Source organism: Amborella trichopoda, chromosome 5 (genome assembly GCF_054954075.1).
Source record: "Amborella trichopoda isolate Santa Cruz 75 chromosome 5, AtrichopodaSantaCruz75HAP2 v2.0, whole genome shotgun sequence".
NCBI classification, from domain to species: domain Eukaryota; kingdom Viridiplantae; phylum Streptophyta; class Magnoliopsida; order Amborellales; family Amborellaceae; genus Amborella; species Amborella trichopoda.
The window spans coordinates 45,080,451-45,368,438 of NC_142340.1; the positions used below are offsets into that span (position 1 = coordinate 45,080,451).

Below are 287,988 nucleotides of genomic sequence, written 5' to 3' on the forward strand. Positions count from 1 at the left end.
TATTGTGCTCATCCCTGGCATAGAAAATGCCTTCTTTTATTCCTTGTGTAATTTTGTGAGGTATTTGTTAGGTGTGGTATGGTGTAACTTTGGCCCATACATAGGACAATTCATTATCTTATTGAAAACTAGTGTCAAAGGTAATTTCATTGTATTATATTTCAGATAAATACTAAGCAACATGTATACATTAATAATTTGTGTTTGTTCAAGTGGAAGGTTCAAAGAGGACAAATGGTAGACTAAAAAAAACATGGTTGGAATAGTGAGAAAAGATACGGGACCTATGGCTTCACTAAAAGTATGACCTTTAATAGAGTAGAATAACGAATCATGATTCGTATAGCCGACTCTAATTAATTAGAAAAATATTATGATGATGGTGACGATTCATTAATAATTTGTCATGACTTTTGTTCTTCCAAATGTTTGAAGGAAAAATATTCTAGAGAAAATTATAGAGATTCCCTCACAATCAACTTTCTAGACATCCTATCTCTCGTTACTTTTTGTATGACACCCTCTATCCAACACTATCTTTTTTTATATTTACCCAGTCAAAAAGTGAATTATTTTTACAAAAATACCTTTTTCTTCTCATTATTCTTATGTTTTTTAGTCATATGACAACACTCTCTTTCTCTCTCTCTACTTGCCCTCTCTATCACTTTATCTCTCTTTACCTATCCTTCTCTTTCTCTCTCTACCTACCCTCTCTTTCACACTCTCGATCTGTATCCCTCTCCCCTGAATCCTTGTTGTCAATTGGTAATTTTGAGAACTATTAATGTTGAAGGAGATTTTTTTAATGTCATTAAATGGTGTCTGTTGGAGCAAAAGATCACTTACATTCTTCATACTTTTTGGTTGAAAATCATCGATCTTTGCTCTTATCCTGCGCTTCAAGTTTCTCTCTCTTATTTCTTGTGAAGCTAATGATTAGCGCATCACTTGGCTGAACATGGAGTCTCTTTATATTCATTGTTTATTTTTTATGTTTTGATCCCAACTATGTAATCATGCTTTTTAAAAAAACTATAAATAAAAGTTCATAATATTGTTCAAAAGAATCCAACCATAGAAAATTAATCCATACCCTCCTTCTCTCTCTAGAATTCTCACCATCACCTTCTCTCTCTCTAGAATCTCCTTCACTCCCTCCCTCTCTCTACACCATCAAAGCCTTTCTCTCTCCTCCTCGACAGGCACCTGATACCTGCAAGCATAATAGTAGTTTTTGGAAAGAAGACTAACTGTGATCTTATTGGGAGATATATTTTTTATCTTTTTTATCTTTTTTTTTTTTGGCGAAGATCATATATATTGTTCAAAGAAAATAAAACTAACAAATCTAAATTTTAAAAACTTTGATACCATTAAACCAATTTTATTTAAACAAATAAAATATCTACAATTCTTTGGGAATATAAAAATAATATAATTAAATATGGCAAGAAACAAAAAGAGAGTAACGGATATTACTTCAAACGGGTTTATTACACCCCACACCGAATCACCACTATCCTATGAAACGGGATTAACGATGAACCTTCAATCTCAACTTTTAAAGCAAGTTTATACCAAACCCTCTAATGGAATAATGAACTCATTTATCACAAATCTCAAACCCTTGGGTGAATCCCCTTAACAACCTAATTTGAGAGATATTTCTCTTTTTTACTACAATCCTAGAGTCTATAACCCCAATGAGCGATGAGAGATTATGAGAGAGTTGAGAGAACCACCATGAGAGATATCACAGATGAAAGAATGGGGCATGCCCCTTTGGGTCTCTTGAGAGAGTGAGAAGCTTTCTTAAGGGAGATAGTCTTTTTTAAGAGAGAGAGATATTCGAAGTGGGGCGTGCCCCCTTTGTTGGATGTGAGAGAGAAATGAGACATAGGTGTAAGATATAAGGTATATAGATTTGGTAGGGATCAATCCCTTTTTATAGTGTTTGAACATGAATAGGGTTTCTTAAGGTTTTTTTTTGTTTACTTTTTCTTGTGAGATTAAATATAAATCATTGATCTTGGGTGACTTATGGGGTGAGAGATTTGAGCACTCCATTCCATAGATGTGCTATCAACTTTATTGAAGGCGTTATAACCTTTATCTTTCATTTCTAAATCATTTTCCCATCAATAGAAATAAAATAAAATAATTCCATTTATAATATAGTGCTTACTAAAATTATGCACAAGTTTTTTCATGCTTTTCAAAAATCCTTTAAAAGCTTCCTCAAGGCAAAATCTTTCCAAAACACTTCAAAGCTTTCTCTTCAAGCCAAAGCTTGAACTAACACAAGGAAAGTTCATTAGGGTAGGGCGTGCCACCCTAGGTGGTACTTCATAGGCCCTACCCACATGCAATGATGGGTCCATTAACATATTAGGCATCCTATGCAATATTAAAATTATTAAAATTAATTATATGATATTTAGAAATCCATAAAATCAAATTTGAATATTTAAATCAATCTAAAATCAATATATCTACTTTTATAAATCCAAATTTGATAAATAAAATATTCAGATATCTAGAAAAATTCAAATAATAATTCTACAAATCTTATATAATTAAAACAAATATAATTAAATTCATTAGATGGAAAAATGATCCATATGATCTATGAATTAAATAAATAAACGCTGGGGTACTCCACCTTCAACTGTAGGCTACAGTTTACACTTACTTATCAAACCGACCCAGTATTTTTCATGACCCACAATCCATGCAGGGGCTCATTAGTGGGTCATCAAGTTATCTAATCAATACAACATATGTTAAAGAAAATCTAGCAATATGACATTTATACAACATTCCCTATGGTTCAATGTTCTAGAAACATGAGTTCAGGCATATGGGTATTTAAAAGCCAGTGTATAATAGTTTTTTTTCACAATTTTATAAATACTTTCAAGATACAATGTTTTTTTCTTTAATAAAAAAATAACTATTGACCACATATATGTACATCACAAGCAATAATTAGATATGATAGTTTAGAATGAATTTCCATAAAGATTTAGTAGTCCTTGCAAGAGTATGTGGTTTTCTCAAAAACACACTCATAGACTTAGGTTGTAATCAAATCATCCATTTGAATTTTAAATACATGCTTAACCTTCATAAATCATTTTACCGCATTCACTTTTAATTTCTTACCGAGTCAAGTTCATGGCCACAAAAACAAATAATAAATACCATCTTATAATTTTATCCAAAATAAAACATGACTGACTAAAGAATGGTTATCAAAATTTTGACTTCCTTTTGGCAAATATGGAGATTTTATCAAGAGATTATCATCACATGCAACACATCATATTACTTAACATTCTTGGGAGGATGATCACTAAGACCGAGTTCCATTAGAACACTCCTTTTGTGCTTTACATATTTGAATGGGCCACACCCATCTCTTGTGTTTCATCTTTAGGGCTCAAAGCCCTTGATCAAATTGTACATCCATATGTATCACTATCTTAAGTAGTTCATCTATAGCACAAGGAGGTACTAAAACACAAGATATTAAAAAATCGGCTTTTCAAATTTGTTGGCACCTATTACATAATGTCCATACACTCCATACATATTCATAAAAAATTAGCCAAAATATAGTAAAATCATATTAACCATAAAATAAAAAGTTATTGAATCATCTTTCCCTATATGCCTTATCATGTATTGTGAGATAGATTTCATACATCAAAAACCATGTAGTGTGGTAACTGGATTTTTTCTTGATTCATTGCTTTTATTTGTTTGACAAACTTTTGTGATCTTGAAAGAGCACGCAACTGATGGAGAATATATGTTGGTCATCGATTTCATATGTCACGAAGTGTGCATCTCTTCGGTACTTTGGATTCTCCATGTCTTACATTGTGAAGAAATACTCTTCCTCATCTCATCATTTTAAATATAAAAAATTTGATTCTTTCACTGATCTTTAGTGTTTCTTTGCTACCATCAAGTCTCTTTATGTATCATTTTATTTTTACAAAACCAATATATTTTTATAGGTATTATGTTTCTTCTTCTTTCTGTTATTCCAAGATCGAACACTCTTCATATAGAGTGTCATAACTCGTCAACTTTGTATATTCTCTTTGAAGTTTTACTATAACAAACCATACTATAAAACCTTTTTAAATGAGCCCTAAAAAGGTTTCCATAATTAAGAATCTATATATGTGCCTTAACATGCCACATCTTTTAATTTACCACAGAATAAAACATGAGTATCCCATAATAAAATATGATATCTATCAACTCATAAAGAATTTATTTCTGAATCTTTTTGAGTATTGAAATAGACTAACAAATATAAAATAATGCTCAATTCCAACCCTAAATCACAACATTTAGTGAGTCCACGTTTTAGTTACATTTATCTCATAATGTAATTTTCTCAGCAGAAAATCAGGTTGAGCACATCTCAATAAAAAATTGTTTGTCTCAATCCTCAAAGATTTTCTTCTTGAAATATTTTGTGTTGAAAACTAGACTCAAAATAAAATCATAACATCATGGTATGAATTCCAAATAATACTTTTCTTCAGATAAATAAATAAGTGACATTTACGTAACAAAACAAATCATAGTACAGAATTCCAGTATGAACACTATTTAGTAAAATTGTTTTTTCTCTCTCATCGCTTGGTGTTTTCCTTTCAAACCAATTTTGTTTGAAAGTAACACAGAATGATAACACATATATTTTCACAAGCCTCATATCATTCTGTTAGATAGACTTTGATAAATTTAATTATTCATATCTCAATGATGGACACACTAAATTGTAGAAAATTCAGGATGACATCTTTTCAATCCAAAATTTTTATTTCTCTCTCTTTATAGATATTTCTTTCTCGAATAAATTTGATTAGAAACTAGACTCATAATGTAAGTTTAAAAACTTAGTGTGGGCCATAAAACATTATGTTAAAAATAAAAATTAAATAATGACTTCCAAGTCATTAAAATAATTTTCGTTGCATCAAACAACACTTGCACACCCTTAAATAAATAGACCATATCTTTCAAAATACAAGGACTTTCTTGATAAACTATTTTTGTTTGAAAGTAGACTCAATTTAATAAGTTACAGTTAAATTTCAGCTAGAAATAAGATCATATGGTTGGTGGAATAAATTATGAAATTTAATAGACAGTTCTTGAATTTTGCAGGGTCAGAATTGACACCCGTCAATGATGAGTCCATAACTTTAAATTCCCTTAAGATCTCTCACTGAAATTTTACAGGTAAATCCTACTCTAAAAAATACATAATATTACTGAGTATGAAATGGAAAAATAACTTATTATCTTTTTCATATCAGTACTCCAAAATAGTACAAAATACCCATTACATTTTTCGATGTTTGAATATTTCAATAATTCTTAACTGTGTGTATTACTTAACCACAAAGGTTATTAGCTTTCTTGTATATCATTCACATGCTTGATCTATACTCAATTAAGAGAAAAAACAACTAATAATATCAAATATCAATAGCTCTGTTACCAATGAAAGAAAGACTAAATGTGATCTTGCCGGGGGATATATTTTTTTATTTTACTTCCTTTTCACCTTTTTTTTTTTTCTTTTCATATGGCAAAGATTACATACATCAAACCAATTTTATCTTAAACAAAGAAAATATCCACAATTCTTATGCTTGGGAATAGAAAGATAGTAGAGTTAAATATAATAAGAAACAAAAAGAAAGTGTCGAAGTTTACCTCAATCAGGCTTATTACACCCCACATCGAGTCACCATCATCCGATAGTGCGAGATCAACGATCGACCTTCAATTTCAATCGAAAAAGCAAGTTTAAGCCAAATCCTCTAATGGAATAATGAGCTCATTTATCACAATTCTTAAACAATTAGGTGAATCCCCTTATCAACCTAGTTTGAGAGAGATGCTTCCCTTTTCTGCCACAACCTTATAGTCTAAAACCCCAATTAGATATGAGAGATCATGAGAGAGTTGAGAGAACCACCATGAGAGTGACATCAAAGATGAAAGAGTGGGGCGCTGCCCTTTGCGTCTTTTGAGAGAGAAATAAACTTTCTTAAGAGAGAGAAGAATTTTCTTAAGAGAGAGATATATTTTAAGTGGGGTGTGCCCTTTTTGTGGGATGAGAGAGAGAGATGGGAATTATGTGTAAGAGACAAGGTGTAGAGATTTGAATAGGGATCAATCTGTTTTTATAGTACTTGAACAAGATTAGAGTTTCTTAGGGTTTTTCTTGGTTTGTCTCTTCTTGTGAGATTGAATATGAACTATTGATCTTGGTGACTTATGGGATGAGATATTTGAGTCCTCATTTCTATAGATAGGTCATCAACATCATGGAATGTATTCTAAACTATTTTTCCATCAATAGAAATTAAATAAAATAATTACATTCATAATATAGTGCTTACCAAAATTATACACAAGCCTTTTCATGCTTTCCAAAAAATCCTTTAAAAGCATCCTCAAGGCAAAATCTTTCCAAAACACTTCAAAGTTTTCTCTTCAAGCCAAAGCTTGAACTAACACAAGTAAAGTTTTACTACCGTGAGGCGAAACACTTCAAAACTTTCTCTTCAAGCCAAAGCTTGAACTATCACAAAGAAAATTTTACTAGGATGGGACGAAACACTTCAAAGCTTTCTTTTCAAGCCAAAGCTTGAACTAACACAAGGAAAGTTTCACTAGGGTGGGGTGTGCCACCCTAGGTAGTACTTCATGGGCCCCACCCACATGCAATGGTGGACCCATTAATATATTGAGTCTCCCATGTAATATTAAAATTAATTATATAATTTTTAGAAATCTATAAAATCAAATTTGAATATTTAAATCAATCTAAAATTAATATATCTGTTTTTATAAATCCAAATTTGATAAATAAAATATCCAGATATCGAAAAAATTCAAATAATAATTCTAAAAATCATATATCATTAAAACAAACATAATTAAATTCATTAGATGAATAAATGATTCATATGGTCTAGGAATTAAATAAATAAATGTTGGGCACTCCACCTTCAATTGTAGAGTACGGTTCACATTTGCTTTATCAAACTGATCCAGTGTTTCCCATGAACCACAATCCATGTAGGGGCTCGTTAGTGGGTCACCAAAATCTAGCCAAAGAGCCAAGGGGTCGTAATCACAGTTTGTGAATTTCAAGTTCTCCCTTAGAGGCGTACCAAGATCACCTAGACTTGATGTGACCACAACTCCTATGGCACACATGCATAAAATTCATCTTGAAAGATGGTTCTCTTTCTTGAAATGACTATTATATATGCATGCCGTGTGATGCCTCGTGGATGAGGCTTTGGTTTCGTACATGTAGAAGCTTCACCCTGAAAGGTGGTTCGCTTTCCCGAAATGACTATCATATATGCTTACCGTGTGATGGCTAGTGGATGAAACTTTGCCGTGTGATGACTTGTAGATGAAGCTTTAGCCCCCGTCTTTGAAGGCCACCATCACACACGAAGGTCACCGTCTCTTGGCTCACTCATCCAGATATACTCCGACCTCATTAAAGATGACCTATTAGAACCCTTCTCGGATAGTTTTCCATGCCCAGGTAACATAGGTTTTTCCCTACCGACTAGCCAAGCTTGTAAAGCTCAATCCAGTATTAACAAACATCGTTTTCTTAGTATGATCCACGATGGACCATACTCCCACTAAATTCATATTCCACTATATCAAAATGTTTATTACAAACACTCACTCATAAGACCTTTAATGGCTACACTCAATGAACTATTATCGCTTTAACAGGAGGGATAGTATGGTGCCTATACCATGTGGACGCTAGTAGGGTACATAAGCACCTTTAAGTAATTATCATAAGGAAAAATTGATGGCAGCAATTTAATATAGTATTTTAATTTTTGTTTTTTCTCCTAATTGGATTGATAACAAAATTTTGAAGGTGTTTTATGCCACACTAATCAAGGTATTGTGATCGATTTTTCTATAAATTATTTTTTCATATAGTTTTAGTAGTACTCCCCTAATTAAAAGAGTTATTTGGGATTTTTTTTTTTTTTTTTTTTTTTTTTTTGCCGTTGGTTTGAAATTTTGAGAACCATCTAATTATAATTAGATAATTTATTTTTAATGAATAAAATGTATATTTTAAGTTATTAACATTTAAATCTTTCTGCAAAAAATTGGACTATGTGTAATCTTGGGATGCTTTTTTAATGAGGTAAAAAGTAAGAGTTGCATTATTTTAAGTTTTAGAGAGAGATTTTTTTTAGGGAGGTAAAGAGTAAGAGTTGAATTATTTTAAGTTTCACACATAGAGATTTTTAAGGAGGTAAAGAGGAAGAGTTATTATTTTATGTTATGGAGATAGAGAGTTGAGAGTTGAGAGTTATTTTAGAATTGAGATTTAGCCTATCATTACTGATCATATATCGTTGTCTGTATTTTCGTGTGATCATATATCTTTCTATATTCATCTATTAATAAATAAAAAAAACAAAAGTGAAAAAAAAAAAGTTTTATCATGCCTTAAATATAAGCTATAAACTTTATTTTACATCACTTAATCTCATGATCACGTAAGGTGATCGCGTGAGGGAATAAGAAGCGATCCTGATCTCTCGATGATCGCGCACGGGAATAACAAAGTGAATAATAAGCGTGCAAGGATCGCGCGATCCCAATCTCTTGCTGCATCTTTGGCTTGTACAAAATTCAAGATTTTATTATTCAATCTCTCCCCATGTCCTATCATTTTTGTATTCTTTTATGAAAAAGAGAAATTTTGTATTCTTGTATCCATTTGCAAATACAAATCATAAAAAACATGTAACCAAGAATTTAAAGAGATTTTACACGATGAACACACAAAAAACAAAGGTTATTCACATGGAAAGAATGCCTATGAACATGAAAGAAGCATGCAACGAAGATTATGTTAAAGGCTCAAGTGTACCACTCAAAATCATAGACAACGCATGCTCGTCTTTTAGACCAATAATGACGTAAAAATTGCCATTTAATCATGCATAGAATTCTCTAATGATAACTAATCCATCGTTTTTTGTTGGAACAGATATCCTTTAAAGGCTGGAGCAGATATACTTGCAAAGGCAGATCACATTTATAGAGCATACTTCATAGTAGGGGAAATATCAATTAAATGTAAAATATGCTTATGTTGGTTAATTCCTCCTATATAATATAAGTGCTAGTATTTTAAGTGTCATCTCGATCAAGTACCTCTTCAAAAAAATATAGTAAAGAACATCAAATTGTCTACATTCAACATTACAAATCTTAACAAGGAGTATGTTAGTAATTTAGCCCAATTAAGTGGTCCAAGCCTATGACAATACTTTAGTTGTACAATATTAAATAATATTGAACAAGGGTATAGAATACAAAATAGAGGTAAGTGTTATTTAGGAGTTTTACAACCAAGTGTATTATCATCATTTGGCTAGGTCACTTAAGTGGGCTACATTATTGAAATGGAATTGCTTGTTTAAGGTTCTTAATTGGCAATTGCTTCATTCTTTACCTTATTTTTTTGACAATGAAAACTGATTGAAATAAAACTTAGAATTTAATACTCACAATGTCCCAATTGAGATCATTTAATATTTTAGTGATTTTGTAAGGTAGAATGATATTTTCTTTTATAACAAGAGAAAGCTAAGTTTTTTAATATGTTTTAGGCCCATTTGAGAGTATCCACGTGGTCATGAAACCTCCATGACTTGTAGTCATCATCGCCCCATCAATGGGTTGGATAGTATTGGAGGAGGTAGGTCCCATTATATGATATCCAATTATCAATTAATGAATGAGAAAGGTTTATATTGAGTCACTCTAAACAATTAAATTTGAGCCTACCTCAAAAATTTCACTAGAAGATGTTGTTTTGATTCCCAATCAAATTGAATATCTAGACATCAAGATGCATGGACATGAGAAAAAAATGGATTTCAGGTTTTCAAAATAGTGTATTTTGTAACGCATTTTTGGACTGACAATTTTCAAGATTTTCAAGTTTTTATAGATCGGTCAATCTACACTATATTTGAAGCTTTAAACTTTATAATTAAAGCTAAAAATATATTTTAAGACTGTCACAAAGATTTCCAATATTGAAATCACATTTCTCGACACTATTTGAAAGTAGGTTCTAATTTGATTGTTTAGAGCGCAGGCTCTATACAAACCGCACCCTTTACATTCTCACCATCACCATCCAGCTATAGATTGGACCTTGATGGTGGCCACGGTTGTCATTAACATAATTATCAATATCAATCTAATCTAGCTAAAAAGTAGCCAAACACAATGATTAATGGATTTTGGCCAGGCAAATCAACTGGTTTTTGCCCGATTAAACTGGCCAAATATAGTTGGAATTTTTTTTTTGCAATATGTTAATATTTTAAAATTATTATTGTTATTCTTATTAATTTATTAAAATTCAGATCAACCAATTCAACTCGTGATCAAATTGATTTTGACTCGACCATGCACATCACCTATATGATTCCAATTAAATTTTCTTCAAATTTTTCATCGACTAGACAAACAGGTCCAACTGCTCGGATTGCAGATGGGTATCTTGGTCGATGTGATCCAATGCATCCATCAATATCCCAATTCCATTCATTGAATATCCCTTTGGTGCCCTATATATAAGAGATGCTATTTTTAGATATTCTTATTTATTTTTATATATGGAAAGTAAAAAAATGAGAAATTATCATAAATATACCTTGATTTAAGCTTAATTGGAATAAAGCTCTAAACTTTCGTTTATACCCTTTTCCTTATTTTCGGCTTTTTTTGGACCAAAATGACCTTTACGGTACTCTTACTACCATAATACATATCATTTTATATGGTATTTTAAATACCATAGTAACTTCAAGTAATATTACAGTACTTTAAGTATCGTAAAACTTTGGTCATGACCGTGAAGCCAATTACGGTACTTTAAGTACCGTAAAAGTTAAAACCCATTATACTACATTTTAAGTACTATAACAACTAACCCATCTTATACGGCACTTAAAATGCCGTAAATCCTTTTCTCAATATGTTTATCTATTTCATTACTAATTCTTTTTAGGTTTATCTCTTCTTTCTCTCTATAATTCCTTTTAATATTTATCTCTTCTTTATCTCTCTAATTCTTTTTTCTCTTCTTTATCTCTCTACAATCTCATCATCGTTTCCTTAGATAGATCATGTCCTCTGTTTTGCATAGCAGAAGTCAGTGTTTGATTACTCTCTAAGGAAACAATGATGAGATTGTAGAGAGAGACATAAGAGATAAAAAAGAATTAGAGAGAGAAAGAAGAGATAAATATTAAAAAAAATGAGAGAGAGAGAAAATAGATAAACATAAAAATAGTTAAAGATGAAAGAGACAAACATAAACAGGTTTATGGTATTTTAAGTGCCATATACAATGGGTTAGTGTTTACGATACGTAAAATGCCGTATCATGGTTAGTGTAAGTTTACGGTACTTAAAGTACCATATAAAATGCCCTCAGTATTACGGTACTAAAAGTACCATATAAAATTATCTAAGTATTACGGTAATACGACTACCGTGAATGTCATTTTGGTAAAAAAAAAAAACCGAAAATGAGGAAAAATGATACAGAAGAGATAAACAAAAGTTTGGGTTTTTTTTTTTTTCAAATTAAGCTTAAATTAAGGTATATTTACGATAATTTCTCTAAAGAAATCATCATATAATAATTGAGAAATTGTAATAATAAAAAAAATACTGGTTTTGATGTTTTTTAAATTTTTTCCTCTAGGTTATCTAAAATTAGATTTACTAAAAATCAAGTAAAAAATCAATATCTGACTGATTTTAGCTGATCAGATCAGCCGGTTCATACTAGTTCAAATGGGTAAATAATGGGAAAAGTTTTAATATATTATCAAATTACCCACAAGTGTTTAACAATTTAACATTTTACCCTCTTTTGATTTAATCTCAAAATAATCATAAAACAACACATGGTCTTGAGTTGGGATGGTTCTAACATATTCATCTCTTTTGGGCACTTTGAAAAAAATTTCTATATTTTATATTCTTTAACTACCTCTATTTTTTTTATTTCTATTTTCTTTTATTTTTTTTAGAATCCCGTCCAATCAATTTTATTGATAATTGGACCAATTTTGACTAGACCAAATCCGTCACTAATTCGATGACCTGTTTTTTTTGTAAAATATATTTTCATCCGCATACATGCTTAGATATGTAGCATGCGAGGTACTCTATTTTACACTATGCCAATTATGGAACATGGAATTTGGGTTTAACCTAGAAGAATCCCTTGTCAAGAAGAACCCCTTGTAGCATGGCATTCTTCCTGATTGTTGCTCAGCATTTTACTGCAAGGAATTAGGAACTTATGTGTAAAGTATTTTGCCATTTCTTCCATCTTCTCGTATTTTTCTTAAATGTTAAGAGGGAAGTAGAGTCCCAGTTAGGTCAACGATCTCCATTTGAGAGGCTCCAAGGTTTAATTTCATGGCAATTTTTTTTATCAAAATATGTTGATTTATTACTTTTACTATAACTTTAGGAAGTGCCATTAAAAAACAGCTGACCATGAATTGGAATAGTTATGTAATATGGTTGATCTCCTAGTTGAGATATGTAAAGGTGGCAATGAATCCAGACCCAACGCGGAACCCAACAAGTAATACTCGACCCTGGTCCTGGTATCGGTCCAAGAATTGGACCTTGCGGGATGGATCTGGATCTATGTGGACCCGACCCAAATAGTATTATTATATAAATAATATTTAATATATACTATATTAATTAAATAAATATTTAAATAAATATAACTATATATTTTTAGTTGTAAATTATATATATATATTTTAAAAATGATGAGATTAACTCACTAACTCATATGAACATATAAGCCCAACCGTCCAGATTCAATCTGGATCGATTTAACCGTCACGGCTTTATTTTATATTTTAATTTTAATTTTTTTTTTTATAAATCCAAATAACTTGAAATTTTAAACGTGTATTTTTAAAAAATAAAAAAATATCAAAAAAATATCAAAAAAATAATTTACAAAAAATAAATTGATCAAAATACCCTTGAAAAATTTTTGTGGATATTTTGAACAATTTATTTTAAAAATATTTTTTATTAGATGATTACCTTGTACAAATAAATGATCTCATTGTATATTTTTCTTTTGTTCTTTAAATTTTTCAATGCTAGTTCTTCCGTATAGCTTTCACTTTCTACTAATGTCTCAGCCCTTAAAAATGCAAGACCTTTTTCTGTCTGCTTTTTCTGTTGAGAAATTTTCCTGACGATTTCATAAGCACAAATATTATGTTTTGCAATATTTTTTACTTAATTTTTCCTCCATCTCTCATTTTCTTATGAGCTTCTTTTCCCCAATCTGATGCGTTTTTCAATCAGATTACATTCTAAATAATTGCTAAGAAGTAAGAGAGACTATGATTGCTATTAAAGCACCAAAGGGAAAGGAAAAGAAAAATAAGATTATAAACAAATATAAGTAAACAATGGGATTTATCACCCAAACTACTCATTAATAAACACATTCATATACAAGGCCTGTAATTTACATTTCCGCCCAATGGCGCTCTGACGACCTACTTGGTGGCAGAGCAAAGAGACAAAACTCTATAATTTTTCTCTTTCGTCATCAATGATCTCTCAACTCAATCCCTGATTCAGCTTCGGTCAAGGCCACATCCTCGTCGTCTAACAAATAATCGCATATTTCCAATAACTGATCTGCGAGAGGAGGAATACCGGGATTCCGGCCATCATTATATTTATGTGCATTATAAGCTATTTGCCATACATCATGCCTGAAGTCCTCTCTGGTCTTATACTCCATTTTCCTCACTTTCTCTCTAATAGTAGAGAGATCCATTGGGTTATCAATTATGTCTAGGTAATCTGGTGCATCTTTCTTCGACACTGGTTTCAAGAAGAGATACGAGATGTCGTATCTCTCTCTAAGTCTTTCCACGACGCCCTCTAAAATGTTCGACAAGACAACCTGCCAAAGTATACAATATTAGAGGTCGATGGCCACAGGAAATTTGTAGTCAAGATCAGAATTTGCCTATATGTATGTATTTACATAAGCACATGCATATAAATGGATGTTGTGTGTAAGATGCACCTCAGTTTCATTTTCTTTGGGGGTATTATTAATTCTTTCTCAGCAATCTCTTAATTTTTTCACAACTAAAACAAGGAATTCCTTGTTTGAAAATGAAAATTGCAAGCAGAGCTCCACTAAACACCCAATTTTTCATCCAAAGAATTGTACAAGTTTGTCCATTTTGAAACAGATGATATTTTGTACATAAAATGTTATAAAAAGTACATATAATTTTTTTTCAAAATTTTCATAATTCCCTCATGTTTGCCATTCAAAAATAATTAGTTAGGGGAAACATGGAAAAAGAAAGGATAAGACCAACATAGTTCAGGAAGTTTGTTACTTCTCTGGAAAAGAAAAACATAATACAGGAAGCATATAACATTTCATGATTCCCTTAACATCAATTTTCTTAACCCCGATAAAATTGATGGTGGAAACAAAGGACGACATAAACAGCCTTCCAAATATCCACAAGCATAAAAAAACATTAAAATGTACCTCTCCTCCACGTCGACGCTTCGTTTGGGGGCCATGCTCTGAGGCGTAGCGCCCAGCATCAAGCACAGGGCGCCTCTTTGCTGCCCTGTCCCTCTCTGGTATCCTTCTATCATTCCTTTTTCCCCTGTAATCCTCTCCAAACTCATCTTTCACCTTTTCTTTCTTCTTTTTCTTTTTCTTTTTCACTTTCTGCCTATCTCCTCTCCCATCAATTCTGCCCACATGCTTTGTCTCACTATACCTCCTAAGCTGATCGGCAACTCTCTGTTGCTCTTCTTGCAATCGCTTTTCAGCTCTCAACCTCTCCCCTTCCATCCTCTGCCTCCTCCCATCTTCCTTGGCCCTCTCTAAAGCCCTCCTCTTCTCTTCCTCTTCCCATAATCTCCAATCCTCCCTGACCCTCTCTCTAGCTGCTGCTGCCAGCCGCTTGCTCTCTAGTCTCTGTTTCTCCATTCTCGAATCCTCAACCATTCTCTGGGTCTTTCTCAGGTCCTCTTCCCTTGCGATGTCAACTAGTCTTTTGATTGTATCACCATTTGGGTGCACCTTTGGCTGCTTGATGATAATCTTTTTGGGGCGTTGGTCTCCTGCAACTGAGGTTGGTGTTGAAGCCGAGGTTTTTGGTGTGTCAGGTTGGAGGTCATCGGGTTTCATTTTGATGGGGAGTTTTATCTTATTGATCTTAGTTTGATCTTTTTTCCCTGTTTCTGCATCAGAGATTTGAGAGAGCAGTATGCTCTTCTCAATAGCCATATCAGAAGAAGAGACACATTTGAACTTCAAAGGTAGAGATTTTGCAGGAGAAATAACACTCAATTGCTCCCCAATTCTGGGCTCACTCTGTTGAATTTGAGTCTGTGTAATCTGTATAGGTGCCATTGTGACCGAGCTTTTAGGTGGCTTCTTCTTCATCGCAAGCTTCGGATGGGGAGAAGGGTTTGGGGCATCGAAAGAAGTAGCTAACCTTGGTTTGATCTCTGGCACTGGTTGTTGGATGTGGATTTCTTGCTCTTCTTTATACATAGGGCATCTCTTATTGGTTCTCATATGTCCCAACTGTTTTAACAATGGCCAATATTCACTTCAGAAATCACTCCAATTTTAAGAAGTAATGGATGCATCAGGAACAAGTGACGCACCTCACCACAAGCTCCGCAGACGAAGCTTTCCCTAACTGGCTTCTCGTTCTGTTTCTTTTCCTTGAAAACCTAGAACAACAAACAACAAGGACAAAGTCTCATCAAATTAACTTAATGATTTGCACATCAGCAATCTAAGACATGCTCCTCCCCATGTGACCAAACTTGGCCTGGCAAGCAGTTGGTACTATACATCTTGAAATGTTTATTAAGGTACGAAGACATATTTGGTAGATGGTAGTGGTGGAGAAACTAACAATCTTTTTCTTTTCTTTTGTCTGGTAAGCAAAACTTTATATTCATGCACATAGATGCTTTCAATGTATATAGAAGTTTGAAAAACATGAAGGTCAACTGCAGGGGTGAGAATCCATATCAGGCAACATTAACTTACATTTAGGAATAGGGATTGTATACTATGAAACCTTTTATTTTGGGTACAAGGGGTCACAATCATTTTAAGCTATTAGATGTAACATGTTCTCAACCACTCGATTTCAAATCCGACGGTCAATGGTGATTGTGACCTCCTTGTATCAAAAGTAAATAGTCTCATTGTATGCATTTACTTAATAAAATTAGAGAAATAGTCGATAACAACAATTCTGATGTTCCCAGGTAGACAAATCGCTTGCCTATCCCATGAAAAAACAATGGATTTGTATATTGTTCTTAAGTTCTAAAGTAGAATTCAGGACGATAGCCCCACTCGTACTGTTTGGTGATTGTTTCCATTTGCTATTCTTTAGCAATAGATTTTTAATTATAGTGTTCAAATTTTACTGTAGCCATATTTACCTATTGTTTGAACATTTTGCAAGGGACCATTTCAATATGTTACAAATGCCTGGAAAAACTCATGACACGTGATCAAACCTGATAATTTTAATACTATGAATTCTGTGTAGTACGTTCTGATAGTTCTGATTATTTTTTGTATTTCCCATTTTCACTTTTCTGGACATTCTAATTTTATTTTTTGTCAAATAGGAAAGCTGCAGCTTGAGTCTTCAATTCTCAAGTAAACCGACTCAGAGAGGGGATTGGGCATCTCCTGGGCCATTACTAAAACTTCTCAAGGCTGACAACAAAATTGTTAACATAAAAAGTTTCAAAAAAAATGTGAACATAAAACACAATAAAGAATATAATTAGTTCAACTTACTGTAATAAGCATAGGAAAAAAATAAAACATAGACCGCACAGATTACATTGGCAAGTAAATGTCAAATAAGGCTACAAAATTTTTAAAATGGTACCTTGACTCCATCGCCAATAATTTTACTTTTTTTTGGTGGTAATATGGTGCGAGCACCCTCATTCTTTTCATTCCCCATGATTCCTTTCCCAGGAAGGATTTTTTTAGCAAGAAGTTTCTCGACCTGTACCCAAAACAATGTGAAAGCTTCTCATGAGACATATTCTCCGTAATTTCGCTCTTCATCATCTAATCCAGCCATCCTACTTAATAGATAAGAAATCCAGTCATAGCATAGATCACATGAAACATTTTGGGAGCATGTTAGAATACATACAAACTATATAAAGATGAAGCGTTTGTAGGCTCAGTAACTTTTACCTCCTTTGGGTCATTGATGACAACCTCCTTAGAGGTAAATGTGCCATCTGGTTGAGGGGTGCGAATGATGCGTTTAACAACCTTCTTAGCTTTTTTGAAATGGTCTCCATTTCCAGCAACATAACCTACTGTCGAGTCCATTATTCCAAGGGCTGTTTCATCCTTTCCAGCCACTTTTGTCTTCTTCTTTTTCCTCCAGCCCACCTCATCATCTGGCAAATACTCCACATAATTATTTACATATAACGCATTATATCAAATCAAGGAATATAACACATTATATCAAATCAAGAAGATACAATGCAATGCCGAAATAATACCGAATGGGTAAAATGTAATCAAAGAAAGTAATGGCTGGCGAGATGCTTAATGATCCAGTTTCTCAGTTAAAGAAGGCTTGTATGAGTCAAGTTTGTTTTGCTCCAGTACCAACTTCTAAAATACAAAATGTTTTTGAGACTTTCTGAAATGGTCACCAGCTTTTTTCAAGCCAGATGACTTTGTCACATAATTCTATTTTAATTAGATCCAGAAGTTCATTAGGCAAATTTTGTAAAATAAAATTTTGAATGTTCTTACAAATATATTACTGAATTGACTAGCAATAATGTAATGTAATATTATCAATGGTAACACTATATTTTCTAGTCAATAGAACACGCTTTAGCATAAATGTTAAAATAGTGGAAATGATAATATATTGACAATTGTAAACAAATTTAACAAAAATGCAATTTTATGCATTTTTGTAAAAATTTATATGCCCTTTCATTTCAAAAAATAAAGATTCATATCAATAAGATAGACCAAGAGCACAAAAACTTGAGCAAAGAAGAATTCCATATATCCGTTTGTTCTTGGTAGTTAACAATTGCATATCCTGGGTAAGATGAAAACTCATAATCCACACAGGCAATGAAAATGACATCTTCCTATTTCACATCCTGTCCACTAAGTAGATTCCCACAAAATCTTTCTTAACATTGAAATTAAACCATCATATATATGGAGGTTCACTACCCAATTATTTGTTAGAAAAGCTATTCCTTTGTTCATGAAAGACCAAAATGCCGTACCATCCATAAGCATCCTGCAAAGTTCTGCAGCTTCAGCAGCTTCATCCTCTATTTCTTCCTCTGCATGAGCTTGGGAAGGACGTCGACGCATTCCAAGTCCCTTGACACTTTCAAATTTATTTTTTTTTGACCCTGTATCTCCCTCCTCACATTCTTCAGCATCGAGTAAATTTTCAAGGTCCCCAGCAAATGAATCTAGGTCACTATTTGCTTCAGAGTCACTCTCAGGCTCCTCACCCTCTACTTGGGATAAGCTTTGCACCTGACGATCCCAAATTTCTTGACATTTTTCTCGAGTTTGCTGCTGAAGCTGAAGAAATGACATGCGTTGGCCCCGTGCAAACTTGTTGAGGGTAGCAGCATCTACTTTGACACCAGATGCAGCTTGCTCACTTGAAAGTTTCCGGACCATGGCAATACGATGCCACCTAGTCATCTTTTCAATCTGTTCTTCAGGAACTTTGAACTTAAGTAGCACCTGAAATTGGGTACCTTTTAAAAATATAGATAGGACAATAAGAGGAATAATGCAGACAATGACACATGGGCTTCTGACATAATAAAGATTCCCAAAAAAGATAGTAGGAAAACTATTTGCAAAGCAGAGATCATAGTTATGCATCATGCCATTTGATAATTTCAATATTTATGCATGAGAATGCACCAAGCCCTTGTCAAATTACAGTAATAGAAAATAGTTATAAGAACCGTTGACTTCTAACTAGAAGAAAGCTGTTAAAAAGAAGAGTTAGTCGAGATTCCCTACATTATACAAGACTTGTTAATATTTTGCTATCCTTACTTGCCGGTTCACAAGATAGTGGGAGATCTAATGAAGGAGAAATGGTTGTGTATGATGGATTCCCACATCCATTACAGTTCCCCACATGCATAAGATATTGACCATATTCAAAATGCTTATCAGGATAAGTGATGGGGCCTTGATTCTCAGCTGGTGCTAAAGTGGAAGCCCAAACGAAGATGGAGGTTGACAGGTGAACATGAGCTAGGCCCAGACATCTGTAATGTTTGCATTCCAGTCAATGTTTCTTCGATTCAACAAAACTGTATGACATATTCGTGGTAGTAGCTAAAACTAAACACCAAAATATTAAAACACTCGTACTGTCGGCATTGAAGTCGATGCCTGCTCACCCAATGAATTTTACAATGAATTAGTAGAAGAATATGCTACTAAATATTCAAATATCACAATCTCTGAGTATTGGTTATATTGGTTTGGGGAAAATGGGTAATTATGTATATTGCTGTAAATTATTATTATACTTGTAGTTCATGTTCATTGTAAAGGACAATGTATGAGTACATTCGGGAGAATTTAGGCGTGGCACCAATAAGTGATAAGATGAGAGAAAGTAGGCTTAGGTGGGCTGGCCATGTATTGTGCAAACCTAGTACATCACCTATCAGGAGGTGTGAGTTTGTTTAAGTGGAAGGCTCTAAAAGGGCAAGGGGCAGGTCCAAAAGGACATGGTTGGAAGTAGTGAAAAAAGATATGAGGACTTGTAGTTCATGTTCATTGTAAAGGACAATTTATGAGAGCATTTGAAAGAATTTAGGCATGACACCAATAAGCGATAAGATGAGAGAAAGTAGACTTAGGTGGGCTGACCATGTGTTGCGCAAACCTAGTACATCACCTATCAGGAGGTGTGAGTTTGTTTAAGTGGAAGGCTCTAAAAGGGCAAGGGGCAGGTCCAAAAGGACATGGTTGGAAGTAGTGAAAAAAGATATGAGGACTTATGGCCTCAATGATGGTAACCCTTAATAGAGCAAAATGGCAGACCAGGATTCATGCAGCTGACCCCAATTAGTTAAGAAAAGGCTCTAACGATGATGACTGACGATGATGATGATGATTTTTACCCTCATCTAACCCTTAATTAATAAGGGGTTAGAAACGATATAAATAATATTGTTGAGTGCAGCCCCTTAGTCATGATTAAATTTGGGGTCAGATCATTATTTGGCTTCCTCTCTATCCCTCTCTACCTGTGCCACAACTTGCTTTTCAATATTAAGTATTCAAGGTGATATTTTTTAACATGGTATCCGAGCAAGGTCCAAACACTAGTGTGACCGTTTGACCAAAGGTATCAAAATCTCTCCTACATCTCTTTACTCTGCCATCAAAATCTCTTCAAGTTCTAAATCTCTTATTTTCTCAAAATCACTTTTCCTAAATTTTTACCTTGGAGTGAATAATAAACCCTAGTCACTGTTCACGTAAATACCAAACCCTAGTACTATTCATGTGAACAGTACCCTAGTTAATATTCATGTAAATAGTAAACCCTAGTTATTGTTCAAATTTGAACAGTAAATTTCCTTTTCTTTTTTTTTTAACAAAAGAAGGGATAAAAAGAAAAACCTTCTTTCCATTACCTTCTACTCATTTAATACCATGGAATCTTCTAGTCTCCCCAATCCATTAAAGGGTCAGGTTCAGGTGGCTGTTCAGGAGGATTCATCAATATTCCTTTCCCAAAAGTTATCATTGAACTTTCTTCTTCCAATTGCATTGTATGGAAAGGAGTTATGCTTTCGTTCATCAGAAGCCTATGATTGATAGGTCACATAATGGATCATGCAAGGTACCACCACAGTTCATCACCAAAGAGGAAGTGAGTGCAAAAGAAAAAGTGTGAAAAAGTTGTAACCTGAATATCATGATTGGCTTGTCAAGGATCAATAATTAATTGGGTAGATTAATTATACGTTGTTCGATGATATAATAGCAGAAGTGGTCGATAGAGACACTGCTAAAGAATCATGGAAAGAATTACAAAACCCATATGCTCAGCAGTCCCAGGCTAGTCTAATGCACTTGAGCCAGGAACCTTCGAATTGCAAAAAGGAAGATAAGTCTCGATCTGAGTAACTAGCCAAAATCCTAACAATATATGATTAGCTTGCTATGATTCAGTATTATGTTAGTGATACTGACAAAATTTACATTGCCTTGAAGGGTCTTGGAGATTAATATGAGACTTTTGTCACCAGTGTTACCTCTAAACCACTGTATCCCACTTTTGCAGAATTACTTCTTCTACTTCTTCAGTATGAAGCTATGTTCCCTAATAAAAGGACGGGACAACAATCAAGTGTCAATTCTTATGATGTTTTGCTTACCAACAACAATTATTCATCTCCTAGAAATGGTTTTCGTGGAGGTAAAGGCAGATGAAGAAATGAGAAAGGATGTGGTATCATGGTAGAGGTGGATATTATGGAAATACTGTTGAGCATGGCATCCTAGCTCCACCTAACAATAATAATAATGGGAGTTCCAGTCAAGGGAATAGTGGTATAACGTGTTAGATATATGGAAGGCATAATCACTCGGCTGCTAACTGTTATAATAGATACCATGGATACCCAGGACCACAATATAGGAGCAACCAGCATGTTGCTATAAATATTCCTGTTGATAAGGTTGTAAATAATGAAGGTGGAGTTCATAATATTGGAGAACAACTAGCTATGTTGAATACATCTATGGAGAATCTCGCCATTACATCTCCATCTGAAGCTACATGGATTGTTGATAGTGGAGTAATCAACTACTTGACAGGAAATTCATGTTTGTTCTCCTGGCTTGTCCCTTACTCAGGTAGTGGATCTACTGTAATTGGAGATGGGTCCTCTCAGCATAACACACAAGTTGGGATGTCACAATTCAGTCTTCTAAAGGTCCTATGAATCTCAAAATGTTTTCCTCATCCATAATTGCAAACATAAACTTATTTTTGTGTCACAACTAGCAAGAGAAAATCATTTCTTCTTTGTATTTACTCCCGATTGTGTTTTATTAAGGACCAACTATTGGGGATCACATTCGCTAGCAGTTCATGACACGGAGTGTGGTACACAATCGACGATGAGTCAAAGAAGTTCCAAAATCTGGTTGTCTTGTCATGTCAATAAGGATGCTAATGTATGGCATTATAGATTGTTCATTGTAGTATTGAATCTTTAAATAAGTTGTATAAACAAGGGCCTATTTCATCTGGATATTGATCGTCTTCGTGAACTTATTTGTCATGGTTGTCAACTGGGTAAACATGTCAAGTTGATTTTTGTGTACACTAATAAAAGAGCTTTGTCTCTGCTTGAGTTAGTGCATTCTGATGTACGGGGTCTAGCGCCAACTCATCTCCTTCTAATTCCCTCTATTACGTGATATATGGATTTTCTTCCTTAATAAAAAATTTCATGTGTTTGAGACATTTAGAAATTTCAAGTTGTTTGTTTGAAATCACTTCTGTAAGAAACTTTTGTACTTTCTTAGTGATGGAGGCGAGAGTACTCATTTCATTTACCTAAGGGACATCGGGGCAGAGCAATAAATTTCCTGTCCGTATACTCCATAGAAAAATGGAGTGTGGAAAGGAAACATTGACATGTAAATGAAGTTGGATTATCTCGTATGTTTTGTAATGGAGTTCTAGAATTTTTATGGAGTAAAGCTTTCCACAAATCCATCTTCTTGATAAATAGACTTCCAACTGATGTATTGGATGGGAAATTTCCATATCACACTACTGGGAAGAACTCCTGACAATTCTAGCTTGAGGGAGTTTTGGATGTTGGCGTTATATCCATATCGATACTAGTCGAAGGAATAAACTTGATCCTAAGGCAGAAATGTGTAAGTGGGATATTCAGATGATTATAAAGGCTATAGACGTTACTGTCTGCGAAAGAAAAGAATTTCTACTTTAAAGCTTCGAGGACCATTTGGCAACATGATCACCTATCATCTCTTTTTTTCACTATAGTAGAGGAGTTTTTGCTTAATGATAAAGGGAGTTACCGAAAGACAATAATCATTCAAGAGGTGTCCAAGTTCTTTCAGGGTCCAGTTATCTTTCATCTTCAATATGCTGATTTTATTTTTAGACATGTAACATTTAATGAGTTGAAAATATTTGCTCCTCCAAATAACGATACTGTAGGTGCAAGTCCGTGTTCAAATGAAAGAGAGGAACACAAGAATGATGGTCAACCATTCTTCATTAGTCAACATCAGATGGACAAATTTGTTGAAGACAATGTTGAGAAAGGTGGAGATGATGAAGATATTGCTCCTTGTAATCCAGAGAAGACTTTATGCTATTTTCCGAGGATGACCAGCATACAGGCCAAAGTAGGGGCTCAACACAAAATGGGACACATCAATTGTGTACAAAAGAAGAGCAAGGTGGCGAAGCAAGCAAGCACATAAAAAAGTCCAGCAAATGAACACACAAACCAGGCCATAGAGCATATGAAATCAGACCATGGTAAGCACTCCAGTTGATGAAAATACTGAGGCTGCTACATTGAGGAGGTTGACTCACATTAAACATCCTATAGATAGATGGGTAAGCTATGGAGGTGTCACTCATGAATATCAAGTATTCTTCAGTGAGATCCTTAAGATTAGAGAACTATCAACACACTTAGTGGCCACAAAGGATAAGAGATGGATTAAAGCTATGCAAGAAGAAATCCAGGTCATGCACGTCAATAATACATGGGAGATTGTTAGAAGACCAGAAGATAAAAATGCGGTAGGTTGCAAATGGATATATAAGGTGAAATCAGATCGAAATACATCGATATTCAAAGCAAGGCTGGTAGCTAAAGGATTTAATCAATAACAAGGATTCAACTATGAAGAAACCTTCAGTCCAGTTGTTAAGATTGTGTTAGTAAGCATTATTTCATTATTACGCTTGCTTATGATTGGCCACTTTACAAGTTGAATGTAAAAAACACATTTCTTCATGGGGAGTTAAGAGAGGAGGCCTACATGGAGCAACCACCGGGATTTAGTGAACATTGAATCAAGAGAGTATGTACGTAAATTGAATGGCTCCATTTATGGATTGAAGCAAGCATCAAGAACACGGTTTCAAAGTTTTCAAAATGTATTAAAGGAGCGAGGATTTAAGAGAGGAACAGTTGACCGGTCCCTGTTCATCCAAAGAAGTGAACCTGACATTATAATTGTGTTTCTATATGTAGATGATATTATAATTATAGTTAGTTCATATGTGTTGATTACTAATGTGAAGACATTTCTTGACAATAAATTCTAAATGAAAGATTTTAACTACGGTACTTCCTTGGGATAGAAGCAGATTGAGATGCTAATAAATTAAGCTATCTCAACAGAAGTATGCCTTAAATTTGTTATGAAAAATTAATATCGTGAACTGGTAGGCCTTCTGGAATACCTGTTGCCATGAAAAAAATGCTAAAGCAGGGATGAAGCAGAATTGCTAAGAGAAGAAGTGAAGAACAGGAGTACTGCAGAGGCTTTACAATATCTCACACTAGCACAAGCAGATATATCCTATGCAGTGAATGAGGTAGGTCAATTTATGCATATGCCCAATTCATCTCATATGGAAGCCTTAAAGAGAATAATCAAATACATTAAAGCAACAGTGAGTCATAGTATAGTCTAACATAAAAATGATGTGAAGAATTTGGAAATTGAATCAACAATGGGATATTCAGACACTGATTGGGCTAGTGACCCATTCAAGAAGACCAATCTCTGGATTTTATGTTTATCTAGGGAAAAACTTGATAACATGAAGTAAAAAACAGAAGATAGTAGCCAGATCAAGTACTGAAGCTGAATGTCGGGCATTAGGATGTATCGAAGATGTTATGGATCTGCAGTATGACGACCACATTGGGCATGAAAACTCGAAGATCCAGAATGTTTAGTGATAACAAGAGTGCCTTAGCCTTGATAGAAAATCCAATATTTCATGATAGATCTAAACATATTCAGATTGATTATCATTTTGTGCAGGAAAGGATTGAAGGTGAAGAAATTGAAACAACGCATGTGGGTCTAGAAGATCAAATAGGAGACATATTTACAAAAGGGTTATCAAAGACTGACATCAGTATTTGAAGGACAAAGTTGTCATGTTAAAACACGATGTATAAATTTTGAGGAAGTGTTAGTCATATTGGTCAGGTGTGATATATGTAGTTCATGTTCATTGTAAAGAAAATTATGTAATTTCTGAATTTATTTGTGCCATTATCAAACTCTCCATTATTTAGGGCTAGTCACAATATAAATAATATCTTTGAGTGCAGCTCCTCGCTCATGAATGAATTGGTCACATCACTCTTCTTTGGCTTCCTCTCCATCCCTTTCTATGCGTGCCACAACTTGTTTTTCTCTCTCAAGTATTCAAGGTGATAATTTTAACACCAACAAAATTTTTTACGCTATGAACTTTAGATCAAATGAATCAAATCTTGGATGTGAGTTCAATCTAGAGGAAAAGAAGCATCTAAATTCTAAAACAAGATAAGCTGCACATGGATACCTTTTCTTGCCTTAGCGTGTTAGACATCTAAGTGAGGCATAAGCACTTATAAAGGACTAAAATTCCCTTATTTTTTTATAAATTAAAATTCCCTAAATTAGCAATAAAAAGGACTAAAACTCGCGTTATCTAAACAAGTCCAAAAAGGGAAAAGGCATGAAATTAAGGACAGGAATGTCTCCGATGTACTGCATCTTTACCAAAAAAAAAAAATCCCATTTAAGCCACTATTAAAAAATTATGTTGAATCTCGTTTAGGTCTCCCTCAAGTTGGTGCACACAATCTAATCACGTCAAGTAAGTCTATCAGCCCTGATATACAAGATATAGTACCTAAGACATCTTTAAAAATCATTCTAGGATTTTCACCACCAACAAATTTTTGCATGCAATATGCATGGCGATATCATAAGTCAAAGATGAAGACATACCTCTCGTGCTGCTTCCATGCTCAATCTACGAAGGTCAGCATCTGTTCCAGTGACTGTGGAGCCTCCTCGAGCAACAGTTACCTTTTTCTTCACTACGTTACTGGAGATCGGCGCCTTAGGAGCAACACGAACATAACTGAACCCTAAGCCTCTACCAGAAGGATCTCCAACACCCGTTATTTCTAACCGTTCAATATTTTCTCGATCCTGGAAATTATAACTCCAGAAAGTAACTATGCAGGACTTTATTGGCCAGAAAGTAGAAAAACAGATTCAACTTAGAAGACCCACAAATCAAACAAATACCAACTCAAATAGCCCTTAGTTTTATTATTAAGCATTACCATTTTGCGGTTGAGGTTGGGGGCTTGGATGTAGTAATATGCCAAATTTTCATCACAATTGAAAAACAATAAGAGCATCCTACCTTAAGATATTATAACCATCTTTCCACTCGATACAGAAGCATATCAAGCAATGTGATAAGCCAAACTGCAGCATAAATAATATGTAGAGCATAGCTGCCAGGATTGGAGGCAAAGATGGTACATAAATAAATGTTTTGATGAGGCAAACCAATAGAGAAATACATTACCTATATATGAAGAAGGAGAAGTGGCAATGCGAATATAATATATTAGTGTCAGAAAAAAAAGTTATTTTCACCCGTAGCGTTCAGTATGGTAGCAGCATTGGCCCTCATCTTAAAATAGCTGCTGTCATGATTATAATGTTATCATAACAGTCAGCACCACTGGCTGTCATCAGGGTAAACAAACTTTGTCTAAATCTTGGAGTAGACCTAAAGAAGACCAAGACCAAGGGACATACAACTAACAATAGGGAAGTCATTTCGGATCTCAAAAAGGCTAAAACTAAATCGCAAACACCCAAAAACAAAAAAAGATCACAAGCAGTGCTTCAAGGCATCATCAGTAACTTAAATCGATCATCTTCATCCAGTAATTTTAAACAATCAATATCTTAAAATAGAATATCTGCCATAAATAGAAAGCAAAGAGAACCATTTTTTCTTTGATTTATTAAAAAAAATATTCTATCTTTGAAAAGCTTGGAGAAGTTATTCAAATGGCTTGAAAAGAGGCTACACGTTTTTTACTTAATAACTAGGGGCACCTCTGATCAATAACTTATGCTAAAAAATCTTAAGAGAAGTTGCACCAAGCCGAAGTGCAAGGGTAGAAGTTTCCTTTTTGATTGGTCCGGATTTATTGAGTTAAGAAAAAAATTTATCGTTCAAAGACATATATTAGTTACGCTCATGACTTAAACGTGTACTTCCATTCCACACTTAAATGAATAATAACAATTCCCAAGGAGGTGCTCATATAAAGCCAAAATGATTTTCCCTTGTGTAGATTTCCACTTGGGAAGCAATACTTAGCAATTCTCCAAAGATGCGCCCCAGCCCCCTGGAATGTTTCAGTTGACACAACCTCATGATTCCAACTATCCAAAGGGAATATTCAAAAAACTTCCCCTGATATAACCTCATGGCATTTGTCAACCTTCTTTATCATAAAGAAACAATTTTACAAAAATCAGACATTACAAAATTCATGTGAAGTTGTTCAAATAGATCTCAAGAGTCAAGGCATCTTAATGACCGAAACTACCCTCCACCAATAAAATATAAAGAGCACATTCATTAGCTGGTACATCCATCACAACATTCACTTCCCTATACACACTGTGGAAGAAAATACAACACAGAAAACATAATGGGGGTGTCAGAAATTTTGACACCCCCATTTTGTAACATTAAGACAAGGAATCTCAAGTAATAATTGAACTGTACTCCTCATCTTAATTGCAATATGTTCATCCTGCAAGCCAGACACTGTAATTGGGAACTAAAACTTTTCAAGTAAAGCAAGGGCATCAAATTTCTGATTCATGAACAGTCCCAAAAACAAAAATACCAAAAATTGACGTATCTGATCAATCATTAATAGGTGAGAACTGAGACTCAATGTGGACCAAAATCAATGACAATTTTCAAAAATGTGAATAAAATGGTTGATGAGAAAGGCTTGCAAGAAATCTCAAGTAAACATTGAACCTCACAGATATGGTAGAAGTTTCAAGGAAATTTAATTATTTTCAGACTGATCTATGGCTGAAAACACTCCTCTTGAATAACTTTTGGGCGACTAAAAGAAAGATTTCCAGCCATATCAGAATCCTAGAACCTATCCTCTAATGTAGATTTGACTCCTCGTGAAACCCAAAGAGGCCTCCTGACAGCACACACATACCTTCACACATCAATGAGTCATGATTGAGGAGTAAGAACATCCAAATTAGTACTGATCACAAAATGCATTGATTGTGCAAATAGCACCAAATCTGTATTTCATGAATACTGGGGCATAAATTACTAGGTCTCAGAGACAATTCTTGTCATTAGGAAAGTACAACAGAAGTATGTGAACAAATGAACCAAGGGGCAAACGATATGACAAACAAGACTAGTAAGGTGCCAAGTACATTTAAATAAAACCATTCTTAAAATATTCATGTACAACATCTACAACACCAATTTACACTCTCAAACAGCACCAACACAAATGCAATGAATAATCCCTGATTGCTTCCTGAAGGTAAATTCGGCCACTATAAAATGTCTTTACGAGGTTTGGCTCTAAGCTCAAATACAACCAAGGAGACATAACAACTCAATCAAGAAATAGAGAGAGGCATTTCAGTATCCCCTTGTCAGATTTAGTAGATTACAGGCTTAAACGGAAAGAACATGATCCAAATGCACACATAGAGACCATATACAAAAACCTTAATCCGGTTAGCCCTATGATGACTTAGAGGTAACACCATGTTTCTGCCATCTTCTTTGAGTCTTTAATTCTAGCAAATTAAATTTCCAAGAAGTCACCTCATATGGCATTTTACGTCAACACAAATCGTGGTATAATTATTTGTAAGATGTAAACCAATTGACAAATTATTGCCATTCAATATTTTCTTTATAGTGTTGCAAAATCAATTTTTATCCTAAAAATACAGATTGGCCATCAAATATATGAATATGATAAATAAGAACAAAATTTTCTTGTCAGAAACCTAACATTCATCCGATTGTTAATTTAGTCATCATCACCATAGCCTCTTCCCAATTAATTGGGGTTGGCTACACGAATCCTGATCCGTCATTCTGCTCTATTAAAGGCCATAATTGAGGCTATAAGTCCCCATATCTTTTCGGACTACTTCCAACCACATCTTTTTGGACCTACCCCTTGCCTTTTTCCGTCCTTCTACTTGAACTAACTCGCACCTCCTAATAGGTGTTGTGCTTGGTCGGAGCCACACATGGCCAACCCACCTAAGTCTACTCTCTCTCATCTTATCGCCTATTGGTGCCACACCTAAATTCTCCCGAATGGATTCATTTCGAATCTATCCTTTTTTGTCTTTCTACTCATCCATCTCAACATCCTCATCTCCACAACACTCATTCTATGGGTATATTGTTTTTTGTCTACCCAACATTCTGCCATGCAAAGCTGGTGTCACAGCTGTCCTATAGAACTTGCCTTTCAGCTTCATTGGTATGCGCTGATTACATAAAATTCAAGTTGCACATCTCCACGGCGTCCACCCAGCTCTAATTCTGTGTGTGACAGCTTCCTCAAAATCTCCATTTTCTTAGATCATCGACCCAAGATATCAAAAGTGCAATCTTTTTTGTACTTCATAGATATCAATCTTAACTACGTCCTCATCTCTACTCCTATTATTACTAAACTTGCATTCCATATACTCTGTTTTAGTCCGGCTAATTTTAAAACCTTTGGATTCTAGAGCATCCCTACAAAGTTCTAACTTTGTGTTGACGTTGTTTCGGGTTTCATCGATCAAAACTATGTCATATGCAAACAACATGCACCACAATACCTCATCCTGTAGGTGCCTAGTTAAGTCGTCCATAACTAAGACAAAGCGGTACGGGCTCAATATTGACCCTTGCTGATCTAAGAAGGGTGATGACCTTAAACTTTCCCTTAACCCGTCCCATGCCCAGGTAAAAAGGTTGGGTTGTGTTACGTAGGCAGCCAATATAAAATTTTGACTCTTAATTCAGTAACATCTCAAATATTAGTTTGCTTGCTATTTCTGATAAATTACCAATTGCAAGGGATAATGTAAAATAAATAAATAACTATGAGAAAAACAAGTAAGATGGTAAAAAGTTCCATAACAAAAGGCCTGCCTTATAAACCCTAATTTAGCCATTGAATCTGACATTTTATACAACTCCCTAGATACATGGGAAAATTTGAAACCAATGTATAATCATTACCATTGATTTCAAAAAAAAAAAAAAAAAAATGAAGGGTAAGGTAATGAAATCAAATCACCCATAATGGTGATACCTATGCTAACTACTGTGTTTCTGCAGCTTATAATGAACTAGACCCCCGTTAAGTACCCCAGATAACAAGGCGAAAAAATTAAGTGGTCGTGCAGGACCCAATTATACATTTGCTCCCACGTGTAACTAGGGAGGAGTTATTGGATATCAAATCTGTCAAATCATCTTTAGCTCACTATCATGTAATGCAAAATTAAAAAAAGGGGCGATTCAGAGGTTCAAAACTGCCTCAAAGCATGGTCCCTCCAAGACGGATCTACATTGACAGTTTGATGGAGTTAATTCTGAGGAATTTGAGCTCAAAATCATTTTCTTTTTTAAAAAAATTGATCACAAGGGCAATTAAAATTAATTAAAAAATCCGGTCATAAAATTGCGGCATCCAGGCATGATGGCTGTGGAACCAACGTATAACTTGGTCTTTAGGGACCACAGTATAAGCACCCAAACAAAAGAAAAATCAAACAAATGATGGTGTTATGCAATATACATGACATGAATGATTAATAATTAAATTTTGGCAATCCATTGTCCAGCAAGTCTCCAATATTCATATTTTGAATAAGGAATAATAATAGGACTAATACTAATACTAATAATAATAATTCTATCTTCTATACATAATAAGGCACGAGTTGGTTTGTGCAACACTTATTGGTCAACAGCAGAATTCATAGGTTCCGCAATTGGGTTGGATAAACTCTGTACTTTCAAACTTATCCTTTAAACTTTAAAGAATCAAATACAGCCTTTGACTTTCATGAAACTCCTTCACCATTCTCTCCCTCTCCCTGAAACCCCCTATCCTCTCTCTCCTTTCCCATGAACCCCATGACAGCACCAGTTACAGAGATACACCAATGGACTAACCTAGAAACTGAAATCTTTAAGGAATATTAATGGATAATTCCACCATGGCCTTTCCTCTCGCCACCCCATTTCTTGAAACATTCTCAATTGCAGATGCCGGTGCATTTCTCCAATTGTCCTGCACTCTGACCCACAGGTGACAGAACTCAGACCTTTTTTTTCCTCTCTTAACAATTACAAAGCCTGAATCTAATCCACTATTATTTGGAACACTGCTTAATCTGGTCCAATTTCCGTTGGGTTAAAGCTTCAACCCAAACCATCTTCAGGCCTCAATAGGCAAACTGAATTTGCACCACTTTCCTCCAAATGATTCCATGAATCTGCCAGTGATTTCCATTAAACGATCAATATCCAAGGCTTCTCATCAAGCCATAGCTGAGAACATTCCAACCCCCATAACCAGACTCAAACAAGGATCATCATAACTCGAACCCAACTCATCCAAAATCCAATTTCTTCATTAGTGTTGGTTTTGTTAAGTGCATAGTGTAGAATAAGAAACAATCGGATCTAATCATTCCTTCCAAGAGTCAATGAGTGATAGATACCTTCGATTTTCAGGGGATGCAGTGGTTTTCTGGCAATCAAATTCAGATTAAAAAATCCTCTCCCAATCCTGAAACTCCTATGTTGTTGTCCACGGCCATTTTGTAAGTCACAACGACAATGAGCCCTTACCAGAGAGAGACTCCTTTTTATAAACAGAGATTAAAGAGAGAGAAAAATAAAGAAAGAGAGAGCCCCACTTTAATATAAACAGAGACTCACAATGCTAGGAACTCAGCGTAGTGAAGAGAGAGAGAGAGATACGTGAAAAGTCATTTGCCCTTCCCCCAACCCCACAAATCTCAGCGAGCCTGTGCTTTGTTTTATAAAGGGTTTTCTCCCCTTAACCCTGCTCCATTGTTTTGGAGAACTCAACATTTAGGGCAAATGGCATTTAGGGCAAATGGCGAGCATCCCAAATGGAGCTTGATGTAGGAGCAGTAGCTGATGAGATTAGAAAGAGAAAAAGCAGTAGAAGAGGAAGAAAGTGGCCCATAAATGAGTCCCAAAAATTCTTTGGCCTATCCTAGTAAAGGGAGCTAATCAGGAGGCTTATTTGTAATAAGCAGTACTGATTTCGTCTTTTTAGGAATCACTAAGTCGTAGAATCATTTTACGACTTTTGTCGTTTGTTTATCCAATAGCTGGTAATACAAACTAATAGACTAAAAAGATGGGGTTTAAACCTAATAGCTGGTATTACAAATTGCGTAGGGTTTTACGAGAGAAAAAAATAAAATGTTATGTAAGGCTAATTTAGCCACATTTTGCTGGAATTTGAATTAAAGTACAGCAGGAAGAAGGGATAGTCCAGTACTCCAACTCCATTTTCTTTCAGGGGGTGATCTCCAGGGCGGTTTCCAACCCTGTTTCACGTGTTTCTACTTCTTCAGTGTACATGGAGAGCACATGCTAAGAGAGTTTATGAAAAACCTTTGTTGCATTTTTAATACAATGCAGGAGTTTGAATAAGTGTTACAGGTACATGGATACAGACACGGGTATCATGTCTAGTACGTGTCTTGAGAGTCTAGTACTTGAGCCTAGAAACCCAAGACAGCCCCGACACGTCTACACAAAAACACACACACACACACACATACTATATGTACAATAGATAAAATTAATATACTAAATATCGAACTTCAAACTATAAATTTATTTTATGTATGAAAGGCAAAAAAGGTAATTGTTTCTACATTATATTTTTAAAATGATTCTTTAAAAGTTTCCATTAAGCCAATTTTTATTAAGTTAGTCATTTCCATTAAGGCATTATTTTATTAAGTATTGAGATGGATGAGTGCAAAAACAAGAAAGAATAGAATTCAAAATAAATACATAAGAGATAACTTAGGTGTGGCTTCAATAGGCGATAAGATGAGGGATAGTAGACTTACATGGGCTAGCCATGTGCAATGTAGATCTAATACAACGCCGATTAGAAGTTGTGATTTGGTTCAAGTGGTAGGCTCTAAAAAGGAAAAGAAGAAGGCCCAAAAGGACATGGATAAAAGTAGTGAGAAAGGATATGGAAACTTTTGGTCTTATTGAGGGTATGACCCTTGAATGGAGGAACATGATTCATACAGCATACCCCAAATAATTGAGATAAGGCTTGGATGATGATACTGATGATGTTTTTTCTCGAACAAATAACTATTAATTCAAATTAACTATTTACCACTAATGTGCATCTATTTTGGCTTTGCTTGACAGTGGATCTTACCATTTATCCACAATGCATCAAGGGTTCAATCTTGATGTTGCTTGTGCTTTAAAACTTAAAAAAGAAAAAAAAAAAGGGCACACATATGATGAGTGATGTTTTAGGGATTTGACTTAAAAGGCTTTTCAGAAAGGCACTAATGTAATCCTTGGGACTTGATATGGTGGCCTTATGAGATAAAAGAGAACAGTCTAACACCAACAATTTACAGTGGCTTTTGTTAAAAAATAGGCAACACTATAATATAAAGTGCAGATACATACTAAGATTTTAAAAAAATAACATACATATGGCTACTATATCAAATTCGGGTCTATGCGTGTCGACATGTGACACCAACCCCTAGGACAAGTGTCTAGGTAACACTGCTTTGAAAAAAACAAAATGAACATGAATCTCTTTTATCGACAATCAGTTTTTAACACTGTATCCTTTTTACATATGAAAAAAGCCAAAGGTTCAAATGTGCAATGCGCATTCTACAGCTAGTAGTAGCAATACTAATAGTAATAACAACAACAACAACAACAACAGCAGCAGCAGCAACAACAACAATAATCAGGCAAAACTAATCAAACCCCATTCAGCAGTTAGACCAAGCATGCCTCATTATTATTGTATATTAGTTCCATAAAACTATCATATTTTTAGAGTGTTCATTATGGACAACACATAAGAGAAGTAAGCTCAGATGGATCACACATACATTCAGTAGGTTCCTTTCTTAGCTAAAGTTAGATCACATGGACCAAATATTTCTGGGACACAAAGACCCCAAAAGACAACCTATTTGCCAGGAGTTGATTAAATTTTCCAAATCATTAAACACAATGAACATATCATCTTCATCATCATCATCATCATCACCATCATCTATGCCCTATCCAAACTATTTGGGGTCACATGAATTATGTTCTGCAATTATGCTAATAGGTTCACGATTCATGACAAGAGTTGGTAAAGTTTTACACAATGAACATATATGTGCTCAAAAAATTTAACTATAGGACCAACCTTTCAGGAAAAAAAAGAGAACAAAGAGAGAACTATAGAACCACGTCTCATAATGCTTAACCATAGGACAATAGCAAGCAATGCAGTCTCCACCTTACCTGCATTGTACATGAAACGAAATTGCTGCTTAAATTCCATGAAGTAACTTGCAGTTCCCTCTCTATATGTGAAGCAGCAGCCAGAGCAATGGCTTCGTCAGGAAGTTGGTTCATAGCCGAAGAGAGGCCATTAGGGTGTGTGAGTTTGCTAATACCCAGGCGTTTAAGTCGGTACAGACCAACTTGCATGCTTTCATATGCACACACCTGGAGAAAGTTACAAACAAGTAAATATAGTGAACATTCTCAAAAAAAAAGAGAATTTACAAAAAGGCGATTTTTCTTGGGAAATAAAATAAAGCAAAGGGGCGTTACACAACACAAAAAGGTATCATTTGTACAACAATAACCAAGAAGTATGACTATCAAAAAGCATGAGATACAAGATTGTGACAGTTATGAGTTACAATTTAGCTGTAAGACAGAATGAACCACGGACAAGGAAATATGCACTATAAAATTTTCCATGCAGAATGTAACTAATAACTAAAGAAATGCAACTTATCAAACAACTATAGTCAAACTTATCAATGACAGAAATAAGAAGTATAAGGAACACAGGTAGAAGGATCATTAAAACGGCAATGTTGAGAAATAAAGGAAGACCAGCTATGACAGTGAGAAAAGTTACAGAACCTTTCAATCCAGGCCCAACTATTCATAACAACAATGCCATTGAAAGAAGGTAGCCTTCTAAAGGATGACAAATTTTAGTTTTATTTGATAGGCTATTGTAAACTTGGTAAAGTTGTGCAAAACAATGAGAACATTGTACTTGTAGAATTTCCTGCAAAGGAAAGATGATGAATGTGCCGCACACAGAGATAGGAGTTGTTTTTCTTTTCTTTTCTTTTCTTTTCTTTTTTTTTACGAGTTAAAAGAAAAGCAGGAACCTTAAGTGATCAATCTATATTCTTCAAGTGATAAAACACTTTGTCATCCTACAAGTATCACATACAAATAACAATAACCTAGATCTGAGATATGCTATTCTACCAAATTTGTCACGACTTTTACTGCAGACACCTTAAATTATGGAATATGGAATCAACATTAATAAGCTGCCAGTGATAACATTACCACAGATTCACAGTATATATCTGAGCTTCTTACTCTGCAATATTTTCATGATATCAATGTCTAGACCATGCCAGACCAGCCAGTCAACAGGTTGGACTAGAGACAAACCATCTTAGCAGTCAGCACAAAGCAAAGCCCAAAACTCAGCCAGAAAGAGAGTAAATTTAGTCCAAATGGTATTGGCTCAATTGCCTAGCCTGAATCACAAATTTCTGGAACTAGAACTGATTGAAATTTCTTTAGGAAGATCGACCCTGCTATTTCCAACGAGCTTCTTTTGCCTTTTTTGTATCCTTGATTCCTTTTTTTGTGCATATAGGCTAGTACATAAAGTATAAAATAAAAACAAAAAATGTGGGGCATGTTTAAGAAAACTATTCTCTCTCTCTCCCACCAAAGGAAGGAGAGGAGGGGGAGCATTTTTCATGCCCTAAGCCTAGACTGCCCATATTTTTTTGGAACCTTTCCAACACCTCCAGTCACAAACTTTGAGGATGGGCCCAAAGGCAACTCCAGCATCTCCTGAGCCTCACCAAGTAGAAGTATTAATTTTAACAAAGGTATTTCTTTTGGAGAAAAAAGTTATTATCAACTCAAAGAGCAAAAATGATCCCACTTGAACTGAGGAAATTAAAACTGTACAAAATGGGAGATCCCAGGGTCCACGACAGCACTGTTAAATAATTCCACATCATCAATCAAAAAAAACAAGCATGAAACAAATCTTCTATTCGAATCAGTGTTTGCAAAATCGAACCAGAACGGTTAACCGGACATGGGCTTGGAAGCGGTTTAACCGACCTAACCGGTAAACCGGCTGATTCAACCGCTCTAACCAGGCAAGTCCCGAGCGGTCAAAAAAGTGTTGAAAAAAATAAAAAAATACAAAAAAATCACTAAAATATGAAAAGCATATAAAGAATGATTAAAAATAAAACACATTCAAATGAAGTTGAAAATTAATGAAAAAAATGGATTTCAACCCATTTTATATTTTCCAAGGGCTATTTTTAAAATTTTCTAAAAAAGATGTGAAAACATAAAAGTGAGTAATAATGACCAAAAGAATTTTTAATCTTTACCATAATGTAAAGAATATTTAAAAATGCATTACAAATCAAATTCCTTATTTTTGAGAATTTATATATATTTTTTTGATTTTTTTTTTTAAAATACCGATTGATCACCCTAACCGCCTAAAATCGGAACCAACCGCTGGCTGGTTCCGATCTAACTGGGCGGTTAGCAGTTAGATCGGGCGATTTAGCGAACAATGGTTCAAATTATACACATAAATAAATCACCATCAAAGTAACCTCCCAAGTGAAAGCACTCAACTGGAAAAGAAAGGAAAAACCTAAGCAAAACCGTGTTCAATTTAAGTCTAAAAAATGAGAAAAGCTTGCACCAAAAAGGAGAAAGTTGTTTTCAGAGATAAACCGGCAACGCGTTTGTTTCAATAGTTGCAGTAACTACTAGTCAACCTGTTTCTTCATGATTAGTAAAAGAAATGACACCTACTTGTTGAAATGAAGTAAAACGGTAATTAGAACCGAATATGAACATACAGAAGATAAAAGGCACTTGAACTCATGAGCCCATCTCCTGAAGCATTTACAGCACACTTCAACAAATCCAGCAAACATATCTAATCACAAACCTGCTTGTAAAAAAAATGGAAGCATTATTACTAATCTTACATTCTCCGGAGTCATCATTCTTCGCAGTTCTTCCTCCGTAGGTATCCGGAAATTACGTCTCATCATCCACAATGTTTCTCCATTTGGTCCTCTCTATATTGTCATACAATTATTTAATATTAGCAATGAAACCAACATGAAAAGTAAAATAACAGGAATGAAAACTTGTACCAGGATGAATTACGAAGAAAAGCGAATTAACAAACAATAAAAAGAAAAACTCCATAAAAGTGATAAGAAACACCATCATGTGAGAGAGCAAGCTATGGATGCTAGAACATGAAAAGGCAATTACCCATCCCTATGACAGTGTCCCATGCGAGGATAAATACCTGGAGATCCGCACAGTGCTTCAACCGTTTCCGGAGGAAGGGTTCTGATAAATTAGGAAACTGTGCTGAAAGTTCATCTGCTCGTACATAGGGGAGAAACCCAGGCTTCTCATTGGCACGAAATTCACGGTACAAATACACCAACAATCTGTTTCCTAAATATGATTGGAGACCTTTTGATCCTGGAGAAATGACTTCCATGTGTGGCTCCTGTAAAGCATCAAGAGTACTTCTCAACAAAATGTCCTTACAGAGCAAGACAGAAACAAACCTCACGCTTCTAGTAGCTGCAATAAAGCCTTACAACCAATTGTGTTGACTGGCCAGGGAAGTAAACAAAGGGAAATGTCACAAGAAAAATTCTTTGTTCGGGTAGGACAAACAGCTGGGAATTCCCCATGAAACAATGAAATTCACAGACACTGACTCTTTATAAACAACTAGGAGCCATTTCTGATTTGTGCAAAGAAAAACAGAAAGCATATCCCGTAATTTTTCTAAGTGTTATTTTAATCAACAAGTACAAGAGAAACCATGTGAAGTATTCGAGCCTTGGAAAATCTACCCAATCCAACATCCACTAGACCCCTATCTCTGCCAACGTGTTGAAATATTGAAAGGGCAAGTCCTCTTAATATCTCAACCTGCAATTTAGTAGTTCCTGGGCAACAAAATCACTAGAAAAAATTCAAATCAACTACTGCAAAAACTTAAATAATTAGGAGAATTAAATCTGTCTACCTCTTTAGAACTTGGGGACAAAGGCCACAAACCTATAAGACCCATCCACTAAATTGGTCGATTTGCAACCCACAAAACTATCAATTCGCTCAATTTTCAGGGATAGGTCATAGAAGAGACAGCCAGAACAATTTACAGTATTTAATGTCTTTCATTTATGCGTTTATTCATCCACATGTTACACCTAAACGCAACCTCCATGATCAACTTCAAACCAAGAATCATATAACACTAAGAAAAAAAAGCATAAAAAATATTACCAACACAAAATGTTACACTTGGCACATTTATTTTACCTTAAAACTTACTATTTTAACTACAATAACCCATCAATTATCTAAACCCTGAAATAGTCATACAATGGCATGAAATCACTCCACACTAACATGCAACGAAAATAAAGAAATCTTCCATTTTACAACTCTTTCAACTGAAGTTCCTGCACAGTGTTATTTGGGAATTTGCAGACAAAAATCAATCCATTATAATGAACCATAGCCACTAACTTTTAGTACACATTTCAGGTGATAATATGTTGAGCGTCAAACAGGTGATAATACTAACACGCAAACCGAAGCACTATTATGAACAATATCATCAAATAGCATATGCTTTGGAAATCACACCACATATGAACATGGAGAAGATATCAGAAGTGTATCAAATAGCCGCATATTGCTTCAAGACAACCATAAACATGAGCCAAAACCAAATTAGAGAATCAAAATAAGAGAGCACTAGCAAAAGGCCATAAAGAAATGATTTATGATGATTGTTACTCATCATAATATATATATATATATATATATATATAGATATATATGGAAAATGCTAGGGTCAGCACACGAGCTGATGGAATAGCATGAGCTCAACGGCCCGGATTGAATCTGGGCCAATATGATGGTCAGGACTGTATTTTGGTAATATAATTTTAATATTTTTTATATAAATCCAAATAACATGAAATTTAGAGTATCAACTCTTCCCATCAAGGCGCACCTAATCAAAGCATTAAAAAACTAATTCGCATAAAATGAATTGATCAAAATACCCCTAAAAAGTATTTTGGTCAATTTATTTTATGCGAATTATTTTTTTGATATTTTTATTAGATTCCAATATTTTTGAAGAATAGACGCTCCAAATTTTAAGTGATTTGGATTTTTAGAAAAAAAATTAAAATTCAATTACAAATTAAACCATGATCAATGGATTGGTCTAGATTCAATCTTGGACGTTGGGCTTACACTGTTTCATCATTCCATGGGCTGACAGGAGCTTTTTCCTATATATATATATATATTCACCATTTAACTAAATCAGATAGAAACAAAAAACTTTGAATACTCCACCAAAGAAACTTAGAAAGAATACTGACATCCAAGTCAACAATGGATGTCGACCATTATGGCAGTAGAACATGGTACAAAGTCATGCATGTGAATCATATTATTCCAAATCTTGTATGAAATTAATAGCAGTGGTTAAGATCCTGACATATCAGAAGAGGCGGAGGATAGAAAACTATCATTAAACTTCAATGCAAACTATGACAGCCTAATGCTTGATAGAAAAATTGGTAGTCCTCCAGGATGCAATTACATTTGGTCTGCGGCAAAAACACCATACTGCTATGATTTGGTTGACCCAGAACTCCTTAATAATCTATGTTCATCTCAAAGATCAATCTAAACAAAATGATTTCAAGCTCAAAAGATATTCAACATCACTTCCTACTCCAAGATTAACTAACTCCAGACTGTCCATCTGACGGACAATCAGATTTATAGGTTTCGAAGCTAAAAATTGATTTTTCCGCTTGAAATTGGTCCCAAGGTGAACCATAGATGTTTTGAAAATTTTCAGGCCAAATAAATCCCCTTAACTAGGCAATTTCTCAGTCCAAATGTACAACGGTCCTGTGGATGCAATAAATGCAAACCAGGTCAGCCGAATATACCAATGTCAATTACACACTAAATTCTCTGATTCATAACAATTAAGAAAACACATAAGATCTATAAATCATATAGAGCTGTTCAAGTAACAAGTTCATTCAAGTGTTGGCCAGACCATCAACGCCAGCCAACTCCTACCAAAGATAAATATTTGTTAGGAAGAAGTCTATGTGTGAGTAGGCATTCCCTGACGTATGAAGCTCAAATGCTAGTAATAGAGAAGTGCAGTAACCTGTTGTCCAACAACATGCAGTCTATCGATGCGTCTAAGTGAAAGCCTCCCTTTAGCTGAACGAACCAACAAATAGTCAGTTGAAGACAACTTATGTGGAAATACTGGAGCCCGAAACATATTTGTTTCAAGGCATTGCTGGCTGCAACTAGGTTTAATATCTCCCAAAAAAGGGGACTTATCCATTGGCTCAAGAGCGAGAACGCTCCCCAGAGCATTATTTCCATTTCGTAACGTAGTGGCAGTTTGGTCACCAGATGATGATTTCTGATAGTAAGTGCATAAACGTGCACCCATCCCAACATTTCCCAATAATAAGGGTCTCTCCTCACAGTACCTGTATGCACAATAAAAGAGTATTGAAACAAGTGTCTCAGACATGTTTCAGGGAAGCACAAACAGAAAGCAGGAAGCATAAATAAAAAGCACATCAAATATGCCAAACTGGACTATAATCATGGGGAATCAGGTGCCACCATCATGAGAAATGACCATTAATACAAAATACCTTATCCCTAAAAGGTGCGCAAAAAATTAGAAAAATGAGTGAATGAAAAATGAACTCACACATACAAGAACATACTAATACTACACTAATTACACATAGACAGAATTTTCCCTAATATAGAATTTCAGCATATCTATCAATATCCTAAATTTAACATTCTGGTAATTCGATCAGCTTCATAAAAAGTATTCCATGAGTCATCATTATATTCTTGAAATGCCAAAGGATAAAGAAATCATGGAGTTACTAAGTAAAGCACCAAATAAAGTTACTAGAATATTAGACAAAATCAGAAAATTTTTAGTCATCACATATTGTCGTTTTTTTTTTCTTGAGCATGTTAACATTGAAACAAACTGTAAAAGGAGAACCTTTCATCTTAAAGTCATCAGATATTGTCAATCTCCAATTACCCATGATTAGTAATCCAGTAAGAAAATCATAACTTCAAATGACATAGTACAGTTTTTCAGGTATTATTTGGAAAAATCCCCACAACTATATAATAATAACTCTCCTCTGTAACATGGATACAGTGCCAGGAATAGTACATTCACAAAATAAACCATTAGTAACAAGATTAAACCTTAAAGCACAGAACAGTCAACTACCATTACTGGAAAGGTAAAAGTTGAAGGAACTACAAAGAAACATTTTGGAGGGGTGTAGAAAGAGAGAGATAAGAGGGAAGAGCGGTATCATCCAGTATTTTTCTTTTGATAGATAACATCAACTAAACATCCGTGAAAAAACGATCCATCAAATATGAGACATAGTGGTCCAAGTATATTTAAATTAGGAGGCAGAACGTACATCCACATGTAATGTAAGCGATTCACTGTAGCTCTATATAAAGAGATATAACACAATATTTACTTAGAAGGCAACATACTCCATTAAAAAGACATGGCCAACTTTCACGGAAAGCTCTGACTTCTTCTTAAAAGCCCCAGGAGGACGTAAAGGTTTATCTTCTCCTGGGAGTCTTTGTGCCTTTGGCCATAAATGTATCATAGTGCGGACGAGATGGAGCACAGAATTTGGCCGAACATTCTGCTGAGCAAGAGATTTATCATCTTCCAGCTCCTTTCCAGAATAGAACACTTTAACCTTTTCAGATGACTTAAAATCTGCAGATAAGGGGAGGTCCAAGTATAAATTTAACAAGGCATAAGTTGTGATAATGCCAAGCTATACTGCTTACAATCTTTAGAATAAACAAGAGTAACAAATTAAAAAAGGCCTTATCGAATGATATTATGAAAGCCAACAGAAATAATCACCATACTAACCAGCAATACTTGATGCATTAGAACTGAAGTAAAGGAGGCCTGACTAACCTAGCTTTTTTGATGCCTTGCCTTTGACAGAGGCTACAGTTTCAGCAGCATCCACATGCAGCTTACTCCCCTTTCCTCCCATGCTCTTCAGTATAATTTTCATAGGTCCTTGGGCAGAGAGCTTTCCCTGCTCCTTGGCAGCTACTTCATTGTCATGGGGGTACCACAGAGCCTTGGGTCTATGAAAATTAGCTATGTCCTTACTGCACCAACCCAAAAAGACCACAAGAATTCAAGAGCACTTTATGTAACTACCTAGGAGTACAAAACCAGGTAAACTAGCAGTAGCAATAAACCAGAGGGACAAATAGACTTAAAGAATACAAGTTAAAATATAAACTTCTCCCTGATTTAGTAGGTCATACGTAAATCATGCCAAATTTTGAAACACCTGATGGATTCGTCCAGACTGAAAATAATATATTGCTTGAAATCTATCCAATCATATGTAATGAAGCAATAGAAATATTTTCACAATTTTGATAGAATAGGCTACTATCTGTATCACAGCATCTCGATAAATAGAATCATTCAGCAAAAAAATAGGAAGGTAACACATTGGGACAAAAACAAAGGAATTTAACATTATCTTAGCTACCAATATTATATATTGTGTATTATTTACACTTATAGTACTATATAATATACATTGAATTGTAGTGATGTACGAAAAATTAGTATCATAGATATTAGTATGGTACATATACACAATTAGCACTGTAATACAGTACTATATAATATAAACAGTACTGTATAATATAATATATATTAATGACTAGGCAAGCAATTGTGTTACCTCCACGGGGGAAAATATCCTAAAGAACTTACTGGAATTTATTAGTAAAATATATTGCTGCAATTGTGTACTATATATTACTATAGCACACTACAAAAATAGTAGTAATAGAACTACATAGTACTATGGGAAATTAGAATCGTATATTATATAGTATTATATAGCAGTAGTACTTTAATAGTACTATAGAACTACAATAGTACAATATTATTTATGATATATTACTGGTACTGTAATATTATAGTATTTCTATGTCACCATAATGTACAGCTCAATTATGTACTATAATATATAGCTATTATATAGTAGCAAGTGTTATAGAGATAGAGACAATGAGAAGCAGATGGTGGCTCACTACTCTCTTTCCTTCTCTCCCTATAACTTTCCACTTTCTTTTTATATTTATATAATATATCTTGCATATATGTATTATCACCCTTCCCCTAGCACACACACACGCACGCGCACACACACACACACAAATATATAAATATATATATATAAGATTTTCTACAGTTAACAACTGTATATATAACGGTTCTAAGGATTTTTCATAGTTAACAACCCCGAAAGTAACATAGCTTAATATTAGAACCACTGGAACATTTTCTTTTACTTTCAAAGCCCTTGCATAATTAATGTGAAAGCTAAAACAAATGGGTATTTTGATCTTTTCATATGAATGAGGAATAAAAGAGGTGGCCTAACTCTTAGGCAAAAAGGCCCCTTCTCTCCTTGCATTGTCCATCTCTCTCTCTCTCTCTCTCTCTCTCTCTCTCATACACGATCTTTTCATTGTCACAAGTCCCCCCCCCAGTATAGATCCACCTAAATTCTCTCTTCATCTTTCATCATACCATCAATATCTCTTTCTAAAAATCCTATAAGTTTCTTTTGATTTACGTCTCCATGGTTGCTACATCTAGAACAAAATTTTGGAAGTAAAAAGAGGGGAGACAAAGTCATGGATGATGATTTTTTAATACCTGATTTTGATATTGAAAACATTGGATTTAATGAGAAAATTGAATTGAAAGTTGCGGAGTACTTAATGTGATAGGTGAAAACAGCCCAAGACTATCCTCATCAGATGCATCTCTAAGGTCCATTGCCCACATTGCAACGGTTGTGTGGGTGATAAACAGGCTCCGCTTGTGTTATGGAAGGGTAAGAAGATTTTTCATAGTGATGCTTCAGATTCTTGGAAGCAGGGAGGGAGAGAGGGGGGCAGCGTTACATGGACACTCCGAAATCTGTTTGGTATCATGTGTTGACACGTATCGGCACTTAGGCTCATGTCGACATGCGCATACACGTCATCGACAATCTACCATACATGTTTAATGACATCATCACTTTTTTAGAATGTATCCAACACATTCTATATGTGTGTGTGCCCTTTTAATTGTATATGCATAATGATTTTGGTCGTAGAGCAATGTTTCAGACAAGTGAGGGCACAAGTTCCATTCCTTACAGTCTGAAACAGTCCCCATGCGCATGGTTTTAAAAATTTAGTGGAACTGTTGTGGCATATAAATTTCCATGTGACCATGCAGATCTTTCGGTGTTTATTTGGAAATATGACTTCAAGAAATTGTCTCAATTGTATATGTTGAGAATATTGTCATTACAGGTTATGATTAAGAAGGAATAAGTCATTTGAAGAGGCACCTAAAACAATATATTCAGACAGAATTTGGGCCATCGGTATTTTCTAGGAATTGAAATAGCCAGATCAAAGCATGGCATTAACTTGTCTCAAAGAAAGTACATGATTGATTTGTTGACAGAGACTAGAATGTTCGGTGCTAAACCAGTTGATACCCTAATGGATTCAAATACAAAATTATTGATAGATAAGAGGGAGTTGTCTGAGGATCTAAGAACGTATAGAAGACTGGTATTTGACCATCACTAGGCTTGAAATTGCTTTTGTAGCAAGTGTAGTGAGTCAGTTTATGCTCTCTCCATGGATTCCTCACTGGATGCTATTCATAGAATTTTGAGGTATTTGAAGGGAGCTCCAAGTAGAGGTCGAATTAACAAGTCAAAAAATCATTAAGCCATTGAGAGTTACTCAGATGCTGGTTCTCCATTTGGCAAGTGGTCTACCACATGTTATTATACATTTACTAGTGGAAATGTGGCTATGTGGAGAAGTAACAAACAAAATAGTGCGGATATATCTAGTGGACATGTTGATATCGAGCAATGGGATATACTACATGTGAACTAATGTTGTTGAAGACACTGATATTTTTTTTTGATGAAGAAAAGAGCGAGTATAACACTCACTGATATTGGAGATGAGGCCTACTATTGCTAACGCCATGAAGATGTATTGTGACAATAGTATTGTAACTTATACTGCTAACAATCCAGTGTTTCACAAGAGAACTAAACATATTGAAGGAAATTGTCACTTTATTCGAGCAAAGGTTACTTGTAAGCTGGTGTCTACTCCATATGTGAAATCTTAGGATAGTTGGGAAACATCTTCACCAAAGCCCTTGTATGTAATCTGTTTCAAACAATTTGTTCCAAGTTGGAAATGGGAGTCATATATACTTTAGTTTCAGGGGGAATGATTTTTTTTTTTTTTGATAACTGTTAACATTTGTATTGAAAAAGAGAGATAGATACAAAGAGAAGAAGGCAATCCAAGGGTGCCTAAAAAGTTGGACTCCTAGTAAAAAATGGGTCAACAGACCGTAATCAAAATGAGGTTATAAGATTTCCCCTTACAAAGTAAAGTATAAGTGTACAAAAAAGATACAAAGGGGGGGAGGAAGAGAATCAAATAAAAAGCACAAACCCTTTGAGCTCCACAAAAAGACCAAAACAACACTAATCTTCAGCGTAGGCTCTGGCTCCGTCCTTGTCTAGTAGATCGGCGAACCCGTTCGACGTCCTTGAGATATGCGTCCATAAGATTGGCGTATCCTTGCAGAGGTAATCGATTTCATCATAATGGGTAAGAGGTACCACGGGGAAGGAGCTGTCTTAGAAGCCCAAGAAATAATGTTCTTGGCATCACCCTCGATGTGAGAAACTGTCCCCAAGACCGATCGAAGCTTTGAATGCCTCTAAGGAGAGCCATAGATTTTGCGAACTGTGAATCATGGACCCCAATGTATTTAGAGAAAGAGAAGAGGACATTTTGAAGGTGGTCTCTAAAGACCCCTCCAACCCCCGCGTGCCCAGGATTGCCTAAAGAGCATCCGTCAAAATTAAGTTTGATAGTTCCTTGGAGAGGAGCTGTCCAAACAACATTAACTTTGGTTTTCTTCGGGTTATGGAATAAAATCTGCTCCCAATTCCGGCAGAATGAGTCCCTAGGAATGTCTTTGAACCAGGGGTGATTAGCCGCCCAGAATGTTACCAAGGAGGTAACTTTCAAGAATAACAGAGGGGCAAGGGTGGACTCTCCCCGAAAAATACGGCTGTTTCTTTCATTCCAAATGGTCCAAATTGTTGCTGCCACAGTAGCTTTCCAAAGGATTCTACCTGCCTTCGGCCAATGCGCAGCCAAATTTAACACCAACAGATCTTTTAACGACGTGGGTAAGACCGAAAGCACCCGAAAGTGTTGAAGGAGTAGACTCCAAATCTCATGGGCCATGTTACAGTGTAGGAAGATGTGATTATTGGATTCCTCATGGTTCAAACACATGGCACACCTATTGGGAATAGGGATACCTTTCCTTTGAAGTTGATCCACTGTGAGTGCCCTGTTTGATCTTGCAATCCAATTAAAGGTTTGCACCTTTGGGGGAGCAATGGTCTTCCAAACTAGTGCAAGGGTCAAAGTAGAATTGGGGGGGGAAGTAGGGGTTTGGATGAGGCTTTTGTAGAAGGAAGTGATGTTGAAATCCCCAGAGGGGGCAAGGGACCACACCAACTTGTCCCTCCCCTAGATCGGGATGAAGGTGTTGAAGAGCAAGGACGAGAGAGCAAGGACGAGAGAGAGAGAAATTGAAGAGATTCATCCTCGGAAAGGTTCCTTCTAAAACAGGGGTTCCAATGTCTCCTTCCACCTTCAATTCTGAACTCGTCCTCAACAGTTGCTTCTCTATTCCTCGCAACAGAGAACAGTAAGGGATGAGAATCCATAAAGGGGGTATCACCTACCCATAAATCTGTCCAAAACCTCACTCTAGATCCCTCTCTAGGGCAGAGTCTTAAGTGTTTCCTGAACGAAGAAAGGGAAGCCGTAAGAGACCTCTACACCCCTGAAGCGTTGGACCAAGATTTGTTGTCTGGGATCCACGAAAGGGCCAGGACATAGTACTTATTCCGAAGAACTTGCACCCATAGAGAATCAGGTTGGGTGGCCAAACGCCACCACCATTTCCCTAAGAGGGCGATGTTGTGCTTCCTCAACCTTCTGATCCCCAGGCCCCCTTGATATTTGGGTAAAAGAATCTTATCCCAAGAAATAAGATGGAACTTGCTTTTGTGACCCAACCAGAGAAAGTTCTTCATAAGCTAATCCAATCGGTTGGCCACCAAGGCTGGAAGGTGGAAAAGAGACATCATATATACCGGTGCATTGGATAGAGTAGCTTTGATAAGGGTGGTCCTACCTGCTTGGGATAGGCACCGCCCTTTCCAACCAGCCAACCTCTTGTCAACCTTGTCTAAAACGTGGGACCAATTGTTCTTTTTGGGTTTGCCCAGTCCTAAGGGTACACCCAAGTAAGAAGTGGGTAGATCCTCCACCTTGCATTCCCATCCCGGAATTAGGTCTCTAATTAGGTTAGGGGGGCAACACCCAACATCTTAGATTTTGCCATGTTTACCTTGAATCCTGTGGCCCTTTGGAAACACTTGAGGTAAATTCTGAGATTTCCACCTCCAAGGGGGAGGCCTCGAGGAAGACCAAGGTGTCATCTGCATATTGTAGATGCGACACAGTGGGCCCTCTTCTAGAGGAGCCAAAACCAGCGAGAAGGTTAGCACTATAAAGGCGGCCGAGTGATCGACTAAAAACCTCGACTGAGATCGCAAAAAGGAAGGGGGACAACGGATCCCCTTGCCGCAGGCCTCTAGAGGACTAGAAGCACCCTTTGGGAGACCCATTGATGAGGATAGAGAAAGTTGGGTGGGAAAAACACCCCCTCATCCATTTTCGCCAGCGTTCACGAAAGCCCATACGGGCCATAGTCTCATCTAAAACCGACCAGTCAACATGGTCATAGGCCTTCTCCCAGTCGATCTTAAAAATGAGACCCGGTTCTTTGGCTAGGTGTCTAGAATGGATACATTCGTTTGCTATCAAAACCCCATCAAGGATTTGTCTATTTTTGATAAAGGCTTACTGCAAGGGGGATACGACCGAGGGTAGAACCTGTTGAAGCCGAGAGGCTAGGACCTTTGATAGAATTTTATAGGAGGAGTTGAGCAAACTTATAGGACGGAAATCCTTAAGTTCCTCCGCCCCTTCAACCTTAGGGACCAGAGTGATGAACGTAGCGTTGATGGATTTGTTAAGAATCCCTAGCTGAAAGAACTCAGTGAAGAAATTCAAAAAATCCGATTGAAAGGTCTCCCAAAAGGACTTGCAGAGGGCCACCGGAAAACCGTCGAGCCCTGGGGCTTTGTTTTTAACAAGATTATCCAGAGCTATGAAAATTTCCTCTTCGAGGAAAGGGCGCTCTAACCACGAGGCATGTTCATCAGAGAGAGACAAGAAATCCAGGTCGACCATGGAAGGCTTAGGGCCGGAGGGAGCAGTATAAAGATTCTGGAAGTAAGAGATGATCGTTGCTTCAATCTCAGCCGGCTATTCCAGGAGACGGTCATTAACTTTGATGGACGAGATAGAATTATCCCTCCTACTACAATTAGCAATCTTGTGGAAGAAACGGCTATCGTGGTCTCCAGTTTTGAGCCAGTTGACCCTAGATCTCTGATACCAATAGATCTCCTCCTTTTTCAGGGTGTAGAGGAAATCAAGTTTGGACTGGGTTCTGAGGTCAGCTTCAGGAGAAGAGAGAGGGCGGTGTTCTTCAAGGCAATCCAAAACTTCAATTTTCTTTAGGAGGTCATTCTTGATAAGGTTATAATTTCCTAGGACGGTCTTACTCCAGGACTTAAGGGCGGCCTTGAGTAACTGAAGTTTCAATTGGAGTCTGAAGCCAGCTCCACCACTGACCTGGGCCGAAAAAGAAGTCCACCAGGAAGGTATCAAAGTGGAAAGGGACAGTTCTTCCATCCAAGCCAGCTCGAACCTAAACGGTTTAGGGCCTCTGTTAACCTCAAGGTAGGCAGAAGGATGGGACAATGATCAGAAGTCGGTTTAGGCAAAGTTAGGGCATGAGAGTCAGGGAAGAACTCTTCCCAGTGCAAAGAAAGCAGGAACCTATCCAATTTAGAGAGGATGGGCTGAGAGGAATGGCTTGACCAGGTAAACTTGTTATCTTGGAGGGGGATGTTAAGCAACTCGTTCTTGGAGATGAAGTTTGACGAGTCCACCATCCCCTGAGATAAACACGAGCTGGAATTACGCTCAAAAGACCACCGAGTAGTGTTAAAATCCCCACCTAGGCACCAAATAGGGTGGGGGAGAGACGCTACATAGTCGAGTTCATACCAGAGGAGCGGTTTAATCGTGGAAGTGCACGGGCCGTAAACAGCCATGAATTTCCATTACAGGCCATCGGAAAGCCTTGACAGCATAATAGAGACATTCCGCCACAAAGGAGGAAACAAGCGTGTGGTCAGAGGGTTCCCAGGATGCCCCTACAGCGGTAGAGCCACCCACTGGCAAGGGCGTCTACCCAAATCTGACGAGAACTTGGAGTAGCGATGGTTCAGGACAATTGGTTTCAGTAAGGGCAAGAATGAGGGGACAGTGTTTGGAAGACAGGTCCTTGATGGCAGACCTTTTGTTCGGGTGACCCAAACCTCTGATATTCTAAGAAATGATCTTCATGGAGAAGAACAAGAGTGGAGGAGAGAGGCGATTCTGGGTGAACACCTTAGAGCAGAAAGAGGGGGAGAGAAATAGGGCACCACGGCAGAGGTCGGTCCCTGAACAGATAAGGAAGAGAAGGGGTTCAAAAGCTCCCTCTTCCCTTTGAAACCCACCTCCAAACGACTCTGTGGATCGGCCAGCATGAAGCGATGCGTCGAGCCTTCAGGCCATCATGTTGGAAGTCAGAAGATCTCTCGCATCCTTGCCAAGTCACGGTCTGGTGCATCACCATCCACCCCCTCATGAGCAGAGCCTATCAAGGGGGGAGAGATGGGCGTTGAAACAGTAGCATCTGGAGAGGGGAGTCCTTCCCTGTCGACCCCCCCAACCACGTCCCTGGGCAAGGGGGGAGAGATGGGCTCCACTGGAATTCCATGGAGAGCCTCCTAGGGGGAGGTGGGGAGAAAGAGGGGTACAGGTCCGAGGGGAGGGGGGGGAGCATACTACGAGGCGGAGAAGGGGTAATGATAGCAGGAGGAGGAGGAGGGAGGGACAGAGTGGAGGACGAGGGGTACAGGGACGGGGAAGAAGGCGAGACGTAACCAGGAAGAGAGAGGAGGTGCGAAGATAGCGAGAGGGATCCAGGAGTGGCGGTAGTCCATAGGAAAGGGAAAGCGGGGAGAAGTTTGGGTCAATGGAGGTGAGAATGGAGGGGGGGGGGGGAGGGGGGGGGGGGGGGGAGGTAGGTAAGGAGGTGGGAAATAGAGACCAAATGGTGGGAGAGGCAGAAGGGTCCAAGGCAGTGGTGATGGGAATGAACCCAATGGACCCTAACAATGTTAGGGATAAGGCCCTGAGAAGGGTTAGGATCGAGGGAGGGGTGCGAGAGGTCCACGTCCTGGTAGGGGGGGAAAAGGTCCATCGAGACCAGGGTAGCAGGTGGTGGAAGACCGAACGGCTTCAGCGAAGCAAGGAGAAAGGCAAAGAGAGGGGAGAGTGACGAGCCAGAGAGAGAGGGACGATTAAGGGCCAGTAAAAATGAGAACGGAACCGAAAAAAGGGGAGGGGAGAGGAGAGAAGGAGGGCCGCCGGTATGCGGGGAGCGCCATGCGACATTCCAAAGAGGAGAGGGGGCAGAGGTGGGGAGCTCGAGGCCATCGCCGGCAGTACCCCGAAGCATAGGGGAGGCTGGAGGATAGACAAGGGAGGATGCGCTGGGGGGAGGACGCATCATTACCCAGTGGGGTGAAGACAATAGGATGAAGGGAGGTCAACCGAAGGAAGGCAGCATCGACGTGACCGCACTCTTCGAGGACAGGACACATGTTAGAGCAGGAGGCGATGTGGCGAAAACCTGGGGAGACACGCCTAAAGGATCCGAAGGGGCACCAGGAGGGAAGCCACGCTCCCACGTGGGAAGGGGGCAAGAGAGTACGAATGAAGGGGCCGACAAGACAGGAAGAAAAAACCGGGCCTCATAAGGGAAGGGGGCTCGGGGCTGAAGCTAGCTAGGAAGAGAGAGGCCGGTCCTTCGGGTCGCCCTTGTCGGGCTTAACAAGGCTGAGAGCCTGATAGGGAGAGTGATCAAAGGCGATGGCAGAAGCCACGTCGCCATTGAGGGGAGAGGAGAGAGAGGGGTAGGTAAGAGGGGAGACGAGGAGACGAGGAGACGGGGTAGGGTGACAAGTGGCAAAGGACCTCAGGGGAAGGCGGTGCAATCTAAAGCGTGGCAGGACCTGTCAGCCGGCCGGAGGGAGGGACACGTGGACTGGAGAGGCAGTTGGAGGAGACAGCAAAGCAGGGACGGGCTCAGGAGCATGCCACGCGTTCGCCGAAGGAATGAGTACAGAAGGCGGTCGCTGAGGGAGGGCGGGCAGGGGGGAGGGGATTTCGAGAAAGACTGGCCCAGGTTAGGGGAACGACTCGAGGCGGAACGAGAGATCTCTTTGTCGAGGCGGCGACCGAAGGAGGAGGAATCAGAGGGCGGCGGAGCATGGGGGTCCGACGCAATGAGCTAAGGGTTAGAAGGGGAGGGAGGGATAGGAAGGAGGGGAGGGCGACAGGAGGGTTGGCTGCCTTTAGCCACCGCCAAAAATGGGGATCAAGGACGTCTGCTGCGCCGACGAGCTTTCTTCTCCACCCGAGTCCAGGAGTCTGGTTGAGCAGCAGAAAGAGCAGTCGGAACCTTATTGGCGAGGAAATGAGGGGAAGGGGCAGAGGCAAAAGACCAAGAGGTCGAAATGGGGTAGAAGAGGTCGCCAACGTCTAACCACAGCAAGTTGGGAATGGTTCTGGGGTCCAGCGTTTCGATGAGGACACGAATCGATCCCAAAGGGAGAGATTCAATAGAAATTCAATGGGTGGAAACGAAAAACCCGCTTCCAACAGTGAGGCTCTTGAAAGTTTCATGGGACCAGGGATGAAGAGGGATATTGTAGAAGGTAAGCCACACTCTCTGCTTTCTGAAGGACCCTTCCAAAGGTGACCAGGCCCGCAGGGCACACCGTGCACCAAAGAAGGTGAAGGGGGCAGAACCCTGAAGCGCAAGGCTAGCGTCAGAAGAGGAGGGAAAGGAGAGAAGGAATTCACTGTTGGAGAGGTGCCTGCAACTGAGATTAGGATCCCCCCAGTGTTTCTGCGCCGCCTTCTCAATACCTCTTACATCTCGACGAGCAGAGTGGAAGCTCCCTATGAGGGATGCAAGGAGTTTGGGGTCGGTCTTCTCGACTTCGACCTTAGGGACAGAGATACAGAAGGGGATGAAAGGGGACCTAACTGCAAGAGGAGGGATCTCCAGTGGTTTCAGAGGTGAGTTCAGGGGGAGGGAAGAGTTAGGCTTACGCGAAGCAATTACCTGAGAGAAAGAAGCCCTGAAGGAGGCGGGGGAAGAAGAGATGGAAGAAGAGAGAGGCGGGGGAGGGGGTTTGGGGTAAAGGTCGTACATGGCATTCCAGAGTGTTAAAAGTCTTTTTTTTATCTTTCTCTTTATTTAACTTAATGAGACATATGTCCTATTACTAGTCGGTGCAAGTCGGTGCAGGCAGTTTTGCACATAGTTGTTGTAGGCGGAAGCGAGCTCGGAAGAGGGATCGGTTCAGGGAACACCGAGCCGCCATAGGGTGAAAGCTCCCTGGGATTAGGATGGTATCCGTACATACAACAAGTTAAAGAGCTAGATTCTAGGATACCTGGGAGCGAGATCCCATATCACTAGGATCGTTTTGACTGAGAGGCATCTAAGCTCCACTATACAAAAAATCAGATCAATTAATAGTATATAATAATATTGGGATTGAGCAAGGGCCTGCTCAATCCATTATCATAAAATTAGGACCAAAAGTTATGGCCCCTCATAGGAAAATCATAAAATGAAAAGTAGGAAGGGAATCATAATATCATTTACTTCTCAAACTTCTGGCCATTGGCAGGATCTTCCTAAGTACAGAATCATACCCTGGCCTCTTCCCAAAGAAGGAAAAAAGAAAATATTGTTCAGGCGTCGAATACATCAATATGGGAAAGATGGATGCACTTTGTACCTCCCTCTACATCTTCAACTTAATTCCATTTAATTTTCAGAACTAACCTTAGCGAAGAGCTGCTCTAAACCATATCTATCTGTAAGTAATGATTAGTGACCCCAATGAATTACCCTGCTAGTGAGGTTCATATACCCATGTTCAGGATTCCGGTATGAGGATGGGCTGAATTGATCCTAAGGAAATTAAACTTAGGAAGCTAATATGCTTTCAGCATTTCTTGCTTTTTGTCTTCAGAGGAGGTTCACAAGGCATGAACCTTGATCCTTCACAGAAAATTAGTTTTGCAGACACAAAGCTCTCCATGGTAGGAACCACGGATCTGTCATTAATAGAGCAGATTAATCATCAGGACTGGTTATAAAGAGACAGGACCCCGTCTCCAATCTCTTTAAAAAAGCGAAAAACTTTACACATATAGACGGTCAGTTGTATCACAGGTACAGAGACACTCCATTAGAATCATTCCACACTGAGAAGGGGACCAAAGAAAGAAAGGGACATATGAGCCGCAGTATGAACAGAAAAAAACAACTTAAATCAAGATGCCCTCCAACTCAACTATACAATGGCTTGGCAGGTACAAATTGAAATGTATGCACATGCATATAAGTGCAAAAAGACAAGACAGGTGAACAATATATCTTACTTGCTTAATTTAGGCTTCATTGTCTGGAGTTTAAGGGCCGGTATAGAATGCAAGACTTTGACACCATGAACTGCACGCTTTTTGGCATGGGATTTTGATTGCGGAGAGGTTTTCCTGTTGGAGTAATACTTGTCATTGGATAGATTGAATTTACTAACAGATGAAGCTCCTTGCCCAGAAGCCTCAAACACTTCTCCTGAGTTAGACTTTACAGAGTGTGTGATTATCATGGCTCCAGCATGAGAATAAAGATTCTCACTTTCCTTGTTATCTAAAATTTCAAACAACATTTGCTCATCTTGAAGATTGAGAATGAGCTTTGAATTTGGGACAGAATCACTCGGTTCCCAGAGGATTCTATCCAACCAAGATCCTTCCAGCAAATCATTATTTTGCAAGGAAAGTTTGCTCAACAACTTCATAATATCACCTCTCCAGGCGTCATCGGTACCATTCGGCCGCTGTCGATCTGAACACTGTAAAGCATCCCATTTTTTGGAAGACTCTAACCTAAGAATCTGAGGATGGAAATCCCTCTCTGAGCAAGGAAAGTTCATTAGATCAACAGTGCTATTTGAATCAAAGGGTTCGACGATAACAGGAAACCTTTGCAGGAAAAGAGAATTATCAATCTCATCTTCTTCTCTATGAAGTCGAGAATGATCCTTCTCATGCAGCTCTGTCTGAAATCCCCTCAAGCCACCTTTCCTAAGTTCTCCATCATCCGATTCATTACCATCAAAAGGCTCAGTATCAAGTCTTGAGATAGCACAAATCTCGTCTTTCTTATCCTTATCTTGCTGAAAACGAGAATGTTCCTTCTCATATAGTTCTCCTAACTCTCCTTTCCAAAGCTCAGCATCTTCTGATTCATCATTATCACAAGGCTCAACATCAAGTCTTGAGATAGCATCTTTCAAGGAGACCTGGTTTGGGGGAGGAGATGATCCCCATAGAATTTCATCTTCCCATTGCTGCAGATAGAGATTGGAGCACATGGGTGAAAGCTGTGCAGGAAACTGAACTTCAACCATATCGAGAGTTTGTTCATCACAAACACAATGACATGAATCTTTCTGTTTGCTCTCACTAGTGGAAGATGAAGTGGCAGACACCAAGTCCACATCATCAACATCCCTCAGCATCACAGAATCTTCTTCAGTTATGTTGTGCACTTTACCAAAAGATCGTCCTTGGTAAGTGCCCTTCAGGAAAGCCTCCTCATCCTCTTCAGCAATATCAGCAGCATCTAGCACATTATGTCTATCTGCAAAAAATTTAAGCAATATATAAAAACAAAATCCCAAAAAACAAAAGCACAGCTAAGAGTCTCTGTAGCCAACTGGATAAAGAGAAGCTGAAAATGTCTAAACCCACATTAATAGTAAACAAGAATGTATAACATTAAATATACAAAGTTACAACAGCTTTGGCCAACCCAAAGATAAAGCCTAAAACACTACCGTGCAATTGAACAGACACTAGTTCCCGATTACAATTAATGACAGATTTCATCCCTACAAGATCTTCCAGAATTCTATTAGGCATATCATGAAAAGTTTCATGACAGAAAGCAAAGGCTGCACTCCTAAAAAAAATTAAACAGAAATAAGAGAATATGTAGAGGCATACAGCAAAGCAACAAGAAGAAACCAAAACAGTGAAAACCAGAAAACAAACGCCCCTCCTACCAAGTGATTGCAAAGTATACAAAATCAGTTATAATTGGTCCCCAAGAGGTTGCAATATTTGTGCTTTTATCTGAAACGTTACTCAACCAACCGACAAAAGTGATATTTCACCAAATCCACTCAGATGGACCCAAAAGGTCAAAGGAATGGGAAGTCCCATGTTGTCCATGTTGATGAAAGGGTAAAACAGTCTTCCACAACACTAGGTCCCATCTAATTTGCTCAGCCAGGATGAACGGTTCCAAGTTCATTATATGATGATGCACTGCACCTATTCCTTCCCTTGGAAATTCCCCAGTAAAATATTGGGGATATATCTTCCAAAGAATCATCTGCTCAGAAGCCAGAATGTACCATCCATAGGGAGGGACACCATCGTCTGTGATACCACCCAAGAACACATCCAAACACGTAAAATGAAGAAACTCCAACTAATTCCAACAAAAGAATATGGAACAGATGATCCACCATCTCTTCCGCCAGGCTACAGTAGGCTTACATTGGGGAACCAGAACCCATGATGAGTCACTATCCAACAAAACAATCAGCACAAAAGCCATCACTCATGCAGAAGCCAGTCATTATTATAACTAGAATTACTAAATCGAGAGGCAACTTGCCCATCACAACTTCAGTGGGGGATCTCACCAAGAGCTTAATATTTGATAACCGATACCAGATTAACCTATCTAGTCCAGACACATACACATACACCACATGAAGCTTCTCTAAAACGAATTCAAGAATCTCGACCTCCCACTATGCTCCTCCAAACCAACGACCCCAGATTATATACTCCAGAGACTCCATTATATCCATACCATGAATTGAACCAGAACCTGGTGTGAAACCCATTCCCAACCTTAACTGTAATACCTTTTATGACCTCTATGAAACTCATCTCCTGACAACACAGTGCCCTATCAAACCCAGGCGACATATGGGACCTACCGTACCCATTGGCACTCCACCCAATCCCATCAAATACCATCATCCGTCCCATTATTACCAATGCCACATGCAGCAGTGTCAAGTATAGCCTCCCTCCCTCCCTCCCTCCCTCCCTCAGGGATTCAACAAAGAGAAATGTGGTAAACTGGCACATTAACAAGTTATGCTCTCATCAACGTTATTTTGTCAGGAAGGACAAACATTGCCCCTTCTATGTCGTAAATTTTCTTCCCATATGATCGGTTACTAGGTCCCACATACTTTTGCAATAATAGCACTATGCACATTATCACTCTCCTTTTTGAGTATGTGAATGGGCCAGCCAGAGGGACGTTCATAGTTCATGAGGTTTTAGATGGAAGACCATCTATGTCCTGGAATATTCACCATGGCAGAAGATTTTCCTAATTAAATATGTTCGTGTTACATGGCAAAAAAGTTTCCTAACTAAATATGGTCATAGAGTATTTGATGTAGAAGTGATTTCACCCATATCCAAGAGAAGAGAGGGAAGCGAGCATTTAAAGTGCATAGACGATATAATACCTCATGAGTGGACAACTTGATTTTGAGGGGCTTCAACTGTTGGATGTTTCATTTGTACTTTTACCTTGTCATAAACAATTGAATTTGCTTGTGGAAGTTACACGAGCATTTCTCAAAGGAACATTGCTAAACAAAAGGAATGATGCTTCTATGAACCAAGAAGTAAACATTTAAGACATCTCATTTCCACGATGGTTTTTCTAGCGTTTACCAATCATTATTGGTTTTTTCCACAGTTTTTCAATCCACATTTATTACTGATGATAGTTAATGCAACATCACCAGTAAAACACTCCACTAGCTGATCAGATAATTCAGTGGATGAAAAGCCTGATGTTATTCCCCGAAGATTTCCACCTAAAGAGATACTAATGTGAACATAACATATCTACTACGTTTCCATCTAGTTCAGATACTGCTCTTTATCACTCCCTCTATGCTTGGTTTCAATTCTTTTTTTCTTTAAAAAAGTGATGTTTCTATGATGGCACATCTTAGTATGCAAAGACACCATTTTCTTACAAAGAAGCTGCCACCTATAAGCAACAAAGAAAACCTAAGCATGAAGAACTACTAGAAGTTACCAAATGAATCCTAAGAGGCAGTTTCTCGGCCAGAAGGTAAAACTCTCATTCGTTGTAGGTCCACTTGCAAGGTGAAAACCAGCTCAAAAGGCTCCCTTATTCACATAAATATTGACCTTTTCTATTGGGTAAGTCACATAAAAATTAGCTTTGCCAAATGCTCATTAAAGGAATAGAGTATGAGGAGATCGGACATGTGGCCATGCTCATCATTGTTCGTGCATTTTCACCATTTGCTATGTTAGACAGACACTAATAATGAGTTTTAACCAGTGTTTGAAAACTCGCCGAGTCGAGCCGGACTCGCCCGATTCAACTTAGGAATCGTCTGGTACGAGCCGGTTCACGAAAAAATCGGGAATCGCCAGTATCCAAAGAGAACCGGGCGATTCCCAATAGTGAATCGCAAGTCTCACCGAAAAAATATTTTTTTTACACATGCCTGCCTCACGAGAACAACACGTGGCCACAACTGGCCGCCTCACGGGAGCAACACGTGGTAACTCACCTCACATGTCTTCCCCCTCGTTTTTCTACACGCACAATGGAGCATCTATTACAAAGGACTTTATAGAGAACCAAGCAACACTCATCCTTCGATGTAGGATAATTCCCACAAAAATTCATTAAAGCAAGATGTTTGAATATATATTATTATAGAATCAAATAAAATCACATGAGGCGACACGGCCGTATTGGTTGACAACCTCGATTTTGCAGTGGACATCTAGGGTTCGAACCCCTTAGCGCACAACCAAAAATTTTTTGAGTTCGAACCCCTTAGCGCACAACAAAAACATTTTTGAGTTCGAACCCCTTAGCCTTAGCACACAACAAAAAACTTTTTTAGTTCGAACCCCTTAGCACAAAACAAAAAAAAATTTGTTGTCAAAAAAATCAACAAAGGCAGAAAATACTGTTGTAAAAAAATAGAAAAAATATAAGATAAAAGGCTTTTCAAGATAAAGATAAAAAAAATAATACAGCATTTTTTTATTTTTCTTGTAAAAAAAATACAATTTGTTGTCAAAAAAATAAACAAAGGCAGAAAATACTGTTGTAAAAAAATAAAAAAATATAAAATAAAAGGTTTTTCAAGATAAAGATAAAAAAGATAATGCAACATTTTTTTATTTTTCTTGTAAAAAAAATACAAAGTAATATAACAAGTATTTCTTGCAAAATAATAAAACAAAAGGCATAAAAAAATAAAATATACTTTGGCAGCATCATATTTTTATTTTTCTTGTAAAAAAAAATAAAAAGTAATACAAGCAAAAAAAAATGTAGTACATCTTCTTCTTTTGTCAAAAAAAAAAAGAAGATAATCAACAAGTATCATATTTTTCTTATAAAAATAAATAAATAAAAGATAACACAATAAGTATTTCTTGTCAAAAAAATAAAAGGTATTCTTAATACAATCTAGGAATAAATGGCCTAATTATATTTTTTATTTTTATAACATGATGGTCTTTAACATAAATTTAGTAATATTAATTTAAAGATAGGATTCATACAATGAGGCCATTTGAAATCTCTCTCTTTATACTAACAATCTCTTCCACTAATTTATTCTAGAAACCTAACAAATTAAAGAAAATTGATACGCATTCTAAAAATTTCTACATTGATAACCAAATCTTTTATTTTATTTATTAATTTTTGTATTATAAATCATGTAGTGTACTATTTTTCTTACAGTTGTCAATAATACATTTTAAATTAGATGATATTATAAAATATTTTGGATTTGTTATTATTTATATAATAAAATAATTATAAAATATTGTTGGTATATAATATTATAGTTAGTTAGGTTGTAATAATTTGGGTTTTTTTAGCGGATTAGAGTTTTCCGCCAATTCGAGATTTTAGTGGCCAATTTTTTATCGATTTAGTCAACTCTTTATTGTAGTCCATATATGATTATATACTTAATCCATGATACTTCTATGATTTCTTTTGTGTGCTATAAATTTAATGGTCAACAATAAGTTAATTTAGGGAAAGAACATCTCAATATTCATAAATTGATGAAAACAATGAAAGTTAATAATGTAGTGATATAATGCCAGGTATAATGGATGATAGAGAACATTCAAATCCAACAACTTAGGGGTGTCTAATGGTTAGTTTGTACATGACAGCTCCTCAGGCTCTTCAGATAATCACGCAAGTCTAGTCAACCTAGGTTAGCAGACTTTTATCTATAGTTCATCAAAAAAAATGTAATGAACTGCATAATTAGATTAAGGTGGATGCCCAAAACTAGGAGGCATCCAATGGGTTTGTATAGTTTTGGGTGAATCACCAGTTGCTTGATATGACGTAATCAAGCAATAGGTTCGCGCATAGCCATGATCCCCATCACCAAAATCGCTTCAAGCACACCTCAATGGCACAAAAAAAATCCTTCAGTCCTTTGGCCCTTTGGGTCCTTTACCAGTTTGCAATTGGAAATTTGCTCGAGAGTAGCCATGACCTTTTGTGCCATCAAATTCACTTCAAACACACCTCAATTTGGCATAGAAAGAGAACCCTTCAGTACTTTGGTCGTTTTGAGGAGGACATCAAGGTTTTTTTCTATTGGATGTAGTTTATACAAGGCATCAACCTTAAATAATCAAAAGCAAGGCACCACCTACAAACCCTGTTGGAAGATGCAGTTTCATTAGGAAAACCACACGATGGCTTGAAAATCTATTCCCACCCCTAATTTCTGAAACCTAAAGCTCCAAAATTGGTGCCCAGAAATAAAGTCGAATCACTAGGTTATTCACATTTGCATGTGATTTTATAGTAATCATTCAAAACTTTTATCGACTTAGATGAGTTATGGTTTTCCCAGTTCGCGCAGAAGTTTGCCATCAAAATAATCGAGAATCAGGCCCATTCAAGTATAGGAAAACATATCAATTTTTTTGTTATAGGGATTTATTTCACTGCATAATACAGATCAAATATCACTAGATGTCTAATGAAAATTACACAATTTCGATTTCCAATCAATCGTTTAGAATTTACAAATTTAATGTTGTCACATTGTTAATAAGACTTGCTTGGATGAGCTTAACATAGCTAAATCTTTATATCACCAACCTTGGATTGGAGGTTACCGAGGACATGGTTAGACATAGCAGAAACAGATGTCACGTAAGAAATGCACCATAATACATATATAGTAAGAAAACAAAATTCTGTAAGGACAATATCACAAAGATGCTTACAGGTTCCTGGACATCAGATTGCCTCATACCTTTAGGAATTGAGTGTCTGCGAGGGGGCCTCTTCTCGTTCTTTTTAAAAGGTTCATTTCTGCCAAAAATTTCAGAGAATCGTAGGACCACCATCCCATCTTCTCTGCATAGTATAGGCAAAGGAGCCTTGGTATCATCATTGACCTGGTTATCCAAAGCTGCAGGCTCAACCTAACAGATCAGATGTAAAAGAGAAACAGCAAAACAATGTTAGAGAACCAAAATCTCAAATTGAAGGAATTCATAAACTAAAAAGCAACTTAAACATAATCCCAACCGCAAGAGGTGAAAAAAAAAAAAAACGCAAAAAAAGAAATTCTAGGTACAAAGGTTTTGCAGGTAGCTTGGAGCTACCATTCATAAGTAGAACCTACCCACCTTGCACGGCTAAGGGATAGATGCACAAAATGAGGCTTGCCACATTTTATAGTATACCAATGAGATAACATAAGAGAAAAGCAGACTTAATCATTTTATCAGGGAAAAAGTAACCAACAGTTAACCATTTTTAATAATGATTGCAAAGATGAAAATTGTTATGAAATTAAATTGTGTAGCAGTCATCAAAAGCTATATAGATTCTTATGAAATTAATTGTAGCGGTCACCAAAAGCTATATAGATTCTCCATTATAAGCAGATCCAAGTCCACGACAAAACATAACTTTCAAAGAATAAACGAATACAGCAAATGGATACAGGGCATCGCAGTAAACCACTGCATAAGGGAAAGGATGTTTCCGCATTTCCAGACAAAGGGAAAAGGCCAGCACCAATGTTACTTCATTATGCATAAAAGATGGCATGCGCAAACGAAGTGTCCAAGTGAAATGTCATTCATACTTCAGCTAACTTATCATGTTCAAAAGTTAGTTTGAGACCAATTCAGTTCACTTCTTTGCCTTGGATCTTACTATAACATCAAAAAAAATAATACTAATCTCCAACAATGCATTCATTAAAAAATCAACATCAGGAATCGAGTATATCATATGAAGATCTCTTTCGCACCAAAGAACAGCCGTTGTGCAAGTAATGTCCAAATTACAAGTGACTCAATTAATAACAAGTTCTAGTAATATAAGCAATTACACATTTCAAAAAAAAAGTAATATAAGTAACTACATGGAAACCAAAGTATGGAATAAGGAAAATTGGAACTGCTGTATAGTTAAGATAATGACCGACCTCCAGAAAATCATCAGCATCATAACAATATTCATCCGATTCAAGAAAAGGCACATCATAATCAGGTGATTTCTCTCGCTTCTCAAATGACTGAGCATGTTCATCTGCATAAAGCAAAAATACTGGAGCCTGTCACTCATAGAAAGGTTGACAAAGCTGAATTTTCAATAACAGGGTAACCACACATGCGAGAAAATGTAAAATATTTAGAAGTTATATATAAGCCCTCATATATTATTCTCTAGTGGGAGCAAATTCTAAACTTGCCCGGTTGCCCCTTCAGGCTAAGACCCCACATGGGACGATTTTCTTGATCTGAAAGTTTGAGATCCACTTTACAAACACCAGATGAGTAATTAAAAAGGGCAAAAAAAAATTAATGTGAGATCTTGAACACCTAGATCTAACAGACCAAAAACTGGACAATCTGTGTACAACCCTGTGGCTTGAATTTTTTAAGGGTTGCTCACTAGGTTGAGTAGGTTACATCCCCAAAACATGCGTACGAAGAACCCCCTAGCTATGGTTTCGCCAAGGAAGCCACTGCACAATTTGCTCCATTGTGAAATATAATTTCACTTCTCTATATGCATGCCATATTGGCATTACTTAGGTTTATTGGAACCTCGATCTTAAAAGAATATAGTTGGCAACAGGTAAAACGTTTGTGTGCTTCGGTGCACTAATGTCGAAAATGCATGTCTTTTGACAGGGCTAAATGTAGAGAGCACACAACTTTTAACAATGAATGAGTAGTTTTGCAGCATTGCTAACAGCAGGAGAATCATACCCCCCACTGCAAAGGAACTCGCTTAAGAAGGGCCTCCAAGGAACCTGTGCTATCTTATTGGCCACAGCAAGCAAGGCAGATCATATCTACCAATATTCATTTATGGAAGGTGGAGGGGCACAGGCATGCACACCATAGAGGCAGAAGGGGATTGGTACCCATGAGTTCAATATAAGGGTTGAAAAATTTTGCTTGTCTATATTGAAAACCATGACACTGGAAGCAAAATGAAGCTGTGATAAGACCACATAAATGTCGTGTCACTTAACCATAAATGACACCCGAATCAGTATCCAATTTAAAAGAACATCCCACATAACTTCCCTCATGGAGGTAGCAGCTCCTGTATAACATGGTCCCTCAAGCAACTCCAACTTAATGGCATCACTCCTAATAGCTCAAAAATGTCTCAGACAAGTAACTCATCCAAATCTTAAACCACTCATAGTCCATACTAATCCGAAGTGCGTTCAACCGAAAGCTTTCAATGTGAGTTAAAAAAAAAAAATTGCATTCAAATACTAATATGAAACATTGACCCAAAAGTACTTCGAAAAGCGTAAACCACAATCAGTAAAACATTCAAGCAAATGGTCCCAAAGAAAATTTATTATCCTTTTGATTATACAATTCAAAATTTTGACAATAGAAATAGCACCTTAATACATTCAAAGGAACATTAAAAGCACAATAACGCATGACCTGTTGGGCATTCAGCCTGGACTTGCAAATTTTTCTCTCCTGTTTCAAAATTAGTCTCGGTTTGAAGAGAACTGTTCATCACACTGGAATGCAGAATATTTTCTGTCGCTGCAAAAGTAGTCTGTGTTCCAAGACAATTGTCTACAACAATGGGTTGCAAAACATATTCTGTTGCCTCAAGTTTTGTCTGGTGAAGACAATAATCCAACCCATTGGGTTGCAAAATCTTTTCTGCGACCTCGAGATTAGTTTGGTTTTGAAGACAATTATCCACCGTATCAGGTTGCGAAATATTTTCCACCAACTCAAAATCACTCTGGTTTTGAGGGCAAGTATCCCCCACATTGGATTGCAAAATATCTTCTGGGACCTCATATTTTGCTTGAATCTGGAGACAATTATTGACCACATTGGATTCCTTATCAGGAACATCATCCTCATCATAATTTTCCTCCCCAAAGATAGGAGCCTCTTCGCTAATAGATGACAATGAAACATTCGCTGAGAAGTATTCCTTCTTTGGCAGCACTAGATCTTCCTCAGAAGCGGCCTGTATCTCAGGCCCTTCATACTGCTCATCAATATCTTCATAATCAACAGCATCTTCAGCTTTCTCATAATAATCTGCAGATATGAAAGAAATGGATTACGTCCATAAACTACAGAAATCAAATTGTATGACCCTAATAGATACATTTTTAATCAAGAAATATGCGCTACAACTATTACAAAGACAAAAAAATTTCGCCAGAGTTAAAGAAGATATAACCTCCACCTAGTCAATCTTCCACCTATAATCCTCATTGTACGTTGATCATTTTTGGCACATGAGATTGCTTCCAATGTGCCCTATCACAATACACCCTATAAGGAGAAGTTACTCAGCATGTTTGGACTCTCATTACCCATACCCATCATTGCAGAACCTTTTTATGGGGCACTCATTATGTCATTTATCAGGTGTAGAATGGAAAATGTTGGGAAAAGTTAAGGGTAACTTGTTAGCTATTGAGGACTATGACATTACCCCATGCAATATGACCTTGACCATAAGGAAAATTGAATTTTTTTGGATAAATAAGAAAGGCCTTGCCTTTGCCAACAAGTTCCATTCTAGCCCAAATCACTAAGATAAAATGTTCCCATTCAGAGAAGGGCCATGCATTCAGGGATCGACAATCTTAGCAGGACAGAGAACTTCATCATATAGAGGGTATTGCAACAAAATCTTTACGAAAAACTAAGACAGTCATCAAATAATACAGGGGCTATTTAAGGAAGATATTTTTGGTTATTTATCCATGCACATCTATGGAAGATATTTTGCACTTGACACCTTTCACACATCATGTATAAGCACATCATCATAGTCCTCACACATGGAATTGTGCATCGAGTCCACCAAACAACCTATAGATTCCATAGATATTCGAAGATGCAAAATGAGGCCACATTTAACAACCACACATGGTATCAAACACAAATATGGTTGTAGCACAGGAAGCTAGCACGTTATAACAGCAAAAATTCAAGTGCAAGTCCAAAAACCAACCTTGATCTAAGCCATCTGAAGGTGTTGTCGTCTTTCTTACAGACAACTGAAAAGGCATTGACATGAAGTAAGCAATTGAAGTTTCAACAAGAAGATAGAAATTAAAAAAATAGAGTTTACATTTCATACAGTGTCAAGTCAGTTTCCTGCTCCATGCTATGGAAAGTTCAATATATATGATTACGATAGAGACAAATTTACAGGAAATCGGGCATACATCTATCTCTGTGAGGGACGATCCCAACTTGTCAGCCAAAGCAGATAAATGTTCCTTTGCATCCTGAAACCAAAAATATAATTCCACCACTAGTTCAGATGACCTCAATAAACAGATACAGTGAGAAACAACTAAAGACCATCAAAGCCAAAGGCAGACAAATCATTGACAAGACAAAAAAAACCCAGGAAATTGAGGCTTAAGCCATGAGGCATTCAAGGACACTGTTCATATCTAAACACATAAAGCAAATATTCAATCAAGACAAAATCAGCACAATAATATCTGGTCACACAAAATCCGCACAATAATATCTGGTCAATTGAGTCCCATGGTGGACCTCAAGGGGACAAACAAGTTACTGCTGGAGGTCAAACACAACTGCATATTATTCCAATTCTAGAAAAACTGAATTTTTGAAAAAGTAAAGCAAGATGATGATCCAGCAGCAAATATAGAACCATTTACTCACAGACCCTATCAGTTCAAGCCTTCATGAATGCATCATTTGATCAAAACCATGAGCCACAAATTGTAATTAAACAGAGTTTGAAATATACACATAGAAGCATCCTGCACCCAAGGGAAGGAACAGGATATATAGACAGGATTCAAAGGAACAGGATATATAGACAGGACTCAAACAGTAGTTAGTAAGGAGGAGGGGTTGTAATAAAGTAATATGCATAATATATATTGGGATGGAAATGAGGGAGTGATTGCCTCAAATCAAAAGGAGCTTGCAATAACAGCATAGTGAAGCTGCTACTAGGGACAGTGACCCTCATCATGGGGAAAAGGGAAGTGGGGCAACAAAGCTCAATAGTTTAATGAATTCCATGTGATAACTGAGGAATGTGATAGCCCAAGAGGAAGGTGTAGTGTGGAATATCATGTTCTCCAGGGAAATATTTAGGAGAGAATTAGACCTGAGAACTCTCGAGAAAGAGGAGGCACAGTAGTCACATATGTAGCCGAGGCTAAGAAGCTGTTAAGAGAAGAGTGTAAAAAGGGATGAAGCATTGAAAAAACTGGCAGAGATAAATGTGCAGAGAGGCTACTATCTTTCGTAAACATCAACGGAGAGTTTCAAGGGGGGAAGTGCATAAGCATTGACAGTCAAATCAGGACTAAGGGAGAAATTGAATAGGGAGGTTCCATGGTAAGGCGTGAGAAACTTTCCTAGGAATAAGATCGTACCACCATTCATGGGTGTTAAAAAATGGTCATCACATCTCAATCAAGGATCATGTGGATAGGTAATGGAAGTGGCAGGGGTCACAGAATAAAGGATAATACAAAAGAATATGTTGACAGAAAATTAAAAAGTGTAACAAGGGCAAAAAAGGGGAGGAGGAAAGCTATAGGGTATTACTGCCTGACAGTCGGAAAGTATCAGAAGATGCATAGATCTCAAGACAAAATGGGTTCAGAAAGCAAAGAAGCAGAGGGTCATAGATAGGACTAGAGAGCTGGCAACCACTGTTACCACTAGTGTTCACAAAGCAGAGGAGCAGGTAGGGCCATGTAGAGGAGCAGATAAAAGGCATGCAATGTTAAGACTAGGGTTCGTAAAGACTAGGGTTCGTATGGGAAGAAATAGGGAAGGACGTCAGTATCATCAAGAAGATGGCAAAGTCATTCAAACTATTCTTTGTGGCAACAGGTGAACAGCAGGCTGTGGTTAGAATTATTAAGGAAGATCCATCACTACTAGTGCTCAAGGATGGTGAAAAGGAGCAGTAAAGTAACCAACAGTAAGGGTAAACAGATTACAAAGAAGGCAAAGAATGAGGAAGAAAGAAATTGTTCTCATCATGGAACACATGGAATCAAAAAAAGAGTGCCATAGGGTCACTTTGTTCTCATCATGGAATCAAAAAAGGAGTTCCATAGGGTCACTTTAGGGGGAAGATGGCAGCAAGTAAAGCCTGATCATGATTTGAAAAGGGTGGAACACAATAGATTCGTAAAGAAGGTAATCCACGGTTACACAAACTCCCCCTGAACAAGGTAATACATTGCAACACAAACTCCCCCAGTTGAATCACAGAAGGAAACAGGCAAAGAGCAAGAAAGTAAAAACTGATAAAGTGCACAGTTGTTTAGTGAGCCCATGCCTCTTTAATTTTGTTATCTCCTCATACACAGTGTTTAGTTCTCCCTTAAGATAGAGCCTCAGACTCAGACAAGGAGAAACTTTATTGCTGATATTGTCTTCAAATAGCCCCATTATCCCTAAGAACAAACAAAATTCAGACATGGAAGACAAAGAACCCAGCATCAAATAAAAAATATGGTGGTAGAGATGAAGCACATGGAACACTAGACCATCTTAAAGTTGACTAGTGGACAACAGATACTCTGGCAAACCTGATAGAGGGATAGAACACATGGTATACCCCACACATCCCGAAGCTTATTTTCCTGGGACAGTATACAATAGCAGATTGATCGCTCCATACCCACCCTGAAATTGGAGCAATAAAATACCATAGAGGGAAAAATAGTTGCCTCTAAATTTTCTATGTAGGATAATCATCCACAATTCCTCCATAACGAGTAGGATCATATATGAATGCATCAAAAAAACTAATGAATATAGTTGTTGTCACCTAACAAGGGATGCCACGTTTCACTACCATGACCAGCGAAAGAGACACCAATCATGCCCAAAACGTCTGCTACACCTCCAGAGTTCCATTCATCATGCACTCCACATGCCAAAAAGAAGACTGATCTTTAAAAAAGATTCACTAGGTCCCCTACATCAGTGATTCTAGGAACCAATAATGGAATGAAAGGAATATAACACACTAAGGAAGCAAAATACATTACTGATTCTTCCAACAGGTTTCAACCACAATTCGAAGCCAGAAACATCCAAATTACATAAAAACCCATAGAGATAAGGGTCATAGGTCTCAAAATGAAAACGACCTTCGACTTAAGCTTTGGATCACCATGGATGGTCATCCAGGCAGACGTTATGCCTTAGGGAAGTGATCTGAATCATTCACCCCTGAATGGAGAACATTCATCCTTGAGTTTTCAAATTAGCTCATTTCTCCAATCTTGTTGTCTGCACACATGTATCAAGTGTCGTATTTCTTAAGGGTGAGGAGAGTCACAAGCACGAACAAGTCCCTTGCCCAGCAACTGTTCAACTTGCCAACAAAGCTCTGAATGTTCTGCGCAACTCATGGGATAGACAAGAATGTTCAGAAGGGTAGATGAGACTTGTGGCATGCTTTATACTCTCCAAGATAGCAACTTGTTAGGGAGCTCAACCGGGACAAAATTTGAGGTCTGAGAAGATCTTCTAAACCTCTGGGAGATACTCGTCTTTATCCAGTTGATGGTCAGGCTTGACATCTCTTCCAAGAAGCAATTTAACAACCCTGATCTCTTAACTTTCTTCCAAAAGAGACCTAAGAGTAAAAGCTTGGCAGGCTTGCCCATCATTGTCTCCTTGGGAGACTCCGTCTCTCTCAAAGGTTTCTGAATAATGATTTTATTTTTTTACTTTGAAAGAGTAGGTTGACCTTGCCATCATGCTTGACCTTATTATCCAACAACCATGGCCATTCCGATATAATATGGTTGACAATCATAGAAAGAACATCAAACCAAATCATTTCAGAATATGAAACAGTCATCCCAAAATTCTACAAGATATATCAGGTGGAAATAGGAATAGTGGTGCATTCACAATCACCAAGGCATTATATGGCTGTGGGACCTCTTAATCATTAAATTTAACTTGTCAACAAGCTTTTGGTCGAATGTTGATGATACTTCCTTCATCAATGAAGAGGTCCAATCACTTCATACTTAACCCATGTCCAAAAACAACAGGCCTTTTCTGAAATTCTCGGGCTCACCTTTCTAAAGAGAGAGAAAGGGTTGAAGTAGAGAGAAAGGGTTGAAGTACAAGGACTTCATCTGTCATAGGCTAAATGATTCTTTAATCTTCTAAGTGATTATCATTGTATTACAATGCATCATTTACCAAGTTTAAAACATTGGCTTGATGATGAAAGACAATGTGAACCTGGGAAAGGAAAATAGTGAATTTGTCAGTGAATCAACAAGGTCAACAACTGGTTCTGGGGCTGGATTTGAAGAGCACTCTTTGTCAAGAAGTGGCTGGTCCGAATTTAGATGATCTTCATTGCCAGTCCATGAACATGTCGGCATGTCCAGCATTTAGAGGGCTTGTATTGATTACTTTAGAAGTTCACTAAGCTCAAGGGAAGTGGATGGAACCAATCATAGCTTTAGGAGGATAAGTACAATCATCTTTATGCTCGTTTTGCATCGTAATGTAATCCTTGTTTCCATCAGGATTAGCTACCGATTATAATGGTGATTTTCTCAACCAATGCACTGAGAACTCAATCTTGGCATACATCCTGTCCATTGATTGTAACAAAAGCTCCTCTTTGGATTTTATTGGGATAAGAGCCATAGGTTTGACCCATATGGGTTGACATAGCTGGAATCAAAGCAAGCTCCAAAAAAACAACTTGCTCTAATACTGAAACTGATATAGGACCAAGGAGGCTTGGTCCCACACGAGTGTAACAAGTGAGGTGAGCTTAAAAAAGACTATCCCAAACGTCAATAATGGAGGCATCAAGATCTCTTACTTCGAATAGAATTGAAGTATTTAAGGTATAAGATAGAATTAAAAGTAAACTGATAGGGAAAGGTCAGATACAAGTCGCACAACAGAGAGGGATATGTTTAGATTTTAGAGGGTGTTAAGGGGGTTAAAGTCGCTGAAAAAGTAAAGGCCCACCAAGGGCAATTAATGGATTTGAACGGAATGAGGTGATATTCGGGCTGATTTAGGGTTGGTGGGTTTAGGGGCATGGGTAAGAGGTTTGCGAAGGAGGTTGCTATGTTATTAGAGCTAGGGTTTTTTAAATGAGGTTTAGGGGCATGGGAATGGGTTTTAATATCTATGACGGAGTACGAAGGAAAGTGGTTGAGCTTTACAGAAACCCTTAAGGGCCCAAAAATGCCATACATCAAGAGAAAAAGAAAACCTCAAGGCCGTGACAATGCGGCTTGAGAAGTGAAACAGAATTAAGGGCAGTGAGGGACAGCAAAAAATGAGGTAGATGAAGCTCTCTCCGTGGCCAAACCGTCAGCCACTGTGTTGCCCTCCCTGAAAATGTGGTGCCATGTGACTTGATGACCTGTGCAAAGGTGAGAGATTTCATCAAAAATGCGTTGAAGCCTCCAAGGATAGGTATCCTTGCCAGAGGCCCAAGCAATAACATTCCTCGAGTCTCGCTCGACAATCAGCAAATTACACCATGAGGGGTTAAAGCGACAAATGCCTTCCAACAGGGCCCTAGACTCAGCCATCGAGGAATCCGCAATTCCAACAGGGCGAGATACTGAAAAAAATAGTGGAACCATCATGGGATCTAAAGCCCCTATGCCAAAAGGGCCCGGTTGGCCAAGGGAGCAACCATCAAAAACGAGTTTGGAGGCACCAAACTAAGGTGGTCGCCAAAGAGAAGCCTTTGGATCTTCGGAATTCTTGAGTTGAGCAACGAGTGCCAATTAGAAAGATGTCCAAATAGGTATAACTCATGAACAAATTGTGAATTTTTGCCCAAAAGGATAATAAGGATTTGATTTTCTCAATTAGGAAAGGCACAGAGGTTTCCTCTCCTCGAAAGATTCTGTTGTTATGCTCCAACCATAGGACCCAGAAAGATGCAGCCATAAAAGCCTTCCAAAGAATTTTCCCTGCTTTTGGCCAAGGGAGGGAGAGGGATATTTGGAATAACTGTGCAACAAAGTGGGGTGTGGCCCAGGACTAATTGAACAATAGGAGAAGGTGGTTCCAAATTGCGCATGTTATCCGGCAATGAATGAATAGATAGTCGTTTGATTCTTCAGCCCCCCTACAGATGGCGCAACGGTTTGGCAGTGGGACCGCTCTCCTTTGGATTTGGTCCATGGTTCGAATTCTGCCAAAGTAGCCATCCATCATAAAATTTGGATCTTCGGGGCACAAACGTGTTCCATGCTTTGAAGGCCAGGGGAAGATGTCTGGGAGATTGGCTGTAAAGGATACGAGAGAAGAACGAGACTGACAAGAATCCCGAGACCTCAGGGGCCCAAAAGATTCTATCAACTCCAGAGTTTGGGAGGAAGACCTGGTGTAGGGTCTTAGTCAGGGCAAGGAGTTCATTGATCTCGCCGTCACGAATATGTCTTCTGAAATAGGGCGACCACATTCTAGGCATGGAAGAGGTGAGCACAGAACTGACCAGAAGATGAGGTGATATTTATGGCCTCCATCTCCTGACCAAAAAAATCCTCGCATCAATTTGTTCAATATGGCTGCGACCGAGGCAGGGATTTGGAAAATGAACATTTGATACACTGAGGTATTTGATAGAGTTGCCTTGATGAGGGTGAGCATGGCGGATGGTGAGAGAAACCTCCCCTTCCAACCCGCTAATCTGCAATCGAAACTATCAATAATGTGGTTCCACATAGACAAGCGAGGCTTACCAATGCACAACAGCAAACCAAGGTAAGAAGAAGGCAACGGCTGTATGGAGCAGCCCCATCTATCAGCTAAAACGTGGATTTAATGGGGTCCCATGCATACCACAGTCATCTTGGACTCGGCGAGGTTGACCTTGAAGCCAGTGGCCATCTCGAAACATTTTAAGAAGATGAGCAACAAGTTGACCTGCTGGATAGAAGGATCGCATAATAGAAGGGTATTGTCCACGTATTGAAGGTGGGAGATTTGTGGACCATGGGGCCTAGATAGGAGTCCCTTGAGGAGGCAAGCTTGGTATAACCTAGAAGAACTGAATATTTCTGCCGCGATAGCAAATAAGAAGGGCGAGAGGGGATCTCCTTGGTGGAGCCCCCCCAGAGGAAGCGAAGTAACCTTTAGGGCTACCGTGGATGAGGATTGAGAAGTCAGGGGATGAGATGCACGCGTATATCCATTTCCTCCAAAGATGCCCAAACTCCATACTTTGCATAGGAGCGACCAATCGACATGTAAGCTTTCTCCTAGCCGAGCTTAATGACCAGCCCTGGCCTCTTTGAGGAGTGCCGAGAATGGAAAGCCCTATCTAAAATTTGCCGATCTTCTACAAATGCCCCTTGGGCGGGGGAGATTCTCTTACTGAGAACTTCTTTTAGTCTGGTGGCCAAGACCTTGGACAGCAATTTGTAAGAGCTGTTGAATAGACTAATAGGCCTAAAGTCTTTTAATTCTTCAGATCCCTCTAGCTTGGGGAAGAGGGCAATAAAAGTGGCGTTCATCGCTCTGTTGATCACCCCTCTAGAGTGAAATTCAGAGAAGAAAGCTAGAATATCCAAGCACAAAAATATTTGAATAGGGCAATGGGGGTACCCATCTAGGCCTGGGCCTCTGTCTGGGCTGAGGTCTTGTAAGGCTTTGACGATCTCCTAGTCGCAGAAAGGGTGTTCCAACCATAGAGCTGGTTCGAGGGATAGGGTCTTGAGAGACAAATCGGCCATCGTGGTTCATTCTTCAGATGTGCCAGAAAGAAGTTGGTAGAAGCATTCAATGATGGCTTGATCGACGAGGGGTGGCTGGTATAGGATGGCATCTCCCACTTTCATGTGGGAGATGGAGTTTTCTCTCCGTCTACAATTTGCTATCTTGTGGAAATAAACATTGTTTTGATCTCCCAATTTGAGCCAGTTCACTTTAACTCTTTAGGCCCAATGGATTTCTTCTTTATGCAGAAGCGAGAGATAGTATAGCTTTGATTTGGCTCGAGATTCCAATTCAGCGAGAGCGAGGGATCTAGTTTCTTCCAAAGCATCCCGATGTTGAATGGACTGAAGGAGACAGGCTCTCTGGACCCTAAAATTAAGAGGGTGGGCGAGGCTCCACATTTTGATCGAAATTTTTAAGAGTTGCAGTTTCCATTGAAGACGAAAACCTGCCCAACCAGTAACCTAGGAAGAGAAAGAAAGCCCCCAGGAGCTCACAAGAGCTCAGAAGGATGAGTCCAGGATAAGGAATTTGGTTGAGGGAATATGGCGGGGGAGGAGCCACATAAAGGCAAAAGATGAAAAGGCCCAAAAAAACAGGAAGAATCTTCAAACCACAAGCTAGAGTTTTGGGGAATATCTCCACCAAAAGAAGTAAAGTGGCTAAGCTTTAGGGGTAGACTCTTATGATCCTAGGCAAGAGTCATAGTATGATTCTCTCAACAAAAAGACTTGAGGAATCTCTCTTCTAAATGTGACCTCTCACCATAATTGAAACTACATTTAATTATTCAACTTGGTTGATTTTTCCATAGGCCTACATGATATTTATATTTCACTTAGCCAAGCTATCTCTACTTTCAAAATTTCCTAAACTTCTAAGTCCTTTTAAAATTAGTTACCAATTCCTTTATGGTTTCAGGAAACTAGACTTTTACAAAACATGGAAAGACTCTATCTAGACTCTTAAACAAAATTAAGAACTAATCTAACATGCAAACCAAAGAAAGAAACAACTTACTAAAATTTTCTAAACACCACTTTCTAATCTAAGGATCCACAATATTCTAGTGGACCAAACGAGGTTCCTTACGTTAGGGTTTCAAAGGCTCAATCATGGAACGAAAGAAACCCAACACACCAAGGACGTAAAATTCATCGCTGCTCTTTCCAGCAGGCTTTCAACCACAATTTGAAGCCCAAAACGTCTCAATTATGAAAACCCATAGAGATAGGTGTCATAGATGTTGAAGAGATTTTCAATTTAAGCTTTGAATCGCCCTGAACGGACATCCAGGTAAAAAGTAATACTTTAAGAAGCAGTCTGCATCACTTAAGCAAGGCTATATAACAAATTCAATATATAATCAACATCACAAACATGTGAAGAACATGATAAAGAAGAAATGCTAACATCAGATTTTATTTAACAAGGGACACTCAGGGGATATTAAAACAAAACTAAATCTACTAAACAAGACTAAATCTATTAAACAAAATTAATTTTACTAATCGTATAAAAGTTACCTCATCAAGATAATCCACGTCAAGATCGCCAGAATCATCAACATTTCCAAACATGAACCCAAGGAGCCGATTTCCGCTATCGTCATCTTCATAATCTTCCTCGTCCTCTAGCAACCAGAACAGGAATTAAGTACCAGTAAGCAAAGTATGAATCTTAAAAGCTTCTAAGCCAAAGGAGAACAGAATCTGGGAAGTTCTTGCAATCAACTGGATGACAAGCATTGCCAACAACAGAAATATCTAGAATACATCACATGAAACACCACATGACCATCTAGTAATGTTTTGCATTTGAGATACAAAGTGTCGAAGCTCAAAATCAAAAGTAAGAAGTAGATGGAAATCAAAAAAAATATCTATTTTATTTTAGGGAAAATTACTAAAACCCCCCTTGACTCAACTTACTATACATCCTCCCCCCAACTACTTTTTGAATCACAATGTTTACCCTAGAACTAGCTTTTATAGCAAAGACGCCCCCTAGTCAAAAAGTTATAGGTGTAAGGACGAAAAGGCCCCTTTCCATACACGTTGGCCTCACATTTCCGTCAGGCTCTGAATCACCAAAGACACTCCAGCACATATTCCTACCGGACCAGTAATGACCCAATAGGAAAACCTACTGAACTGGCACACCAACGTGCCGGACCCAAAGCCGGTCCGGCATCTAGAATTGCCAAACAGGTCGCAAGCAATGCCGGACCACAATTTAAATCGCCAGACCATCTTCATTACACAACAAATTTCCGGACCGCGTTACCAAATTTCCAGACTGAAGAGTGCATCCAGAAGAAACATTGTCGGGCCGGAACTAAGAACTGCTGGACCGCGTTACAAATAGTAGGGACTAGGAGCGTCAAAATGTGACGTGGGTACTAGGGTGAGAGAAAGGGGCGTGGGTACTAGGAGAGAGAGAGAGAGAGAGAGAGAGAGAGAGAGGGGTGTGGACCTTACAAAAAAGAAAGGGTATTTTGGTCTTCATTTGAGCTCACTTTTTTACTAGGGGGGTAAATGCTATACAAAACAATATTGGGGTTTAGTGAGTAATCTAAAAAGTAGTTGAGGCTTTAAAAGTTACATATTGGGGGGTATATGTAATTTTCCCTTTATTTTGCAATTTCATTGGATCACAAAGAATAAAAAACGATATGAAATTTCATCCATCGGTCTAATAAGGGGAGAGGACCTTAAAGTTTCCCTTCACCTATCTCAAGCTTGGGTAAAGAAGGTGGGTTCGTTAGGTACGAAACCAGTGTAAAACTTTGCCACATCTTATCATGAATCCTAAACCTATAGAATGGAGGAACAGTATTCATGTCGTCAACCCCAAATAATTAGGATAAAGCTTGGATGATGATGATAATGATTATGAAATTTCACCCATATCCCAAAGGCAACATGTAGCAACATCGGGGGTGGGGGAGCAATTGTAATCAAATGATCGACCAACAGACACTTTACAATTCTTTGAGAGAGATTACAAGGAATTTCTTTAGAAGGGTACTTATTACATGACCACATTTCATCTAGACCAGCAGAGAACCAAAGGACCACGTGGTCTTGGGAGGACATCCATTTTTAGTCATTACAAACTTACTTGCCAAGTGTTGCAATGGACTAGCACATTAAAGTGGGTCAAAAACTCATGGAATAAATGGTAGACATCCGACAAATCTGGGAAACAAACAGCCATTTGAACCATAATCATCGTCTAGGACTGTTTAAGAGTGACATAGGTCACTACCATAAGATGTCGCTTGTGGTTGGCATATATGGTGGGCAAATGATTAAATAGTCACTCTTGAGGCTCTCGCTCATAACCTTGAAAGTAGAAGTTTGTTTTCACATATGCCTATGGGGGATTGATTGAAGGTTGGACTTGTGCTTCATAGATGCGGGGAGCTTGGTTGAGGGGTGGAAAATCCCCTTACAATCTCGCTCCTGTGATTCGGAGCCCGAGCAGAGCTCACTCCTCTCATCAAGGGAACTTAATCCCATTCTTATAAAGATCTCAATCCCTAACTAGAAGGCATCTTGATTGCTTCGAAAGGGGATCATGACCCCACTGAAATTGCAATGCGATCATGGTTTGAAGGGATCTTGATCATATGAGAAGTTTTAAACGCTTTTGAACTTTTGAAACCCGCATCTATGATTTTGTGCTATGTTTTTTGCTTTTGTGAATTCTCTAGTTAACGACCACCTATAGATGATTTTGTATTCCAGTTTCATGGTCATGATCTGCATAAGTGGCTGAAATATGGTAAACCGGCTCTGAATTGCCCAATTTGTCACAGACTTTGGGGGGGCTTCCAGTCCCTAATAGTCCCAAAAGGGGAATTAGCAGGGTTGTCCAGAACCGGGCAACTCTCACTATAGTCAATCAACCTGTGTTGCCCAGTTAGGGACCTCAGCAACTCCTATTTCTCTATCTTTTTTGGAACTTTCAGACTTCAGAATTTTCAATGTGCATGTGCAGATAATGCTGAAAAGTGGATTATATTTCTCAATTTTTTACAACTTTAAGTTACACACACACACAAGCACGATCACGCACACGCACACGCACGCGCACACTCACACAGAGGTGTTCTCCAAACAATCCAATATGCATATGCTACCTATATCAAGCGGCTCCCAAGCATGCTTCTTGAACAACACTTCCAAGCGGTCCCAAGTTGGGGCGCTTCAACCATGGTTCGATCCCAAGCTCCCACTCCCGCTCCCAATAACTATTGCGGCGCTCACAAAACTGCTAAATTTTTGCCCCCAAACCAAAATGCAAAATGGGAACAAGTGAGAGAGAGGATTTGAATTTTTAGGACGAATATACAGTTAAACCCCATTTACAACTAGGACAGCAAGGGGAATCAGACACAACTTTCCTATGCATGGGTTCTAGTAAAATAAAGCTCCCCCTCAGGATACAACTTTTCTTTGGTCACAGACTTGAATAAAATTTTCACATTGAATCCCTAGTCCCTACAAGGTCTCATTAGTTGCCCACAGTTTTGATTTACAATGCGTATCATATTTTATCATGTTTTATTATAATTTTCTTCTTTTATCTTTTCACAATTTCACTAATTTATGCCACAATGAAAATTTTGGATTTTTAACTATTCTTATGAAAAAAATCCTATTTGTAACATCTATTCCGTCCACCTTCCAGCCATTCGATCTTTGACCGAATGATTGAAGTGCATGTTACTATTAGAATTTTAATTTTTTTTCCAAAAATTAAATGAATATAAAATTTTGGGCACATGTACTTATCAACCTTACATACCTGAAAAACTAAGAAAAATTAATTCAAAAAATAAAATGATGTAAATACCCTTGAAATATTGAAGGGTTATTTTGGTATTTTATTTTTTGAAAAATTTTTTGTTGCGCTCAAATGAGGCTCACACACTCAAATTTTCAAATCAATTGGATTTGTAATAAAACTGAAGTCCGTTGACTATCACACTCTCGACCATCCAACCAAGATCAGGCAGTTGGCATGTGGAATGAAGTTAGTATAGAAAATAGGTTTCGAGCTTTTCCAATACACACGCATGGGACCCATATGCCCCCCCTCTCTCTCTCTCTCTCTCACTCTCTCTCTACATAAGAAGAAGAAAAAGAAGAAGATGACCTAAAGGTTTGATTGCGAGCCCAATCTCTCATTGACGAACCCATATGCTCTCTACATATAAGAAGAAGAAAATGACCTCCAAGTATTCGATCAGGGCCTCGAATAGACATGTGTGTTGTGCATGCACACGCACAAATAATTATCATAAGCAAGGTTCAGAAACATGGCCGAGTCAACCCAGACTCAGCCAAGTAACTAGAACTCAGCACCTTGCCAAGCCAAATAATAGTTTAGGTAATTAAAAACATAGAAATAAATTCATAAAAAAAATATATTTCTTTAGCAAATGAATTTACAAACATGTTCTTGTATAATTTTCATGATTTTGATTGCTAAAGAAAGTACAAACATGTTCCTATATAATTTTCACGATTTTGATTATGCTTTTGAACTTTTTATCATTTGCTCTATTTTTCCCTTTCTAGAATTTTCTGAATTATTTCCAGCTACAAAAAAAATTTCCAAATTCCAACTTTTGTACTTTTTCATCATTTAGACTTCTAATGCTCTTTACGGTTTTAATTTGTTTGTTACTATTATTTTCATTTTTAATAAGTTTTTTGGTTTTTTTTCAACGTTTTAGCCTTTGCAAGAAATGTACAATACTCAATCAAGTCCATTGGTTCCCATCCAGGTACCTCAGCTCGGGCCAGGGCCAGGGCCAAGTCTGAGGCCCGAGCCAAGTTTCAGAACATTGATTATAGGAAAGATGGCTAACCTTCATCATTATACTCAGGTGAAACTCTACCTGCCTCCTCCTCCTCCATATTCCAAAACCAGGACAACAAGAACCAACACCTGAATATGACATGACCAAATATGAATAACCAATGGATAATTCTCCACTAAAAGATTGCAAAACCAGAAGCAAACCGTAAAATGAAACTTACCAAGAAACCAACAACCAACAAAATAAGCATAAAATCATCAGAAAAATCAATTCCACATAAAAATTACCCTAGAATTCAGAGAAAGCCATGGAAACCATCAATCACGAGCTCAAAACGAGCAATTCCGTGGAATTTGTCCCGTATCAACTAAGAAACAAGGGTTCGATCTGGGAAACGCAATTAAAACATCCATTCATTGATTCAAATAGATGGAATCATCGATTAATAGATAACTCGTATAGAGAGAGATGGCTCCCTTGCTGTTGTGTGGCGCGTTCTATAGAGAGAAAGAGAGGGGTCTCGTTTTGTGATTGGAGGGGGGGCACTTATATTGCTCGCCAAGATGTGAGAGATAGAGAACGTTTTGAGATCCTTCCAAGAGCGAGAGAGGGCTATTTATAGGGCGCTCCTGTCATAAAAAGTTTATATATAGCGTCAGTCTCGTACTATTGAAGTAAGGCGCATCTAAAAAAGCTATGGGCAAAGGTCATTTCAATTTCAGGAAATCCACAAATTGATCTTCTCCCCATCGCCATCGAGATGTATGCATACGATAAAACAAAGAATTTCAGGCCATAAAAGGAATGTACTTTGTTTATGCATTATCTAGAAAATCTATTTTTGAAATTTTTATTGTTTATAGATCTATTCAATTTGTACTTTTTTTCAAGTTCAAATTATATGGTGGAAAATTGTTTTATGCCGGCTGGTTAGCATTTCTACAATATGTGGTCCTAAAGTATAAAATATCATCTTAATGATGGATACAAATAGGTGGTCCATCTAAAAATACTTGAAACTAAACGGTCTAATTTTTTTTCTTAATAGAATTATTATTTTTAATTTTTAAAATTTATTTATTTTTTCATATTCATAATCTTCATGTTAGAGATGGGAAAGGTTTCTATACATCCCCTACAGTATATAAGATCCATGCTTCTCCTATCATCTAGCCATCCAATTTTGATCAAGAGAGTCATTCACTATTTGATCTTAGATCCGACATCTCAAAGTATTTTATTTTTAGTTTTTTTATACAAATTGTATGAATATGAAATTGGTATGTGTCATCTTCTCATTGGGGCGCACCTATAAAAAATATTAAAAATAATTTTTCAATAACATATAATGACCAAAATATCCCTTGAAACTTTCAAAAGTATTTTGATCATTTTATTTTATTGAAAATAATTTTTTAGATTTTTTGCTAATACGAGTTTAATAGAGGATTAGATATCCAAATTTTGGTGTCAAAATAGTTTATAGAAAAAATTAAAAATAAACTAGTGTAGAGACGTGACATTGTGATTGGGGCAATCTTAGCCCTCCATTCATAATGGACGGTTGGATAAGGAGAAGTATAGAAGTCTTATATTGTAGGGGAAGCATAGAAAGTTTGTCCCTTAGAGATTACATGTTCTCAAAAATTAAGTCCAAAATCTATCTTAAAAATAGATTTTTAAGAGGTGACTCATTTCTACATGGACTCATAATGACTGTGTCATTCCTTATATAATTAGAAGTAACAATTTCTCAAAAAATTTAGGAGTAACAATGCATTTTCATGTACCCGCAATATTTGCATTTCAGTTGATGCATGTCCAACAATTTGATAAAATATAATGGACATGCTAAAAGACTTTATATGCTCCCACAATAACATGTTATTCATGTTCTCTTTTAGTTATGATGGAATTTGGAAGTAAGATATGCAAAACAGTTTAACCCAGTGTTTTAAAAAACAGATCGGTGATTCGGATCGAGCATCTCAAAAACCCATCCAGATCGATGAATCGACGATCCGGATCAAGAATCGGTCAGATTAAGTCTTAAAAAAAATCCGAAAAATTCATTATAAATGTTGTTTTTTAGGAATCCAATAAGAAATGAGAGTACTCCATTAAGAATTTTCATTTCTTTGCATGAATATGCGAATATCGATATGTTCTTTCCCTGCATGAACTACTGTTTACCATTTAATTTACATCATACAAAAAGATAAGTATAGAACTATCATAGATTAAGTATATCATCATACATGGACTACAATAAAGCATACAATTCGTAACATACAACCTAAAAATAAAATGATAAACGACGTCGTTCTTCGTCTGGGTCACGCTGGTGCTATTGATTGAATTCGGTGACAATCATTGACTCATTATAAAAATGAATCATCCAAATTAGCGGCACCTGAGTGTTAGTGTTTTGTTGTGCTCCTAATCCAAAAGCCCCGAAGCTTGTCCATCCTTTATGCACACCTACACTGTCGTGTCCATCCCTACCCTCTTGTTGTTGTAACTCGATATGTGAATAATTTGGCTGGGATTGGGTGGCCTCATAATCATCATCTCTCTCATTTTCCCTTAGACCCCCTTCTCACTCTCCCTTATTAAGTACAATATCATCAACATCTCTAACGAATTGTGAATATCTTGGTTGGTTGTTTCCTCTCTCATGCTACTCATCACCTTATTCAAGATCTTCCTCACCAATAGCCTCAAGAACGCTCTCTTGTGCAACACTGACTCATTTTTCTCTACTACCCATTGTTCTACTATGTCTATGATAAATATTATGTTCAAGTCTATCGGCCCATAATCTTCAAGCTTCCTTCTTATTTGTCGCTCTCGGAGGTTTAAGTTGTAATGAACATAGACTAGTTTATGAAACCTATCCGAAGTGAGTCGATTTCTCCTAATAGTGTGAAACCATTAGAATATACTTCAGTTTCACTCACACTCAGTAGTAGAACATGTATGGGAGAACACCTTGAATGTTATCCTCTTTAGGTGAGGTGCATCACTACCATATATATCTCACCATTCAGTTGGATTAAAATGCAAAAAGCAGTGTAAGGGCAAGAACAATTCATAATATTAAATATATGAATGAATAAAATATTAGTTAGGGGTTAACCTGGATTCATCTTAGTTCGAGAATTCTTGACAAGTCTAGTTCCGAAGGATCCTATAGCATCCCTATACATAGTAAGCTAAAACAAAATATTTCGTTTCAATGCATTATTCCTCACAAATATAACAACTTAATAAAGTTCTTACCCAAATATTAAATATTACCTCTTGTATTGTTGCTACCTGGTTTCGATGGCTTCTCTCCAGCCTAACAATAATGTCTCTGACCCCTTCTATAATCTTGTGGGGATGTTCAGGTGTTAAATAAAAAAATTTTGGGTTGAAGTAGTGACCTAGAAAATACATATATAAAGAAATTTTATTTAAAATTTCATAAAAAAAATAATTTAGAATTAAACATTCTAATGATATAAATATATATGTGCCTGCATAATGAATTGGATGGCCAAATTTGGTGTTCCACCTTCTTTCTATAATCTCGATCACTTTACTAGCAAAACTATACTTCTCCCCAACAGCTGATTTGGCCCTCTCAAAACCTTCGTAAATGATGCCTAAGGTAGCTTTCTTGTCAGCATCCATCATTCTAAATACCGTGACCAAAGGGACAATGGCCTCTACGACACTGGAACATCGAGACCAAAACCTCTTATTTGAGACAATGCCGTCTACTTTTAACCCGATATTGGACTTCAAGATGCGATCATTTAACTACTCTTCACTGGTAAACAATATCTTTAATGCACCTTCAAATTCCTGAATGAAGTCTACATCCAAGTAATATGTTGCAATGCGGGTTATGACATGCCTGATTATCTCCTTTTTCTTAGACTGTTCTTTGAACAAAAATAAGATTTTAGAGTGGTTATATATAAATCTTGACACCAACCTCGCTTCCTGTAGAGTCTCTTTCACAATTTTGATATCACGAATCTCCTCTAACATAAGATTGATGTTGTGTACAGCACACGGGGTCTATACTAGATGCTTCATCTTATCCATCAATTTGCTGCCCGCAGAAACACATGCACGCGCATTGTCCGTAATAAATTGGACTACATGCTTATCTCCCACCTCCTCCACTATCTGATCATATAGTCGTACCAAGAAGTTTGCATACTTCTTTATCCCTGATACGACCTTTTAGGGAATAGGCCAAGAAGTTAAAAAACTCATTTTTGCTAACTTTATTCAACCAACCATCACTCATGAGAGTAATGTTTGTTATTGGCCAACTCTGTTTATATTCTTTAATCAACTTTATAACTTCCTCCACATCTTCATCCAAGATTGGCCCACTTAGCTCATATGCAGTCGAAGGTTTTACCCCGGGCCCGGCTCTCTGGATTGCATTGACCATAGGTAGGAAATATAGGCTATTGGCTGCATCAAAGGGGATCCCTTTATCGTAAAACCATTTATCAACGTATCTGCCCAACATGTTCCTCGTACCTTTCACCATGCTTTTAAAGGTCATCTGTTGTGACTTAGGTTTTGAGAGAAATGGGTTTATACAACCATGACCTGCAATATTGGCACTCTTAGATAAGCTAAGAACACTTTATTCAATGTTCGGTTCCTCTTGATACATATTGTCACCAACCCCTCCATACATATTCGAGCTGGGCCCGCCATACATGCTCGAACTAGGCCCACCATGCACGCTCGAGCTGGGCCCGCCATGTATCTTTGAGCTGAGCCCACCATGCATCTCTGAGCTAGGCCCACCATGCATGCCCATGTCATAACCACCAGGCATTCTAAATCCGCTTTCCCTTTAGTATGTTTTCTATAAACTCATTCTTGTGGCCATCTCCAAGTCATTATTATATCGTTCTTCTATATCATTCTCGTTCGATGGCGTATATAAATCAGCTATCTCCTCATCCATCAGCTGCTTTGCAATTCTTTTACCTTTGATGGCCTTCAGAAATGTCGTCATCTACTTTCTTACATTACTAGGGACATTATTGCATGTAGAAATATATCCCTTAACCTTTGCCAAGTGTTGTTTGAACCTATGTACCCCATTACTTATCACTTTTTGGTAGTAATTACAAATAATTTTATCTTTTTTGTTGGGATCATGTCTGACCCTATGTTGCCATGCAGCATCTTCCCTAGATCTTGTCATGGTTCAACTGTTTTAATATGTAAATGGTTAAAAATTAACCTGACAATTCAACATGAAAAATAATCGCCATATGTAATGATAATATGTAGGGGTAGTTCATGAAGTTATATTTGTTGTTAATGCAAAATACTTCTACTGGCAAAATATATTAGTTCTTACTGACAAAAATAATTTATTTGTGCAATATTATAGATAAAAATAGTCTCTATCTGCCATTACAATAATATAGTCATCCATAATGCCACTACAAGTACATTTGGCACAAAAAATATTTACAATGATATAGCCATTACAATAATATAGTCACAATTTTTTAGAAAATCACGATTTTTCAAAAAAATCGATCAGCAAAAAAAAATTCAAAAAACGCAGCCACAACTCCTCTTCATCCGAAATCGAGCAATAAAAATTGCTTAATCCGATAAATTACACCAAAAATTAATTGAATTACAGTATTAACTTAAAAAACCCTCTAAAATAATTCATAATAGTACTTTAATTGTCTCATATTTGTAGTTTGGCCGAAAAAAAAAAAAAAAAATCTAACTGTTATTCACAAAACTGTGACTCATAATCGAAAATCTTTATCAATCATATACGTACATGCATTAAAATTAAAAAATATAGTTTTGCATTAAAAATTTAACAACATGTATTTTTTTGCATCAATAATTTATCAACATGCATTTTTTTGCATTAAAAATTTAGCAATAAAAATTAAAAATACAGTTTAATTCGTCATGATAATCAAAACCTGATCACAATTTTTCAAAAAATCACGATTTCTTGAATAAATCAATCATCAAAATTTTTTTTTAAAAAAAATGCAGTTCTTCATATACCCACTTTACATCAGTCATTCCAACTCGAAAATCCACCTCAAATCGAATAAATTTCATCAAATAAAATATATGTTATGATAAAAAAATATCATAAGGAATCAACACTTTATAATATTAACACATTATTTGCAAACAATTGACTAAAATGGATTGAATGGCAGAAAAAAAAAAAAAAAAAAGAAACGCAGTTCTTACCTGTTTTTCTGCACCCGTGGCTTTAAATCCAAATCTGAGATGTAATGGACCAAAATACTCGCAATTTATAAATAAGAACTTCTAAATAACACTCTTAAGATCAATAACCCTCATATTTTACAAAAAATAATACCCAATTTTGTGAGAAATCAGAGAAATGGTGGAACCCTAACACTGACGCCTTGTTCTTCAAAGATCCACCGATTTGTGATCAAAATTGTTGATTTAAACTACAACTTATCGATTGAAAAGGCTAAAAATCTTAAAGAAAAAGTTGAAAGATTCGATTACAAAGCTGAAAAAGCAAAAAAAAATCAAAAAATGACAAAAATCGATGATTCCTGTGATGAATACTGTTCACCCGTGTTTCATTGTTGTGAATCGGTAATTTATTGTTGGGAATCGCCTGATTCTCTCTAGACACTAGCGATTCCCCGTGTATTGCTAGAACCGGCAAGCCCTTGCCGGTTCCCAAGTCAAACCTGGTGAGTCCGATTCAACTTGTCGAGTTTTGAAACACTGGTTCAACAGACTAACCTTCATAAAATAATTCCTCATATTAAGCTCTCCATGCACTTCAATGTAAAAACTCTCTATGCACTTTAAAGAAAAAATATCTCAATATTTTACAAAGACCGACAAATTTTTGGATTTTGGAGGGCAGATCTAAGCGTAATAAAACTCAAAATCAAAATTATTCTTTTTAAGATAGTCATCTTGCTTTTCTTAAGCGGTTCCCAATTTTTTAGGTTAAATAAGTTCTCCCTAACCGAGGGAGTAGATATACAATAGAGGTCCTACAAGAGCACACCATGATAGGCACCCACTCAAGTGAGATGAAGGGGTCCTAGAACTCACCACTAAGAATAAGATGAATTATGAAAAATGGCATATTCAATTGAATTTTGTAAGGCCACTCATCCAATAATGTTGTGTTCATTTAACTTATTAAATATCCATTCGTGTGGTTTAAATAATTAAGATATCATATTTAAATGATTTAGGTAAGGTGGACATTCAAACTTTGTCAAAAGATGCAGTATTTGTGTCGGAATTTTTTTTTTAAATAACCTGGAAGTCTTTTTTCGCCGTAAATCTGAAATTTTAAAAACAAAAAATGAAGCAAATCAAGCTAGATAAATATACACTTCAAAATTTTAAAATAGACAATCCAAATAATGTACTATTATAAGGTGCGTGTTGTTAGGACGTGAAATCTTTATTTCCATGTCCAAAGGATGATCACTTTGCAAGTTTTTTCCAATGTCAAACAACCTTCCAGGTTTTTGATACATATATTACTTTTATAGTATAAAATTAGTGTTTTCCCTATATATATTGGAGACTTGTTGCTCTTGCTCCGTGAAATAATTTTGTTGTGAATGATATCATTTAAGGAGACCAACAAATATTTCTTGAGAATACAATAGAACTTTATTAGTATTTGGAAAAGAAATAATTAATATTTCATCTAGGTGATGTCATCTCATTGCATGATGTCAAATCTCATACGAATGATGTTATTCTATGCCATTGTTGATTATTTAAGCACCCTTAAAAAAGATAATATATTGTCTAGTAATAGCATGAAGTATAAGAAAAATTGAGGGGTTGAGGGAATACTCTACAAAATGGAGTAAGACTAAAAGGATTGTTAGGATACACTATTTTATAGAGTATTTTATAAATTTACTAAATATTCTTTTGATACTTGGCATTCTTACTCCACACTATTTTATAGAGTATTTTATAAATTTACTAAATATTATTTTGATACTTGGCATTCTTACTCTATAACTCTTTGTTTAGGAGTATTTCTATAAGGGATAGAATAGAATGATACCATTTACCTTTGGTACAAGGAGGTCACAACTAATCTTCACCATTGGGTGTGAAATTGGGTGGTTGTATTTATTTAATTGACCAAGCTCAAAGTTCAAAATAAAATTTCAAAAACTTTGTGACACACCCAAGTTATTATATAACATATCGGATGACTATAAGTAATTGTGACTTACCTATACCAAAGATAAATGGTCTCATTATACAATCCCTTTATATAATATGGTAACTTGTTTAGTATAATTAAGGCAAATTAATCAATGATGTATTATAATTTTTTGGTAAATTATTTGTGTTAAGAAATGATATCACCCACATGAACATGATTTCATCCACAATAAATATTAGTTGCCTTCTAAGAACTAATAAAATATCACTAGAGATTTTGGGTTTTGAGTAGACTGAATTGTCTATCATTGTGATAAGAATATTTTGGGAGAGATTGGAACAAATTTGCACATATTTAGTGAAACAATGAGATAAATAAATTTTGATAAAGGGAATTAGAAACTCCTAGAAATTTAGACTTTCAAATTCTTCTATTTTGCCTTTTTAACCAATAGAGCATATTAAAGGATCCAACGCAATTTGGAATCAAATTACACATGATTTTGCTAGATGGAAAAAGTTTATATAAGCTACTACGGATGCCCCTCAAAAATCTATCGAAAAATGTAGTCTTAATGTTGAAAAACCATTTGATTGATCATCACGACATCGAGATGTATGACTATATAGAAAAATAGAAAGATTTTAAGTCTCAGAAATGGTGCATTTTACAACATATTATCTACACCGTCCATTTTAAGATTTTCATATGTTCATATATCTACTTGATTTTAATTTTGAAATTTAAAATTTTATAACTAGATATAACAATAGATTTTGAGATAATCCTAAGAACATTTTACATCAAAATTATATACCATGATAAAAATTGAAAGTGCACTTTACCTCTACACCTACGGATGCATTTGTATGCAAACTGCACCCTTGAGAGATTGCAAGAAATGCAAATCTAGTTTTGGGGCTCAAAAAAAGGAGAGAATTTGATAACAAAATTAAAGCAACTTTTAACTAAAAAATCGATTTTTCGTAGTATAAGAGGGATCAATTTGTGTAAGTTTTGATCAAATGTGGTTAAAAATGGGATTCAAATATGGGGAAAATGAATCTCATATAAGGACAGGACCAAAAGAGGGGCTTTTACAGCCTTTTTTTTTGAGGTCAAGAGGGGCGTTTTGTGGCCTCTTTTCTGGAGAAAGTGAGTGCACCAGGAATCAGTTTATACACCGGCAGTCCCATGCTTAATTGGCTCGACGAATTTATAAGCCTATTGATATCATGAAAATTTTTGCACTTTTCTCTATTTGAAATGGTTTCCTTCTCCCTGGGGAGCATACTGTTTCAATTGCTCCCTTCTTCAATTTTTCTTTACTTCATATCTATTTTCCCAATAAAACACAAGGGTGACAATTTTAAATACTCCATAAGATCTAAACCACAATTTTTGGATCCATGCTCCTATTTGATGAAATGAAAAATGAAAAAAAGGAATTCTCTTTCATTTACCTTTCATTTTTCATCCCCCAAATTTTCCTTTTTTTTTTGGCCCTATTTCTCTTCTTCTAAATACCATGGCTCGTCCATCAGCTGATCAGACACAAGATTGGGAGGTGACTGGCTCCATCCACCAGTCCCATCTTTTAAACACTCCTTTGGAATGTTATTTTTATTTTTTTAAGAGAAACCAATGAGAATAAAAAAATTCTATTTTGGATACTTCTCTCTCTTTCTGTTTTTTCTTTTGGGGCAAATTGAGGGGTTTTGCATGTGAGATAAAGAGTTCCAGGTTCAGGAGATTGAACCCTTTTTCATGGATTTTATTTTGTTTTTCTCGGTATGTTTTTCGAGGTAGGCTCTATTTGATCTTCTAACTATGACATTTCTCTTCTAATGAAATTTTCGAGATAGGCTTTAATTTGATTGTTTAGAGCCTCAGCTCTATATAAACTTTTCCCTTTAAATTTTACAGATGCTTAAACTTAAAGACATCCTTGTACCAAAAGGTAAATGGTCACCCTGTACTACAGTGATGACTATAGATGTACTACTGCTATGACTGCAATAGTATGCGTTTCCATATTCCTTTTCCATCCATATAATAAGAGGGTGCCTTTTGTATAGAGCCTAGGCTCTAAACAATCAAATTAGAGCATATCTTTTAATTATATCGAGAAATGTGGTGTCAATATTAGAAATCTTTGTGATAGCTTTAAAATCTATTTTTATCTTTATTTATAAAGTTTAAATCCTAAAAAATAGTGTAGATCAAAAGATCTATGAAAACTTGAAATTTGACTATCCAAAATACGTTACAAAATACACCATTTCCAAAACTTGAAATCCTTTTTTTTCTTATGTCCGTGCGTCTTGATGTCAATATGATCAATTGAGGGTATTCAGACATAAAAACAACCTCTTCAAGTGAAATATTTGAAGTAGGCTATGATTTGATTGTTTAGAGCCTCGGCTCTATACAAACTTTTACAATAATAAGATCCATATGTTCATAATAACAACATGACCACGAGATCATCACGCTCCCATCAAAGGAGTGGGTCCCACCAAACATGTCATATCAACTGCATGGAACATCGCCACTCTCTCTCTCTTATCACCTCCATCGATTCGATGGCGATTAGCCAAATGGTGATTGCTGCTCTTACGATCACATATGGATCATATTGTATTTACAGTCTCTCTAGAAGTAAAAGCATTCTCATCATTTTTATTTCCATGCTGAATCAATGTAGTTGATTGAACAACTAAATCATTGTACCAGTTATTAGAAACTTGTTTGACATGGGCTCCTACTTGTCCGAGTCACCGGGACCCATATGGTGGTGGGTCTATATGACTAACCCTAAAAATCAAGCAAGCTTGACTCTCCATAAATTCTTAGTCTTTTTCAATTGAGACTCAACCTAGTCAAGTGGTCCACTTGGCCGAATCAGCCTCTGACCCGAGCTCAAGATCTTGGCAAGTCAAAGTCTAAGCCAAGGTTCTTAGACACTCCTTTATACTTTCATATCATAAGGGCTCAAGTCAAGATGAAGATGACATGGTGGTATGCATATTGCAGGTACCCATAGGACCTAGGTTTGCTGCCATTTACTAGGAACCGAATCCAGAGGACCTCAAAGCCTATGGTTGAGGTGTTTTGAGAGCAAGATGACTCTGTGAACATTGCAATTTCTGGTCACTCTGATGAAATGCCAACTCCGTCTGATTTTTTGAGTCTTGCCGCCCTCAAGAAAACCTTTGTCTTCGACAATTGTCTCTTGGAGAGAAACAGGCTTCAATAAGGTTTGTTGTCGAATCCGATCATCAACCATTTGTTCAAGTTGATGCACATTCACCAGTGATCTATTGGTATCCTTTCCTGAAATAAAAATGTCCCTTTATCCTCTTCATGCAACTCTGTGAGCTCTTGGACGAGCATGTGTTGTAGTTTAGACCAACATATACATACATACATCAACACATACATATACATATATAGGAGAGTTGGTTATCTCACTCGAAACTCGTATCAATGGCATAGGAAAGTTTGTTATCTCACTCGAAACTCGTATCAATGGCAACTCCATTTTATTATCATTCAAATCAGTGTTACGTAGCAAGTTCATATATAACCCAATTAGACGGAGGAATAAATTGGAAATTTAGAAATTCATAATTTTGTCATGCCTTTCGTTCCTCTAAACAATTTGATAGAAATTTTAGTGGGAAACTTATCAGAAGACCTGCGAGAGATGCACTATTTCACATCTTATATATTAACAACTATCCCCAAATCATGATCATGTAGCTTTTGATGAGTATTGTAAAATTATCTGTCAGGTATTTTGAGAAATTTCCTTTTTCTGTGAATCAAGCTGCCAATTTCTATGGCGTTGACGACGCCCAAAACACCATCAATTTTATTAGACAATAGCTCCTACCTTAACTATAACTCTGGGCCTTCAGATCTACAGTTTTAAAAGCAGAGTCATTTATCCTTTTTAATTGAACACAAGGTGCTGCAAGGGATTTTTGCCGAAGAACTAGTACTGACATCCTTCCTAACATTACCATCCAGAATGCTGTCGTAACTTTGAAATTGAATGCAAGGTCCCCAGAGAGAGGTTTGAAGGGAGGATTATTAGAGAGAGATCCTTGCTTGGCATGAAAGCAACTATAGAAAGATGTTTTTGCTGGATGTGAAAGCAAAGCTGTCTGTGTAGAGGGAAAAGTATTGTGCCTCATCAGCACCCATCTCTGCCCCCATTCCTACCTACTTCTCTTCTTACCTCCCAGCCACTGTTTAGAGAAAAGGTTATGAATAAAAAGTTGAAGAAAAGAAGATGGCAAGGTTACTTTTACTTTTTATGTAAGCTTTTTGCTATCTCAAAAGTTAAAAGAGTTTACCTATTTAGCGCTACACAGTGTAGAGGGTTTCCTGATTAACATTTTACTCTTGAAATGCAGAAGACACAAGTGTAACAAACCACAGAGAGAGAGAGAGAGAGAAGACCCATCTAATGTAGCTCAGAGAGAGAACACCCATCAATGCAGCACACAGGACATTCAAGATTTGGGCTAACCACCATGGAGCATGCCCCATGGGCCCAGTATCATAGGTTCAAAGCTAAAACGGAAGCATAAGACAGCATTGAGGGAGACCATCCAATGCAGTATAAAGAACTACCAATGATTTAGGTTATAGCCATCACAGAGCATGCTCAAAAATACAAAGCATAGGCCCAGAGTCCTTGAAAGCAAAATGCCTAGAATGGAATCAAATTACTGTAAAGAGAGGAAGAGAGGCATTTGCGCATCCAATTGACATAAGATTAAGCAAATGATGAAAACGATCAAATACAAGAAACACGAGCTGATATTCACTCAAGAGTCTGCGAAATATTGTGAGAAACAAGGGGAGGCAAACAATCAAAGACAATGCAAAACCGCCACCAAAACAAGCCTCTTAACTGTAGTATACACCATAATCACAAAACCCAAACCCTAGAAATATAAATGAGATCACATGCACACCACACAAACTGTTATTGAGATTTCAGGTTTTTCACAAGAGAATTTTACAGCTTTAAATAAGACAGCTCAGCAGCGAATTAGTGACTGTTACCATGGTGAAGAGAAGATCTGGCTTCTTGCATCTGAAAGTCATTTTCCATAAAATTACCTTCTCCACTCTGCTTGAACCAACACCTTCTCTGCATTTATGCAAAATATGTATATGTTAAAGATTGATAAAAGAAACAAAAAGAACGCAACAAGTTTATAAGCACAAACCAGAAAACAAATAGTTTCGTGAGTGAAAGGAGAAGAAAAGGATTTTGGGGGAAATAAATGCGACAAGATAGGGAATTAGTGTACCCCTAGAAGGCAGAGGGACAAATTTACATACATTTTTGGTTCGGGAGAGAAGTACTTGATCACAGAGGAGATCAAAAGCGAAACAGATTATCAATCAAAACCCAAAAGCAAGTTGAACTCTTATAGTAGGCTTTATTTACGCTTTTTCTTGGTTATTTAATTATCATATTTTTAGTGCTTTACCTTTTACCAATACTTTAGGCGCAAGCTTTCTATGTGTATCCACACACATAGAATTTATGTATCTAGATACACGAAACCATCCTAATCTGTCCAACATTTTCATTGGACGGCTCAGAGAGAGCCAACAACAATGTCACACATCAATCATGCTTGACAAAAACAACTGGCGCTACTCCAAGACATTGTTGAGGGATCACTCCTAACTATCCGATCAAAATCTTATAGCTGTGGGTCTCCAAACACATTTAGATTGGTTTGAGACACAGTTTTCCCATTTTTTAGTTGTGTTCCTACCATTGCTTGCAAAGCATGGGCCTGCAACTAGTTTAAAAAAAAGGAAAAAGAAAGCAAGAATAAAAAAAAGATCGAACTTTTGGAAGCCTCTCTCATCTAAACCATAAAAAACTTAATTTTGATGGTTGATCCTTAGGCCATCAGGGACCTTCGGGCATTGGGAGGTGTAGAGATGGTCAAGCGCAGACCTCTTTCTCTAGTTCCAGTGGCACTGTGAACTCCACCATAGCGGAGGCCAATGTTTGACTACTCGACCAAGCCAACCCAAACTCGCCCGAGTAACTCGGGTTCGCCAGGGGTGGCGAGCGCAAGTATCCCAATTTTGGTAGTCAAGCTCGGGATCTTAAAAAAAAGGTCAAAGAAAATTCTAAAACGTCAAGAAAAAAAGAAATTTATTTGTAATATTTTTTTTATGTTTTCTATTATTTTGGCAAAGATTGGGAAGCATTTTGGCCATAAATACTTATTTTACATTTTCCCTTCTTTTTGGATTATTTATAAAATACCCCCAGTCAAAATTTGATTTTTTCAAAATTCCATGTTTCACTACTTTTTTAACCTCATTTAAATGTGTTTTCTATAATTTTACTTTAAACATATTTTTCATATTCTTTCAGATTTTTTATTTTTTAACCATTTTTTGGCCTGGCTAGAACATGCCCAACTCGGGCCGAGTTACTTGGGCTCGGCTAGAGTTACTCGTCTGGCCCAGGGCCGGGTTATGGGGCCAAGTCAATTTCCTACACTGGCTTCTGCCCTCCTCCAAGGCCTCAAGCTTTAAAAGCCTGAATGGAGGTCTCCCCTCTCCGTCGAACAAGACTCGCAGAAAATCTTTAAAGCCCCCCTATCCCTAGAAGCTAGAGCCCACATATGATCAAATCTTTGACATCACTAGCACGATGATGGTCACTTTCAGACATGCATGGAGGGAAAGAAATACTGCTGCTGAATCCCTTGCTGAAGACGGGGCCACAACCCAAAATTTTGTTTCTAAACACAACATAAGCACGGCCTGAGTACTCGAGCGAAATCCTTATTTTGTTTTTAACACTACATAACCACGGCCTGAGTTCTCAACTGAAATCCAAAGACAAAGAGGGCTGTGTACTTAAGACAGAGCAAAATCTAAAAGCATCGTGAATTATGAACTGCGATTGGTTAAGGTAAAGCAAGAACCAAAATAAAACAGAAAACCCATTCCATGGAACAATGTTTCGTTTCATCTTTCTATGTTTCATGTTTTCATGCCTTCAAATTACCACTCCAACGACATTTTTCCTAGCACTAATTTTTCATACTTGTTTAGCATGTACTGTTCAGGTGACAACTAGTTTCCATAAAGCAAGAACCAAAATAAAGGGGAAAAAAAACGGTGTACCTAATTAAGATAGAGAAAGACCATAAACAAAGAAGTTCTAACAATTTAAGATAGAACAAGAACCAAACACAAACAACAGCAACTGTTAAGAACTTAATATAAAAAAAAAGGAAGACAAATACTGCTACAATTTAAGACAGAACAAGAACTAAAAAAAAGCAGGACTTAGGATCTAATAAGAACTTAAGAACAAAAGAAAAAATAAAAACTTTATCCATTTAGGCAAGAACTCTCACCATTTCCATCCCTAGAGGAGAGCAAAGACCTGTCGCCCCTTCCACCTTTCCCACTTGCTTGAACAAGCCTCTGAGTCCTTGGGGACAGAGCACTAACTTTCCCATTGACAGCACCAGCAGGAAGTGAATGCCTTCTGGTTACACCATTTCTCTCTCCACCCTCCGTGCTAAACCTTGGAGAACTCAGTCCACGAAGCTTTGCCTTTGCCGACTCAGTGGCCGCCATATAACTAGGAACATTGGGGCTATTGCTTTGCAAACCATTTTCTCCATACTCTCCCTTAGCTGGAAGAGAGGCCCTCCTCCGACTAGTCTTTGTATTCTCAACAGTTACTTGTTCTTCCTTGACACCCATTTCCCCATTCGTCCCTGCTTGCGCCTCATTCTCCACTAAAACTGAGGGTACTACTTCAAGCAATTCAACTGTTTGTTGCTCTGCATGCAAACAATCAGGTATATCATCTGCCGGTTTTGCAGCTTGGGTTTCGACTTGGAGAGGAGGAGGAGAACTGGACGTTATGGTTTTCTTTTCAAGTTGACGAGGAGGAGTGGTTGTTATGGTTTTCTTCTCAAGTTCAGGTTCCATATTTTCTGACGTGTCAGGAGCTGGAATCGGTGCTTTTCTAGTGACTCGCTTGGGCTTCTCAGGTTCAGCCTCGACCAAATCCAAAGAAGAAGGAGGAGCTTCAGGGACTGAATTGGAGACCTTTCGAAGGCTTCGCTTCACCTTTTCAAGCTCGGTTTGAGGGGAGGTTTCTGATACAGGTTCTGTTGAATGAGTAGTGACTTTTCTTAAGGTACGTTTTGGCTTCTCAGGCTCAGAACCAACATGGGTTGGAGATGGATCGGGGCTTGAAGTAATCCTTCGCACACCCCGCTTGGTCCTCACTGAATTGGTGGGAGGTTGAGGCTTTGCATCATTGGCCTTCTTTGGTTTAAGAGGGGGTTCCCGAAGGCGAATAGTGTTCCAGCGTTCAAGCCAGAGCCATGCAGCATTGGCATCATTGTATTGAATGCGTAGAGGTGCTGCAATGGTTGAACTCACCAGAAGCTAATAGCAAGGAACAAGGCCAAGCAATAAGAGATGCATTGAATAAACAAATAATGAACAGATACTTGTACACAAGTCATTACACAATCTCGTGCGACAGACACTCACTAGCTTTTGAACATTATCAATGTAACAAGGGCAACAATGACAAAAATAATAATAATGCAATGATATATGCTAAAATAGAAACATTTAACAAGTGCAATGAAATGTGATCGTAAAATAAAGAAGTATGCATTGAACTTAAGTGGGAAAGAAAAGAGCATGTTACTAAAGAAAACAAAGCATTGGATTCTTAAGAATGGATCATTTAACCAAGAAAGTGTTCTATACACGAAATTTGTTGAGTCACAACTGCCCAAAACAACCACTTTTAGTAAATTGGATTACAAGTTCTCAACTGCATCCAGCCAGCATGTGAACAATTAAAACAGTAGTACAGCAAGTTGGTATGGGGGAGAGAGGAGATATGAACTGTATATGAAGTGTTCTCCCTCCCTCGCTTCTTTTAGTTTCATCTTTAGCTTTGTATAAGTCCCAAATGTATTCAGCAGCTTGCACCAATGACCGAAAGAGGTATAAGTAGCACTCACCCCCTGATTGATCTTTGTCCAATAAAAGAATTCCTTAAAAATTGTAATTATGCCATCCCTTATAACACAACTTAGCACAACACCCATGAGAACCATTACCTCCTAACCGAACACATTACCAGACATCTCTTGCTCTTGGATCATATTCTCCAACCACAGTAAAGAGTCTTGGCATTTACACAATCTATTTAGCTTATTCAACTTCCTGAACGAATCCATCATAACATTGTCTATCATTTCAAGCTCATCTAGCACCACTTTCCACTTCTTTAACAAGGGAATGTGTTTACACCTGCAATGCGTTTGATTACAAAACCCAATATCCCTATTTCTTTCTTTTGGACATCTTGATCATGAATTATGCCTCCAATTCTCCTCCAGCCACACAGGTTCAAAACTCCCTTAGTTTGGCTCTCTGGTATATCTCTTTGTACAATGGGAAAGTTGCTCTTAACATCTTGTCCAACTACTTCATCTAGCAAAACAGTTGTCCTTTCCAATGAGATCGCCAAAAACCTCCCAATTCCAGGCTTTCAATATTCTGAGTAAGAATAACTAACAGACATGCCAATACCCTGCCCTAGACTTCCACCTAGTAGGACTCGCCACCACCATCGCCTACCATCTTCCAACTCTGTGGCATCATGTCCAATAAGATAAGGGAGTTCTCAAACAACGGTCACAATGCGGCCTTTATAAGAACACAAGTCCACCAACATAATTTAAAACAAAAAAAAGCCCAGCTTGGTCAGATTATAAAACCAAGTCGATGTGCTTATTACATAAAATAAAGAAGCAACAACACCGAGCATCTACCAACCACGTTCTCAAATTCAAATGGTTTAGGTTTCACTCAGCCCATACCTACCATTACGTTAATGAGGTCAAGAGTCATCTAGTCTTAATGTGGACCTTTGTAGAACATCAGTTTACCACCTAAAAAAAAGAGAACAGCTTGCTCATCTGAATAGATGAGGTTATTAGACCAAATAAAAATGCCTTCCAACATATGGTTATTTAAAGTTACCCATACTTGTGGAAAACTAACCACTACCACAATTCTCAAGAGAAAACCAGATTAATATTAAGAATTAAAATCCCTGCCCACACGGCAAAGACACTCCCATCAGCTCCTACATAAAGGTCTCCCCATAAACCTAGCCCAACCACCACATTATATGGGCCATAAACCACCGTCTTATACCACCAAACCGTCCTCCAAAGACCAGATAATGAAGAATACGAACCACTCCACATCTCTTAAATATTGAATTCAATGCTATATCATATAATAATAAAAAATCATAATAATGCTGTTCCCTACAGCGCCCTTTCAAGTTAGTTCGTCTGTCACATAAAAAGGAAGTAACATTTTGTATTTAAGTTTCTTCTACTTGTCCTTCCTTGCATTTTATTTTATGCGATAATGTTCTTATTGGTTTATAATCTTCAAAGATGCTCCAATCATGACTCCAAATTTCACACACCAAAGTTTTCAAAATATTCTTATTAGGAAGAGGAATGCACAAGGTTGGCCTGGGCCAAGTTTGGCTTCAAGGGCCCTCACAATGGCAATTCAGCCCAATTACTACTCTAGGCCAGGTGAGGGCCTTTCTAGACTTGAGTTTTTTCTTTTTTAAGTTTTGAGGGCATTATAAGATGCATTGAAATTTTTTAAAAGTGGGATCGATGGAATTCGAACTTGAGTACCGATAACTAGCATATGTGCAAACTGCAAACTAACAATGCAAACCCCAATTCACTAGTTGTATATTGGTTTGCCTATAAAATATATAATATATAATGCTCTAAGCATATATTTACATATAATATATAAACTATCATGGTCTAATAAGGGTGAGGATCTTAAACTTTCCCTTAACCCATCCCAAGCCTAGGGAAAGGAGGTGGGTTGCATTAGATAAGCAGCCTATGTAAGACTTTGCCACATCTTATCATTAGTCCTGAACCTATAGTAGAGGAACAGGATTCATGTAGCTAGCTCAATTGGGATAAGGCTTGGATGATGATGCTTATTATACAAACTATCAAAAATAATAATCCATATGAACTCCCTCCCTCCCCCCCCCACACGCATACTAAGGCTCTCTCATTACAATAGTAGATGCTATGATGAGGAAGCGTAGAGAGAGAGAAGCCCACAGTTTTTACAGTTGAGTAGAAAGAGATCTTATTAGATCGTAACTATCTCTACTCTAAGTCCCAAGGTTTTCTTTCTCGCTCAATCCAAACACAAATATTTGGCAATGGTCCATGCATTGCCAGTGCTATTCATTGGTTGGGTTAGGGGAACGGGGGCGGGGGCGGGGGCGGGGGGCGGGGGCGGGGGCGGGGGCGGGGGCGGGGCGGATGGTGGGGATGAATGAGAGAGAGAGAGACTAGTAGGGTAGGATTGCTTTATGTAAAGAACAGATGATTGTAAGGAAAGCCTGAGAACATGGACACGGGTGTCCATGGTTTATTGCAAGTGTCGTTACACCAATAACAACATCAATGTCTAATACTTTAGAAACCTAAACACTTCTTAACCTTTCTTTCTGAAACCTCACTATAATACTACTTAATATCAATAACACAACATAATATCAATAACACAACACTAGTGTCTGATACTTTAGAAACTTAGACACGCGTGTCCATGGTTTTTTGCATGTGTCGTTACACCAATTACACCACACCAGTGTCTGATACTTTCGAAACCTAGACACTTCTTCTTAACCTTTCTTTCTGAAACCTCACTATAATACTACTTAATATCACCTAAAATCACAAACCCCACTTCTTGAATGGCATACAGAAGTGTCATATTTCAAAGGCCAATTTTGTATTAACATTTCTTACACTTGTATCTGAGTTAGATGTTGACACATCATCATCATCAGAGCCTTTTTACAACTATTTGGAGTTGGCTATATGAATCCTGGTCCGCCATTCTGCTCTACCTAGGGCCATCCCTTAGTGAGGCCATAAGTCCCCATATATTTTCTCACTACTTCCAACCGTATCCTTTTGGGCCTACCCCCTTGCCCTTTTTGAGCCTTCCACTTGAACCAACTCGCACCTCCTAACAGATGTGGTACTGGGTTTGCGCTGCATATGGAAGCCCACCCAAGTTTACTTTTTCACATCTTATCGCCTATTGGAGTCACACTTAAGTTCTCCGAAATATATTCATTTCAAATTCTATCCTTTTTTGTCTTGCCGCTCATCCATCTCAACTTCCTCATCTTAGCTACACTCATCCTGTGGGTATCTTGTTTCTTGACCACTCAACATTCCGCCCCATAAAGCAAAGCTGGTCTCACAGTTGTCCTGTAGAACTCCCCTCGGTGATCACATAAAACTCTGAATGCACATCTCCACTTTGCCCTCCCAGCTCTAATTCTATGTTCGACATCTTCCTCAATCTCTCCATTTCTTGGATTATCAACCCAAGATATCGAAAGCGCACTCTTTTTTGTATTTTCTTGGCCATCAATCTTAACTACTTCCTCATCTCTACTCCTATTCTTACTAATCATATACTCATCTTAATCAGGCTAATTTTTTTTTTAAATAGTTAGTCACGCTAATTTTAAAAACTTTAGATTCTAGAGCATCCCTCTGAAGTTCTAACTTTATGTTGATGCAGCTTCAGGTCTCATCAATCAAAATTGTGTCGTCCGCGAAGAACATACACCACGATACCTCATCTAGTAGGAGTCTAGTTAATTCGTCCATAATTAACACAAAGAGGTATAGGCTCAACATTGACCCCTGATGTAGACCTATTCTCACTAAAAATTCACTCATCTCTCCAATAGTTGTCTGCACACTAGTTAGCGCTCCCTCACATATATCTTTTACCAAGTCGATATAGTAATTGGAGACTCATTTCTTTTCCAGCACCCACTAAATTAAATCTTAAGGTACTCCATCATAAGCTTTTTCTGGATCAATAAAGACCATGTAGAGGTCTGTTCTCTTCGCCTTAAACTTCTCAATCAGTTGCCTAAGTAGGAACTCAGTGGTTGACCTCCCTCCCTACCATAAATCTGAATTAGTTTTTTGATACACTTGTTTCATGTCTTAGTCGCTGCTCAATAACTCTCTCCCACAGTTTCATAGCTCATAAGTTTGATCCCTAGATAGTTCGCACAATCTATATGTCTCTTTTGTTCTTGTAAATAGGTAATACAATGTTTTTCCTCCATTCGTCTGACATTTCCTTTGTTCTCAACACCTTGTTGAACAGCTTGGTCAACCAGTCAATGTCGCTCTCCCCCATACACTTCCAATTTTCTATCAGGATACCATCTAGTCCTAAAGCCTTTCATATCTTCATCCTCTTCAAAGCATCTTTCACTTCTGATATCCTAATTCTACGAGTGCTTTTATGACCTCCGCCCTCATTTATATCAAAAGGTCCTTCTACTGTTGTATTCCCATAGTGTTTGCCATTAATACTTTTTGAAAATAACTCTCCACCTTTTATTGACCTCTTTCATCATTCAACAAGACCCTTTGATCCTCATTCTTAACGCATTTAATATGGTCTAGATCCCTACACTTTTTCTCTCTCATTTTGCCAATTTGAAGACATCTTTTTAACCTTTTTCTTGTTCTCAGTTTACTGTAATGATTATCATATGCCTTAAGTTTAGCCAGCCTTACTATTCGTTTATCTTAGCATTTTTATATTCTTCAAAGTTTTTATCATTTTTATCACATTACTAAGTTTTATAACACGATCATTTTTTACTAATGACCTTCTAAACATCATCACTCCACCACCATGTTTCCGTATTGGAATCTCTTATCCCTTTAGTTTCTCTTAAGTCGTCTTTTGCCACTTTCTTAATACAGTCTGAACTCTTAAAACGTCCTTTGCCACTTTTCCCTCTAGTTTCTCTTAAAACGTCTTTTGCCACTTTCTTTTCCCTCTAGTTTCTCTTAATACGTCTTTTGCCACTTTCTTAATATTGTCTTTTGCCACTTTCTTAATACTCTCTTAAAACGTCTTTTCGCTAATGACCTTCTGAACCTCATCACTCCACCATGTTTCCGTATTGGAATTTCTTTTCCCTCTAGTTTCTCTTAAAATGTCTTTTGCCACTTTCTTACTATAGTCAGCCATCTCATTCCACATAAATTGACCTCAAGTACCATTTTTCTTCTTTAGCTAATTTATCCCTAAAGAAATCCATTTATTCCACCACCTAGTTCTTGGTCACCTATTAATTTCACCACTTTTCTTCCATCTCTTTATGTAGAGATGTTCAAAACCACAAGCCTATACTGTGTAGTCAAACTCTCCTAGGATAACCTTAAGGTCTTTACAAGATGGTTGATCTACCTTCTTAACTAGGAAGAAGTCTATATGGCTTTTATATGATCCACTTTTATAAGTTATTGAATGTTCATCTCATTTTTAAAAGTAAGTGTTTGCTATTGCTAGGTCATAGGCCACAACAAAATCTAGAATAGCCTCACCCATCTCATTTCTTTCACCAAACCCATATCCGCCATGTACCTATTCATGTCCTCTACTATCCTTCCCTAGCTAGCTAGGTTTGAGAAAGACAAGGAGCAGCTCGGTTTATGGGTTAGGAGAGAGATAGAGATTGTGTTTTCTATGTAAGAAAGATATTCGATTTATATGTAAGAGAGAGAGAGCTTTTCATATATGTTTTGGTAGTTCATGTAATCCATATATGAATCAAATGTTATGCCTACTATATGATTTTGAATAAAATCGTATACAACTAGTGGATTGGGGCTTCAATCTTAGGGTGTAGTGTACACGCATGCTAGCCATCAGTACTCGGATTCAAACACCAATGAACCAACCATTGAAAGCTTTAAATGTATTTTATAATGCCCCCAAATTAAAGAAAAAGAGGGGGGTCCAAGCTGAACCATGCATGACTGGCCTGAACAGCTAGGCCTGAGAATTCAAGCCCAAGTTCAACCCACAAAATAGATATGTGGCCTGGGCCCTTACCTATTCAAGCCAAGCTGGTTAATCCATTCTCATCCCTGTTTAATGGATAGTGATGTAGGACACAGTGCTAACCAAATCAAGACAAAAGAACGCGAGGCAAAGCAAATCCACCAATCCTCCTTGTTCAGGTTCTGGGCCTCTCTATATGATCCCTTAAAAACTGAATACCAAATTCCAAACATCCCAAAAAATAAGGAGCACAACTCACCTAAAACCTATCCATACCCTTAAACAAGAAAGCCTAATTCTATCATAGCTCCTAGTTCGGGTTCCAGCCCTCTCTCTGATCCCTTAAAAACTGAATACCAAATTTCAAACATCCCAAAAAATAAAGAGAACATCTCACCTAAAACATATCTATACCCTTAAAAACATCCCTTATAGTAAATTCTGAAATTCTAAAAAAGCCTCGACACAAAATCAGAAATCCCAAATTTAGCGAACAACCCAAAATGCCATAAAATTCTCGTCACTATACTTTGTGGTGCAATTTGAGTTCTGCCAATGTGCATAAAAAAGAACATAAAGAGATTGACATAGCTAAGCCCTCGAACACAACAATCCAGGTGAAAAATTATGAACCTTGGGAGAAGATTGCATCATTCTCCCCTGGTTAGAGAAAACTTGTCCTCAAGGTTTGAAGTTCGGCAATTGAATCCAATACCTCATTCATGCTCCTTCTTTGTTAACTAGTAGTGTTGTCCAATTAAGCAAGAACAAAACACAAACTTTTCGATTTGGGAGCCATTAATATCCACTTCTTGAAGAAGAAATTTCTCCAATTGGGAAGAATAATGTAGTCCAAAGAGTGAAATTTTTCACCCAACTGTTGGTTTGTGCGTTCTAGGCTTACTTCGAAGCTCTCATCAAGATCCACAAGTTTTTTGACTGATCTCATCGTTTTGAACCTCAAATTGCAACCCAAAGCTTAATAAATGGATCTTTGGGTAATCTAGAGTTAAACGGGGAAGTTTGGCAATTTCAATTTACAACTGTTGTGGAACTGTTGTGGAATTTCAGGATTGCTGATACAAGAACTAAGAGAATGAGAGGTCCTAATTTTGGATTACAATAAGACGTTTTCTTAAGTTTTTGAGATATTTGCAATTCTGTATTAAGTTTCTATTGAAACAAGGAGAGGCCTTTGAGCCCTAGCAAGAAGGACTTAGGGTTGCTTTACTTGCTCGATTCTGTTTCTTGTGATTTCCAGTCCTCATTTACATCACATACACAACTAGTTCCAAAAGTACATGAACCTTATTGGTACTAATATCAAGGCTAACTCTTAACTAATATCAAGATGAGGCCAACATCCAGTCAATCACAACAATGCTTGCAGTTTATATCAATAACTCTTATGGCAAGAATGACAACCTTTGATTGACACAAAATGTTAATTACCAACTTTTTGTAGAAGTTGGTAATTATTATGATAATAGATCGTAAATAAGTTGAACAAGCTTACCTTATGAGCAAAGGCATTCGCTAGAAATTTCTCTGTTTGAGCGGAGGTCCTTAGAGAGGTGTTGAACTTCTTAGCATCCTAAAACAAAAAATAGAGAAACCATCGAAGAGAAGGCAAATCAAACAACTCGCATACATGCACAAAAATATCATACAAACCTTTCACTGAAAGAGTAAAGAATAATTGTAGCTATAATTGGAGGGTAAGGACAAGTTTAGATGTGCTAATATCAGAGATATGTCAAGGTTAAAATAATTGTATTCGTCGTAAACCAACTATATGTTGCCTGTTAGTGATGACAGTGAAGGAATTCAAAATAGAGTTTCAGGAAGGTGTTTTTATCATTGTGCTGCCTTATGTTATGCATATAATGGTGTCAACATTATAACTAACAAAATAATAATATACAAAATATTCTAATTTTAAGTAGAGTAATATACTTTTGATAAAACTTAATTTTCCATCCAAACAGGCTCCAAGTGACCATTTTATGTGCTTCTTAAATTTTCCAGTATCAGAATCAGCCAAAAGTAAATCATTAATTATCAAGAAAAATATCATAATTTGTACTGCTACAAAAAAAAAATAAGCACTCTTGTGCAACCGCCTACTAACCAGTAACCACTGCTAACAGGCTGTACCAAGTACAACACAGAATATATCCAAGAACAGCAAGTTCATTTCCGTAGGGAAAAATAGAAATATAACACTCAAGCGCCACCCCCCACATGCACGCATGCACACACAAAATTTACACAAAACAGGAAAGAGATCAAGTATTGAAATGACTATATAGAATTCTAAGCACATAGTTTGGTTCGTCAAAATTACCGAGGATGTGGCCTTGCTGTATTTTTTTGATCCAGGACCAACGAGCCTAACCTTTCGCCCACGAAACAGGGCCTGTAACTTCACAATTGCATGCAAGCAGAGCAAAGTTGCAACAGCTTGTCTTCTCACCATGTGCCCACGGGCAAGTGCCTGTAACCTTATGATACCCTTGAGAGCCCGAAAAGCTCGGCGAGCCTGCAAAAAAGAATTTCTAAGTATTTTAGCCATAGATATAAGAAATAGAAAACCCAAGCCACCAAATATAATTTAAAAAAAAATAAAAAAATAAAAACATTAGGTGATAAAAACAGAGATCTACAAGTAGTAAGAGAAAATCTCCTAAAAACGTTTGAGAAACCAGAATACCCTCCCTTCCCCCACCACACACCACCTTCCCTGCCTCCCCTCTCCTCATCTCACAAACCCCAAACCCCCCCCCCCCCCCCCCCCTACACCTTTTCTGGCCACAAACTTACACCAAGTTCAAACTACAAGTAACAGTCAGCGGCAAGTGTTGAGGACAATTATTCACTTTTTTCTGGTTGATTAAAGATTCTAATTTATTTGATTATTTCATTGAAATTGCCAGAAAATTAGCATGATATCTGCAGAATGAGGTATTTAAAAAACAACTAATATTTTAGAATTTACTAAATCCCTGAAATACAGATCACAGCCAGAAGGAAATCAAGCAGTCCAGATAGAAATTCATTGTGTTTGTCAAAGAGTGAGGTACCAGGTAGCCTCTAAAAGCGGCCTGTGCCTTTATTGCAGCTTCTACCTCCCTTGTTTTATCCAAATTGCCAGTCACATCAGAAGCTAAACTCTCTTCTGGTCTTCCCATAGTTTGGTTCGAAGGCTGTGAGATCCCTTCATTGCATGAACCTCCCGAGTTTAACTTTTCCGGCTCCAGGTTCTGTCCATTTCTGTCAGTGATGACAGGAATTGGTTCTGATATCGTGGGTGAGTTAGCTGCCAAATCAATGGACGAACCCTTTCCAGTACTCAACCTCTCTTTCTCACCTTTCTACACATGACAATTGAAAGATTAATCAGAAATGTGGTAAGAGAGAAGGATGAACACCATCATGATACAGAGGAATTGTTAGTGTATTGTTTTATCCATGCTAAAAGAAAAATAATATGGAGAGAGGACCATGCATGATACAAAAGCTAAGGTATACACCATGTCATTGGTGGATAGAAGTAAGTTTCTCCCTGTTGTGTTTGGCTTTTTTTCTCCCCATTACTAGGTGATATTGCTTTTGCACACTCCATAACCACATGCTGTTTGTTTGTCAGACGCCCATAAAGTTCAAGTTTTCCTTTCTCCCTTTCTATGGACAGGTGTTTTTACCTTTCACATGCAATAGAAATCCATTCACTCTTTCTCACTGTTTATGACTTTATATAGAAACCCAGCAAAGACACTCACACCACATTGCAGATTCAAATAAAGAGCCAATCAAATGCATAATCTACAAGTTGAACAGATTGCAAAATAATAAACAATCAAATAGAATGCAACGTCAATTGAGGATATCCGACGAAATAATGTTAATGAGAATTCCATCGGGTTATTCTTTTATAAGTCAAGTTCCATCATGTTATTCCAGTTCACAAAGATTCCATCATAATCTGCAAGTTGAGAAGAAATGCATAAATCTGAATACCAAGAAGAAAATGAAGAGAAAAACAATAAAAAGAGGTTTCACAAGGCAATGGACACATCCACATGGGCATGAGAGGATTTGACATAAGAAAAGAAAAAAACCATACCAAAAATCATCAAAATGTATAGGCACACAAAGCCCATGATTAACTTACCAAAGCTCCTTTTGAAGCTTGAGATCTTGAGGATTTTTTGCCAAAAAGAACTGTTTTCAGCCATTTGGCCGGAGATTTACCCATTGTGCTAAAACAAACCAGAAATCACAAAAAGCCCCTTACAACCTGCAATAAAACAACATGAATTCACTTCATCAAATGCTATAATACATGCCACAAACCCAAATCTTCTACATCCATTTCCCAGCTCATTAAAATTCATCAAGAGTTAGAAAGTAAAGAATAGCTAATTTTTTTCAGAAAAAATAAAATCAGCGCAAGAGCTGTTAATATTGTCGTCTTCAACAGATAGTAAAAATAATAATTCGTCCCCATGCAACTAATAATAATGATAATAATTCAACACACAAATTTCCACTGAAACCCATTTACAAGCAACAGAGCAACCATGCAAGAAATCTGGAGAAGAACGATAAAATGTCCTCTCAAAACCCAAACTGGAAAAGATCTGCAAGTTATAGTAAAAAGTACAAAAGATACGCTGTAAAAAACTCAAAATAAGCATAATACACACCATATCAGCTTGCAAAAATTCTTAATTTCACTCTTAACACCGATTCTAGTCTATGATCCAATCGCTATGATCAATTATCGATGAAATAACTCCATTAAAAAAATTGAACAATACCCAAGCAGAAACCAGAAACTAAAACGGCAAAAAAAAAAGATCAAAATTTGGATCTCAGGGTCCAAAGCAGTGCAAGATCCACTGTAAATAATCCCCACATTCAGTTAAAACTAAAGAAAAATACTTCAGATAACCCAAAAGTGAACCCTAAAGCTCCATCATAAGATCCAAACCAGAGCACGATCCATTAAGACAGTTACCATTAAGTGAAAATGCCCCAAAAAACCCCAACAGAATCCTTGTGATCACTACATTAAACAACCAAATAAGTCCTCGTATCACTCAAATGATCCAAAATATGTCAGGATCTACACACTAAAGTCAACATAAACTCCGAATGTGATAAAACAACAGTCTGAAAATGGGAAAAGACCCACAAAAAAAAGCCGGAATTTAACCAAAACTTCAAAAAACACAGGAAACCCACAAAATGTAGCTTCGATATACAAAACCAGGTAATATATACCCATTTCTATCACCATTAGCAGAGACTTCACCAAAAATGAGCATCATAAGCCGAAGAAACAAAAAGCACAACTCAACACTGAACCCTGGACTAGATCAGAAACTTACCAACTAAAAGGAGCTCGACCGAAACCCTAATTCTATCATTAAACAGCCTGAATGCGAAGAACAAGAAACACAGAGAGTGACACTCTCTGTGATCTATAGATACCTAAAAAAACCCCAGAAAATTAAAAAAATGGATAAAAAAGGGGGAAAAAAAGGGTTTTTACAGGAGAGAATTGGGGTTCTTAGAAAGAAAGCGAAATAAATTGCATGCGAAAATTAGGGCAATGGACCATGGCATCATTTTTGTTCTCTGAAACTCTGTAAAAAAAAAAAAAAAAAAAAAAAAACTCACAAAAACTCTGTACCTTTTTTTTAACTGAACTCACTATTACTTTAAAATGGTTACTCCAGATAAGATTTTTATTGGGAATATGACCAGTTTTACCCTTTACTTTATTTTAGAATATCCTTTATGTCCTCAAATTTAAATGAGAGACGTTATTGTCCATGTTGCGCGTGTTTCAATATGGCCGTTTTTTTCTTTTATTAATATTAAAGGGATGCATTTTTTTTTCTATGGAAAAAGTTTGTGTAGAGCCGAGGCTTTAAACAATCAAATTAGAGCCCACCTCAAAACTTTCACTAGAAAATATTGTTCCAATGCTCAAATATCCTCAAATTGATCATCTTGACATCAAGATGCATGGACATGAGAAAAAAATTGATTTCAAGTTCTGGAAATAGTGCATCTTGTAACGCACTTTTGGACCGTCAATTTTCAAGATTTTTAATTTTTCATAAATCTACTCTATCTACACTATTTTAAAAGTTTTAAAATTTATAATTAAATATAAAAATATATTTTAAATCTATCACAAATATTTCTGATATTGAAATTTTATTGTTTAGAGCCTCGACTCTATACAAACCGCATTAGAAAAAATAAGGCCTGAGCTTTATTGAAAGAAAATTAAAATATAAAATTAAGATGTACCTCAAAAACCATCATATTAGGTTATTTTGATGTTGAAAACTCTCTAATTGATCATCTCACATCGAGATGTGTGAATATGAGAATAAAACAAAATTGAGTCTTAAAAATAGTGTATCTTGCAACAAACTATCTAGACCTTCTATTTTTAATATTTTTAAGTGTTTGTAGATCTACTTGATTTTAACTATTTTTGGAGTTTAAAATTTTATATATAGAGATGAAAATAGATTCTCAAGCTATCCTAATAAGTTTTTACGCCAAAATTATATTTATCGTGAAATTTGGAGGTGCGCCTTAATTTGATAGTTTAAGGTTGCAACCTTATATAAACCACACCCTATATCTAAATCTTGTCCGAAAAACATTGCAAGCATGAGAAGTATATAAGATGGCTCTAAAATATATTTTCACCACTTATTATGATTTATATATATTATGTGAAAGTCATTAGCCATTAAAAAGGAGAGTCTAGATAATGCATTAACGTATACATTGTTTTCAAGGCTTGAAATCTTACCTTTTTTTTTTTTTCTCAACCATAATTATCAACGTGGGAATGATTGATTTGAAGGCTTTTTGATGTCAAAACTATAATTTTGGGTGGGTTTTAAGGTGAGGCTTTAATTTTTCCTATGCCAAAAGATATCCCACTTCAACAGGAGTAGAATGTGTATTCTCCCTGGAGTAAACCCCACTTTAAATTATTTGTTAGACCCTAAATTTTGTGGATATAACCCTTTAACCTATAACTTAGCCTCAATAAAAACTCTATCGCAATTTTACCCTCTATACACTCGAAAACATAATGTCGCGAGATTGAATGGAGACTATCCCAATTTTTTAATGATAAGATCCAAGTGTTAGAAAACTGAATTTTTTAAAAAAATAAAAAACTGGATAATCATCTTATAATTCTTAAATGATTTCCAAATTTTCATATTACAAAAATCTCCCAAGTGAGTCTTTCCAACCGAAGGAGTAGAAAATAAACAATGATCCGAAAGGAGCATAATATGAGTGCTATTTGTTTCTATGAAGCCTTAGCCTTGTTCTAACCTTTTTCAAATTAAAAAAGTTCATAATTTTTAGGTAGAAAGATGAAATTGACCTTGCCTTTTTGGGTTAAAGACGGTTTTGTCATGAGGTTTTGGAACGAATAGGCGATCATGTGATATAGTGATAAGTGTGGTAAGATAGTTTATGGTGTATTTAATAAAGTAGTTATATGATCACATTATGGAAGATTTTATGGCATGGAATATGGGTTTTCTTGTCTTTCTTTGTGAACGGCTAATTGGCCATCCTAATCAATCAAATAAATCTCTCTCTCTCTCTCTTTTTACATAATAAAATTCATCAATTAAAAGAATAAAGTAGTTAGGCTTGGTATTATTGAAATCGGATCGTCAATCGTTTTGGTGACAGATTTGGTCTGATTAAAATTTTACACTTTCAATAAACGGATAGGGGATCGTAATCCGCATTGATATACTAAATTGACACTTTCAATAAACGGATAGAGGATCGTAATCCCCATTGATATACTAAATAAAAGAAAATACCTAGATTGCCTTCCCCTCTTTATCTTCGTCATCATTATAGCCTTTTTGTAACAATATGGGGTCAGGTACATGAATCATGATCCATCATTCTGTTATGCTCAAACAAGGGTCGTACCTTCAGTGAGACTATAAATCCCTATGTATTTTTTCACTACTTCAAACCACGTCATTTTGTGCGTACCCATTGTTTTTTTAAGCATTCCATTTGAACTAACTCATGCCTCTTAAATAAGTGTTGTACATAGCATGCGTTGCACATTGTCAATCCATTTAAGTCTATTTTCTTTCATCTTATCATCTATTGAAATCACACATAAGTTCTCTTAAGTTTATTCATTTCGAATTATATATGTCATGATCTTATCACTCATCCATCTTAACATCCTCATTTCAAATATATTCATCATATGGGTATGTTGTTTTTTTTATTGCCTAATATCAAGCCCCATAAAACAAAGCTGACCTCACAACAATCTTATAGAACTTTTATTTCAGATTCATTAGTATACGGCAATCACATAAAACTCTTGTTGCATATCCCCACTTTGCCCACCCAACTCTAAGTGTATGTCTAATATCTTCCTCAATCTCTCTATTTTCCTAGATTATCGACTCAAAATATCGAGAGTGTACTTTTTTTGTATTTATTGACCGTAAATCTTAACTACTCGTATCTACTCCTATTGTTACTAAATTTGCATTTCATATAACCTTGTCTTAATCTAGCTAATTTTAAAACCTTTTTTTTTAAATCAATTATTATGAATTTCATTCACCTACGAACGATTATAAGGAGGTTCATGAAGAAAAGGATGCAACCACAAAAAAATCTTAATGCACCACCCTTTGCTAAAACATCAACTTCTATTAATTTTAAAGCCTTTAAATTCTATAGCATTCGTATATACTTCTAACTTTATATTAACGCCGTTTCGGGTCTCATCAATTAAAACCTTGTCATTCACAAACAATACACACTACGGTGCCTCATTTTGTAATTGTCTAGTTACGTCGTCCATAACCCTCTCCTCTTTGTCTCTCTCTAGTTCCATGACAAAAGCACAAAGGCATTAAAATCCCTTACAACCAAGTGGGGTGGGTCAGTAACTGCACTTCTCTTTTTTAGAGAGAGAAGCAAAACATGCTAGCTGCAATGGAGGAAGAAGAAATAACTTGTTATTTTTAAACTCACAAAAGGCATACTAAATCCAGGCATTACATTAAATAAAAACAATAGGCATCCATTTCAGCCAGATAATAAACTATAATGGTATGTGTTCATTATAGTCCTATGGACTCAGAGAGAGAGAGAGAGAAAAGTAGAAAGAGAAAGAGGGAGAGGAATGGAGAGAGAGAGAGAAAGTAGAGAGAGAGGGGGGAGGAAAGTATACTGTAGCTGTCGGTGGAAGTTATATGGACTGTGGATACACTTGAATTTTGATGTGAAGTTTGTTTGTGGTGTGACGTTTTATCTAAGGTTAGGTTAGCTGGCCTCCTAGGAATTCATATGGTGTGGTCCCTCGGGTCCACAACTTTCAACACATGTGTTGCCACCCAATTTCAACTGTTACATATCTTTTCCTCTCTTGTTTTTGCATTAAATATATGAACTTTGATGGTCGTGTAAAGAAAAATTACACAGCCCACCCTTCAAAACATTTTTCAATCCAATAATTACTTTTGTCTTGTTGTTCTTTCTAATGTGATTTCCCTATTTTAGTTTAGGGTGCGGTTCTAAACAATCAAATTAGAGCCTAACTTCAAATAGTATCAAGAAATGTGGTTTGAATACTGAAAATCTTTGTGATAGACTTAAAATATATTTTCATATTTATTTATAAAGTTTAAAGCTTAAGAAATAGTTTAGATCTACATATCTATGAAAACTTGAAAATCAATAAAATTGACGGTCAAAAAATGTGTTACAAAATACACTATTTCAAAAAAATTGAAATCTATTTTTTTTCTCATGTCTATGCATCTTGATGTCAAGATGATGAATTTGGGGATATTTGAGCATCAAAACGTCTTTTAGTGAATTTTTTGAGGTAGGTTTTAATTTGATTGTTTAGAGCCTTGGCTTTATATAAACTTTTCCCTTTTAGGTTATTCTTAACAAAAATGGTTTTGGGCTTACATTGATATTTAAGGAGAAAGGTTTCTATATTTCCCTTACATCATATAAGATCTATGCTTCCCCTACCACCCAGCCATTCAATTTTGATCAAGAGAGTCACTCATCGTTTGATCTTAAATCTGACATTTCAAAGTATTTTATTTTTTAGTTTTTTTTATATACAAATTGTATGAATATGAAATTTGGGAGGTGTCATCTTCTCATTGGAACGTACCTATAAAAAATATTAAAAAAAAAATTTTGATAAAATATAATGACCAAAATACCCTTTAAAATTTTCAAAGGTATTTTGGTCATTTATTTTTATTGGAATTTATTTTTATGTATTTTTTGCTACTGAGAGTTTAATAGAGGATTGGACGTCCAAATTTTGGTGTCAAAATAGTTTATAGAAAAAAATAAAAAATAAAATAGTATAGAGATGCGACATTGTGATTGGGGCAATCTTAGCCCTCCATTCATAATGGACGGTGGGATGCGACATTGTGATTGGGGCATTTTTAAGTATATAAGTTTTATGCTGAGCATAAAAAGCATTGTGATTGGGGCATTCTTAAGTATATAAGTTTTATGCTGAGCATAGAAAGCTTGCCCAATATTTAAAGGGAAATTTTTATGCATGTGCGACCGCCTTGGTTGAGTTTTTGCCGGTTCTTCATTTTTTTCTTAAGGTACCCTAGATCAGGTACTTGGACTACACCTATTTTTCTTTTTTTCTGTTTTGTTTTCTTTAAAAAAAACTCGATTTGACACTCGATCTGATAAGAAACAGGCCTCAAGTGATGGAGATCGGAGAGACGGAGGGAAGAGGAAGGGAAAGGCAATATTTAAATATTTCAAGGGCAACAATAGAGAATAATTTCATTCTAAAATAAAAAAATTATTAAGAAAAAAAAGCTTATATAAGGTTGTAATTTTAAAATGCATAATTAAGGTGCACCTCAAAAATCCATCATATTAAGTTGTTTTGATATTGGAAAACCCTCTAATTGGTCATCTAGACCTCAATATGTACGGAGCTGAAAAGAAAAAAAAAATTGAACTGTAAAAATAGTATATCTTGCAACAAATAATCGAAATCGTCAATTTTCAAATATTTACCTATCTACTTGATTTGAACCTTAAAGTTTAAGATTTTATATTTAGAGATGACAATAGATTCCCAAGCCATCCTAATAAATTTTTACTTTAAAATTATATTTACGATAAAATTTGGAGTGTTTAAGGTTACAACCTTATAAAACCACACCCATTTATTAAAATATGCATAGGTTGTCAATTATTTTCAACTATTCCAACTCATTATCATATATATTTCGACATACATTTTTAGGTTAAACAAACAAATGAGCTTACCATAAGAGGACCTTCCAAAGTGACGTAAACCAACAAATGGAAAAGAAATCCAGTTAAAAGGTAAAAGGGTTCCTTGGGTATGAAGGTTATATGTTGGTAGTGTTTCAAAATTCATCGATTTGGATTGAGAATCAACGGGATCAACCGACTTCCTAGTTAAAACTTCGAATTATTCCAAGTTTGATGTATTGGCCAAACTAACCAGGAAAGTCTGTTATAGAACTTTGCGATCCAAACAGTTGAACCGCTTGGTTCCCACCGTTTTTAATTGTTTTTTATTTTAATTTTTGTCAAATTTAGAAATATTATTTAATTTTATTGGGACTAATTCTCACACTAGATAATCCATCTGGACCGACCCAGATCAATGATCTATAGATCGGTCCATCCTTGTTTTGTATGTTTTAAAATACTAGTTGTTGGAGAGTGGCCAGCATAGGCTTAATTTTTTGATCCAAATCGGTGATCCAAATTGGTCAACGAGAAATCGTTTCAGCTCCCAATTTCGTGATTTTCAAACGCTAAGTTTAACTAACAAATGTGAATTATATAGGATGCAAACCTTAAATAGCCAAAGTTAGGCACCCCTCTAAATCCTGCCTAAAGAGCCACTTCCCGTTACGAGAATGACAATCTATTTCCACTCTTAGTTATGAAATTTAAAGCTCAAATAATGATATAAATCAATAAGATATACAAATATTTGAATTTATTGAAAGTCGATGATCTAGATGATATGTAACAAGATGCACCCTTATTAGGGCTTAAAATTTCCGACTTTTATCATATCCATACATTATGAAGTTGAAATGATTGATTGGATAATTTTCTAGCATCAAACCATCTTATTTTGATGGGTTTTTAAGGGGCACCATAATTTAATAGTATAGATTAACAAGTTGTATAAACTTTATACTTAACCAACCTTTTTTTTTTTTGCATAAAAAAGGGTAGTTCATTTGAAGCTTCAAACTCCTAGAAGTAGCCCAAATATAAGCATACCCCAGTATTAAGAAACACAAAAAATGGTAACTTCAATCTTCACATTGTAGAAGAAAAGAATAAAACGTCTCAATTCCTAATCATTCCTCTTTTTCCTCTTTAAAAGGGTAGATTCCACTAACATTTTCAATCATTCACCCTCCGGTTTTATTTGCCATCCAAATTTTGGCACCCACTTGTTGGGTTGATTATTAAAGAAGTTAGTGGTCCCAAGACAAATGTAACTATTCATATTCAGGTTCTCCATGTTAGAGATTATAGGTTCTTGAAACTTAAGTCTTAAAATCCATCTCAAAAATAGATTTATTAATAGGTCCGCATTTCTACATATGTATGCTTGACCGCATAGAAAGCAGGTTCTTTTAATATTCTCTAATCAAAGCCAAAAGATTAAATACTCCTGGTATTATATATTCAGTTTGTTGGCTAAAGCCCTATTTTGGAGTGCATTTAAGGCCTCAAATTTTGGTAATGCGACTTTCTCAACCTAACCATCAACCTAAAGAGAAGGAAATCCGAATGCACCATATATGTATATGCTCGAAGTGAATGGTCTTTATAACATACAATCGCATTGTAGAAGTAAGGCGCACTTCTAAATTTCGTCTGGTAGTTTCGGTGTCAAAAATCTTATATTGGCTTGAGAATTTATACTTGACCCTAGTTATAAAATTTAAAATTGCAAAAATGATATAGAAAAAGCAGATCTATAAACACTTAAAAATCGACTGTCAAATAACTTATTACAAAATACATTATTTTCTGGACTTGAAATTATGTTTTTTCATTATATCTATATATATTGAGGTCATGGTGATCAATTATAAGGTCTTTCAACTCCATAATACATTTTCTACTCAATTTCAAAGTGTACCTTACTTCTGTAGTATAAATTTTTTCCTTCTAATTAATATAACAGGAGGTATTTTAACACTGGGTGTAGTTTGTATAAGATTGCAATCTTAAAAAATCAACCTAAAGTGAAAGAAAGGCCTACGTGATCTTTTACCGGGAAATATATATATATATAATATTTTTTTATTTTCTTTTCTTCACCGCTTTCATTTGGCAAAAGATAACTTATAGGTAGTCTTTATTACAATAAGATAAATTTCAAAATAAAATCAACATAACAATAAAACCAATATCTTAACAACTTGATGTCATTGAAACAACTATGCACTATGCTTGATAATAAAATATAATATTGCAATAAACAAAAGAAAGAGTGCCAAAAATTACCTCAACTAGGCTCATTACACCCGACACCGAGTCACCACCATCCGATGGCGCGGGATCAATGACCAACCTTCAATCTCAACTGGGAAAACAAGTTTAAGCCAAGCCACACTAATAGAACATGAGCCCCTTTGATCATAAATTCAAACCCTAGGTGAATTCTCTTAGCAACCTAGTTTGAGAGAGATGAAATATCTTTTTGCTAAACCCTAAAATCCTTAGCCATAAATCCATAATTGCGAGATAAGAGAGAGAATAACTCCATAACCTAAAGATAAGATTTTCTTAATAGAGAGAGAGAAAAAAATTCTAAATGGAGTGTGGCCCTTTGTGGGATATGAGAGAGAAATACGATAATTAGGTACAAGAGATAATTTGTAGAGATTTTTGGGTAGAGACAATCCGTTTTATATAGGCTTTAAATAATAGTAGGGTTTATCTTGACTTGCCTCTTCGCATGAGATTGAATTTGAACCATTGATCTTGGGTGACTTGTGGGATGAGATATTTGAACAATCAATTACATAGATGGGACATCAACATGAAAATGCGTGAACCATTATCCCCCATTTCCTAAACCATTTTCCCATCAATAGAAATTAAATAAATTAAATCTAAATCAAAATATTGAGCATATCATAAAATAGCACAAGTCTACTAAATATTTTCACAAAATATTTCAAATATATATGAAGTCAATGTTTAGTCAATATCTTCCAACCATATGGCCACATGCCATATCACCAAAAAAAGGGAAAAAAATAAGGGTGGGGCGTGCCACCCAAGGGAGGCACTCATGGGCCCCACCTTCTATAAATATGGTGGGCCCATGTGCACAATGGGCTTCCATGATATTTTTATATATTTAAAATTAATAAAAGGATTTTAGAATATTATTTGAATATTTAAACTATTGTAAAATCAATATGTTTAATTTTATAAATCCAAAATTATAAATAAAATATCTAGGGGTTCATAAAAATTCACATAACAATCCTAAAATATTTTTCATCATAAAACAAACACAATTAAATTAATTTGATGGGAAAATGATCTATATGGTTTGAGAATTAATAATCACGGGGCACTCCACCTTCAATTGTGGATTACAGACCACACTTGCTTTATCAAACCGACCCAATGTTTCCTATGACCTACAGTCCAAGTAGGGGCCCATTAGCGGGTCACCAAAATCCAACTGATGAGCAAAGGGATCGCAATCCCAGTCTGTAGATTTCAGGTCCTCCCCTAAAGACGAGTCAAGGTCACCTAGACCTGATGCGACCACAGCTCCTATGGTGCATAGGGGTATCTCTCGCACATGCATACACTTCACCCTAAAAAGGTGGATTTCTGGTTTTTTTGAACGATCTATCGATATGCATGCCGCGTGATCGCACAAGGAAGAGGCTTTCGCCCCTGTCTCTGTAAGCCACCATTACACACAAGGGTCACATAGTCACTCGGCTAGCATATTCTCCGACTTCATCAAGGGTTAACCCATTAGAACCCTTATCGGTTTGTTCTTTATACCCATATAACATGGTTTTTTCCCAACCGACTGGCCTAGATCGTTGAGCACAGTTCGGTATCAACAAACATCGTTTGCTTAGTATGGTCCACGAGGGACCACACTCTCACTAAGTTCATGTTCCAATATATCATTCCATTTTACAATCACTCATAAGGCCTTTAAAGGCCACATAAACCCAATATAATATGCACGTCCAAATGCTATCATAAGACATAAATTTTGGTGTAAAAAATTTATAGGTTGGCCTAATAATTGATTTTCACATCTAATTATGTGATTTTAAACTCCAAAAATAGTTCAAATCAAGTAGATTTATAAATACATAAAAATCTTGAAAATGGATGGTCTAGGTAATGAGTTGCAAGACGTACTATTTTTGAGACTCAAAATCTTTATTTTTTCATATACTCCAACATCTAATGTTGAGATGATCAATTAGAGGGTTTTCTAACATCAAAGCAACCTTTTCCGATAGATTTGTGAGTTGCACTTGATTTGTACATTTCAAGGTTGCGGCCCTATATAAACTTTTTTTTTAACAATATCCCAAAAAAAAAGAGAGGGTATTTTGGTAATTTCATGAAAAAGGGTATTTTGGTATATTTTCACAATGAAAGTAAATCCAACCACCGCACGAAACAGTAACTTTTACGAACATGCAGGCTATTATGCGACCGTTACGCCAATAGACACCAAAGAAATATAAATTTTAAAACTCAATAAAATAATATAGAAGGCTAGGCATTAAAATAGTACTTACATACCCTTATATATCCAAAATGCCCTTAATTTTGATGAAAAAAAGTGAGGTCAAGCCAAATCACCAAAATCTAGGGGTCGCAATGGACACGGTCCCGACTTTGGTTCACGTATGGGCCTAGCCGTTCAGTTCCATGTCTAAATTTTGGATCCGAACACTATTCAGGTTTGATCGGATCGAAGTCTAACATTTTCCAATTTGTGAAAATACTTTCGAGAATATTTATATGCATATATATTTTAATCTTTTGGTCGGGTCCAGGTCCCACATTATATTATCAAGCTCGGGTTTGGGTCCAACAGAACCCGGAGTCAGACCCGACCCGACATATTGCTACCCTACAAGAATCAGTGCTCTGCTCATCGACATTTCTAACCATAGCTCAAAAAGTAGTATGGTTCAAGCATTGTAATTCATACTAGAAATTATAAAAAATTATGGTCCACAAATTATAAAAAATCAATAATACTAAAAATACAGAGGTATAAAAAAATAACTGAATCATAAACAACATTAAAGGTTTAAATTACAATGGGAAAATAAAAAATATGCAAATGAATTTAGAAAGAGTGTGGTTTGTATAAAACCGAGGCCCTAAACAATCAAAGTGAGGCATCTTCAAATAGTGTTAAAAGTTATCGTTTCAGTATAAAAAAAAATTATGATGACCAGAAAATATATTTTCATCTCTAATTATAAAATTTGAAGCTTAAAAAATAGTCTAGATCAAATAGATCTAAGAACACAAAATATTGAAATTTGCCGGTCTAAATAATGCATTACAAGATGCAATATTTCCAATATTTGATTTTTTTTTGTTTTTTTTTTTTTATAACGTTCATGAATTTTTTAGGTGCTTGTTTAGGGCCTAACCATATATAAAAAATTTCCATTTAGAAAAAATTATAGCTTGGGTTAGTTTTACATATCTCCTATTAGGGCCACAATGCTCCACATATATGCTGATTCGGATTCTAGTATGGACCAGGATTGTTAATTGCGATCATCAGATTTGTAGTTTTTGGGGCAGAAAAGTCACATAAGTGAAAGCAAAAGTGGTAAGGGCGAGTGAAAATAGGTCAATTGAGAAAAAATGTCATGGTTTTTTTTGGGTAGTTTAGAAAAGGGTGTGGTTTATACAGAGTTGAGGTTCTAAATAATCAAATTAGAGCCCACTTTGAGAAATGTAGTTTCAATAATAGAAAATTTTGACTAATTTTAAAATATATTTTCATATTTAATAATATAATTTAAAGCTTCGAAAATAGTGTAAATCAAGCAGATCTATGAAAACTTGAATAACTTGAAATCCATTTTTTTTCTCAAATCCATGTATCTTGATGTCGAGATGATCAATTCCAGGATATTTGGGCATCAAAATAACCTCTTTTAATGAAAATTTTGAAGTAGGCTCTAATTTGATTGTTTAGAGCTTAGGCTCTATATAAACTTTTCCCTTTAGAAAAAGGAAAAAAATAATTTAAGGCTTTTTGGTCATTTGTCCCAATGATGGGTGATGAAAGATATACCTTTGAACGATAACGAAGAAAGTGATTGGCAACGGGTCAGGATGGTCCACATTGACCCCGACCTGACTAGGTTTCACCCAAATCCGGGCATCGGTGAGGTCCCAATGATTCGGACCCGAGTTTATAAACAAAAATAAATAAATATTTTAGTATCTTATATTTTATTTAATACATATATCTTATATCTATCTGAGTCCTCCCCGACCGACCCACCATACCGGACCTGAACACGACCTGCCGAGTCCAAAACATGACCTCTACCAAGACCTGGTTCCTCTTGACCTAACCCAATTACCACCCCCAACAAACCAAAATGTCCATTTTATGAAAAGATAGGGCTGTAATTGTAATTATGACCAGCTCATGCACTTTAAAAAATAAAAAATAAAAAATAAAAAATTAGAAAAATCATGACCTGCCCATTGTCACACAAAGATAGAAAGAGAGAGAGCTCAAAAGATGCTGCGGAGTTTTTGTTGGGGTAAAAGTAAAGTTGTTGAAGTTCCTACCACATAAATGACTTGTGTGCAACTTGGGCTGACACTTGACCAAGAAACAAATGAATGTAAAGTTGGAGTCACAGATGGAGAGGCATTTAGAGGGCTTTCTAAATTTGTGGGTGGAAAAGGTGGTGCCTCTAATTGCCTCAATCTCACTGAAATTTGATTAATTTATCATGATTTGGGGATTTCATTTATGAAAAAATTTATATAAAGTTGCAACCTTAAAATGTCGAACTACGGATCACCTTAAAAATCCATCAAAAAAGTTTGTTTTAATATTAAAAACTCTCTAATTGATCATCTCGACATCAAGATGTACGAATATGAAAAAAACAAAGATTTTGAGTACCATAAATGGTGCATTTTACAACACATTATCTAGATTGTCTATTTTTTAAAAAATTATATGTTTATAGATCTACTTGATTTTAATCATTTTTTGAGTTAAAATTTGTTTAATTAGATATGAAAATAGATTTTGAGATAATCCTAATAATATTTTAAACAAATTATATGTTATGATAAAATTTGAAAGTGCGCCTTAAATGGATTGTTTAAGGTTACAACCTTATGGAACCACACCCTTAATTTATTGTGGAGGCCGGTTGGCAGTTCAATTTCTCCCCAAAAAATAACATTGGTGCAACTGTGATTCACTCCATTGGATAAAACTTGGGTTGAGAAGGTCATTAGAGCAGTTAATTCTGTTTTTATCAAATACCATCCTAATAACAAATTTTTAGAGGCTTATTAACCCTGTTTTTATCAAATACCATTCTAATAACAAAATCACCAAGGTTTATTACTGGTTATATGAGAGAACGAAAATTAGGGTTTTATCACAAATTCTACAAATTAAAAAGATTTTTTATAACTAATTGACTAACCTCCTCAATCTTTCGTTATAGTGCTCGTCTTCTTTTATAAAGGAAGGTAAAGAAGAACATATTTTTATTGTATTTATTTAAAGAAGTTTCTATGAAATCTATTTGCAACACAAATTTATACAAGAATCATAGAAACCCTAGATGAACAAAAATTCATTCACAATAACCAAAAAATAAAATAAATAGATTGAAACAGATAAAGCTATCGAAAATGATATTAACTTTGTTTTTATTAAACTAAAATGCTAGTAACAAAATCTTGGAGGTTTATTACTAGTTATGAGAGAACCAAAATTAGGGTTCTATCATAAATTGCACAAAATAATAAGAAATATTGTATTTTCTATATGTTTTCCATAAGAAAGCCCATTAGAAAGAAGATAAAACCAAATCTCATAGAGAACCCATAACTTGATTTCAAATAAATACCTCATATACTATAAATTAGGTTACTTCTTTTAAGAAACGATGTAAATTTATGCCATAAATTTTGCAACAATAAGTCAAAATAATATAGATTCTTGAAATTTTCAAAAGAAGAATCCTAATTTTCGTTAGTAATAACATAAACTATTTGGTAGACCCGTAATAACGGAAACTATAATGGATATGTATGTAATTTTCCCAAAATTCTAATATAAAACTAAACCATGATGTCATATAGAAATCATTATTTATTGTAAAAACTCAATTTGAAGTTTTGTAAAAGAAATTTATGGAAAAAGCGCCAATTACAAGGTAAATATGTCATATAGGTGCATAGTTAAGTTGTCAATAACTAAGACAACGAGGTATGGGCTAAATACTGACCCTTATATAAACCTATTATTACTGAAAATTCATTTGTCTCTACACTAGTTTTTTGTACCCTAGTTAGTGCTCCATCGAACATATCTCTCATCAAGTCGATGTAGTGCCTGGCGACTCCTTTCTTTTCCAACACGAGTGATTGCATGTATTAAAAAATCATGAATTCAACATCGGTGTAAAAGTAGATGGTTGGAGTGTGTCACTCTCAATATATACACCCCCAATTGCCTAATTTCACAAATGATGACCGGGTGGTTAACGATTTTATACAAAGTTAAACAATATTATACTTTCTATAAGGCATAAGTTTAATGAAAGCAAAATAAAGCTTCATCTCCAATCCTTGTACGAAAGGCACTTTCGGCAACAAAAATATTTATGATGGATCTAAAATCAATTTCTAACACCGACAATAAAATTCGAAACTCAAAATATGCGACAAATCTTATGGATTCATGAACACTTATTTCAGGGTTAAATGGACAGTCTAGATAAATTATTATAATATACACTATTTTTAGAGCTTGAAATCCTAATTTTTTTTCACGACCATGATATTCAAGACAAGTTGATAGATGTAAAGGTTTTCCAATGCTTAAATTGAAATTTTCGATGAGTTATAAAATGAGACTTTGCTTATTTTGATAGGACTGCAGTCCTATCAAACAATTTTCCTAAAGTATATATCTGATCTCTCGTTTTTTTGTAGTTTATGGCATAGAGTTGAGAGAAAGAGGGTCATGGATGTGGTACTTCTTTAGGTATAAAAAGGTCCCAATTTTAAAAGTCTTAATAATGTGGAGTGAAGTGTCAAACATGAAGATGTTTTAGAACTGGTATGGAGGCAGATGCACCAGCTAAAGAAAATGCTACAAAATACTTTTTAAGTGTTACAACTTTTGATATTCTATAGAGTCTAATGCAAATAGATTCGACATGTTCGTGATTTTCTGATAATTACTTAAAAGATTAATGTTTAAATCTTTCATTACTATTTAAATCTTTCATTACCATTTAGCTATGTCTTTTAAGTGTTAATGGATAAACAAAATATGCTTGAGCAAGCTACGAGGTGAGATTGAGATAAAGCATTAGAAATATCAATCTCAAAATCGTTATTTTCAAGCATAAAAAATATTGCAGGATTTTAGAAATAGAATTACAACGAGAATGTAAGAAGACAACTTTGAGACAAAATGTTAAAGTTTTCAAAGGTATCAAATATATGAACCATGTTTATGCTGTGTTGGCAAACCCTAAAAACCATAGACACAAGTGTCATAAACTATAGAATAACATAGAGAAAGCATGTTGTAGAATGCTTTAGTAAAGGAAAAAATTTATCTAAGGCGCCAACCTTACATTGTAGAAATAAAGGAAATTATTGTTAATATACTTTAATTTTTTAAAAATCGTAAAAAAACCTTAAACTTCTCAAAATCTCGCCCACACTATTTTTCTCAATTTTTGACATTTTCTGAACGAAAATACCCTTTACGGTAATCTTTTTATTGTAATGCATTTTGACCATTATGGTAACTAAAATACCGTTGTAAATAGAGATAGAATTACGGTACTTCTAGTACCGTAATAACATAAATATCTATTACGGTACTTTAATTACTGTAATAATATACAGTATTACGGTAATTAAAATACCATAATACTTTAAAGTAGGATTATGGTGATTTAAGTACCGTAATATTGTGAAGATTTTTTGCTATCTCGAGCCTACTATTTATTTACTCTCTCGATAAAAATCCACATTAGCTGTAATTTTTCAAATCTCAAATTTTAAAGATATAATCTCTATTTAATTTTCATATGGTTCCCAAAATTTTAGAATGAAAACACGTTTAAATAAGTGTTTTTAAGCGAGAGTACTCCCATGAAAACATAAATTTTTTTAAAGTGATAATCCTGATATTAGCTTTGGTTTGAAGCTTTTATATTAACCGCACCTTTTTTCTTTTTCTTTTTTTTCTCCTATTTTGCTCTTTGTCTCTCTTAATATTGCTTCACAAATGTTTAGAATAATATAAAGGCAAAGTGTTGCAAGTGTCAACTCACAAATATCCTTTTTAAAGAAGGGTGTTGTGTAAAGTGTACCATCCATTATGTGCAAAAGTACCAAAAAATTATATATATTTTATTTTAAAATATTCATGATCATTTTAGCTTAGATGGTGAATCTAAAAAAAAAAAAAAAAAGATAAAAAATTCATCTTTTTATATATGAGTATGCTGACTCATAAATGCCCTATCTCAATGAAATGGATAAGTTTTTTTTGAGTCAGTAAGCGTAAGAGCCTACTAACCCATGAACGTAAATCTTAAAGATGGACGTGTTGTAAAATGGCTCGGATAAAAATATGTTATAGACGGTAGAAGAAAAAGTCCCCATAAAAGGGCATAATTTAAATTTCAATTAATTTTATTTTTTCCATATTCTCTATCACCTTGTCCTAGGTCATGAATCCCTTAAATTTACATAAGAATCTATGTTTGATATATATATTATAGAGGGGACGGACACGTACACATGAGTAAGCGGACTCACAAAGGCGAAATCCCAATGAAAAACACTCTCTTTTTTTTTTTTTTTTATATTGTATAGAATGAGATCATTTACTTTTAATTTAAAAAGGTCATAATTACTTATAATCATAAAAATCCGATAGCTTGGATTAATTGTGACTACTTTATATTAAAAATAAATAATCTCATTGTATTCTTTTATCTTTTTTATTTTTTGACCAAAAATATCAATTTTTATTGATGACTAAATTACACAAATGTTTTTTTATCTTTCTTCTCTGTCAAGTAATGACTTCATGTTCAAATTTCTAAAAATTCAATGAAATGTCTCACAGCAAGATGCGAGCAAAGGGCGATCAAATAATCTATCATTTTAGAGTTACAAAAGAATAAAAAGTCGTTCATTTTCCTACAGTAAGGTGCATCCTTGTGTCGAATCTTACACGTGTAATGTATAACCGGCGGCGATCCACACGAAATATAAGTACCATTCTCTCTCTAATCCAGGAAACCCCTCTCTCTCTCTCTAAAATCCAGGAATCTCTGTCTCTCCTGAATGTTAATCTCCTCTCTCTTTCTCTCTCTAAATTCCAGGAATCCCTGTCTCTCCTGAATGTTAATCTCTCTCTCTCTCTAAAGTCCAGGAAGCTCCCAAAACTTTATTCAAAAGCTCTATCTAAATCTCTGTAAACCCCCGAAACTTTCATCTCTCAACCTCTCTAGCCCCAATTTTTTGAAAATCCTATTCATTACTTCTGAATTCCCTCTGCGTCTCGCAAGAGAAACCCTAGTTTCCGTCAAAAGGCCAATCTCTGAAACTTCTTACCTTTCAAACCCCAATTCCCTCCAAGTTTCTCCATTGCAACTCATCAAATAAAACCCCGATTCCCAAACGAGAAGAGAATCCCAATACACCAGCCAGAAGAAGAAGACAGAATCCGTCGAAACTTCATAATCACTCGGTGAATTAGAGGGGGCGTTATTTTACGGGGCACTAAATTTCCAGGTTCTTTCCATCTTCATCTGAGGAACGAAAAATCCTAATTCTCAAACAATCGGCGCGACGAAACCCCAACATTTGCAAGGCACAACCATTTCTAGGTCAGGAAAATGCAAATAAACCAGAGATGAAGAGGCGGCTCTCTCCAATGCATAGTCAACAACTACCAGCGGCCCAGATCGCCTATTCGAGCCCAATCAATGGCTCTCCATCAAGCTCCCTATCAATCACACAGACCATCAATGGCTCCCATAGCTTCATCATCAAGGGCTACTCTCTCGCTAAAGGAATGGGGATTGGTAAATACATAGCGAGCGAGTGTTTTACTGTAGGCGGGTTCCGGTGGGCCGTGTATTTTTACCCTGATGGTAAGAACCCAGAGGATAATTCACTGTATGTGTCGGTTTTTGTGGCTTTGGCGAGTGAGGGGACTGATGTGAGGGCTCTTTTTGAGCTGAAGCTCGTTGATCAGAGTGGGAAAGGGAAGGATAAGGTGCACAGTCACTTTGATAGGGCGCTTGAGAGTGGTCCGTACACGCTCAAGTATCGGGGGAGCATGTGGTAAGTGATGCTTTCTTGGAGAGAGAGAGAGAGAGAGAGAGAGAGAGAGAGAGAGAGAGGCAGGCGTTTGGTTAGAATTTTTCTATTTGGATAGTTTTTTATTCTGTTTTGTTCTAAAGAATCTAAGCTATGCTATTTAGTACAATTTCGTTCATTTTGCTTGACTTCTTGATGTTTCTTGAATCTTGATCTTGTTTTATTTTCTTACCCATTTCCTTTTTCGTTTTTACTATCTTATAGAATATAAAAGAAGTTGCAGACTGTATGCTTTTTCACTTTGGACATCCTCCTGTGTTTACTCTTTTAGTGTCATTTCATTTTTTTAGTAGCATTTATTTCTATTTTCTCTCTGTGTTTTTGTGTTTACACCTACATGTATGCTGTTTTAATATAAACAAATGGACCACTCTGAATAGTATGCTATAGAAAAAATAGAATCATAGGAAAGAACATGAAGACTATTTTTCAGACATATACTTTCAAAGTTAATTTTGCTCGCAACTTCTAAGCAGGTTAATTTCACTGTTTGGGAATTGAGGTAGATAGCTTTTCTTTGTAGAACTAGGGCTGAGCACCATCATTTGCTTACATCTTCATGTAAACTCAGATTTGGTAAATTACCAAAGGAAACAAAGGGATGCCAGCCAAGCGACACCTTTGAGAGGAACACGGTAAGGATAATTAGGAGCCATTGAGAGCACAAGAACCTCTTGCAACATTTCTTACGAGAAATCAAAGGCCTCAATTGGGCCCTCTGATCCTAGCTCCTCCACCCTAGACGAGCCACCTAGGCACATCTTCCACCAGCGTCCCTCCAAAAGAGGGTGTTAATTTGGAACTTCAGGGGTCTAGGAGACCCTATAAGAAGCCGACATGCCTCAATCTTTCCCAAAGGCATTGTCTGGGTGTTTTGTCATTATTAGATATGAAGATTGGATCCCCAACCTTGCCCAAGTCCTAGCGGGTTTGAGGCAGGACTCCAGGCCAATGGGAAGCTACCCAGCCTAAGGGGTGCTCAGCTGGACTATGGTTAATCTGAGACCCTTCCTCCTTGACCAAATTATGTACCTACGATGGGCCCTTCTTGATTACCATATGATTTTGGCATATTTTGGACTCTGGAGCGGAAGTTTACCGTGTTTTGTGGTCCAAACCGGTCAGCGTTTGCATAAGATATTTCATGCATAATTAGATATAGTGGAATCTAGGGCCCCTAGCCTTTGGTGCACAGGGGGTAACTTCAAAGTCACCGGATGGAGCTTTAAAAGATTTTCCTTTCCTTTTTTTTGTGTGTGTGTGTGTTTGTTTTTTTTTTGTCCACGTGTGTGTGTGTGTGGGTTTCTCTGATTTCATCTTCGAGCATGACCTCGTAGGCCTTCCCTTAGTTGGCTTCTCATTTATCTGGTCCAATCATGCTGCAAAACTCATCCTCACCAAGATAGATAAATTTCTCATTTCCCTGGATTGGGAAAATCTTCTCTCTAGGGTTCATTCAAGAATTCGACTACTTTTAATTACTCTCCTGGGTTTTTTGGACATGGAGTCAGTTCCCTCGAGTGCCCAAACCATTTCGGTTCAAATTCATGTGATTCGAAGAGCCAGAGCTTCATCCTGATTCCTCTGTGGTGCCCATCCTTCTTGGTAGCAGGATGGGATGGCTTCAGAATCTCCCAAAAAACTGCATTTGTTAAAAGGTACACCAAGCAATGGAGCTATCACTTATTCAGCAGTCTATGAGCAATTAAGGAGGCGCTTCTTCATGTAATTTCAGATTTGGATCTGACTGAGGAATTTAGAGCCCTTTCCCTCATAGAAAGGTCTCGTGAAGGTTGAAGTTGAGTTAAGCAAGGTGGCAAAATAGGGAGAGTTATGTTAGTATCAACATTCTGGAATTAAGTGGTCAAAGAAGGGGATCCGGATACATCCTTCTTCCTTGAAGTAGCCAATTGTAGAAGAAGATCTACGACTATCCTTTATGTACTTATGGGACTTGAACATTTTGTGACCCAACTGATGCTAGAGCTAGATCAGTCTTTGGATTTCCTTTGGATTTTGAGTTTAGAGTTTTGTATTTTGTTTATTTTTATTATTTTGTAGAGGGGAGGTTATTATTTAGTTAACAAGGGGGTAAAGTTGTCATCATTGTTCAAAAATTCAGCTGCATGCCAAGATGCCCACTAGGCGGGTTTTCTAGGCATCGGGTGTTTAGGCAACCGCCTAGGCTGCACTCGACTCAGGCTAGCTGAGGGTCTATTGCCCGCCCTCGGCCAGGGATGTTTTGGGGTTTCCCCTCCTAAATGGGGGAAAAGGGTTTTGGGGAGCATTCTAGTCCCCTTAAGACCCTTATGTGTATTGTAGAGAGAAAAACTCTAAAAAAAATTAGATTTTGAGATTTTTATCAAGATCGAAAAAAATTGCAAGATTTTTTGATTTCTTGCGTAATCAAAAGATATAGTTCCTGATACTTTTGGAGCTTGGGTTAGTTTCATAAGAGGACTTTTGGCGACCATAGATCGCCGGTGTGGGCCAATATGAGTTTCATTTTGAAAAGGTTAGTGCATTACAATATTTGAATTGAGGTTTGGTAATTGTTTTGTATAATATGTTATGATTTGATGTTCTATTATTATTTTTCTTTTGTGATATTTTTACATGTTTGTAGTCGAAAACTTGAAATATATTTTGAATATTTCTCAGTTTGGCCCAATATAGAATTCAGTTTGAAAAGCTTAGTGCATGAACATCATATTAAATTGATGTTTTGTAAATATTTAGATTGTATAACCCAATATAAATAAAATCGACTTGGCCAAGGTACTCTGGTCTTGGCCGAGGTGAGTTGCTCGGGTGAGTCCGACTCGCCCGAGTCCAGTCCAAGTTAAAAATAAATAAAAATAAAAACAAAATGTGTTTAATATATAATACAACCTCTCACTCTTTTGCATAAGATACAAAAAAGCATGCCGGTTACGTTGGCTAATGTTGGAATGCCCCTTTAAAAGACGTCCTGGGTTCGATTTGCGTGGTTGTTTTTCTGGAACCTTGTTTCTTAAGTATTTAAAGAAAAAAAGACTGTTTCGTGGGGTTTTTTAAAAATGAGAGTGATGTTCATTGGGGGAATTGAACTCCCATCGTTATGGAAAACACGCATGTACGCTACCCAGAGTGCCATCATACATCTTTGACTTAAAATTGGCAAATTAGTATATATATATATATATATATATGTATATATATATATATATATATATATATATATATATATATATATATATATATATATATATATATACACATATATCATCATCATCATCATCATCATTTTAGCCCTTTACCAATTAATTAGGGTCTGCTAGATGAATCTTGATTCTCCATTTTGCTCTATTAAATGCCATATCCTCAGTGAGGCCATAAGTCCCCATATCTTTTCGGACTACTTCCAACCACGTCCTTTTAAGCTTACCTCTTGCCCTTGTCAATCCTTCCACTTGAACTAATTCACACCTCCTAACAGGTGCTGTGCTTGGTTGGCGCCGCATATGGCCAGCCCACGTAAGTCTATTCTCTCTCATTTTATTGCCTATTGGTGCCACGCTTAAATTATCTTGAATAGATTTATTTGAATTCTATCCCTTCTTGTCTTGCCACTCATCCATCTCAATATTCTCATCTCCGCTACACTAATTCTATGGTATATTGTTTTTTGTTTGCTCAACATTCTACCCCATAGAGCAAATATGGTCTCACTGCTGTCCTATAGAACTTGCCCTTCATTCTCATGTATATGCGGCGGTCACAGAAAATTCCAGTTGCACATCTCCACTTCGTCTACCCACCTCTAATTTTGTGTGCGGCATCTTCGTCGATCTCATCATTTTCTTCGATTATCGACCCAAGTTATCGAAAGTGCAATCTTTTTTGTACTTCATTGTCATCAATCTTAACTTCTTCTTCGTCTTTACTCTTATTACTACTAAACTTGCACTCCATTTTCTCTGTCTTAGTCCGATTAATTTAAAAACCTTTGGATTTTGGAGCATCCCTCCAAAGTTCTAACTTTGTGTTGACGCCATTTCGTGTCTCATCAATCAAAACTATGTCATCTGCGAACAACATGCACCACTGTACCTCATCCTGTAAGTGCTTGGTTAAGTTGTCCATAATTAAGATGAAGAGGTACGGGGTCAATGCTGACCCTTGATATAGACCTATTGTCACTGAAAACTCACTCGTCTCTCCATTAGTTGTTTGTACACTAGTTACTGCTCCATCGTACATATCTCTCATCAAGTCGATGTAGTGTCTAGAGATGTCTTTCTTTTCCAACACCCTCCAAATCAAATCTCAAGGTATTTTTTCATAAGCTTTTTCTAGATTAATAAAGCCCATGTGGAGGTCTTTTCCCTTCACCTTAAACTTCTCAATCAGTTGCCTAAGTAGGAAAATGGTCTTCATTGTTGACTTTCCTGGCATAAAACCAAATTGGTTTTCAGATATACTCATTTCATGCCTTAGTCGTTGCTCAATGGCTATTTCCCAGAGCTTTATAGTATGACTTATAAGCTTGATCCCTCGATAGTTTGCACATTACTATATGTCTCCTTTGTTCTTGTAAATAGGCACCACAATACTTTTCTTCCATTTGTCTGGCATTTTTTTCGTTCTCAACACCTTGTTGAACAACTTCGTCAGTCAGTCAATGCCAATTTCCCCCATGCACTTCTAAACCTCTGTCGGGATATCATCTGGTCCTAAAGCCTTTCCTAGCTTCATCCTTTTCAAAGCTTCTTTCACTTCCAACATTCTAATCCTACGAATGTATTTATGACCTCCGCCATTACTTGTACCAACACTCCCTTCTACCACTATATATATATATATATATATATATATAACCTCTACAAGCATGGCATATAGTGTGCTCGGGCAAAACTCGCCTCGCCCATAGGCCGAGTCCTGATACACTAGCATAACCAAATACTTAGAATATTTTTTTAATTTTTCCAATATTTTGAGATATTTCAAATATTTTGTGAGTACTTACGTGTTTTGCTGACCTTGCTTCTGGATCCCCGCCTAGGCTGGTGTCGGGTCGCACAGGTGGCTAGGCCCCCAAACCGCCTAGGCAGGCGCATCTAATTTTTTTAACGCAACTTAAATTAATTTTAGGTTCCATTTAAATAGGAGAGTTTCCTACTTTAATGGGGTTTGGGAAAGAGGTGCTTACAAGTAGGGAGAGAGATGACAGTTAGGTGGAGTCCTAGAAAGTGGGGATTTTGTAGAGAATATATTTGTTGGAGAGAAAATATTTCCTAGATTGGTGGAGAGAGAGAGAGAGAGAGAGAGAGAGAGAGAGAGAGAGAGAGAGAGAGAGAGAGAAATGGGAACATATTAGATTTAGAAATGTTTGGGCTAACTAGGAATAACGTGGGGATTAGGTAAGTTAGGATTTTGATTTATTTCTTAATTAATTTTTTAATGTATAAAAAAAATATGGGCCTCAAAATGGAAAAGAAGGCTGAGAATATTTTCACACCTTAATTGAAAGGGGAAAAAAAAAGAAGAAAAAAACTTGCTATACTTGGAGAAGGTGTGCATAGCTTATTGTTCTCTCTCTCTCTCTCTCTCTCTCTCTCTCTCTCTCTCTCTCTCTCTTTTTCCTGCTTGTAGTGTGTTAATTTAGCATACTTTTTTTGGTGGCTGGAATACCTCTCTCCACTCTTTTGTTCTTTCTTTTGTTGCGTCATAGTGGTATCAAAGCAAGCTTATTGATCTACCATAGCAGGTTGAGGATGCGGAAGGGGAGGAAGGCACAATCAATCCCATATTGACCTGATTCGTCATCTACTTAGACAAGTAGATCAAATGGCGCAAGAGCTTCATATCTAGCCCCGAGAACGATGTGATTAATCCATTTGCGAACTAGATGTTGGGTCGGGAGATGATTCATAGTGCGATGAGAACATTTTCGATCACTTTGATCGCTATGGTCTTTTGGGTGGTCCGATCTTTGACAAAGAACCGGTTGAAGGTGAAGAACAAGTTGGTTTGGATTTCCAATTGGAATCATCGTTCCTTGATGTTACATGTAACCCCATCTCTGATGAAGTTCCTATGTTTGATGAAGAACAATATGGAAGGAAAGAAGTTGGCCTTGAGGGAGCAAGGATACTTCTTTTTCTCATCAATGGAGAGATGGAGAAACAGGAGGTTGGCTTGAACCTAGAGAAGCTTGAGCCTCATGAGATTTTAGAGGAAGAAAGAGAGAAGTTGAGCTAAGAGGAAGTACAAAGGGGGGAGGCAGAAATGCAACATATGAAGATGATGTCAAGAATGTGATTAAGAATTATATGAAATGCATGGAGGTTGATGACGAAGACATATCTTATTTCACCGGTAAAAGATTGATGATGAAGATATATCCTATTGAGTGATTTTGTATCTAAAGATGAAAGTTGAAATATTTTATTAAAGATCGTGACTAGGCCTTTAGGATTGAAGAAGATCATGGGTTTAAAGTAGGACTCATCCACTTTAAACTCGAGCATTGGTTTTCTCCAACTAGGGTCAGGGGAGTCTGATACAAGAGCTAGTGCAGTCTTTGGCTTTCCTTTGTATTTTAATTTTAGAGTTTAGGAGTTCTATTATTTATTTTATTTATTTTTATTATTTAGTAGAGAGGAGGTCATTATTCAATTAACAAGGGGGCAAAGTTGTCATTTAAATAGTTTTAGGTTTCCATTTATATAATAGCATTTTCCTCTTTTAATCGGGTTTAGGAAAGAGGTGCTTACAAGTAGGGAGATAGAAGGAAGTTAAGTGAAGTCCAAGAAAGTAGGGAAGAATAAGTTAGAGAGAGAGAGAGAAAGAGAGAGCGAGATGGGAAACATATTAGATTTAGGACTGTTTGGGCTAACTGGGAATTACATGGGGACTAGGTAAGTTACGGTTTTGATTTATTTCTTATTTATTTTATGTATTAAGAAAGATAAGTGCCTCAAGATGGAAAAGAAGACTAGGAATATTTTCAAGCCAAAGCGGAAAAAAAGAAAAAAGGAAAAAGCTTTCTTTCCTTGGAGAAGGTGTGCATAGCTTACTATTCTCTCTCTTGTTTCCTACTTATGGTGTATTGATTTAGGTTATTTTTTTGTGGTTGGAATCTCTCTCCAGTCTTTGGTTCTTTGTTTTCATTGTGTCACCAGTCCAAGTTAATAGTTCTATTGCTCAGCTTTTTCAAGAAGTTATTCACTTCTCAAAACCACCCTAGGTCTAGGTTTGCCAACTTGAACTTCACAACTCTGTTCGAATCCTAGACTGCTTCTATGAAAAGCACTTTCTGGGAGTTGGAGATCTAGAAAACAATCTTAGAGCTGGGGCAAGATGAACGCAAATTGTCATTATCATCGTTATCATGATAGCCTTTTCCTAATTAATCGGGGTCGGCTACACAAATCCTTAACCGCCATTTTGCTCTATTAAGGGTCCATACCTTCAGTGAGGCCACAAGTCCCCATATCTTTTATCACTACTTTCAATCATGTTCTTTTTAGCCTATCCCATACCCTTTTTGGGCCTTCCACTTGAACTAACTCGCACCTCCTAACAGGTGTTGTACTGGATCTGTACCACACATGGCCAACCCACCTAAGTCTACTCTCTCTCATCTTATCATCTATTGATGCCACACGTAAATTTTTCTGAATTGATTCATTTCGAATTCTATCCCTTCTTGTCTTGCAACTCATCCATCTCACCATCATCATCTTTGCTACACTCATTCTATGGGTATATGGTTTGTTGTCCATCCAACATTTCCTGGCCATCAATCTTAACTACTTCCTCGTCTCTACTCCTATTATTTCTAAACTTGCATTCCATATACTTTGTTTTAGCGTGGCTAATTTTAAAACCTTTAGATTCTAGAGCATCCCTCCAAAGTTCTAGCTTTGGGTTGACGCTGTTTCGGGTCTCATCGATCAAAACATTGTCATTTGTGAACAACATACACCACGGTACCTCATTCTGTAGGTGCCTAGTTAAGTCCTACATGAATGCAAATTGTCATGAAAATTTTAATTAAATCAAAGCTAACTTGAGTTGTGATGAGTCCATGCGAGAAAAACTAGGGTGTTGATGGTTTTTTGCCACCATCGGTGGTTAAACTATAGTGCAGATGAAAACTTTGGCTTCCAACTAATGTTGCTTCTTGATGGTGAAGCCTTTTGTCCCGACACTTTACTTGATTATGAGGACTCAAAGACGAATCCAACAATCCAAGTCTCATCTCAAGTGGATCACTGATGTGGGAGATATGCATTGTCAAAGCTAACCCATTTCGGTATTTGATTTTGACAGCAAATGAAGCCATTGTGGGCCCAATGGCTTTCATCTTAGGGGATTATAAACCTTGAACCTTTGATATTCTTGTAGAGGGGTTTATGAGGGAAACTGCCACAAAGTTTAATGAGAAAACTCCATATAAATTGGGACAAATCTCATACCGGCAGTCAAATCTTTCACACAGTTTTATGGCTGCTATTGCAAGTTCATCCTTTTTTTTATGGAAGATCCATGGGGTATTTCCTTCCAACGGTGGATACAACGTTGAGTCTGGAACCTACTCCCTGAAGTTTTATGAGAGGACTCCTAGACTAGGAGATATCTCAATTTTAGTGACCGGAGGTCATCATGGCTGATGAACATGTGTGTGGCAACCGGTGAGCCATGGCTACCGTTATGTATATACGGGGAGTCATATCAAATTACGTCCATACTTCCCCTTTATCATGTGGAGAGGATTATAAGGCCATGGGAATATAAGTCTGAAAGTCTGGTCTTAAACCGAGATCTTTTGATATCTTGCTCTAAATGTTCTGTACAACTAGCCTACAAGATTTGGCTATTAAAAGCTTACATGTACCAAGACCAGCCACTCTCTTGTTTGAAGTGACTTGGTGGTATTCTTAGTCCATGTTCCTATACTTGTCTTGTCTTGATTATATACCTTGGTACCTTTAGCAGTTGGATCAGATGATCTTATTATAATCTTGTTATCTTTATCTTTTGATTTGGTCGGAGTATTTTGAGTTCAAATTATATTTAACACGGTTACTGCACCTAGCTTGGCAACCATAGGTTGTACTTTGGACTTTTAGTCTATAAGTTTTGATGGCACTAGTGGGACTTTCTTATTTCAAATGGTTTTAAGTATAAGTTGCAGGTGTTATTTTCCCATTTATCTCGTATGAATATTCCTCTTGTTTTCATTCTAGCTTTTGTTGTCTATCCCATGCAGCTATTGACTTTGGTCAGCATGTGTCTGCTTGTGACCTTGATGAGGTTAAATGATAAATTATTCCATATTGTGAATACCAATTTGTATTATTAGCAAATGGAAACAATGCTTCCTTACCACCTATTTGTGCAAGTTCTTCCCTCAGCACCACTAGGTTTCATAGCTGAGACTGCTTTGTCCACGAAAAGAAAAGAAAATGAAATAATAGTATGTTAAAGTAACCCCATAGAAATGCAAATACTTGGAAATATGTTTTAATGATGCATTCATCTGCTCTTGTTGAATAATGCATTCTTCCTCTGTTACCTGCTTAGCTAATTTCTATGCCTCTGCTGACAACTTTTTTTGGCCCTCACAAGGGGTTATAAGCGTTTTTTCAGGCGCAGTTTGCTTGAAACGTCGGATTACCTAAAAGATGATTGCTTGAAAATAAAATGTACAGTTGGAGTTGTGGTTTCGGCTACAGATTCTTTCCAATTATATTCCATCCAGGTCCCTGAGTCAGATTTGGGAGCATACTTCGGTGCACTTTTAGAGACTTTGGAGGACTCAGATGCTGTTTTTGATGTGTCTGGGGAGAAAGTTCTTGCACACAAGATTGTGTTGGCTGCTCGATCCCCTGTTTTCCAAGCTCAATTCTTCGATGTGTCTGAAGAAACGAATGGTGAAATTGTTGTGACGGATTTGGAACCGAAAGTCTTCAAGGTGAGGTTCCCTTCAAGTAATGCATCTATGTTATATAAAGTATATAGCATGCTGTAATTTGGTGTGGCTGGTTTTTTGATGAAAACAAGGAGGATAGGGCAAGCATAATATGATAAAACATGTTGAATGAAAACATGAGCAATGACAACCCATTCCCTTTACGTATCACCTTTATCGCACAACTATGTTTTATGATAAGAAATTATGGAGAGAAATCTAACCAGTGTGGCACTTCTCTTCTTTCCTTCCATCATTGTTTGCTGATGCATGTATGTAGAGACGTAATTGTACACATGCATACAACAACATAAAGCGAGGGAGAGAGACGACTAGTGTATCTGATTTATCAAATCAACCGAAGAAATTATTGAGAAAAAGAGCAAGAAGTATGGGCCATCTATTAAGCTTTAGCTCTTTTCCTCGTTAGTTTTTAGCAGGGTGGTGCTGGCAAACTGTAGTTCATGACTAGCTGATTCTTGTTTTGTTTTTGTCGACTTGGTTTTGCCTCAAGTTTTCTTCCTGGTTTGCCATTGGTGGAGACAACCTTTGTCTTGGTGATCCCCTTAGTGTTTTTTTATTTTTTTTCACATTTTTATCTTTTTTCTTTTGTTTTGATTGTTAACCCCTTCATACGATACAGACATAATGTTAGTTTCAACCCCTTCTCACTATGTTCGTACACACACGCAAACATACATATGTATCCTCCTATAAAATAACAAAGTATGTGCAGTATGCAAACCTGCGTATGGATTGGTGTCCTTAAAAACATTTTTACTGCGTCAAGTTTATTTGAGGGTGCTAGGCTGTCCACCCAAGTTTCGACTATTCGGTGGGTGGCCAAATCACAAGGGGTGCTGGCTAGCATAGCTCGTATTTTTAGTTGTTGGAAAAATTAAAAAAAGAAAGAAAGACTAATGAAAAACATTGGGCGCCCAACCAGATTTCCTTATTTAATTTATGTTGATTGTTGCAAGGCTGGGGGGACTGGTCACGTGTGTTTTAATTCAAAGGATGGCTTATTCTGAAGAATTGGCTTTGGTGTCTCATATCCTTGTATCTCACTTGTTTTTACTGAACTCAGGCCATGATACATTTCATATACAAAGATACTCTTGTAGATGAGGAGGAGGAGGAGTTCACATCCTCTTTTGGGTCGTCTTCATCAGTAGCTGAGAGGTTACCTGCAAAGTTATTAGCGGCAGCTGACAAGTATGAATTGGAAAGACTAAGGCGGTTATGTGAGTCCAAATTGTGCAAGGACATATCAGTTTCCACAGTTGCTAGCACTCTTGCCTTGGCTGAACGTCACCATGCCACTGAATTGAAAGCTATGTGCCTGAAGTATGCAGCTGAGAATTTGGCTGGTATGCATGCTGTCTGTTCTATTTATTTATATGATGGTTTATTTATTTCTGATGGTGCTTTTATTTTTTGGGAGAGGTTTGTATATGGTGTCAACCTTATACTATTGAAGTAAGGTGTGCCTCAAAACTATGTCGAAAATGCAATTTGGGTGCCGCAAAGCCTTGCGATGATATGAAAAATTATTGTTGCCCGCAATTATGAAATTTAAAGTTCCAAAAATGGTGATCTTCAAACAGATTTATGAACACTTGAAAATATTAAAAATAGACGGTTCAGATAATATGTTAGAAGAACTATTTTTAGGACAAGAAATCCCTTTTTTCTTCATGTCTATGAATCTCGAGGTCGAGATGATTGATTTGAGGGTTTTCCAACATAGGAACAAACCCTCACTAGTGGGCTTTTTAGGTGAACCTTACCCATACAGTGTAAGGTTGAGACCTTATATAAACTTTTTTCTTTTTTTTTTAATCCATAATGTATCATTCTCTAGTCTGCCTTACCCTTTTGATATTTTTTTTTGGCCATGTCATTATTCAATATGTTTTCAGTCTCTACTGTCCCCTGTTTTCTCTCTCGTTTTTTTTTTTTTCTTTTTTTTTTTGGGTAATTCAGTGGGGGAGACAGGCCTACCCCTTTTTTCAAATATATTAGGGAGTTATGTTTTTTGAAGGTGTCTGGGTGGTGTTAGAAGGATTGGAAACCACAACAATTGAGTATTGGGGGCTCTACCACCATGACCCAGCCCCCTTCCTAAATATTCCCTTATGGCCAATACTTGGTTGGCTATTGATCTCTTTCGATTCTTCTTTTGTATTGTTTCAGCCATTTCTTTTGTTCACTGCTAAGACTTTTGTTTACGGGACCCAATGATATGGAACTTTAGTGTTTAAATTATTTAACAAAAATAAACTGTTTCCATCTCATGAGTTCACTCCCGCTTTACATGCACTAAACTATTAAACAGCTAGTCTATGTGGTATCAACTTTCAAGGAATCCAATGAGAATTTTGAGTGTATACGCACACCTGTTCATGCTAGTGTATTTTTTTGCACGCGGGAATGTGTGTATGTGAAATTTTTATATGCTAGTTTAAGTGTTGTAAAAGACGGTATTCAAATTCTTAAGGCTCTTCACTTTTTTCTGAGTAAAGATCAATGGAATTATAAAAACTATGTTTTTTTTTTGGAATGTTCACTCAAGACCTGTTGAGAACAGCATGTTGTGGCACCTGTCGACCTGACCATCTCCATCTAAGGCCGCATCTCTACAAAAACTTTGTACTTTCTCTATTCTATCATATTGAGGCCGGTTTGTATGTTTTATAGCGTGGGCATGGTCTAATATTCACTTCAGTTCAGTGGCCAGTACATGATTTTTGATTCTTTGTGTGAGTTTTCGATTTGGTTTTTTGGTGATTGAAATGTAATCGTTTATTTGCAGACGTGATGTGCTCTGATGCTTTCGAGCAAATGAAAGATGAGTTCCCATTTCTTCAGTCTGAAATTCTCAAGACTGTGGCTGAGCTCGAGCAAGAGAATGGGAGCACAGCCAAGGGCACGAGCGTTTGGGCTCAGCTCTCTGGGGAAAAGGCCGATTTCAGAGTTGGAGAAGGGCTCGAGCGAACTCCGAGCCTGACACCCTAAGGGGGTAGAGAGAGAGAGAGAGATCCTTGCTGAGAGTTGTGCAAGAAAAATTGGATTGTGCAAGAAAATTTTTATTGTGAACTTACTTTCTTCATTCTTTTGTTGTATGTTTACTTTGAAATTTCAATTTCTTTCCTTTTTTCTTTTTGCCTTTGTCCTATGAGAGAGAGAGAGAGAGAGAGAGAGAGAGAGTTTTCTTATTTATTTCAAATTATTATCTTGTTTTTGTATAGGGGTATATGATGGTGAGAAATTTGGATATCCAAAATTTGAGGTTGTTCCGATGCATATAAAAAAATATAGAATAAAATAAAATATGTTCTCTAAAATAGTGAAAGATGAATCTTTTAAATATGAAAATATAAACTATAAAGGACAGTTTCTAAATTCCATAAAATTTGAAAAATGTTTACAAAAATTTCCCCAAAAGAATTTGTGTTTCTTCGGGCCTTAAGGTCCTATAATTATTTTGAAGCCAAATACTCCAAAAAAAATCTAGAATTCTTCTAAAGCCAAATTAAAAAAATTGGAAGACCATGAATGCATGGGGCAAGCCAATCCCAAATAAAGTTTGAAATCAGAGTATTTCTTTGGATTTCAAATTTGGAAGTAAATAAATGCAGAACCAACCCATGGTAATCACTAAAGAATAATTTAGATGACGCATCTTTGGTGGCAAGGATAGTGGATTGGGTTAGATAAGTAGCAAATATAAAACTTTGTAAAAATAGCCGTTCTTGTTCTTATTGATAATGATGATCTTTTGGTGCTAGGGTATTATTTTTTAATATGAAGTCATTATTTGAAAAGATGTGTTTTGGATTTTTAAGTTTTTGAGTCATTACATGAGTTACGACTTTGGATTTGAAAGCATGGATGAATATAAAAAACAAATTGTCTAATGATTCATTTAATAATTGAAATTCAAAGGGACATGAGCTTAAAGTTCTCTTTTTTATAAGTGTTTTTAATAGTTATTCGAGGGTAAATTGGGCGTTTGACATTTTACTTCAAAACCTTTGAAGCCTATTTGAGAACAACTATGTAGGGGAGGAATTCCAAAGTTATTAGCCTCGGAGCTTTTTCGCTACGGTTTCGTTACATTAGTTTTAGCTTTAAAGTTCAGATCTTCATTATCTGAAGTCAATGGATGACATCAAGGAGGTGGTTAAGACCAAGTTTTGGCTTCAAAGTTTCATGGTCCTAAGTCACTAGATGAATTTAGATATTCAAGGTCCACAATCATTATTAAGAAAAATTTGCTTTTTGATCCCAAGTGAATAGATAATTCCTTCGTGGCTTGGCATCTCGAAAGAATACAGAGAAAATACAAAAAAAGGGAGGAAATTATAGATACCTCATTGGATAGAGGCATAGCCCATCCCTAATACTTTTTAGCTACACCACCGACTCCAATATTGTTTACTTTTTCATCCACATAAGAAAATAATTTTTTTAAGATGAGCCCATATGCATTTCCACCGCTTTACTCTCTCATAAGACTTTCAAAATTTTAACGAGTTTATCTCAAAATTTGAAATTTGATATAGTTTCTCTAAATTTTTTAAAATAGTTTATCTATCAAAACTTGAAATTTGAGATAGTTTTTCTTTTTTTAAATTTTAGATAATTTCTCTTAGAAAATTGGAAAAATTTAGATAGGTTCTATCTCTAAAAATTTGAGATAGTTTCTTTCATTAAAATTTTAAAATTTCATGTTTTTAGAAAGATAAACTATCTTGAATATAATAGATTCATATTTATCCCGAACATTACTTTCATGGGGTAGATGCTAGAAAGCAGTATTTATTCACTCCGGCGAGCCCAAACGGAGCGAGCCCAAACTCCTGAGTAACTAGGGTTCGCCACCCTGGCGAGCCAATTATCCCCGAGTTGCGTGACCAACTCATGAATCTTAAAGAAATAAAAATTTTAAAAATTTGAAAAAGAAATTTATTAATAATTTCTACTTTTATATTTTCTATCTTTTTGACAAAGAATACATAGTATTTTGGCCATGAATATTTCTTTTTATATTTTAAATTATTTTTAAAATACAGTCAGTCACAAATTGAGTGTTTAAAATTCATTTATCTCTAATTTTGTAACTTCATTTAGGTTTGTTTTCTTTATTTTTATTTTCAAGATATTTTCTTTTTTTTTTTTAACTTTTTAACATATTTTATTTTTTAATACTTTTTGACCTTGGCTAGAACTTGCAGCAACTTGGGTTATTCGGACAATCAGGAAGAATACTTGGCGAGGTCCTGGGCTGAGCACTCGGCCCGAGTCGGCGAGGTCCTGCTCTTTCCAACATGGCGAGGTTATGCTCTTTCCAACATGGCTAGAAAATAGTCACGGCAAAAAAAAAAAAAAAACAAAAACAAAAAAAGGTTGTGTAACCAGTGTTGTCAAATTCACTTCGCTTCAGTCGAAGCCTTTGGATTTTAGACCTAGATAGAAGAGTAGCGAAGCCTGGTATTGCCGGTTTGATGACATTCTACTTCAAATTGATTTGGCCAAAGCAGAGAAACATTTATATAAAAGTATATTTTTATTTTTTAATATATATTTTTTATTGTTTCTATTTTCATATATTTTATACATAAATAATCAATTTATTTATATTAAAGGGTGGTGATCTCATGCAACGGTTGCATCATAGTACAATGCAACAATTTTCATTTGTTTGATCCAAAATTTAAAATATATACTCTTTTCATTCTATTTAACAATCACAAAAAAGAATATTTTAAAACGTAAACTAGAAAGTATTTTTTTAGCCCAATTAACATAAGCCGTTTATTTTGGTTAGATGCTTAGATCTAGGTCTTAAAATTTTTTGAAATAACTTTATTATCATTAAATTGATAATATTAAAAAAGAAAAAAAATGATTTTGAATTCATAACGGCCTAGATCTTAAAATTCATTAATAGATCGTCTAGATTCATTGTTGGAAGAGACTCATTTTGATAATATATAACGGTTTAATGAAATCATCACCCTATATTAATTTAGTTTTGGAAAAATTACAAAAAAAACACCATAAAGTGAATTATCTATGCAACTTACCCCACTCCACTCTTTTCTCTCACTTTTTCCCCAAACAACCTTTTATGGCCAATAACATGTCAACTCAAAAGTAGCATGAAATAAAACTAAACTACCTTTGTTTGTTTTCACACGACCTTCTCTCTTGTTTTGACACGCACTCCGGCAGTACAAACACGCGCAAACACGCGCTTTGGCATTCTGAATGTGTGCTCTGGCAATGCAGGCCTAAGCCGCGGCGCTCGGGTATTATGAGAACTCGCTTTGGCACTCCGGCATTCCGCTTCGACAATGAAGTCTCTAGAGCCATAGCGCTCCGACAATGGAGGATCGCACTCCGACAGTATAAACAAGCGCTCCGCCCTTCTGAATATCATCTCCGGCAATACAGGTTTTAGCTACAACGATCCGGCATGAGAACGTGTATTGACAATACAAAGACATGCTCCGACAATGCAAAGACATGCTTCGGCAATACGTTACCTGGGACACGCGAATTGATTTGATTTATACGGGTAAGGCATTTCCGTTAAAAAAATAACAATTTTTTATCTTGGAAGTATTGTACAAAAAACTAAAAATAAAAAAAATGATTGGGGTGATGTTGTTTTTTATAACTTTCGTAAACTTTTTAAAAAAATAAGTTGTCAAAGCGCCTATCTTTTTTCTAACGAACCGACTCCAAAAGCGAATCCGACAAACATTAGTTGTGTCGGCCTAAGCGAATCTTGCAATATTAGTTTTATAGCACTGAGTTTAGTGGCCTTTGATGATGTGAGGGGCGCTTTATCTTATCCGGAAACTCCAGGTTTCTTCGAATCTTAGCCTTCGTCCCCCGCCCCCGCCGAGCTTAGCTTTAAAGATAGGAAATGTGGAGAAAAACCCTAAAACTCTCGCCCTTGCCTGGAAAGCAACGTTAAATCTCTGTCTTGCCTCCCCAGATGGAGAGGTGAAACTCTAATATGGCAATTTTTTCCTGAATTTCTGTGCTGTAAACACCGGAAAGAGCTTCACAGCCCATCTCAACCAAGCTCTGGATAGTTCTGGTATCTCCTCCATCTTCAAACACAACAACAACAAGAACAAGAGTTGCAGAGTATTGTCGGAGAATATGATGTGATTATGATTATCTTTTCCTCGCGCTATATCTCCTCTGTGTTCTGAGAGCTTTCGTCTTTGCTGGGTTCGCTAAGGAGAAGATCAATTTTTCCTGTGTTTTATGATGCGGAGGCTTCGCAATAGGGGCCTTTGAGGGAGCTTTTGTGAATTGCAGAAATGATGCGTTTGATGAGGATATGATGCAGAGGTGGAGAGATGATTTGAAACAATTTGCTGATCTTTCCGGTTGGGATATGAAGAATCGCAAGTATATTTGTTTTCCGTTTTATGTTGTTTTCTGGAGAAACGTTAACTTTGTATTAAAAGATAACTTTTTCCTTTTTATGTCTTGATTGATGACTATGAAAAGGGAATCTTGGGTAGTGGGTAGCGCAGAGAAGAATTTGAGATTGATTCTATTGAGGAGGTAGCAGTGTTTGCAAAATCGAACTGGAATGGTTAACCGGATATGGGCATGGAATCGGTTTAACCGGCCTAACCGGTAAATCGGCTCTTCAACTGCATAAGTCCCGGGCTGTAAAATTAGAGAAAAAATGGATTTTAGAGAATCGATTTGTGTTATTTTTTAAATTTTCTGAACAAAATGGGAAAAATATAAAAGTGAGTATTAATTACCAAAACAAATTTTAATCTTTGCCAAAAGAATATTAAAAAATACATTACAAATCAGATTTTTTATTTTTAGGAATTAATATACATATCTTTGATTTTTTTTTTAAATACCAGTAGGTCACCAAAACCGGAACCGGTCTGGCCGGTTCTGATCTAACCGGGCAGTTAGTGGTTAGATCGCCCGGTTGGAGGTAGCCCCTTCCAAGTTACACAAATTATCTTTTAAGGTTGCAGGCCCCATGAAGTGGCCATTTATGTAGTGAATTCTTGATTTTCTTGCCCATTGTTGTTTTCTATGTACTTGTTTCCAAGTTATTTTATTTTATCCTTGCATTCCATTCTTAGGTACGTGCATGAATTGATTGGACGAAGCTGTTTTAATTTGTTGTTTGGATTATTCTTATATATCTACAAAATGAGGGCTAATCTACTCCTCAATGTCTTTTCGAGCATGAAATATTTCCTTGTGCTTAAATATATTGATCTTCCTAGCGAGGCCATTGTGTTTGACATCATGGTTATCACTCTCTTTGATGCATCACATATGTTTTGCTCATTTACTAATAAAAAAAAGTTCTTCATGTTTTTTGTTTTTTTCAATTACCTATGAGGATTTGATTTTCTACAGGAATGAAGCAAATTTGGTTCAGGAACTTGTTAGGCATGTTTTAAACAAGTTGACGTACACAAAACCAAGGTGTGTCGCTAATCACCCTATTGGGCTCGATTTTCGGATTGATGATGTGATGAGAGTCTTAGCTAATGATGTTTGGATGATTGGTAACTATGGCATGGGCGGTATCGGGAAGAATATTCTTCAACTAAATAGATTTGATTTTTGTTGCCTGTTGTTTCCTCGCTAATGTTAAAGAAGCCTCTCGAAAATGTTAAAGAAGCCTCTCGAAAATATGGTGGACTTGTCACCATGCAAAAGCAACTTCTTAACAGAAACAACTTCTTAAAGATCTATTTAATGAAGAAGATCTGAATATAATTGATGTTGATAAAAACATCAATGTTATAAAGAGTACAATAAGGTTTTGCTTTTACAATAAGCAACTTGAACTCTTCAACTCCTCAATTGGTGGGCATGAACTCTTCCACTTCAACTATAACTCTTCATTTGATGGCCATGAACTCTTCAATTTCAACTCTTCAATTGGTGTTGTTGAATCGGCGTGCATTTGGGAGGGACCGACCCAATCTATTAAACTCTTTAACTCCTCAGTTGGTGGGCATTAACTCTTCAACTTCAACTCTTCAGTTGGTTGTGTTCTTCAACTTCAACTCTTCAGTTGGTGGTGTTCAATCGGTGTGCATTTGAGACCAATCTATTAACTCTTCAACTCTTCAGTTGGTATGCATTTGGGGGACGGACCCAATCTCTTCAAGAGTATTCTGTTCAAGCCCATATTTGGGAGGGACCGACCCAATCTCTTCAAGCGTATTCTCTAGGAAGTACCTCTTGGTGCATATTAAGCGCATCTAGGAAGTACCTCTTGGTGCATATTTGGGAGGGACTGATTCAATCTATAACTCATCAACTTCAACTCTCAGTAGTTGATGTTATTCAGTCGGTGTGCAATTGGGAGGGACCGAACCAATCTATTAAACTCTTCAACTCCTCAGGGTATGCATTTGGGGGACAGACCCGATCAACGTATTCTCTTCAAGCGCATCTAGGAAGTAACTCTCCAGTTGGTGCATATTTGGGAGGGACCGACCCAATCATTCCTAATAACGGGACCAAAGCCCGTTGCCTTACCGCTTGGCCACACCCCATTTCTATTTCTATTTGACGGTAATAAACACTAATATCGGTATTGGTTGTTTGTCAATTCCAGCCCATATATATATGGAATAGGTTGTTGCTCGGATTCATCACGTGTAGAATAAAAATGAATTCATTGATGATTATGTATTAATTCGATTACAATTAAGATATTCTATGAAACTGAGATTTTGATTCCTTAGAATTCTAATTTAGAATTAGAATTGAATTCAACAATTGAAGGATCTTTGATTTGATTCAGGTTCAAAGAAGGATTTTTTAGACTACCTGTATTATCTTTATTTTCTATTTTCCTTTGTGTCAAAAAATCAATAAAAATGAAATTATCTACAAGAAAAAAATGTGAACTCTTCAACACTCTTCTCTTCAGTTGGTGTGCATTTGAGAAGGATCGACCCAATCTCTTCAAGCAAATTTGGGACGGACTGACCCAATCTCTTCAACTCTTTAGTTAGTGTGTATTTGGGAGGGATTGACCTCTTCAAACTCTTTGGTGCGCATTTGGGAGGGACCAACCCACTCAAGAATATCAAAAATTGTTAGGTAAGAATATGTGCGGGTCCGAATGAATTGTTTAGTACAAGAGAGAAAAACCTGCCCACTGAGAGTTATCACAGAGAGAGGGTTTCTTCCTTGGTAAATATTCAACCCCCTTATCCTTCAAGATGCTCTAATATGGTCCCCAAACGGTTCGGGCTCCTTCTCAGTCTGCTCCTTTTATTACTCCCTCCTCCCAAATCAGGACCCTCACCCCTCCTCAACAAAACTTGGTCTCTTCTTATCCCCCATAAGGTTCAAGCTTTCACTTGGATTCTCCTCCAAGGTAAAACATTCACCTTGGACCAACTTCAACATAGAGGTGTTTCTTTCCCCAACTGCTGCATTCTGTGTTTCCATGAAGAGGAAACTATCCCCAACCTCTTCATCCATTGCAAGGTCACTGTAGGATTATGGTCATCCCTCCTTAAATTCTCTGGCATGTCCCCCCGTTAACCTATTTAAATCCCTTCCCCCCTTCTAAAAAAATGGAAAAATGGCACCTATCTGTCCCAGCTCTGCGATGGAGCTAGTCCCGGCTCTGCTATGGAGCATGTGGCTTGAGGGAAATGCTAGAACTTTCAGAGGAACCCTCAAAACTCAACAATCTGTTTTTGAATCTATCTCTATCCTAATCTTCCTTTGGGCGCCAAAACAATACCAACTTTGCATTCTAACCCAATCTCCCACTTTTTGATAAACGGGGACTACCTCCTTTGGGCCAAAACAATTCCACTTTTTGATAAAAGCAGAAAGTATGGTTCGACGCCTGAAACTACTTTGCGTTGTGATCCATTTTTTAATGGAAGATTCAAATCTCTTTCATCAGAATTAGTCTGGCTAAAGTGTTGGGGATATCCCCTACAATACCTTACAGATGGTTGTAGGATGCAAAGCTTGCTTCCTTGATTTCTCATGCGACAACCTTAAAGGGGTGTGAAAATGGAATAGGAAATTTAAAAATAGTAACTTATATATTTGACATCATCTCTTTTCTTTTCTTTTTTTTTTTGCATATTGGAACTCATCACGGCTGTATCTTCCTTACCAAGCTATTTTTTTTTGAACAGGTTTTCTCGAACTTGAAGGTTTTGATCTCAGCTGTTGCCCAAACTTAAAGAGAATTTCCGACTGTTCTCCATACCCGAACTTGGAGTAGTTGAATCTCAGAGATTGATGCAAGTTGGTTATGATTCCTAACTCATTCACTGGCCTTCTGGGGAATTTGGTTTTTCTGAATGTTGAAGAATGCTACATCCTCAAGGAACTGCAAGGCATCATTCTCCTAACCTTATTAAAAAAACAAAAAGAAAAAAAAAGAATGCAACATACTCAATGAACTGCCAAGCAAGGTTTCAGGATTTCATCTTCTTCAAAAGCTTATCGATTCAAGTTGTTGGGTGCTTAACAAGCTTTTGGAGCAGTTCGGTTTCTTAAGATCTTTAGTAGAGCTTGATGTTGCTGTTACTAGCATATTACAATCACCTGATTCGATTAGAAATTTAACTAAATTGAGATTTCTTCACTTGAAACATACTATGATGAGAGAACTGCTAGTTTTGCTAGGCTCATTGGTGAACCTTGAGGGGTTGGATGTGAGTGCATGTACTGTACAAGGTAGATTCCCTGCGTTGATTGGGAAAGATGAGGTCACTGCATACCAAAAAATGTGGAGAACTTTGATAGTCACATTGCATGACGAATTTGGGCTTCTTCCTAATTTGGAAAAGTAGTGTATGGGGGAGTATAAATGGTTGGTATAGCTCTTAGAAAGCTTTGGATATAAGATCGAAAAAATACTCTTAGAAAGCACGGGGCATGGATATAAGATCTTATGTAACTACTGAGGAGGATTTTTTCGATTTGAATCTGAATCTTATATAAGATCTTATAAAATATGGATATAAGATTCAAAGGTATATACATATATATATATATATATATATATATATATATATATATATATATATATATATATATATATATATAGGAAAAGACTATGCAATGTCTATAGGTAAAAGAGAACAGTGATTTCGTTTATTTTCATCACCGTTCAAAGTTCATCGCGTGGTCATGATTGTTCGGTAGTGTTTTATTTTTCATTTTTTTTCGACAAATTGGAATGACTTGAAATTTGAAGCGTGTATTCATAAAAAATAGGAGAATTTTCAAAAAAAATTTAAAAATATTTTATATGAAAAATATTGATCAAAATACCTTAAAAAAGTTTCGGGGTATTTTGGTTAATTGTTTTTTTGCGGATAATTTTTTTTATATTTTTATTAGATGTGCTTCAGTAAGTACTTACCCTCCAAATTTTAGGTTATTATGATTTGTAGAAAAATAAATAAAAAATAAAACACTATCGGATAATCGTGACCATACGATGAAATTTGGATAGTGATGAGAGTAGGCGAAATCACTATTTATTTTTACCTATAGGTATTGAAATGATTTATATATATATATATATATATATATATATATATATATATATATATATATATATAGAGCTTAATTTGACATATCACTATTTCAATATTAAATTGTGACCTTGCATCAAATTTATCTTTCTCACTAAGAAATAATAGAAGGAAAAAGTTTATATAGGGCCGAGGCTCTTAAGAATTAAATTTGAGTCTACTTTAAAAATTTCACTATAAGAGGTTGTTTTGATGCCCAAATATCTTCAAATTGATTATCTCGAATCAAGATGCATGGACATGAGAAAAAAATGGATTTTAAGTTTTGGAAATAGTGTATTTTGTAATGTATTTTTGGACCATTAAGTTTTAAGATTTTCAAGTTTTTATAGATCTATCGATCTACACTGTTTTTTAAGCTTTAAACTTTATAAATAAAGATAAAAATAAATTTTAAGGTTATTACAAGTATTTTTCAGTACTGACACCACATTTCTAGATACTATTTGAAGGTAGGCTCTAATTTCATTGTTTAGAGCCTAGGCTCTATACAAACTGCACCCATAATAGAATGTTGGGTACTTGTATATGGTAGGGTAAAGTTTATATAGAGCTTAGGCTCTAAACAATCAAATCTAAGCCTACCTCAAATATAGAAGTTTATATAAAAGAGTTGTTTTGATGTCCAAATATCTTCAAATTGATCATCTCGACATCAAGATGTATAGACATAAGAAAAAATGGGCTACAAGTTTTAGAAATAATGTATTTTGTAAAGCATTTTTGGATTGTCAATTTTTTAAACTGTATAAATAAATTTAAAAATATATTTTAAAGCTATCACAAAGATTTTCAATATTAAAATCACATTTCTGAACACTATTTGAAGGTAGGTTCTAATTTGATTGTTTAGAGCCTAGGCTCTATACAAAACACACCCAAAAAAATAAAGGCATTGAAATAACAAAAATTGAAATTCATGGTGGTCGCAGGTTGATATCCTTGAGAAAACATTGGATCAATATCTTTTCCATCCACCTGTCCACTAAAGTCACCATATGCCCAAAATGTTAAATTTTCCTCATTTGAATTTAGGGGATGGTCTATAAATAGATCATTTACTTTTTATACAAGGACAATCATTTTTGTCTTTTAAATTTCAAGATGAGTGATTGTAAGAATGTCATTGAATAGAAGCAAAATTCCAAAAAAAATCCTTAAACTTTATGACTCACTTCAAGTTATCCAATTGACATCTAATGAGTGGAAAAAGTTATAACTTCATTGTAATAAAAAAAAATAGTCTCTTTATAGGCAATCGTTTTACTTAAAAAAGAGTTGCATTGAGATCGTCATATTTTTTGGGGTCAAAATGGATATACAAAGTTCTAATAAATACTACCCAAATGCTATTTGCCCTTTCATACCATTAATACTGTATCTCCCTCCAAGTGGAAAGATGCTACGGGATCCTTTTGTCAATATGGCATGTACAAAAAGGTACATACGGATCTCCCTCCAAGTGGAACGACGGCATAAGAATTTTTTGTTCCTCTAGCTTGTTCTGGAATTTGAAAGATTATTTTTTAAAATAAATCTATCGAGTTGGATCTTTATCATTAAATTTTTTCAAAACCAAAACGTGTTTACGGTGATCGATCGGGGCTCCAATCTCCTTAGTCCAAAATATCCCTCATGTCGGTCTTCCAAAATAACAGTGAGAGAGCACACTGTTATTGAGTAGGATGAGAGTGAGAGAGAAAGATGGAGACCGAGAGATGTTGGAGTCCGGCGGTGTACCCCATCTGGTCCCACGAAAGGTTTCCATGACTGTAGCTGCAAATCCTTTTGGGATCTAGAGCAACTGCTTTCTCACATTATGGCTTTTTTTTATCATAAATGGGTTCCTCATAGAGGGGGGTTTCTAATTGTTTCTTATAACACAAGCATAGAATACAATTTATTTCCTTGGCAAAAATATTTTCTCACGAGCAAAACATGTCCTAAGCCCCAAAAGGGATTAGTAATTTGGTCATAACCTTATAAATTTATGAGGAATTTAAGCTCATGTCCCCCCCCCCCCCCCCCCCCCCCCCCCCACCCAAAAATTGTTATTGTGGAAATGCCCCCCATGTTTTATATCTTACATTCTAAAAAATGTCCCTACTCTGGATCTTGAAAGTCCATACGGATCTTGAAAATCCGAAATGGCTAAGGTCCAAAATCAAGTTAGGCATGACTTTAGATCCCAAAGTCAGGGCATAGAAGCTTTGATTCCAAACTTTGAATGTATCAAATGCCAATATCATTCTCGACTTTAGATTTCAAAGATCTGAAGTCAAAGTCTTGAGAGTCTCGACTTCAAAGTTCTAAGGGTGGCAATGGGTTGGGTGGCGCTGCTGGGCCTTAAAAATTTAAGGCATGGGCCAAGCCAAGACAGGCTTGGTGGGGGTAGGCCCTTTTTTTCTCCCGACGACTGCCGGCAATTATACACCGGAGAGGAGGGAAATACACATGTTTTCAAATGGTTTTTAATTCATTGCATCTAGTGTGCTCCCGCTGAACACACTGTGCATCTACTTCCTCGGTCAAAACACCTAGCTACATTGCTTTTTTCACTCTAAATTTTTTTGAATCATGTAGCAATTACGAGATGATTATTTTTAAAATATTTTAGATTTTGCCATTCTGAAATATATTCAATCTCCCGATATTATTTTTTTCTAGTACATAGATTTTATTTATGAATAATTTTTATTGAAATTATTCTTTCGGTAGTATAGTTTATATGCCCAGAATTTAAGATCTAAAGGTATCTGTAGCATGTATTTTGGCCGAGGTAATAAATACATAGTATTCTCCTACAAGAGTAAATAGTTATGAAAAATATTTTAAGAAAATGTGTATTTCCCTCTTGTAATTGCTGGACAGGTACGTCGTGAAAAAAAAAAAAGTAAAGAAAAAGGCTCTTGAAGGGGAGAGGGGGATGGTCATGGTAATTTACTGAGAGAAAATGTACTCATTGGTAATAAAAGTTTGAAATATTGTCCGTATGTAATGGTCTAAAAAAAGGCAAAAATAATAAATAAAGGTATACAAATGTAAAATACAAAAAATAGGCCAAATATTTAGTATGGACATAGCATAATTTTTTATAAATTTATGATAACTTGTAAATTTTTTCCTAAATGTATCATAACCTCAAATATAAGAAATTAACCCCAAAGATTAGTATTAGTAGGCCCATAATGACCGTTTTGAAATTTGAAAACGATTTAGGGTTTCAGATGTGGGGCCTCAGCCGCGGGAGACGTTGAACCCTCGCTTTGTGACCGTTAATCTTTGCCGTTCATTTCATTAATTTTTTTTCTATTTTCTTTTTTGTAATACTTTTGTGACTTTATTTTGAAAAAAAGCATTTCCCGCTCACTTCTGTTTATTTTATGACTTAAAACCTGCGATTTCTTTCTATTTATAACTCCTTTGTTTACTGCTTCTCTCTCTATTCATTCTCCATTCTTCATTCTCTCTCTAAAATTTTCTCTCATTAACACAGCAGAAGCCATGGATTCCACCAAAGATCAAGCTTCTGGTTCAGGTAACACCTCTCTCTCTCTCTCTCTATCTCTTTATCTATTCATCTCTCTCTCTCTCTATCTGTTTACATCTACCTCTCTCTCTGCCTCTTTTTCTCTCTAAAAAAGCCTCTTTTGATATCTCTCTTTTGGTGGTTGTGTGTCATGATGATGGAGCAGTATGGAATGCTTGTTTCCGTTAACTTATGTTTCCCTCTTTTAAGTGGTCTCCATAAGATTATTTGATGACTCCTACTCTCTCTCTCTCTGTAATTGTGGATCATGGTATTATTTGGAAGCCATTTTTTACTCCTCTCTCTCTCTCTCTCTCTCTCTCTCTCTCTCTTCCCTACGTAGTTTGTATTGTGCTGTACGATGATCGTCTGCTTCTTCCTCTCTCTCTTTCTTACTCTCTATTATGATCTAAAAAAATGGGCTTTTTTCTTTATATTTGGTATTGTATATCAATAAAGGAGGATCTGCTATTCTCCTCCTTTCTCTCTTTCTATCTCTCTTTTATTCTGTATCATCATCTAAAAATATTGCCTTTTTCTTTATATCGGTTTTTGTATATTAAAAAGGATGACCTGCTATTTTTCCCCTCTCCACTGTGATGGGATGCGGATACAGTAAAATGCACCATCCCCCCGCCCCTCTCTCTCTGATTATAAATGTGTATTTTTGGCTCTAATCTGCTTTTTCTTCTGTTCCTTTTTCGGAAATTCTTTTCATAGTTTTCATTTCTTTGTTTCTTTACACTTTGTTTTCCTCATCAGGGTTTCTATTTTATTTTGGTCAATAATCTCTCTCTCATTCTCTCATTACCTATCTATCCATCTCTATTTCTCTGAAATGCCGTAGTGATTGGTTCCTTTTGTTTTGATATCACAGCTCAATCTATGAAATCAAGATTGCGATATCCACTGCGTTCAGCTGGTAAAGCAAAGGAGGATAAATCACAGGCTGATATTAAAGTATCATCTGCAACTAAGAGGTGATCCCTGTATTTTCTAAACTTCATATTAAAATCGTGATTATGCCCATTAAATTTTGACATGGTTTCAAGAATCAGTTCTTATCCCCATATGGACTTGCTCTCTCTCTCTCTCTCTCTCTCTCTCCCCCTGTGATATGTGTATCCATTGATTCCATTATCCTGATCAAAATTGAAACCCAGTTAAAAACACAAACCTTTTTTTTGTTAAATCTTGTGAAAAATAGGAAGCAAAGAATAATCTCTCAATATGTTGTCATTTACTTCAAAGCAAAAGGTTAACTGCTCTTCCTTCAATGTTTATTCAGGGAGAAACCCGTCTCAAATGTGAGCAAAAGTGTAAGCGTGCTCGACTTTTCAGTCAAAGAAAAGACCACAAAACCACCTCGAAGGCTCTCTGTTCCTTCAAAAAGCATTGCTAGTCCTTTATCAAAATTGGGGGGTGGAATAACTCCAATTTCAGAAACTCGGGCCAAGAAAACAGCAACCAATCAAGGAAAGGGCGACACCCCTGCCTCTGATGCCTCAAAGTCTATTGCAAGAAAGAAATTCAATGTGTTATCCTCCCATTCTTACTGGGTTTCTCAAATCAAGCTATCTGAATCTGCTTCCAAACATTCAATCTCGTTGGGTTTCTTCAAGCTTGCACTTGACGCTGGCTGTGAGGTCTGTCTCTCTCCCCCACTGTGTTTTTCCCTATGCAATTTAATATTTTTGTATTCATCATAATTACTTGTGTAGACCACAATGCCAGATTATAGCAACTTCTGCCAAATTCAAGGAAATTGTCACATTTTTTTGTTATTCTAATGGGCGAGTATCTTCGGTCCCCATTTATTGACACTCTGATTTTGTTTCAGCCTCTGCATCGAATGCAAGATGAACTGAAACTGTACATCCAGAGACACAACCTTCTCACTGATCTTGGAGAACTCACCAAAGATGTTCTTCAACTCTATGAAGTCTCTGAAAATTTGGTGCAATCTCCTAGCTCCGAGACAAGTTCTCTTGTTCAAGAAGATGATTCTCACTCAATCACTGATGGGAATTTGAAACCCAAAAGTCTAAACATTGAGCCCATGGAAAATAACTCAGTTACTGAATCTGCTAGTGCAAAGAAAGATGCGATTGGTAAGAGAAATGCTTCAGTGAAAAGCAACAGGTCTTCATTTGTTCGAAGCTCTGCAAATTTGAGAGCTTCAACTGATACTCATTCTCAGAAGACTTCACAGAGGACTACCCGACGCGATCTGGCTAGAGATAAGAACAAGGGTTCGGCAAAGAAGGAGACTGTCGATAAGGGTAATTTTCCTTCAAATCCTTTTATATTTTACTCGTTTTTCTGTTTCCTACGATATTTTCTATGAAGATCAACCTTTATCTAATATTTGCCATTCTTAGCTGATAGCTCTATAATTCAGTTTACTTACAAATTTAGTATGACGTTTTTGTTATTTCTCTATGGTTTTTCTGTCTTTTTTTTATTAGAACTATTGCATATGTGATTTTTGTTATTTATCAACGTGCTAACTTGGACTAAATACCCTTCTCTTTAACTGTTAATGTTATGTTTTGATGGCAAATTGATTCATGTATTAATTGCTTCTTGTTTTCTTTCTCCTGCAGCTTCAGCTGATCCTGTGATGAGTCTGGTCCCTCAGGGGGAAGATAAAGAGAACTTGGTATGCACCCACTTTCTGATAATTTTCTTTTTCAATATACTTTAAACATTTTGGAATTTGGATATATTTGTCCTTAAATAACAGCCCAGTTATTGGTGATATTATTATCCATTAACATTCCATTATTTCTTGTTACTTTTCGTGTGCTATTTAATTTGAATGGTTAACTCAGATTTGCTATTAGCAAGTGTGTTTTCTTTATGTTTTTTTTTCATCCTGGCTTGCTTTTCTATTGCGTTTTGAAACATTGGATCATCCATTTGCTATACTTAATATGATGTTTTTCAGTCATGATTTAAAAGTTTGTTTTTCCCCCCTAGAAGCCTATTCTTTTGGCCTTTAACACCCTTGTTAAAGAGTGAAGAACGGCCCCAGGGTATTTCATTATTTCACCATGGCAGTAATTTTTTTTGCTTGTCAATATCAGTAAATCATTTTTTTGCTCGTCAATTTCGGTAATTTTTTTTGCTTGTCAATTATTTTTGCTTTCTTTATTTCCCTTGTTCTTGAGTGAAATCTTGTGAATTTCATTTCTTTCCTCGAGTGTTTTATTCCTCACCATTAATAACATCCATGTGCTTTACTTCTTTGTAGGATTCTGTGCAGATGGAAGACAGTAGCCTCACTGCGGTACAAGCATAGAGAAAAGCTTTGTCAGATATACCAGTATACATAATTTGTGGAAAGTGTGAATTGTGTTTGCTTTGGGAGTGGCAGTTAAGGATTTCACTGTTAAGACCATTGCTTTTTATAGAATAATTTGTTCTCTCTGCCATTAGATTGTGATGCTAAGGGAGACTATATTTATGATTCTTTTGTTTGTTGAGAGGGTCTTAACCAAGTGTTTTTGACTTTTTCGTTATAGATGCAACTGTTTGGTGATTGTAATTTCAGTTTTTTTAAAGCAGTTGCTTGGTGTGACGGCCATATAAAAGAAAAAAGCAACTGCTTGGTGTGATGTCTGTGTACTGCAGGAAATGCAATCCTTCCCTTGATTATTTGGTTTTCTAGAGGGAAAATGATAATAGTTAGAAATTGCATAGAGCTTCAAATATTCTGATATTTGATGTCCAAAATAATTGAATGTAAAATTTATGCTGTGCATAGTTTTTATCGACGTTCTCCTATGGAAAGCATGCGTGCAAACATGTTTTATATTTGTCATACCCTTGATATCATGGCCATGCCCGCCGCTTCATGTTTCAAGCTGCAAATTAAATCTTGTTGGAAATTGCAGTTCTTTTGCTATCAACCAAACAAATTTCATGCTCTAAAGATGGTTTGTCTTGTAATATGTTTTTTGGATTATCCATTTTAAGAGTTGACTAAGTAAAAAATTTGTTTCATTTTTTGGGGCCATAACTGGAGGATATATTTGGTTGACCATTGCACGGTTTCATGCCCTTCAACTGCATTTTTTTGTGGTGTTTTTTGTATGACTTTGCAAAGTACTATGAACTCATGGCTCTATGAAGCTTGTACCTTCACCAATATGATGAATGGGTTCTCAGTAGTGATTTAAACACTTGCGATCTGGATTGAAGTTGCTCAATTTGGATTGCGAATAGGTGGTTACTGGGCCTGTATCTAATTGGAACAGGGAATTGCCTGGTTTTGTCAAGGAACCACGCGATTTGGTTACCACTTTTTTTTTTTCTTTCTTTTATTTAGTTTCTACTGGCTGATTCTTTTGGCGGGATTGTCATTCTAGATTGGCCATTTGCTGATCAGGACCGATTCCTGGATGGCTAGTTCACGTGAACGGTAGTTCTTGGGCCTCCAAATAATTATAAAAAATGAGTAGGTTTAAAGGGAAGGGCATACTAGATATACAAATGATTTTAGTTAAGTTCCATTTTGATTTCAAACTAAATACTATTTGTTCGATGTTAAAAATTCATGGTTGAGATGGTGTTCATATTTTATTTGAGTTCGAATAGGTACTATTGTGTAAGTTATGGTCATTTGCATTTTGCGAAATTTGAAAATAGCAACGTATATCTAGGTTAATATTTTGGCAACTATCATATCTTTGGCGAGGTCTGGAAAGGGCTTTCAGAAGAAATAAATCAATTTTATTACCCAATTCAATGATATTGTCGAATCCTCTTGCCAAGGGAGATGAGCCCATCTTTCTTCTTCACCCACAGCTTACAATATTCAGGAGTTTGGATTTTATTTGTTCTCTCTCCATCCACAGCTTACAGTATTCCGAGGCTTGGATTTAGTTTGTTATTATGTGGTAGACAACTTAAATTCACATAAACCAGGATGCTCCACAAATGTTACAGTCAAAAAGACCCCCAATGGATCATGTCAATTCTTTCCTACTATTGGAGAATCCATCTATCATGTTAATAATGCAAAGAACATGGGTAACACTATCGCCCAACAGAGCCATCACCATCAATTTACAGCTACTGACGATGGAGATTAAAACGCCACATATTTCTTTCGTAAACAGTCGGTGTATAACATATGGATGAGATAAAATACCTTTATGGCGAATATGATTTTCCCCTCTTTGCAGTGTGCAAGCAAGTTTGTGAGAGACACACACAGTCAACTTGGGGAAGTATATGTCTGCCCACATCACAATCTTCATAAAAATTGCATACTATTTGATCGATCCGTGTGAAATCAATGCCTGCAATTTGCATCTCTTCATCAACAGTCACCCACCATCTATCCATTCTTTTGGGATGTTATGGATTTGGCCATTCTTCGGCTAAATTCTAAGAATCCATGGATTTTAGATGAACTTGCCATGCTCAATAAATGGTTAGCAAGTTTTATAACCATGGTATGAACCAGTGTTCAAAAAATCTAACCAGCCTTCAAAAACAGGGCAATGACCGGTTCCGACTGGCCTAATCGGGCAGGTCATGGCCAAGTCCAAAAAGTTTTTTTTTTAAAAAGAAATAAAATAATAATAATGAAAAGTATATATAAATTATGATTAAACAACGTACATCCAAATGTAGTTGAAAATTAGCAAAAAAAATAAATGTTAAAAAATCTATTTGTGCCCAAAGGTTTTTTTGAAAATTTCTATAAACAATAGAAATATATAAAAATAAGTATTCATGGCCGAAACAAGTCACAATCTTTGCCAAAATTATATAAAAAAGAAAAATATTTTAAAAATACATTACAAACAAATCTCTTATTTTTTGGAATTTTATATATTCTTTTAAAATACTAGGGAAGACCACCAAAACCGGATGAGCCAGTGCTTGGTTCCGGTTTTACCGACCTGTTCCGAGTTGGATCAGCCGAGTTTGCAAACACTTGTATGAACTATGAAGCAAAAGGCCATGCATGTCTAACACTAATTTAGAAAATAAAGGCTCTAGACAACTAAAAAAAAAAAGAAACAATGTAAGGATTTTTCCTTATATTTTTCAATGGGTCGTAAAGGAATCATATTTCCCTGCCTTTCTCACCGCATATATCTATTAACAAGTCCTCAAAACTCCCTGCTTCATATTGCCTGGTTATACCACAATGGTACATGAAATAATGGAGTTGAAAACGATTATGCAAGTTCATATGAAAATAATTGCTTCTCTCATGGAAATCTTTAGCCGATGTATGTGGAGCTTCTACATGGAAACCAAGACATTCACTCTCTCCTAATTTGAGAATTAAAATCGTTTGCTTACTCTCTCCGATGTGGTTTGTAAAGGGTTACAATCTTAAAGAATCAAAAGTAAGATGCACCTCCAAACTTTGTCATAAGATGCAATTTTGGTGTCGAAATTTTTTAGGATGACATCATAATCTATTTTTATTTTTAATTATAAAATTTTAATTTAAAAAATGATTCAAATCAAGCGGATTTATATACATATGGAAATCTTGGAAATGGATGGCCTAGATAATGTGTTACAAGATATACTATTTTTAAAGCTTTAAATCTTTATTTTTTCCGAATCCATACTACATCTATGTCGAGATGATCAATTAGACGTTTTTCCAACATCAAAACAACCTTTCTCTCTTTTTTTTTTTTTTTTCTTTTTTTTTTTTTGCCTTTTTTTTTTTTTTCTTTCTTTCTTACTTTTTTTTTTTTTTTTTTTTGGTCTTTTGATTTACCCAACAAAAATACAAACATTTTTTGAGGGATTCTTGAGGTGCACTTTAATTCTATATGTCAAGGTTTCGAGCTTTGTAAACTTTTTCCTACTCTCTCATCAGTGGTAGATGATCGACTCTAAAGACATTTAAGTCCTTTTTGTCCTATATTTAAATGGACTATGGAAAAAGACCGTTGACTAAGTGGGTCATGTCGCAGGACCATAAAATGAAATGATCAACGATGAGAGATAGAGAGAGACCGTGTTTCCACTACATTTGACCTACAGTATGCTGCCTTTTTTAGATAAAGAAAATTGTTTCATGTGGGCTGGACCACATTTCTACATATGCGATCTAAAAGGCGTAAATCATCCATCTTAAAGATAGATGCAAGTAGGTGTTCCATCTAAAAACAATGGAAACTAACAATCCAAATGTTTTCTTACTAAAATTATTATTTTTATTTTTTAAAATTTATTTATTTATTTATTCATATTCATGATCTCCATGTTAGAGATTATAAGTTCTTAAAAATTAAGTCTTAAAATCCATCTCATAAGTTCTTAAAAATTAAGTCTTAAAATCCATCTAAAAAATAAGAGGTCCGTATTTCTGCATATGCAAGCATGGCCACGTAGAAACTGGGTCCTTTAGATAAATAATGGAAATCATTTTCTCTCGCATGGGTGGTAGTGGTAGCGTGGCCTGTAGACAATTTTCCAATATCAAGTCTTTTTCCAAGATCAAGTCTTAAAACCATTGAATTTTTTTGTGCAACAAAATGGTCAAATTCATGGACACCAACAACATTAAAATAAAAAACCGTCAGTTAATGATGTATGATTCGCATTAAACGATTCCAAGACTGGCTGTTTAGATGCTCTATATAGTGCGAAATATTATAGAGGAAAATTATATAAAGAGACCATTTGCTTTTAATACAAGGAGATCTTGGTCATTCATATTCAAATCGGGTGATTGTGAGTGTCATTGAATAAGCTTAAAGTTAAAAAAAAATTCTCGAACTTACACACCCCAATCCATCCCTTTTGACATCTAATAACAACTAGTAGCAATTGTGACCTCATTGTAACAAAGATAAATAATTTCATTCTAGACAATCTCTGTTATGTATTGTGTTCTCGTCTGGCATTGTAGACTGTATTTTTGCTCGACATTCTATAGTAGAATGCCAAGCAAGTAATTTTAAGGCGACTCTGTTTACCAAGGGTCAGTTGAAATGCATCCAAAACATCTTCCAACCGAACCGGCAACCTGATCAGTTCAGTGTCTGCCAGCTTCAGTCATATGAGGAAGGATGACACACGACATCGATTCCGGAACCACCAGCAGCAATAGATTGTTGGAGAATAATTTTGTGCTAGTCCATTCTCAAGCTATCTCCTACCATTCATCAGGAGAAAGATGTTGTCGATGTCTCATATACTATAGTATGGATGAACAATATACTTTCCCCTAATTAAATTTCTGCAAACCACTAATCTTTTTTCTTGATAATACTCCTAAACAGTGCTTCCATAGACAATACATCAGAATGGCATAGATACAGGGTGACAGCTTTAAGAAGCATCATAGGAACTGAACAGGAAACAAGTGCACGCATATAAAGTAACCAGAAGTGAACTTGTACCAAAAACAATAAAGCAGAAAGACTCACAGTGAATGCGCACAACTCAAGTGAGATAGAGCAAATTTAAATCGGGAACCCAACCATTTTTGCATAATGCAAATGAAATTGAGCAAATAACATACATGGATTTTCATAGACTCCTCTGAATTATGTAGAAAAATATTTCAGAATAAACATTAGATATTTTTGCCACGGGTATAAGATAGAGCAAATTAAAATCAGGAACCCAGCCGTTGTAGCATAATGCAAATGAAATTGAGGAATAAACATTCATGGATTTCTATAGACTCTTCTGAATTATGTAGAAAAAAATTTCATGATAAACATTAGATATTTTTGCCATGGGTATGAAAATGTGCTGCAAACGTGCTTGAAATCTCTACTTTCCTTTACGAGGAATGAGTTTGCACAGGGTATCATCATTGGTGCAATCAAACTTGTAGTCGCCTTCAGCTACATACTTCAGCACTTCCCAGCTGTCTTCATTTTCTCTCACTATTAATTTTCCTCTCTCTGGTACACTTTTTATGGTGTCAAAAGATAAAAATACTTGAGCCCAATAATTTACTCAATTGATATAGACTTCAACCTATACCATTTGGGATGCTAAAAAACTGGGAAGACGGCCAACATTCTACCCCAAATTAGAAGCATAATTTCCCGAATCATCTTTTCAAATCTGAAGAAGCCACCCCTTTTTCTATGTTGCCGCTCTGTTTCTTTTGGTCATGCACCGCATTACTTGAAGGATCTGGTCTCCCCGCCTCCTCCCTGTTTTTGTCTACTCAGCTTTGTGTCTTTTTAGTACTACTTTCACTACTATTGCTACCTGAATCAGTGGGAACAAGCTTGCTAGTTTCTCTCTCAATGGTTTGGTTTGCACTTGAGGATTTCATAGTTTCATCTACCTTGATACTAGGATCCGTGGGAGCAAGTTTGCTAGTTTCTCTCTCTATGTCTTGGTTGGTATGCGAGGCTTTTCTAGTTTCATCTACAATTTCCTTGACAGTCTCTTCCAAGGCCTCTAACCTAGTCTTCACTTGCAGCAGCTCTGAATCAGAATCCTTTTCGGTTGCCTGTGATTCCATTTCTTTTGCTTTTTTTTCTTCCTCTTGCTTCTTTTTTAGCTCAACTTCCTGAGACAATGAATTGTAGCCCCAACAGAAACAATCAACAAAACCCAGAAATTGTAGAGGGCTAACATGTTTTATCTTTTCATAACCATAAAGAGAGAAAAGGGGAAAAATCAAATTGAAAATTCGCATTTGAAGTCAGAAATTGGGAAGAAACATTGTTCAGCTCATTAAATGATCAGGTCATTAAGAAGAGTTAAATATTCAAACACTATTACCATCCATCGTTAGAAATTGACAAAAGGTCAAAACTACTAATCATTGTTAAAACTAGTGAAGATAAAATGGAACAAGGGGATGTGCCTGAAGAAGCAATACCATAAGAGAAAGAAAGCCCCCCAAAACACTTGAGAGTCAACTGGACCCTTCTACTTCTAGCCTCATGTCAGTCTAGAATCTAGGTAGGAGGATAATATAGCATAAAGTCTTGCATGCATTAACATTAACAATTACTGATGTCCGAGAGTAGGAACACAAAGAACAATTGCTAATGTGGCACTAAAACACATGCATTAAGGGGAGTGTTGAGGATATAGTAGGAAGGTCAATTTGTAATTTGCCTACTTTTATTTTCTTTATGCTGTATGTATGTCATTTTCTTCATGCTATATATATCAGTTGAACTTTTGGTTAATTGAAAACAAGCCAAAGGGTTTATTATAAGCCATATATTAACTTTTGTATGGGACCTAGAACCTTAATGAACATTATTCCATTTTTCTCGCCGAATTGTGGTTTTTGGTCCAAGCTTAGGGATTACAGTACCACTAAACAAAGGGAAACAAGCTGCTGACTGCAACTAAATGTACAAGGTTGAATTTAAGCAGGACAGCACCAGTGACAGATAATAAGTTTTGTCGCCAAAGGTTTGAATCAAGAAAGTGAGATAGATTTTCTAAAAGCCTTTGCACCAATTGTTAAGATTGCTACAATCCAATCTGAACTTTCAGCAGTGACAAGAAAAGGAAGGCCAACGTTTTCTATATGGAAACAATGGAGATTTTTGTGAAGAAGTCCACATGGACCTTCCAAAGTAACAAAAGACAATGCTAGTTTGCATGCTGAAGAAAGCATCCTGAGGGTTGAAACAACTCAATGGTGCAACAGGTTGTTGGTTTCCCTAAATCAAATTAGGACATCCTCAAAGGGACCCTTCGCAGTTATGTAGACATTCGTTAGAAGGAATGATAGCCTAAGATATGGCATTTTCCCATTTCCTGTTAAGTACGAGGTATGGTGTATATCTTTTTGGTGTTATCTTGATATATACATCCCTCTATTGTTCTATGTTTCGCATTCGCATGTAACGTTTGTCATTCAGGATTGAAGGAAATTTGAATGTTCTCTAGGAGCTGAAGTACGTTGAAAAGAGGCACTTTTATATAAACATAAAATACGCATTGTCCCACTAAGAAACGTGATCTGGTGTCATGCCCAACAAATCAAAAGCTTACAAAGAAAAAAATCCAACATTTGTCAGGTGTGACAAAAACCAGGCAAATAGTTAATAGTCTCACCCATCTCATATTAAACAGCACGTACATCTCATATGCAGTTGGAAAATAAGCTACTTAATGCATAAGCGAAAAAAGAACCAATAAAAATGTAGTTGTAAGGATCCTAAGATATATTCATGCTTGTCCAAAGAGGATATTTCTTTCTCAGAGTTTATCAAATATAATAGCCTATTCGGATGCTGACCATGCAGATTTACATATTAACACAAGATCCATAAGTGACGAGTATAATTTCATTGTAAAGAATCTGGTTGACTACACAAGTAAAACACCACTGATGATGCCAATTCCAAGCGTTTAGTCAAAGTTTGACATGTGATCCACTACAAGGAAAAGGGTGTGGATGAAGAACTCTTGAATGAAATTACGTTTGATGGTTAGCATGGGAAATATGAGGTTAGTGCATGGCAGTAGATTCGGAAGCCAAGCAAGAAACAGCAGAAAGGAATAGTAAATGGTCACATAGAGGTCCAGCAACTTTGCATCAAAGAAAGAGCGGGGGAAAGTACAATAAAACTACCTATCTTCTAGGCTAGGATTGAGTATCAGATATATTTTGTTTTTTGATAAGGTTAACTGTTATATACTATAAAGGAGTTCAAGGGGAGAGACAGAGAAGCTATCCACAGGCGGATAGCAGAGATACCAAGGGGAGAGAGAGAGAGAGAGAGAGAGAGAGAGAGAGGCTATCCACCGGCGAATAGCTTAGAATAGCTGAGATACAATAGGGGGAGAAGAGAGAGACAGAGAGAAGAAAGCGAAATACAAAGGCCTTCTTTTAGAGGGTTACATTGTGATAACGCAACCAGAAAAAAGAAGCCCATTCCAAAAGATCTCAAGTTTATTCACCGAGAGCCGCTGCTTTGGTCATGGCGTCTGCGACGTGGTTTCCCTCCCTCCACATGTGCTAGACGACAGTCAAACCCCTGCAAAGGTGGAATATTTCATCAAAGATATGGTTTAGGCAAGGGATTGAAGAGGGATTTTTGGCCCAAGAAATGATATTCTTGGAGTCAACCTCGATTATAAAGGGCGAGTTTATGAAGGGTTGGATAATTCTTATGCCCTCTAGCAGCGCTGTAGCTTCTGCCGCCATTGCGTCCAAATGGCCTACAAACTTGGAGGCCGATGCTACTATGGTACCTGCGTGGTCCCTCGGAACAGCTCCTATTCCTGAGGGACCAGGATTCCCTAACAGGCACCCATCGAAGTTAAGCTTTAGTTGGCCCGGGGCTGGAGGTTGCCAATACGAAGCTCTAGGAGGTTTTCTTGTGGAATGCTGCAGTATGGCATTCCAATTCTGGTAGCAAGCTGTAGTTGGAACTCCTTGAAAGTATTTGTGGTTTGTGGCCAAAAAAACAAGCCGGGACTTGATCTTGGAGAACACCACAGTCGAAGTTGCAAATTCCGCACGAAAAATCCTATTATTGCGTTCTATCCAAAGAGCCCATACAGTTACTGCGACCATTGTTTCCATAACATGATCCCAGCCTTGGGCCACAGGTAGGGTTTGATAGCCCTATGTCAAAAAGCGGCCTCTTTGGGTAAAACCCACAGGATGCTAAAGAGAGATAAGATCTTCCCCCAAACTTCAAATGCAAACAGGGAGAAAAGGAACAAGTGGGCGGTTTGTCTCCTCTTCGTTAAGACACATAGAACATCTGTTTGGAAGGGAGAATCCTCTTTGCTGTAAATGATCTACGGTAAGCGCTTTAGAGTAGAGCGCTACCCACATGAAGCTTTAATCTTGGGGGCGCAAAGGAGTTCCAAGCCTGGGCCACTATTGAAGTGGGATTTAAAGGAAAGGTAGGTGGTTCGGAAATGAACGAGTAGAAGGAAGAGACAGAAACAACTCCTGAGGCAGCGGGTGCCCATATAATTTTCTCCCTTCTCTGATGAAGAAAGTTTGAAGATAGGGTGTTTGCGAGGTCTAAGAATGAGGTAATCTCACGATCAGATAGATTTCTCCTAAAAAGAGGGTTCCAAGAGCTTGAAAGACCCTCGAAATTCATCTCTTCTGCTACAGAGGCCTTTTGGTGGCGCACCAAGAAGAAGAGTTCCAGGTATTGGTCTAGAGAGTCTGCTGACCTATCCATAGATCCAACCAAAAACGGATCTTATTTCCCTCTCTGGCTAGGAACCTAATCCCTTTGGAGAACCAGTGAAACGAAGAAGTGATTGTTTTCCAAACCCCGGAAGCCCTGGGGTAGGATCTCAGCTCCGGTAGCCATGGTGTAGCAGGGATACGGTATTTAAACCTCAATATGTCAACCCACAGCTGTCCCCTAAGGGTTAAAAGTCACCACCACCATTTGCCAAGGAGTGCGACATTCTGGTGTCTGATATTTCTTATCCCCAAACCACCTAGTCTTTTCAGTTGACATAGCTTATCCCAGGCCAATAAGTGGAATTTTTGAGTAGTGGCATCCCCAGCCCAAAAGAATCTACGAATGAGCTTCTCGATCCTTTGAGCAACCGCTATTGGCATACGGAATAAGGACATCAGATAGATTGGGATGTTTGCCAGAGTGGCTTTGATAAGAGTAAGCCTGCCTGCTGGTGAAAGGAACCTCCCTTTCCAACTGCTGGTAAGAGTATCAGATATTTTTCAAAGGGAATAGGAAGATAGTTTTATTACAATAATCACAAGTTATGAATGTTTGATCCATATTCCAACTTCGGGTGGAGTGTTGAAGACCGTACATATTCAGAATCATAATTCCGCGTTCATTTATGCATCTTGTAAGCTCGCTAATAGTAGGGCCCACATGTAGATAATATCTTCATCTCATGTAATATAGGGAAAGCTGCCATCGTTCTACATACAAAACCCTAAGAAGGGGAAAAATCAATGGAAAGTTATAAATAAAAACCATTCATGAGTTTTCACTTGTTTCTTCATTTACAGATTTGATTCAGCAATCTTCATATACAAAATTTACATCATCTTCAATAACCAAGGAAATGGCAGAAAGACCGTCATATCATTTAAACCATTAACAACCTAAACATCAGGTTATAATTACATAAACTAACTAAGCCCACCTAAGGAAATAACTTCCAAGTAAACCTTTACTGCTCTATAACCTAACAGCTTACTTAAGTGGGCCGCAAAACGGGCAGCGAGTCAACATGCCCAAAGCCCCAAGAACACCTAAAATTACCTTCAAACCCCCATCAACTAAGAAGAACTAGCAAAGGAAAATTCATATGCATGTATCCAATGTGAACACAAAAAAAAAGACCATCCTTCATGAGAAAAGAGGCCACTTGTTGAGTAATCGGAATCCATTTGCATAACAAATGAAGCATTTGAATGTCCTGCAATTTCACATGGAGGATTTGGTTCCTTGTCTTAAAGGCACTGCAGAATAGTTTTCTATGAGCTCAAAGGTAAAACTCTTACGGTGGGTTCATTTTAAACAGTATTATGGAGAATCCCCAAACAAACAGTCATGAAATTTGAAAGCTAAAGAGAAAAACAGGTCTACAAATAATGGAAAGGAGATCACAAGTTGGGACTTACATGTATCATACAGAAGAAGGAATTTCAGAAGGTAAGAACATAATTCCAATTCAATTTACTTGCTCATTAGTCATTACACATACTCTCACAGTCAGCCAATTTTGACCATAGTTTTTAGGTAAAACAAGAGATTACAAAATCAATCACGAAAGAAGTGCTGCAAATGTAAGCAAATATAAAATGTATATTACCGCCTCCATCCTTCTAATCTCATAGCGTGCATACTGTGCCACCAAATAAACAGCTGTTGCAAGAGACATGATATTTCAGATGCAACATAAAAAATACAAGTAGATATTGTTGATTTATCATATTCCACAAAATTAAAATGAATGTGAGGGTCCAATAACAAGATGTGACCTATGAAGTAATAAATCAAGAGTTTGGTATAGTACCAAGTGAAGGCATGCATGCAAAGAACAGTTGTACCAGATGAAAGTCAAGCCTGCAATAAAAAGCACTTTTTTAAAAAACAATATCAAGGATAAATAACATTGATGTTAAACCAGGAGTTGCAAAAGCAATTTCTCTCAGCCTTTTGACCAACATGCACCAACTATCAAGCAATGTTATCAGATTCGCTTCGAAGGAAAGCACTTTGGTTATATATATATATATATATATATATATATATATATATATATATAGTAAAAGATATGCATGAGGGATCGCTAACTAGTGTGTAGACAACTAGGAGAGAGATAAGTGAGTTCTCAATGACAATGGGACTACATCGGGGGTCAGCGCTGATCCCATATGTATTTGTTTTGGTTATGGACGAGTCAATCAGGCACCTACAAGATGAGATACCGTGGTACATGTTGTTCGTGGATGACATAGTTTTGATCAATGAGACTAGTTTTGATCAATGAGACTAAAGGCGGCATCAACACAAAGTTAGAACATTGGAGGGATGCTCTAGAATCTAAAGGCTTTAAAATTTACCGAACTAAGACAATATATGAAATACAAGTTTAGTAATAATAGGAGTAGAAGCGTGAAAGTGGCTAAGTTGATGATCAAGAAATTCCTAAATGAGATTGTTTCCAATATCCAGGAGGAAGATGTTGCACATAAAAATAGAGTTGGTGAGTGAAATGGAGATGAACATCATAAGTTTTATGTGATCGCCGCATATCATTGAGATCGAAGGGGAAGTTCTATAGGATGGTTGTAAGACCAGCCATGCTTTATTACACGGAATGTTGGGCAGTCAAGAAACAATAGATCTATAAGATGAGTGTAGATGAGGATGTTGAGATGGATGAGTGACACGACAACAAAAGATAGATTTCAGAATAAATACATACAAAGGTACTTCGGTGTGGCTTTAATAGGCGACAAGTTCAAGAAAAGTAGACTTAGTTGGGCTGGCCATGTGCAGCATAGACCTAATACAACACCGGTTAGGAGGTGCGATTTGGTTCGAGTGGAAGGCTCTAAAAGGGAAGGGGGAAGGCTCCAAAGGACATGGATAGAAGTAGTGAAGAAAGATATGGTGACTTTTGGTCTTACCGAGGGTATACCCTTGATAGAAAAGAATGAAGGAACAAGATTCATATAGCCGACTCCAAATAATTAAGATAAGACTTGGATGATGTTGATGATGATGATATATAACCCCGTAATTTTGTAAGAATTTTTTAAATGAAGGCATGCCTTACAAAATTATGATTATGCTTTCTGAATTTGTATATTTTATGGCTGCTTTTATGTGTATAAGGGGTGCTACTTTTTTTGGGGGGGGTCAGGAGGGGATGGATTTGCTGCGCTTCAATTTAGGGCCTGAAGCCGAAGACTTAGTAAAGTCAAAATTGGATTTTAAAAGGAGACAGTTTTCATAAAAGAAGCAAGTACGGAACTTCAACCCCATGAACCATGACGGCTTTGATGTACAATCAAACCCAACTTCCTTATTCCTTTCATTTGGTAGGTTAATCATGGAATTCAAACGAGATATCCAAGAGTCAAACTAAGTTCCAATCCCTAAGCTTTGACGTAGAGCACCAAAAGCATCAAATATTTCAGAAAGAAATTATCACATCATATAGCTTATCAAAAAAAAAAAAAAACATTGCATCACATAATACCAATAATCAACAAAAATTTCATCCCCACAAGGTGGCATCCTCAAATGTCTAAAACTTACAGAATAATGAACAAATCCATTGTTTGTTCTTTGCTAAGATATCCTTAATATTACACATATTATCAAGTTCAGGACATTTCATGTTCGAAATATGATAAATGCAAACAAAATACGTTGAGAAAGGATAAGCGGATAACCCATCCATCCATGCATGTCATCTGAATGACAACTATTAAAAATGGATAGTGGATGCTCCACCAGTGCATGGTGCACCATACACAAGATGGATACTTTTGCCAAAGGATACTTGTAAATGGATGAAAACTCCTCTAAGTGTGGAGAAAGAGTGCCACAGTTCGTCACAAGTGAAGATCACATACATGAATATAAAAGAAAACTACATTAAACAAGCATTTGCAGCATTAATTTCCATATCGAGGTGCCAATTTATTTATTGATAAAAGATGAAAAAGAAATTTTCTCATGAGATCTATTGTCCCTAACCAGATTAAGTTAATTCAATCATATACCAAAATAAACTAATCAACTCGTGATTAAGCCAAATCTTGACCAGTGACAAAAGATAACCAGAGGATCTGAATATGTATTTCTGATATTCAAAATAGAAAACCCATGGTCGAATAAGTTATGATCAAAACCAAGGCCCTTGCCTTGCACTTGAAGAGTTATTCAAAATGTCTATCCACTTCATATAGCTTCTCCATCTTTATTAATTGACAACACAAAATTAGAATTTCATTCGTACGGGCATACTTCAACTACGAAGAGGTGATCAATATCCAACATAGCAATATCCTAACGAGTGTGATGTTTTTGAAGTAAAACCAATCAATTTTGCAATGGATTTCAAATAAAACAAAGGGTAATAGGATTTCAGATTCACTTATCAGTTTGTTAATAAGAACACAAACCCCCATGCTTTAAATGGTGATACCTCTTCTATCCTTCCCTCTCACCAGTTTTCATCCACACCAAAGTGGGGAGTTTCCAATAACAATAGCCATACGCATTCTTATAAAAAACATTTATCTCATGCTGAAAAAGAAAGTTTGTTCGAAATTATGTAAATATAATACCGGTGTAATGCTAATGATGTAAGCATAATTTTCAGGAATAATGACCATGATAAGCTACAAAATGTATTTACTTCTTTTTTTTTGAAGTAGCAACTTAGCTATTGATTGCCCCTCCATTAACAGCAAACATTTTTGCTTACCTTGGAAATGTTAGCCAGTTAATGGAGGTACAAAAAGCATTATGATCGAAGGACAGGTAATCCATGTCTAAGCAGCCCTGTAAACATTTTCTATGGAATCAAGAAAAGTAAAACTTTTAAAGTAAAACCCACCTGGAGTTCCCCGTAGACCCTAAAAAATCCAGGAAAACAATAACAGTATTGAAAAAAAAAAAAAAAAGTTTCGAGCAGAAGCATATCATCGTAATATCCATGTGTGTGTGTGTGTGTGTGTGTGTGTGTGTGTGTGAGAGAGAGAGAGAGAGAGAGAGAGAGAGGACATACCCAAATTTTTTCTTCCTGGCGGGTTCTTGGAAGAGGATTTCGGTGGCAGTCTTGAAATCCATGTTATAAATCCTGTCCTCCTCAGGAGTGAGATCCCTAACTTGTGAAGCAGCAGAAGAAGAAGAAGCAGAAGAGGAGGATGATGAAGAAAGGGTCCTATGAGCTAAAAACCCATAATTGCCAGAGTCCAAGTGTTGTTGTAGAGGAAGACGTAAAAATTGCCTAATCATCTGCTTACAGCTCTGAGAGTAAATTTGTCTCATTTAGCCTGAAACTCAATAATCTCTGCATTTGATAATGGTGAAGAGAAAGGGGTTAACAAACACAGATCACGAACTAAACTTGCAGGAAGCAACTCTGACAGAAAATATGAATAACACAAAATGAATACTCAAATAATGATCTGAGAAGAGAAGAATCAAATAAAACAGTGCCTAGTTCAAAGCATTTATCAAAGAAAGACAGACTTGAGCATTAATAAGGTAACAAGTTAAAGAAATGCCTTACAGGTCACAACGATGGCTTGGAGGCAGCTATTGTTGCTCAGAAAGACATAATATTTTAGATGACTTATGATAATATTTTAGGTGATATATGTTTATTATATAGCATAAAACGTTTATATATGGTGTCAACCTTATACTATTGAAGTAAGATGCACCACAAAACTACTCTTGAAGAGAGTATTCTGGTGTAGGAAAAACCTCCAATTGAAAAATACAAATATAAAGAAAAAAAGAATTTCAAGTCCTAAAAATAATGCATCTTGTAACAAGTTATCTACATCATTTATTTTCAAGATTTTCAAGTGTTTATAGATCTACTCAATCTGTATTATTCAGGGTGTAAAACATCGGCGAGTCGGCACAGAATTGCCCGGGTCAACCCGGGAATCGGTCATCCCGGGCCGATTCTAGCTTAAAACAAAAAATTGGCAGTGTTTAGAGGCGAACCGACGATTCGTACCAATAGCTAGGTGAGTTGCTACAGTGACATGGGTGAATCGACCCGATAACATGCACTGCTATATAGTAAAACCCCGTGATTTCATAGGCTTTCACAGAAAAAGCTATTTTTCCACCGAAAAAGCTATAAAAATCCAACTTGTTTTTATCAATAACTGAGGGGAATAATTTTTTAAGTTCATAAAACATCGGTTGGGCTTGGATCACACCCAAGAAAACAAATTTTCGTGAAATATTTGATTGAAATTTGGGGATTTTTTAGCAAATTAGGGTTTTCTGCCAAAACTCTATTTCTGTCGTAGTTCTTCATCAATTGATCCCTTGTTTTTGCTGAATGATTGTGGTAGTATATGCTTTCATCAAAGCATGTACCATGATTTGTTGTTTTATATTTAAATTTTATGAATTTTTTTTTTAGCCCGTGTTCTTCCCCTTTTTCATCAAAAAATTCGTTGTTTTTTGATGAATAATGGAGGAGAATCACTTTTTAGGTCCATAAAACATCGGTTAAGGTTGGATTGAACCCCAAAATATGCCAAATTGTAAAATTCTTGACTGAAATTTGGGTTTTTTTTAGCCGATTAGGGTTTTACGCCACGATTTATGTGGCTATTCTTCATCAATTTGATCCGTTTTTTTGCTGAATCATCGTGGCAGTACAGGCTTTCATCAAAATCAGGTACCATGTTTGTTGTATTATATTTTAATTTTACGATTTTTTTGAACCTATTTTCTTCCCCTTTTTCATCAAACAATATCAAAATTCGTCTTTTTTTGATGAATAATGGAAGGGAATCACTCTTTTAGATCCATCAAAAAATCATCAAAATCCAACACCAATCGATGTTTTATGGACCTAAAAAGTGATTCTCGTACATTATTCATAAAAAAAAATACGAATTTTGATGATTTTTTGCTGAGAAAGGGGTAGAACACGGGCTAAAAAAAATCGTAAAATTAAAATATAAAACAATAAATCATGGCATCTGATTTTGATGAAAGCCTGTGCTGCCACCATCATTCAGCAAAAAAACGGATCAAATTGATGAAGAACAGCCACAGAAATCGAGTTTTGGTGTAAAATCCTAATCGGCTCAAAAAAACCCCAAATTTCAGTCAAGAAATTCACAATCTGGCATTTTTTGGGGTTCAATCCAATCCCAATCGATGTTTTATGGACCTAAAAAGTGATTCTCCTTCATTATTCAACAAAAAAGACGAATTTTGACGATTTTTTACGATTTTTTGGCTGAAAAGGGGAAGAACACAGGCTAAACAAAAATCTTAAAATTAAAATAAAAGATAACAAATCATGGTAACTAATTTTGATGAAAGCATGTACTACCACGATCATTCAACCAAAAAAAAGATCAAATTGACGAAGAACAACCACAGAAATCGAGTTTTGGCGGAAAACCCTAATGCGCCAAAAAATCCCCAAATTTCAGTCAAATATTTCACGGAAATTTGTTTTCTTGTGTTCAATCCAAGCCTAATCAATGTTTTATGGACTTAAAAAATTATTCCCCTCCACTATTGATAAAAAAAAAAAAGCTGGATTTTTACAGTTTTTTCGGTGGAAAAATGGCTTTTTCTGTGAAATCATGGGGTTTTGCTGTAGCAAGGCATGTTATTGGGTCGACTCACCCGTGTCACTGTTGCAACTCGTCGAGTTACTGCTACAAATTGCCAATTCGCCTTTAAGCGTGCCCGATTTTCTATTTTAAGCGAGAATCAGCACTGGATGACCGATTCCCGAGGCGATTCTATGCCGACTCGCTGATTTTTTAAACCATGATTCCCAAATTAGAGATCATCCCAAAACCCTAAAACACAATTTCCAATGAAATTATCTATCCAATCCACAGAATCCTAAAGTCATACACCGGAAAATCACTAATCCCAACCGCAAACCTGCAATCCCCAATGCTTGGATCTAGAAAAGTAATCATTCCCAACCCATCGAACTCACAGCTACAAGCATCATGTTTCATCACTCGATAATAACCATTGAAAATTTAAGAATTATTCCCAGATACCTCAATTAAGCAACAAGAATTCCGATGTAACAAAGTGGTGTATAATCAGCAACACTACAAGCTAGCTCCATGTGGTCTAAAGCCAAGGCCAAATCCCTATGGGGTCAGCCACACACCATCAAGAAGGCCAGTACAGAACATCATCTGCATTTCTCAGGGTTTTACAACCCAAACCGAGGTTGTAGGAAAACCTAGCCTCTCCATTGAAAGAAAAAACACCCCAATGCTTCTCAAACTTGACAGGCATTTTACTCTTTTGTTCTTCATCATAAAGACTGAAAAGACAGATATCCATAAGTGGGACTCCAGGCTTAATGGGGTTGTACCTCTCCTATAACAATTGGCATCTGCCCAAAATGAATCTTGGTTAGAGCTGCAACAAATGTTGCGATTTCCATCAAAGACATTGTAATATATGTTTGAGACATCTACCACAGGGTGAGAGGACCATCCAAAGAAAGCATGGTCTCATGAAAAATCAGAGGTTTGGTAGATGCTAAGAAATGGAAAAACGTTAACTACAAAAGGGGAGCCTGCTTTATTAAGAAGAGAGACAAACATGCAGAGACGCACACTCACACACTCCAAAGAAAAAGAGCAACAAAGCCAATGTGCAAAGCAATAATCTAGCCCTTGCATCTATTGAAGCAAAAACAATGTTATTATTGCCTACACCTTTTTCCTTTTAATATCAGAGAATGCACTCACATTACGGTCATGCATTTCTCACATAAGAATGTGTAAATGATAAGGATGATTTACAATAGGAAGATTCTACTTTTAATAGTAGTTCCTCTAATATTTCTCTGCTTTCAATGAAAAAAAGCATGAATATAAACTTAGTGACATACCTAACATAAATAGATGACAAACAGAGTTGGGCTGACATAGAGGTGAAAAATCAGGAGCTTGTATCCTTTTTAGAAGAGCAGAGGCCCAGGTTGATGGAGGAGCTTGTATCCTTTTTAGAAGAGCAGAGGCCCAGGTTGATGGAGGAGCTTCTATCCTTTTTAGAAGAGCAGAGGCCCAGGTTGATGGAGGAGCTTGTATCCTTTTTAGAAGAGCAGAGGCCCAGGTTGATGGAGAAATTTACTAAAAACTATACATCATGATTCAAAGCAAAGAGAAAGTAAGAAAAAACACCCGTAAGCATATAAGTCAGCAAAAGCTCCCACATCATTCATCTCATTTAAGGCAATGGAAATTTGTGGTCACAGATAAAGAAAAAGCAAAAATGGTCTAAAAAAACTGCATTTCCAGGGGCATGAACTTTTGTTAAACCATTAACAATTTGCAACCACAAACATAATCACATAAATGTACAGAAAATAATCCATGACGGCACAAGTTTACAGTTTCAGTTCCCATGTGCATGTAAGGAAGATACTCATTTTTTTCATGAGTAACGTGTTACTTCAGAACCCTCTTCCCTCAAGCAATTTTATATAAGCCCCAGAGTAAAGCCCTTGTTTCAGAAAAGTAGGTGATCCTCTAGCTATGCATACCTAAACCATTTTAAACAAATATGATATTTTTTTCTTTTTTCCTTGCTAAAGCACAACATAAATAAATAAATAAAAAGTCTAAAATCACCACTCAAAATCAAATACAATTAGCTTGCAAGAAGAAGACATGTTCTGAGGATTCAGCATACATGCAGCATTAAGAAGTAGTTCAGCAATTCAGAAGCTAAGAAAATCTTGAAATAAGGATTGACGACGATCTACAGAGGGAAAAAAGAAGTTTGTAGCCAACATAGCACCGTCCTAGTGATCAATTTCAGACTAAATCATAGAAGCTATCATTTTCATAATCATTAGCCTCAGTGATTTCCAGTGATAGAAAACTTGCAAACTAGGCCGAGTTACTGGTACTCAGCCCCTTGCCGAAAGTCGGGGCAATTAAAAAAAATAAAATAAAAATTATATTAAATTGTTAAAACAACGTCTAAATATTTTGTATGTAATTTGGATGGCTTTTTATGATGATGTGTGAGTATTTCTTGTCATATGCCCTATACTCTTCTCTTTTTCTGGATTGTTTCTGAAATGTCTCGAGCTATAAATCAATTTTTTCTATATCCACATTTTATATTTTTCTTCCATCTTGGTTGGACTTTTTATGGGGTTCTAGGTTTAGTTTTACTGTTTCTAGTTTTTTTAGTTTTAACAAGTTTTTTGAATTCGCTTTTACCTTTTTTGGCCCGTGCTCTACTTGGACTCACCTGAGTTACTCGGTTGAGGTAGGCCCAGAGTCCTGAGTCAGAGGGGAGCAAGATGGACTTTTTATGCGGTTCTAGGTTTAGTTTTATTGTTTCTATTTTATTTTTTTTTCTAACGAGTTTTTTGAATTTGCTTTTACCTTTTTCGGCCCGTGCTCTACTCGGACTCACCCAAGTTACTCAGCTGAGGTAGGCCCAGAGTCCTGAGTCAGAGCGGAGCTTGTGAACCTTGGTGATTTCACATGAAATTAGTCCTGCAAGTGATAGAATGCAGAGCCGCCAGTTATTAATTCAGCAACCTAGTGAAAAAAATATACCTTTTGCGCCAAGATAAAGAGGTGCTCCATTTCAATCCTTTTCATTCTCCCTTTCAATATATATATATTTTTTTTTTGAAACAGGTTAACTTTATTTCTACCTCTCAATTTCAAAGAACAAAGAGAAGTAAAATTATTTTTAACTACTCAGAAAATCACATTTTACATTTCAAATATTCATCATCCTTGCACTTGAAGACCACGGAAGCAGTGATAACAGGAGATTCTTAATTATTATTATTTTTTGAGGAGAATGTTAACTTTTGGATAATAAAAATATTTACACGAAGATACATCTACCAACGGCAGCCCACATATTGGGTGCTCAGACTACACTCAAAATTGAAGTACAGAACGAGCAAGTTTGCTCAAAGGGGAGAGAGGGACAAATTCCTAAGTTAAAAGACAAATAAAATATTTACATGGAGATTCTTATTCTTATCAAAAGAAAAGATAATTCTCTTTATTAAGCATTCCTCTCACATTTTTTTTCGAGTTATTACAGAGATGCATAGAGATACAGAAATTTTCCATAAAAAAAAAAAAAGCCACTAATTGCTCAAAAGCTATTAAAAAAAACCACATAATAGAAAATACACTAGAAAATCCCTACAAAAATCACTGCAAGAAAGAAAATCAAAAGTGTACCTGATGCTTGAGGATTTAGTTTGATTGGATGCTATCTGGTTTAATAAAACTCAAATTGCTTCAATATCGAGCTCAACATTCTTCAATCTTGAAGATTAGGGCTTTGAGAGACGGTTCCTTCGAGGGATTAGAGTACCCGGGTTTTGTTTGGAGAAATTCGGGAGATTTTTATTTTATGTTTAATTTTTGGGAGTTTTGAAGTGGGAGATTAGGGGTTTTCAAAGAGAGATTTGGGTACATTGAGAGAGAGAGAGAGAGGAAGGATGTGAAGTCTTTTCCTAATTTTTTTCGGCTTTCTCCCGTGGAAACTGATTTCTCAGTGGTCTAGTTGTTATTTACCACTACCCAAACGTTAGAAATATGTATTTTTGGGAAAATTATAGATGCCCCTTAATTACACTTTCTACTCGTTCCAACTTTGAGGGCTTTTGAAATTGGGAAAAGTTCATACAAGTCTGAGGCTTTAAACTATCAAATTATTGCGTACCTCAAAAATTTTACTAAAAGAGGTTGTTTTGATGCCCAAATAGATCATCTCAACCTCAAGATGCATGGACATGACAAAAAAATGGCTTTTAAGTTTTCGAAAATGATGCACCTTGTAATGTAATTTTTTACTGTTAATTTTCAAGTTTTCATAGACCTGCTTGATTTATACTTTTTTTTAAACTTTAAATTTTATAATTAGAGATGAAAATATTTTTTAAAGCTATCATAATGATTTCCGGTATTGAAATCACATTTCTTGGCATTATTTGACGGGAAAGGTTTCTATGCTTCCCCTACAGCATAGAAGTTCTATCCCACCCCTACCATCTAGCCGTCCAATTTTGATCAAGAGAGTCACTCATCGTTTGATCTTAGATCTGATGTCTCAAAGTATTTTATTTTTAGTTTTTTTTATACAAATTGTATGAATCTAAAATTTGGTATATACGATCAAATCATTGGGGCGCAACTATAAACAATATTAAAAATAATTTTTCGATAAAATATAATGACCAAAATACCTCTTGCAACTTTCAGGAGTATTTTTGTTATTTTATTTTATTGAAAATATTTTTTTAATATTTTTCACTAGTGCGAATTTAATAGAGGAATGGATGTCCAAAATTTGGTGTCAAAATAGTTTATACAAAAAAGCTAAAAATAAAATGGTGTAGAGACATGACATTGTGATTGGGGCAATCTTAGCCCTCCATTCACAATAGACTGTTGGATAAAAAGGAGGATAGAACTCCTATGCTGTAGGGGAAGCATAGAAAGATTGCCCATATTTGACGGTGTGCTTTACTTTGATTGTTTAGAGCATTGGCATTATACAAATTGCACTTTTTCAAATTATACCATTAACTTTAATTCTATTATTTTTATATCCATTTTTAAGTAAGAAAGTAATATTTTTAAGACAAAACTACCTTCATATATTTAAGATAGTTTATCCTCAACATTAGACCTTTGAAGTGCTCAACATTTTTAGACATTTAGATACTTTTATCCTATAATACAATAACTTTTTGTTTAGGGGTATTTTAAGTAAATAGTCAAGATAAACTAAAATTATTTAATAAAAACAAAAACATTTATTAACAATGACATCACAGTGTGTGACATCACCCACAAGATGTATTAATTGTTTTTAAATACAAATAGAATGGCAATATTTTTATATAAATATCCATTGTACACCTTTAAATGACCAAAAATACCCCTATTTGAAAATTTTGGTATTATAATTCAAAAGTATTTTACTGTCCAAAAATGTTGAGTACTTTAAAGTTCTACACCACCAAGTGATGTGGCCTAACAAAACCCATTTTTAAATAGATAAACTATTTCAAATAATATCTAGAAAGAGAAACTATCTCAATTTTTTAAGTTTTAGATATAGATGTATTTGTTGAGAGAGAAACTATCTCAATATTTTTGAGAGAGAAACTATATCAAATTTCAAGTTTTAGAAAGAAAAATTATCTTGAAATTTTAGAAATATAAACTATCTCAAAATTTTTAGAAAATCCATACATGTGCATGGATGCAGAGCAAAAACTTGGGTATAGCAATCCCAACACTCAAAATTTACACCTCTCGTGTCAACAAGGTGTCGAGCCTAGGCCTTTTGAGGAAAACTTTGAAGGGCTAATCTTCGGTAGCATGGACAAATGTGTCCATATTTTTTTTGCATGTATCGACTCACTAAACACACATGATCTTTAATAACCTAGACACTTATTCTTATCCTTCCTGAAATCTCACTATAAAATTACTTAATGTGGAAATCTACCAAAAGTGGGGAATGCGCTTTGGAAGATTGTGAGAGGAGCAGTTACGTGGGAGATGTTGAAAGAGAGGAATAGACGAACTTTTAATGGGCATGTTTTATTGATATGGTCCTTTATATTGTCAAGCATACTTTGTAGTGTGGGGGGTCTCTCACGAAAGAGGGTGGGGAGTTTCGGAAGTGGATTTTATTTTAACTTTGGCTAATTTATTCCATATGGGTATTGTTAAATGTAGACTAATGAGTATTTGGGTGCCACCTTTGATGGGAGGGTTTAAACTAAACTTTGATGGGAGCTCTATGGGTAATCTAGAGGAGACTGGTATAGGAAGGGTGATGAGAGATTTGAATGTACACGGTATTTGCCTACGCTGACCCTATTGGTATTGCCACTTGAAATTTGTGTATGATTATTGGCTCTCTTTTAGGGTTTGAAGCCTTTCAAATAAATGAACTTTTGTGTTCGCGTGATGGTGGAAGGACACTCTTTGAATGTTCTTTGTTTTTTGGTAATTCAGTGGGGAATTGAGACTTTTTGAATGTCAAGTGGTGTAACAAGGAGCAAAGGGTGTCGTGGGAGTTAAAATTAGTTCAGAGCCAAATCATAGACTTGGCAGAGTCATTGAGTATCTCTTTCTGTCATGTGTATAGAGAGGTAAATTATTGAGCGAATGATATTGCCAAGAGTTGAGTGTCTTTGCAGTCTTTTTTAGTCTCAAATTTTGTAAGTCCTTGATGTAATCATCAATTATTAATAAATTCAGTAACATTTGTAAAAGAAAAAAAAGTACTTAATGTCAAACCACACATACCTCCGCGCACCCTCTCCCCCACCCAACAAAAAAAAAAAAAAGGACTTTTCCCCGCTTTCAATAGTGTCCGAACACGTTGTATATGACATACCAATTTTATTAAGGAAGATAGGGCTGCAGCTCTATCAAAATAAGTGAAGCTTCACCTCATAACTCAACGAAAATTATAATTAAAGCATTGGAAAACCTTTACATCGATCAACTCTACTTGAACATTATGGCTGTGAAGAAAAATTAGGATTTCAAGCTCTAAAAAGAGCGTATATTGTGACAAAGTATCTAAACTATCAAATTTTCCCTAAACATAAGTGTTTATATATCAACAAGATCTGTATATTATTTTTTTCAAATTTTATTGCCAGCATTGAATTAATTTTAGAGCCATCATGGAGATTTATGTTACCAAAAGTGTTTTCAGATGAGGATTTGAGGTGAGGCTTTATTTTGTTTTTATAAAACCTAGGCTTTATAGAAACTTCATCCTTTTATTGATATTTGTGTTTCAGATATGTGTGTTTGTGTAACATAATGTGGATCTAATTTTTCCAACTCCTCTTGCGCGTTGTTTCTTTGCCAACAACCTTTTAAGACCATCTTTTTTCCTTAGGAAATAATAAATTTATAGATGTCCCTTTCTCTTAAAACACCTGCCCTCTGAGTTCTTTGCATTAGCATCATCATTGAAACCTTATCCCAACTATTTAGAGTTATCTTATTGGGTCTTTGCATAACATCCTAATTGTCATATTTTAATTGACATCTTATCACACTCACTATAAGGTGTAGTTTGTATAAGGTTGCAACCTTATTTACAAAAATAAGGTTGTGATGCTCTATACCGTCCATTTTTATTGGGACGATGTAGATTTGATGTATCTTTTAAGATGTTAATACATGACACGTTATTTAAGATATTGTTTAATCTACACTTTCTATATAAAATGGACGGTGTAGATTACTGCAACATTATTTCTACGAATAAGGTTGGAACCTTATATAAACTTTTTCCTTCACTCACTATAATTATGTGGATTATTGTTCCCTTTTCCAATTGAAAATGGGATTTTTAAGTTCCATGTAGAAGAAGAGGGAAAGTAGACATAGGTGGGTTGGCTATATGCAATGTAAACTTAACACTGCACCAGTTAGGATTTATGATTTGGTTCAAGTGAAAAGTCTAAATGAATAACGCAAATAAGCAACTCATGGTGTCAAATAATTCCCATAAGTAAGTTTTTACCTGAAGGAGCATGTTGATGCAAATTGCAAAAAGGCATAACCAAATATTTATGCAATGTTTTAAAACCCATCAATCCGAATCAAGAACCGCCACACGCAAAAATGAACACCAACCCAAAGTAAATAAAAATAAATAATGGCTATTTTAAAATAATTTATTTTCTTTTTAAAGATTTTTTTGGATTGCCTATTTGGATTTATCTGAATTAGGGATTCGACAATCATACACGAATTTGTGGGATGGATGAGAGTTTTGGGTTGTGTTACCTTTCATTTGTCAAAACCCATTATGATGTTTATTTAAGGCTGAAATTATATTTTTTACATGGATATTTAGGTAATTTGAGGTGGCAAAAAATCATAGTTTATCAACAGCATGGGGGTCCATATAGAGTTTGACATTTGATCCCAGCAACCTAATATAATAGAGAGGATTGTCTTTTCAGATCCTTTGGATTTGATTGAATGGGCCACTTACATGATGGGTGCTAAACTCTTGGTATCATAGCCTTGTGCTTTCCAATAGAACCACCAACTTGTTGCCCTAAAGATTTAATATGGTAGGGTCTACAATTATTGGATTCCTTTCTTTCCAAATAACGATGTCAAATGCAATAGGGCAAATTTAAGAATAGGTAAGTTCATGCTAACTTATGTTATATACGAGACAATTTACTATTGTTACAAGAAGGTTACAATCACTTATATTTATTAGTTGCCAGATTGGATGGCTTGGAGTGTTTTAAAAAGTTTACGAATTTTGTTTGAAACTTTGAGTGTAGTCACTGACACACTTACAACAACCCAATTTAAAATATGATAAGTATTATTGATTGTGATCTCCTTGTATCAAAATAAATGGTCTATTTGTGAACTTTTCCTTAAATTATCAAAGAAAAAAAGGTTTATTTTATGATCATACTTTCTTTCTTTCTTTGAAAATTTTTATTTTTTTCTTATATTGTATCTACGTTGAACCTTCAAGGTCCAAAGTTGATACTTGGATCAACTTCAAATCTTGTAGATCTGAAATAAGATGATAAGTAGAAAAGATCTCGAACTTCAAGATCTGAATAGGGGCAATTTCAAAAAATATAAAATTTATGAAAAAAGAAGTATGAACGTAAAAGATTTCAATAAAAATAATTTAGAGGTATATTAATGTAATTCTATGTAGAATATACCATCACCAAGGTAAAGGAAAAGTACACAATTCATCTTTGTTGTTGCAAAGAAGGCACAACCACTCATAACCATTAGGTGTGAAATTAGGCCATTGGAGGGGTGTCATTTCTCTGCTTTGTAAGTGGCATAAAGTCAAAAAACTTGGGTACAAGGTTTTTCCCTTGGATATAATTTATTACTTCTCTATTGGATGGGATATCTTAGTCTACAATAAAACCATTCATATTTGGAAAAAAAATGACCACTGTCACTCTTAATCATTAGATAAAAAATTTGAGGATTGAATTTGTGCAACTAATTGGTCTGGTAAACTAATAAAAAAAATTCATCAGATTTTGTGCAGAGAAATAACACGTTGCACCTCTCATATTTGATGACTAGCAGTGATAATGACTTCCGTACTTGAGATAAATGACACTGTGGTATAGTTATGCGAGATAATAATTTTAGTCATTTGTCCTATTGGCATTTATTAGCATTTATTGAGCTTTCTAACTCTTAATTAAGTTCCAAGACTAGATCAATGCAAGGCTAAAAGTACTAAATATTTAAAATCTTATTTCAAATAGGTCCCTTGGTGTAATTTGAAGTCCTAAAATATTTCATATTTTTAATTCTTCTTTTTGTATTTTCATGCTGTCGGTGCTGCTTATAATTTCATGATTATATCAATGAGAATGATCGTTTAGGCTTTTGATATAGGTTTGCAAAATATTTAATACTTTTTATGGGGGTTTGGGAGCTTGACTCAAGGATATTGTACAAATGCAGTAACATTAACATACTATAGTCTTCGGTTTTGAATCTTAGTGTACCCTATGCGTCAGACACATGCATTGAGCCTTTTTTATTGGAATTTTAATATTTTAACTTTGGATTCTCAATCTAGGGATCCCCCCAACTCTTACTTTCAAAGGGAAGACTATTCATTCGTTATGACTCTAAATTTGGCATGTGCGGACGCTATAATTTGGATGAATGCTTTAAAACTCGAAATCGTTGTTGGAGTCATCGGTGAATCGGTAAATATGGATCAATTGAATATGTGATTCAAAAAATTTTAAAATCATCATCTTAAAATCATCATCATCATCATCTGAGTCTTATCCCAATTATTTGGGCTCAACTACATGGGCATGAGTACGAGTATGTTGAAAAACTCTTAAAATTAAAAACATAAAATGAAAAACCGATTATATATGTGCTCTGAAAAAGTAGCCTCGAGAATGAACAAATTTTTAGATGGGTAGATCTAAGTATTTAATAACACAATACAATTCTTCTTTCTATGAAATACTCATCCGCCTTTTCCAAAATGGATCTCAAATTTCATATTGAAAAATCCTCCTACGCAACCCTTTTGATTGAGGGTATAAATGTATTGTGTGCTCCCACGGGAGCACCATATGCCCTCTAAACAACCCACATAAAAGACTCAATCTTTGGCTTTTGTGTCAACTTTATTTAGGGAATTTTATAATAAAGTAGATTCATCAAATTTGTCTTGTTGCTTTACTTCCAAGTGGAAAAAACGGCATCCCAATTCCCAAAGGCATAATTCCAAGCAAAATTATTGCCATTTTTGTGTCCATCACCATCTTTTCAGCACAAACATTAGAATTTGCTTGGAGGAGCCACAGTGATAATAAAAAGCATTAATACAAGCAAAAACTAACTTTTAAAATGACAAAGTAATGAAAAGATGGCATTGTAGTGATGGGCCCTGTTTTTATGAGTCCCAAGGCTCATACTATTCTTGTGCGGGCTCTCTCTAACACCCATTTTTTATAGATCTTGGATTCAAACTTGTAGAAATCCATGATCATGAATATAAAAATAAAATTTTAAAATACTTTTTAAATTTTTTTCCTATCCATTGGAAATGAATCTTTAGTTGTGAAGTTCACCTTAAAGATGGACGTTTGTGAGTCAGGGCACTAAACACTTTTCCTTGTAGTGATACTCGTGAATAAAAAAAAAACTTACTGGGATAATTATCAAAATATTTATTTTTTCAAAAAATTTGAAACATATTCAATTTTTTTGAAATCTATGTTCATACCCATACACATGGTTTATATTTTTTCCCTAAAAATAACGGTTCTATTAAAACCATGATGTTCGAAGGGCCCCTTGATGGCCAAAAGACATCACAACACTATTAGTGCCATTATAATTATCACGACATTGTTAGTGCCTTGATATTCACTAATATCAATACAATATCGTGACACTAATAGTATCGTCACACTTATTGATATATAATGAACTGGTGTTGTGACACTCTCTATCAATATTAATGAGTCTCACGACATCAATAGTGTCTTAATGCCTTCGAGCATCATAATTGTAATAAAATTATAACGTATATTTTTTAAAGATATGAACCATCACATAAATTAAATATGTAGATTTCAAAAATTTTAGATATGTTTCCAAAAAAAAAAAAGAGTCCTAATTATTATTTATTTCTAAAAATTTTATAGAAAATATAAACTCTAATATTTGCCAAAGCCCCACATAATCATCCAGACTAGACCTTGCGTAGATCGGACGGCAGTGATGTGCAAGGGCATCAAGACTTCTATGCTCCATAGGCTCATAAGATCACACCAAGTTAGTTACCAATAGGTCACATCGTAGTGTTGTTCTTTTCCAAACACAGTTTTAACAACAAAAATCCGATGGTGACTTGGTCGTTAAAAGAAAGCTTAAAAAGGTACACCATCTAAATTACATATACTCAGATTTTGTATTAGTTACTAATTAAGGTGGTAATTTGGTTGGGTTTACTTGATTGAGATTGAGCTCAATCGGGTCCGGTTCAACAAGGGTTAGATCCGGATTCAACTAGGGCATGGCCTGATGGAGTCATTATCTTTCTTGTATGTTTTAATAACATACCTAGTTAGGGCTGGACCGGTCTATAGAAGCTCAGCCTTGGCCCTTGCATGGCCCTAGTCCCTGTAGGGCTAGTCGCTAGCCAGAGCATTGCTGGGCTCACATCGGGTCGAAGAGGACTTTTGTCTATCCTTAACCTAGCCACGACAAATATATTTTGAAAAAAAATGAAAGAAAATAACAGAAAAGGGTGCCTCTAGCCTGATTAGGCCATCCTCCATGTCAAGACCAACCTGTTTTGACCCCCAAGCTTTGGTGGTACGGCCATGTCCAGGCCGTCGGGCACATCTTGTGGCCCAGTGTTTAGTTTTTTAGGGTCGGGTTAGACGACATGGCCCATTGCCGAACCTAAACCCAATATGTTTCATTCGGCATGTATTACTTTCAGTTTTCTTTTGTTATTCTTTCTTCACATTCTATGACCATGTATCCTGGGATTCTTCAAGTCTGGCGAACCTTTGAGGTAATGGATGAGGTTTCTACATGGCCTCGGCTTTATGAAAATAAAATAAAGCTTCACCTCATTCCTCATAAAAATTTATACTCAAACAATGGAGCAAACCTTGAACACTTATTTTTTTAAAAAAAATGATAGCCTAGATAATTTATTGCAATATACACTATCTTTAGAATTTAAAATCCTAATTTTTTTCCACAACCATAATGTTCAAGTCAACACAATCAATGTAAAGGCTTTCTAATACTTGACTTGCAATTTTCAATGAGTTATGACGGGAAGATTTACTTATTTTGATATATGGCTGCATCCCTATCAAACTATTTTGCTTTGTACCGTGGGTGTGGTTTGTATAGAGCCGAGGCTCTAAACAATCAAAGTGAAGCCCACCTTCAAATAGTGTCGAGAAATATGGTTTCAATACTGAAAATCTTTGTGATAGTCTTAAAATATATATTTTTATTTTCAAGTATAAAATTTAAAGTTTCAAAATTAGCGTAGATTAAGCAGATCTATGAAAACTTGAAAATCTTGAAAATTGAAAGTCCAAAAATATGTTACGTGATGTACTATTTTCAAAACTTGAAATCCATTTTTTATAATGTTCATGCATCTTGATGTCGAGATGATCAATTTGATGATATTTGGATATCAAAACAACTTTTTTTAGTGAACTTTTTGCAGTGGGCTCTAATTTGATTGTTTAGAGCCTCGGTTTTATATAAAATTTTTCCTTTCCATTCACTTTAAAAAAAATAAAAAAGTATATAATAAGACAATTTTACCTTTATATAAGGCGGTCACATTAATCTTGACCATTGGATGTGAAATTGAGTAGCTACAATTATTCCATTGACCAAGCTTGAACTTCAAAAGAAATTTTATCGAACTTTATAACACATCCCACCTATCAAATTTCACATCAAACGGTTATAAAGAATTGTGACCAATTTGTAGGGAAGATAAATAGTGTTTTTTTGTTATCTCGCTCTTTTTTCTACAAAAAAACTTTAAAATAAAAAAAATAAAAATAAAAATATACCGCTTTCGCATGAGGCCCCACAACGAGGCATTTTGGGCCAGCATATTGTGCACATAATGCGTTCAACGGTCTGTCACCATCAATGAACAGTGATGATGAGCCGATATTCTTCCATTAACGAATTTAAAAGCGCCTCAACATCTAATATCAACCGTTCATTTCTGAGGATTAACAGTCGATGACTGGTCTCCATTCTCCAAGTATACGTTACTCAAGCCATAGAACTTTTCCTTATTTTACTATCTACTTCATATTTAAATGAATTAATAATAAGTAATGGCTAGTATTGAAAATTTATGAAAGAAATAGTGGCATTTATCCAAAACTCCTGCAAAATCTTTCTTTTTACACACTCATGGATCCACTCATTCAGAGCAAAAAAATAGTTATGTTTTTCAGAGTTTAAAAGGTCTATTTTTATAACCTTTTGGTTTTCTTGAGCTCTTGGGACAAATCTTTCATCTTCTCTTTCCATGAATTTCACCATTTTTTAGGGAAATGTTCCATTGTTTAGTACTAGTTTTCTCAGAAATGGCAGAAAATTAGGCACTGGTTATGTCTTCTTCTGCCTTATATAGCTTCTTATGTGACCTTAAATGGAGTTTTTTTGCCATTTTTAGCAACATTTATGGTACCCACAAGAACTGTTATCTCCAGTGTGTTCTCCTCTGTAGTCACCGTTCAGCTTGTTTTGGCCTCCATTTTGTGATCTGAGGAGAGTCCTCTCCATGTTTTTGAAGAAATGGAGGAAAGAAAGTACTGATCCTTCATTGTTCAGCTTGATCTAGCTTCTTCCATGATCTTTCAAGGAAACCTATCCATTTTTAACTGAAAGCCACTGTAATCCCATGACTGATCGTATGGTGTTTTCTTTGCATAGTTAGCAGAGTTTTTCAGCTTCTTCTTTGCTTGCTGTAAAGGGAAGATCTTCCATTGTTTTTCAGAGTTTCCACCTTGCTTTAGCTCCCTGTAATAGTGACGACTTTCCATTGTTTAGTAGATTTTTCAGCTTGTTTTAGAAGTGAAGATCTTTCATTACTGAACAACTTAGTGAAACACTGCTTGTTATATAAATATTTGCTGTTATTTTTTTTTTCAAGCTCAAAATCAGAGAGATATAACTGAGAAAGTGGAAGTTAAGCATTATCAAGCTTGTTTGCTTTCACTTGGCTAAAACGAGGACTTTTTGGCTTCCGTTTTGTTTTTTTGAGTTGAAGATCTTTTTTTTTTTTGTGTGCGAAAAAAAATGCTGAATTTAAGTGGAATTTATGCATTTTACTGCTTGTATATGCTCCAATTGACTGCCCTCTTGTTGAGATCTTTATTCCTATATTAAGCAAAGCTTCCTTAGAGTTGCAGAAGAAGGTACTGGTTATTGTGATTTAGCTTGTTTCAAGTTCCATTTTGTTGGTTTCATGTAGGCATCTATGAATATGAGAACACTTTTCATACTTATTTAGCTACTTTCTTTTCCACTTTATGCCTTAAGATGCGGATCTGTCCATTTTTCACAACTTTTTCCTATATATGTGATCTCTAGAATAAAGCAAATAAAAATTTCTTTCACTATGCGAAAAGATTTCCAGAAAAGGCAAAAAAATTAGTATTTCCTCTTTTCCCATCGAGTAATGTTCAGGTGATTTCTTCATCTTGAGACTGTGTCTTCAAATATGGCAAAAGATAAGCACCATTTGTACATTCCCATACTCTTCCAAATTTCCATTTTTCTTGTTGTCTTTCTTGTTCCTCCATCCAATGGTCAGTTGCAAACTTCTTATATTCAATCACTTCTTCGAATTAAGCGAATCCTAGAGTACCCATTGGCCTTGAACAATTGGAACAGATGGACATACTTTTGCAACATTCCACCCACTTCGAATCTTACTGTTATTTGCTCAAATAGTCGAGTAACTGAATTGCATATTGTTGGAGACAAAGGATCACCAACTCTCCTCTCAAAAGGAAACCTTAAATTTGCCTCTTCAAATCAGTCATTGTCATCGGGTTTCTCCATGGATTCCCTTTTCACCACTCTTTCTAAGTTCTCGGATCTGCAGGCTCTCTCCTTGGTGTCTTTGGGTTTATGGGGAGAAATACCCGGAAAAATTGATCGCCTTTCAAACCTTCAAGTACTCAACATGAGCTCAAATTTTCTATATGGGGGTATACCTCAGGAAATTTCATCAATCCCAAACCTTCAGACTCTGATCCTCGATGATAACATACTCAATGATATTTTCCCCAACTGGGTAAATTTGCCTTCGAACTTATCTGTCCTGAGTTTGAGTGACAATTCGATTCATGGGTTGATTCCTTCTTCTTTAGGGACCTCAAAGGGCCTCAGGTTGTTAAATCTATCGAGAAATAGTTTATCAGGCAATGTGCCTTATCTTGGTGGTTTATCTAAACTTGAAGTATTGGACTTGGGAGAAAATAATCTCGGGCCTCAGTTTCCTTCTCTTGGGAAGAATATTGTCACTCTTGCCTTGAGAAATAACACCTTTAGCGCTAACATTCCCTCAGAGCTTGGGTCCTATGCTCAGTTAAAAAGGCTAGACTTATCTTTCAATAAGCTTGTTGGGCCAATTCTGGTGTCACTGTTTTCCCTGACTTCGATTCAATATCTTAATTTAGCTGGGAATAAATTGACAGGTTCCCTTGTCCAAAACCTATCTTGCAACAAAGCCCTTGAGTATTTGGACATCTCTGATAATCTTTTGACTGGGAAATTGCCTTCTTGCCTTGAAGCCAAATTGACAAACATGGTTTCTTTATATGGTGGAAATTGCTTAGTGAACAGTGACCAGCATCAACATCCATATTCTTTTTGCCAAAATGAAGCCTTGGCTGCCATTATGCCCCATGTGCAAAAGAAGGAATCAAAGAGCAATTTGGCTCTCATATTGAGCATACTTGGAGGAATAGTTGGAGGACTGGTGATGCTTATTCTTTCAGTATTGTTGATTTTAAGAAGAATGGGGGTAAACAAGGGAGAAAATCTGGTATCTCAGAAGACTGAGGCTGTGAATTCTTCAATGAGTCTTTCGCCAAGACTGACACCGAATTCAAGTAAGGTTATCACTCCATTTAGCAATTTTCAAATTGAGCTCTTTCAAATTTTCTTTCAAATTTTTTAAATTGAGCTCTTTAACTGATAGCAACACGTTTAACTCCCTTTCTTCATATTTGAACAGAATTGTTTCAGAGCTTAATCTTATTTCATTTGTACTTAATTTGTTTTCTTAGTATTGTTATTTTGACTTTTTAAATTTATTTGTGGGTAGTTCAGCAGTAGAATTCGAACTCAGGACATGGTGTTGCAACCATCAACACCATAACCAATCAAACCCAACTCCAAATCCTACTAGTATTGTATTTATCCTGTCCTGGAATTCTATTTGTGCACTTTTAGTCTCTCTCTCTCTCTCTCTCTCTCTCTCTCTCTCTCTCTCCAGCATATTAAATTGTCAGGGGTGCCTGTCTAGTACTTGTTATGGTGGCCATATTAAACCCTAACCTGAGCTAATACTTAGCCTTACTCAAGGCTGCTTGTTCTAGTCTAAAATATTAACACTTTGATGTAATTGTTACAATCAGGGTCCATGCCGCAGATGGTGAGGTTGGGAACAATTGGCCTTCCGCCTTTTCGCAAATTTTCTTTGGAAGAGATTGAAGATGCAACAGATAACTTTGACTCTTCAAATTTAATTGGAGAAGGGTCCCAGGGTCAGGTATGCCATGCAAAATTTTTGGGGTGTTACTGACGTAGATTAATTGGGCAATCTGAATCTATTCATGTGGTAGCATCTTTTCTTTATCAAATATTTTGCTGCAATTACAAGTATTTTTTGTAGCACATTATTTACCTTAATGAACCTTCAAAATAAATAAAAAAAGAGACGATGTATTGAATCTTCCTGGGGGAATGTGTTTTTTGATAGAGCTTATACATGACTTTTCCCATTCGGGTCTTTAAATTGAGTGATCTTACTCATACTGATGGGTGATGTATATGCTTTGGACAATTTCCTTCTTGTTAAAGAGTTCTTGGAATTGTAAGTTTTCTTGGCTCAACATCTTTACTACTTTTTCTATTCCAGCTCTACAGAGGAATGCTGCATGATGGCTCCATGGTTCTCGTGAAATGTTTGAAACTAAAGCAGCGACAAAGTCCTCAGTCCATAATGCAGAGGGTGGAACTGATTTCAAATCTCAGGCATCGTCACCTGATCAGCATTCTTGGACACTGTTTTATGTATTATCAGGATTCTCCAGGCGTGAGTGGGGTTTTTCTAGTCTTTGAATATGTTTACAATGGAACTCTAAGGAGCCATATCTCAGGTAAACTTAGATAATAGTCAATTTCCTTTTGGTAGCAATCATACCCAACCAAGTCTTTAGTAGCTATAGTTTCCTTCTTTGCGAGAAACAAATTGGACAGTACCAATAAGTTCTATAGTTCCCTAAGTACTACAAGAAGTTAATTTCCCTGTTTCTTTCTTTTTTGTTTCATGTTTTCCATTTGGTTCTCCTTAGGGTTGAATAGAACTTTAATAAAACAATTTTTTATAGAGCGGAGAGAAGCGGATACATTAAAGTGGCCACAAAGGATAGCTGCTGCAATTGGTGTTGCCAGGGGCCTTCAATTTTTGAATACAGGAATTACACCCGGCATTTATAGAAACAACCTGAAAATTGAAGATATTCTATTAGATCAAAATACGATGACAAAATTGTGTAGCTATAATTTGCCAATTATAGAAGAAATTATGGTGGCCAAGGTAGATCTCTCTTTTCTATTGTACTATTCCATATGGAAAAATTCATCTTGTCTTTACTGATGACACTTCCTTTATGAATCATGCACCTGCACGTTAATTCGATTTTTTATTTCTTATTTTGCAGGTGGGTTCAGAAAGTTCTTTCAAGGGACAAAAGGAGTCAATGGATGTTGGCAGGTAAATCTTTCTTTGTGATATAAATCATGAGCATCATTTCTAAACAATTCGCAAAAAAAAAAAAGAAAAAAAAAAGTAAAAGAGAAAGATATCATAGAGAAAAATGCTAATTTATTGTGTAAATAATGGAATGTGTAGGAGGAATTAAAAGCTTAGGTTGATAAGAAATTATTTACTGTCACAATGAAGTTATGTAAATGCAACAAGATACATGGATAAAATAAAAGTACAGGTAATCATTGAGTTAGAATTTGTAATGCTTCCAACAAGCTATATTAAATATAAGGGAGGTCAGTTTGAGTAGCTACTGCTTTTCACCTTCTTAACCCTTAAAGCTATGTAAATATATATATCTGCATTAAATCAATGACCACTAAGCATTTTTCAGGTCACTAAATTTAGGAAAGTTTTTGATGTTGCATAGTCCTCAAGACTGCAATATATGAACCATATCCTTTTTGAAAGATCTTCAGTTATTGTGCCTTTTTCACAATTTGCAACATATCACACACCAGTTTTTAGAAAATAGGCAGTCGAATTCAGGACTTGCCTGAATTGGAAATGCTTGGGAGCCAGGCAATTTCGGCCCAAAAAACAATGGAATCACCTTCCTGTTTTGTCATATTTTTAAATGTTTCTTTTTAAAAATTCCCCAGTCTGAATCTGACTCGCCCAAGTCTGGCCAGGGGGCCTCGGCTCGAGACCTTGGCAAGTTGGGGCCTGAGTCTGTCATTTTAAACACTGACACCAACTGATATTCATGGTAAAGAGTAGTGTATTCACTTTGTTTCTTAGTCTGTGCAATATTTGCAGGGCCAATGATGGGGATAAAGAAGATGTTTACAACTTAGGCCAAATTCTAGCTGAGATTATTGTGGGGAAACCCATCATATCTCCGAGCGAATTGGAGAAGTTGAGAAATCAGGTATTTGATTTCTTATTTCATTTCAATAATTACATCCTTACAAAGTAACATGATGGATATGGCCTTTAATAGAGCAAAATGGAGAACCAAGATTCATGTAGCCGACTGCAATTAATTGGGGAAAGCCTAAAATGATGATGAAAGTAACATGATGGAATTTAGATTATTAGACTGCTTGATGGTTGCTACTAAGTCTTACCTTCAAGAAGTTTGTGTTAATTAATTTGAATAGGAAAGATGTATATTGCCACAACACAAGTTTTATATTCAGGTAATAACTGTAAACAAGTGCAACTTTTCCTAAAAAACACACATGATTCCTTGATGTATGTGTGTGTTTGTTTGTCTCATCGTACAAGCATTCTATGTGTGCAAGTTCATTATATGGAGACTAAAACAACTAAAGGTAAGCACTCATTGACAATGATAACAAATAGCATCTTGCAAATTTCTCAAAACTAGTTGATTTCAGGGGTTGTACACTTTTTTTTTTTTTTTTTTAACGTAATTTTCGGAGTTTCTCTCTCTCTCTCTCTCTCTCTCTCTCTCTCTCTCTCTCTCTCTGATTCTACATGAACAGTTCATTTTGTCATGTTCTGTAGATTCTACAAAAATAGTTCATTTTGTTATGGGAGCTCCATACAAGTCATCATCATCATCATCATCTTCTTCTTCTTCTTCTTCTTTTCTCTCTCTCTCTCTCTCTCTCTCTCTCATGGTTACATTCTCATGTTCCAAAGCTACAAGCAAGCTTCACAGCGGAGCCCGGGGCTCTAAGAAGAGTGGCCGACCCATCTATCCGTTATGCATGTGCCACTGAATCCTTAAAGACAGCCATTGGCATCACTTTGAAATGTTTGTCGAAAGACATTTCTTGCCGACCTTCAGTCGATGATGTCATTTGGAATTTACAGTATGCAGCTCAAGTTCAGGATGGATGGTCAGGAAGCGCTCAAGTAAGCGGCGAGTTTTCGATGAAAAATTTGAGTGCTCAAGTTAGTGGAGAGTTTCCAATGAAAAGTTGGAATACTCAGGTTAGTGGGGAGTTTCAGGTGAAGAATTAGCAGGCAATGTTGAATATAATTCCATGTATTTATGATGTTTGGTTACAATGTATGAAGGTGATCAAATTGGATTATCAATGCAGTCATATTTATTAAAAATGTGATTTACAGGTGATTTTTTACTATTTTTAATTTGAAAAAGAAGAAAAATTACAGCTAGGGCCACATTTCCGGGAATAAATTTAATAATATGTGTTTTATATTTTCTTTTAATTTTGTTTTCATAAGATGATGAAATTCTACTAGGAAAATTTTGGTCTGAAGTGACTGTTATCCAAAAATCTACGAGCAAGTGTGCCATGCTCCCCAAGCGAAATTTACATTTGCTCTCTGATGCAAATTGACCTACTTAGAAGTATTTTCTTAATATGAAATTCTGAGATCCACTTAAAAATACTAGATGAGTGCTTTCCGAAAAAGAAATAGGATTGTGAATGCTTATTGAATATTTTTTATGTTTGTCGCCGGGAAATGAGGAATTGGGCGGGGGCTCTAGTGGTTAGCAGTTGAGATTAACATTTTATGTGTCAAGTTCATTTTTTACTGCTGAACTACCAAAAAAGTAATCGCTAGGAAACAGATTCGAAAAACGGTTTCTCACTTAGATCCGACTATCCAAAAATGAACTCGCGCACAAAAATTGATTTCTTCTTGACATGGAAATGGACATCACACTAAGAACTGTCCAAAAATTAATGGTTTGTATGCAATCCTAGGGCATTGATTTGTCATTGCAGCATCCTGAAAAGGTAGATCCTAGATAGGAATGGATGACTATTTGCAGTGTAGCAACTAAGGCATCTAGTAGAGGATATTGAGGTTTCACAAGCTTTGCTTCTTGATATTGTATTTGAAGTGATTTTTAACGCCAAGGTGCAGCATAGATTCATCAAAGTCAAGTTACTTTATGACCAAGGTGGAAAAAAGCCAAGTGACTTTGTGGCCAAGGTGGAGAATCTTCTCACTGTCTCCTCCAACCCACCAAAAAAACAACAAAGATAAAATAAAAAACTGGTGGAATCTAGGTGAGTTCTGGTCATCTTTAGGCCTAGACCCTCAATCCACAAGTTTCGAGATGGTTGAGTGGTTCTATGTTGGCTCGCCGTTTTTTAAAACATTGCTAAAAACCATTCACTTTTTTTAGTGCGGCAATTCGTTCATGTTACTTCGGTTTTCAAAAATCTTAAATTGCCTTCCAACCCTGTCGCGAGTGACTTGAGTCTGAATGGTGATTCCAATTTGGCAATTTAGGATGGTTTGATAACATCAAAATTTAAAATTAGGGGTGTTTTAGTATTCTAGGGCCACTTAAGTGGCCCAAACCAAATGACAAAGATAAACCCAATTGTCTAGGGTTAGTACTAATTATTAAATAATAAAAATACCCTTAATTGTTCAGATGTAGCAAAATAGAACTCATTTTTTTCATTGTAAGCCCTAATTCATATTTTGTAACTCTAAAAAGTAAAGATATTTTTGTCGTTTTTTAGGCTACTCAATTCGGATTAAGTTACCAAACTGTCCTACTCTCTTTCAAGGTTCCCCAATCCTTAACAAAGGCAAATTTAGTTGTTTTTACTATAATTTTTGATGTGGCACTTGAGTAAATTTAAACCTAAAACAAATATTAATATTAAATAAGCTGATTTGACACTTTTAATGATTTTATAAGATAATTTGACCATGCAATTGACATTATTTTATGAGAAAGTACACATTACCTCTAACGATGAGATGTGATGAGGGGATGTACCATACACAGCATTCGAAGTCTCAGTATATCTGCCACGGACATCCAAATTTACATAAAATTAATTAGGATGTATGTGCCTTTATGTATGAAAGGCAATAATCTTTTTTTGCATACAATAGGGGTGGCAATGGATCGGCCCAGCCCAAAGAAAACCGACAAGCCTGGTCTGACCCGGAACCTGTCCCAAAAGTATACTAGGGCACCGAACCTGGACTCGGATCTGAGTTGATTATAGGGGACCCAGATCCAGCCTCAAAATTTTTACATTTTATAAAAAATGTATATCTAACTGAAAAACAAAGAGATGGACTACCTGGAGCCGGAGTTGGACCCAAATCAGGTCTAGACTATTGGATCCGGACCCAATCCTTCGGGTCCAACCCTTGGATCTAGGGTTCAATCTATCTATCGAGTCTCGGGTCCACAAGCCCCAATTGCCACCTCTATAATATATAATCCCTTTTTTTCCCTTAGTAAAAGCCAAAAAAAAAAAGTATACTAAGATATACCATTCAAGAGAAACGAGGAAAATATATTATGATACGATTGCATGTAGTAAGAAAAGATATGAAAACTTATGACCTCACTAAAGATATGACATTTGATAGAGCAAAATGGACTGGGATTCATGTAACCGATCTCAATTACTTAAAAAAAAAACTTTAATGATAATAATACAATTGGGACACCATATCCTAAGTTTGATTCCCACCATTGAACTACCCCCATCCGCTCCCCCAAAAAAAAAAAAAAAAACCAATTTTTGAAAGGGGTTCATTATGATGTATCCATATGGTATGACTTCAACATGGCATGAGGTTATCAATGTGCCATCAATGGATTGCAATGGCAGATAGGGGGATTGGATCCCACTGAGCATGTCATCAATTTATATTTACATTCCATTTGCCTTTATCACCGTCCAAAGTTTAAACCATTTCACTTGACATTTATGATATATATGGTCATGATGTTATCATGACGATATTAATCCTGCCATATTCCTCAAGGTGTATATGGTCATGATGTCATTATGTACATATGAGTACGCATAGAAAGTTCACCCAGATCCTTATGGCGTTGGAAATGACATTTACATTTATCATGTTGTTTGGAGAACACGCTTACCAAGTAAATTTAAATTAGGGTGGTATCAAATTATTATGGACAAACGGGGGGCTAATAAAGACCTTTTGTAAGAATCTTGCTTGGGCTTGAGTGGTTCCCAATTGATTTTAGATTCTTATGGTTGGGCTAACCAAAAAGAAAGACTTTTTTCAACTATTCTAACTATTGATCACCTTTATTTTGATGTGTGTTTATATTTTGTTGTGTGTTTACAATACAACTATGAAGAGATCTCAGATAAAATCTCCCCAAATTTATATAAGGTCCATCGAATTATGATAAAAAATAATCTAAATCTCGAAAGATCACCATTATCTGAGAACCGCTGGCATAACCATAACAAAACCTCTAAAACTAAAATTAAACTAAATTCAAATTTATTTTAACTTAAAATTAAATAAAAGAAAAGAAAGAAAACTTACCTACTTAGGTTGACTAGGTACACCCAAAGATCTAGAGTTGGTGTCTATATCAGATCCCAGGTTGTTTACGTCAATCTTTTTTCTTTTCTTGAAGAATGTTTAGGGCATGTTCATCCTAAGGGTTTTGCCCAGGGTTTTAAAAGATTGAAAAAAATTACGATTTGCCAATTGTAGAGAATTGACACGGGTTTATCCAGGTTTCCTGGTTATAGGGTTACGGTTCTAGAATTCTCTCCAAGCAAGGAGTTTATTGCTCTAAAAATATATAAGGCTCCTAAGATTTTTTTTCTAAACATTAAAGCTCATAAGATTGCTAACAAGAAAAAAAAAAAAAACAAAGGTGGACCAATATTGCCAATATCAAATCAGGGGTAAAACTGAAAAATAAAAAATTACCTAGGTGTAAAATTTTAAAAAAATATGGATCATGCGGGGTACTTCCGCATTTGTTTACTTATTGCACATAGTTTTTCCTAAAGAAAAAACTTAAAAAAACATAAAAACCGGGCGATTCTAGAGTAATTCTCGCAGAATTGACCGGTTCTATAGTTGATTGCTTCTCATGTCCTTTATTGTGGGGGTGCCTTTCAAGTTTCAACAAAAAAAAATCAACTAATCGTATGGATGGACCCCTCATGACTCTATTTTTTTTCTATATTGATATGTTAACGGTGGTAATAGAAGGTAGAACCAATGTTGTCAGATACGCTTCGAAGTTTTTTTTGGTTTGGTGGTGAGAAAAATGAATCAATTCAATGCTTCTGCCTATTCGAGGAAGACTACAGATTTCTTTTAAAATTTAATATAAATAAATTAGTTATTTATATATATATATATATATATATATATATATATATAATATAAAAATAATGAAAAAATTTTAAAAAAACAAAAATGAGCTTTTATATAGATAAGTTATTTGCTTTGGCCGAAGAGGCCGACGGTTCGGTTGAATCGAACTAAAGCATACCCGAATTTGACTGAAGCAGTTGAAACGGCCCGAATATAACTGAAACGACAACACTAGGCTTTGCTTTGCTTCGGTTTGAACTTAAAATCCGAAAGCTTCGACATCTTTCACCGCAGTAAGCGAATTTGACAACACTGGTAGAACGTTATGTTTAAGCATCTTCCACCCTTACCATATTCAATAAGAATCCAATCAAGAAGCTGATATGCCCGCTAAAAAGAGTGCTGTCATAGCTACTTAGCTGTAAATAGATTTTGATGGCATATCTTGTTACTGCATTTTCCTTTAGCGACTAAGAAGACTATGTATGGTTGCACTGAACTAATAGAGTCGGTACTTATTTGCGGTAAAACACATAAATAAATAGCTAAAAGATACTCTACTTCCTCGGGAGAGTACTGACCATTTACTCCCTCAAGTAAATTCCCCCCAAGGAATAATTTTAAGACAGATTTTGCGAATATAATTTTTTTTTAACACATAGATTAACCTAACTAATTTTTTTCTTAATTGCACATCCTAAGCACTCAAAAAAAATAATGTCTCAAGATTAAATAGAAACCGTCTAATTTTCAAAAAGTGAGATCTATGCGTTAGAAACTCAAAATTGAAATGTTTTTCTATTGAAAATAATTATCTTGTGATTCTTAGGTGGTTCAAAAAATATAAGATCGAAAAACTCCTCCTAAGTAGATTGGGGATGGAGCGGTCTAGTGTTCACATCATCGGACCAAACCCTTTTGTGTTCCTAAAGCATAAAGGTTTGATCTAATGTTTCAAGCACATGACCACTTGCTTCTTCTTCTATTTTTTAGCTGCCAGTCTGATGCTCGTAGAAGAGGTCGAACCGATGTTTACAACATCAGCTTTTGTAGTTTTTTTGTTTTTGTTTTTTTCTCTCTCTCTAAATTAGCTATCAATGGACAGTGACTGCTCCATACTTGTAAAAATCCTTAATTTTAGGACAATCCGATATTAAAGACATCAGACTAATACCAAGGCTATTGAACATTCCTAAAGTTTAACAAAAAAAAATTTAGAAAAAAAAAGAAGAAAGAGGGAACAACCCGATGTTTGCACCCATCGGACAAGTTACGAAACTGGAACGAAAAAGAAACAGCTCCATGTAAAATTTTCAAAATATTGAACCAATTTTTAATTCCAATAAAGTTCGTTGGTCTGTACATTAAAAAAAAAAAAGTAAAAGAGTTGAGGAGGTTACATCACAAAAATTTAGGTTTATGTTTTAGGACCCTAAGAATGCTCCCAAAGAGGGTTTTACCTAAAGGGAGTGAATCTCCATATGCACCATAGGAAGCATAAAATCTTTTAGACTTAATATTTGTCTTGACCTCAAATTTTTTGACTTAATATTTGTCATGACCTCAAATTTGGTGACTGGATATTTGTCTTGACCTCAAATTTGGTTGGGATGATATATCAAATTTGGTGACTTAATATTTGTCTTGACCTCAAATTTGGTTGGGATGACATATGAGACCATTTATCTTTGTTATCAGAAAATTACAATCACTACTGACCATGATGTCAAATTGGATTTATTTTTAACTTTAAGTCTAATCAATAACGCTTTTATAACCAACGGATTTTAAAATCAGATGAACAAAACTGATTGTGACCCTTGTTTCAAAAGTAATTGGTCTTATTTCACACTTTTCCATATTCGTTACCCATATTTTCTTTCTTGATCAAGACTGATCCGGTACTGCCATTTTACCAAATGACATGGTGATACCCAAGGGCCTGTGAACAACCCATCAGGAACAATTATTTCATCTCCACAAAAACATCTACATAAAAACAATGGGTTGTATATTATCACACCATATATCTTTATTACAAAAAGGTCACAATTGCTACTAGCCATTACCGTCAAACTGGATGGTTACAAAGAGGTCACAATTGCTACTAACCATTCTCGTCAACCTGGATGGCTTAGAGTGTGTCGCAAGGTTTGAAATTTTTTTTACGGAACTGAGTCTGGTCAATGACATACAATCATCCGATTTGAAATTTCATTGATACGAGTAATTGTAACCTTGTATAAAAAATAAATAATTTCTTTGTATACTTTTTCCTAAAAACAATTATTTCTATACAAGGTTAACTAAGAAATTAAACTAACATAGAAGACCCAATAAACCACTGCACAAATAAGAGAGAGAGAGAGAGAGAGAGAGAGAGAGAGAGAGAGAGAGAGAGATTTATATTCAAGCTGGCAGGGCTAAGAGAGTTTACACTCAAGCTGGTAGAGAGAATTTCCTTTTTACAGAAGAAATCAAGAGCAATTGGAACCAAATTTAAGCGCATTTTCAAGCAGATATTGCAGGTAAGAAGCCCAAGGATCAAAAGAAGCACGCAGAAGGAATCGTTCATGGTCCGAATTAAAATTTATAGTCGGAAGTTTGAAAACGCTAAATGCAGATTTGACTCCAAAATATTACTTGCAAGCAAAGCCCTAAACTACCATGATGTGCAACTAAGCGAGTTACTAATCAGCGTTCCAGCTTTGCTCGACGATTTCACGAACCCTACGGTTGTATTCACGCTTGTTCTCGCTGAACATCCGAGCGGCTTCCGAGTTAGCTGGCGAATTAGGATTTGGATCACAGAGTAACGACTGCATAGAATGAGAATAAGTGTATATAAGGAGCTGCATATGGAGGAGATCTCCCAAGTGATATTGAAGACAAATTACCATATTTGAATAGAGAAGCAACATAAACAGTAGATGTTTTCAAATCCTCAAAAGAATGTGATGAATGAAACCTATTGCTTAATGTGAAATTGTCAATGTGTGCGCGCACGTGTATCGTTGGGTGGGTAGGTTTCTTTATACCTTTGTGTACATGTGTGTGGTGTGCGTGTGTGTCGGCAGGTGGGTAGGTTTATTTATCTCCTTGTGTGTGTGACGCGTGTGTGACTGTGTGAGAGAGACTCGCATTCATCATACCCATTGCAATAGATGGAGGAGAAAGAGAGAGAGAAGGGAAGTTTGTCTATTTCTGTGCGTGTGAAAGAGAGGAGAGAGAGAGGGAACAGGTGCCTAAAGGCACTAAGACTTTATCAGGGCATTTGGGACAAAACACTGACGACCTGTTTTCTGTCAAAATGGCAAACTCCATATGCTTAGAGTGAGGTTTTAAGTTTTCCAACTTCTAATGTAGGGAATACTTCACTAAAACTTAGGATGGGTTATGTCCCATGGTAGGCAATGAGAGAATATATTGGCAGAGAAAATCTGACAAATAATACTTGTTATATAATAAGAAAAACAGAGAAGCATGTAAACATCATGTCCATACCATTATGCATTACAAGCAGGACTCCTTGCTACGCTTTGTCAAACTTTATTAAAGAAATCAACTTAAGAACTTCATTCCCTTTTCTTCTTCGGAGATTCATCATAGAAAATGGGAAAATTTCCTTTGCCTGACTTCCTCCTCAGAACAGTGGCCATTTTACCCACGCCCACCCCCCCAACACCACCCCCCACACAAAAACAAAAACCAAACACCTCCACCCTGTCTCCATTTAACACTACAAGAAGTGATCCTATTTATAGGTGGGAAGCGTGCTCTCTTCCACAGAAACTGAAAACCCCATCGGCCAAACATAAAAAGCTCCTAATTTAAAAGAAATGCCATTTTCTATAGAACCACAACAGACTTCCTCGCAACAAGTTTACCAGCCAAGTGTTAAGCCTTGATAACTCTTACAAATGCAGATAACTCCTCTATTGTCTTTGCCGGCAATCTCAAACAAAGATAAGTCTACAACATCCTACTCCAACCTATTTAACTATTACAATCGAAGGGAGAAATGCCAGCAATATTCAAATGTATTTTATAATAGAACAGCCTCCTCAACCTCCTTCAACAAAAACACAGATATCCTCGAATCCAACTCTCCAACATATTTCCAAGTATCTGGTTTGTGGTCTCTTCCCTTGCCTACTGTTCCCTAAGTGATTCCTAGGAGATTTCTAATGGAGAATAATCTCTTCAGGGTCTTCACTGATCCTGCTCCAACCCATAAATATCTCCTACGTATTTTTAAGAATTAAGATCTACCTGTATTAAATAGGAGCACTCTCTCATAGAATACCCCAGATAAACATCACAACGATAAGAAAAAATAGACTTGGGTGGTATGTTCATGTGCAGTGTTGACCTAAAATATCACTAGTTAAGAGAGGTGATTTGGTTCAAGTGGAAGGCTCTAAAGTCACAAGGGGAAGGCTCAAAAGAACATGGATGGAGGTAGTGAGAAAAATATATAGTTACTTACGGTCTGACTAAAGGTATGGTCCTTGATAGAATAGACTGACAAAACATGATTCGTGTAGCCGACCTCGAGTAGTTGGGATAAGGCTCGGATGATGATGATAGGCAGATGCTAGCCAAGGTGGTTTTGATAAAACTGATGCATCAACCTACTGAAATGAATTGGTCTTTTCATGCAAGGATGGAGGCTTTCAGCAGGAGCCAATGAATAAACCTCATGAGTATTTTCAATCTACATCCATTCCCACCATTAAAGCCTTGCTAAGTTGATCTCTTGGCCAATACAAACTCATAGCATTTAGGAGTGACCCTTAAGATTATTTGCATGCACCATTAATGCATCAAAATAACTGATGAAATAATCAAGTTATCATTAATTAAGAAAAAAAAAAAGAAAAAGAGGAAATCATGAACAAAATAGAGATGCAGCATCTGGTGGAAAAATAAAATTATCTATTAAAACAGATTGGAGTGACCTTCTTGACACATGGGAAAAGCATCTTCCATGATATTGAACAGTCAAGGAGAATGGGATCACCCTACCTTAATTCTCTAGGGTCTAGAACTATTAAAAAAGCCTTTGGCAGATCCCAAGGAAAGGAGTTGGACAAATGTATAAACCATTTTACCTAGCATGAAATACCTAAATATAACCAACTCTGTCATCTAGTGATTTGAGTTAAAAGTCGAAACACCAGTGATCTATTGAGATACCCAATAGAAAATTTTTCTAGCCATTATGAGAGCTCCCTGTACATCTTTTTCTCTTTTTTTTTTTTTGTTTACTAAATTATATATTCTCTTGAAAGCCTCCAAAGGACTCAAAGTTTTACCACATGTCCCACTAGAGAACCCCTAACAGTCTGCCACAAAGCTGCTCACCTCATCTTGAAAAGGGATACACATCTTGCTCAAACTGCCCCTCATGTGACTCAAAGACACAACATCACTATCATCTCAAAAGAAATTGCTAGCATGCCTTCATACGCACTCACAACTACAAATGACTACTACCCAACCTAAGTGACTTCCATAACCCTGATCACCACCCAAACCGTTTGCATTTGGGAGTTTATTCTGATCAATATTCCATGAATAACTCCCAAACCCCCTTTAGTTTCCAAGACAAGGGCAGAAGAGGTATCCAATAATAAGTAAACACAAAAGCCAACTCTTGACCATTTTCTAGAAATCAAAATGTTCAAAACCTGAGTGCATCACCTTTCACTCATCAAAGGGATCAATTATCAGAATTCACTCTTTCAAGCCCAAAAACAACCCCTTACCATGGCAAACCACCCATACTACTGCAGATAACAACTTAACTCATTCTTATTAATTTACCAAACTATAAGTTTAAAAGAGGTTGACGTGGTTTTCGGGGACAATCTCCAAGATTCTGAACCCTCGACCTCCCTAAAAGAAAACTGGATGTCTACCACTAGCCTGCAGCCTAAGGGACCGAATTACCAAACCATCGACATGCAGGAAGCACTAACCTATCATCCATATACACGCTTAGAAAGAAATAAAAGAACAGAAGAGAATCAGACAAGTTATTGCCAGTTTAAGCTAATAGTATAAATGCTTCATAGTAGAGATATGTTGTTTTTGGAGGTTGGTATAACCCTACTAGAGACCTCTTATATCTTTTTCTCTAAAAATGAGACAAGTCTATATAAAACTTGTGGCGTGCAGGATCATCATTAGAACCATCATACTTGCGGACCATCGATGAACTGATCCTTTTTTTTTCAAACTTGAACATTCACTAAACTTGGAAACATAGGACTCCACCAAAATGTCCATGCTACTTCTGACAAAACTCAAGCAATGGAACTTCCAAACTAGCAAACTGGGAAGGAAAATGAGAAAACCCATGTATATATTGTATATCCATACCTGGATTGATGTCAGTATGGCCGCAACATCATAGATTGGACTCCACTGGTTTTGCAATATGTCCAGACAGATACTTCCATCTGCATAAACTGATAATATCCATACCATAATAATAAGAGCTTAGTACGCTTTTTATCAGAAGAAAACTCATTCTGAGAATCATAAAAAATTGCAGAGCTGACACTGAACAAACATGGATGGCCAATAAGAACAGAAAGAAAGAGAGCTCAAACCAATAGGTAGGTAACTGGGTTGCATGCTTTCCATTCATGTACCCAATGCATGAAGTGCATGAAGTCAACTAAGGATTCAGAGACTTTAAGGAGCACATTTCCAGATTTAAAAGAACGTAACCATGACTTTCAAAAATATGTGCATACCATGTTTCCCCATAATATCTAAAAGAACCAGACTCCCTATAATGATAATTCAGAAGTTGTGATACTATGACATTTATGATCTGGTTGAAGTTCAGGAACCGGAGAAATATACAAACATATAATCTAATGTATTCACTCAAATATGAGTTGGTCCCTTTGTTATAACCAGATTTGTCACACACATTTGCCAGGACATGAACAAGATAATCAATATCAACCGCTAGGATGAAATCAGAATATAATATTTCAACTTACTGTTTGGATGAAACATTCTGGATACAAAACGAACCGTTGGAGGCTTGTTGGGATAATCCTCTGTAAACTGAAGTGTCAGCTTGAACGTACCTGAAGAAAATCAATGAAGAAACGTAATTAAATTAAAAATATAGTAGAAGCAATAACAAAGCACTCATGGGTCTGCCTGCAGTTCTGTATGTCCATTAATATAGTGCACCTACCATGTTAAGACAGATAGAAAAATAGGGAGCGTCAAGGTCTTAAATTCTTTAAAGCTTCAGTGTTTGTTTCTTCTTCAACAAAAATAGAAAATCAATGCGGAATAAAGCAACTGACAAAATGTGAGACTGTACAAATATCTTTAACGTAATGACATTTTTTTATTGAAGGCCATGTATATGCCCCTCATTTTGTTATTACTGTTACAAAGCACCCAACATATGGGTTGCCATTTTTTGATTGAATCTCAATTTAATACCTTTATCAAGACAGTTAAACTCATGCAACTTAAAAGTAAACCGTAACAACTTAATAAATTATTCATTTTGATACCAACAATATAGAACTCAAATTACAATGAGGAGCATCATTATAAGAAGTCCCTGAAAACGAGTGCTTAAAGTAGCTGTTGCAGGTTAATGCAACCTGCAACTGAAAAGGTAAAACAAACCAAAAACTTAACTGTAATATTAACTGTCCACCTCAGAGATAGTTTGCCAAACAATCTCCACTCAAAGTACTATGCAATCTAATTCCGCTTCAAAGTGCATGCAAACTGGCTGATCTCAATAAATAAAAATAGTATGAAAACTCAATTTTAAAATTTAAGGGCCAGCATGTGGGCTTCCTAGATTAAGATCCATAGTTCACTGAACAGAGAACTTATTAGAATCTCAGTGGACCCTTGCATTGGTTAAAATCATTGAAATGGCTGTAAAGCATCTCAGATATTCAAAAGATGAATGCTGAGATATAAGAAAAATAAATAAGGAAAGCCATATCACCTATTACATACATTCCTATTTGCATACAAGCTGTTTACTGCAAGCCGAAAGCAACAGAGTGCGCAAATTTATAGCAAGAATAGAAAAATAGAGTGCACAAATTCACAACCAATTTCTATCTGTAATTCTACAACCAAATTAACCAAGTACACCACATTAAAGATAGACTCACCTCCATCCCATGGTGTATCATCTGGACTGCAATTCAAAAGCCAGAGCCAAAAAATCTGTTTCAGAACTATAAGCCTCCCAAGAATTTTACCGTAGAAAACAATAAAAAGGAACGAATAAACAATTGCACGAAACCACAATAGACTTACCCAAATATAACAGCATTCCAAAGCATAATATTGTTGTCTTGAGGTGCACCGCTAATACCAGCAGGAGGGTCTTGCTGCAACCTTTTGAAATCCCTCATCAATCTCTTTCGTGCAGGGGTCGACATTATTTTTACTTGGGAACCTGTTTCAAACCAAAAACATATGACTTTAGAGAAGACAATACTGCATAGAACCAATTCAAAGAACATAAATCAAATCCTCTCCATATAAACCAAACCAAAGCATCTTATGTTTTTCACTTTTCTTTACTCTATTGATAATTGGTTAATAAAAATAAAATAAAATAATTAACAATAGTGACTTCCAAACACCCAAAAACACACTCAACTATTGGACCCACAGTCCCACATTATAACCTTTCACAGTGAAGTGTAATCATTCACACCAGGTCCAAGCACCATAAAAATAAGTAAATCTCCCGAGGTCTGAAGGTTATTTACTCAGTTGGCAATAAATTCACAAAGAGCTAGTTTTTAAAAGGTCTAAACTCTTGGAAGGTATGCTGCAACATAACAATCTGGGTTTCCTAGGGCTTTTTATTTTTTTAGTAGATTTCCTAAGGCTTTGCTTGCTTGTATTCACCAGACACCGAACGAATCAAGATTTGCAAAGGTTATCAATAGTACAGCACAACACACTAAGCAGAAGCAGAAAAACTTAGTGTTTCCTTCCTAAAGTTTTCAGTGCTGCACCAAATATTCAATTAGCAGAGCAGTAGGAATTCAGGATTTAAAGAACTCCAGCAAGTATGAGAGAAATACTTTCTGCAGTTAATGCAGATAATTAAGGTCATAGAGCAAAAATTCAACAGATAAAACAATATAAACAGGGTTTCCAATAGTTACAATGGTGACAGGACAGAACAGAACACTCGTGAATTGTACAAACAACAAGCAACTAAGAATATTACTGATTTTTATGCAAATAGATTCTGAACATACGAGTGGCAAACACTGATGGGTTCATGAGACAAACTAAAAATGAGATAGATTCATATAATGAATCAAAAACTACAGAGATTTTTTCTACCATATCAAGAGTTTCACAACCAATGCAGTAAGAATTACAGTTTAACCAACATTTCCATTAATGATCAAGATCCAAGAAAGCCCATAGATTCTGCAAAAATGAAGAGTTTCTTATGCAGAACTAGTTAGGGTTTCCAAGGGTCTCTCTTCCATAAAGAAAAATACACAGTAACATAAAGACTTCCTGATGCATTAAGGAATAGAATTGCAACTAACTTCACTGTACCAGAACCAAGGACTCAACATATGAGAAAGAGTTCAAATTCACAATTCATTTACCACTACGACCAAAGGACCAACCAAATCCTCAACAATATGAAGCAAGAGTTCAGATTTCCAATTTATTTAATACTACAAATTAATAAAAAATAGATTCATTAAATATTAGGGTTTCCATGGTTTAACAGAGAAAATACTCTTCATCAATTATGCTTTCATTGTGTCATCTCCAGCTAAATAGAAGATGCACAAAAACGACTATCAATAGGTTTGCCGCAAAAATCAATGACAGAACAAGCATACTACAACAAAATTAGGGCTTTAAGGAATCCCGACAGTTACCACCACATCCAAAAATCCATCATGTAACCAACATATCACAAAACAACTAGGGCTTTATGGATCACTACAATTACAATCACATACAAATTACGATTCTCTGCAATCATACAAATTTCGATTCTCCGCAACAAAATCAAAGCCGTGAGTTAGAGTTTCTGATGTATTTTTACCTCCACAGCGAGCTTCCAACAAATCAATTTGCTCTCCTCTCTCCCCGTCAAAACCCTAATAAAAATGCTTGTGATGCAGTTCAAGGGCAGCAGAAGAAGCGTGTGATAAAAGCAGGAAAAGTAGAGAGAGAGAGAGAGAGAGAGAAGATTTCGAAAGAATCTACAGCAAGAGAGGAAGAGAATCAGAATCTACAGAGAGAAAGAGAGATTATGAGAGAGAAAGAGGAGACTATATGAGAAGCTAGAGAGAGATAGATTATGAAAGTCTAGAGAGAGAAAGAGAAGAGCATATGAGAAGCTAGAGAGAGAGAGAGAGATTACAAGAATCTAGAGAGAGAAAGAGGGAGGCGTGTTTTGGTCGGCCGCCTCTATTTCTATTGTTCTCGTTTCTCTTCTATCAAATACTGACGTAGAAAATACGTATATAAAAAACTTTTGGAAGCGGTTAGAATGCGGGCCAAGCCCGCACATGTAGAAAGGCGGCGCCTCTTAAAAATCTATGTTTGAGATGGACTTTTTTGCTTAATTTTTAATGTAATACCTTTTTTTTTTTTTTAAAGGATTTAATTTTTGAGATGGATTTTTGATTCGTTAACTTTTTTTTTATTTTTATGGAAGGATGATTTACACTTCTGGACTGCATTATGTATAAATGTCGGGTAGCTCGCATGAAACAATTTTCCAATTGAGTTTAAAATAATTATTAATGAAAACAAAAACTTGCCATGTTTCCAGTTGAGTCTCAAATAGTACGTTGACATTTCAAAACTGTCCGATGTCTACAATTAATGATCAAGATGTGTCATGACCACAAACAGAAATTTATGTAGTTTAAAGACGGAAAATAGTTTGATAGGGCTACTACATCCTTATCAAAATAAGTAAAGAGATTGTATATAAGGAGACCATTTACCTTTAATGTAAAGATATCACAATTACTTATAACCATCCGATGTAAAATATGATAGCTTGGATGTGTTACGAAATTCGAGAAATTTTCTTTTAAAGATTGGGCTTGGACAATGGAATAAATGCTGCCATTTAATTTCACATCCAATAGTCAAGATTAATTGTGATCACCTTGTATCAAAAATACGTAGTCTCATTGTATACTTTTTCTTAAAGAAATCCTCGCTTCATAACTGATTGAAAATTGCAAGTCAAGTAGTAGAAAACTTTTACATCGATCATCTCGACTTGAACATTATTGTTGTGGATAATATTAGGATTTTCAGCTCTAAAAATAGTGTATATTGTAACAAATTATATCAACCGTCTATTTTGCTTTAAAAATAAATGTTCACGTATTCGCAAGATCTGTACCATTTGATTAGTTTCAAATTAAATAAGTGTTCACAGGTTCTCAAGATCTGTACCATTTCATTAGTTTCAAATTTTATTGTCGTCGATGGAAATTGATTTTAGAGCTATTACAAAGATTTCCATTGCCGAAATGTATAGAGTTATCAAAATGAAACCTAAAGGGCCATGGGAAGCCTCGGGAGAGGGTAGTTTGAAAATGAATTTTGATGATAGCTAATTGGGAAATCCCGATCCAGTTAGGATGGGAGGGGTTGTGAGAGATTCTAGAGGTGTAGTTATATTGTGCCATACGAGACCTTGAGGTGAAACGACGGCAAATGAAGCAGAAATCCTAACAACATTACAATGGCTTAAAATTCTTAAGTAGAGGAGTTTATTGCAGCTTTGCATTATAGAATGGGGCTCTTTGAGTGTGACCAATTGGTGCAATAACATTTCAAGGTCTCTGTGGAGCCTTAGATTGGCATGGCTAGTTTTGATGGAGATTGAGAATGGTCTCCGCATAACATAAAGATATGTCTACAGGGAGGCTAATGAAGTGATTGACTTTTTGTGCAAAGAAATGAGTAAATTTGCGGTCTCTTTTGATTTCGGATGATTTATTTACTTAATGATGTTATAATTTTTTCTTGATCAATAAAATTCCATAACATTTGTCAAAAAAAAAGGAAAAGATTTCCATCTTCGAAAGCGTGTGAAGCGAGGCTTTATATCATTTTTATAAAGCTTAGGCCTTATAGATACCTCATCCTTTAAAGACTCGGAAAAAATAAAAAATGGTAAGAAAAAAAAGGAGAAGTTTGTTCCTTCCTTTTCCTTTTAGCCCATGGTTTTATGCGACGTCTGAAAAACCATAAGCGACACCGACAAACTTTCATTAAAGGCGATTGCATCTCTGCATTCGGAAGTGTTTCAAAACTCAGATCGTTGGATCGGATCGTTGATCTAAAAAAATTAAAATTTAAATTAAAATAAAGGTCTATAGGAGGATTTAAAAAGATTTTAAAAAAATATTAGATAAACTTAAAAAAAAATAAAAAAATAAAAAAAATAAAAAACGTTATTTTTGAAAAATTGGGCTATATCCCGTTGATTCTCAATCTCGATTGAAAATTCCGGACCCAAATATGTGGGTTTTAAAAACACTAATTGGGAAATATATGTTGTGCACCATATGATATGGTGAATAAGATGGCTATACAGGGTCAACACCGTTGAATCATTTATTTTTGAACGGTGATTATTTGAAGCAGGTGAACATTCTATTTTTCCACAGCTTGCAGACTATTCTCACACCACCACCGTCAAAGATCTCTGATGGATGGTCATAAACTCATAACCCGATGACCACAACACCTTTGGTGCTTTATAACTAATCAACTAAATAATTGTTCATGCAATCTCATATGTCAAAAAACATATTTAGGAGGATTTTCTCAAGGGTGTGGTTTCTATAAGGTTGCAACCTTAAATAATCTAATTAAGGCGTATCTCCAAATTTTATCATAACATCTAATTTTGATGTAAAGAATTATTAAGATTATCTCAAAATCTATTTACATATCTAATTATAAAATTTTAAAGTCCAAAAATGCTTCAAATTAAGATCTATAAACATATGAAAATTTTGCAAATGGACAGTCTAGATGATGCATTGCAAGATGTACTATTTTTGGGACTAAATCTTTTTTTTTATCTATACTCATACATATCGTTGTCAAGATGATCGACTAGAGAGTTTTTCAACATTAAAACAATCTTTTCCGATAGATTTTTGAGGTGAATCTCTAATTCTACATGTAAAGTTGCAACTTTACATAAATTTTTTCCTTTTCTCAATATGAAAATTTAGAAGATTTCCGGGTCTTATGGGAGCATTTCCTCCCTTAACTCCGCAAAGTAAAACAAGAGCTAGGAGTACTTGTGGGACCACAAATTTTGGAGATATATCTTATCAACCAAGCATAAAAAAAAAAAAGAAAAAAAAAAAAGGTTCAAACACACTATGTATATGCCTGAATGCAATAACCTTATTAAATTAAACAAAAACCGTCCCAGTTTAGGGTAGTTATATCTAAGTGTTTAAAAATTCAAAATTCAAAATTTATTTCTTTAAAATTAATCATCTGAAACTTCTAAAGTGGATCCCAAAATTTTAGATCAAAGAGTCCTCCTCAATTGTTTTTATACTCCGAGAAGGAGGCATACACTATGCCCCGCAAAATTATGCCAAATGTACTCAACTTGAATTTTGAAATCCACTTTAAAATCACCAGATAGAATTTATAGAAAAGGGAAAAGAATTTGGGTTCCTAAGAACTTAAATCACTATACACTCATCCAAAGAAAACATGCATGGATACACAAGGCGTTCGCATGCACACATTAAGGGCTCGTTTGGATCGCATGTAAATCATTACGCATGCAATTCTTATTTCAGTCAAGAAATAAGAATCTGGTATAGGACCATTAGCCGGTAAATTTTTCCCCACATGAAACTCCACTTCTCAGGGATTGATGCAGAACTTTAAAGGGAAAGTAATTGACAAGGTGTGGGGGCTTTAATCAAACATTTGTACACTCCCTCATATCTCCATATTTCAATTCTTAATGACTTAGAAATCTTGATATTCATGATTAAGATCATGAAAAAATAAATGGATTTGAAGCTTTAAAAATGTTCTAACGTAATGTTATCTCTATACAATCTAGACTATCCATTTCAGTGGATCTCAATTAGTCTTTTTTTTTTTTAGACTTGCACATTAAAAATAGTTTTTGAACCCTCAATCTATAAAAAAAAATAAAATTAAACTTGAGTTTTGGAGTTCTAGGGTGGATCTCATGTTTTTTACTTGTGATGATGGAGACCCATGCCAGCACTACCAGACTTTAAAAACCTATTTAATGTTAATAATAATAATTTTTAAAAAAACTATTTTTCCCATCCCAATAAGCTGCAATAATAGTTTTGTGTAGGGAACTCCACAATCCACTCGAAGATGACAATATTTTTTTATTTTTGAGCTGAGGATTAAGGGTGGCAATGGACCCACACCGACCCGGGACCCGAGGGGTAGACTTGATTTGGGTTCAAGAATAGGTTCAAAAATTGAATCCAACGGATCGGGTCCAAGTTCAAATCTTGGATTTGAACACTATAGGTCTGGGTCCGATAATATTTTTTTAGTCCCAATATATGAAATACATAGATATTTTAATTTTTGGGTCGGGTCCAGTTCCGGTTTGACCCAACCCGACCCGTTTCTACAATCGTTTTCAGATGGCTAGGGTGATGTGAGAATTCCAACACAACCTTCCATGTTAAGGGCATATGAGCCCATCCATAATAGTGGTGAGCAAAAATAATACTACTTTAAACACTTTCTAGAGGGACTAGCAACAGGCAAGCCATGGCCTAAGCCTAGCCTGGTGGCCGAGACTGCTCAACCTGGCCCAAAGCATCTAGGCGCTAAGGGTTGGCAATGGACCCGGACCCAACCCCGGGACCTCGAAGTGTAGACTCAACCCAAGTCCAAGTATAGGTCTAAAATTTGGACCCGTTAGGTTGGGTCTAGGTCCAAATCTTGGACCCAAAACTATTTCTAGGTTCGGGGTCCACATATATTTTTGTATCCTAATATATGAAAAATAGTTAAATATATTTAAAAGGTGTGGTTTCGATAAGGTTGAAACCTTAAATCCATTAAGACGCACCTCCAAAGTTTATCATAATATATTATCTCAAAATCTATTTCCATATCTAATTATAAATTTTAAACTAAAAAAAATGGTTAAAATCAAGTAAATCTATAAACATATTAAAATCTTGAAAATGGATGGTCTGGATAAAGTGTTGCAAGATGTACTTATTTTTAGGACGCAAATTCTTTTTTCTTTTCTTTTTTTCATATTCATACATATCAATGTCAAGATGCTTAATTAGAGGGTTTTTTAATATTAAAACAACTTTTGCCGATGGTTTTTTGAGGCACATATTTAATTATACATTTTAAGGTTGCAATCTTATATAAAATTTTTCCACATTTAAAGACATATATTTTAATTTTTGAATCGGGTCCGATCAGATCCAATCGGGATCTGGATTTGGTTCCCACATTATATTTTCCAGTCCGAGTCCTGTGACTTCAAGTCCAATCGGGTCTAGGTTCAGGTCCCATAATACATTTTCGTGCTGGATTAAGACCCAGCCCGACGCGTTGCGACCCCTATGGCCTAGTGGAAGTGCTATTTCAAAGTTGCCTAAGTGGACCTTTGGCCTCAGTTCATCTCAAGGCCATAGAAATCAGGATGCAGTACATTTATTCCCAATAAAATGTAACTCGCATAAGCTTATTTTCCATTTATTAATTCTGGAGATGCAAACCCTTCAACTTAGTGACCTGTTGGATATGGTGATATAAAAAAACACCTCCCAAAAAAAATCCTATATTATTGGGATTGATATCGATGAGTTTTCATATTTATTGAGATTTCTATTTTTGTAGGATGTGAAATCTCTTGTTTCTAAGAAGCTAAATTACATAGAAAATAAAAATATTCCCTAATATGATAATGATTTCTATTTGTTATATGATTGATAATCTTATATAAGATAAAATAAGAGAGTGAAGCATTTTGCACCATCGCCTTAGGGGAAAGGTGGACTTCTCTAGAGACAGGCAAGGGCCTCCTATACAAAGAAGGAGCATCTGAAGTAGCTTCTAGAGAGAGAAATGAGCTTCTAGTGAGATAAACAATTTGTCTATGCCTCGTATAGAGATAAATGGTTGTTTCTTATAAAGACGCAGTTCTCATGAACATTTTGAATGAAGACGGTCGTTTCTTATTACTCTCGCATATCGATTTGGTGTGCTCCGTAATGGTAGCTAGGAGTAAAGAAAATAAAGAGTAGTTCCAAGGGTTGTTCGACTTCATATTATTGTAGTTAGTACGATACCTTTGTACCCCAAAACCTATTATGTACTCTCATCAGTATAATGGATTCAGTTTGTCATGCCCATAGATATAGCCCTTTGGGGGCGAACCACATAAAATTCTAGTAATCCTTTTATATTATTTTTCAACTTTGTCTTTCGTGCTTGTTGTTTGTTTATTCTCACTTTTTATTTACCAAAAATCAACCCATCGGGTTTTGAAGCTTATATACACAGCATGACCAACCCAATACAAATCTTACACATTTTACATATACATGTAAAAAAAAAAGCTTTAAAAAATCTAATTTTGTGACAATCAAATCTAAGTGTTCAAAAACTCAATATTCAAATTTTCTTTTTATTTGAAAACACTCATTAGCCATTTTAAAGTAAATTCCAAAATTTCGCATCATTAGTAGCTCTTTCGCCCAAGAGAGCAAGTGTATAACATGCTCATCAGAGTATGCAATACGACATAAAAATCAGTTGAGTTGTTTCATTGGCTACGCTATTTCACATGGTTTTGTTAAGCGATTTGACATGTTTTGTTGGCTTTTATTGATTACTTCAAATTCATGCAACTGCCTACAAAATATCTTCCCATACTGTATTGGTGTTGGAAAGTAGGGATCCATTGGACCCCAAAAAGGAAAACGGTTTGATCAGCCCTATCAAAATAAGTAAAGCCTCACCTCAAAACTTTTCAAAAATTACGTTGTGGTTGTGAAAAAAAAAATTAGAATTTCAAGTTCTATAAATAGTGTATATTGCAATAAATCATCTGGACCATCCATTTCACCCTAAAAAAAGTTCTACAAATTATTGCAATAAATCATCTAGATCGTCCATTTCACCCTAAAAAAGGCGTTCACAGATCTGCAAGATATATACTATTTTTTTTAGATTCAAATTTTATTGTTGGTGTTAGAAATTGATTTTAGAACCATCATAAAATTTCCAATGCCCAAAGTGCTATTCGCATGAGGATTTGAGGTGAGGCTTTATTTTGTTTTCTTAAATCCTAAGCCCTACATAAACTTCATCCATATTTAAAGGAATTAATATATTTCAAAACCATTTATTTTTGTTACAAATAAATCATAGTTACTCATAGTTAATAGATGTTAAATTGAGCACCTTAGGGTGTGCCACGAGACTCAAAAATTTTTACTTTGAACTTTGACTCTAGACAAATAGATACTTGATAAAAGTGATTATGACTGCCTTGTATTAAAAATAAATAGTCTCCTTGTAAAAAACTAATAATAATAATTACAGATGAATATGCCATTTTTTATAATGACAAGCCATCACAATGTATCTAAGCCTCCAAGAACTCAAATTTTATTTTTTTAGATTATTTGGAATCAAAATTTTAGCCCATGAAAGCCCTCCTGACTGTGTTTTCAAGCTCCAGTTGTATTGTATATATGAACCCTTTGGCTTATAGAATATTTTCCCATCTCCTAAATATAAAATTTCATCAATGAATCTCCCCACTATATATCTTCCCCACCAAATTCTGTAATTTCCCCCACCAATTCACTTTTTGCCACACTCCGATTTATTTTGAAGAAATTACCAGCAACACAATATACAATGGAAAAGTTTCTCAAGCCTGAAGAAATCTCTCTCTCTCTCTCTCTCTGACACAAACAAACTGAGTCTATACACCTCAAATATACATTTTTTAAGAAGAGGCTATATACACTGTCATTATGCATAAAAAGCCCACTTAAAATCCAAAATTTTTCATTAGATACCAAGTACCCATTTTTCTTTTACAATAATTAACAAAATTCCTGACTATTATTAGAAAAGAAAATAAAAAAATTTAAGCTATTGTTCTCACAAAGAAAAGCACATAATTTTTTCCAATTATTACAGCACAATATTGGGGTTACCAATTCAAGAGACTTTGAGCAGTTCATGAAATGCCTCCTGTGGAATGTCAACCGAACCTACTCGCTTCATTCGCTTCTTTCCCTCCTTTTGTTTTTCCAAAAGCTTCCTTTTTCTCGTAACATCGCCTCCATAGCATTTCGCGAGCACGTTCTTCCTCATAGCCGAAAGCCTAAAAAAGGGGGAAAATCAGATTTATTCTATGCATATCTCTAAATTGTCATCGATTTTCTCCAAATTAACATTAAAGAGCAAAATGAAGTATGTCTTACGTTTCCCTTGCAATGACCTTCGATCCAATAGCTGCCTGGATGGTTATTTCAAACATTTGCCTGTAAATTTCATTAGACATGTTTTAGCATGATCACAATAACAAAGGGGAAGTGTTGCAAACCTGCACAAGCATGTGCATTTTTAAAAATGGGTGCAATAGCCATGTCTGATACTTCAAAAACATATCAGAAAGCACAAAAGTGATGCCACAGCAATGTCCATATCTTTACACAAATGTATAAAGGCCGAGACTGAGAGGGCATCATATGTGTGCTAAGGTGCGCATAAATGTATAGAGAGAGAGAGAGAGAGAGAGAGAGAGAGAGAGAGAGAGAGGAATAACAACACTGGGATAACTTGCATTCATGCATGCTGGCCTAGTAGAGAGAGAGAGGGGGAGAGGAATAACAACACCGTGATAACTTGCATTCATGCGTGCTGGGCCTAGTATAGAGAGAGAGAGAGAGAGAGAGAGAGAGAGAGAGAGAGAGAGCAATGATATTCAAACAACTTGCATTCACTAGACTGAATGTTGAGCCCAGTAGTTTGTTTGTTTGTGTGTGCGTGCACACGCGTGTGTATGTGTGTGTATGAGTGTGTGTGTGTGTGCGTATGAGTGTATGTGTGTGTGTGAGTGTGAAAGAGAGAGAGAGAGGCAACGATAATGAATAAACTTGCATGCATCGAGGTGTATCTTGAGGTTATTGTAGTAAAAGACCTATCAATGAACTTCTTAAGCTTATCCACCAGTTCCCGACCAATTCTTTGTGCCTTCAGTTTATGAACAATGGTGGCCATAGCATCAACTGCTTGACCATTAAGAAGTATGTCAAGCTTCACTAGATCTGAAACTTGATACCTGTTTCAACAAAATCATGAAATAATATTCGAGAAAAAAGAAACAACTTTTGGTGAGGCTGCTAAAGGATAATTTTATATTCTGCACAATGTGAGCCACATGAACTCAAATGCCAAATATTCGTCATACCAAAGATAAGCAAGACAGAAAATGTATACAATAAGCTATTAACTTTTGGTATAAGGAAGTATCAATCAGTAAAGACCATTAGATGTGATATCTAGTGGCTGGGGTGTGTCATTTAATAGCAAAAAGTCCAAAATACAATTTTTCAAATGGTAAATTTTAAGCTGTCGGATTTCACATCAAATGGCTAAAGGTGATTATGACCTCCTTGAAACAAAAGTAAAGGGTCTTCTAGTATACAAACCCCTTTTTTAAGTATGACAAATGTTCCAACACAAACATTACAGTTAGAGAACTCCAAACTTACTCTCCATCCTCGTAGTCAAATGAGGCATAACCGGATGTTATGCTCTTCAACTCATTATAGAAATCCACAACAATCTCCCTCAGTGGCAACCGATATTTCATGAAGGCTCGTTGACTGCATGAAGAATACCAATGACAAAATATAATTCATCAATAGTTCCATCCCAAAGAATAATTCAATTTTGACAACTCCCCCAGAAAACCAAAATAATCACGCATGCACACACAGAGAGAGAGAGAGTAAGAAGAAGAAGAGAGTTTCTAGAGAAGGTTCACCTATCGATAAATGAGTACTCCAGTAGTTCTCCTCTCCTTTCTGAGCAAAGGGTAATAACAGGCCCTACATATCTAAAGGTACATAATATTAAGATGTAATATGAGAATTAATATTGCGGTGTACAAAGTATCTTATCAAGTGAAATCCCACATATACAACATGGAGGTTAATGTGCCAAATGCCAACCTGCAGAGACAAAGTTCCAAGCACAAATGGAACATATAGAATGAAACAAAGAAAAGAGAATGAAAACAAAAGACCATTGAAATGAAACATAGTTTGGACAAGCCAAGTAAATTTAAGAAGGCATGAAGAAAGAAGAGAAATGAAACAAGGAATCAGAGCTTACTCACTAGGGATAATGATCGTAGCAATTACTGATGGCTCCCAACATGCCACTATACGTTTTCCAGAATTTGAAGACAATGCAGCAGGGTTCTGCACATCTTCTTTGCTAAACAAGACATTATTTATTTTATAATTGGTAGAAAAGATGTATCTAATCAGAGAAACAAAGCTTAAATGTGAGTAACTGCACGTCCTATATCAAACAGTAAATTTTTTTAAATTGGTAAGCAAGGTGTTATAAAGCATCATGCTTAAGTTGCATATGTATATGGACATACCTTCCATCTGAATATTCAAAAATATAAGGCACTGTTGGGGTAGTAGAAATAACCCGGGCTCCATACTCCTGTAAGGTGTATAAAATATCAGGTTCCCAACATGAATTGCTGAAAGGAAAGCACTTGAAATTGAAAGCTTTTGGACACACATTTCCCAGCTTATGGACAATTCAAACCACCTTCATAAGTTCGATAAAACATAATCAACCTCGTGATGCATAACAAAATTAATTTTATTTTTAATTTTTATTCAACTATAAAGGATGTATATTTTGATCTTAGTTTTAGGTTTTACTTTTAGGGTTTTTAAGCTTTTTTAGGGATTATAGGGGTTTTCTTTTTGTATTTTTATTTTCTATTCACTAGTTACTATTCACATCTATTGTTCATAGTTACTATTCATGTGTTACTTACTGTTCATAGGAGTAAATTTGTCATTAAGAATTTTGTGTTTAAGTTAGGATATTTGGGTCATTTTAATTATTGTAAGGACATTTAATATCTTTGAATATTAAATTATAATATAAAAGAGGTGGTAAGGCCTTGAGGGGTCATTCCACGTGATTTTCAAAATTGAAAAAGAAAGAAAAGCTTAGGCATTTAGAGCCGTTAACTTAGGGTGGGGAGGAAACCTTAGGGTTTTTCCAAATTTTGCTTGTGTTTGGCATGTTTTCTTGATGATTTTACTGCTATCTTTAAATTTCCCTACATCAATTTGGTATTAGAGTTATAGTTTTCTTCAACAACGAAGCCTAGAAGTTACAACTGGGTTTAGGGTTTGCTGATTTTGGCTCAAGTTTTGCCAAATCAACCTAGATCTTGTTCATTTCAGCAGTTTTTTTGTTGATCCTTTGCTTAGGGTTTGTGATTTTGGTGAACCCATGGAGGCGAGAAGGGGCCATGGGAGGGGAGATTTTTTTTTGTAGACCCACTTCGTGGTCCGAGAGATGAAGAAATTGAGGAACTTAAAAGGTCAACTCAGCAGCTGGTGCAGCAATTTGCCAGCATCATTCATGGGCAAGACAGTGATCTTCCTGCCCAAGAAGATGTCAAGCACAACACAGCCCTTTTTACCTCTGTACTCCACATGAAGAGTCGAGTCAAGAGGAAAACAATAGAAGATCTAAATGTGGGGAACATCACTCCAGGGTTTTCAATTTGAAGGATGACATTTTTTTATTTTGACATAGGTTGTAAAAATATCAGCAGGTTGTAGATTGGAATTTGCCATCAATCTTTAATATTTATGCAAATGAACAACAAGATCTCTTACGAGATCTGATCTATGATAAGGATCAAGATATAGATACAGATGTTTCGAAAGAGGATCCTTCTCATGAAGAATATGGAGAGAAGGCCATAGGGGGACTGATCAAAATCATAGCCTTTGAAGATCTCAAGGATATCAACAAGGTGGAGTATTCAAGAGATTTAGGGCATTGCAATCAGAATAGCACAGTGGAAGTGTGGTCGACTCAAACCACAAATTGTGGCTCTGGTTTTAGCAAGTAATGAAATAGATGTCGAGAAAGCCTCCAAATACCGAAAAATTGCGTTTGAAGATTCTTATTCAATTTTCAAAGCAATTTCAAGGATAACCGAATTTGATAAGTTTGTATCAATTCCTTGGTTTTGATGCTAAATTCAAAACTCGACGACTAGTTTTCTCCAATCAAGGGAGAACGATGCAAGACAAAACTATTCTTATTTTTAGTTTTTATTCAATTTTAAAAGATGTATATATTAATCTTACTTTTAGATTTCATATTTCGGGTTTTTAGATTTTTTTAGGGATTCAAGGGTTTTTCTTTTTCTATTTTTATTTATTATTTACTAGTTAGTATTCATGAACATTGTTCATAGGTACCATTCATTGGCACTGTTCACAGGTTACAGTTCACAGGGGTAAATTTGTTATACAAATTTTTTGTTTATGTTAGCACTTTTTGAGTCATTGTAATTATTGTATGGACATTTAATATCTTTGAATATTAAATTATAATATATATGAGACGATAGGGCCTTGAGGGGTCATTCCATGTGATTTTCATAATTGAAAAAGAAAGAAAAGCTTAGGCTTTTAAAATCCTAGCTTGGGGTGAGGAGGAAACCTTAGGATTTATCCAAATTTTGCTTTTGTTTTGGCACGTTTTCTTACTAATTTTAGTGGTTTCTTTGAATTTTCCTACATGACCTAGGAAAATTAAAGAACAAACCCCACCCTCCAACCCAAAAGTAATGGTAATACACTAAAAGGAGGTTTAAAAGATGAACAGTAAATGACACCAAAGTTGCTCTTGTCATTATGGTCTGCCAAATTTTCCTAGATACTAGTAGTCATTTTCTCATGTTCACTACAAAAAGGTCATAGTTATATTTCAAAATTTCAAGTTCTACAAAGAAGAAACCCTGTTATTTACAATCATTGTAAGGACTTCAGAGAATAACATGGCATAGAAACCATCAATCTCTTAACCTTTTTTTGTCTCAGATCTTATCATTTCCTGTTTTCAACGAATCATCACTTATAAGAAATAAGGCCTTAAGTTCTTCCGATTCCAGTTTGTTGGAATGAAGTGCTCTAGACAATGATTATTTACTTTTTCTCAAAGAGAAGAGCCCGAGAAGTACTAAAGCATACTTGGTCTAGCCTCTGATGAAAGACATCCATGTGAAGTAATCCTAAGAAGCCACACCTGTGTAAACAATAAATATTAGTAATCCTTATTCCTCAAGGAACAGGTTCGTGCCAAATAAACCAGAACCATTTTTTAGTTCTTACAGAAAATAGGATACCAATAATCAAATGGACTATGGGAAACCACAGAACATCCATTGGGGCCAAGGGGTCCCACTGTCTTAGCAAAGATGGACGATGATGGAGAGAGGATGGGGGAGAGAGCACCAGAACAGGACATGACCCCCTCACTTTCTGTCCAAGGCTCATTTCATTGGGTGCTGACGACCCAATGAATATGGTTTCCCATTGTCAGATAGGATACTTTCCGATTCTCATGCACCATGAAGACAGAAGACTAGCAAGCTTCTGAAACCATTTCTTCCTATAAATGGTCCAACATTAACAAAGATCAAACAATACCGGAAGCCTAGGCCAAGTGCTGTGCTGCTCTCCTTAGCAACAGAAACACTCGCGTCATTGCATGTTAATCTCTCAATAGCATGGTTCAGGGCATCAAAATCAGAACCATCGGCAGGATAGATCCCAGCAAACACCATATGCTTTGCCGGCTTAAAACCTGTAAGATATAATTCACATGGGACAGGACAATGATAAAATGAAAGCAAGCACTCACTATGATATGTGTACCTATTCTACCATGACAATAAACATAGAAACCATAAAAATGGTTGCTCTAATATTTAGCAGTATCTTTGGACCAAAATGCAGTGGCAAAAGATAATGTTACAGTAAAAATACAAAATTGAAAGAATGTCAAATGTGTTTGCACACGTTCATCTTCTGATTACAATTGTGCAGCCTCAGTTTTGGTTGGTCCTTAATTTTTCAAAGAATTTTAGAAGGTAACCATTTCCAAGGTCGTATATAAGACATTGTGATACTAAAATATAGATGGTTACAGAAGCATAATGACTAACATGATGGAAGGTTGACTACATAATTTAAAAAACCCAAATCATATAGCACAAATGACTTATATGATAGGGATTGTATACAATAAGACCATTTACCTTTGATACAAAAGAGGTCACAATTACTTACAATCATCCAATGTGAAATCAGATAGCTTGGATGCGCCACAAAATTCGAGAGAATTTCTGTTGAAGTTTGAGCTAGGGCATTGGAATAAATGCAACCAACTAATTTCACATCTAATGATTAAGATTAATTGGGACCCCCTTGTACCAAAGATAAATGGTCTCATATTATACTTTTCTTATACGATAAGTTAAAGTAAAACGATATTAGCTGCAAATGAATTGATACTCTCAGCTCAGTTGCTTGAATTTGGACAACGCTTCTTACTGTTTTTACATTTTTAAAAAAAATCTATCCCTTAATTACTGTTTTTTCTTGCTTTTAACCCCTCCCCCCCCCCCCCCCCCCCCCCCCCCCCCCTCGGTTCAAAAGTCAAATTTTAATGACTAAACTATCCTTCCCCTCCCTCACCCTACCCATTAAATCTCTCTCTCTCTCTACCCGCCCTCTCTTTCTTTTCTCTCGCCACCCACCCTATCTCTCTCGTGTTGAAAAAATGCGGTCCGGCACAAAAGTGTGCTAGACCGGCCTCTAGAAATCCAAAAGCCTCGTGACTAGTGTATGCCTGACCGGTCATGAGGCTTATGGATTTCCAGAAGCCAAAGGCTGGTCCGTCGCACTTTTGTGCCGGACCGCATTTTTTCAACACGAGAGAGTGAGAGAGACGAATATTGGGCGGAGAGAGAGAGAGTAATATTGGGTAGAGCGAGACTGATATTGGGCGGAGAGAGAGGGGAGGCAGGTAGAGAGCGAGGGAAGGCAGGTAGAGAGAGAGGATCGGTAGGGAGAGAGAACGAGAGAGGGCAGGTGGAGAGAGGGCGGGTAGATGGAGAAAGAGGGCGAGTAGAGAGAGAGAGATTCAATGGATAGGGTAAGAATTGGGAAGGGTAGTTTAGTCTTTAAAACATTGACTTTTTGATTCGGGGTAAAAGCAAGAAAAGCCACTTACTGGGTTATGAGTGTGATACTAAAAGTATTGGGGGATAGAATGTCTACAAAGTTCATTTTGGGGGGAGGTATCCATAATTTTCCTATATTCGTTTTACTTGCTAAAGTAAAATGGCGAAAAGGTGAACATAGACATTATTACCAGGAAGAGACTGAACGACACTCTTGGCATGATACAGTGTATCCCCTACACGTGCCTCCCTGGTTGAGCGCATGCCAGTAACAACATAACCCACTTGCCCAGTGAAGAGCACACCAGTGGCCTTAAGTTCAGGATGCATAATACCAACATCCAGAACTTCATAAACCTGTAGATACGATTATGAGCTTGTTGTATATAATTATTTGATTCACAATGGGTTGGGCTACAAAATGTCATACAAACAAATTTAAAAAAGGGGAAAACATTGCCTAAAATATTTCCATTATTCATGCAGAGGCACCAGAAACTTGGACTTTCAACCTGGACCAATCAAGTTCTTTTGAAATGACTATTCCAACCCTAGTTTATTCCACATATGAAGATGCTACTGCAGTACCTCTAACTACAGAAAAAATAGTCATTTAAAGAAAAGACCAATCCCTAAGAACTGTTCTGAGATTCTAACTTTCTGGAGCGACCAGGTGATTTATACAGGTGCTCCAGGCACTAGAAGAGAGAGAGAGAGAGAGAGAGAGAGAGAGAGAGAGAGAGAGAGAGAGAGATTCAAAGACCTGGGAAGTAGCAGCTGATGCAATCTTATCCCCCTTACGAAGAGCACCATCAACTACTGCAACATGGCAAATCACTCCTTTATATTCATCATAGTAAGAATCCAACAAAAGCATTCGTAGGGGGGAGTCTGTAATTCCAGGAGGGGAAGGTATTCGCTCTATAACAGCAGGGAGAACCTGTTCAAGGCCTTGACCAGTCTTGGCACTGGTTAGAAGAGCATCTTTTGGGTCAAGATCGAACAAGGATTTCAATTGAGCTTTTACACGATCTGGATCAGCAGTTGGCTGATCAATCTTGTTTATAACAGGGACTATAGTGAGGTTGGACTCAAAAGCAAGGTAAAAGTTGGCAACGGTTTGGGCTTGGACCCCTTGAGCTGCATCCACTACCAAAAGTGCACCTTGGCAAGCTGCAAGGGACCTTGACACTTCATAGCTGAAATCCACATGGCCTGGTGTATCAATTAGGTTAAGTAAGAAATTGGGTGCTTCTGATAGAGAAGGTTTATCTGAATCGAGGTTATGCCTGTGAAACATGGTAGCTGTTTGGGCTTTAACTGTGATCCCTCTTTCTCTCTCCACCTGGAGATGGAAAGAAAAGCTAATCAGTCCACAATGGCTAAAGCAATAAAATATCATTTATGAGGATGTAATCTTTAAAATGAGTGGCAAAAGACGAAATTTATAAAGGACTGGATTTCATAATTTTCGCTTTCAGGTCTGCTATGTATTAAAATGTTATAATAAAGATAGAGGTTGTTAAGGACTAATGTGATAAAGCAACCATGTTAGCACTTGTGAGATCATGAGAAGGCACAAATATAACAACATGCAAATCAAATTTCTCTTCCTAAAACACCCAGCAACAAGGGCGAAATGAGATCTTGAATATGTATGTGTGTGTGTGTATATATATATATATATATATAGGAAAACTCTTCCCAACGCCTATAGGTGAAAATGAACAGTGATTTCGCCTACCCTCATTACCCTCCAAACTTCATCGGATGGTCACAGTTGTTCGATAATGTTTCAATTTTCATTTTTTTTCTACAAATCTAAATTATTTGAAATTTGGAGCATACGTACATCTTAGTGAAGCGCACCTAATAAAATATGAAAAAATAATAATTCGTAAAATATAAATTGACCAAAATACCCCCAAAAATTTAGGGGGTATTTTGGTCAATTTATATTTATGAATTATTTTTTTCATATTTTTATTAGGTGCATCTCACTAAGATGTACAAACACTCCAAATTTCAGATCATTCCGATTAGTAAAAAAAAATGCAAATTGAAACACTACCGGACAACTGTGACCGTGCAATGAAGTTTGGATGGTCATGAGGGTAGGCGAAATCACTGTTCATTTTCACCTATAGCCGTTTTGTAGTATCTTCAATATATATATATATATATAGAGCAATGATTTCATGCAACCGTTGTATAGTAATATGATGCAATAACCTTAAAAAACCCTCTTATGGCTATTTGTTTGATCCAAATTTTGAAATATACACTCTTTTCATTCTAATGAACAATCACAAAAAAAGAAAAAATTGAAAACACAACTTTGCAAGTATTTTTTTAGCCCAATTAATATAAACCGTTCATTTTGGTAAGATGCTTAGATCTAGGCCTTAGAAGAATTTTTTCATTTCCAATTTTTTTGGATGGCTTTATTATCATTAGATGAAAAATGTTAAAAAAGAAAAAAATGATTTTGAGTTTATAAAGGCTAAGATCTTGAAATTCACAAAATGAATGGTCTGGATTCATTTTTGGAGGGGACTCATTTTGACCATATCTAGGCTTCAAATTAAATATTTTTTTTTTTGGGGGGATTGATTATTGAGATGAAGAGAGTGTGTGTGCAAAATTTGAGGCCATACATATACCACAAACATGGTTTTCTAGAAGTGTCGTTGCATTATACTATGATACAACCGTTGCATTGGATCATTGCTCATATATATATATATATACATACAGCAGTTTAAACCAATATCCACCTGAAGGTGTAATGTCCGGAAAATAAAAATTGACAGCCAACCTGATAAATTTGGAGCATACCATGTTTCTTATTATATATATTGAGGATCTATTCAATGTGCCCAGATAGGATTCCAGTATTTCAAATTAAATTTCAATATTTCGAGTGTTTATAATCGATGATTCAAGCCTGTGAGTGTCGAAATGTCAGGTAACAAGACAGTGTGGTCGATTGCAAATAGTCTTTCTTTATCCAAACTCCAAAGTTCGAAAAAGTGGTTTTTCCATGCACACTAACCAGCATGCATGGCCAAGTTGTTTGATGGTGACAAACCACCTTGCTGTGCACACAGATCAGTTAACTAATCCAATTTTATGTATTCTTCTTAGCAAGCGAAATGTCCGACATGATGACCATTGCTGTAACTGTTTCTTTTAACTTGTCTAGAACTCGAAAACCTAGTTTAGGATAAAATGTGCATTGAAAATTTGGACTTTGCAATTGAGCTCCAACCATTGAACTTGAGCCAAACTGGTGTTAACCGAGTCTGGAATTATTGTTTCCAAATTGTCTTCTATCATGATGAACTTCAACCATGGGAATGGGTTTTCAAAAGTGTTTCAAAAACACCACCCCGGTGACTGATTCGGTCACTATACAAACTGAATCTACTAGTGAGAAAATATACGAGGACTTATGAGGGTATGACCCTTAATAGAGTTGAATGACAGACCAAGGTCTATGTAGCCGACCCCAATTAGTTGGAAAAAAGGATTTGACGATGATGACAAACTGAGTCTTCGTGCCAAGTCAAGAACTTAACATGGAAAAACATGGCAAGTTTGTCAAAGTTTTACATGGAAACTTTTAAAAACAAATTGTTATAGGGGGAAACAACCTAGCTCGTTACTTGAGTTAAACCACAATTCTACAACATTGGCAGAGACTTATGTGTCAAATTGAAGTAGAAACTTGTAAATAAAGAACACACATCCTGAGTTTTTTCGTTTGTAAAACTCGGCAATGAACTAGTCAAGTTGATGTAGACGAATTTTTCCAACTCAAAACTTGTTTTTATTCACTGGTTTTGAGAACTGCTCTTATTTTTTCATGAGTTTGGATAAAAACTCAAATTAATTGGCCTTTTGCAGCACTCCTCATGGAACGTACGAATTTTAGTGGTAGGGCTCATTAGAAAAACTATTTTTTCCATGATTAAAATTTTCTAGTTTATTTTCATTTCGGGTTCATTAGAAAGACTGTTTTTTGGAAATAGCATTTCTAGTCCCCGAAAGCTTGACAAGGATGCACCTTTATAGAAGTGAAAATTGGGAGATGTCACAGGGTGCCTATGCATCAACACGGATCAAGAGACTTGCTTTTTCTCCTTTACAATATGGGTTAAAGTTGTGATGGGGAGCCAAATGAGCACTTAATTTGTAATTCTTCACGGTTATACACAAGAGTAAACGTACTCAGATACCTCAAGAATGACTTTAAACCCAAAAATTTATTTAAAGCAGGAGAAGCTCCACCAAATGGACTACACCCTAAGGAAAAAGATAGAAGCCACAATCTGTAACGGGTGTGAGGTTCCAATTATGAATTTTTTGCAACATTAAAAATGGAATGCTTATGATTTCGTTTTCAGTATGTGGTAATAATTGCTCAAAAATCATTACAAATATTGAAAAGAAACCCACAAGTTGCAGAAGATATCGAAGAGCTTGCAATAACAACAAACACTCACTACATTGTGATCTGTGAATATTCACCTATTAATAAATGTATTAAACATTTAAAAATATTAAGGTGTGGATGAAAAGAAAGGAACACAGCACCAGAAAACAGACTTAACACCCCAAAAAAGGAAAAAGAATGAACAAATGAGTGAAGTAATGAACCTAGAAGTATAGTAAAAACTAAAAATTCCACACATTAATTAAAACATAAAACAACATCAAAACAATTCACCATCTTCTGCTAAAGTCTACAAAACCCATGAAAGAATACCTTGAGAATACCAAAGAAAAGTTGGGTTTTAAGCTTAAACACCTGACCTGCAACTTATCGAGGTATTGCGGCTGACCAAGCCCTTTCTTGATGGTTCCAGTGAGCTCCAAAAGCCTATCGGCCAGAGTCGATTTCCCATGATCGACATGAGCAATGATCGAGAAGTTCCTGATTCTTTCAGGCGGGAACTGGCTCAAATCTATAACGGTCTCTCTGCTAGAATGGCGAGATTGAGAGCAATAAAAATGGTTTGAAATACGACCACCCAACTTCGAATTTCCTCCAAAATCATGAAATATGGGGCCAAATACAGAGGACCCAGAAAGTAAAACCAGCAACTTTGGTCTAAGGGTCCTTAAAGCTGGACGAAAGGAAGCCATTAGAGAACCTTGAGAGAGATCAGCCAGGACTGAACATGGGTTTGTGTATATAAAGAGCTCTATGCATTTTGGGTTGTGTATCGTTAAAGCCTAGAGGGCTTACTATTAGAGGAGTTAATTGATCGAAGAGGGTTTTTCTCAGGCCTGCGCACTAGGGGAGAGGATGCTTAAGAGGAAATAGAATTGAACTTGCTTTGAGGAAATGGAATGGAACTTAGGAAAATAACGGGTTGGATCGGTCGGATCACACCGATTTGTGTAGGACGCATATCACCATTAAATTTGGTAGATGACCATTAAATTTGGCACCGATATGTATGTAGAAAAGTCAAGCCCGATATCTCATGTTATAACTTTATAGAGATCTATACCAAATTTAATAGATCTTTTGAGGTCCTGCACATATGGGTATGGGCGGGTCTCATAAAATCTATACTCTTAAATATTATGTTATAAATTGTTTTTTGTATGTTAAAAATATACATTTATATAAGTGTGAGGCTCTAAACAATCAAATTAAGACGCATTTCAAAAAATCTTTAAAAAAAATTGTTGTTTCAAAGCTGAAAAACCCTCAATTCAATCATCTCAACCTCAAGATATATGAACATGATAAATAAAAGTTTTCAAGTTTTGAAAATAGTGCATGTGTTATTTAAACCCTCAAATTTTCAAGATTTTCAAGTGTTCATAGATCTACTTGATCTATACTATTTTAAATTTTTATTAATAGAGATGAAAATAAGTTTTCAAATACTATTTAAAGGTGTGCCATATTTTGATTGTTTAAAGCATTGGCCTCATACAAACAACACCCTTATTTATTGGGTGCGATTTATATAAACCGCGGTTCTAAACAATCAAAGTAAAGTGCACCTTCAAATAATGTCAATAAATGCGGTTTCTATACTGGAAATCTTTGTGATAGCCTTAAAAGATATTTTCATCTCTAAATATAAAATTTAAAGTTTCAAAAAAGTGCAAATCGAGCAGATCTATGAAAATCTTGCAAATTGACGGTCCAAAAATGCATTACAAGATGCATTATTTCCAAAACTTGAAATCTTTTTTTTTTTTTATATCCATAGAGGACGGGATGATCAATTTGAGGATATTAGGGCATCAAAACAACTTCTTCTAGTGAACTTTTTGAGGTATATCCTAATTTGATTGCTTAGAGTCTTGCACTTATATAACCATTTCCTTATTTAAATATTATAACTAAAATATATTGTTATAATTTATTTAAAGGTGTGGTTTCTATAAGGTTGCAACCTTAAATAATCCAATTAAGACGCACCTTAAAATTTTATCATAACATGTAATTTTGTTGTAAAAGGTTATTAGAATTATCTTAAATTTTATTTTCATACCTAATGAGAAAATTTTAAATTTTAAAAATGGCTAAACTCAAGTAGATCTATAAATATATGAAAATCTTGAAAGTAGATGGTCTAGATAATGTGTTGCAAGATGCGCTATTTCTAGGACTCAAAAACTTTTTTTTTCATATTCATACATCTCAATGCCGAGATGATTGATTAGTGGGTTTTTTCAACATTCAAACAACATTTCCGATAGATTTTTAAGGTGCATCTGTGAATTTTGAGGTGCATCTGTGAATCTACCTAATGTCTATTCTTCAGATCCCTACTTCGGTGACAAAAAAGATTTAGTCTATGATGAGGAACTTCTTTTGGGGATCTTCCGTAGATAAGAAAAAGTTTCACCTTCTGTGATGGGATAGGGTCTGCACACCAAAGGAGGAAGGAGGCATTGGCATCAGAAAGATCAAGTTGGTTAATTATGCTCTGCTCTGCAAATGGTGGTGAAGGAGTCTAACTCTCAAAAACCATCTCTGGTATCAGGTGCTCATTTCAAAGTATAATGTTAATAAATTCGACACATGGCAAGGGAAAATGAGAGGAACCTCAAGTATGTCAGTTTATTGGGAGGCTATTCAGTTGTGTAAATGACTCATCCATATAGATAATAGATGGTGTCTAGGCATTGGAAGTAATATCTCATTTTCACATCACAAATGGGTAGGGGATTCTCCACTGAAATTAATTTTCCCATTGATGTTTCAAATAGTGGTTAATCAAGATGCATCTATCTTAGCCAATTATGCTCGCCGAGGTGACCAAATAGTATGGAATATAGATCTTCCATATAATAGAATTCCTTATTTGCTCTTCTCTCAACTTTTTGAGCTTCTTAAGATGCTGAAAGATGTTTATATTCCTTTGAATGCAAATGATGAGGTGGCGGATAAGAATAACATTTTTTTCGATTAAATCCATGTATTATTTGCTCCTCCACGATAAGGTAAGATGATCTATGCCTATTATTGCTAGGATTTCGAAATGGCCTCTTCCTTTGAAGGTTCAAGGATTTTTGTGGTTGATGGCCCAAGATTGAGTGCTTACTATTGATAATCTCATTAAGCGTGAAATGATTTTACAAAATATTTGCCTCTTGTGTAAGGCAGATGGGGAGTTAGGTAACTATCTATTCCTACATTGTACATTTGCTAGTCATATTTGGAGATGGTTTTTCGGGAAGTTGGGAGTTGCATTGGTAATGCCCCTCACAGTAGTGGGGATAATAGAGGGCCTCTTGGTTCTACTTCCGAAGCTGGGGGCTATTACTTGGCAAATTGTTAGAGGAGTCATTTTTTGGGAATTTTGGAAAGAAAGGAATAAGAGAGTCTTCAAAGGGGTGACTTTGTCTTGTGAAAAGGTCTTGGATAGAATTCTGCATTGTATTTGGTCTTTTCTTTCCATTACTCCGGGGGGACTGGATATCATTGAATTAGATGTTAGAAGAATTTTAGGTGATATATTCCACTTGAATTTCACCAAATGTAGGCTTAAAGGGAGATGGTTGCCACCGCCATAGGGGGTATATAAATTAATTTTCGATGACAGCTCGATAGGCAACCCGGGTGTATTTGGCTTTGGAGGAGTGATTCGAGATTGAGATGGAAATGTGGTTCTTTTTTATGCAGGTCCTCCTGATGTTAGGACGGCTAACTTCGCTGAACTCTCTGCCTTTTTTTTTGGTTTGCGTACTATTATGGATAGGAAATTGGGGCATGAGTTCATTCTAGAGGGGGATTTGTGATATTGTGGTGCAAGAAGGAACAACTTCTCTCATGGGGACTGAGAATTAAGAAACTCAAGCTCAAAAATATTAATAAATAGAGGAAAAATAATTTTTCTTTTTTTTTTGTTTTGTTTAATTTGGCTATTGTCAAATAGTTTTATTTATTTTTCAACACAAACAAGATACCAAAAGCACAACAAACATGTAATGTGGTAATGTTTTTAAAATAATCTTGGGGCCGAATAAAGATGATCATATATGAAAATCGTTTAAGAGCATATCATCCATTTAGTCCCTCGAGAAAAATTGTACCTAGTCTTTAGGAACCCAAAATGAGAGGGTGTACAACCTCAATCTAGTAACAAACCTTTAAAAAATAAAAATATAGAAAACACTACCAAAAAAATTATGCACTCTATCACAAGTCCTAAGATTGAAGAGTGACGGTCCAATTTCTTGATGATCAGATCGGATTGTCCAATTTCTCGATGCTCAGATCTAAAATTTTGGAAACGCAACGTCTCTTTTCTATTTATTTATATTAAGAAATACTGATCTGGCGGTTCACAAGTGGATTCCAAAAATTTGGGATCGAAAAGCCCTTCTAAAGAGCTATTGTGCTTGCAACAGTAAGAATAGAGCTGATACATCTGTAGTAGTGTTCAAAATAAATATTAGATATTAATAAGATGTAATAGTTTCATAACTAAAATCCGAGTGGAGCCGCGGTAGCGTGGTGGGCTCATAACCCTCGGGTCCCAAGATCGAGTGTTTTTTTATTTTTTCTACTTTCTCTTTCTAGTATTTTTTCTACACTTTTTTTCTCATATATATTTTTTTCGACACTTTCTTTCTCACATATATTTTTTTCAACACTTTCTTTCTCATATATATTTTTTTCTACACTTTATTTTTCTACATTTTCTCTCTCTCATCCTGTAATTTTTTTACAAAACCCACTGGTTCCGGGATCGAAACCTGGCTCTGATACGAAAAAAGCTGGTTTTTTTATTTTTTTTACTTTCTCTTTCTACTTTTTCTGTATTTTTTCTACACTTTCTTTCTCATATATATATTTTTCTACATTTTCTTTCTCATATATATTTTTTTCTACACTTTCTTTCTCATATATATTTTTTTCTACACTTTATTTTTCTACATTTTCTCTCTCATCCTATAATTTTTCTACACTTTCTTTCTCATATCTTTTTCGTACACTATCTTTTCTACATTTTCTCTCTCATCCTGTAATGTTTCTACCAATGGTTTAAAAACCGGATCCGTGACCCGGATCGAGCTTTTCGAAAACCGATCCAGATCGGCGAATCGGCGATCCGGATCGGCGAATCGGTGATCCGGATCGAAATCGGGTGAATCGGTCAGAATAAAGCTTCAAAAAAATCCGAAAAAATTATTAAAATTCATTATAAATATTGTTTTTTAGGAATTCAATAAAAAATGAGGGTACTCCATTAAGAATTTTCATGTTTTTGAATGAATATGCGAATATTGATATGTTCTTCTCCTGCATGAACCGCCATTCAACATTTAATTTACATCACACAAAAGGATAAACATAGAATTATCATGGAATAAGTATATCAACATACATAGACTACAATAAAGCATAAAATTAGTAATATACGATATAAATTAAGATGTAAAAAGTTTAAATTAACCTGACAGTTCAAAAAGAAAAATAATCACTATATGTAATGATAATATGTTGCGGTAGTTCATGTAGTCATATTCGTTGTTATTTGTTATTGCAAAAGGACAATAATATTTTCGTACATATCAATTACAAACATTTAGAATAATACAAAATGCAAGCTCCAAACATGGCTACAACTCACTTATCAAGAACATACATTTTTTGCATTAAAAAATTAATAATAAAAACAATTCTTCAAAGAGCCGGCTAACATCAGTCATTCCAACTAAAAAATCCATGAACAACAGATAAAAAAAATAAAGTTTTGTATTGAAAATATAATAACATGCATTTTTTTGCATAAATAATCCATCAACATACAATTTTTTCAACAAAAACTTTAACAATAAAAATTTAAAATATGGTTTAATACCTCATGATAATTAAAACCTTGTCACGATTTTCACATCTTTTCGGAAAATCATCATTTTTCAAAAAATTCGATCATGGAAAAAAAAAAAAAAAATTTACAGCAAACTCAAACAATAAAAATTAAAAATTGGGTTTAAATGTTTAATACATCATGATAATCAAAACTTTATCACGATTTTCACATCTTTTCGAAAAATCATCATTTTTCAAAAAATTCGATCATGGATAAAAAGAAATAAAAAAAAAAAGTACAGCAAATTTTCAAAAAATTCGATCATAGATTAAAAAAACAAATTAACAAATTTTCAAAAAGTTCGATCATGGATTAAAAAAAAAAAATCATAAATTTTCTAAAAATTCGATCATGGATTACAAAAAATTCGATCATGGATTAAAAAAAATTCGCTCATGGATTACATAAAATTCGATCATGGATTACAAAAAAAAAAAAAAACATAAAAAAACAAAAAATTCGATCGTGGATTACAAGAACAGAAAAAAACAATTCGATCATATTACAAAAAATTCAATCATGGGTTACAAAAAAAAAAAAAACACAAAAAATTCGATCATGGATTACAAGTAAAAAAAACAAACATTTCGATAATGGATTACAAAAAAGTCGATCCTGGATTACAGAAAATTCTATCATGGATTACAAAAAATTCGATCATGGATTACATAAAATTCGATCATGGATTACAAAAAAGTCGATCATGGATTACAGAAAATTCTATCATGGATTACAAAAAATTCGTTCATGGATTACATAAAATTCGATCATGCATTACAAAAAAAAAAAACAAAAAATTCGATCGTGGATTACAAAAAAAGAAAAAAACAATTACATCATGGATAACAAAAAATTCAATCATTGATTACAAAAAACTCTATCATGGGTTACATAAAAAACAAAAAACAAAAAATTCGATCATGGATTACAAAAAAAAACAAACATTTCGATCATGGATTACAAAACATTCGATCATGGATTACAAAAAATTCTATCATGGGTTACAAAAATAAAAAATAAAAAATAAAATTCGATCATGGATTACAAGAAAAAAAAACAAACATTTTGATCATGGATTACAAAAAATTCGATCATAGATTACAAAAAATTCTATCATGGGCTACACAAAAAAAAAAAAAAAAAAAAAAAAAAAAATTTGTTCTTCACAGAGTCGTTTTACATAAGCGATTTTAACTCAAAAATTCACCTCCAAGTGAATAAATTACATCCAATTGACTATATTTTCTGATAAACAACAATATAAGGAATCAAAAACCTAAATTTTTAACACATTATTTCAAATATATCATGAAAACAAAATCAAAAGGCGGAAAAAAAAAAAAAAAAACAGCGGAATTTGGTTCCGCAGGCATCTCACTGTTCATATCAAATTTCTTGCTGTAATTGATCAGATTACGTAAAATTGAAAATTCTAAATCATACTAGACACAATAAAGATTAAAAACCCTAATTATTGAACTCATTTGGTTCAAAATATGCCGTGAAATAAATCAAATGGCGGAAAACAAAAAAAAACCAAAAGTTCTTACCTGTTTTTGTGAACCGAAGCCTTCAATCTCCAAAAAACTCTGTTTTTCTCAACGATTATCACAAATTAGTAACAAAAGCTTTTGATTCACAGCTTTAAGATCAATATGCCTACAAATTTTGAAAGATTCATACCCTATTTGGCATGAAATTTTAGAAATGGCGGAAACCCTAAACCCCGAATTTTTCTTGATCCAAAAACAACCAATTTTTCCACCATTTAATCCTTGAAAAATCTGAATAAAGCTGTTTACAGCCTGAAAAACAGATCTCATGCCGAAAAAAACAAAAAAAATGATAAAAAAATGACAAATTTGAAAAAATCCGTGCAGAACACTGTGCAACCCGTGTTCTTCACGGACTCGCCGATTCCGTATAGTGAATCGGCGAGTCACTGTGCAGAATCGTCCGGTTCTCTCTAGAACCGGACGAATCCCGGTTTTTGAACCGATACGGTACCTTTTTCGTGAATTCCGAGTAGAACCGGACGGTTCGACTCGGCAATTTTTTAAACGCTGGTTTCTACACTTTCTGTCTCTCATCCTGTACTTTTTCTCTCTCATCCTGTAATTCACTTTTACACTTTCTCTCTCTCATCCTGTAATGCACTTTTACACTTTCTCTCTCTCTCTCTCAACCTGTAATGCACTTCTATCTCTCTCATCCTGCAAATTTTCTACACTTTCTCTCTCTCATCCTATAATGCACCCCACTTGTTTGATGAAATCAAAGAACTACTTTCAATCCTTTTTCAACAGCTTTCTCTTGATGAAATCAAAGATCTTCGTTCAATCCTTTTTCTACTTTTCTCTTTCTTATCCTGTAATGCATCCCACTTGTTTGATGAAATCAAAGAACTTCTTTCAATCCTTTTTCTACTGCTTTCTCTCTCATCCTGTAACGCACCCCACTTGCTTGATGAAATCAAAGAACTTCTTTCAAATCTGCAATTTCTTTGTTATATATATATTTATAGTTTATTTGGAGTTTTTATGTTGTTTTTAGTTTAGTTTGATTTTTACTCTTTTTTTACGTTATTTTTAGTGAATATTTTGAATTTTTAGTTTTTGTTTTCACCTTGTACACTATTCGGGCAAGTTCGTGGACTCGCCCGAACTATCGGGCTTGAGCAGCGCCCGAGCCTGGCCATACTTAGTTCATAAAAAAAATGCTGCAATTTCTTTGTTATATGTATTTTCCTAGTTTATTTGGGGTTTTTTATGTTGTTTTTAATTTAGTTTGATTTTTACACTTTTTTTACATTAGTCTCAATGAATATTCTGAGTTTTTAGGATTTGTTTTGGCCTTGTACACTATTCGGGCAAGTTCTTGGACTCGCCCATATTACTGGGCTTGAGCAGCACCCGAGCCTGGCCATACTTAGTTCATAAAAAAATAAAAAAATAAAAAATAAATAAAAAAGTATTTAAAGAAATGGCAGATGGAAGGAAATAAGTTTCTCTGGACAATAATTTACACTGTTATAATTAATTCTCATAAAGATGCATTGGTAAATATGGGAAGAAGTTTTAGTATTGGTAATTGTACAAGCCTTAAAAAGGAATATCAAATGAGCCAAGCTCATAAATCAAAGCTTGGTGTGAAAATTCCAAAATTTAGGTTGTAGACCATGGATTGATATGGCCTTTTTACCTCATGAATTTGATCCAAGAAGACTCTGTTGTTGAAATGTAATCTAAGTAATCTATATTTCTGCCCAAGATGCAGGGAAAATTTTTTTTTTAAAAAAATGAAAACTACTCTTTTTTTTTTCCTTTTTTTGCTCAAATCCAATTATCAATGTTTTGATCAGTTTACCCTAAAACTTTAATCTTGAATTACTTTGGAAAAAATTAATTTCTTTCAAGAATGGTTGGCCATCACCAACTATATGGTTGAGATTCATGTCTCTTGCTGATATTGTCAAATGAGAAAAAATAAAATAAAATGTTAAAAGGCCCATTTTTTTTTAAAACAAGATCCACAAATGCCAAACAATTGCATCAAAGAGCTAGAAGAGGTAGGCCAGCAATAAATGGAAATGCACATAAAAGAAATCATTGAAACATTCGTGATTCGAATTCGGAATCACTGATCTCGGTCAAGAATCGCGGAAGACCGTTTCGATTTCTGGCTTGAATTGGTGATATGCTAAACATATTTGATATATTATATGTCTATTCTATAGCAAAAAAAAAATTTGAATGTGTAATGAGATATTATATTTATTTATTTTTATATATTTTTTAAAAATTATATTTTTCTCTTTTTCTAAATTTTTTTTTTACAACAGTATATTCAAAATAACAAACTCTCATTTTTCTTGTTCTTTTGAGATCCAAACTCTCTCTCTCTCTCTCTTTTCACCACCAGTCAAAATGAATGATTCAGTGGCCTAAATCAAATAAGCCTCTCTCTCTCTCTCTCTCTCTCTCTCTCTCTCTAGCCAAACACTGCATATGTCCACATGACCAAGCCTCTCTTTCTCTCTCTTCCTCTCACCCCCACTCACAACACCTTAAGGAACCTGGTTTCCAATGGCTCCTACACAGAGGCCCTCTCTCTCTACAACCACACCAAGGACTCTCTCCCCCCTTGTACTCTCACCCACATATTCCCATTTCTCCTCAAAGCCTGCAGCCAGCTCTCCTCTCTCTCTCTAGGCCAAACCCTGCATGCCCACATTGCCAAAATTGGCTTTCTCTCTCATCCCCACACTCATACTGCACTCACTGATATGTACATGAGATTAAACAACACAGATGATGCAGTCCATTTGCTTGATGAAATTGAAGAAAGAAATCTTCCCTCTTTCAATGCTGCAATTTCCGGGTTTTCTCGCAATGGCCTGTTAGAACATTCGATTGCCATTTTTCGACAAGCTTTAATCGAAGGGATCAGACCCAATTCAGTTAGTGTAGCTGGTCTTTTACCTGCTTGTTCTAAGCTTCATGGAAAGCTTATTCATGGCTTCTCTCTAAAATCTGGCTTGAATTATGACATTTTTGTATCTACTGCTACTCTAACAATGTATGCTACAAACAGTGATTTGGGCTCGGCGGAAAAAGTGTTTGGATTGATTCTAGAGAGAGAAAGGAATGTCGTTTGTTACAATGCAATGATAGCCACGTACCTGCAAAATGGGGATTTTGATAGAGTGATCAAATTGTTTCGAGAGATGCGAGAGAAACCCAATTCAGTGACATTCATGACTGTTCTATCGGCCTGTGCAGGAGCGTTGGCTCTGCAATATGGGAGAGAAATTCATTCTCTCTCTCTAAAATTTGAAGGTGGTAACAGTGTCCTAACTGGGACAGCACTCATAGACATGTATTCTAAATGTGGGTTCATAAACCAGGCTCAAGCAGTGTTCAATACAATGAGTGAGAGAAACACAGTCACATGGAATTCACTGATATCAGGGCTAATACTCAATGGCCATCATGAAGAAGCAATGGACACTTTCTCTCTCATGAAAACACAAGGAATAAGGCTGGACTCGTCGACTTGGCTCGTTCTCATCGGCGGGTTCTCTCGACAAAAGCTAGGCCAAGAGGCCCTGGACCTCTTTAGAGAGATGCTAGCGAAAGGAGTGAAACCATGCTTAAAATCAATCACAAGCCTCTTACAAGCATGTTCTTCTCTCTCAAACCTTAGCCATGGCAGAGAGATCCATGGCTATACAGTGAGGTCTGGTTTAGACTCAGATCACTTCCTCTTAACTGCCCTTGTTGATATGTACTCCAAATGCGGGTCCATGGACCGGGCGCAACGGGCCTTCAATGAGGCCCAATGGGCCCACGATCCAGCCCCTTACAATGCTATGATTGGTGGTTATGGCAAGAATGGACAATTAGATATGGCCCTAAACATCTATAATCAGATGATAGAGGATGATATAAAACCAAATTCAGCTACAATAACCAGTGTTCTTTCAGTGTTTAACCATGCGGGTGTGGTGGATCAAGGGTGGAGATTCTTCGAGGAGGTGAGGAGAGAGTACCATGAGGATCTGACCATCGATCACTATGCTTGCATGGCTGATCTTCTTGGACGAGCAGGCAGGCTCGTGGAGGCTCGAGAGCTCATAAGAGGCATGCCTATGAAGCCTTTGAACTCCATGTTTGCTTCTCTTCTTGGGGCATGCAGTCTTCATTGTAATGTTGAAATAGGAGAAGAAATGGCTGATATTTTGTTCGAATTGGAGCCTGAGAACCCCGCGCCGGTTGTTGTTTTGTCAAATATATATGCGAATTTGGGGAGGTGGGGGAGTGCAGAGAATGCGAGGGAGATGATGAGAGAGAGAGGACTTAAGAAAGTCCCTGGTCGCAGTTGGATAGGTTTGAATTGTTAATATTTTTTTTTTTTTGGGTAAGTAAAATTGTTAATACTTCATCACAGTTTTTTTGTAGCTTGGTTGGATAAAAGTTTTCCTTTATTTATTTCTCCGATAAAGTTTTTTGCTTTTATTTTTCTCTAGCATTTTAATTATCATCGTCAAAACCTTTTTTTCTCTCTAATTTGTAGCATTTTAATAATCATCATCGTCGAAGCTTTTTTCCAACTACTTAAATTCAACTACATGAATTTTGATACACCATTTTGTTCTATTTATGGCCATACCTTCAATGAAATCATAAACTTCCATATCTTTTCTCACTACTTCCAACTGACTTTTTGAACCTACCCTGTATCTTTTTTTAGCTTTTCACTTTGACAAACTTGTACCTCCTAACAGGAAGATACATGACCAGCCTACTCTCTCTCATCTTATCACCTATTGAGGCTACGCCTAATTTTCTCAAACGTATACTCATAGCATTTTAATCTATGAGGCAATTGGGCAGTGTTTTGAACACTTTTTGAAAGTGGAAGAATTAGGTTGATTTTCCTCTCTTGAAGTGATAACAAGATAACCCAACTCCATAAAATAGAGACATTACCGGAAAGAGAACAAAATGCCATGGTTTATCATAATTTCATCAGGAATTCACAGCAAAACTTAATAGAACAGAGTTTATACATATAACAAACAACATATCGCATTGGGGTAAGAATTCCTTCCAAATTGTGGAAGCATTCCTTAGCCACCCAAAACTCAATAAAAAAGGAATAGTGCATACATATAGAAGTTGAAATTGAATTATCTTCTACTCAAAACTCTGCATCTTAGTAATCTAGCCACCAGTTCTTTCCTGTAGACATTTATTTGATCTTGTTTCACTGGTTCAACATTTCCTTAACTGCAAAGCCGAAGTAGTCATCAAAGTGGTTCGGAGGCTCGAAGATAAAGCATGAGATCACATCTCTGAGAGTGACCACCCCAACTACGTCATAGTAATCATTGACAACATAGACCCTATCAAAAGACATGGCTGCCAAGGTTTCTATCACTTGCCCAAGACTTGTGTTGGCCTTACATGTAACCGGGGGTATCATCACTGTCTTATGAGATCCATCGAGGGTCGTTGCAATGGAAACTATGGTGTTCATGAAGTCCATCACTGTCAATTGCCTGCAAAATTCCACAAAAACAACATGTCGCTAAAATTCCTTCTTTTTCTTTGAATTGTTATTGCATTCCAGTCAAAGTCATACCCTTTTTTGGGGTAGGCAATGTGGGTGGGGGCTCCTAACCTCAGATTGTACCAAGTTTTAGCTGAGCTATTTTTAAAAAAACTAGTTTTCATATTGAGACATGGGCTCACAAAAGCAAAGAATCCAGGATAAAAATATGTTGCCATATAACAAGTTTTCATCTTGAGAAGGTGCTCGCTTCCATGCTAAAGCATAGAAGCCGCCTGTTCCATGAATTGTGGAAGAGAGGACTCCGGTAGCCCCTTCTTCCACATGTCAAACCCGCTCTTAGTGATAAGCATGTTGGCTAGTTGCACCTAAGATTGGGTTGCCATACCTGAAATCGTAGAATAGCCCATGATTCAACAGCAAGAATCTCACATCTCTTATGCTTATGTTCCCAATGATCTTTTTGCTAGAACCTTCTATAACAGGGACGCCACCAATGCGATTCTCCTTCATATGCTTGAAAGCTGCTAGAACAAGCTCATCCTTCTTGATGCAGATCACCTATAAAATTTAGTGTGCAACTCAGTGCTAAAAATTTGCAAAATAGAAATCCTTTCTACAGGGAAAGATAGAGCTTGTAGAACCATGCTATTATAGGGGTGGCAACATGTCAGGTCTGCCGGCAGACCTGACTGGACCCGAAGTTATTGGACCTGGACCCGGACCTAGACCCGAGCGGACTTGACTGGACCCAGACTTGGATCTGGCCGGACAGGATTGGACCTGAACCAAAAAATATATAATAATAATATATATATTTATATATATAAATATTATGCTAATTATTTAAACATTATAACTAAAAATATATAGTTATATCCATTTAAAAATTAATTAAATATTTTAAAAATATTATATATTAAATATTATTTTCATAATAACACTATTCGGCTTAGGTCCAGGTGGACCCAGACCCGAATAGTGCTCAGGTCCAATATTTGGACCCGGACCTGACCCGCTAGATCCAAGTTTTGGAACCGGACCCAGGTCGGGTTCGGGTCCATTGCTACCCCTACATGCTAAAATAGCTAAAAGATCATTATATCTTGACAGCAAACTATAGCTTGACAGCAAACTATGTAAACCTTCCTAGTAACATATATTCTAGTTAGCCTAGTTCAAGTTAGCTACTTCAAATTTTATAGAACAGTTATTTAGACAGGGTTCAATTTTCTAAACTGAGTGAAATGGATCAGAAGATCCATTGTGAATTTGAATATTTAGTGAAGGCAAACTTGGTCTAAAATCAAACTGCCAGTGAAGCATTATATTTTTTGGATAATCACTATGTACGAATGTTTGAAGATCAGATGAGATTTATAAAATGCATGAGCTATTATTTATCTCAATATATGAGCACCAAGAACATATATTTTAATGAGGGATACTATCTAGCACCTCATTTTCAGACATAAAAGGAAGTCCCATATCTGAAATAGGCTTGACTGCAATGCAATCGAACCAATCTCTTCCTTTACATCCCCGTAGACCATGTATCACTGCTGATTGAGTTATAAAGTTCTTAATGAAAGGATTTCCTGTCTCAATTACGGGAACATTTCTCAATCTGTACTTTGAAAGCAATAATAACACTGTCAACATGGAACTATCCATAGCAACAGGAAGGAAGGGAGCCCATCTGAATGACTTGATAATGGATTTCACCTGAAATAGTAAGAGGAGTAAATGAATAGCCAAGCAAAAACTCAATAGCGAACTGAATAAGATGATCGATAACATTGTAAAAAGTTGCAAAATCTCATATGAACCTCTCGAAAAGCCATTTCGTGGGAAAGAAATAAAGGAACTTTACATGATTACTAGTAATTATATGAGAAGATGCTCACAGCCTCATACGTACAATTAAAAAAGCATTTATTAATTTAACAAACGTCTTCTTGAATTTACTCTGACAAGCAGTTAACCTTGCTTTTAGAGGAGACGGAGCATAAGCATATAACTTAAAAAGGTTGTCATGTTCAGTTTAAAAGGTTGTACAGCCCTGATCATTCATTGATCCATTTTAGAGTTGAAACTCCTCGCCTATGGTCGACAAAAGCAATTGTAGAGCTCTAAGTATTTCACACTTCGCACACATGTAGTCAATAAGAGGCCCTTTAGTAATTTTGGACACAATTTTATTCATCTGTTATATGTTTGAGTAGTTTGTCCCTTTCTACTCATGCATGTGCACGTGTAACCCATATGATGATCATGGTAACAATATGCTCACAGGGGTCATCACCACCATAAGTAGTAGTTTGGAGTAAAGGAGGGAACGGAGGTTACGCCAGCCATGTCACTAACTCAGTCATACACGGCCGACTCTCCCACCATCACCATTGCACCCATTGATTGGACCTTGATGACATAGTCACCATGACCATATCAAATATCACATACTTTCCCTATATAATATGCAAATCCATAAGACACATATTTTAAACATTAACATGCAGAAAGCAATGGCCAAACATAATCCATAAGATGCAGAATATGAGCCCAAATGAAACAACATATGGATAACAGAATTCTAAATTTTGAATTCATTCACCGTGGTCGATTTGAATGGTTCTTCTTGCAATATGACTTTATAAAAGTCATCACCCATGTGATCAGCAGCTGTTGCAGCGTCCTTCCCCATACCCTTCTCTGCCGCCATGCCGCCGGCCATGGCTGCACCGACAGCGGCAACAGTGAGCCCTGCCACCGCAGCAGGGCCCGTTGCCCCCAATGCCAAAGCCCCGAGTGCCCCAACTGCTCCTACTCCCATTCCGGCCACTGTTGCTGATGAAGCGGATAAAGCAATAGCGGCGAGCTCTGCATTTTCCAATACCCACAAAACTATTGAGGAGTAGTCGATGATACCGAGGTATCGCTCTCTCCAATCGATGGTTGTTGAGGCGTCAGGGTTTGTTACAGGAGCTGACATTATATTGTGTTCGGAGAGGATCCGAACCGTGTCGGCAATTGATGTGTGGGCTGGGATTTCAATGACTGGAGAAGATTGAAGAAGTACATTTAGCCAGGAAACCAAGAGATTTTATTTTTCTCTAATAAACAATGTGTTGCTTGTATAGCATGGGCGTTGACAAAAAAAAAAATCATGTATACTTTTTTATTTTGGTTAATTCATCATTGGATTTGAACTTAGGACATAGTGTTGCAGCGTTAACATCTTAATCAATCAATCCAAAGCCCAAATCATGAAAATCATCAGTTTCATTCAAGGCTATTTCAAAAGAATTACTGTATTGTGATCCACCTTATCACTAGAAAATGATTTCGAAATGAAAATTGAAGCAGCACACGGAATCCTCTCCCTACAAATACGGAATACTCTTCCTAGAATTCCTTTTGATTTCGTATATAATTCCATGCAAATCTTGAAGATATTTTTCTATCCACTAGATGGGTTAACTTCTAATAAAACATACTCACGCATTTGAAGTACTTTGACTTGGATTTTGAGAGTACCAATGAAGCTAGTGTTTATTTGTAGTGAACAAAATACAAATATATAAATTCATTAGTAACAATGTATTCTTTCATCATTTTCCCCTCATCATAAGACACCATATTTCACATCAAATTTATATTAAAAAAAATTAAGTGAAATTCTAAAGTTAACTCTACCATGGTGATAAGACAAGGGAAAGTAGACTTAGGCAGGCTTGCCATATGCAACGCCAAGCTAGAATAGTACTAGTTAGGGGCGATTTGGTACAAGAGGAAGGCTCGAAGAGGGCAAGGGGAAGGCCCTAAGGGCACGAATAGAAGTACGAAGAAGAGATAAAGTGACTTATGGTCTAACGAGGGAATGGCCCCAGATAGAATGGAATGACGGAATAGGATTTGTATAACCCACCCCAAATACTTGATATAAGACTCGGATGATGATAACATCGAAGTGAAGTTCCAAATAGTTGATATTAAACTCAAATGATGATGATGAAGAAGTGAAGTTGTATCGCTCTTGGAATTAGCTTTGGTTTGCGATTATTTTCATTGAAGAATACCAGCAACCAAAGAAAGGAAGATGATATACCCAATACATTTTCGCATTCAGTATCTCAATATCATGTAATTAAATAGTGAACATCTATTCAGTATTAAAAAAAAAAACGCTCAATAAAATATTCAAGAAACAAGCATAAACTTGCCTTTTCCACCAGGGACTAAAGGAAAAGATGAAACAGGAATATTCGCAAAAGCACTTGTCAATGATTCTTGTAATTCATGAGGTAATTTTTTCCTTGACTGGATGGTCTCAAAGTAAGCATCAAAATTGGGAGAGCTTGAAGTCTCTTGAGCCTGATCTTGATCGGCCATATCTACTGTACAAGACAAAAACCCAACAATCTTTTAGTAATGTAACAATGGTTAAAGAAGGCAAAAAAATAAGAAAAATGATAGAAAAATCAATGTCAAACTCTCATGGGCTGGATCTAGATCTGCCATATCTACTGTACAAAACAAAACCAGGTGCAGTATGTATAAGGCTGAGGCCCTAAACAATCAAAATAAGGCGCACCCTTAAATAGTGTCGAAATATATTCAATATCAATGGAGTAAAAATTCATTTTCATCTCTAGTTATAAAATTTAAAGATTAAAAAATAGTGTAGATCGAGCAGATCTATGAACACTTGAAAATCTTGAAAATTGACGGTCTAGATAATTACAAGATGCACTATTTTCGAGACTTTAAATCTATTTTTTCTTATGTCCATTCAACTTAAGGTCGAGATGATCAAATTAAAGGTTTTCTAGCATTGAAACAACCTCTTTCAGTGAACATTTGAGATGCGCCTTAATTTGATGGTTTAGGGCCTCACCCTTATATAAACTTTTTCCGAAGTATTTTAGTAGAATAATAGTGATAAAATGCCAGTAGGCATAAAACTAAGAAAAACTAATAATGCCATTGTCATAGTAATAGACAAAATTATTGTCACTTCTATTAGCAATGTAACATTTCATATGAACTCTCTTGAGCTGGATCTTGATCAGTATCTACTGCATAAAATAAAACTCAAAACAGAAGTGTTTAAATAATAATGGTGTAAGATAGGGGCGATAATCAGGTTGCGTCGAACCAGAGGTCCACCTAACCCAACCCGGCAGGTCGGGTCCAGTTCCACTTGACATGGACAGGTTGGGTCCTGGTCTACCCTGGACCCTGGCTGGTCCGGGTCCAGATCCGGGTTAGGTGCCATTTACACCCCTAAATCCAATGCCATCATCATCATTCAGCATTTGAACTAGTAAGAATACATCACAATAATGGACACAATAATGATAGCTTCTATTATCCATGGAACATTTCATATGAAACTGGACTCATTTGATAGAAGAACACTGCCCAATTTGAATCTCTGAAACATAATTGAAGCTTTTCAGTTTTAAAAAATAGCAATAATTCATTAAAAAACACAAGAAAATATTCTCTATTAAAACAATGGAAAATCAACATTCACTTGGTCTATAGAAGAAGAAATGCATAGAGTTTTTTATTTGATTCCATTTATTTGCTTCATTGAATACTGTTATTAATTAGAAGAGAATCACATATCAATCAATTAAAAGTAACACTGCAACAATAAAAATTCATTCAGCAAAAACTATTTGTGAAATTGAGTTTTCTTAACAAATTTGGGTACATACTAAAATTCATCACTGCGCTTTTCCCAGATGATGCAAATCAAAATCTCAAATCTCTCACTTCAATGATACAGATCAAAACCCCTCTCTCTATTTTCTCTCTCTAAAATACACAGTTTGTCTCTCTCTCTCTAAACTGGAACACCTGCAGGGCCTCTGTACCTTTGAATGGGTCCACGTGTGCATATCAGATCATACGTGTATGCATCTATATCATACTTGTAAACCATGTAATGTGCCACGTGTCATCTGGTCTGTACAGGAGGGAAATAATTTTTTAATAAGATTTATACTCCTGCGGGAGTACACTGTTTATATACTATCTTGGTAAAACGCATGACTTTAGGACCCAATTTTCGTGATGCCAATTGAACTCTTTTACGTACTAAAAAGAGATAATGTCTCAAGATTGAATAGAAACCGTTCGATTATGAAAGGCCGAGATCTTATCTCAAAAACTTAAATTTCAAATTTTTTTTTTTGTAGCTTCAAATCAAAATCCAATAAAATGAGAAAATATGATAAAATTAGGGTAAAGAAAATAAAAAAACCATAGTGAATTGAAAGAAATATTAAAACAAGGGTGCAGTTGGAATACGGATGCATCCGTAGGTGTAGGGGTAAGGTGCACCTTCAAATTTTATCATGGTATATAATTTTGATGTAAAATGATCTTAAGATTACCTCAAAATTTATTTTTATATTTAATTATAAAATTTTAAATTTCAAGTAGATCTATAAACATATGAAAATCTTGAAAATGGATGGTGTAGATAATATGTTGTAAAATACACTATTTTTTAAACTTAAAATGTTTTTATTTTTCATAGTCATACATCTTGATGTCGAGATGATCAATCAAAGGGTTTTTCAACATTAAAACTACCGCATCGGTAGTTCTACATTATAAGGTAGCATCTTCATATAAACTTTTTCCTTAAAACAAAGACAAAAATAAATAAGATGGTAAAAAAAAAGCTAAAAGAAGGTATTCGAAATTTGAATGGATTATTAGCCATGGGTAGAAGACTTTTAATCCTAGTCATTTGAAATGAAAGATTGAAATCTAGGGTCTACAGACAAAAATATTTAAAAAATGAGAACAAATCAGCTTGTGTGATGAACATGCTGGTAAAAAGAAAACAAACTTGAAAATAGAATACCAAGACAATAGAGGGGGGAAGAAATATGAAGAAATAGAATACGATGAAATTTATAAAGGAAAATTTATTAGAATACCCATTAGAGATACGCTATTTAACATTTTATATATTTGCCGTTGTTCCAACTCATCAGCATTTGTATTCTTATGATTATTTTGAAATTAAATCAATTTATATATGTAGAATAGTAAATAGTTAAACTCTCATAATTATTTTGATTTTTTTTTTTTTTGGATGACTCAGTGGGCAGAGTGCCCCTACCTTTGGTAGAAATTGAGCTTAGGATGTAGCGAAAACTATATACTCCACATCCAATTGTCTGAGTAGTAGATGTATTTATCATTTAAAATTTACATATTCAAAGCAAAAAGCTCAAAAATAAATCCAAACATGATCAAGAAGGTCAAAACACATATCAAGATTCAAATGATTACAACAAACAAGCTAACATTTTGGATCAAAATTCGAGAGGCTTGGAAAAACCTCAACTATGACAAAAAATTGAGGTTTTTCTTTAAACTTATAATGATGGGCTTTTTTTTATATAAAGCTGAGTCCAAATTTATCAGAACACATTCACATGCAGTGTTCAGAAATTCGCCTCGGCCCTTGGCCGATCCAAGTGACTCGGCTAAATCCAAGACTTTATCGAATCTAGCACAAGTCAGAAAAAGGCAAAAACAAGAGAGTAGATTTTTTAAAAATAATTAAAAATAAGAAATAGCATAAAAGAGGTAGTAGAAAGCATTAGAATTCTAAAAATATATATAAAAAAAAAGCTAAAAAAAATGGCTATTGAAAATTTAGATATTGAATATTTCTGAATTTGTTTTTCTAAAAAAGGAAAAAAACCTATGAATATCATCTTAAAAGCTATCAAAATCATCCAAAAAATGATTGTAAGTAATATTTTTGGTGTTTTCCAAAATTTTTACAGTTTCTTATTTTCTTATATATATTTTTTCCTCCTTAATAAGGGTGGGGCAAGTTGGCTTGGAACTAACTCCTACTCGGCCTCGCACATAGGGTGAGCCTGAGTAACTCGCATAAGTCAAGTCACATAATGTTGTCTGCATGTATGCAAATTTTAAAAAGAAAAAGTTATATAAGTGCGAGAATCTAAACAATCAAATTAGGGTACACCTCAAAAATTTCACTAGAAGAGGTTGTTTTGATGCCCAAATATCTTCAAATTGAACATCTCGACTTCAAGATGCATGCACATGTGAAAAAAATGGATTTCAAGTTTTGAAAGTAGTGCATCTTGTAATGCATTTTTGGACCTTCAATTTTCAAGATTTTCAACTTTTCATAGATCTTCTCGAACTACACATTTTTTTAAGCTTTAAATTTTTTAATTAGTGATGAAAATATATTTTAAGGCTATCACAAAGATTTTTAGTATTGAAACCACATTTCTCGTGTGCTTTACTTTGATTGTTTAGACCGTGGGTTCTATACAAACCATACCCGTTATAAAAAGTAATAAACATCATATTTAATTTGAGCAAAAAAAATACGATTAATCACATTTAAATGTGGTCAAAATAGGGGACTTTGTCCTAACCCATAGTCGAAAGTCCCCCGAGGGACTTTTGTCAAATAATACAAACTGTACTAAATGGGAAATCACAAACAATAGTCAATGCGTCATTTATTCTGACAATTACGACAAATCTCTTGGTAGCTGGACAGAAAGGCCGCACTCTCTCTTAACTACCATGTAAGTGTTCTCATTGTTTTGAAATTTAAAGTCCAAAAGAGAAAACCTGGATTTTCAAATAGAGGACCATATTGCAGAGTGATTCACAAAGAGATTAAGCTATTCAGATAGGGGTGTGGTTTGTATAAGGCCGAGGCCCTAAACATTTAAAGTAAGGCGCACCTTCAAATAGTATCGAAAGATGTTGTTACAATACTGGAAATCTTTGCAATGGCCTGAAAATTTATTTGCATCTCTTATTATTAAATTTAAAGCTTAAAAAATAGTGTAGATTGAGTAGATCCATAAACACTTAAAAATCTTGAAAATTGATAGTTCGAAAATACATTATAAGATGCACTATTTCCAATACTCGAAATCTATTTTTTCTCATATCCATGCATCTTGAAGTCGAGATGATCAATTTGAGGATTTTTTGGCATCAAAACAAACTCCTCTAGTGGAATTTTTGAAGTGTGCCTTAATTTGATTGTTAATGGCTCCGCCCTCATATAAACTTATTCCTTATACAAAAGAAAAGTCTACAAAGGGTGATTTTGATTTGTTCTGAAATTTTTATTCTTTCTTTAGACATTTACATTTAATGTCTGTTTTGTTGGAGATTGGTTGGGTGAATTGGGGGCAGAAAATGGTACATTTTCAAAAATAGGATCCCGAACTGTTTTTTGTTTTTGGGCACGCAATACCGCTATCTTAAGATGATATTTGCCACCCTTCAATAGAGTATTTGATGTGCATAAAAAGGAAAATTCATCCTTGGGATATAGAAAAATAATGAGATCTTTTACAATGTTCCTAAGCTCTATGCACTTGAGTTTGGAACCCAAACATGAGACACCGGAGTCTTTATAGTTTAGAGAGAGAAAGAGACAAAATCAAGTAGAGAGAGAGACTTTAGCCCACTGGTTTTCTTGCTGGAATTGTAGAGAATGATCTATTGAGAGAGATGCAAAGTTTGTAAAAAAGGGTATCTTAGTATGAAAAAAGGACCCCTTAACATAGAGTCACAAGGTGGCTGCATATTTACTGTAGTGGTGGTTACATGCACCACCAACAACAATAAGTTACATGCAACCCCTTAACTCACTTGATGGCTGCTGCTACAGCCTCCTTTTGGATCTCCTATGAGCCGGGCTCACAAAAGGATAACGAGCAACGAGACCGACCCACACATGTGCGAGGGACGTCTCATGCGCTAATGCGAAGTGCAAAGTGCGTCATCAAGTGCCCTTGCGCTCATGCCTTCGCACACGCATACGCATACGCACATGCGTGTGCACATTACACGTTTCGCATGCCCCGCACATACGTCTTTTCTCTTCTTTTTACTTAGAGTATATTGCATGAGAATGCGTACTCTTAAATACACCTTAACAAACTCTCTCCTCTTCAATGTGGGACTCAAGCCCACATATTCCTCTCTCTACAAAGGCATTTTAGGAAAGTACAATAAAATCAAAGTGTTGTTTTGAAATACACTTAAGCATTTTTCAAACAAAAAATACAAATAATTTTATCAATTATTTCAAAATAACAAAACAAAACATAAGAAACATATTATTAACATACCATGAAAATATCTTTCGATTTGAACTTTCACTTAGAGTGTACACTACAAAATCCATCAAGTACTAGGGTTGTATATAGCTTTGAATCAGGTTGCTTATCAAACAGATCGATAGTATAACTCATAAACAATATTCAACTCAGATGTCTTTTTAACTGCCAACACGTTTTGGGCCTTGTGCTTATATCCCGATTTCATAAGTGCTCTAGAAACAAGTCCATCTCATAGGAAGCGGCATCACTTCCACACTTATATAGGTGTGTCTATCAAGAGTGCCCTTGTATATAAAACACTTTGACTTATATAGTCTATAGATAACATTAAGAGCATAGCTCATCTTACTAGCATACAGGTTATCACTAGACTTATCCACCGTATAGATTTTTTATGAATGAGTGTTTTTTATATTTGTCGTCTAGCAACCAAACTAACCATACGTATAGTTTGTTTTTACCACATTGAACCTAGAATTTTTAGGTTACAAAAGACTAAGTTGGGTTCTCACCGTAGATGATTACTCGATGGACTCTAGCCCTATTTGTATTAACATCTTACTAATGTCATCCCTTGCAAGGTCTTTAGTCAAAGGATCGGCCAAATTTTGCTTTGCTCTTACATATTCTATACTAATCACTCATTCCCATTTAACATTTTAATAGAGTTATGCCTTCTTGTAATATGTGTAGATTTTTCATTGTATAGATCATTACAAGCTCTCACAATAGTAGCGTGATTATCACTATATATTGTTATTGCAAGTATTGATTTTGGCCATATGAGAATGTCATATAACAAATTCTTTAGCCATTCGGCATCTTTGCTTGTAGAGTCTAAAGCAATAATTTTATACTTCATAGTAGAGCGTTAAATACATGTTTGTTTATTTGACTTCCATGATATTGTACCACCCGCTAATGTAAATATTCATCCGAATGTTGATAGTGATTCTTGGATTTCATTATTCCAATAAGTATCACTATATCCTTTTAACACTCCGGGATAACCCACGTATTGTCATAATTGATAGTTCATTTCAAATATCTTAATACTCAAGATAAAGCATCCCAACGCTCTTTCCTTAGGCAATTTGTATATCTATTAAGTTTGCCAACTGCATATGTAATGTTAGGCTTCGTGCTAATTACCGCATACATCATACTATCAATTACCCTAGTATATTCAAGTTGAGATATACATCTCTCAGTATTATTATTTTATTTAATATGATGATCTATAGGGGTAGAGACTGGCTTACTATCAGTATGCTCAAATTTATTAAGCATTTTCTCAATGTAATGAGATTGAGTCAAGATTTTTTTTTTTTTTTCTCACTATTTTGATACCAAGTATCACATCAGTCTCTCCTAAGCTCTTCATATCAAATTTAGATGTCAGGAATCTTTTAGTTTCCTTCACAATTTCTAGACTAGAGCCAAAGATAAGCATGTCAACTGCATATAAATAAATTAGAATACATAAAGAATTCATTTTCTTACTATATACATATTTATCAGTCTCATTTCTCTTAAAACCATTTGATATCAACACATTGTCAAATTTCTTATGACAGTTGTTAAGTGCTTGTTTCAGTCCATAAAGAGATTTAACCAGTTTAAAAAAAATTTATTCTCATGACCTTGCATTACAACCCTTCGGGTTGTTCCAAATATATTTCATCTAAGTCACCATTTAAGAAAACAGTTTTTACATCCATTTGATGTATGACTAGATGATTGAAAGAGGTTATTTCTAAGAGCAATCTAATGGTAGCAATTCTTATCACAGGTGCATATGTGTCAAAATAATAAATGCATTCTTTTTGTTTAAAACATTTAGCAACTAGTATTGCTTTATATTTATTAATAGAACCATTAGAATGCATTTTGTAAAAAAAAAAATCCTTTACAACAAATGGGTTTAGAACTTGGTGGAAGATCTACTAATTTTCAAGTTTTATTAGCTATTATAGAATCCATTTCATTATTTATAGCTTCTCTCTAAAAAATTGCATCTTGAGATGTCAAAGCTTCATATAGAGATGTAGGATCTTCCTCCACATTTGAGACTATAGGTAAATAATTCAAATTTTTATTTTGATTAATCTCAACAAGATAAATATAAAAATCAAATCCAAAGTTATAAGATGGATCTCCTCTAATTCTCTTTTTTCTTCTTGGTTCTATTATTTCATCATCATTATTTTGTACATTTCATGATTATTTTCATTTTGCATGCTACTTAATTCATTAACTTCACTTTTGCAGGTGAGATTTTCAAAAAATTCAGCATCTCTAGATTCCAAAATTGTGTTAGAATTTAGATCCAAAAATCTCTAAGCTTCACTATTATGAGTAATATTCCACGAAAACAAATTTAGAGGTTCTAGGATCCAATTTATTTCTTTTAGGATATGGAAGTCTAACATATGCAAGACAACCCCAAACTTTGAAAAAATTCAAAGAAGGTTTTCTATCAAACCAAAGCTCAAAAGGGGGTTTTATCACACTTTTTATATGGAATTCTATTCAAAATAAAGCATACAGATAATAAAGCTTTACCCTACAAATTTAACGGTAAAAAAGAAGAATTGCATTTCTTTCCGTTGGTCCATTTTGTTGAGGGGTGTGCGGAGTAGTTACTTGATGAATAATGCCATTATATTCATAAAATTCATTAAAGCCATTTGATAAATATTCTTCTCCTCTATCACTTCTAATAAATTTGATTTTCTTATTAAGTTGATTTTCAACTTCTACTTTGAAATTTTTTAATTTTCAAAAGCCTCATCTTTATATCTAAGCAAATAAACATAAAAAATCCTAGAAAAATCATCAATAAAAGTAATAAATTATCTTTTACTACTTCTAGTTAGAACATCACATACATCACTATGTATAAGTCCTAGCAATTCACTTTGTCTTTCAATTGAAGGAAATGATTTTCTAGTTATTTTAGTTTGTACACATACTTCACATTTTTCTTTAGTTAATTCATCACAATTAGAAATCAATCATAATTTAACCAATGTAACAATATACACATAGAGCTCTTGATTTCATTAACATGATCAAACTTTAATCATCCCCATCATATGAGTATCATTTGCCATCAAATACGCCATTTTTGTAGGCATTAGACTTTTGGTCCTAATAATTTTCATTATGGACCTTAGAAAAGAAATGCTTCTTGTTATAAAGAGCACTTGCTATTTGCTCTACAAGGTTTGCCTTAGAGTGAAAATTAATTGGTTCATCTTTCTTTTCACACTGTCTATTATCTTCCTCAATTCGAAGAGATAATTGAAGTTGAACCAAATCAAGATCAACTTTCTTGTGTTTCATCTTCGTTTGATACTCTTTCTAAGATGGGGGTAACTTATGAATTATATATCCTACTAGGAAATATTCATCCAAAGAAATACCGCAGTCTAATTGAATTGGCCTAATTAAAGTCTAGAAAAATAGAGATAATAAATCTTTTGTTACTGGACTATTGCATTGCAATATCTTGAAATTCGGCCCGTTGAAGCATTCGAGTCGAGTAAAATCATAATTCATGACCTTCAAAGAAATCATGACAATCTTTTTTCTTTCACCTGTAAAATATCGTCTTGAATTGTTGGAGATTGGTTGGGTGAATTGGAGGCAGAAAATGGTATAATTTCAAAAATAGGATCTCGAACTCTTCTAATTTTTGGGCACACAAGAGCGCTATCTCAAGACGATATTTTTCCATCTTCGATAGAGTATTTGATGTGCATAAGAAGGGCAATTCGTCCTAGGGATATAGGAAAATAGAAAGATCTTTTACAATGTTTTTAAGCTCTATGCACTCGAGCTTGGAAACCACATATGAGACACCAGAGTCTTTATAGTTTAGAGAGAGAAAGAGACAAAATTGAGTAGAGAGAGAATTTAGCCCACTTATTTGCATGCTGGAATTGCAGAGAATGATCTATTTAGAAATATGCAAAGGTTGTAAAAAATAGTCCCTTTGTATGGACCCATTAATATAGAGTCACAAGGTGACTGCATATTTATTGTAGTTGTGGTTACATGCACCACCAATAGCCATTAACTCACTTGATGACTGCTTTTACAGCCTTTTTTTGCCTCAATTTCATTAACGGCTATAAGACTGTCGGGTGACCCACATGCATTAACAGCTAGATGGACATTGGATCCCCTTATGAGCCGAGTTTACAAAAGGATAATGAGCCACGAGTCCGACCCACACAGGTGCTTGAGTGAGCAGCGCCCCATGTAAAGTGCAAAGTGCCACACACATGCATATGCACCTGTGCTACGTACACTCCGTGTGCTCCACACTTGTAGTTGTTGGTGGTGCATTTAACTACCACTACAATAAATATGCAACCCCTTAACTCACTTGATGGTTGCTGCATCCTTTTGCCTCCATTTCATCAATGGCTATAAGACTGTTGGGTGACCCACATGCATCAACGACTTTTGCCTCCATTTCATCAACGGCTATAAGATTGTTGGGTGACCCACATGCATCAACGACTAGATGATCGTTGGATCCCCCTATGAGCTAGGCTCACAAAAGGATAACGAGCCATGAGCCCGACCCTCAAATGTGCTCGGGCGAGGGGCACCTCATGCGAAGTGCTCTTTGCAAAGTGCTCCATCAAGCGCCCACATATACACACGCACACGCATGCGTGCTCCACACATGTGTCTTCTCTCTCTTTTGTTCTTAGAATATATTACATGGGAATGTGTGCTCTTAAACACACCTCAATAAACTCTCTCCTCTTCAATGTGGGACTCAAACCCACATCTTCCTCTCTCTACAAAGGCATTTTAGGAAGTACAATAAAACTTAAGTGTTGTTTTAAAATACACTTAAGCATTTTTCAAACAAAAAATACTAATATGTTTTAAAACCAGAATCGTCTAGGTGGATTGGCCCTTCATTGCACCATCTTGATGGGCCAAATCAGGCAATCCAGATCAATGATCCGACAAATTAAAAAATAAAAAACCAACAAAACAAAAAACTAAAAAAATGAAAGTTAAGAACAGAAAATATTGCATAGAGCCATCTAAATAAAAATAAAATAGATTTAAATCTGATTAAAAACTAGGCTCAAAAGGGAAAAGACCCCAAAATTCATACATTTCAATTATTTGAGTCAGACTCTCAATACAAAAGTCCTTCGTATGGATATGAGCGCTTCCAATCCAGATGGGTTATTCCCTGATCTGGATGAACATTTTTTGAAACATTGCATCTAAAGAATGCTAATTTCAAGCAAACATTGAGATGTGGTTTGCCATAACTGGAAGATCAGGGAAAGAGTTTATTGTCCTACTCTTTGTAAGTTTGTAATGTACTGATTTTTTTTCTTTTTAAAAAGAACTCGGGTATTTATAGATCCCTATTATAAGTGGACGAAGAGCAAAGGATTCCAATTCTATATTGTAGCGCCTGGTATTCGGACATTGGCTCAAGGCCAAAAATAATTTAGGATTAGAATTTAGAGTGATTTATATAGAGACCCTAAAAATTTTCCTAAAATATGAAATGCTTTATTTAAAGGTGAAAATTACGAAGAAAGTTGATCAACTCACCTTTTTTTTTTCGAAAATTGCCACCGGTCTGAGGACATCCTCGGTCTAAATTTTAATTTTATTTTTTTAGTTTTTTTTGTTAGTAGGGCACTGTCCTAAAGCTTTGGGCACTGCCATACTAACCAAAAAACTAAAAAGGTAAAATCAAATATAATTTGGACCAAGTATTCCATCGTCAGACTGAGGGGCAAGTTTGGAAAAAAAAAGGCTGGTTCACCGATCTTCTTTGTAATTTCCATCTATAAATGGAGCATTATGTATTTTAGAAGAAAAAATTGGGAAACTTTCGTATAGAATCATAATTCTTCATATTATTTCATGGTAGACTCTCTTTCTTTTTTTCTTTCAAGCGGTATAAAGAAACCCCTACCAAGGATTTCACTGTACCCCCTCATCTCTTATCTCTTTTTTTTTTTATAGACTTTTGACTATAAAAATTAGTCCCAACAAATCTTTTTATATCATTTCAAACCAAAAACTTTTTTAACCCTCTTTTCCCCTTTCCACCCATTAAAATTTTTTTTGAGTTGAAATGGTATAAAAAGATTTATTGGGGTTAATTTTTATGATAAAAAATCAATAAAAAAACGGAAGGGGAGTCTACCATGAAATAATGAGGAATTAGGGTTCTATCCTAAATTTTTCCAAAAAAATTTAGGGTCCGAACGTAAATCACTCTATAATTTTTATGAAGTTCAGACTAGGTTGAGAAATAAATCTCCTATTTTGAGTAAGTCATGAGTTCTTGGTGTTTCTATTTTTATCCACTAGAAGGTTTCTTAGTGTTTCACAAATAATTTGGTTCCTATGTGAATTAGACATCAAGTTTGGCTACTTTAGAGTTGTTAGTATTACAAAAGAAGTGCATATAGCTTTTGACTACTGCTATTTTATGCTTTGTGTTGATTTCAAGGAGAATGTGTTTGTAGGCTTCTCTCCACAGTTTTTGTTTATCAGGCTTATTCTTTTTTATTTTCCTAACAATTCTTGCTCCATAAAATGGCTGCTCCCATAATATGCAATTCAACTTAATTACATTTCTGCAAAAAAAAAATGAAACATACCTCTAAATACTTAAATTAAGAACATAAAGGTCATCTCACATTCCTAAAGACTCTCCCTCTCTCTCATATACACTTTACATAACCACCACCACCACAACTACACATGAACTAAACAAACATTGCCCTTAATAAACAGTCTCAATCAACTTATATGATCTCTATTGACCACTGGTGAAGCTGAAGCACTCTTCGAAGAACCGAAAGGCATCGATTGCGAGAGAAAAGTGAGCCCACCCGCTTGTGAGCCCGAGCCGGAGCCTGAGCCCGAGGGCTGGCTCATAAAGCTCGAGCCGCATGCACCAACGGTTCCGGACCCATGGTACGGTATGGCTTGTATCGGTCCCTCTACCCCCGCCTTCTGCGAAAACGATAGTATGTCGCCGCCACCTTGAGGAGGCCCATGTCCACCACTCACTATTGATGTGATAGCGGCTGCCAAGGCGGACCTAAAGTTTGGATCGGACGTAATCGCCTTGGTCGCAGCCGCTATCGAGTCAGTGAGAGGCAAGGAGGATGACGTCGAGGGGACCGAACTGGGTTTTTGTAAAAGTGAAGGGTAGAAGTGGTCTTGTGGCGTCCTCACGAAGGTTGATGGCACCATATGGTGGCCCTTGTTATAGAATTGGGATTGTGAGGCACTATTGAAGTAAGAGCTATTTGGCCATGGATTTGGGGTCATTATGTTGCTTTGCTCTGATGAGAAGTTTAGGGTAGAGAAAGAATTTGTGGGGTACCTTTGATTTTGGTGCAAGTTAGAGGGAGGAGAGAAAAAGTGCCTAGAGGGAGGTTGAGTTAGGTCTAGAGTGATAGTGGGGTAAGAAGGGGTGGAAGAGATAGTTGGGGTTGGGAAGAAGAAGGGTTTGTTAGGGTTAGCTCTTGAGCTAGGGTCAGTGAGGTTGAAAGCTAGGCTTTGGAGGGCAGCTGAGGAGGAGGGGCGCGTGGCCAAGGGGCCGGAGTTGAGCATGGAGGCGGCGGCAGAGGTGGTGGAGGCCATGGCGGTGGCAGAGATGGGGAGAGGGTGGTTGTGTGTTCCTTCGTAGGTGGTGATGAGGATGGACATGTCTTCCGCGTACCTTTGGACCTGAAAATTATGAGAGAGGTAGAAGATTAGTGATAGGTTCATGGTTTCATGTGCTTCTTCAGGTTTTCGATCAACTTGAGGTTTTTTATATCTTTGGACTGCATTTTAATTTTTCTTTTTTGAGATTTTTTTATAATAGGGTTGTGCCCTAATGTTTGGGGCAGTGCCCAGTCAGTCCAGTGTTGTATCGCCTTCTATGGTGCTCTCCAAAGCTGTCCAAGATTGGCATCCTCGGACTACATTAGCTCATTTCTTTGCTGAGAAATAAGGAGGTCCGAGGATGCAAACCTCATGCTGCCGGACTGTGTATTGCGCCTCGCACTAGGGCACTATGCTACTAGCGAAAAAGATAAAAATAAAAGTAAAAATTAAAAAGCGGTCCGAGTACCAAAGAGCAAGTTTTTTAAAAATAAAAACATGGCTTGAGTGATTTTCTGCATAATTTTCGTATCCGTACGTAAATTGCCCAATTGTGGGGAGTGGAGGGTGTGGGGAGTGGAGGGAGGGAGGGAGAGGAAGAATTATCACGTGTTAGAGAGAGAGGTGCTGAGATGCATGGGCATTGTAAATTTTGTAAAAAACACTTTTGTAAACTTAAAATTAAACTAACATATATGAAAATGGATTAAAGTGAAAATTAAAAAAATTTACCTGTTTTCTTACTGGGCAAGCTGGTGCAACTGTGCATCGATAATAAGCTCGAGGACATGGATTGCCCTTGGCAATCTTCTGTCCATATTTTCTCCATTGACATCCATCATTCATCTGCAAATAAAGAACAGACAAAAAAACAAATAAGTTGTATAAAATAACTCAAATAATCAAATTACCATCCAAATATTTTCTAATACAATTAATAGTGATAAACAAAATATAAAAAATGAAAAAGTTGGTGGCTTGAACATTATATCAAATATGAGATTCATAATAAGGATCGTATATAATGAGACAGTTAATTTTCATGGAAAGAGGTTGCAAGCAGTAAAATTGGATGGCTGGGTGTGTCATTTTTCCAGACTAAGTGATGTTAATTTCTTCAAATTTTAAATGCAACAAACATACACCTCAATGGTCAGATTTCACATCTTCATCCTCCACTGTAACATTTTTATACCAAAAGTAAATAATCTTATTGTATATTTTCCTTCCTAAGATACATACACACGTGAATGCTTACATACAAGAATACAGCCACAAATGCATAAACATGTGTGAATGTGGGATTGTATACAATGAGATCATTTACCTTTGGTACAAAGATGTCACAATAACGTATAGCCATATGATATGAAATCTAGTAGCTTGGATGTGCACAAAGTTCGAGAAAACTTCTATTAAACTTTGAGCTTGGTTAATTGAATAAATGCAACCACCCAATATCGCATTTAATGGTCGAGATTAATTGTGACCATCTTATATCAAAGATAAATGGTGTCATTGTATACTTTTCCTTCGGGAAAATGAATCAATATTTACATAATTACCATACGTACACATAAAAACAAGGGATTTTATACTCGTTGTGTACAATAAAACTAGTCACAATTACGCGTAACTGTCAGATATGAAATTGGGTGATTGCGATGTAACTGCTACACACAAAGTCCAAAAAAATTACGCACACAACCCAACCACCTAATTTTATATTTGATGGCTATAGCTGGATGTGACCTATTTATTACAAAATAAATAATCACGTAGCATGCATTCCCTAAAAATAAAATAAAAAACCCACATGCACATGCATATATGCACTCATGCACATAAAAGAAATGCAAGCAAGCATGCCCATGCACATGCACATAAAAGAAATGCATGCATGCATCCATGCATGCCCACGCCACATGCCACATGCGCCCATGCTCATACATATACAAAGTAACAATGACAGAAGGAAGCAAAATTTGAAATTTAACTAACCGTTGGGGCATCACATCTTGCTCTAACCGAAACCCTAGCTTTCTTCACATGGGCTTGTTGAGAAATCTCATCTTCAGGTCCCCTTGAAGTCTTGAGAAGCGTATTTGGATGCCAAGCTTCAGTGTTGATTTCCTCTTCCTTGGACTCTTCTGAGATATTTTCAGGGCTTTCCCTCTCCGGAATTTCAACTTTTGCTGAAATTTCTATCGGATTTCGGTGCGGTTGATTGAATCGACAGTCTAAGCCTAGACTAAGGCCTTCATCTACTTGTCGATCCTCTTCTTCTTCTTTTCCTTTCTCAAAATTGCTTGTTTTTTCTTCCTTTTTGTGAATTGTGGATGAATTTGTAGTTCCTAGAGAGAGAGAAACCAACTCGGGTTCTTCGGTTTTGTGGTTTGAAACCTCGGATTCAGGCTTTATCATGATTTGTTCTTGGTGAACTATGTCGAAGAAGTGCATTTGCAGTGACTGATAATCCTTAGCGATTTGTGCTAAGATCGTCTTTAATCGCTCATTTTCTTCTCTCACTTCTCCCATCTCGGCTTTCGCAGATATGATCTGGTCCTCCTATAGATCAACAAGGAGAGGAAAGAGATAATGAACTACATTTCTGGAGTTCTTGAATGGAAAAAGAAAAATAAAAATGAAGTATTGATACGGTTCTTTAAACTCATTTGAGTTTCATTGAATTAGTTGAATATTGATCATGCTCGTGAGTCCAAGGCTCTCTCTCTCTCTCTCTCGTTCATTGAATTCGTCTAATATTGATCATGCTCGTGAATCCATGGTCTCTCTCTCTATCTCTCTCTCTCTCAAGTTTCATTTGAGTTCATGGAATATTGATATGCTCGTGAATCTTGGCCCCTCTCTCTCTCTATAAAGCTGGTGAGTAGTTGTGGTTCTTAGGTAGAGAATGGTTCTCTTTAGGCTTTTGGCCATATATATATATATATATATATAGAGAGAGAGAGAGAGAGAGTACTTTATGCAAAGGATTTTGATTTTGAAAATTGTGAATAATTTTCTAAATCAAAATTTTCAAGTAATTTTCAAAATCGAAATTTTCAAGCAATTTCCTAAAATTATCAATCTTGATTCCTAATTATAGAAGAATCAGACGAAACTTTATTACTTTTTGGTAGGTGGGGATAATCTTTGTTAATCATTAGTTTACTAATATTTATCTTGAATAACCTATGTTCTCAAAGATCTACTATTAAAAACCTAAATTTTATATGCATGCAACAGATAGAAATGCAAAATATAGAAATTATGTTAAAAACTATTTGTATCCTTGATATTAGGTAGATTGACTTTGGCACTTTGTCCTTAAAGAAAATTTATATTAAAAAAAAAAATCTAAATTTTCATTTGATAAAACCCATTTCATTACTTATTGACTAATGATCCTATGAGACCCTCCCACACCCATGTGTGTAGGACTTCAAAGGATCACCATTAAATTTGGCACAGATTTTTAGAAAAGTTATCACATCGGTGTGATACTTGAATTTTTTAGGGATCTGTGCCAAAGTTAATGGTGATCTTTTGGGGTCCTACACACATAGGTGTGGGAGAGTCTCATAGGATCATTACTCTTTCTTATTATATTTGAGTATTGATCGGAAGAAGATGGCCTAGAGGAACAGTTTTCCATTGATGAGAACGAGAGAGTATTATAATCCAACGTTCAATATCAGATGAACTAGAACATAATTTCACAGAAAACAAATACCCAAGATCTAAAATAAGGATAATAGGTTTTAGATGCAGAAAATCTTTGTTCATGGTTTATGAAAAATAGAGAAATATAGTATATGGGGGAACAAAAAAAAAATTGTGGGTAGCTTGAAAACATACAAATTTATTCATTTGATTAATATCTTGATATGAAAATCTAAAACTTAAACGTGTATAACTCTTCTTCTTTTTTTCAGTAAAAAGCATGTTTTTTTCATTAGTAAAAATATCAGTATATCTGGCTATTTTTATATCACATCTATGTGAGGATATCTAAGAAATATTACCTGGTTGCTTGAATCTGTCTGATTTGGTGACGTTGGCTTCGAATCGCTTCGCCCGATACCCATTTTTTCACTCTTAGATGAGACCTACTCATAATCGAAAGAAGAAATTTCAAAATTTAGAGATAAAAAATAAATAAAAAGGAGAAGATGCACTGAGTTGGAAACATATTAACTGAATTCATAAATGGGAGGAAGGTTGAGCCATTGAAGCATTGTAGTTTTAAATTTTTCTCTCTCTCTTCACAGCAATATTAATAAAATTTCCTTCTCTTTTTTGTTTTCTCTCTTTCTATTTGAGTAAATCAGACAGTACTAAGGAATTCACAAGAAAAGTTTCTTCTAAAAGATAGAAGAAGAATTATCTCACCTTGAAATCTGTAAGATCTCCATCGCCATGAAGCCCCACACCTTTCTCATCCTCAACATCCTCTGTTCCTCTATGAAAGGACCTCTTCAACACATCCATGACCAGGTCCTCTCTCTCTCTCAAAGGTGGAAAAATGAAAGAGAGACTTCAAAAAAAAACCAAAGCTTTTTCTTGCTTTTCAACTTCCAACTCTTCTCCTATCTCCCATATATCCTCCTCTTATAGACCCAGCTCCCATTGCTGACTCTCCCAAAACCAAAATTCAAAGCCTTAGAAAACTATGATAAGACCAATGGCAATAATAATACAACGTCAACCATGAGTTTCTTACTCAACAAAAATAAAAAATAAATGAAGAGAGAGAGAAGACAAAGAAGAGAGAGAGAGAAGAATATAAGAATTCAAAGTCTTATATGACACAGCTGCCCTTGCATATGAGAGAGAGAGAGAGGAGAGAGAGAGAGAAATAGAGAGAGAGAATATAGAATTCAAAGTCTTATATGACACAGTTACCATCGTCTCCATATGCAACCCATGAGCTATTCAAGCCGCACTCTGCGGCCCCCACCACCCCATTGAAATTTTCTTTTAATTGAAATTTTCTTTTAACCATAAATTAAATGGAATAAAAAAGTTCAAAAAAAGAAGTGGAAATTTTTTTTTTTTTTAAACAATCAAAATTAGTAACCCTAAACCCATGGTAATGGATGAATATTATTATTGTGGTATAAGTTTACAAAAATGACCCTAGCTAGTAATTTAGTAGTGCCCTTTGTTTTTGGTTTAGTAGTTTAACAATGGGATTTGAGCCTAAGATGTCATGCTACAATGGTCAACACCCTAACCATCAAGTGGATCTCAAATTTCAAATATGCCCCCTCCCATAGGGGTTAATCATAAGAAAAGGAGAAGTATACTATAATACCTATTTATATTGATATTTGATGAAAACAACTCCTTCAATCATATGATGTTAGGAGAGAGGTGGACGTCCAAAATTTGGTGTCAAAATATTATGTAGAAAAATTTAAAATAAAATAAAATAGAGATGTAACATTGTGATTGAGACCATCTCAACTGTCCATGTAGAATGGATGGTTGGATACAGGAAAGTATATAAGTTCTATACAGTAGGGGAAGTATAGAAAGTTTGCCCGAGACAATTATATGTTGTTCTCATCATATATAATTAGACACAAAACCATTCATAACCAACTTGGCCTAAAAATGGTACTACAGTATACGCCCATACGAAAAAAGTATAGTATACATACTAATGCGTGTATACAATGATAACTGTGTATAATTTATAAGATCATCTACAATGCTCATCTCAACAATAGATGGTGGAGATGGATCATTCATGTACTTGACCTAAAAAACAATAAATAATAATAGAAAAAATATCGTTTGAGAACTGGTACCCATATCCTACCCTTGATGGCCTCTCATAGATGGTGGAGATCAATTGTAAATTTGTAAAAATCTATCATTGTCTACCAAACAGAGCTACAAAACAATCTCAGACCATAATAGGCTATTGCCTGTGGAGATTTATATCCTGTACAAGATCCTTTCACTTGATATTATTATTCCCTTGTTTTTGATAATATGAAATAATGAAAAGCCTCCCACTATTTGTTCATGTTGACGGAAAGTTCTCAAATAATACCATTTATCTTCGATACAAAAAATCACAGTTAACTTGGCCATCAAATGTGAACATGGGCGACTTTAATTATTGACCTCATTCATAGTTCGAAAAGTTTTGCAAAAATAATTTAAGGGGAAATTAATAAATATAAAACCTTTTGATTTTACACTAGACAACTATAGGTATTTGTGACCAGAACTTATATAGCCGATTCCAATTAATTGATAATTAATTGATGATGTACCAAAAACAATGGTTCTCAAGACAATTATTTTCATGCGTGTGGTCAATTTGGTATTTGTTTAAAAGGTATTGGCATTTCCTGTACTTGTACGTTTTTTTACAAGTCGGTGGTCAGATGCCGTTAACCTTACCCCCTTGTTTGCTCTTTCCATCAACCCTTGATATACGTGATCGACGGCTCCAACTTGCCAATCGCTCGTCTAATCGCATGTGCAACTTTGAATCGTATTTCCTAGGGTTTTTGAAGGTGTTGAATTTCGCCGGCTGGTCACGGGTTATGACGCTTTCATACCACTGCTCAACCAACTTCTAATTTACCCCTAAATTTTCCACTAATTTCATAAAATACCCTTTTCTTTCTATCTTTTTTTTTAATATTTTTTATACGTAACATTTGGGCATTTTGCATGTTAATTGATTTTATTGAATTTGACTTGCCTCTAAAAGACGTTGAATATGGCTCGAAAATAGGGGCGTTAATGGGCCGGGTTGGGGACCAGCTTGGCGTACTAGATGGACCGAGATTCAACCGGATCTGACTTGACTGACAAGGTCCAAGATGAACCCAAACCTAGGTTGGGTCCTAGTCGTTTGGATCAGGACCTGACCGCCAGGTCTAAATACGGGACCAAACTTAGACTAATGTTGGGTTGGCTTGTTCGATCGCAGGTCGACTCTGCATAATTACCACCTCAACTAAAATTTATGGAATATTAAAAAGTATTTATGGCAATAGTAAGAAAGAAAGAGAAAAAATAAAAGAAGTAAATGAAATAGGAAATTGGAATAATGGTGGATAGGGTATGTTGACCAATGGATAAATTGAATCTTAGACATATAGGGTCGTGGTGTCCAATGAGAGACTATGACATTTCTTTCATCAGCTGCCGTACGTTAGATTGCTTGGACTTTTCTTAGCTCTTGGATTCCCATCTTATGTGGAGAGAGAGAGACAGAGAGGAGGAGAGAGAGAGTCTCCCACCCATATTTTTTAGAGAGAGAGACCCATGCCCATATTTTCTGAGAGAGAGAGGGGAGAGAGAGAGAGAAAGGGGGAAGAGAGAGAGTCTCCTACCCATATTTTTTTAGAGAGAGAGAGAGAAAGGGGGAAGAGAGAGAGTCTCCTACCCATATTTTTTTAGAGAGAGAGAGAGAGTCTCTTGCCAATATTTTTTGAGCTCTTAGAATAATTGCACACTAGTTGCTTACATTATGTTTCTTCTCCATTTTGTTCCTATCTTGGGTGGAAAATAGAAGGGCGCTCTTGTATATAAATAGAAGGGCCACCTTGGCTTGGAGGAATTTTTTCGTCCTTGGTGCTGATGAATTCGTTAAACATGTATAAAATTGTAGGGGCTCCACTTTCACCTTGGTTTATGAAAAAACAATAAATTGAAAGGGTCAATGAGTCTGCAAAAAGGAGTTGATAAAAAGAGTAAGATGCATGTGCAAGGCATGCCTTTCAACTATTTTGTCAAACCCACTTTCAAAGGATCCACTTGCCCATCACATTTCAACCAAATTGTCCAATTTGACATGCCAAGTCTCCAATTATAATTTATAAATAAAAAATAATATTAATAATTAAAATAATGCCTCCCTTCTCACTCCTTGTAAACAGCTATAAAAGTCCAAACCAATTATAATATAGAACAATAACAATAGAAGTAATGAGAAGAAGAAGTAAGATTTTCTATGGTAAATAAATTTGTAATGAATCTTAAATATTGATGATAGTAACAATATATTTCTAAAAAATATTGAAGTTAGTGTCAATGATGATCGAGATGGTGATGTTTCTCAAGAGTTGGTGAATTTGAGAGGCTCTAACTTATTTTTATTCTTTTTAGCTAAAAGGGATATTTGGACTTGTGGCCCATTTGTTATATTTTTCTTTTGTTTGATGAAAGGGTTAGTGCTTGTTCTTCAAACGAAAAAATTTATATAAGGTTGCAACTTTAAAATGTGGAATTAAAGATGCACCCAAAAAATACGTCGTAAAAGTTTGTTGTAATGTTAAAAACTTAACTGATTGATCATTTCGACATTGAGATGTATGAATATAGAAAAAAAAAATGTCTCAAAAATAGTGCATCTTGCAACACATTATCAAGACCGTCCATTTTCAAGATTTTTACATGTTATAAATCTTCTTGATTTTAACCATTTTTGGAGTTGAAATTTTATAATTAGATATGAAAATATATTTTTAGATAATCCTAAAAAATTTTACCCCAAAGTTACATTTTATGATAAAATTTGGAGGTATGCCTTAATTGGATTGTTTAAGGTTGCAACCTTATAGAAACTACACCCCTTTTTTACACCAAAATTACATATTATGATAAAATTTGGAGGTGCGCTTTAATTGGATTGTTTAAAGTTGCAACCTTATAGAAACTACACCCCTAAAAACTTACATCCAAATATAATATAAAATTATTATCAATAAAACAAAGTAATACATACTATAAAACTTTTATTTTTAGTACAAGAAGGTCACAATTGGTTTTAGCCATTGATTAGAAATCTGACCGCTAGGATGGTCAAAAAGTCAAAAGAATTTTTTTAAACTCTAAAAAATCGGACTTTTCTGACTGTTTGATTTCACATCTTCCAGTTAAAGTTCATTGTGACATTGCACTAAAAATAAATAATATTATGTCTAGTTTTTAAGGAACTCTCTCCTAAAATCATGGTGATAATTTACAAAAGTTACTTAGAATCAAAACCATCAGATGGGTTGGAACCAAGTTTATTTATCCAAATTTTTATTTTTTATTACTAATAATTCTTGTTAAATTATTAGTATTTGTATCATTGTAGTCGTCATCACAAATGGACATATATATTTGCTCTGGGTTGGACTTTTTAAGTTTTATACGAATTTTAAAAGTACTATTTAAGACTTTGTCTCAAATTAGTCTTAAGGCATCATAAAATACAAATGAAAATAAAATAAAAAAATATATGCCTAAAGGCATCATTTACTAGTACCAACAAACCAAGGATTTTGTTGGAGACTGTTGATACTTTTCAACATGAGTTGATCTTGTTTCATCTAATATTTATAGGAAAATATTTGGATAGGGCTGCAGCCCTATCAAAAAAAATAGCGCTTCACCTCAAAACTTACCTAAAATTACAATTTTGGTGTCGGAAAACCTTCAAGTCGATCATCTTGGCCTTGACCATTACGGTTATGAAAAGAAAAAAAAAAAATCTCAAATGCTAAAAATAGTGTACATTATAATACATTTTCTAGAGTGTCTATTTTCCGCAAAATCTTTAGCATTTTTTTAGCTTCACATTTCATTGTCCGTATTGGAAATTGATTTTAGAGCCATCATGGAGAATTATGATGCCCAAAGTGCTTTTCAAATGAGGATTTTACTTTTATAAAGCCTAGGCCTTATGAAATTTGAATCCATTTATATGACACCATCACTTACTTGATATGGCTTTTAATTATCGATATGGCTTTTAAAGAGACCATTTATATGTACATGGAGGTCACAATCATTTCAACTCATTAGTTATTAAATTCGATGGTTTGGGGTAAGTCATGAAGTTCGAGAATTTTTTTTTTGGAACTTTATGTCTATTCAATGACACTATTATATCTACCCATTTTGAAATTTAAGAGACAAAAACGATCGTGACCTCCATGTACAAAAGATAAATGGTCTCTTTGTAAAAAATCCCTTATATTATATTCTACATTACTAAATCCAAAAAGATTCATTGAATGAAGTCCGAAATTTTTTTTTGGAACTTTATGTCTATTTAATGACACTCTTACAACTACCCATTTTGAAATTTAAGAGACAAAAATGATCGTGACCTCTATGTACAAAAGATAAATAGTGTCTTTGTAAACAATCCCTTATATTATATTCTACATTATCAAATCCACAAAGATTAATTGATCCCGGAGAATATAGGCCATTCATTCCCTCAGGCAAAAACCTAACAAGGAACATTTTACATTTTTAGGATTCCAGATTTTGGAATATAACCTCAATTTAGCGACCACCGCTAAAAAAGGATGGGCACCCTCTCTATGTGTGTGCATGTAGAAAATAACTTCCTCATATTTAGTACACATTGTCCAATTTTTGGACAATTAGGCCAAAGTTTTAGGAGCTCAATTTTATTTATTTAATAAAATACTCATATGATAATTCTAAAGTGGATCCTTCTAAATCGCTCTTTCGCCTGAACATGTTGGTATACAATATGCTCCTATGTGATATGCTCTTTATCAAGATGCCTATCAAATGTTATTTGGGTAATTTATTTTTTTTAAGGAAATATAAAGGATTTTTACTAGAAAGTACGTAACAGTACCAAATACTTTTGATAAAATGTCACAATCACCTCTACCATTAGTACCAAATAGTTTTGATAAAATGTTACAATTACCTCTAACCATCAGATATGAACTTAGTGATAATTGAGCTTAAAAAAATTTCCCCCTGACTTTATGTAGAGAAATGACATACCCCCAACCATCTGACTTTACGTGTTAGTTTTGTCCCATGGGAACCACGGCACACTCTCTTAGCCAAAAGAGCTACTTAAAGAGTATTTGCTCCATAAATTTTGGTACCATTTATAATTCCAAGATTATTATTTTGATGATTATTTTTATAGTAAAATATTGAATTTTGAGTTCCTATATACTTTGAACTTTTGGGATCGACTTTAAATTCATTACATTAGTATTAAAAAAAATAGATCAGTTGCTTAAACACTTAAAGTTGACCATTCAAATATTGGATGCTCTCTGTTCAATTTGTTAATTTCTCAAGAATAAATAAATTTTCAGTTTATTAATATTTGAAAATCTTGAAAATTGATAGTTCATATAAGTATTACAAGATGTACACTTTTTAAGACTAAAAATTATTTTTCTTCTTATCCATACATCTCGAGATCATGATGATTAATTGGAAGATTTTCTTGCTTCAGAAGCACCATTTCCGGTGTTTTTTGTAGTGCAAGGTTGACAAATTAAGTAAATTTTTGTCTTCATTAATGGGAGAATATACTATTGTTGCACGTGGAGAGTATATTACCGGCACATCACCCTCATCAAACTTTCGTCATTGATGGACGGTGGAGATAACCCTTACCTTCCATCAATGCACCATTGTAATATACACATTTCACATATGGTATAATTTCCACTTTTAATTATCGCTCATCGCTTCATGCCTTCATAGGCATAAAGGTTGAATTATTGCAGGGGTTGTTATTATTCTCATAAATTTTATCAAAATACACCAAATTTATCAACTATTTGATATTTTACTTTTTTACAACTTGTTAGTCATTAGTCAAAAGATATGGGTCAAATGTTAAATTGTTCATCTCAATAAATTTTTCTTTTTCTTATTATCATTGGGATTGTTATAACTATTGCACGTAAACAGTAATAAAAATATTGCAATGGTAGTAATCTATGTCACATAGATATATATACATGTGTTAATGTTAGACATAGATACGAGTGTAAAAAATACCAAGTTCTAAATTGACTTTCTAGATATGACACGTCAATGTACCATTTAGAAAAGGAAAAAGTTAGCAACCTTATACTATAAAAGTAAGGTGCACTTCAAAAAATCAACAGAAAAGATTGTTGTAAAGTTTGCAAACCTTCCTATTAATCATTTCCACCTCGATATGTATGATATAAAGAAAAATACTAATTTCAAGTATTAAAAATACTACATCTTGTAACAAGTTATCTAGATCGTCTAGTTTCGTGATTTTCAAGTGTTTATAACTTTCCTTAATCTATACTATTTTTGAAATTTTAAATTTCATAATTAAGGTTGGACATGGATTTTCAAACCATCACAAAGTTTTCGATTTTAAAACTATATCTTCCAACAAAATTTAGAGTTGTGCCTTTCTTGTACAGTATAAGGTGTGCACCTTATACCAGCCTCACCCTTTTTCAAAAAAAAGGAGGCGGTGGAATTTTAGGTGACACTAAATATTTTTATAGTGAAATTTCAAGAAAATATGTTCAGAAAGAGTGCATGGATTTGTAAAGTACCAGAAGCAAGTGTTTTGTCTTTGTGTGTTAATACGAACAAAAGATGCCTTAAATACATGTGTTGATGTTACATTAGTGACAATAAGATAATCTAGGTTTCAATATTCTAGCTTGATCAAGAGAAAAAATCCTTTACACTAACAATAAAGAATCTCCCTAAGTTCTAAACAATTGATTTTTCCAATAATATCAGTCCCTCAAAATGGATTTCTTAATATTTAAAAATGCCCAATTGTCAAGAAATGACTTTGACATCCTCTTTGCCAAAAAAAAAAAAGAAGGAAAAATACCTCACAAGGAAAAGACCTGACCTCATTACTGGCTTTGAGAGAAAGAAAGAAAGAAAACTATTAAAATAAATTAAAAAAGAACAAAACAAATTTGACCCTTTTCCAAATTACTGTCATACCCTTTTTTCACTGCCGAAGGATGAACTACATGGACACAAGGCATGGTGGAAGACATGTCTATTTCTTGGCCATCTGTCATATGCCTCTCCCAAAAAAATAATAACCAAAAATTAAAATAAATAAATAAATAAAGACAATATTGTGATTAAGATAGACCTTGGGAAGTGTATTATTTTCCATAAAAAAATGTTGAAGCATTGACCTATACATCAACCTTTTATTACTCTTAAGCATAGAGTTGTTTTAGTCACCCCTGGTTCATTTTGGATATACCTAGGGATTGTGAGCTTAAACTCACTATAAACGAGGTAAACAAATCATTTAGTGCATAGTTCATTTAGGTATTCATAGGTTTTATATTATCTGCTCTCTGTCTCTCTCTTTCTCTCTCTCTTACATAGTTCATTTAGGTTATCATCTTTTCTTTTCTTTTTTTTTCTCTCTCTCTAGTACATAGTTCATTTAGGTTATCATCTTTTCTTTTTTTTAACTCTCTCTCTAATGTAACTTATTAATCTCTCTCTCTCTCTGGATTATCATCTTTTCTATTTTTATTTGCTCTCTCTAATGCAACTTGTTAATCTCTCTCTCTCTAGTACGTAATTCATTTAGGTTATCAACTTTTCTGTTTTTATTTCTCTCTCTCACATATGTAACTGGTTAATCTCTCTCTCTCTAGGTTTTCATCTTTTCTATTTTTATTTGCTCTCTCTAATGCAACTTGTTAATCTCTCTCTCTCTAGTACGTAATTCATTTAGGTTATCATCTTGTCTATTTTTATTTTCTCTCTCTCACATATGTAACTTGTTAATCTCTCTCTCTCTAGGTTTTCATCTTTTCTATTTTTATTTGCTCTCTCTAATGCAACTTGTTAATCTCTCTCTCTCTAGTACGTAATTCATTTAGGTTATCAACTTTTCTGTTTTTATTCTCTCTCTCTCACATATGTAACTGGTTAATCTCTCTCTCTCTCTAGGTTTTCATCTTTTCTATTTTTATTTGCTCTCTCTAATGCAACTTGTTAATCTCTCTCTCTCTAGTACGTAATTCATTTAGGTTATCATCTTGTCTATTTTTATTTTCTCTCTCTCACATATGTAACTTGTTAATCTCTCTCTCTCTAGGTTTTCATCTTTTCTATTTTTATTTGCTCTCTCTAATGCAACTTGTTAATCTCTCTCTCTCTAGTACGTAATTCATTTAGGTTATCATCTTTTCTGTTTTTATTTTCTCTCTCTAACATATGTAACTTGTTAATCTCTCTCTCTCTCTAGGTTTTCATCTTTTCTATTTTTATTTGCTCTCTCTAATGCAACTTGTTAATCTCTCTCTCTCTAGTACGTAATTCATTTAGGTTATCATCTTTTCTATTTTTATTTTCTCTCTCTCACATATGTAACTTGTTAATCTCTCTCTCTAGTACATAGTTCATTTATGTTATATCTTTTCTATTTTTTTTGCTCTCTCTCTCTCTTCTATGTATAAGTTGTTAAACTCTCTCTCTCTCTCTCTCTAGTACCTAGTTCATGTAGATTATCATCTTTTTTTTTTTTTTTTGCTCTCTCTCTCTCTCTCTCGCTCTCATATGTAAGATGCCAATAGAATATAGGCAACTTGTTCGTATTCAAGGGATGATTTGTAGAGAAACAAATCAAAGATGTGGTTGGCATGTTATTTAATCTTCTCTTAACCATCTCAACTAAGATTTGCGTTCTTTTCATGGAATGATTTGTAGAGAACCAATGACATTTGACCTTTTTTTGGCTTCGTTTTTAATTATTAAATATCAAGAAAAAAAATACGAGTTGACATACAAGACTTCTATGTATTTAACGTGCATATGTGGATTAATGCTTTATTTTATTGTTATTTTTCTTACTTATTTTCTTGCTTTTAATTTTATAACATGACGTATATGCCACAATTTAGAAGTTTTTTTAATTAAAAGAATTATTTTTATATAACATTTCCTCTAGTTTAAAAATGTATTTTATATGACATTTTCTCTATTTTGGGGAGTGGTTGATGGTTGTCAACAAGTAAATACTAAATAGAGCATGGTTGTTAATATGTTATGTTTGAGAGAGAGATGAGTGGTGAAGGCATGGAAGATTTCAAGTCAATGCATGGGAGGGGGACCATGGTTTTGGTGATGGTGTGCTATGATGCCTATGGGGTTGGACATCTTCCTTATGGATTGCAAGAAATGTGAATCTCTCTTTCTCTCTCTATCTGCCTCTCTCATGTATGCCTCTCTCTCTCTCTACCTGCATCTCTCTTTCTCTCTCCTCCCATCACACACACAAGCATGACTCCTCCCTTCCGTCCCTCTTTATCTCTCTTCCACGCACACACACATACACATGCATCTCTCTCTCACACACACACATGCATCCCTCTCTCTCTCTTCCCCCTCACACACATGCATGCATCGCTCTCCCTCCCCACCCTCCTCCCTTCCCTCCCCTCTCTATCTCTCTTCCACTCACGCGCACACACACACATGCATCCTCTCTCTCACGTGCATACACACACATACATGAATCCTTCTCATCCTCACACACACACACATGCACCCCTTTCTCTTTCACATACACATGCATGCATCCCTCCCCCTCCCTCACTCTCTCTCTCACCTACGCATCCCTCTCTTTCACACATGCACACATGTGCGTTGATCCTTCTCTCTCTTTCATTTGCATGAATCCCTCTCTCCCTCTCTCTCATATCGATTCACACAATACACAGATTAGTGTGTGTGCATGGATGCTTGGCATGGGCAGGTTTATGATCTCTGTGTGTGTGCCCCTACAGTTCTAGAGAGACAGAGAGAAGAAGACCAGGTCAGATGTTTATAAAAATTTTCAATTATATTAAATGACTCTTGAGATTCTATGAACCCCATCACAACGGTATCTCTGTTTCCTTGAAGTTTCTCAGTTTCAAACCTATTTTTCTTAACGGATGTCTTAACACCTGAAAATTAAAAGTAGAAGTCATTCTCCAAATTTATAACATCTTGCATAGACCGGGACAGATGTCTATGAAAAAATTCAATTATATTAAATGACTTTTGAGATTTTATGACCTAATTGAGAGGATTTTTTCTATTTGAAATTTTGGTAATCACTTTAGAATCATATATGATTATTTTTGAAAAAGTAATTTTGAAATTTGGATCTCAACCTCTGGAAATTAGACAGTTTCTATTCAATCTTGAGACATTATTTTTTTCCAAGTGTTTAGACTATACGAATAGGATTTTTTTACTTAAGTTAACCTATGTGTTAAAGAGGTTATGTACCCAAAATTTAGGCTCATAAAACTAATCTTAGGTGGGCTTTTGCCCCGTGGAATAAATAGACAGTATACTCCCAAGGGAAAATAATATTTGTTGCCAATAGATAAGAGTGTGATATAATACTTCCTTGAAGCCGTGCTCCTAGGAGGAGTTAAATTATGAATTGGATTGTGCAGAACAAGAACTTTCTAGGTCAGAATTATTCTTAGCTGTCCTAAAATTTGAGGGTTTGGGTTTTGTCACAGAGCTCGAAATTTTTTGTCTTTGAAGACGGGTTTTGTCACAAAGCTCGAAATTTTTTGTCTTCGAAGACTTTAAGCCTGGCCAATAGCATACTTTGAGCCGCCTGGTTTTACATCAATGATTTTGACCTCTTTGTACAAAAACAAGTAGTAGTGTGTATGGTATATTATAAACTTGATAAAACTTTGGATCTTTCGTTGACCCATTTTTTAAGTTTGGGTGTGGTTTGTATAGAGCTGAGGATCTAAATAATCAAAGTAAAACGCATCTTCAAATAGTATCAAGAAATATAGTTTCAATACTGAAAATCTTTGTGATAACCTTAAAATATATTTTCATCTTTAATTATAAGATTTAAAGCATAAAAATACTGTACATTGATTAGATCAATGAAAACTTGAAAGCATTGAAAATTGACGGTCCAAGAATGCGTTACAAGATACACTATTTACCAAACTTAAAATCTATCTTTTTTTCTCATGTCCATGCATCTTGATGTCGAGATGATCAATTTGAGGATATTTAGACATCAAAACAACCTCTTGTAGTAAAATTTTTGAGGTATGCTATAATTTGATTGTTTAGAGGCTCGGCTCTATACAAACTTTTTCTTTTAAGTTTTGTTTCGGAAACGATCTGCATGTTAGGTAGAGTTTGAAGTCCTTCTTATATAACGTAGTAGGCCAGGGCGTTTACTTTTGTCCACGACAAGACGTGTACGGCGTAGCATGCTTGCCGGTTGATACCTTGCTTTGTTTTACTTTGTCAAAAAAGGCAAAAACTGTATGCTCTTGCGTGATCATATCTCACAGCTCCCTTGCAAAAATCCTGATTTAGGAGAATTTTTAGGGGAATGTAACATCTTAACACCTTAGAGAAAAGAAAAAAGAAAAAAAGAAAAAAAGAGAAAGAAAAACATACACACCACCATGTATCATCTAGAAAAAATAATGTCTTCACATTAATGTAGATTATAGGATGTTCATAGATATTCAAAATCCTTTCTTCTTCTTCATTTTTTTTTTTTTTTTGTGTATGTGTGTTATACGATGATTTGAAAGTAGGGGTGACAATGGGCCAGGTAGTTTGGTCTAAACCAACAAAGGCTCCCGCCATTAAATTTGGCTCAGGCCTCAAAGGCCTAAAAAAGGCTAAGTTAGCTTAGTTACTTAATAAAGCATGGTAAGAATGGCTTAGTGAAAGGAGGCCCTTTTTTAGGCCTAAGAAAGGAAAAACACTTCGGTACCAAACCAAAGGCTTAGTTAGCTTAGTTACTTGGGTTTTTACCTGAAATTTAGGTCGGTAACTAGACCAAGCCTGGGGTCCTAGCCTAGCCTAGTCCTACCCTATTAAAGGGCTAAGCTATGTAACCTAGGCCAAGAGTAGGGTCGAGCACGGGACAGGACCCCTGTGACGTGGTCTACCCCCTGGCAGGGACAAGACTGCCAGCCTTGTCCCGACTCAAGCGTGGTTTATTGTCACCCTTAATTGAAAAAAATACTCTGCCAATTCCTTAAATCATCTATTCAATACTTTCATAAGGAATGGTATAACATCAAAGCATGTGGGCACTTCAAAGGTGTACATGCACCCTTCTATAGTTTTAGATCGAACTTACACTCATCTAAGGGCTATAAAACAATTTTATTTTTTTTATTTTTTTTAAATTATATATATAAATTTTGGGGTGTAGATTGATTTTCGTAAGAGGACCCAAATAATGATAATAAAAAACATTTTCAACAAAAATATTGACCAAAATACATTTAGGATATTTTTGAAAATTTTTATTTAAAAAATTATATTTCTATTTTTTATTTAGTTCCCTTATAAAATTTAATTTACACCCTAAATTTGAGATAAACATAATAATAAAACAAAATAAGTAAAAATTTGAGATAAACATAATAATAAAACAAAATAAATAAAAAATTACATTAGAACTAGATTTTTGGTTGTGGTCTTATTTAATATGAACCTTTGGAAGGATGCAGACCCTTGACTTTCCTTTTTCACAAAAGTTTGTATCGGGTGAATAACAATTAAGGCAGGAGAAATATGCTTAGAAAAGGAAAGAAAACATGACATTCCTTCGTAGATGTCAATGCTTCCATTGTGGAATGTTGCAACTATGGGATCTTTTTTCATTTCAAATGTAGGGCGACGTAACATAGTCCTGTAGGAACACATTATACACTTACTCTTGGGCCAAAAACCCTATTTAAGAAATAAAATTTGAGATCCGCACTAGAAATACCATGTGATTATGTAATAATCCTAAACCTTCAAAAAAATAAATAAATAAATAATTATTTATAGTGTGATGATTCATATAAGTATTATGATCCTTAAAGACCATCACCACTTTTGTTAACTTTTCTTGTTGACGTATATAAGGTGAAGCTTTATAAGATAATATAATAATATGTCTTACGAGTTTAAATAGGAAAGGTGATGACTCCCACTTTAGAAAAATTTTTGAGATCATTCTCTCTCTAGTTGAAACGCAGTGAGCTCTTTCTCTCGTTAGCCAAATTTTTATCGGAAGCTCCCTCTCAAATATTTTAGGTAAGTGACTTCATTATCTTGAAAAATAATCCGTTCTTTTTAAAAATAAAATGAAATAATTACTTCTGCTTATTATCAAGAATTTTAGGCACGATAAATATTATGCGCAAGCGACCTCGTTACTTTGAAAAATAATCTTTTAATAAAAGTATGATATCTTATCTATGTTATAAATTTTAAATGCTGTAAATTCTTAGAAATAAATTTATTTATTTTTCTTGTCTATTATTAGAAAATTTTAGATATTGTAAAATTATTAGAAATAAATGTGATATTTCTGCTTTTACTAAAATTGTGAGATTTTTTTATACTGTTTTTGAATATTTAGATATTGTAAAATTCATGTGCAAATGACTGCCTTATTATTTGAAAACTGATATTTTTGCATTTGATTATAGCATTGTCTGTTAAATGTTTATTTGCGAATTGACATCCCATAAATTGTGATAATTCCGTATTCGTGGATTTTTATAAGAGTTTTTCTATACATACTAGATTGGCAATTATGCTAGAATGTCCTTACGAACTGCTACCTTCCTAAATTGGAGCCCAAAACATTTGATTGGTTATTTTTGAAATGTTATTGAAAGTGACTGTTATTAATGGTTTCAGTGAAATTCATATTAATAATTTCAGTGATATGTTGAGTACATGATATTGCTGCTTTCGAAAGTTTAAACAGATTTAGAAATACTTTAAGTATGCAAGTGGACTCATCCGGTTAGCTGGTGAGGTATAAGTGGGCCTATCCGGTATGCTGGTAGGGATTAAGTGGACTCATCCGGTACGCCAATGAGGTATAAGTGACCCTGCAGGGATTAAGTGGACTTATCTGAGACGCCGATAGAGATTAAGTGGACCCATTAGGACGCTGATGAGATATATATGTGACCTACTTGGGACGCCAGTAGGGTAATTTGTAAAATCCTTTGAATTATGCACTGCCGTTAAAATATTATTTGCATTTCAATTATTCAGATTATACTTAATTATGCATTTTTTAAAGTGAAACTGTTAATGCATTTCTATTAATAAATCTCATTTTTTAAAATATTGATATCTTTCAACCATGATTATTTTTAGGATTATGATGATCACTTACTGAGTAGCCAAACTCATCAAATTATGGTAAACATTTTTTTTTTCAGGATAACTGTGGTTTCATTTTGAATGTTCGTCAGGATCAACTCTGGAAGATATTGTTGTTGTGCTTAAACTTTCTTTTGCTACTTTGTAAGAATTCGCCATTGTAAATTTGTCCTATCAAGAGATATATATATATGTTTTGACTGTCACATCTCAGGAATTTCAATATTGTAAATTCTTGGGGTGTGACAAATATGGTATCAGAGCAATAGGTTTAAGATTATTAGGAAATTTAAAAAGAATGTACTTAAAATCACATTAATTGCGTGTACAGACCGGCGCAAAGTCAAGATCCAGAATAACTGAAGCTAATATGGAAGGAATTCACAAAGCTTTGGAAAATATGGTTGCTCTAATGCAACATCAGATGGAAAACAACAATTCACCCAGGCAGTCAGTTACGGGGAATGATGGGAGAATAATTTGATAAATTGAACCCACCTTCATTTAAGGGTGTTGTAAACCCACTGGAAGCCGAGGGATGGATTATGCAAATGAAGAAAATCTTCGAGGTAATGGAATGTCCTGATGATAAAAAGGTGGCTATGGCAGTTTTTATGTTAGAAGGAGAAGCACAACATTGGTGGCGAATAGCAAAAAGAGTATTGGTCAAATAAAATAAACTCTTGACTTGAGAGGTATTTCTAGAGGCATTTAATGAAAAGTATTTCCCAGATTTTATTCGAGATAAAAAAGAAATGAAATTTCTGGAATTAATTCAAAGAAATCGTACAATAGCACAGTACGAGGCCAAGTTCACTGAATTGGCCAGGTTTGCACCACATATGATTAACAATGAGGCAAGAAAGGTGAAATTTTTTGAAAGGGGTCTCAGACCAGCTATTAAAAGCATAATATCAATCTTAAATTTGAGAACTTATGCTGAAATAGTGGATCGAGCCTAAATTGTCGAAAAAGATTTCGAAGATTACCAAAAAATGAAAAAATCAGAAAAAGTCAGGTTAGACCCACACCATCTAATCGACAACAGTTTGAAAGGGAAAACAAGAAGCCAAGGCCTTTGCCACTTCAAAGCTCAATAGAATCATGTAAAATTGTGAGAAAAACTATGGATCGAGCCCTTGTTATTGGAATACTGGAGCCTATTTTAAATGTGGAAAATTGGGGCACCAGATTAGAGAATGTCCTAGCTTACAGATGCAACAGCTTCCAAAGCAGGGAGAGATAGCTCAAAAGCCTCAGATGAAGGGAAGAGTATTTGCGATCACCCAGCATGACGCCTAGGCTTCAAAACCAGTGATCCAAGGTATTCTTATTATCTTCCAAAAAGTAGCTCATGTTTTGATTGATCTTAGATCTACTCATTCATTTGTATAACCACACTTTGCATGCCACTTAAAGGTAGAACCAGAACAATTAGAATACATTCTAAAGGTAGCCATATCGATGGGAAATTTAAGTGACACCAATATAGTGTACAAATCCTGTATAATGAAGATAGAAGAAGATGATGTGTTGGTTGATTTAATACTCCTAGAAATTCAAGATTTTGATGTAATCTTAGGCATAGATTGGCTTTCTGCATACCATGCAAGTATTGATTGCTACAAGAAAATGGTTACTTTTCGTATTCCGAATCAACCAGTATTTTACTTCTATGGTATCAAAGAAGACTCCCCATCATATTTAATATCTGTATTCGAGCTAATTGCCTCATTCGAAAAGGGTGTCAAGGTTTTCTTGCCTATATCAAAGAATATATGAAGGAAGAGATAAATTTGGATACCACTCCGGTTATTCGAGAATTTCCCGACGTTTTCCCTGAAGAATTGCCAGGATTACCGCCTGACAGGGAAATTAAATTCTCTATTGAATTATTGCTAGGGATAGCCCCAATTTCTAAGGCACCTTACAGAATGGCACCTGCAGAACTTAAACAACAATTAGAAGAATTATTAGATAAAGGTTTTATTAGACCCAATGTGTCACCTTGAGGTGCTCCGGTATTGTTTGTTAAAAAGAAAGACGGGACCATGAGATTGTGTATCGATTATAGATAGTTAAACTAAGTGACAGTAAAAAATAAGTATCAATTACCTAGAATTGATGATTTATGTGATCAATTATAAGGATCACAAGTGTTTTAAAAAATTGATCTTAGATCTGGATACCATCAGCTTAAGATTAAAAGTGAAGATGTTTCGAAAACAGCTTTCAGAACAAGGTATGGCCATTATGAATTTTTAGTCGTGCCTTTGGATTAACCAATGCATGAGCTGCATGTATGGATTTGATGAATCAGGTCTTTAAGCCCTTTTTGGATAAATTTATTGTGATATTCATCGATGACATTTTAATTTATTCCAAGAATCAGAAGGAACATGAGCAACATGTATGAATGGTATTACAAATATTAAGAGAAAAAAAATATTACAAATATTAAGAGAAAAGAAATTGTATGCCAAACTTAGTAAATGTGAATTTTGGCTTGAACAAGTGACATTTTTAAGACATGTCATATCAAATGAAGGTCTATTAGTTGATCCTTCAAAGGTTGAAGCCATTGTTAATTGGAAACAACTAAGTAATGTGACTGAAGTTCGAAGCTTTTTGGGATTGGCAGGATATTACAGAAAATTTGTAGAAGAATTTTCTTGAATTGCAACCCCATTGACTCGATTGACATAGAAAAATGTCAAATTTGAGTGGACAAGTGAATGTGAGGAGAGTTTTCAAGAACTAAAAGTTCGATTAACTTCAGCACCTATTTTAACTATTCCTAAAGGGAGTGGGGGATTTGTGATTTATAGTGATGCTTCACATAAAGACTTGGGCTGTGTATTAATGCAATATGGAAAGTAGTGGCATAAGCATCCAGACAATTGAAAGAATATGAGAAAAAATATCCAATTCATGACTTGGAGCTGGCTGCAATAGTATTCACTTTGAAAATGTGGAGGCAATATCTATATGGTGAGCAATTCGAAATATATACGGATCATAAGAGCTTGAAATACCTCTTCTCTCAGAAAGATTTAAATATGTGGCAGATAAGATGGATGGATTTCTTAAAAGATTATGATTGTACAATCCATTATCATTCAGGAAAAGCTAACGTTGTAGCCGACGCCTTAAGTAGAAAATCTACGGGAGTCTTAGCTCATCTAATGATCCAAGAAATAAGATTGTTAGAGGAAATAGTGGATTGGCATCTGACTCCGTCCATTAATAGTGTGGTAAGTATGATTGCCAACATTAAGGCAGAACCCCAATTAATCCAACAGATTCGATCGGCACAACAGAAAGACCCTCAGCTTATAACAATTGTAGAAGAGGTGAAGCTGAGAAAGAGAGGAGAATTCTCTATATGTAGTGAGGATTTGCTAAGATTCAAGGGTTGGGTTTGTGTCTCGAATGATGAGAGTGTGAAGAAAGCTATCTTGGAAGAAGCACATAACTCTCGTTATACGATACATCCCGAAAGTATTAAAATGTTTCAGGACCTGAAGAAAATCTTTTGGTGGAATAATATGAAAAAAGAGGTAGCATTATTTGTGTCTAAATGCCTAACATGCCAGTAAGTAAAAGCTGAGCATCAAAGGCTCGTTGGGTTGTTGCAGCCTTTACCCGTGTCAGAGTGGAAGTGGGAGCACTTCTCTATGGATATATTCTCTAGCTTGCCTAGAACAAATTCAAGACATGATAGCATTTGGGTCATTGTGGACGGGCTGACCAAAGCTGCCTATTTTCTGTCGATTCGCACGACGTACACTTTGGATCGACTGGCCCAGTTGTACATTAAGGAAATAGTGCGGTTGCATGGAGTTCAAGTCAGTATTGTATCGGACAGAGATACTCTGTTTACTTCTAAATTTCGGGCTAGGGTACAGTCAGCCATGGGGACGAGACTCACCTTTAGCACTGCCTTTCACCCCCAAACTGATGGACAATCGGAAAGGACCATCCAAACCTTGGAAGATATGCTGAGGGCCTGTGTCATTGACTTTACAGGAAGCTGAGATGACCATTTACCCCTGATTGAGTTTGCTTATAATAATAGCTTCCAAGCCAGTATTCAGATGGCACCATATGAAGCCCTATATGGAAGGAAATGCAGGTCATCCATCTGTTGGGACGAGATTGGTGAAAGAAAGCTTTTGGGGCCAAAAATTGTCCAGGTAACCACAGATAAGATAGCATTAATTCGAGAAAGGCTCAAGATAGCTCAGAGTCGGCAAAAGAGTTACGTCGATAACTGACGGAGAGATCTTGAATTTGATGAAGGTGATCGAGGTTTTCTAAAGATCTCTCCAATAAAAGGCATCATGAGATTCAGCAAGAAAGGAAAGCTGAGCTCACGTTACATCGGACCATTTGACATCTTGGAAAGAATGAGAGGTGTCGCTTATAGACTTGCCTTACCACCCAAATTGGCAAACGTCCATAATGTCTTCCATATATCACCACTACGAAAATATCAGCCCGACCCATCCCATGTATTGAAATATGAATATTTACCGATCAAGAATGACCTATCCTTCATTGAGCAGCCAATTTTGATACTGGATAAAAGGGTACAAGTGTTGCGCAACAAGGAGATTCTTTTGGTCCGTATATTATAGCAGTACCATTCAAGAGAGGAGTCGACTTGGGAACGAGAAGACGATATCAGAGAAAAATATCCCTATCTTTTTCAGTAATCAGGTACACAAATTTAGAGGACTAAATTTCTTTAAGGGGGGAAGAATGTAATAATCTTAAACTTTCAAAAAAATAAACAAATAAATAAATAATTCTTTATAGTGTGATGATTCATATAAGTATTATAGTCCTTAGGGACCAACACCACTTTTGTTAACTTTTCCTTTCCTTTACCACGTCCTTTAGTTGACGTGGGCTTTAAAGATTTCACGTTTAATAGTATTGTCACACCTCATGTATGAGGTGGAGCTTAATAAGATAATATAATAATATGTCTTACGAATTTAAATAGGAAAGGTGAGGACTCCCATCATAGAAAAACTTTTGAGATATTTCTTTCTCTAGTCGAAACGCAGTGAGCTCTTTCTATCTCTGGCCGAATTTTTATCGGAAGCTCCCTCTCAAATATTTTAGGTAAGTGACTTCATTATCTTGAAAAATAATCCGTTCTTTTTAAAAATAAAATGAAATAATTACTTTTGCTTATTATTATGAATTTTAGGCGCGATAAATTTTATGTACAAGCGACCTCGTTATTTTGAAAAATAATCTTTTAATAAAAGTGTGATATTTTATCTATGTTATAAATTTTAAATGCTGTAAATTCTTAGAAATAAATTTATTTATTTATCTTGTCTATTGTTAGAAAATTTTAGATATTGTAAAATTATTAGAAATAAATGTGATATTTCTGCTTTTACTAAAACTGTGAGATTTCTTTATACTGTTTTTGAATATTTAGACATTATAAAATTCATGTGCAAATGACTGCCTTATTATTTGAAAAATGATATTTTTGCATTTGATTATAACATTGTCTGTGAAATGTTTATTTGCGAATTGACATCCCATAAATTGTGATAATTCCGTATTCTTGGATTTCTATAAGAGTTTTTTTATACATACTAGATTGGCAATTATGTTAGAATGTCCTTACGAACTGCTACCTTTCTAAATTTGAGCCCAAAATATTTGACTGGTTATTTTTTGAAATGTTATTGAAAGTGACTATTATTAATGGTTTCAGTGAAATTCATATTAATAATTTTAGTGATATGTTGAGTACATGATATTGCTACTTTCGAACGTTTAAAGAGATTTATAAATACTTTAAGTATGTAAGTGGACTCATCCAGTTAGCATGTGAGGTATAAGTGGACCTATCCAGTACGCCGGTAAGGATTAAGTGGACTCATCGGGTATGCCGGTGAGTTATAAGACCTGCAAGGATTAAGTGAACCTACCTAGGACGCCAATAGGGATTAAGTGGACCCACCAGGACGCTGATGAGGTATATAGGTGACCTACTTGGGACGCCAGTAGGGTAATTTGTGAAATCCTTTGAATTATGCATTGCCGTTAAAATGTTATTTGCATTTAATTATTTGGATTATACTTAATTATGCATTTTTTAAAGTGAAACTGTTAATGCATTTCTGTTAATAGATCTCCTTTTTGAAAATATTGATATCTTTCAACCGTGATTATTTTTAGGATTATGAGCACTTACTGAGTAGCCAAACTCATCAAATTATGGTAAATAATTTTTTTTTTTCAGGATAACTGCGGTTTCATTTTGAATGTTCGTCAGGATCAACTCTGGAAGATATTGTTGTTGTGCTTAAACTTTCTTTTGCTACTTTGTAAGAATTTGCCATTGTAAATTTGTCCTATCAAGAGATGTATATATGTTTTGACTGTCAAATCTCAAGAATACCAGTATTGTAAATTCTTGGGGTGTGACAGATTATTTGAAATACCAAATGATTATTTCTAGAAAGAAAAACTTGGATTTGGAATTTTTGTACTCTTATAGATCAGATTGTCCTTAAACATCTTTTGCTCAATCCTAGGATATTAATTTTTAGGCACATATACAATAGGGAAAAGTTTATATACTTCTCCTATTGTATGGAAGATATATAGTTCCCTTCATCTAACCGTCCAATTTTGATCAAGTGAGCCACAGACCATTTAAGCTAGATCCAACACCTTATAGTATTTTATTTTTAAGTGTTTTTTCTACAAATTATATGAATATAAATTTTGGTAAGTGCCATCATCTCAATGGGCCGCACCTAAGAAAATATTAAAAAAAAAATTTCAATAAAATAAAATAACCAAAATATCCCTGAAGATTTTAAGAGTATATTTGTCATTTTATTTTATTAAGAATATTATTTTTATATCTTTTACATGTGTGAATTTAAGATAAGAGTGGATGCCCAAAAGAGGTATGGAACTAATAGTCTTAAGTAACTATAGATTGTTTTACATGTATGGAAGTTTTTTAGTTCTCTCCATACACATGATTTGAATTATACATGTTCGGAGACTCGTAATCATCTTATCTTGATCTGACAACTAGAAGTGAGTTGACAATAATATTAAAATGGGGCTCTAACTATGTTTGTTAAGCCCCAACGAATAAATGATAATCTTGTCTGATCACTCCTTGCAGTCTGATCAAAACCAACAATTTGATGTTTAAATCAAACGACCAGATGTCTCCAAATGCCTATAAATTGTATATATGCACATGATAAGCTACAGTAATTAATGTGCACATTAATGACTTATTTGTTATAGTAGTATATTTTTTAGCCATACTCACAATACTTGTAAACTTGAGAGCTTGAGATTTCACGTTGTAATTTGGAAAACTACTCCTAAGGAAACTATATATGTAGTAAGGAACAATTTCCCCTCAGCTATTGTTCTTGGTTTTTTATATAAATACTAATTTAAAATTTTTAGGAAGTTCATTGGTAACATGTGGAGGGTCCCTGTACTGTAATATGGGCAACTTGGCAAGAGGAAAACTCAATAGATATCAAGCTTGGATCAAGGTGGTAGCAATTGGATTTTCATAACTTAATGTCTTAAGTTCCATTCCTATGTAACCTTGTGAAAAAAACCTGTGTATTCATGAGATGAGAACACACAAAAATAACATCGAATTGCTCTCTATTTTATAAGATATAATTGAAAGTTTTGCTGCTTTTCCTATCTTTCATATTTTCAAACAATGAAATGTACTTTTTCATTAACAAGGATCACAAAACCTTAAGTCAATAGATGTAAAATTGGATGGTTGAGGTGTGTTATTTCTACATACATAGTTTATAGATATTTCCTCATTTGACTTCAAGTGCAATCGGTGGTATCATTAAGCTACCCAATTTCACAGCTAACGACAAAAAGATCATTCTAATATTGTTTTTTTGGGAAAATATCTCCTTATCCCCTAGTTTTAACTTCCATATCTCGTGAGACCCACGAATTAATTTTTTTTTATTGTAAGCAAAATGTCTCTATCTTTTCTATCATACAACCCCCTGAACCCTTTTGACCATAAATTTTTGACCCAAACAAACACTAAAATGACACCATATTCAAACTCTATCTCTCTCTCTAAGACCCCATCTCTCTCTTCACTTCTCGGTAAGTTTACCAGCTAAGGGGTTTAACTTGAGCTCGAACACGAGCACACCTTCTTATATGTAAGACAAAGATAGAATTTTAGAGTGAGAGATATGGAGTTTTAGAGAGAGAGAGAGATAGAGTTTGAGTTTTAAGGAGAGAGATGGAGTTTTGAGAGAGATGATGATGTGTGTGAGAGAGAGAGATCGAGTTTGTATTTTAGAAAGAGAGAGAGAGACGATGATGTGAGAGAGCGATGGAGTTTTAGAAAAATAAAGTCCTTTTACTTACAAGTAATATTTTCAATTATTGAGTCTGATGAGATATAAAAGTTAAAAATACAAGATAATAGGATATTTTCCCCTTTTTTTTTAATACCAAACACAAATGCTTTTTTCTTATGATTGCACTTAGGGGATTACGTAAAATGAGACCATTATTATTTATAGACAAACATCACAAGCACCTCAGGGCATTGGATGTAAAATCTAACAACTAAAACTGTCATTTCCCTGGACGAAGTCAAAGAAAGTTCTTTATGGACTTCGATCACGAACAATGTTACACGTTAATCGCTTGATTTCACTTCTCATGACTAGGGGTGGTCATCATCATCATTGGAACCTTTTCCCACCTATTTGGGGTCGGCTATACGAACTTGGTATGTCATTCTGCTATATCGAGGATCATACCCTTAGTGATGCTATGAGTCGCCATATATTTTCTTACTACTTCCAATTATATCATTTCAGGTTATCCCTTGCTTTTTTTTAGCCTTCCACTTGAGCTAACTTCAATCTTCTAACATGTGTTATACTGGGTTTGTGCTGCATATGTTCAACCCACCTAAGTCTGTTTTCTCTCATTTTTACAACTATTCTCATCCTATGGGCATGTTGTTTATTGATTGCTCAACATTCTGTTCTATAAAGCAAAGCTGGTCTCAAATATATCCTATAAACCTTCCTCTTCAGCTTTATTAGTATGTGGCGATCACATAAAACTCCATTTGCACATCACTACTTCGTCCATCTAACTCTAATTCTATGTGCGACAATTTCCTCAATCTCTCCATTTTTCTAAATTTGACTAGGGGTGGTCAAGAGTTTTATTACATAAACAAATTTTGTTTGTATGATTTAT

At 35.7% G+C, this 287,988-nt stretch overlaps 12 protein-coding genes and 1 long non-coding RNA gene across 37 annotated transcripts in view; 6 read left to right on the forward strand and 7 right to left on the reverse strand.

Moving 5' to 3' along the window:
• LOC18431982 (ABC transporter A family member 2) overlaps positions 1-235 on the forward strand; it is a 10,931-nt gene extending 10,696 nt beyond the window's left edge. Inside the window, exon 17 of the mRNA XM_006842093.4 lies at positions 1-235. This exon is cut by the window's left edge and continues 432 nt beyond it. The gene's annotated coding sequence lies outside the window, so the exon portion shown is untranslated.
• Positions 236-13,585: 13,350 nt separating this feature from the next.
• On the reverse strand, positions 13,586-80,356 carry HAF01 (HAC13 protein (HAC13)). 3 transcript variants are annotated; one of them, XR_016056445.1, is made up of 22 exons: positions 79,896-80,356; positions 79,657-79,736; positions 75,299-75,405; positions 66,254-66,316; positions 66,037-66,082; positions 64,485-65,108; positions 62,993-63,096; positions 61,805-61,976; positions 54,774-56,040; positions 42,868-43,070; positions 42,420-42,657; positions 41,020-41,356; positions 38,089-38,298; positions 37,757-37,849; positions 34,977-35,183; positions 26,303-26,509; positions 18,505-18,982; positions 17,429-17,640; positions 17,109-17,231; positions 15,855-15,918; positions 14,711-15,766; positions 13,586-14,101 (listed from the first exon to the last, which is right to left on the reverse strand). XR_016056445.1 is itself a non-coding variant. In XM_011624214.3 (22 exons), exons 2-22 carry the CDS (start codon positions 79,703-79,705, stop codon positions 13,739-13,741), a joined length of 6,228 nt encoding a protein of 2,075 aa, XP_011622516.1. In that variant the 5' UTR covers positions 79,706-79,736; positions 79,896-80,356; the 3' UTR covers positions 13,586-13,738. The 3 variants fall into 3 exon arrangements, 2 of the variants coding, with proteins under 2 accessions (XP_011622516.1, XP_020521483.1); XM_011624214.3 differs by having other exon boundaries at positions 15,850-15,918; XM_020665824.2 differs by lacking the exons at positions 79,657-79,736; positions 79,896-80,356 and adding an exon at positions 77,920-78,035 and having other exon boundaries at positions 15,850-15,918.
• Positions 80,357-92,591: 12,235 nt separating this feature from the next.
• On the reverse strand, positions 92,592-108,552 carry LOC18431979 (protein IQ-DOMAIN 31). 3 transcript variants are annotated; one of them, XM_011624210.3, is made up of 7 exons: positions 108,244-108,552; positions 107,022-107,147; positions 105,931-106,221; positions 105,195-105,389; positions 104,364-104,441; positions 95,251-96,301; positions 92,592-92,996 (listed from the first exon to the last, which is right to left on the reverse strand). In XM_011624210.3, the coding sequence occupies exons 2-7, from the start codon at positions 107,103-107,105 to the stop codon at positions 92,962-92,964; spliced, it is 1,734 nt and encodes a 577-aa protein (XP_011622512.1). In that variant the 5' UTR covers positions 107,106-107,147; positions 108,244-108,552; the 3' UTR covers positions 92,592-92,961. The 3 variants fall into 3 exon arrangements, with proteins under 3 accessions (XP_011622512.1, XP_088724411.1, XP_011622513.1); XM_088868285.1 differs by having other exon boundaries at positions 108,137-108,552; XM_011624211.3 differs by having other exon boundaries at positions 107,871-108,552.
• Positions 108,553-125,321: 16,769 nt separating this feature from the next.
• On the forward strand, positions 125,322-139,757 carry LOC18431978 (BTB/POZ and MATH domain-containing protein 4). The gene is made up of 4 exons (XM_011624209.3): positions 125,322-126,595; positions 136,250-136,595; positions 137,680-137,962; positions 139,408-139,757. The coding sequence occupies exons 1-4, from the start codon at positions 126,162-126,164 to the stop codon at positions 139,608-139,610; spliced, it is 1,266 nt and encodes a 421-aa protein (XP_011622511.1). The 5' UTR covers positions 125,322-126,161; the 3' UTR covers positions 139,611-139,757.
• A 2,997-nt stretch (positions 139,758-142,754) lies between these two features.
• Positions 142,755-148,452, forward strand: LOC18431977 (uncharacterized). Of its 3 annotated transcripts, none has more exons than XR_016056448.1 (3): positions 142,755-143,178; positions 145,023-146,195; positions 147,794-148,452. It is a non-coding gene; the product is annotated as an uncharacterized LOC18431977 (long non-coding RNA). The 3 variants fall into 3 exon arrangements; XR_016056446.1 differs by lacking the exon at positions 142,755-143,178 and adding an exon at positions 143,370-144,029; XR_016056447.1 differs by lacking the exon at positions 142,755-143,178 and adding an exon at positions 143,432-144,029 and having other exon boundaries at positions 145,023-145,091.
• Positions 148,453-152,411: 3,959 nt separating this feature from the next.
• Positions 152,412-156,395, forward strand: LOC18431976 (microtubule-associated futsch-like protein). Its single transcript, XM_006842087.4, has 6 exons — positions 152,412-152,744; positions 153,613-153,715; positions 154,024-154,381; positions 154,576-155,017; positions 155,342-155,397; positions 155,992-156,395. The coding sequence occupies exons 1-6, from the start codon at positions 152,711-152,713 to the stop codon at positions 156,037-156,039; spliced, it is 1,041 nt and encodes a 346-aa protein (XP_006842150.2). The 5' UTR covers positions 152,412-152,710; the 3' UTR covers positions 156,040-156,395.
• Positions 156,396-160,379: 3,984 nt separating this feature from the next.
• LOC18431975 (uncharacterized) lies at positions 160,380-177,433 on the reverse strand. 8 transcript variants are annotated; one of them, XM_088868290.1, is made up of 8 exons: positions 177,124-177,433; positions 176,299-176,412; positions 174,789-175,036; positions 173,938-174,284; positions 170,934-171,218; positions 167,700-167,749; positions 167,496-167,548; positions 160,380-160,881 (listed from the first exon to the last, which is right to left on the reverse strand). In XM_088868290.1, the coding sequence occupies exons 5-8, from the start codon at positions 171,194-171,196 to the stop codon at positions 160,870-160,872; spliced, it is 378 nt and encodes a 125-aa protein (XP_088724416.1). In that variant the 5' UTR covers positions 171,197-171,218; positions 173,938-174,284; positions 174,789-175,036; positions 176,299-176,412; positions 177,124-177,433; the 3' UTR covers positions 160,380-160,869. The 8 variants fall into 8 exon arrangements, with proteins under 8 accessions (XP_088724416.1, XP_088724417.1, XP_088724414.1 ...); XM_088868287.1 differs by lacking the exon at positions 160,380-160,881 and adding an exon at positions 161,234-162,264; XM_088868291.1 differs by lacking the exon at positions 176,299-176,412.
• Positions 177,434-188,053: 10,620 nt separating this feature from the next.
• Positions 188,054-194,086, forward strand: LOC18431974 (putative inactive leucine-rich repeat receptor-like protein kinase At3g03770). Of its 2 annotated transcripts, none has more exons than XM_020665863.2 (7): positions 188,054-190,109; positions 190,638-190,771; positions 191,141-191,381; positions 191,613-191,821; positions 191,946-191,998; positions 192,794-192,923; positions 193,664-194,086. In XM_020665863.2, the coding sequence occupies exons 1-7, from the start codon at positions 188,711-188,713 to the stop codon at positions 193,985-193,987; spliced, it is 2,490 nt and encodes an 829-aa protein (XP_020521522.1). In that variant the 5' UTR covers positions 188,054-188,710; the 3' UTR covers positions 193,988-194,086. The 2 variants fall into 2 exon arrangements, with proteins under 2 accessions (XP_020521522.1, XP_006842148.1); XM_006842085.4 differs by having other exon boundaries at positions 192,812-192,923.
• Positions 194,087-200,466: 6,380 nt separating this feature from the next.
• Positions 200,467-208,586, reverse strand: UBC3 (ubiquitin-conjugating enzyme 3). Its single transcript, XM_006842084.4, has 6 exons — positions 208,191-208,586; positions 206,411-206,552; positions 206,263-206,288; positions 205,105-205,194; positions 204,470-204,558; positions 200,467-200,901 (listed from the first exon to the last, which is right to left on the reverse strand). The coding sequence occupies exons 2-6, from the start codon at positions 206,533-206,535 to the stop codon at positions 200,773-200,775; spliced, it is 459 nt and encodes a 152-aa protein (XP_006842147.1). The 5' UTR covers positions 206,536-206,552; positions 208,191-208,586; the 3' UTR covers positions 200,467-200,772.
• Positions 208,587-216,124: 7,538 nt separating this feature from the next.
• Positions 216,125-228,932, reverse strand: LOC18431972 (Small GTP-binding protein). 11 transcript variants are annotated; one of them, XR_016056450.1, is made up of 12 exons: positions 228,279-228,932; positions 224,224-224,805; positions 223,652-223,817; positions 221,923-222,079; positions 221,464-221,518; positions 218,823-218,890; positions 218,550-218,650; positions 218,196-218,267; positions 217,921-218,034; positions 217,347-217,487; positions 216,628-216,687; positions 216,125-216,527 (listed from the first exon to the last, which is right to left on the reverse strand). XR_016056450.1 is itself a non-coding variant. In XM_088868293.1 (12 exons), exons 1-12 carry the CDS (start codon positions 228,609-228,611, stop codon positions 216,362-216,364), a joined length of 2,019 nt encoding a protein of 672 aa, XP_088724419.1. In that variant the 5' UTR covers positions 228,612-228,932; the 3' UTR covers positions 216,125-216,361. The 11 variants fall into 11 exon arrangements, 3 of the variants coding, with proteins under 3 accessions (XP_088724419.1, XP_088724420.1, XP_088724421.1); XR_016056451.1 differs by having other exon boundaries at positions 217,307-217,487; XR_016056449.1 differs by having other exon boundaries at positions 218,196-218,382.
• Positions 228,933-237,691: 8,759 nt separating this feature from the next.
• On the forward strand, positions 237,692-239,815 carry LOC18431969 (pentatricopeptide repeat-containing protein At2g02750). Its single transcript, XM_006842080.4, has one exon. The coding sequence runs from the start codon at positions 237,834-237,836 to the stop codon at positions 239,718-239,720; it is 1,887 nt and encodes a 628-aa protein (XP_006842143.4). The 5' UTR covers positions 237,692-237,833; the 3' UTR covers positions 239,721-239,815.
• A 500-nt stretch (positions 239,816-240,315) lies between these two features.
• On the reverse strand, positions 240,316-246,802 carry LOC18431968 (Cystathionine beta-synthase (CBS) protein). The gene is made up of 6 exons (XM_020665781.2): positions 246,619-246,802; positions 245,116-245,289; positions 243,507-243,949; positions 242,351-242,617; positions 241,281-241,453; positions 240,316-240,881 (listed from the first exon to the last, which is right to left on the reverse strand). Exons 1-6 carry the CDS (start codon positions 246,626-246,628, stop codon positions 240,587-240,589), a joined length of 1,362 nt encoding a protein of 453 aa, XP_020521440.1. The 5' UTR covers positions 246,629-246,802; the 3' UTR covers positions 240,316-240,586.
• A 10,806-nt stretch (positions 246,803-257,608) lies between these two features.
• LOC18431967 (WRKY transcription factor 72A) lies at positions 257,609-263,323 on the reverse strand. The gene is made up of 5 exons (XM_006842078.3): positions 263,125-263,323; positions 262,758-262,841; positions 260,731-261,297; positions 259,462-259,575; positions 257,609-258,810 (listed from the first exon to the last, which is right to left on the reverse strand). The coding sequence occupies exons 1-5, from the start codon at positions 263,221-263,223 to the stop codon at positions 257,872-257,874; spliced, it is 1,803 nt and encodes a 600-aa protein (XP_006842141.1). The 5' UTR covers positions 263,224-263,323; the 3' UTR covers positions 257,609-257,871.
• Positions 263,324-287,988: the final 24,665 nt, after the last annotated feature.

Bases quoted from the DNA above. Each gene is read 5' to 3' on its own strand.
- HAF01 (XM_011624214.3), bottom strand. From the start codon at position 79,705: ATGGAGGAGGAGGAGGCAGGTAGAGTTTCACCTGAGTATAATGATGAA. The intron at 66,317-75,298 runs GTAACTTTTATA...TTTTGGTTTCAG, and splicing joins ACGTGGATTATCTTGATGAG to GATGCAAAGGAACATTTATC. The intron at 66,083-66,253 runs GTATGCCCGATT...ATGCCTTTTCAG, and splicing joins CGTCCCTCACAGAGATAGAT to TTGTCTGTAAGAAAGACGAC.
- LOC18431979 (XM_011624210.3), bottom strand. From the start codon at position 107,105: ATGGGTAAATCTCCGGCCAAATGGCTGAAAACAGTTCTTTTTGGCAAA. The intron at 104,442-105,194 runs GTAATTTTGACG...TTTTTGTTTTAG, and splicing joins ACAGCAAGGCCACATCCTCG to GATGCTAAGAAGTTCAACAC. The intron at 92,997-95,250 runs GTGAGAGTTCTT...GCATAAATGCAG, and splicing joins CTCCTCTAGGGATGGAAATG to AGAAGGTGTTGGTTCAAGCA.
- LOC18431978 (XM_011624209.3), top strand. From the start codon at position 126,162: ATGAAGAGGCGGCTCTCTCCAATGCATAGTCAACAACTACCAGCGGCC. The intron at 126,596-136,249 runs GTAAGTGATGCT...GGCCCTCACAAG, and splicing joins AAGTATCGGGGGAGCATGTG to GGGTTATAAGCGTTTTTTCA. The intron at 136,596-137,679 runs GTGAGGTTCCCT...TACTGAACTCAG, and splicing joins TGGAACCGAAAGTCTTCAAG to GCCATGATACATTTCATATA.
- LOC18431976 (XM_006842087.4), top strand. From the start codon at position 152,711: ATGGATTCCACCAAAGATCAAGCTTCTGGTTCAG. The intron at 155,018-155,341 runs GTAATTTTCCTT...TTTCTCCTGCAG, and splicing joins GAAGGAGACTGTCGATAAGG to CTTCAGCTGATCCTGTGATG. The intron at 155,398-155,991 runs GTATGCACCCAC...ACTTCTTTGTAG, and splicing joins GGGAAGATAAAGAGAACTTG to GATTCTGTGCAGATGGAAGA.
- LOC18431975 (XM_020665792.2), bottom strand. From the start codon at position 171,196: ATGAGACAAATTTACTCTCAGAGCTGTAAGCAGATGATTAGGCAATTT. The intron at 167,750-170,933 runs GTATGTCCTCTC...TTTTTATTGCAG, and splicing joins GCCAGGAAGAAAAAATTTGG to GCTTGACTTTCATCTGGTAC. The intron at 167,549-167,699 runs GTACTATACCAA...CTCTTGCAACAG, and splicing joins TGCATGCATGCCTTCACTTG to CTGTTTATTTGGTGGCACAG.
- LOC18431974 (XM_020665863.2), top strand. From the start codon at position 188,711: ATGGCAAAAGATAAGCACCATTTGTACATTCCCATACTCTTCCAAATT. The intron at 190,772-191,140 runs GTATGCCATGCA...TTTCTATTCCAG, and splicing joins GAGAAGGGTCCCAGGGTCAG to CTCTACAGAGGAATGCTGCA. The intron at 191,382-191,612 runs GTAAACTTAGAT...AATTTTTTATAG, and splicing joins TCTAAGGAGCCATATCTCAG to AGCGGAGAGAAGCGGATACA.
- UBC3 (XM_006842084.4), bottom strand. From the start codon at position 206,535: ATGTCGACCCCTGCACGAAAGAGATTGATGAGGGATTTCAAAAGGTTG. The intron at 206,289-206,410 runs GTAAGTCTATTG...TTTGAATTGCAG, and splicing joins TGGAATGCTGTTATATTTGG to TCCAGATGATACACCATGGG. The intron at 204,559-205,104 runs GTAAGTTGAAAT...GGATATTATCAG, and splicing joins CAGAATGTTTCATCCAAACA to TTTATGCAGATGGAAGTATC.
- LOC18431972 (XM_088868293.1), bottom strand. From the start codon at position 228,611: ATGGCTTCCTTTCGTCCAGCTTTAAGGACCCTTAGACCAAAGTTGCTG. The intron at 218,891-221,463 runs GTATGCTTTAGT...TACACCTTACAG, and splicing joins TTCATCAGAGGCTAGACCAA to GAGTATGGAGCCCGGGTTAT. The intron at 216,688-217,346 runs GTCTTTTACTAC...TGAAATTTACAG, and splicing joins CTTAAGAAGTTCATTGATAG to GCAAATGTTTGAAATAACCA.
- LOC18431969 (XM_006842080.4), top strand. From the start codon at position 237,834: ATGACCAAGCCTCTCTTTCTCTCTCTTCCTCTCACCCCCACTCACAAC.
- LOC18431968 (XM_020665781.2), bottom strand. The intron at 242,618-243,506 runs GTGAATGAATTC...TTACTATTTCAG, and splicing joins AACCATTCAAATCGACCACG to GTGAAATCCATTATCAAGTC. The intron at 241,454-242,350 runs GTGCTAGATAGT...TAAATTTTATAG, and splicing joins CTTTTATGTCTGAAAATGAG to GTGATCTGCATCAAGAAGGA.
- LOC18431967 (XM_006842078.3), bottom strand. From the start codon at position 263,223: ATGGATGTGTTGAAGAGGTCCTTTCATAGAGGAACAGAGGATGTTGAG. The intron at 261,298-262,757 runs GTAATATTTCTT...GTTGATCTATAG, and splicing joins AGACAGATTCAAGCAACCAG to GAGGACCAGATCATATCTGC. The intron at 259,576-260,730 runs GTTAGTTAAATT...CTTTATTTGCAG, and splicing joins CAAGATGTGATGCCCCAACG to ATGAATGATGGATGTCAATG.